The 243,793-nt window shown below is 39.0% G+C and overlaps 6 protein-coding genes across 19 annotated transcripts; 2 read left to right on the top strand and 4 right to left on the bottom strand.

The window, feature by feature from the left end:
- Positions 1-7,746: 7,746 nt before the first annotated feature.
- Positions 7,747-49,331, bottom strand: AOX1 (aldehyde oxidase 1). Its single transcript, XM_085066136.1, has 35 exons — positions 49,082-49,331; positions 48,073-48,130; positions 46,984-47,080; positions 45,169-45,277; positions 44,492-44,618; positions 43,544-43,605; positions 43,191-43,271; positions 42,280-42,360; positions 40,963-41,107; positions 40,701-40,793; positions 38,771-38,922; positions 38,439-38,532; positions 35,771-35,880; positions 34,749-34,933; positions 33,458-33,620; positions 32,183-32,275; positions 30,058-30,227; positions 28,640-28,766; positions 28,222-28,344; positions 26,937-27,033; positions 25,890-26,014; positions 24,297-24,430; positions 22,975-23,062; positions 21,402-21,488; positions 19,572-19,763; positions 19,052-19,279; positions 17,911-18,006; positions 17,083-17,211; positions 16,566-16,640; positions 14,693-14,745; positions 12,965-13,079; positions 12,296-12,361; positions 11,518-11,706; positions 10,921-11,088; positions 7,747-9,802 (listed from the first exon to the last, which is right to left on the bottom strand). Exons 1-35 carry the CDS (start codon positions 49,319-49,321, stop codon positions 9,752-9,754), a joined length of 4,203 nt encoding a protein of 1,400 aa, XP_084922262.1. The 5' UTR covers positions 49,322-49,331; the 3' UTR covers positions 7,747-9,751.
- Positions 49,332-51,990: 2,659 nt separating this feature from the next.
- Positions 51,991-65,251, bottom strand: SGO2 (shugoshin 2). 6 transcript variants are annotated; one of them, XM_085066131.1, is made up of 11 exons: positions 62,431-62,491; positions 62,319-62,393; positions 61,756-61,913; positions 61,033-61,208; positions 60,577-60,654; positions 59,756-59,838; positions 59,151-59,377; positions 56,739-58,694; positions 54,925-55,063; positions 53,180-53,326; positions 51,991-52,741 (listed from the first exon to the last, which is right to left on the bottom strand). In XM_085066131.1, the coding sequence occupies exons 3-10, from the start codon at positions 61,901-61,903 to the stop codon at positions 53,221-53,223; spliced, it is 2,913 nt and encodes a 970-aa protein (XP_084922257.1). In that variant the 5' UTR covers positions 61,904-61,913; positions 62,319-62,393; positions 62,431-62,491; the 3' UTR covers positions 51,991-52,741; positions 53,180-53,220. The 6 variants fall into 6 exon arrangements, with proteins under 6 accessions (XP_084922257.1, XP_084922258.1, XP_084922256.1 ...); XM_085066132.1 differs by having other exon boundaries at positions 53,202-53,326; XM_085066130.1 differs by lacking the exon at positions 51,991-52,741 and having other exon boundaries at positions 52,898-53,326.
- Positions 65,252-66,906: 1,655 nt separating this feature from the next.
- Positions 66,907-77,048, top strand: KCTD18 (potassium channel tetramerization domain containing 18). Its single transcript, XM_085065634.1, is given in 12 exon segments — positions 66,907-67,150; positions 67,387-67,563; positions 68,827-68,925; positions 68,928-69,037; positions 69,954-69,973; positions 69,975-69,992; positions 69,994-70,137; positions 71,166-71,180; positions 71,182-71,255; positions 71,601-71,703; positions 72,424-72,487; positions 72,489-77,048. Coding segments are annotated over 12 exon segments (1,536 nt in total). The 3' UTR covers positions 72,957-77,048.
- Positions 77,049-77,343: 295 nt separating this feature from the next.
- On the bottom strand, positions 77,344-221,164 carry SPATS2L (spermatogenesis associated serine rich 2 like). 7 transcript variants are annotated; one of them, XM_085066119.1, is made up of 14 exons: positions 220,929-221,164; positions 209,823-209,881; positions 137,121-137,193; positions 118,754-118,815; positions 108,363-108,471; positions 104,870-104,919; positions 104,197-104,437; positions 100,296-100,496; positions 99,731-99,866; positions 87,547-87,605; positions 84,049-84,158; positions 83,414-83,516; positions 80,576-80,796; positions 77,344-78,689 (listed from the first exon to the last, which is right to left on the bottom strand). In XM_085066119.1, exons 4-14 carry the CDS (start codon positions 118,790-118,792, stop codon positions 78,294-78,296), a joined length of 1,665 nt encoding a protein of 554 aa, XP_084922245.1. In that variant the 5' UTR covers positions 118,793-118,815; positions 137,121-137,193; positions 209,823-209,881; positions 220,929-221,164; the 3' UTR covers positions 77,344-78,293. The 7 variants fall into 7 exon arrangements, with proteins under 7 accessions (XP_084922245.1, XP_084922248.1, XP_084922246.1 ...); XM_085066122.1 differs by lacking the exons at positions 209,823-209,881; positions 220,929-221,164 and adding exons at positions 128,071-128,212; positions 155,267-155,394; XM_085066120.1 differs by lacking the exon at positions 209,823-209,881.
- Positions 221,165-224,109: 2,945 nt separating this feature from the next.
- On the bottom strand, positions 224,110-230,927 carry MAIP1 (matrix AAA peptidase interacting protein 1). The gene is made up of 5 exons (XM_085066129.1): positions 230,571-230,927; positions 228,955-229,026; positions 227,061-227,187; positions 225,934-226,084; positions 224,110-224,539 (listed from the first exon to the last, which is right to left on the bottom strand). The coding sequence occupies exons 1-5, from the start codon at positions 230,880-230,882 to the stop codon at positions 224,461-224,463; spliced, it is 741 nt and encodes a 246-aa protein (XP_084922255.1). The 5' UTR covers positions 230,883-230,927; the 3' UTR covers positions 224,110-224,460.
- A 42-nt stretch (positions 230,928-230,969) lies between these two features.
- TYW5 (tRNA-yW synthesizing protein 5) lies at positions 230,970-240,771 on the top strand. Of its 3 annotated transcripts, none has more exons than XM_085066126.1 (8): positions 230,971-231,724; positions 232,399-232,553; positions 235,562-235,631; positions 236,424-236,468; positions 236,948-237,085; positions 238,020-238,107; positions 238,572-238,688; positions 240,380-240,771. In XM_085066126.1, the coding sequence occupies exons 1-8, from the start codon at positions 231,638-231,640 to the stop codon at positions 240,634-240,636; spliced, it is 957 nt and encodes a 318-aa protein (XP_084922252.1). In that variant the 5' UTR covers positions 230,971-231,637; the 3' UTR covers positions 240,637-240,771. The 3 variants fall into 3 exon arrangements, with proteins under 3 accessions (XP_084922253.1, XP_084922252.1, XP_084922254.1); XM_085066128.1 differs by lacking the exon at positions 230,971-231,724 and adding an exon at positions 233,103-233,249 and having other exon boundaries at positions 232,453-232,534; XM_085066127.1 differs by lacking the exon at positions 236,424-236,468 and having other exon boundaries at positions 230,970-231,724.
- The last annotated feature ends 3,022 nt before the right edge of the window (positions 240,772-243,793 follow it).

Here is a 243,793-nt window from a genome sequence, read left to right as displayed (position 1 = left end):
CAAACAAAAAAAAAAGGATGAAAATTCATGATGACGTTTGACATTTTTTTAATTGAAGCCTTTTATTGAACAAACTTTTCCCCATGCGAACCACCTCTCCTTTTCATACTGTAGTTTTGTAAATAGATCTTGCAGGCTTGAACAATCACAGACATGCTGCAGTAGGTTATTTCATTTATTTGTAGAGGCCCACTGGGCAGTTTAACAAAATTCTGCTGAGCTCTTGCATTGTTGAAAGCTGTGTCCCTGTTTCAGCTGTGTCAGAACAGCCTGATGTGCACAACACCTTGAGGGCAAGGAGTGCATCTACACCATGACATACCAGGAAATCTATAAAAATATAAAAGATTTCCCACAGTGTCAAATGTTTCAGCAGCTTCATGTTACAGTTAGTAGAGGCCTACGAATGAAAAGTTAGAATGACAAAATACTCATCATAACAGTTCCAGATAAAATCTGAAAAGAAAGCTGACAAGCAGAGTTCTTCTATATTCTACTTTTCTACCCAGAGCTGATGGAGGGAGAAAAATTTCCTCCATTCCCAGTCTACAAGCCTCATTCAGCATCTGATCATTCCACTGCCTGGCAAAAAATATCCCAGACTGACGTGAACACATACTTCTTTATAAGTAACAGGCAGCTAAAGATACTGTGAAGTATGTGAGAAGCAATAAATCTGCAGATATTGCTGTGGTCATCCCCTCACTGACTTCAATCACAACATACTGGTTTGTTGTTGGCTCTTCCTCTACCCGCCCCGTACTTCTCATACCCACTAGAGTAATACCTAAGAGCACAGTAACAAGGACACCTTTCCTCTGCTCCTCTGCCCCTAATCCCCTAATGCCACACGCGGCCACCTCTGGTCACAGTAGTTAGGACCTTATTTTCCAAGTAGTTGCAACTGCAGCTTAGGATTATTCATTGTAAATCGCTATTTAGTTAGTAAGAAGAGGTCAGAAATGAGCTTATTGCTGAAGACTGTGTGACAATTTGGCATTTTTTCTGCAAATATTCAGGCAGCCTAACTTTCTGTGTCTGAAAGGGGCACAAGCACACATTTAAGAGTGGGGGGAAAAGAGTAAGAGGCCCAAAGAAGTAGAAGATGTTCAGCTGGAAGAAGTGGGAGAGGTGATGGAGGGATGCCAGAATATTCTTAGCTACTTCCAAGCAGGAGCAGCCTGCATGTTTCAACACCTACTGGCAATAATGGAAATTTTTGTTATAACTGCTTGGGAACCTGAATGAAACTTCTGAAGCGTCAGGGTCTTATCTTTATAGAATACAGGATGAGAACAGAAGCAATGAACTCCTTGGCATTTACATCTGCATGCTCACAGCCAGCAAGGAACTGACCATTTAAAAGAATCTGTCTTTTGCTATCTGTTAGAGAAAACTGTAATCCTTTATTGAATGTGAAGCAAGAAGGAAAATGGAGAACTATTTGATATAGTTCTTCATCACATATCAAATACTGAGTATTTTATACTTTCTAGAAAATATATGTCTTTAAAATGCTAATAACTGTCAGAAAAATCAGTTATTTAGGTTTAAATACAGCTATTCTATTTCTTCTCAAAAACTCTTCAGATCATTAAATCACATTAAGTTTTAAGTAACTATCAAGCACTGCAGTAAGATGGAAAATCAGCCCCATGCATATTTAGTTCAAAGACTGCAGAAGTTGTTGCCAAGATCTTCCAAATTACTCACCTATTCTATGTTGCAAGGCTGGGACTTGCTTTAGCTTGGTTACTGGGAGTGTTATTTAAACATGATGCACATGTATACACACACACACATATCCACAAAAGTACCAGCAACTTCAAGAGAAATTTCTAGGTGCATGGCCCTAGAGAATAAGCCAAAGTTTTTCTTAAAACGTGACAGGCAAAAGCAATAAAAACAAACTGTGGTGAAATCAGAAGACAGAGCTAACCTGTCTAATAAATGGAGTGACATAACCAGAGCATAGACAGGAGGCCTTCCTACCCGTCAGGCACGCCCACCTCACTTCCATGAGATGGCTAGATGCTCTTTCCTTTTGTCTTGTGAAACAGAAAGTGTTTTCTACTGGCAAATACTTTTTGCAAATTAAAATGACAAGCAAACACCACGATAATGGTCTCCATTCTCCTGAATGTACCATTCTAACTCATCTAGGAGATGCACAGTAGTATTTAATTAAAAAACTGTTACCCATAGACGTATTCTCTGTTGCAGTGTTCTGCCCATCTGCAAAGATATTTGGCATGGGGGTCAAAGCTTACCTTCTGATGCCAAAGGACAGATGTGCCAATTGGGGAGATTGAGTTCCAGTCCTAGGAACTGGAATCCCCTGCTTACAATGTGTCTTCCTAAAGACTTTTAACAAACAATGAAGTTATTTTTAAGCTTCTCCTTCTTACACGTAACAGGGATCTGTACCATAAACCCATTTTATTCCATTAAAAGACCTGTTAGAAATTGCATTTGTTTTGTTCAATCTCAACTGAAGTTCTACCTTTGTATTTTTAATGTGATTTAATCTACTATTCTTTTCAAAAGTCCTTTGTCATTATCATCTCTTTTGATAGAAACCAGGTTTACTTTCTTCCCCCTCAAAGGCACGGCCATTCCCTCAGCTACTTCAGGCTAGGGGGAAAAATCCATGTTGTTCTCTTGCTTGTGGAAAATTACAGTTGTTCTTTGCTGCTCAGCCATTCTCTGTGATGGAAATGACAAAGATTTGGTAAATTTGACTACTGCCAGTATGAACCACCATATTTCTCAGTAGGACACTGTCATTATAGACAGTGAGACATTAATGAGGTTTTTAATCTGAAGTTCCTGTGGTGCTGAACAGCACTGAGCTTGTATCATAATTATATTATTGCTCAGGAAACTGAAATGAGAATGAACTAAATGACTTGGTAAGAGACATACTAAATAAATGGTAGGAGAAGATTAGTATTATGTATTTCTCGTACTCTGATGATTCTGAAAGATCTCCTTTGTATATTATGTAAACAGTAAAGCAATGTTACTGGACTTTGTGGGAAATCAGGATGCCAAAATCTCACTGCATATGTGACAGAATACAAGAAGTGTGTTCTCTTAGGGAGGATCACTACATTCCCATTTGCTGAGTCATGTATCTACCATATTAGACCCAGACCAGTGTCTACAATGTGTAAAATAGTTTTTAAATTTGTCTTTTTAAAGTTATTGTCTCCTTGGGATGGTTGATCAGCATGTACATTTTTGTTTAATCAAATTGTTTTTCTGCCAACTCCTTTCTTACAAGACTATGTATAGCCTTTTTCCCCCCCTGAGAATATAATAATGTATGTTTTCTTCGTATTTGACAAGTGCCATGTGAAATCACAGTTTTAAAATATGCAAAAGCAATCCCTGAGAAATACCTGTTTTTGCACACAATTAAATGAACAGACTAGTGGACAAGCCAGAGAACTGTGGCAACTATGGAGTGGCCTTCTAGGTAAAAGACAGACCTGAAAAACAAAAAAACCCCTGTGTGTCTGTGGAACCAGTCATAATCTTACTGGTATGGACAGCTTGTGTAGGCTGGAGAAGCAGTTCACTCCTCCTGGCAGCTCAATCTCAGTATGTAGAGCAGATGGCAACATCTCCTTTCTGTCTGACCATCTTTATCAGCCAGCAGCAGTTTAGCAAAGATCTTTAATCCAAGTATAAGATTTGTATAACATTAATTTAATATTTGCATTCTTGAAGCATGAGTCTCTCAAAGGCAGGGCAGATTTACTTCCTGCAAAGAAGGAGAAAGGCAGATTTACTTCCCATTTCATGCTTTCATAAAGGAGCTTATGCCTTACTATGAATGTTTTGCACTGAGAGGCAATCATTAAATAAGAAAGTTGCACTGTGACCAATGTTTACAAAGCCAACTGCTTTGCAGCAAATAGCATTCTGTGATATGGTGACAAACCAAAGAACTGTGCCACGCATTTTCAGAACTGAAATGAACTTTTGTGCTTGTGAGGTGGTTGTGTAATAGCAGCAAGAACTGCCCACGAATGTTTGCAAAAGGAATGCAAATAAGACATTTTGCAAGAAGCTGCTGAAACATGAGTGAGGATTAAAAAAACAGTCTGAACGTGGCTGCTTGGATTCTACTCAGTCTGGTCTGGGTAAATCCTGCACTACCATTTTCACAGATCTCTTGCCTCTGCCTGCAGATTATAGGCATTTCCTCCTCCTCCCCCTCCTTTCAAGTTTTCATCTGTCCTGTGAGTTCCCAATAACTACTGCAATAAACCCTCTTCTTTCCTCTTCAACTCCTTTGCCTTTCCTGTGGACCTGTGTGTAAGTCCAGTCTCAGTTTGTAAGTGTCTATGTCCCAGCTGGAAGAAACCATCACTTGAATCCAACAGGGACAGAAAAGATGGAGAAGTTCATTGGGGATCTTTCAAAGAAAATACTATATTCCACAAAAAAAGCCAACTGGTCCAAAATGAAATGGTCCTGATATGGGAAAAGTTCTTCTGCAGAGGCAAATTATTTCTTTTTTGAAAATATGAGCTATTTTAATAATGACAATATGTAAATCATCCACATTGAAATGTCTCATTATGTGGGACTACAACTAGTATCTTCTATTTATCTGAGGACAGATCTTTCAGTTTCACAAAAACATCAGATTTTCAACATCTGTAGGAACTCAGCCATGCTTGAAATAACAAATGTCAGTAAGGCCTGCCATCAGTTCAGGAGGAAATACAAACTCCTGTGTTGGATCCATGGGTAGGAATGATTCTGGATTGCAAAGACCTGAAAGATCTGCAAAGGAGCTGGGGTGGTGGGGGAAGAATGCACATATTCAGATTAAGCTGCGAGTCTTTGTCAACAGATAAGACTCTTTCCTAGGGTGACAAGGAGTTTTTACACTTTATAGATTGAGTTGCACTCAAAAATTCAAGATGTCCAAATTGATTTTTAATCTTTTGTTCTATCTATTCACACACTACTCAAAAGATGGGAGACTATCATACTAATTACTCTTAAACCTTTGTTTGAAATACATCAAGTCTTAAGAAAGATCTTCCAGTATTTCCTGAAACTGGTCATGGCAAATGTGTTGCAGCCACATTGGGTGCAATGTTGACTGTGGGAAAATGCAGTGCTGGATTGTATAGTTATGTTCTGTTCATAAACTTACCTTTCTGTTCATAAACTTACCTTTCTGTTCATAACTGACCTTTCTGCCCAAAACTACTTACCTTTCTGCCATTCACAAAAAAAGCCTATCTGATTTTTAAGGGCAAGCCATGCTGTTGCATCACAGTCTGCAAAATAAAGCTTTATGCATAAAGAGAAATTAATGAAATTCTGTATGCTCCTAAAGGTCGACTGAGTTTGTTTTGTCCAGCAGAATTTAATTTGATGCTCAGTCTGAAAATAAGCAGGTATGTAGCAACCACTACACAGGTGGGGAGGAGCCAGTGCAATGTCTGCCATTTCTCAGCAATTAATGCATGTTAAGATGCTAATGCACCACCTCCTATTCCCCACCACCAGTCTTTTCTGCTGACTTGAAATAATCTGCAAAGAATTTGAGCTCCTCTAATTCTAACCCTGTAACATAATAGACAACTGTGAGGGGGGGACCTCTTGTTTTGAGCTACAGCTTTCAGGTCTGTTTATCCTGTTTATCTCCAGTAACTAACAAATTTAGAAGACATATATGTGCCTGAAGCTAGAACCAAGGACATCCAACATTACCCTCTTCTCTTGGATGTCAAAAGCAAAGTTGTGGAGCCACTGTTCTCATCTTAGCTTGACCTGAACTATCTATAATGTTTTTTTTCTGCAGAATGACCAAGTTTTAACAAAATCAATATTACTACAATACATAAATTTAAAATTTCCTTCTGGTAATCTCTATGTCATGCCAGTTCTATGTCTTTTCTGCAGTGGGGATCATACTCAAGACATGCTATGTTCTTAAAGAGAGAAATCCCAAATCCTGATTTGGGATTCTAAATTCTCATCCATTTATTTGTATGCATGTCCAGGAAATTAGGTCATTAATCGTTAAATGCCTTACTACAGCTGGCCTTTATTTTTTTTTAAAGGGGAATTATGGATATGTCTTTCAAAAGTCTCCATTGTATGTACCTGTCTTTTGTTTCATTTACCATATTTACATTTTACAGCAAAGCTGTCTGTATTTAACTTAGATTGAATGAAGGCTTGAAGGACAAAGTAGTCAGTCCCTGATCTTCTACCATTCCATGATTTTCTACTACATAAGGCAAGAAGCTGATTCTCAGCAGAGATATGCTGCTGGTTGTGTGGTTTACCCCTAAGGTATGTCTGAGGGCTACCATAAAAAAAGCACCAGTGATGTCAGTCCTGTAGGCAGAAGCCCTAATGCATTGGTCCTGCCAACTGCAGCATCAGTGCAGTATTCCACATGCATTGTAGATACAACAATGCAGGTTCAAATGCCTAAGAACAGAAAGAATCAGACCAAATAATTGATTTTGGCAGCCCAATATCGAATTTACAGACTAACCCTGCAAACCAGAATCTAGTATTTATGTTAGGTGTTTAAACTTTCACTACACAGAATGGGCCTGCTGAGGGTGGATTGCTGTAGAAACATTTCTTCAGCATGAAGAGTTCCGAACCATCTCCAGTTTGGGTGTATCTGCGCAGTTACACTGCACATTAACATGTCAATAGCCATCCAACATGTCAGTGCCTTTGCAGCCCTAACATTTCTTCTTATCTATCTCCCTGTATAGCCTAAGAATATTTCTTTCATGATATTCCATGTAGCCCTATTATCCTCTGTCAGGATGGTTAATTGCTGATATTTCTAGCTTCTATACAGTTTTTTCAAACACTTAAAAGCCAGCAGACAGGTTAATATGCTTCAGACCCAGATAACCCAAACCCCCATATTTGCTACATTTATAGAACTTACTGAGACAACTAGACAAAAGTGCCATTTGTAAAGTGGCAGGGAGGAATCTTTGTTAATAATGATTGAGAAACAGACAAGATTTGCACTGCAGAAAACAAAGTGTGGGTCTAAATGTGGTGAGTCTTTGGAGTATGAACACCTCAGTACTGCAGGTGGGGAGATGTCATTGCTTGCAAGGTTTGGGCAAGATTTTTACAAGATTTGACTTGCCTGGAATGAACTGGCATCCATGCTGATGAATAGGTACATAGGACAACAAGAGACAATACAGCTTCCTTCCCTGTTCAGTAGATCTGTAGGCTCCTTGCTTCAGTATATCCCAGAAATCACACATATTTTTGGGCTGTTCTCGACACGTGGGGTTATGAGTTGTCATTGACAAACCCATATGTAAGGACTTAAAGAGTGCAGTTACCTGTCTCAAAACATTGTCCCCTTAAGGTAATGGAACCTAAGATAAGCACAGTTGGCCCCGCAGGAAGGAGGTAAATCCAGACATAACAGAGGTAAAGGTTTGGTTAACATCCAGACAAAAATTGTCAGTGTGACAAAATATGGGAAAGGAAACAAGTGCTTATACACATGCTATCTCCAGTTATGGGAACGGCATATATGGTCCAAGGATACCCAGGACTTGGACTGCATAGAAGTGGTACTTCCAGAAGAGTGACTCCCAGACTATTGACTTCAGCACAGGGTCTTGTTTGCACCTTAGGTGGGGCAGAGGCATCTCTCATAATCAGGTTGTAACACCAAACAGCGAAACTAAGATGTTTTCAAATCAGAAAAACGAATTGTGGCATCAGCATTCACGTGTAATTTATTGCCCTTCTAACAATATATAAAAGCCAAATTAATACAAAGAAAGTGAAGAAAATTAAGTAAAAACTATAAAGGCTTCAGCTGCCTAAAACACACTTTCAGTACCACTTCCAGTGCTTACAATTACTATTACCTGCCTGGTCTCCAGTTGCTGTATCATATCTTCCAGTCCTGTGCTTTCCTGTCCCATGTCTCTGCTGTCTTATGACATCTAAAATGGTCTAGACACCTATGCTTAAGCAACCTGCATTTCACCTACTCTTAGTGGCTACAGAGAGACAAATTGAAAAAATAGAGATTTCATATCTCAATAGCAATTGCAAAAGCTGTTTAGGCTACTGAGCTGATTTCTGTCACAGATACAGTATCAGCTTGTAAAAGGAAAGGAAGGCAAGAGGAAATTGTGGAACATTGAGAGGCAGTGAAATAATAAGAGCCTGCAGGCTTACGTGTCAAACAAGTTCAAGCCATTTACTTCCAATACAAACGGCAGCCTTCATAGTGCTAGAGCAATGTGACCTATGAGTAACTGGAAGAGCAACCACCATGCTTAGCAAGGAATTACTGATGCAGAGATTCACTGAAACCACACACTGAAAATATGAACTCCCAATTTTTCCATTTCTGTTTTCTTATCAAAGAACCTGATGCAATTTTTCAGGTGCTAATTTATGTAACTTCTGTAGACTCACTAAAAAAGTGAAGTGTTTTCTCTACACTAGGCTGTATCCCAGATCAAAGCCCCAAACCACAGAGATTTGTGTGTTTGTGTGTGTGCACATTCAGAGCTGAAATTTTGTCTTTACACTCGATAAGGAGAAAAGGCTAGAGCTATCAGTGACTTTAACATTGTGGATTCTGATGCTGAAAACTGAATCTTTCATAACTTTAAAGTTATATCTTGGTCTCACCTTAGGTTACAAATACATACATACTTCAAATTTATTAAAACTAGAATTTTTGTTACCATTGAATACAGTGCTGCGTTATATTTTCCTGTTTTCTCCAGCTGCTGCTGCTTGGCTGTGGTCTAATTTCACTGCACACTAGCAGCATCAGATGACTGATCTTTGCAGATCATCTTTCGATCTCATTATATTTTTTCTATCTTCTTTATTTCAGCAGTGGTCAAGAGTGGGAAAATGCTCCTAAACTGTATTGTTATGGCTGAGCACAAGATAAAGCATTGCTTAAGAGTCCTTTCCAGAGACAGGTTCATCCATTCTCCCATTCAAAGCACACTGAACTCCATGTCAGTTTTCCCATTATGTTCAGAGGCTTTTGGCTTGCTCCATGAGATAAAGAAAGTTTCTGGTGAAAATTACAACTCTGTCAACTTTGGGGATAAAATTCTATATATCTAGGTCAGACATGGCAACTTGCCCAGCATAGCAAAAGAGAATCACAACTCTTGTTTCTTGCATGCTTTTAACACAAAATATCTGTGCCAAAATAATCTCAAACAGCTTTACTACAAGTCAGAGCATCACTTCTGATCAAAAAGATTCTGAATCCAATAAGGTTCTGATTCTTTGACAAAGATCTCTGCACTCACACTCCACTGCAAGACTCAAAACTAAATTAGAAAATTAGCTGAAGCCATTACAAAATCATCTATCATATAATGTTGTTTAGTGTAATACATGGCAGTAAGTTATCTACCATACCTTGACACTTCATCCTAACTTTCCTCTCCTGCAGCATTTGAGCTGTGCTGCTCAGCAGATCTTTCTTGTTGAAAATAAATGGTTCAAATGCAGAAGATGTATTTCTAACAATTAAATGCAGTCATTTAAGCAAAATACTGTAATGGGTATACTGGACAGAAAATGAAGATAAGGAAGATGTAAAGTGCATATTTCTGGTAGCTAATTCTATTGATAAAAAGAGAAAATACATTCATCTGTGTGTTGATTAGTGTGTCTTGGGGTAGTAAATCAGTTTTCCATTCCAGTCTTGTGCACTGTGGTTTGTCATTCACACAGACGTGGCCCCAGGAGTGGAGGAAGCAACTTCATTGTTTGCCATCTAAAAGATAAGCAAGAAATTATAAGAGTGATTTTATTTGACTAGCTAACTCCCAAAATAGCCCTTATTAGGTGCCTCCAAGTCACTCAGCAGGGTACACTAGAGGAGACACCTACAGAAGATGGCTGGAAGGAAGGTCAGTGATAACTGGGATTAGGACTAAACAGGGATGGAGAAGCATGGTCCCTGCACTGGTGGATCACCTCCTGCAAGTTCTTGCAATGAGAGCAAGCCCACAAACCAATTGATTCAGGGGCCAATGGTGCCTCACCACCATCACAGAAATACCATGGGAGTAATCTGTGAATGAGAACTCAAGAGTTTCCATACCAGAGCCTCAGAGGTTCAGGGCACAGCATGGATTTATATGCTGGCAAGGACCTTGCCTCACTAAGTAAAAACTAACACAGAAAAAGAATTGTAATAGCAGTGGGAACATGACTACAGTGAACAGCTGCAGAAAACAGAGCATAATAGATCAGCATTATATGAAGTGTACTGCTTTTCTTTTGTTTATTTTTCTTCTGTCTCCTTTATATGAAGTGAACTGCTTTTCTTTTGTTTATTTTTTCTTCTGTCTCCTTTATATGAAGTAAACTGCTTTTCTTTTGTTTATTTTTTCTTCTGTCTCCTTTTTTTAGCTCTGAGTTAATTATTTTCTCCCAAAGAGTACTGGGCATAGCAAGGAGTACAGAATGAAGAGACATTGCCACCATGCAAGTCAGTAGGGCAAAGCACCTGGAAGGAGACTGGAGATGCTTAAAGGCTGATCCATTACATGTTAATAAGATGAACTACTTAATCCTCTGTGGGATTTGACATACAGAAGAAAGAAGGAGGGTTCAAGGAAAGAGAGGGCTGTAAAAATTATGTAAATTTCAAAGAAGAAAAATTATACAAAACCAGGGAAATTCCAATACAATGTTTGAATGGCATTGGTTGAAATACCATGTGTAAATGAGACCTGTTACCAGACATTTCAATTACAAGGAGCTGTATATAAAGCATGACCAGTTGGAGACATCATTAGGCACCCCATCATTCAAGGATGCCAAAATCAGTAAACACTCCTACTCAGCCACAGTCAATCAGACCTTTCCCTCTCTCCCTTCTCTTACCATCTCAGTAAAGGCATCAGCGCAGCTTGCCCGTATTTGCTCAGCAGTCAGAGGGCTGTTCAGTGCAAAGGTCTTGTTCAGTCCTCTTTCATTCCTCACACCAGTTACTGCATCTCTCAAAGCAAAGAACACAGAGCATCCCAAGAAAAATCCTGCCTCACCTATCCCCTGAAAAAGATTAAAAAAAGCGCCAGTCTCTCACATAAATACACACGTACAGTCCTATTTTGTATTGCATAGTACACACAAGTAAGCTGCACACTCTGATTGACATTATGATTTCTCCATCAATTTCTTCTCTAACCTTTCCATTTATCACTTCATTTAGAAGTATGGTTTTAAATTCATCTTGCAGTTTCTGTGTATGGTCTGTTAACAAAACTCTAAAATCGCTACTTGCCAACCATTGAGGTGACACAAAAATATCTGGCTTTATGTCTTTTCTTTTAGCTTCCCTGATGCCATAAATAGAACAATTACTGGACACTTGTTAAATGCTAAAGGAGAGGAACTGAAAGTTTTAATGTGTTTTGTATCAAAGTAATTTCTCTGTTTGGCCTGGGATTTAAGAATTAGGGCCTGTGATGATTTGCTTACCTTGGATGCATAGATGGCATAAGGATTTTGAGAAGATGACAGCAGGGAAACACTAAACTGTTCTGGGATATCACAAACAGCAGGGATCTTATACTGATCTGGACCCTGAGTATAGAGAACTCCTTCTGAAGAATACTTTAACTCCTCCATTGTGTACAGTCCAATCCCTTGAACAAAAGCACCTTCAATCTTTAAATAAGAAAAGAAATAACATTTATGTACTCATGTTTGGTTAACTGAATAAAACTTCATCAAGAACTCATTAGTATCAGTAGCTGTTAGTCTAATATATGTGAGGCCTAATGTGCTTGTTTGCCTAATGCGATTCTTCAACATTTTGGGGCAACTGTAACAGGAAAAGCTTTCATAAAAGCTCTCTCATACCTGAGAAGACAAATACTTGCATGATGAAGTGATGAGGTCTGTGGACCAGCCTGCAATGAACAAAGGTGTTTCCCTGCTATCAAGTGGGGAAGGCAGGTCAAACGACTTGGAGACTGTAGATCACAAACAGGATCTAAGTCCAGTAGATAGAAGGCATACATACATACTGGAAGTACTACAAGTTGACAACATGGGTAAAATTTAAGCTTCTTTGACACCTACAAAGTTCTGACACTAACTCAAATGGAGCAAATCTATAGGCAAAAGACCTTCTGATATAATCTATAATTTATAATCTAGTATGAAATTAATGTTTTCTGAATTAATGAGGTAATCTTCAGATAAGGATAATAGTGTAATAGAAATAAGGTAGCAGAAAGTTCTTGGCACATACCTGTCCTATATCCACAGCTGGATTTATGCTGCATCCAATGTCCATAACAATGTCTGTTCTGAGGTTCTGTTAATAAAATTAAGATTTATATAACCCGGAGAGATGGACTGAAAGCATTTGAAGATAATGAGAGCTGGCATTCAGTGAAATAAGAAATGAGATAGAGTCTCTTCCATGCACATAATTTCAGAATAATTTCCAATATCTCATCACAAGCAAAATGGGCTTGTCTAAACTTTTAACAGAAGTTTAGCCAGAGACAGCCCTGCCAGATTTTTTGCATTGCTCAAGGAAATCCCCACATAAAAGTACAGATAGAGTGCATATGATCATCAGTCTATAGCATTTAGCTGTCCAGATAGTCAAAAGCCTGGAAGCTGAATATTGCTATAAGGTGTTTTCTGGCAAACAGGGACAGAACAAGCAAAGAACATGTTAGATGTCAGCCATAACCCAAAAGGTGAACACATATGACATTGAAAAAGATGTGTCAGAAGCTGGTTAATATTGCACAGCTTTCATTCTGCTCCACCTGCAATTTGTATTTACATTGTTGATACATTTACTATCATGTGAAGACAGGTGACTTATTAATGCAAAACCTGAATGATTGTTGGAGCAAGCCTCATTCACATTATTTCCAAAACTTCTCTAACACTCAGTTATTACCTTGTGGTCTCCTGTTAAACAGTTTATTTCAACCTCTGAACAAGCAGCTCCGAAAAGAAAATATGTGAATGGCTGTCCTTCCCCTTTCTCCCAGTCCATATATTCATTGTAACCTCTGATGGAAGAAACAAAGTCCACAAGAAGAAAACTGATGAGAGGTGGCATTATAACAAAGCAGATGAGCTCATAAAAGTTTAAAACTGCTTGTGAAATCTTAAGTACAAAATCTTAAGTGAAATCTTAAGTAACAGCTCAGAACTTCAAAATTTCATTAAAGCCTACAGAGCACTAGTAGTTTAGGTTTGATGCATCTGGTATTTATATAAAATGTAGCAGACAAGCAAGCTATTTCATTTCAGGAGAGTCTATAACCAGCATAATCCTGGAAATATACTAATAAAAGCACAGTAACCAAATACAGAATAAACATTTAAGATAATGGTTGCTTGGGTAATAGGACATAAAGGAATTCACAAAAAGGGAGGAAAACTTGTCAGGACCTATGAAAGAATAATTTACAGGAGATAAATGAAATAGTCAAAATTACAGAAACAGCCTACAGAATTGAGTGAGACGGTTAAAACACGAATATTGAAATAAAGGTGGAATTACTTAGCAGGGAGTGGGACTAACTGAGGATACCAAAGCAGTCAGGACTAATGGGGTAAATTCAAGGACATGAGAGGACAGTGAAATGTGGTATCTTCCAAACATGAGCTATGTGATTAAGGTGTATTTTCTGACTATGTATGACTGAAATGTCTCTGTGGAGCATATTTAAGACTATAATAAAGCAATTATAGTTTAGAACCATGCACTGAAAAAGGGATACACAAAATCCACATACTCATCTTCTCATAATCCATTTACCTCAGCTGCCTTTGAGATTCTTGGAAGTAGAGAATATGACTGGGTAAGAACTAGATCAATACAGGATCTGAGGCTCAGGGATCTGCAGATGTTTTTGGACACCATTAAATTTCAATAGCAAAGTATGACTGTTGTTCATTACTTTGGTGATATCAACATTCCTAAAGGACTGCACAAGCAGAAGACATACTTGAACAAGCTTAACAGCAGGAAGGGACATTTTATTTGGACGTTTCTTGGTGTTTTAAAAAAGTATGGGTCTGTCAAGTGCCCTTTCAACTTACTCCAGATGCCCCAGAGACCTGAAAAGTTGCTATTGATATGTAAGAACCACCAGCAGAACGACAAAAGAGATAAGGCACAGCAGGCTAAGAGAAAAGCTTTGAATCCCACCCAAGTTATGGCACAGTAATTTTTCATTTCTGGTTCTTTATACACACTGTGAAAGAATTTAAAAAAAAGGACCAAGAGACTGCTCTGAGAGCAGTGGAAACAATGATATTTATAGCTTATAGCAGTACAGCCTCCAGTAAATAAACTATATTCCACTTTGCACATGACTGTTACAGGCAGCAGTCATTTTCTTGATGCTTTCTGGTTTGCTAAATGCCAAATCATGGAGCAAAGATGGCACAAAATATTCTTTTAATACTTTCTAGAAAGCTCACAGAGGGCTAGACATAAATTAACACCTAAACTTTATGCTTCCAACCCTCCATATACTAACTAATTATATTAAATATAGAATGAGGTATTAGAAAGACCTGTTGGACAGGATCTTCTGTTTACAGCATTAGTTATCTTCAGAAATCAGTCCTGGTCTAATTTACGCATTTTTAAGGAACAAAAATATATTACCTAAAATAGCCAGTAGCTGAAAGACTCACACTCTGTTCAAAAGCTTCTTTAATCTGTAAAATATAGCAGTGCTTGCGGTAAACCAAGGAAGGAATCAGGAAGGAACACAACACAGATATATTTACTTTATTTACATATATATACTTACCCACACATATTTATTTAAAACCCAAACTGAAAAACTTGTAAAGAAAGGAAGACAAGCTGAGTTAAGCATGTTTAACTGCACATTGTGCCTAGCAACACAGAACTAAACCCCCCTTGCATGAACAATCTGAACTCCTTTGGCAATACAAGAAGGAATAAACCTGTGAACAGTGGTGTTCTTGCAAAATCATTATTACTGGTAATGCCATAGTCAGAAAGAGCCCTGCTCAATTTTTCTGATCAAGTTCAATAGAAATGGGTCCCTATTTGTCAGCTAAACAGATCTGGTTGATAAGTCACTGATTATATTGGGTCAAATGTTGCATGTACAACATTTTGCTTTTTGATAAACTGCCTTTATCTTAACCCACTCACTCGCTGGGGTTTTTCCATCTTTTTTTCTCCCCCTATCTCAGTGAGAAGAGGAGTGATAGAACAGTTTGTTGGGCACCTGGAGTCCAGCCAAAGTCAAACCACCACACTGACATAAAAGATCTGTGTGACCTATTTGCACAAAAATGACAGTTTTCAAGAGAAATGCTCTTCGTAAAGTTCTGCCAGTCATAAAAGCAACAGTATGAGGTCCCACATCTATTCCCTTTGAGTGATTCTCATGTTAGATTTACTTGGTTTACAAGTCAAGAAGTTTTTGTGGGGTTTTAGTTGGTTTTACTGACTTTGTAAGCTACAAAATTACTTCTCTGCATATATTAGCATTCTTTCTTTGGTCAGCCATTTCTGATAATACTTTTGGTGTGTCTGAATCATCCACATTAATTTTGTACATATTAAAGGAGATTAAGTGTTTTGGATTAGTGTGTTTTTATTATTCCTAAACAGGGCTTGCACAGAGCCAAGGACTTTTCTGTTTTTTTGATTGCCCCACTGGCAGGGAGGCTGGAGGTACATGGGAAGCTGGGAGGAGACACAGCTGGGACAACTGACCCAAACTGACCAAATGGATATTCCATACCATATGACATCATGCTCAGTATATAAAGGGGGGGAAGAGGGTGGAAGTGCTGGTGTTTGTCTTCCCAAGTAACTATTATGTGTGATGGCGTCCTGCTCTGCTGAAGATGGCTGAACACCTGCCTGCCCATGGAAGTAGTGAAGGAATTCCTTGCTTTGCATTGGTTGTGTGTACGGCTTTTGCTTTACCCATTAAACTGTCTTTAATTCAATTCACAAGTTTTCTAGGTTTCATTCTTCTGACTCTCTCCCTGATTCTGCTGGTGGGGGAATGAATGAGCAGTTGCGTGGTGCAGGGTGGCTGGTTGAGGTTACACTACAACATATTGTAACCCTTTAGACATAGGCTGTGGATCAAATCTGAGACTAAGCAGACCTAGCTGCACCCAGACTCCTCTGAAAAGTTTAGAAAGCCAGGAGATATCACTGATGGTCATGACTGAACAGGAGGGACAATGACCTGATTTTACTATAATCCATTGTAACAGATGATAGATTTGTTACTTGGATATTGCACTGGCAATATTTAAATACTGTACTAGCAATAAATCTAATTGTTATCTTCCACATAATCATTTGTGCCTGGCCAAGAACCTTCTCTTGACTACTCTGCACTCCATCTTTTTGTGAAATAACCTGTTTCTACAGTTTTTAACTTTAGGATTATTAGGCTGAGCAGATTTATAGGCTACAGTACATATATCACAGTTTCTGCCAGCACTGAAACATATTCAGTAGGATTCACATGTTTTACCCAATCGTTCCAGCTCCCTGTTGGGTTCTTCTTGATGATGGGTTGCAGGCGTTTCAGAAGGGTTTGGCAAGCATCCTGGTGAGAAGTCAGGAGAATATACCACAAAATTAACACAGATACATTTGGTACTATTCAAGTTATGCTCTAGTTACTACTTAATTAGTATATGCTTTACTGTCATCTTAGTTTGAAAAAGTATTGCAGGAAGTGTCATATTAACCACACAGACATAAAACTTTTAAATGGTTAAGTTACAAGGGCTGGAATCTGTTTGAATCAGTAGATTTCAAACATGAACATGGGACTCGTTAGCTTGTTAGATGAAACAAAGATTTTGCCAAGTAGAAGCCTTTCTGGGAAAGATCATATTCTGAAGACTCATAAGCACCATTACTGAGAAACTGTCAAATCATGTGTCTTCTTGGCCATCTCCAGCAAACTCAACTAGTGCCTAAAGTTTAGCAAGCATACACCTCAAGCGATAGGGTGTTTTTTTCTACCAAATACTACTCTTTACCTTCACAGCCATGCCATTGACATCTGTCCCTGCAGATCCTACTGAGGCACATGCATTGGGAACAGTTGTTGTGCTCGTTTCACAGAAGTGGATACATGACATGGGGATATTCAATTCCCGACTAGCAACCTGTATCAGGAAGAACAGATTTGTTTAGATTTGTTTTAGAAACAATCTAAACTTTCCATCAATTCCCCAATATTTGCTAGAAGTCAGTAATACCAGAAAAAAGTTTTAGCAAGTTCTCTTCCGACCTTCAGCTAAAATAATTCTGCCCAATTTGTTAGTACTAAGAAACAGAAAAGGACAGTGTTCTAGCTGTACTCAAACTCTAGATTGAGACTCTGAAGGCCAACACTCATTCCTGATTTCCCTGCTTATACCCTGTAAGACTTACAGCAAATTATGCAAGCCCAGGTCCCAAACTTTTGCTGACTTGATAAATATCTTTACTGATCTGTCTCAGAATTATCCATTAACCAAATATGATCACAATGTTATCATCATGACTGTATACCAACCTGAATCCTGTCTGCCTTTTTCACTAGGGGTTTTATGGGATCAACCCCCAGAAATCTTATTTCTAATAAGCCTCTTCACATGCTATGGGAAGAGCAAAAAACAGTCTGGTTTTTTCCTTCCTTCTGCCTCTGTGACTCTTAATGAAGGTACCTTAGCTTTCTAACTCTATCAATGCAAAGAAGTAGGAGCTATGCTGATAAAGAAACTGTCCTACCAGTACACTAACTAACCAAAAGGAAAACTTTAACATTATTTATCTGCATGACAGATAAAGCACCAGTAATATTTATTTAGATAATTTGTTACCTGGATCATTTTTGTATGAATACCCTGCCCCATTTCAATTCCACCATGTGTCAGAAGCACAGATCCATCAGTATAAATATGAACCAGTGCAGCAGCCTAAAAGAGAAAAACAAAATCAAGATCAGACTAGAGAGATCTAGTGTGAGAAAGGGAAATGTGTTGTATGTGGTGATGAATTGAATAAAAAATTGAATTAAAAAAAGACAGACAAACTGTTTAAGTGGATTTCAGTTTATCTGTTTAATCCTTTTGAACAGAAGGCAAAATTTGAAATGCTACTTGATCCTCTTCCTCTATAACAAACTTCAAAAGAAGAAGATACAAATCCTTGATGGTTTGCTTTTTCTCTTACCAGATCCTGAAACAAACCTACACCTGACAACAGTCTCTCGGTGGCTCCAAAAGAAGCTGGTGGACACCCCTCACTAGTGGCTGTGGGTGCAATTTGCCGCAAGTTCCTTTTTCCCTCTCATTGGCATGTGAGAGCCCTGGAGGTTTTTCAGTTGCATAGGTTGAATCTCTGAACAAGATTTTCTTCCTGGACTCAGCTAAGAGTAACATTGTAGACTGCAAAGACTCTGTGACTTTAATGTTGAACAGAGACAGCCAGTTTAATATGACATAAGTCAGTCAATTAATTAATTTTCAATTGATAGAATGGTGTCTGTTTCAGAAGCATTGATCACCTACATTAAAAAAAATACACTACTGTCCTTTTTTCCTTCCTTAAACTTAGCATTTGATGGCATCAAAGAGTAAAGTCTTAAAGAGCAGCATCCCACAGTGTCCCCATGGGCAGAAAGAGGAGGCTCAGAACTATTTCTAGAGCAGACAAGTTATTCAATGAATATTTTGCTATCAAAAAGGTTTTGTAAATGTGTTCAACTCACTGCATCACAATAGATAGGGCTAGCCTTTAAGGAGGCAGGGTCCAAGCTGCCTGGGTCCTGAAAACCAAACAATTTTGATCTCAGCTTGAAGAGAGCTACAAGCTAGTACAGCCTCTTCAGGGAACAACCATTAGGAGGATGATCGTTTTCCAGGAGTTGAAAGATAGCATATTTGTTTTGAATCCTAAGGTCAAGTGACTGTAACCTTCTGTGGATAAAGGCTTAGCTCACTTATTCTTAATGAAACTCACCTGAGAAAGGTAAGGTGTGCCTAGTCCAAATGGAAACTTCATTGGTACAATGGCAATCCCTCTTTTCTTCCAGTAATTTTGTTTGTTAAATTCATTAATAGCTGTTCTCCTACTGCAGTATGCAGATTTCTCCATACATTCGTTCCAACACCGTATTAAATTCTGTGGATCAAGTTTTTGTTTGAAGTGTGTCTGCTCATCCTTCTTATACATATTTATTTCCCTAATCTGAAAAAATGAAATTACAGCTGTCATACAATCCTGTTAAAGGCAAACTGACCATCTGAGCGGACTAACAGACAACCAGAAGATCACTGTATGTTTTTTTAACAATTACCAGTTTATAAGACCATGTTATTCATTCAACAACCAGATATTGATTTTAAAAAATACGAATTTTAGCACAAATTATGTTTGACTTAGAAAAGACTTCTTCAAACAACTGAACTAATCTAAAGATTTTTAACTTTCCAATTCCACAGACTTCATTTCAGGAGAGAAAATGCCTTCATTCAATCACCTTTTCTGGTGATAAACCAGTTTTTTCTGCAATGTCTGTTATCCAAGTTTCTGTCACCAGTCCTGACTGAGGAAAGCCAAAGCCTCGGAATGCTGTGTTTGATGGCAAGTTTGTTTTGCAGACATAAGCCCAGCATCTCAAGTTGGGAATCTTGTATGCATTGTCCATTTTTAATAAGGATACTTCTGCTACCTAAAGTAGGGAAAAAACAGATCTAGTTTAATGTCAGAACAGTGCTTCTTTCAAACTTATATTTAAATCTTCCTCATCTCTTATATAAAAGACCTTAACTTAAGAATATTAGCTTTAAAATTTGGTTTCTGGCAATCACTGGTAGTAAGAGTACTCATGCACACTTGCAGACTTTATTAATACATTTCTCATGTAATACATTAATTTTCAGATTTTTTTTTATACAGAACACAGCTGATGTGACTTGTACTTGGATGTTATCAGTAGTTAAGGATGTAACAGATATGTCATTTTATGACTGATTTTGCTCCTATTTCAATATCAAAGGCCACACAATCTGCCACAAATAGGCAGATTGGATTTAAAGCTAAGAGTAGCTATGAAAGGAACTGATGAAAGCATTCTGAATTATCACATCCTGTGGAAATCCACACTTAAGATTTAGTTCCATCAGAAAGTGAATGTACTGCAGTCTACAGTGTCTTCTGGTCCTCAAATTTTTGTTTTAGAGGTTTTACATGACAAACACAAAATGACATGAAAAGGAAAATCCTACATGAGAGCCCTCAAATTAGGCTCTAGGAGTCAGTATCAAAATAAAAAAATAATTTAAAAATGTTTTGATGCCTAATGAAGAGGTCACTGGCTCTCTTCAATGTTAAATAGATTTATCAGAATAACAAATTTAAGCCTTTATTCCTCCTGTTCCCACTGAGATTGAAACTTTAAAACATTTTTGCATAGAAATAAGTGAAGATAATTTCAGTATAGTGACTGTACATATGAATAATGTCATATAACTTTTTTAGGCTGTTATGTGTTATTCCAGCTGCAGCTGGGCTGGGTGGAAGGGTTACTTGGTTATTCCCACTAGGTCCACCAGCTTCACTGTATCATTGTAGAACTTCATCTTAAGACAGTCCTGACATGATCTGAGTTAATGTACATGCTTCTAATAATGGAATTTCTTCTAACCTAGGCTATTTTTCAGAGCCAGGTTAGGCAGCAATACCACAGGCAGTTACACTGACAGATTTCAGGATGCAGAAAATACTCATTGGTGGGGCAATAACAAGCAGATGGGGGTAGTACATCAAACATTTCAGTTACAGCTAGAATAGCCTGTACAAACACAAATACCTAGTGATGATATTAAAGCAAGAAACATTTTATACTGTTAGATCTGTAAGTGAGGAACTGAGGTATACAGCACAATACACGATGACCCAATACAGAATTGTATAGGGATAGCAACAGGATAACTATCAATATGAATTTTCTGAAGGCTAAGAAAGGACTTCCCATCCCTGAAGACATAAAGCTTTAGGCAGGGACAAATTCAGGTACTATGTATTTTAAAAGGAATACATTGTTAGTTGAGATGTTCATTACAGAAAAATAAGCCTGAGAAAACATTCATGAAGTGAATGTGTAGGACAATATAAAAAAGTAGCATCATGCTTCTCTAAACTGAATAAGGAAAGGTTAACCTACCTGGTGTGGATTCTTTCAACAACCACAAACCTTACATCAGAAGTCTATATGGTTAATAATACATGGGCAAGGGAATTTGGCCTTCGTAATTTTCCAGCTAATGATTCCTCCATGTTGTAAGATTTGTCAGTATAAAATCCTTACCAGGACAGATTCATCAGGGGTACATCCTCCATTAATATAATATTTGGCATCCACAGCTGTGATCCTACCATCATTCATGAAGCCAACCTAGAAGGATCAACATTACGTTATTTAGAATTTGGCATTCATTTGTTTCTTAAGTGCTTGTATATTTTGAAAATGAACATAACCCACACATTTAGGGTCATACTGCACTAATAATTTCTGGGCAGCATTCACTGAAACTACAGAAGTACAAGAAAGAAAGGATGTTTCTAAGATACGGGCTTTCCCGCCTGGCATCTGTGATCTGTATAGGTATATGATAAGCTACATCAGCCCATTGGGAAAGGAAGAAGCAGGGGAGCCCAGTGGCTTCCTCTATATTGCCTGAGATAGCTGACAAGTGTGTCACCTAGTAATGCTCACTGTAGATAAAATCAATTCCCACTTTAATGGTAAGAATAGTGTCTGGCAGATGGAGTATGACATTTGTGTTTATTAATGAAGAAATGTTACCTTTATCTCACATCCCCCTTTTCACCTGTTGCCACTAACAGTTCCTGAATTCTCAACATGAGCTACAGCTCATTTTCAACTTTAGGGAAGCATCTTATAAAACCTCTCTACCAATGTAGCATGTCATGCAACTTGCTTAGCATTAGCAGCTAAATTTGCTGCAGCCTTAGGCTGCAAGCTGTGAGCTTTCACCGAGGTATGTTGAACTGTTACCTAGTCAAGTGAAAGAAGGCCTCAGAACCAGCTCAAGATGAAAGATAAGGAAGTACAATCTCTAGCAGAGGCTGCACACTTAGATACAAGAAAAGAAATGGCCCAGACACACAAAATGAAAGAAGCCCATGAAGAATGTGAAGACTTAATATTGCTATTGGTCTAAACTGTCATGTGAGGGATGGCAAACTTAGATTGTAAGGGTGTAATTGCCCAGGAATCCCATTTTTCAGGGTTCCTCTTTGAAGGCTTCCAACTTGAGCTGTAGTGCTATTAACAAAAGGTACTTTTAAAGAGAAATCTTTCAGCTTACTTATGCAGCAGAAACTTGGATTTAAACCCCATTATGGTGGCTGGCATGCCTAATTGACATGACAAGTACAGAAGGAAAAGAAGGCAGAAATTATCCTAATGAAAGTTATGACTGATGACAGTGCATGGGCAGAGAAGAGATTAATTTCCTCCATAGGGTGAGTTTTCTGCATGACACTGTTTCTGTGAAAATTAGCTGCTTCTTGGTGTGAATCTAACCATATGGAGAGTTTAAAATAAAGTGCTGCAGAAGAAGTCTGATATAGGTTAGCTTCCTGTTTCCAGAAAGAAAGACAGAAAGAGCTCTAAAAGGAAAAGGACATGAAGGAACTAGAAAAAAGATAAAACAAAACCCTGAAGAGACAGAGGTAGAAGCAGACAAAGGGGCTGTACAGTGACTTTATCTCTTGGTTACCTGGCTTGTAGTTTTGTTTTAAAATTGAATCAGTTATACTAATTTTCATTAATAGAACACATTAACCAGTAACACTGAACTACTTATTCACAGAATATAGGTGGGTATTTTTTCCTGAATTCTTGCAGCACTCACTTTGTATTTAGCAAGAAAAGGATGTCTGCCACCAGTGATTACCATATCATCCCCTCGACTCAGAATAAGACGGACTGGTCTGCTGGTTCTATATCCAAAAAAGCAAAGTCAAATTGTAATTAAAACAAAGGACATTATTAATAAGATGGCTATGGCTACTCATCATGTATCCAGATACAGCCATGCACATAAACATGCATTTAGATTAAACTTAACTTTAATAAACTGGAATATATGCTTAAAGCTATGTCCAGAGTTCATATTTTTCACATTTTCAATCATGTCTGAATTTTCATTTCATTTCTTGAAAGCTAACAAGATAACTCGGTGTAAACTGCTCCTGAAGAAACTGTTTCAGTGCTAAGTGTTAGTCACCTCTTAGCTATTCATAATCATACTGGAAATAGAGAGTCTTGGAATAAAGCCAAAACATGAATAACAATAAAAATATGAAAATTAGTCTAGAAATACATATACTATTTAAAATAATTGCTTTAGAAAAAAATGAACATAAGGTGTAAAATGAGGTTCTAAAAACAGATAGTTTAAACCCTAAAAGAAATATTATTTTTAGCATGACCTGTTAATAATGAACACAGATAATTTGGCCAAAAATAATCAAGAACCATTTTTATAACAATGACAGTAGAAGCAACATAAACATATTGAGCTAACCCCTCAGATGACAAGATCATTTTGGCTGACAGGATGTAGCCTGATGTGAATCCTCCAGCAACTCAGTTATGCTTATAAAGGAGTTTAGTAAGCCCTGACATCTAATTGCCAATATTGTCCGGCCAAATTTGGAAGATGGAGGATGGAGCTTTATGTGTTCAACATTCTTAGACTAATTAAAGCAGTACTAGAAAAAGTATAATAACTCATAAGTTTAGGCTAATTTTGACTGAGAGATGTTGAAGACTGAGCTAGAACTACTTGTTCTTAAAAGCAGTTCCACGCATGAACTCCTCCTTCTGCATCATGCTGTGAGAGTGAAGTTCACATCTGGATGGTAAATGTCAAGTTTGAATGTATGTACAAAGTCTCAGTAATTAGGGACTTGCCCTTATGAGCATTTTTAGCTTATACTAACACCAGCTTCTTGGAGCCCATTAATTTAGTTGAGGCTAGAGCTGCTTAACATAAGTAGTCCAACAAAACAAAACAAAGAAATGCACTGAACACTCCTAGAAAATGTGAAGTCATGATTACATGACTTTTTGACTAGCAGCTTTGGGAGAGGAGAAAGCATTTTAGCCAAAACAGAAAACTTGTTTGCCTCATTTTCTTTTCACATCCCAACACACACTTACTGCACTTACTTGTTTGCTGCCACTGCAGCAACTGATGCCAGCAAGCCAGTTTTCAGGATTTTCCCACCAAAAGCTCCACCAACTCGTTTAACATGGCACATGATCCTGTTGGCTGGAACACCTAAACTCGCAGCTACTATCTCCTGTAAAACAAGTTTTAATATTTTATGCCAACTCAAACTAAGCCTAAAAGTAAGTTTCTGAAATAGAAATCTTTTCTAGAAAAGGGTTCCATAGATGTTTCTATTCTTCTATCAGATGAATATAATTTTTCCTTTACCCTAGGTTAAAAAGCAAAGAAAGAGTAACAACAAACTTTCAGCAGTGCTCACACTTAAAATATTTACTATGGAGACTGTGAAAGGGTCACTGGCCGATGTGAAGAGTAATATCCTTGGATTACTTTACCTAAACAGTAAGAAGCTTACCTAAGTAAAGTATAATAAAAATGGATTAGTATACAGTTTTTATTATTTTTGTTACTAAAATAATCAATTTTATTTTTATTTAAAATAAAAATATTTGGTTATTTTCATAGCCTAAGGTCTTGCTACTGTCAGGAATGCTTTTGCTTCAAATAATTTCCTGAAATACAAAGTTCTTTATACTATTTGGCTATTGGCATTATAATTAGAATAATGTAAATTATAAAAGGAGCTGAACTGGGGCTTTGAACACAAGATACCAGTGTTGAGTGTGCAGTACCATCAGTTTCATGCACTATGGCTATTGCTATGTAGGCCATAGGCTATGGCAGCTTTGCTTGGTCATTTACCATCATGACAATGATCAGAGGGCTAGAACACCTCTACTATGAAGAAAGAGTGAGAGACTTGGAGCTGTTCAGCCACGAGAAGACAGCTCCAGAGAGACTTTACTGTGGCCTTTCAAAATATAAAGGGGGTTTACAAGAAACAGAGCAAGACCTTTTAGCAAAGCTTGTATTGACAGGACAAGGGGCCATGGTTTTAAACTTACAAAGAGCATGTTTAGATTGGACATGAGAAAGAATTTTTTTACAAGGGTGGTGAGGCACTGGAGCAGGTCGCCCAGGGAAGTTGTGGACACCCCATCACTAGGAGCATTCAAGGGCACATTGGACAGGACTTTGAGAAATTTGATCCAGGGAAAGATAACCCTGTCCATGGCAGGGGTTTTGAATTAAATAATCGTTAAAGGTTCCTTAAAACCCAAACCAATCTATGATTATGATTATGAGACTGTTGCATGGAGTAGCACTCTCATGTACAGCTGTTAGACTTGATCAGCCTCCGTGGGTTCTGACTCTGCAGGGAACTGATTGCTTCTCATTCCAATGGAAAGCTAACTGAGATGGAGGAGTCTCAGTACTCTACAGGGAGCTTTTCCTACCTACAATAGTGGGGTATGAAGTACTTTGTTCAAAAGAAGAGACTTTAGCCTGACAGTGTAGTGCTCAGTGTTTATCAGAATACACCAGTACTAAAAAGCAGCTGTTACTGGACAATCCAGATGGGCAATTTCATGTTTCTATGGCTTCTGTTCATACAGATTTGTAAACCAAACTTTAAAAGCTCAGTTGTCACAAGTCCAAACACTTTCTCTGAGCATGCTCTGCATTACCTGAATAATTGCTGGATGCTGTGTTGACACATACATATCCATTTCTTTATCCTCTCCTTTTGGGACAGCAAGTATACTCTGAGTTTCCATGTAAAAATGTTTCTGTCCCCCAATGCAAATCTCCCCTGATCCAATGAGAAAAACACAATTGTTACTGAGGGAAAAGGACAGAAGAAATGAACCAGAGAAGAATTAACAGCGCATCATTATTTAAATATGGCAATAACTGTCAAATCCTCTGATACTTGTATGAAAGAGCAATATCTAAAATTAAATACACAAATTAAAATCCTTGTAAGATTAAATTGGTCTTGTTCCAGTAGCATCATCAGAACTGGATTAGGAGTAGAACACTATTGCCCACAAGTGGTGACAACAATAAATAAAGCATAGATAAATTAAACAAAGCATGTATATTCTGGACCAGGTCAAGAAGAGGGCCACCAAGATTATCAGAGGGTGAACCACAGGGTGTATAAGAAGAAGTTGAGAGAAGGAGATTTATTCATCCATAAGAAGAAAAGGTTTAAGAAGAGATCTCATTGCAGTCTACAGGTACCTAATGGAAGGCTATAAACAAGAGCAAGCCAGACTGTTCTCAGAGATGCACAATGGAAAGATAAGAGACAATGAACACAAGAAATTCCAGCTAGGTATAAGAAAAAAAATCAAAACAAGCATGAAAGCAGTGAAACACTGGAACAGATGTCTATAGATGTAGCATAATCTCCATATTTGTAGATATTAAAAATATGACGGGACATGGCCCTTAATACCCTGCTCTAACCAGACCTGCTTTAAGCAGAAGGTTGGATTAGAAGACCCCCTTCCAACCTAATTATTCTGTAACTTTTTTCAAGAAAAGATCATGCAAGAAAGCTTTAATGTAGTAGTAGAACCACAATACACTAGGTTCCAAATGCCCAAGGGTTTTCTCAGGCCTAATAACTATATTGGAAAAAGGTAGAACTGGGACTTGAAGAGCAGACAGCCAAACCCAAATACTGACAACCAAAAATTTCTAATCAAATGTATTCCGCAATTTACCTTCAATTATATTATCAACAGTTTCAAATGCTTCATCAACATTTCCTTGTTCTAATTTTCTTTTTGGCTCAAAGAACGAGTTGTGCTTTATAGCTTCCTGCAACAGAAAAAAAGAGAAATAGGGGGTTTTAAGTATCTTTAAGATTCACAGTTTGTTGCAGCATTTTAGTCTCAGGACTGACACCATTGTCTTCAGAGGTTGGAACCACCAACTACCAAAGTCAATGAACTGTATTTCATCACTTTATTGTCATTGTTGAGTTTGTTTATCAATTCCAGCAATTCTTTCCTGATGCACCTTGTGTAACTGATGATAGCAGTTCTGAAGGAAATACATTCAGTTTATTCAACCTGCTCTTCCCTGTCATATATCCAGGAAGGGACTAAGACACCACAGAATAAGAATGCAACCACGTTATCCAAAGAGCAATGCTATTTAAGAGGGGAAGAAATCACAAGGACTAAGTAAAGGTGGAAGCCATTTATAAAGTAGCATTTCCTTTATTTCTAAGAAGATTTCATTGGAGATTCAATTCTAATGAAATGTTAACGAAATTTGCCAGTCTTTAAGAAGAGACTTCTATTTTTCTATCAGAAAGACTGTTCCATTAGACCACACACACATTATTAAAACAAGCTGTAAAGTGATTACTAAAACTAATGCTAGTTCTCTGCAAGTGTGTCCTTTGTTCCTTACTTCTACTCTCTTTAACCCAGGGTAAATCCATACTCCCTGTGACTCCCACATTGCATTTCTAAAATGCTGTACATCCCTAATGCCTTTCCTTTATATTCCCCCAACAATTCCTGTGTTTCCAGCCTAGCTCGCAAGCTAGACAACAGATAAAAATGCTAGAGATAATCAGGAGGTGGCTGTTAGCCACTAAACACATGCTGACTGACCAGCTGGTAGCTACCAAAAACTTAGAAATCAGCATGCTCATTGCCTTTTCCTCACTGGGAATATTAAAAGAGTTTTTTTTTTTGTTTTGTTTGTTTGTTTTGGGGTTTTTTTTTACATTCTACTGTTTATTATTGTGAAACTTGTGAAACCTTCCTACTTTTGAAACTGTTGCCTGTCTATCAAAAGTGGTCAAAATTAGACAAAAGGTTAAAAATTTATTTATAGGGAAATACTCAGACTGGTTAATTGGATATTCATATTCACCTTGTTGCCTTAAAAATTGTATTTAACAAGTAACTGAAGAGTGTGAACCGCTGCTTCTATTAACTTAATAGGTAAAACAAAAAAAAAAAAAAAAAAGGCAGAAGAAATTATTTGTACCTCAATTGTTAAAATTACTGGTTCCAGCATTTCATACTCAATCTTCACTTTTGCAGCTGCTTGTTTGGCATGAACATCTGAATCTGCGACCACAGCACAGACAATCTGACCCACACAAATCACCTGTAAAACACACGTCACATAATAGAACAGTGAATTCAAACAATTCCTAAATGTGCTGCTTATATTCTTCTTTCATGTAACCATTATTCATGTTTTCTTTCTAGAAGCTTTCTTTGACTTAGGACTTCTGTATTTGTACATCATCCATGAAGCTAATAAATCATAAAAATATCAGTGTAATTAGAGAATCAAGGAAAATACAGTATTTAGAAATGGAGAGCGGGAGGTTAAAAGGCTGGAGAAAAAAAACCAGTTAAAATTAAGAAAATCAGTTTCAAAAAGATTGTAGTTATACCTTGTTTCTGGCAAATATAATCTCCGGATCATGAGAAAAGTAAAACTCATTTGCAGCTGGCACATCATGAGCTGTTATGACATCAAACACACCTGCTCCTTTTAGAGCCTCTGATGCATCTATAGATCTGATTGGGATATGGGAAGAGAGAAGTGTAATTCAATAATGTTACAAATTGTTCACAGAGGAAGGGAACACAATACAGAGGAATATTTCTTGTACTACCAAGATCTGCTCAGAGGGTCACACACATCTTTTCTTTTTTTCTCTGGCACGCAGAGAAGTGCAGGTAAAAGAAAATTTAAGATTCTACTAACCTGCCTCATTTCTAGGAAATACCTTAGATGCAACAGGGAAATCATTGGTCCATTAGACTGCCTGAACTGCATTGGTTTAATAAAAATAACTGCACAACTATGATGCTACAACTGCAACTTTCTAAGACCTCACATCCTACACATATATTGAAAGATACAAATACGCATCTTCAGATGGAGGATTCATGTAGAGAGTTATAAAAGATATGACAAGACCAGTATAAATAGAAAATGAATGGGAATGTCTAGGTGTAGGAGGATCAGAAAGAACAGCAGAAGGTCTATATGTAATGATAGCACCTAGTTTAGCAGGTCATCAGATCCCAGGACATGTACAGGCATCTTCTTTGGACACCCAGATCAGAAGACAAAGGAGATTGAATAGATCCTACTGACTCACAGAGATGTGGGTGATGCCAGGTCTGTGGGGGGACCAAAAACAGGGCTTCCAAACCCAGCATACTAGCACTGACCTAAGAACAAGCCAGGAAATATGACAAGGACTCTGTAGCTAGAAGCCCCAGTCCTGTCTGTCATGACAACTAAACCTGAGCAGATCACTTGAATATGTCTTGGCGCCTGAATGCTGAACAAACTGCTAGAATAGGTGTATCTTGGCAGCATAAATACATACGTGAAAACAGTTTTCTTACAAAATAACATCCTCTTCTCCACCTTCCTCTCCTGTAAGTTCCGTAAGAGCTTTCCCACCTTGTTGCTACAATGTTGCAACACTATTTCCTACATTTTGAACAATTCTCTTCTTTCATTGTACAGTTGAGGTTTCGAAGCAGTGTTGGTAAAACTGAATTTCGATGTTGGCTTGCACTGCACAGCTGAGCAATTTTTGGAGGTAGCTAGGCTAGCTCTGGGCTGGCTTATGGATCCAAACCAGTTCACCCTTACAAGTACAGTAAAATGGGGTGAGACACTTAAATCCAAACAAACCCTTCTATTAGTGCAACAATACTGCTTCCAGCATGTATATGCCTGCAGGTATCAGGCATGCTGTTCTGTACATGTGTAACTCATTAGTCTCTCCACAAATCTCAGACAGCAATTCATGGTAACACCTCCTTCAGGTACACTTTGAACACTTACATGATCTTAGCATGAGCTCTGGAACTAGTGACAGCAGCCAGGAAAAGCTCCCCATCCACAGAAGGAAGGTCATCAATGTAGACTGCTTCACCAGTGGTGTGCTTTATCCCAGACTGGTGCATAATGGGCCGTCCAATAGGGTCCTGGGGAGACTGACTCGGCTCTATGTCCTGTACAGTCAAAAACACACACCCACCACCCCCAAACAGTGAAAAAAAGAACTGTCCTGTTATTCTTACAGTAATCAGAAAATCAGATGAACAAACAACTGCTCATACTATCATCTTTTGGTTCAACATTGAAAGAGATGTGGCTGCAGGATGTGACTGCTGCTCCTGGGGATTTCTTTCTCCTCTCCTCTTAAGGACCCTTCCGAGAGCCCTGCACCAGTTTGTTTACTTGGATTTTTTTCCTTAATTATTTCCACCAAAGTGACAAACTCAGCACTTTTTCAGAAGGACAGTTTCCTCCCTTTCTGAGTGGTGTCATGGACCTTTGATAATTTTCTGAATTATTCTCAGAAGATTCTGCTCTTAATATTATCAGTGTCTGGTATTGTATTGTGAGCTATTTGCAATGATTTCTGGGATTTGTCTTCCTCACAGAAAGATTGCAACTGATCAATGTAAATCAGTGAGAAAATATTGCTTAAATATTTTCTTCCCAATTATTTCCTTGTACCTTGTGTATGAATTTAGTGTCTTATTAATCTTACTTTACTAAGGTTTTTGTTTTTTTTTTTTTTAATTCAGTGCTGCCAGTTAAATCTGCCACAAAACTAATCGTTGCCGACTGCCAGAACACTTCTCCAATTTTTGGGTCAATATTCATGCTAACTTTTTCCTTTTCTACATTTAGAGTTAGTTAATTGCTTACAACTTAAAATATTTTTACTTCTAAAGCTTCCAGCACACAAGTGTTCTGGCTACACTTTTCTACCTCCTGCACTTTCTGGCACACTGTCTGCTGTTGGCACAAAGTTCCTGCTGTTGCCTAAAGTTCCTCAAATGGATGTCTCAGCCAAACCACTTCAACTTTTCCACCACAGAATGACAAGGTAATTAGATTTCAGGATATGCATTCTTTTTTTCCTCCTAATTTTAAAAGCTTAATAATGTCCAAATGAAGGAGTGCAGACAAAAAATTGTTACAAAATCTAGATAGAAATTTAAAGTGGAAAAACTCAGATTTTCTGGGTTTCTAAATTTCTATTGCTCAGTGCTAATTGATCTGAGTAACAAATTGTTTCAATTTCTGTCGTCTAGTTACTTTCCTACAGATGGGGAATAAATTGGGGGAAAGTCACAAAGAAATAGTTGCCTTGATCCTGCCCCTCTTATTGCCTGCAGTCTTTTTATAGATATATATTTAATAATAATAATAACAACTCTGAAACTGAAGTTAACAACTTTAACAAATTTAAAGTATTTATAGCTAAAGTGTTACTCTAGGGAATATCCAAAAGTTAAAAGAAAAAATATTTACATATATTTCATTTGAATTTTCCTTTAGGTTTTCAAAACCTGGATATTTTGACTTGTGTATCGAGGGTGCCAAAATATCAAAAATCCTTGTGGGTGTTTCCACTATGAACTCATATGAGAGAGCTCAGAAAATACGAAATGTGTTCTTTGCTGCTCTCTACTGTTGAGTTAGGACAACACGCTCGTGTTAATTTGAGCAGACAACCATCACACTCAGTCTTGATTCCAAAATCTACAGTAAGACCTAATAGCACTCTGAGATCTTGAGACAACAATACTATACCTATACTATAGTATATATATACTATACCTGGGGTTTTCAATCTTTTTGGTTTTCTTCTAATTTTTTTCTAATTGGGTTGCACACTGCAATATACCGATTTTAAGCAGTCTGACAATAAAGCTTGCTTAGCATATTTATCTTTAAAGACCTGTCTATAAGAAGTGAGTATGCCAGGAATCTATTTTTACAAACAAGGATTCTCTAACTGAGATACAGTTAAAATCAACCCCTAAAAGCCTCTTGCTTCCAGTGCTTTGGAAAATCTGTACCTGAGCTTCACACCAAGGGTTATGCTTGAACCATGACTTTTTACCAAGTCTAATAAAGCACAAAACAATGTCAGAATGAAATCACTTGCCTGGTATATTTGGATACTCTGGGGCATTTTGGTTTTGAAATCTTGTAGGACACTCTGATATTCCATAGGTATGCCAGGATAGTGGCAAGGATCCTGAAAAGGAAGTGAATTACTACTAAAACACACATTTTGAACATTCCAATTAAAAAAGCCAACAACCAAAATCAAACACAAAGTCTTTATACAGAGAATTCTTTCCAGGTCCAAACTAGAAAGGCTCTAAAATAACAATTTGAAAACAATGTAGAGTTTTTAGATTTCACTGAATAATATTTAAAAATATATTAGATTCAACAAACACTTTTTAAAGTAAGCAACATAAAATAGGGATAGACAGCAGAACTTTGTTTCAAGGTCTTATCAAAACTGGCACAAAAGCAGTCCTGGTAATAATCAATTACCTGGTAATGGCAATTTAGAGGAAAGAGCTCAAGGTAAATTACATCTAGAATGTCTTGGGAAGTGAAATTTTAGTGTCCTCGTCTCCCAGTCAACAACTCATACAAGAAGGAGGGTTGTTTTAACATCTACAGTTGTTTTCCAAAGTCTTTATTTCTATTTAATCTGTTTCTGTTTTGAACTATAGACCGATAGAGTAAGATCTCATGTATACTTTCTTTGGGCCTGGGAGCTTGATACTGATATATTTTTATATTAATATTGCTGAAATGTCTCTTAAAACCTAATGTCCAAGGTAAAGATGTTGGAGCACCTTAAAGTTAAATGGGCATCTCTCCATCAATCTGCTTGGGAGTTAAACATTTAGGTTACTGTATAGATCTGAATGCCAAAGACAGTGATTTAGCACACTGTACAAACTGCAAGCACTAACAGTTAGAAAGAAAACCCCTTCTCTTTGCTTGCGCAAGAGCAGACATGGGGAATGTTTGGTTTGTTCATCCTGGAGGAGACTCAGGGGAGACCCCACTGAGGTCTTCAACATCCTCACGAGGGAAAGTGGAGGGCCTGGCCTCCTACTCTGCTGACCAGTGATAAGACTCAAGGAAATGGCCTGAAGCCAAGTGGGGAGAGCTTTAGGTTGGATATCTGGAAGAGATTTTTCACCCAGAGAGTGTCTGAGCACAGGAACAGGCTCCCGAGAATAGTGTCACAGCCTCTAGCCTGAGCTCAAAAAGCATTTGGACAATGCTCTCAGGCACACAGTGGGACTCCTGCAGTGTCCTGTGCAGGGCCAGGAGTAGGACTCAATGTTCCTCACAGGTCTGTTCTAAATCAGTATATTCTATGATTTTATGGTTCTGTGAACTAATTTACCATTGTCTTCAATGACTGTGATACTTCCAGGAAAAATCTGTAGAAGAAACTGACCATCAAAGTTTTCTTATAGTCTATATTTTCACCACTGGCTGAGTCTGGAAGGGCAATTTCTTTAAGAACTAGTCTGCATGCTTCATCCAACATTTGCTCATTCCAGTGTCTGTTAGGAAGAATAACAGATACAATCAGACCAGGACTAATAAAAAATAAATACAAATTCCAGTAATACATGTGTACCATGGACCACAGACATAATCCTGCTCACAATGAAGCCAAAATACTGATTCTAATAATGTCTGCAATTTTTAAAATACTGTAGATCAATGTTGCTCACAGAACTGAGCTCCTGTACATAAATGGAATTAAGTGCTATACCAGCATTTTTAAAATAAACAAAAGTAATTAAACAAACCCTATCACAGCTTTAAAGCTGCTTTAGCAGACTTACAGATTCTCACCATATTGCAGATACTATCCTGTATTTGAAGAAAGTAGGTAAATATATAGATGCAAAATGTAGATACTTGCAAGGGATCTAATTAGTTATTACATTTCCTGAAAGGGCTGTCTTCTTCAAGTATCTCAACACTGTTAATTCTCCATAGTTACACAATCCTAGATATCAAAATATTAGTCTGTTAGACTAAATTTAATCATGTAAAGCATCAAAAAATAATGAGCACTTCAACTAATGAAACAGTTACATATTAAATGGCAAAACAGGCCAGTGAGGCATCATTTGGTGTTTTTATGCAACTTGAATTATATGCAATTTTTTTCCTCCAAAACTTGGAAAAGTGCTGCAAACTGGGAGGGAAAATCAGGGACTAATTCCAGAGATTATTGGGACCTTTTAGATGAAGAAATATTGAAAAGGTGAAGACTTGACTTGTGCTTCTAACTTTATTGGACACATCTAAAGTTCTCAGCTTTTATATCTTTTAGACACAAGCTGAAGAACTCAAGAACACTGATATGAGTGCATTATCAGATGTATGACATACAGCGTAATTTGCCAATACTTGGGTTTAAGTGCACAACTGACTGATGTGCACCCACCTATCTCACAGATCATCTCTCTAAGCTCTCTGCTTAATTCACTGCATATGCAAAGTCCAAAATGTAACAATTCTGAAAAGTCATCTTTAAGGCTTGATCATTCACTTGAACATACCAGGCATCGGTCAGGTAAATGAAATCTTTCTGTATTTTTATGTCCCAAGGAACATGAACCCAAGCTTTCAAAGTCCATTTATTCAGAGATACAGACAAGACCGCGAAATTTTACCTTCCAGTAAGTGTCCAACAGGTTTGTTTTGCACAGACTGTTGTCAAGACAGCACCTCCATAGAAAATGCTCAAATCCTTTATAATGTCTGTACCTTCTTCAAAAAGAACTCTCATCCCAGCATTAGTTATTGGAAGAGCGTTTTCCCGTCTTGGTGCTTGTCGAAATGCAGAGACATACTCTCCCTGAGCAATATCAGACAGAAGTGCAGACATATAAGTATCTGAAAGTAGAACTCATTGTTGCACTATGCAAAGCAAGAGAATAAAAAATGAAGAAACTTCCTGAGCATTCAAGACCATGCACTTTCTTCTCTTGACCTTTCAGTAGGTTTACCATCTTTGATTTTCTAGCAACTCATACCCAATCCTCCATCACCTACACAGTTCAGATGACCTAGACTTTTCATGGTAGAAAGCTGGAAGACAGGGATCTTGTGGAGTGCAGTTATAACAAGACCATAAGTTTAGCGACTTCAAAGTATTGCCAAACATCAGTATTCAGATAACATGACCCATAATTCTCTTATCCACTTTTCCCGTATCCACTCTTGCAAACCCAGTATCAGTTGAAGACTATTACTAAGTCCAGCAACATTTATGGAGCCACCACATACACATCCAATCTGATCCCATTTGAACAACAATCTTCAAAAGAAGATAATGCTTTACCTACTTGATGCCAGCCATATCACAGGTGAGCAGCCTGCTTTGGTGAGCACAATGCCAGCTTGTCCAAGACCCCTTTCCACAGGGATCTAGACAATTGCTATTGACCTCATAATTTTAAGGCAAACTTTTGTCTGAATATTATTCTTTATATAGCATTTCCAGCTACCTGCTGAGTTGTGGTTTTTGGCTGAAATTGGGAGATAGTATGGCACTGAAATGAATAAATATAAGGAATTAAGAAAGTGAGCAGTAATAATGCCAGTTTAAACAGAGGGATTATGCCCCCTCCTGCTCTTTATTTCATAATCTTTAACTCTGCATAAAGCAAATCTAAACAAACTAATAACTTACCTTCCTAGAATGGGGAATATGGATAGAGACTAAGATCTCTTCTGGTGTAATAGTATTGTTACCAACTCCATCTGCAAAAATATCACTCACAGGAATCTGTCGCTTTTGTCCTAAAAAAAAAAAAAATCCCAAATCCAGAAAATTCCGTACAATTGCGCAATTAACACATATCAAGTATTTTAATTGTCAAGAAATACCTGCTGCCTTCCTGAGTAAATAACCACTACAGAGCTTACATAAAAAATTATCAGTGATATGTTCTATAAATACAAATGGTTGATCCATCTTCCATAACATCGTAATACCAGATTCCTAAAAAAGTACCCAGAGGTCAGCCCCTATTCGGTAATCCTCCCTTCTGATACTGCTGTGATGACCCCACCCTCACTCCTGTCAATCTATTCCAAATCTCTCCACCTGCTGTCATCACTACCATTCATTCTAAACACAGAAAATGAGGAAGAAAATGGAGTGGCAAAGAACTGCTGCAAAGTAAAAAAATTATTAGGGGATTGGGGTTTTTTGTTGTTTAGGTTTTGGGTTCACTTATTTTTTGTTTGTTTTTCCCTTGAGATTCTGAACATTTCCAGGAGTCCAGAAAGTAATAAATGTTATTGCTTTTTCCTTGCTCTTTTTGATATTTTATTCTAAAAGTGACCATATTTATTCTTCTGTGTTTTATATTTTGAAAATTAAATTTTTCAGAAGGGAAGATGACAAAATTCTGCAAGGAACTGAAATCTCTGAGAGTCCTTTGAACACTTAAAACTTCATTTATGCTATATCAGGTTTGCCAATATCACTACACAGTTAAGCTAGCAGATCTTCCAGAAATGCAATATTTTAAAATATATAATCAATTGTTTTAATTAAACAACCTCCACTGGTTCAAGGGATTTTGTTTGTAGGACTGTAACTGTGCCAGTAACACAACTGTCAAGTGGCATTTTGTTCTGCAAGATCACAGAGGCATGAAAGTTGTACAGATGGAAATCAACGGTGACTCAAGAGTGTGGAACTTGACCATGTGTGTTTGACTGATGAAGTACAAGTGGTTTATTCACTTGTCTTCTGTACTTTTCACATGCTACCTATGGGGTCCAATGCAATTTTAAATAAAGGGAATTAGTAAATAACATGTTTACTAAACACTATTTATCTTGTAGTAGCCCTGACCTATCCCAGACTTTATAACCAGATAATCTTCTGTGCCTCCTGTAAACAGTTCCTCTGTTGAAATATTTTCCTCAGACTCAATGAACATGATACTTCACAACTGGCTGCTTTACCGCATTATTTTTTTCATGTTTCTCATGTTTGATGTTGAGACTATAATCTGTTCATCCCAGAATATCATTTAGCATTGGAATTGCATTCCTTATATATAACTAGTGTGATAACAAAACTTTAGTAAAGGAATTTTATTTTGCTGAAGCATGAATCTGAAAAAGAACACTGCTAAGAATAGCAGCACTGGATTTCTGCCATTGCAACTCCATCCAGAATAACTTGGCTTACATACATAAAGATTATTGTCCAATCCCCACCTGTGAGCCTGCCAGGATCTAGGAAGGTGCATTTTCTCTTACACTGTGATCTAAGATAAATACTACCGACTGATAGTGTTTCTGCAATCTCCTTTTCTTGAGCAATCCACTTTTCCTGTGTTTCACTCACCACCATTTGGTAGAGAACAATGTTAAACACTTGTGAAAATGCCTAAAACCCTCTCCCAGCAGCCAAGTTCTGCCACGTTAACAAAGAGATTCTAACTATCACTCAAATAAATAGGCACATCATTAGAACTGCTGAATAAGAATATGCAAATGTTTGCACTTTAATTTATCAGAACAACAATCTCACATGTATTTTCTCTCTCAATGCCAAACCATGCCGGAAGAAGTCATGGAAATCACACAACGTGATTTCTGTGAAACAGAAAAATGTGAAAGCTTTTGTTTATCTGTTCCAAGAAATCCTGCCTCAGAAACAATCCTTAAAGAACATGCATTTCAGGATATTGAGCGGAGTATTGCATGGTCTTAAACAGCAAGGTGCACTCTGTCTGGATCAAGGGCAAAAAGGATACAAGCCACCTAGAATGGAGAGTTCACAATTCTAAACAACCAGATAGCACACATTCACCAATAATTTCATCAGCCTTCCAAAGGAAGTGCACAAGGAAAGAAGCAGGTAGAGGGGAATATATACACAGTGATGAAAGGAAACTGAAGAAATAGGCATGGGAAAAGAGGCTAGATTTAGGCTCCTCTATCAAAAGTGAGTACTTCTGAGGAATGAGAAGCCAGAGTTCTTGCGGTCAGAGACTGATTTCAAACAAGGGCAAAACATCAATTACATAAAAAAAAAAACCTAACAGGGATGTGAAGAGATGGTACACAGCTATTCAGATTGTGAGGTTTTATGAGTGCTTATAGTAATGTGGTTCCCACAGAAGTACATGCAATCTGGCTGGTCTGAATGCTCACCCTTGCATGAGAATATTTGACATGTTCTTTGCAAATTGCTTGTCTTACAGATGTGATCTTGTGTAAGAGTAGGAAAATGGTTCTTTAATAAACTCTCACTGATTCTTATTTCCTCTTCCCCCACACAATAGGTTCTTGCGCCTCTGGCACTACTACAGAGACAGGGTATCTCCTCCTACCTCTTGAAGCCAGATGGAGCATGCAGTTGCTGGCTGCCAGAACAGGATTCAAGTCTGAGGTTGATTTTCTACATATGATATTTCCACCAAATGACTTGAAAAAAGAAAGAAATTTATGTTACCTTTCTCTATAACCTTCATATTTTTATGTTGTGACAATGACATGCAGACTGTATGTACATTTATACATACTGAAAGATCTAGAAAGAGGTATTGATAGAAAATTCATGGCAAAATCAAAATTAAAAATGCAAGTTTTACATGTGGTCAGGACCAATTTCACATTTGTTACAATTTTTTCAAACTGTAATTGCAAGTAATTCACAACATACAGCAACATTTCTTATCTGTTCTCCGCCTAGAGTTCTTAATTGCTGCAAGACAGCACGGAAAACCCTTGTCTTCTCTTCAGGGAACTCCGTGATTGCATTTGTCAGGATGTCTTTCACTAGAGAGAGGCTGCAGGCAGCTCCCACAGTTAACCCTGTAACCAAAAGATTATGAAAGTGTCATGTATGCATTGCTTTATTGCCTGGGTTTTAAAGTGTGTTCAGACTGTAGAGCTAGTGGACAGCTAGACAGCTAGGCAGAGCCAGTCAACATCTCATGTGGGCTACAGGCAGATAAAAGGAGAGGGGCCTTTGCATATTAAAGGAACTGTGACCTTTCATTTCAGGACACTGAGAGTAAAATCTCTAGAAATGATCAAACTGAGTGAATAGCTCACCTCTTCTACTTAAAGGGAAATCCACTCTCTGCTTCCAGCTGTATATCCCAACTGCTTCCCTTGCACCTTGCTTTGACTGAGTAAATGTTTAAGAGACGTTTCATGCAAGGGTGAGTCAGCTTCAAAATGCTTTGAACAGACTCTTCTTATTTTCAAGCACGATTTTCATCCTAATTTGATCTTGCTTTGCATATGTACATTCTAGTTATTCTTCTAAGGTGTGGGCAGGTAGCATTGGCAACAAAACCCAAACAGTCCTATCAATGAACACAGTATTCTTTTTCCCACTAGAAAGACAACTTATATGCATTCACTTGAGAAGGTTTTTTGTATTATTATAGTTCTAATTTTTAAAAATGTTACACACTTCCTATTAAAAATAATTATTTACATAATATATGAATGTTTTCAATGAATACTGGGATTCAATCAAAAATATAAATAAAAATATATATAAATTTAATGAGCTTTAATCAAGCAAAGCAGTATTAAATTTTACGTATTTAAAAGAAAAATTTAATCAAAACACATTTTGCACGTAAATCTGATTAAAGACAGGAAATGCTATTACTGGCTGGCAAACTAAACTGCATATCTCTTGTTTTAGAACTAGTAAGTCTCACTTTTGCATACTTAGGTTTTACTTACACACTTTAAAAAAGCAGTAAGCATTTTCCCTTCTTCTTTTCAATTCCTAGCTACTTTTCAGCTAAGAACAAACTAGTCTTTGAACAGAACTGGATGACAGATCTGAAATAAAATAGATATCCTAACTGCAATGACAGAACTATCAAACACAGTCTACCACTTGAAAAAAAGTGGCTTCAGACATATAGCAAGTAATTTCATCAGATATGACTTCCCTTAAAACTTTGGCTGTAAACTTGTACAAGGTAATTTATATTCAATCAATTTAGACTATTAAAGTAAGTTGAAACCTATTTCTAGTTGTATTTCTAATCCACTAGAATTTACTTAAAATGCAAAACCTAGTCTAGCTTTAACTAAAAAAATCTCCATGCTTGTTATAAACATGCAAGTTGAGGTACAAAATTTTTAACCTATTATAATTAACGTTTTTATGACTGAGAACTAGATTACTTAAAGCATATTAGCTATGCCAGTTTAATCACAGCCTTTTTTCTAACGTAAACAAGCATGTCACATGTTAACTCTCACTGTGGTGCTGTATGGGTCCTTCTCTGCTACTTAGCAGAGCCTGGTACAGCAATCACGAAGCAAGTACTGTATCACTTAACACCAGAACCAGTACTACCAGAATAATCACCCTGGCACTAAGACCCAAGTTAATATCGCTGGTCAGCTCAGCACTGCACCACAAAGACAAAACCATCCTGCACTGCTATGTTGGCAACAGCCCCCTTGACCTGGGAAAGAACCAAGCATGCTTGGGAATGAGCACTAGCTTAGGAACAGCACTTCACACCTTCAGCACTATGGAATGGTACTATGGAAGTAAACATTCCTTACTGCAAAGAAATCTCCTATTTCTGAACAAAGCAAAGTCTACTGACCATCATCTGTGTATTTCAGCACATTCAGATCTGGGATCCTTGCAGGAGCAATAAGAACTGGATGGAACACACCTCTAAATTTCATCTCAGGTCCTACAAGATAGGAATAAACTTAGACAAAAGGCTTTTCCATAATGGCAACTCCAACATAGTGGAACATAAGCTTAAGGATGAAGATGGAAAAAGAATGATAAATGTAGCCCCACACCTCTCATGCACACTGGAACTATAGCAACAGGAGCCATTCTGATCACATACATACCCACACTGGTGTTCCCAACCACAAGAGGTGCTTTAGGGTGGGCAGCTTTCAGATCCAGTAGTTCATCCAAGCTTACAGGAGAAATCCAGGTCACTCGCTCCCCAGGAAAAACTAGAGTTCTTTTTGATTCATTTTCTGCCATTCTCTGATGGAGAAACATGGCACATTTAAATATTTAGACATACAGTCAAGTGTGAGGTCTAACAGACACTACACTGAAAGTCAGAAATGTTCTTAAACAACAGCAGTTCTACATAATCCTTTAAAATTGGACTAAAATGGGACAGAAATGTTATACTGTCTCTTTGCTCTGTGGTGAAATTCTAGACTGTGTGGGTCAAATGTCTTCAAGTAATTCCAATGAGCTAATAAAAAAGATTGATAATAAAAAGTCCCCAAGCAAAAAATGTAGGAATAGATCCTACAATTGCTAAAACTTTTAGAAAAGTGATAAAAAAATACTTAGGGAGGTGTTCGCCCACTTAGCTTGCTTGGAAGTCACCAATGGCACTGACAGCAACATCCCTTTCTAGATTATGCATGCACTTAAGTGTTTCTGGCTGTTCTAGCACTGTTCACTCGGAAATAGCTTGTGAACTAGTGCTGGTACAAATACACAGTCAAGAATTCCAGTCCTACAGTAACCAATCTTTCTCCAGAAGCAGAGCTACAGAGAATCTGGCTTAGAATCTAGAATCTCTAGATTTAGATCTAGAATCTCTAGAGTCTGGCTTAGAATCTAGAATCTCTAGATTTAGATCTAGAATCTCTAGAGTCTGGCTTAGAATCTAGAATCTCTAGATTGACAATAACATAAAGCAAACAGCTTTCAGTTTTCTAGGGCAAATACTGCTGTCAATAATTAAGGATGCCTAACACTTTCCATTCCAGCTGTTTATATCTTTGGTATACCTTAATCACTGGGGCTAAACACTCCCTGATCCGGGAGACTATCTGAGAAAAGACCAACAAAACTATTGACCCACAAAATTGTTTTGCCAATGTTAAAAAGTGTTTGCCATTCAGTTTGCTGCAAAGTATTTGTATCTTCGGTTGCTGGACTGAAAACACAGTTTAGGTTGCTTCTTTGTCTTCTTACCTAACATCTAACTCTGCAACTTCATTTTCCAAAGATGATTTTTTTTTTTTGGTATGTGAATATTCAATAAGCTTACTGGATAAAAAACCAAAAAGGAGTATAATAATGGTTTGACATTAAAATGTTTTGACATTTCTTCTGATGAATTACTGCTAAGCAGGACTTAAGAATTAATTCTGAAGAGAGCTTAAGAATAGTCTATAAGCAGCAAAAGTTACCATTAGTTCTGGAGGGAATATAAGGTCCTGGGTGGAATCTAAGGGCTGGAATTCATCTGTTGAAAACAGGCTGGTGGAGACCTTAAAAAGAAGACAAGCAAAGACCATGGATTTTCTCTCATAATATATTTCATACAACAACAGAAGCAAAAGCAAAACCAAACCAGGAGAGTCACATTGAAGTCAGTAAAAAATTAGTCATTTCATTATCATTTGGATTTGTTGTTAAATCACCTTGCATCATTTGGAGTTGCTGAGGTGAAAGGAGTGTTCATAACATTTTCTTAAATTTTACTGCTAACACAAATGACAGTGCAGAAGCAAGCAACTGAAGGACTAAGTACAGGTTTCCTGTAGCTCTACTATAACCAAGTAGTTTCGTGCCAACCTAAAGTACTTAAAACCCAAGGAAGTAGATCAAATACTATTGAAAGAAAATTGAGAACAAAGCGAAATATTCGTATGGATAAGAAGTTTCACATAAAATCACAGTCATAGCTCTAAGTTTTAAGAGCTATCAATTCTTCAGACTCAAGTCAGCAGCTTTCCTAAGAGATCAGTACTTGGACTTGCAGCATCACTGATCCATGATTTAAGCAATTTTCACATATGCCCTAAGGTCTTGAACTATATAGTTCTCACTGTATGGGTAGAGCTGAGACTATTTAATATTATGGACCCTGAACAACTGTTCAAGTCTCAGCTGTGGAGATCCAAACTACCTGATACCAACTATCTGATGTATCACTGCTGCCTCATACAAATATACACGTAGAATCTCCCATTTTGCAAAATAGTTCCAAATTTTTTGTGAGGAATAATAAAATATCTTATTGATCAGATAATATACGCAATATTCTTTCTCTAAGTTTTATATTTAAGTAGGGTAGGTAATATACTGACAACTTTACCTTCTCTTCATTGTCAAACAAATCATTCTCCTGGTCCAAGCAACACTTTCCATTTGCTTTCCCTTGACAACAAATGGATTCCTAAAATAGGAATATCCCATTAGTGAAATACTGTCCAGAATGGCCATGAGTTAGAGATGGTAAGAGTGACTCTGTATTTCAATAAAGTTCTAGATCAAGTTTAGTAACACCATGTTTATTTGTGCTAATAAATTCTTGTAATGGGTTAGGCCATTTACTCCAAATGACATCTGTTAACAAAGGGAAGTGATCTCAACGAAAATCTTGATGGCTTGTATATGCATATACACTGATAGGCTCAATCTAGTAATCCTACTGTCACTACCTCTTACCTTACAGAAGGTTTTACAGGCATCTAGGATTGGTCTATATCCAGTACAGCGGCACAAGTTCCCTGAAGAAAGGAAATCAATCAGAAAAAGCTTTGCTCTAAAGCACATGACTTTAGAATGTCATGTCTTTATACAAGCCTTGTGTTTTCGAAGCTCAAGGAGAAGCATTAGCTCCCGGAAAGACAAAAAGGATCAGTGTCACAAGACTTAGGACCCTGCAGCTCCTGACAAAAAATGCTGTTGTTTCAAGGGGAGTATGAAATACTTGAGATCTGCACTAGAGTGAATGCTGGCTACAGCTCAGTGTGCAGGAGAGTAAGAGTTTGTACAATATTCTTCACCCACTTAAAATGATGATCTCTTTCCCCCGACTTTTTTCTAGAGGTGAAGGAAGTTAACATTATGCCTTTAAGTTCACCACATAGCAACAGGAAATGTCTTTGGCTCCACTGTGACTCCAGAGTACAACAGATGACAGAAGGCTATTTTACCTACAATAAATGCTCACACTTTCCCTTACTGAAGATAGTCTGCATCTCTCTGCCTTATCTGTTTTAATCCTACTGCAATGTAAACTTGCTGTCCTGCAAGGCTTATGACATTCTGAACTCCAGATATAAAGGGACCTTGGAGATGCTCAGATGCAGCTGCCTCTCCAACACTACATCATTTTTGCACATCCAATTTAAAGCACTTCAAAAGACACATATTGGGATGTTTCAAACACCTGAAACAATCTACTGATCCGTGTTTAATTTTCCAGGAGAAAAGAATGACAGAGAATACAAGGTCTGCATCCAGTAGCAATTCTGCTGAGAAGCACAATTTGTAAAAGTACATCCATCCATGCATGGATGTGTACTCACACAGACAGACACTCAAATACACAAAGCATCTGAAGAAATGCTTCAGGAACACACCTGCAAACTAAAAAGTGGCAATAATTACCAGCCAGAGCTGCAATCATCTGCTCTGAAGTTGGTTCTGGGTGGTTTCTTAGCAAAGTGTATATGGACATCACCATTCCAGGCGTGCAGAAACCGCATTGGGAGCCATGGCACTTGGCAAGTCTTTCCTGAAATGAAATACCACAAACAGCACTTCTTCCAGCACTCACCTCCATTCTAATGAATGCTCTCTTAGATGGGAAATGCCATACAAAATGTTGCCTTCATAGTAAATCAGGCTTTTAAAGTAAAACACTTTAAGCAATATCAAATGGAAATAATTATTTTGGGTGTGATGTTCAGGCACATCTTACTAAAGAAGCTAATTAAACTTCAGTGGACTTCAGTCTTTTTTGCATTTATACTAAAACATAAGCCAAAGGGACATTGTCCAAGATGTGCCATTAGCCTAAACAGAGCAAAAACTGACCCACTCCAACAATCCTCATATACCAACTACTTGATCAGATTGTCAGTATTAATGTAAGATCCATCATTAGCCGTGTCATTAGCTTTGATCAATCAACTACCAGAACCCAATGTTGTCCTCTATTATCATTTAGCAGGGAAAACAACCATAATATGAAATTCCTGTCCCCTAAAAAGCACTGTCACTAAAGCCAGCCCATACAAAAAAGAAATCAGTAATCCTCTTATTCAGTGATACTCTGCTCTCACCTGCACTGGATGAATCCTGGTTTTTGTACTTCCAACACCTTCCACTGTAGTCACTGCTGCACCGTACAAGGAGCAAATGGGAAGTAAACATGCATTGGCTGAATAGTGTCTTTGGAACATAAAGGAGAATAAAGAACATGAATATTATTTTAATAAACAAGTGTGAATATTATTTTTTAGCCAATCAAGACATAGTTCATACTTTCAAAGCAGCCACTATCAACATTTGGAATGGAGAAGGGATCCCTTACTAGCTATGTCTTTTGTCCCCAGTATAAAAACATATCTATGAGGACAGTTCCATACAATTTACATCTTCCTTAACACTTCAGTCTTTTCTAATTGCCCTCTTGTTTCTCTTGCCCACAAGCAATCTGTCAACTGTATTTTGGAGGAGGAAGATAGGGAAGGGAAAATTGCTGTAGTCATTGGAAGGAAGTAAAGAATTACTGCTGCAAATTTATAATCAAACTTCTGATCCAAAGGAAATTCTGATGTAACATAAATATAATATGAAATAATGAAACACCAAAAATGAAAATTCTTCAAAGCATTTAATAATTTTAATACAATTATTTGTTTTTTTAATATAGTTGAAATGTTTATTTTCAAAAGTCTGACTGCATTAATTTCAGCTCTTTCATTAACTTTAAACATTTTCATTTGTGTTCCATTCCAATGTAATGCAACTGTATTAAAGAACAACTGGAACATTTTTTTCCCCATCTAATAAACACTTCAATGCACAATAACATGTAACCATTTAACAATTTGATTGGAGTTTTCTCAACTTAAAAGCAATTTATTCCAAATTTTAGCTTAATGAAACTTGGGTTCTGAGTTTCAAAATCTTTCTTTTTGTGGGTGGGGTGTAAGGGATGAAGTTCAGTATTAAAGCGCTGGCAAGACTCAAATTTCTCCCTACCCTACCTTCCCACCAGTTATATGATAGTGTGCTGGTTTTGGCTGGCATAGAGTTCATTTTCTTCACAGTGGCCAGTATGAGGCTGTGTTTTGGATTGTGCTGGGAACAGTGCTGATAACACAGGGATATTTAGTTACTGCAGAGCAGGGTTTATACAGAGTCAAGGTCTTTTCTGTCTCTCACCCCACCCCACCAATGAGGAGGCTGAAGGACACAAGAAATAGGGAGGGGACACAGCTGGGACAGCTGAACCAACATGACCAAAGTCATATTCCATGTCATATGGCATCATGTGCAGCATATAGAGATGAGGGAAGAAGGAGGAAGGGGGGGAGGTTTGGATGTTTGTCTTCTCAAGTAACCATTGTAGATGACAGTGTCTTGCTGTCCTGGGGGTGCCTGGATACCTGCCTGACGATGGGAAGTAGTGAGTAAATGACTTACTTTGCTTTGCTTGCAAAAGCAGCTTTTACTTTATCTATTAAACTGCCTTTTTTCAACCCATGAGTTTTCTTTTACCCTTCTGATTCTCTCCCTCATCTCACTGGGGGGAGTGAGTGAGCAGCAACATGGTCCTTAGTTACCAGAGGTGCAGGTAGGAGTCACATTCCAATGGTCATGCCAAAGGGTGTTCAATTAATGCCTCCTAAAACCTCCTTGCAGGGGCTGTCAGTATTTATAAGTAAATTAGGTATTTGAGTATGATACTTGCAAATTTACAATACAACTGAATCAACAGTAATTTTTATAGCATTCTCTGGATTAAAGCAACCCTTCCTCTAGATTATTTTACTTTAACTTCTACAACTGTTCTTAAAGTTTCATATCTGGAAATGGTATCTACAATCATAAAATTCTCTGCGGTTTTCAAAATATTCTGTTGAGGATACCGTATCTTCTTTGAAGCTGGCTCATAAGTTGATATCATCACTGTGCAGGCACCACAGCCACCTCCTCCACAGCCATACTTAGTCCCTGTAAGACGGACTGAAAATGCTGTCATTAGGGAAAATAATTATCTGGATCCATTCTGGTCTTTATTGCGCTCAAAGGCTTGAGACCACCTTTTTTCCCAAACCTCTAAGGAACATAGAATCGGTTCGCTATCATAGCATATGTATGTATATATGTACATATGTACATATGTATAATATATGTATATTCCTTTCTATGTTGGAATAAAATTTTCAGTGAAAGTAAGAGTCAAGCTAAAGAATGACATGACCAAAATCCTCTTCTCAAGAAAACAGATAGCTTGATTCTGACTTATTTTGGAAGATGAGTAAGTTGAGACAGAAAAGGGAAGTGAAAAAAAGCTTTCCAAGTGAAAATAAGAAAGGAAGAAACATGTAATGGGCAAACCAGTTGTGTATCTTAAATTCCAGTGGAACACTAAAACCAATATCCCAGTTTCTCCCAGAAGGCCCTTTTATAGACATGATATTAATCATGCATATCATCTGAAAGATCACCCTTCTGAGAGAAATGCTCATGAATCTGGAACGGTGGCTAATCTGAAGCTGTTAATCAACAAACAGCTAATTTAATGTTCCAAAGCCACAGAAGATGCCTTTCTGCCCCTCAAAATTACATCAGCCTCAGGTTCTCATCACAAGATCTCCCCTTTCCTGGCAGAGAAATGATTACAAAACTGGGAGACTTCTATTCTGTCAAGCCTTATGTACACTGATCACTAGGTTTTTAGACTTCTTTATGAGACTTCTTTAAACAGATACACACATATTCATTGTGCCTGATGGCATAATTTTGTGTCTTTAAGAAACTAGACTAAACATACAGCAGCTCAACTGAATAATATTTGGATTAAGAAAAAGACATCATTTAGTATGGTTGATTTATCTTAAAGGAATGACAACTTTCTAATCTGATAATTAAATCTTGAATTAAAATTCGTGAGAATTTTTCTTGAATAAAGCTTTCACATGAGTGACTTTAGGGAAAAGACAAGAAAAGGATACGCCTCTTTCGAAGATAAGACAACAGCATTTGTTCAGGATCAGCATTTTTCTCTATTATCTACAGTAAGAAAGTAAAAACAAGATTTAAGTAAGAACCCAAGGCTTTTCAAAATTCAAGGCACAGTCTACACTCTCAAAAAGCCAGAAGAGAATCCTTCTCTGTTTCTCTGTCATTGAACTACACTAATTGCCAAACACCACAGGAGAGTTTGGACTCCTTTTGGAAATTCCTTTTCAGAGAGATACATTTCCAAAAAAGAAGTGTTAAGGCAAGTACTAAAAATAACTACTGCTCAGTGAGAAGTTACACTGAGGGACCTGACCTTCGGCCACATTAGAAATAAAAATGCAGCAGAACTTTAGAGACAGCATAAAGTACTAACTAATGATTTGCAGATTTTAGAGTCTCTGTGGTACTCTGACGTAATGGAGTAAACACCGGAGGAACATTGCAAGGCTATTGGCAGCAACAAATTCTTTTCGAGGTTTATTTATATTAACTTTCACTTGCTGTAAAAAACTGGTAAAAGAGAGCAACAGAAATACCTGCATTCTTGATCGAGTACAGTATTTCTTATTCCAACACTTAGAATCAGCTAGTTCGTTACAGTTGCTTTAGATCAACAACCAGCCCTTGCAATAATATTTTTATAGTCAATAGTCCAAATTTGGACACTGCAGTCTTGTTGACTTCCAGTTGTGCCTCTGAAAACATGATACCATCAAAGATGAGAAGCCAGACACATACAAATGAAAAAAGTGGTTTGCTTACCAGCCAAGTTTGTTACCCAGCTGAAAGTGCATTTCACTTTGACACATTTTTTTTCTCCCAAACACAGCAGAGCTAGCCAAAATGGGATGCAACCATGCCTGCTCTTCTGGAGGTTTGTGTGAGGATTCGTTTACACTCGCATGAATGTCTGAGGAAGCCAAATCTGAGGAAGTCAAATCTGTGCCCTTGGGGGCTCCTTCTGGCACAGCAGCCCCTCTCTCTCCGGACTATACTTACCTTCCTCCCATTCACATAGAAAATGAGCTCATCCGCCGCCGCGACCCCTTGCAGAGCCATCGTTCCCAGCCCCGGAACCAGGAGCAGCAGGGGAGCTGGGGCAGCTGCAGGCGCCTCGTTATGCGGGGCGGGGCGGCGGCGCAGCGGGGCGGGCGGGGAGAGCGGGGCCGCTCGGAGGGCTCCCCGCGCCCCGCAGGCACAACCCCACCCAAGGGGTAACGCGGCCGTTGCTCTCAACATCTTGAGCTGACTACAAATGTTTATTTACTGCAGCCTTTGGAGGTGTTACTTAAGTGTTCAAAAGCAAAGTCAAACCTCACAGTTTCTCAAAGGACACGGGTATTTCTGCAGACCAAAATGGCAACATTAACACTGTAAACTGTTGTCAGGTTCTTGTGATAAAATCTCCAAGAGTAATTTTAAATTGTGATAAAGTCCAACAAATTAGTGATCATGAGACCAATGGGATTTTAGGTTGTATTCACAGTCACAAAATAATCAGCAGTAACGTCCAGGTGTGATAACCATTTGTAAGGGCTACTTGTGCAGGCAAGGGTTTATAGAAAGAAATATTTTTCTCTTTCTGTATAAGCTAAATATATGGAATTAATTTCCTACAAAATTTCAAACAAAAATATTTATAGGTGCAAACTATTAAATGTTAAAAAGAAATTAGATTGAGTAAACATGAGAAAGAGCAGCTTTGAAGCTATAAAAAGAAGTTCAAATTACCTTATCCTCAGTAGAATTATCCTAATTCCTGGTGATGGCTACAAATTGATTTCTATGTCAAAATTCATGAGCTGCTTTTACATCTTTTTCCTGGAAAGAGCTTTTAATATATCAAATGACCTGGTAAAACAAGCACATTTAGTGAAGGTTCAAAGACAATGCAAGATTCTTTATGCTGCTTTTATGCGATCATTTTGTGTGACAATTTAAAGAAATGCAACCTAGAAAATAACAGAGTAAATTTTCTCTGTGTTCTATTATTGAACATCAATTTGAGCAACAAGAGTAAGGATGGAGAAAACAAGGAAAGAAGGCCAGTAGCAATAATTTGATTTTAGAGTTATTTAAAAGAACTTCTGTTCATCTTCAGGCCATTTTCTTTATCCTTTTTTACTTTGAAAGATATCTATACAAAAAGGAATGGAATAAATGGAGGCATAAAACCCTAGGCCTTATACTTTTATTGAAAATTACATGCTTGTATTTGGGACACCCTAGCAGTCTAGCTGGTAACACCTGAGGCTGTGTGGAACAGCAGGACCTTCAATGAAAATATAATTAAGACCATCTCCAAAGAGATTATTTATTTTCTGGGAAGATGAAGCATGTGCTTCTGTTTCTATCTTTCAAACCACAGACAGTAGAGAGAAACAACCATTTAAAAAAACATTGTTTTGCTGCTGCAGTGCCAGGACTGGGAACACAAGTTGCAACAGATACTTCTTGAGGGTTTCTAATGACACAGCTGGTGATGTTGATAAATAGTGGAAGCTAGCAAGAACATTTCAATTAAAAAAAAATACAAACTTGGTAATAAAAACCAAGGAAAAATGCATAATAATTTCTATGTGTAATCCTTTTAAAAAATAACATTGAATAAGGATAGAATTTATCTTCCCAACCATTTCTGCACCTCTTCATAATTGGCTTGCTAATATGGTGACATACTCAGCATGTTTTAGAAAGAAAAAAGTCTGTCTGGTGAAACTTCACAGATAATTATAACAGTTCTGTTTTGCAACACAGATCACATTGCATTGGTAAGTTTTTTATTGAAAGAATTTTCATACTGATTGAACACACTATTTGTACTGCAAGGTTCTATATGAAAACACCTTGCTCTACTTACTGCTGCATATTTACAATCTTTACATGATCTCTGGAACTGGTAACCACAGCTAGACAATTCTCTGTTAATGGAATAAAGGTCCCCTTTGTAGACTATCTCACTAGTGATATATTTAACTCCAAATTCATACATGGAGCATCCTACAGGATCTTGAAGAAGCTGTCTCATGGTTATGGACCATAATAAAACAACCACAACAGAAAATAGTTGTGGTATTGCTTAAATATTTGTAAATAATACTTTTATGCCTCTTAGTGTTTATGGTTATAGTTCAAGACTTAAATGTAGAATGGGCACACCTGAAAGTGATATCCAGGAGTGTATTTTGGTATGTATGAGTCACTTTTCTGTCAAAATACTCAGCTGAAATTCTGGCAACTCACGGGAGAAGGATGTAGTTTACTCTAGTTGAACTTCTTAAGATTCCTCTCAGCACATTTTTCCAGCCTGTCCAGCACCTCTGAATGGTGACAGAACCATCCAGTACTTCAACCACTCCTTCCAGTTCTTTATCAACTGCAGATTTGTGTAGGGTGCACTGTCTCACACAGGTTGTTAGTGAATGTGTTAAACACTCCTGGCAGCAGCATGAAACCCTAAGGAGCTCTAATGTTTTGCCTCCAGCTGGACCATTTGGCACTAACCACAACCCTCCAGGTTTTCAACTCACTTCACCGTGCACTTAACAAACCCATACTTCGTCAGTTTGTCTGTGGAATATTATCAGAGATAATGTCAAAAGCCCTACTATAATTGAGACAAACATCTACTGCTCTACCCTCACCCACCAAGCTAGTTGTAGAAGACTATCAGGTTCATAAAGCCCATTTTCCTGTTTGTGAATCAATGCCAGCTACTCCCAACCACCCTCTTGTCTTTAACACGTGTTAAAGTACTATTTTCTCCATCAGCTTCCCAGCTTACAATGGCATCTACAATGAATTACAAAGAGTACATTTTAAGAAGGTTTTAAAGAATGTATTATAATTTGTCAAGAATATATTATACTTAAAGAATATATTTTTAAAGAATATATTATAAATTTAAGAGTATCAGTTACACCTCTTAAAAAGAGACACACTGTATCAGACAAAAGGTCAAGCTAACCAAAGAACTGGTCTCTGTCAACAGTGAATGTCCTTGGAAAAGGTATAAAAATTGGTCAAAGGCACAGTAAGGCTTCTCCAGAATCGTCTTTCAGCCTCCAAAAATTTGCAATTCAGGAATATCCTGTGCCAGAAATGGTGTTTCTGGTAATTCCTCATAGATTTTTCTTCCATTAATGTGTCTGATCAATTTTTAAGCCCATGTAAACTAGCAACGTCTACTGCATATGTGCATGAAGAACCACCATCTATAACCGAAATAAGTTAACTTATTTCTATCTCATTAAAAATGGCTCTCTGTTGCAAAATTAACCTGAACCTTATCCACTGTAATGTGCAGAAGTTGTGTGAGTAGTGAGCTATCACCTGCACCTGGCAGCATCTACAAATCAGATAACACCAGAAAACTGTTGCTAGACAGCACATTATGGAATGTGGAAATGATTCATGAGAATCCAGAGGGGAAGCAGTACAAAAACCTGAAAGCTGAATGGTATGACGTCGTTGTATTACTTGTCACACTAGCACTCTCAACTGGAAACTCAAGGTGTTGCTTTGTCCAGATCCTATTTACTACTGAATTCTTGTTGCAGTGCTCTTTTCTTCCTTGCTGCCTCTGGCACATACTGTGGACACTAGACTTCTCTCCATTATTCCTCAATGAGACTTCCTTATTCAAATCTCAGTATGAATCTGTCAAATCCAAAAGTCAACTATCAAAAAAGAGGGACTATTGCAATAATAGTCCATCTATTGCAATAAATTCATAAAAATTTGAGATGCGTGTGTCTGTTCCAACCAGCACTGAGAAATGGTTCTCCTCAAAATAAATATGAAAAACTCACAGTATAATTCCCAAAGCTGGTTTATTTTTATTTCTCATTAAAACATATGCTTTTCTAACAATCTAAGAAGTGCTGCAAACCATTTGAAACAGTTTATAAATTACTGACCAGAAATACAAAACATGAGTGAGCCTAACCTGTATATGCCTTCCTGAGTAAAGTATTCTGTGCCCCTTTTATGGAGGTTGTTCTCCAGAAAATTTCACTTTGGAAGACCTTTGCTAATCAAAGAACAACAAACACTCTATATTTCTAAACATTCACGTATATACATAAACAATTGTACCCATTTTAGAAGTATTGCTCACAAAAGCAATTTTCTGTTCTTCAATTAAATTTTGATTTGCTTTTAAAAGTTCCTTTATTTTTTACTTTGTAGACTGGGGAGTGCAGAAATTGTGTATCTGTAAATCGATCCCCACGCCTTAATTTGCTGTAAAGAAAAGAAATAAAGACATCATGTATGAATATCATCAAGCACCTATGAAACTACAGTAACGTAATCATAATAACAATTCAAATGGTAAATAGTATTAATGAAAGCTTGATACACTGAAGAAATTAATTTTATGGAAAATAAGTATGTCTGAAAAAGCAAGACAGATACTGCTTTCCAAAATAATGCTAGAATTATTAGGTTTTTTATGTGACCTCTGTCATATTAGTATGCTATATTCCTATGAATAAAACTTATTTTAATCAAACACTTAACAGAACCCAATCAGGACAGTATAATTCTATTTAAAATATAAATAGGAGACAATCATCTAACATCTTGACTGACATCGACATTTTTTTCTGTTATTAGTTACTGTCTCTCAGAAATACAGAACCATATCATTTTAGGGTGAAAGAGTGTCAAGGTGTCAGTATATAATACTACAGCATTTTAGCATATAAATCAATTAGTAAAATAACAGTGTAACTCTAATCCCTTTCCAATTTTTTTACAAGTTATCTGGCCTAAATATTCCTGAATTTCCAGTGGTAAAGTGAAGATGCTTCCTACATTAGTTTTAGCTCCTACTTTTCCTCAGTCTCTTTGCTTCAACTGTGAGCTTACTTACAGAAGTAAAAAATAATTTGAGGTTGTATGAGAACTGTGCTCTAATGTTTTTTCAGTTTGTGCATTTTTCTTCTTCTCCTGCCAGAGTATTGTCAGAAAAGAAAGACTCCTTTTACACCTTTGTCATAAAATAAGTTGCTATAATCCTTTCATTCTCAAAACTATTACAGGGAAGCCTTGATACTGTCTTCACCTCAGGAATACACATCCTACTAACACACACTCAACACAGTGTAACTGTCGCTTAAATTAACATTATACTTAAAAAAAATCCAAACCAAACAAAAAAAACTCAACCAACTTTCTGGCAAAAACTTGCAAAATATTTTCAGAAGTAATGAACCTAAAGGTCCATTTATATTTAGATTTATTCATGTAAGTGCAAATGTATTAATTTTCTTAATGGAAGTTTGGCTTTAAAATCCTCTTTTAAATTTTATTAGTTATTACACAATTTATATCTTGGCTCTTAACAATCTCTAAAATCCTGTGCCACTAAATTTGTTAAGAATACTGTGAGGCAAATTAATTATAAAATAATATATCTAATATAACTAACTATCAAATTAATATATCTTAAATTATTTCTTATATTAGATACATCTAGTTAAAACAAAACTACTGAATTATATAAGTACATAAATTTCCTCTCCATTTGACAAGATTACAAGGACATTATTATGGTGTAATTTACCTTTAAGTATAACATTTATAATTATTCATCTCTAAAAGGGTTTATATCATGATAAACATTAAGATTCACTATTATTCTCTATTAGTACAAACTGGACACTTGGAAATCCTGCCAGACTAACTGGAAAAGCTTTATATCAACACTGAAGTATCTTTGCAAAAGAGGTTTGTTCAGTTCAACTGTTTATTTGGGGGTGTAATGACCAGTCTTTATAGGGGATAGTTATGTATGCAAAATACAAGAACAAAAGCCCTAATTTACATGTACCTACCTGTGTAGATTGGGTTCTTTATAGCAAACAGTGGGTCTGCCTCGTCTCAATGGTGCTGCTGAGTCTTCTACAGTTTGGGGGGATTTAGAAGTGTGAAATAGTACACTAGTATTTGTCAGATCTTGGAAAGCTTTTCTCCCTGTAAATACAGTAGTTTATATGCCTCATTTTAAATATTTTCTGAATCATTAAGTAAACTTCAATAAATAATTACTTTTAATATGTATTTCTTAATTTGGGTACTTTGGTTACTGCTCCTACACTAAAGATACTCAACACAAAATGGGATAGACAACAACTAGATAGATCAAACAACTAGAACAGCTTTCATCTTATATAAATTGGAGCTGTTTGAGGTGTGCCTCAGCTCATGCGACATTTAAGAAAGCCCAGGTGCGTTACAGTTTGCAGCTGACTGCTTAAGACTCCTTACTGCATTTACAAAAGTAACATTGCACACAGCTTATGGCCTTGAACACAGGGGGAGAGCACACATGTGTAATATGAAGAGTCAAGCTGTACAAGAGTTCTTTAGTACTGCATGTTCCAGTTTTATGCCTGCTTTTTGAGCCTACATGTATAAAATGAGCACAGCAATCTTTCAATTCAAGATGTGGATTTGGGTGTAGGATGAAAACTTAACCATTTTTTGAACTATGCTTAAATGGAAGAAGATCAAAGAATTAGCTTTTTTTTTTATTAGCAGTGTTTGATACTGCTGATCACAAGGGCGTACTAATTTACCATTACAGCTACGAAAATTATGGGATCCTTTTTCCACCTTCCAAAGAAGGAACTGAAAATGAGAAGATCCAACTGCAAATTACAAAGACTGATACCTCACACAATGGTCTCATTCTGCTAGTATTCCTCTTCTGTGCTCATGTAAAACAGGAGATTTTTTGGCCATTGTGTACTAGCATTCAAATGAAGCCAAGGTAGTATTAGCTTAATAGTCTGGGATTCAAAATATTAATTTGAACTAAGATAGTGTCTAGGTGTTGGGCTTTTGCAGAGACTACAAAGTAAACAGGAACTTGTTGAGAACAAGTATGTTTACAAAATAGACCCCTAATGGTATGAAACTTCAAAGCCATGTTCTTATATTTAAACTCTTGTATAGATGTGTTAGTTATATATTCCATTAACTCCATTACATTACATTATAATAGTTGCATTTACTGCAGAAGAATCTAAACCTATCTTCTAGACTATGTTAAATTTTGATTACTTTCTTAATGTATCTTACTTCAAAAATGAGATTTTCACATCAAAGTTTGCACATGGGCAGGTTATAGAAAAACCTCCTCAACACACATTTTTTAAGATATCAGAGCTCCTGTTGAATTGCAGTGTTTCTAATGAAACCAAATTGAAATTTTTAAGTACAACCACGTTTTCCATTTATAAAGGGAACAGTGTAGTTCTCTCTTGTTTTCCTTGTATAAAAGCTCAAGCTATTTTATCTTTTGATCCTCAACTTTCTGAATTTTATTACATTCTTCCAAAAGGGAATACATGCTTCAACTAAAATTGCTTCTCAAGGATGTAGACTACTTACATCTGCTCTACTAAGTATCATGTTGAGATATATTGAAAAGCAACAAGGATATTAGTTACCACCATTTAAAAAGATATTCTGACGGATACATGATATACAATATTTTGGTGATTTTCTTTCTTACCTTTTTCCACTCCTGTTTCATCCGCTCTAAACAAGCAATGAGAGGACAGAATTAAGAGAAGACATGTTACCACTATTTCAGGCACTACCTAATTCAAAATGCTATGCTTTTTCTAGTCCATACACTTACCATGGCAAGGTGTCAGAGTATTTTTGTTACTCTGCTTAGAAATATGATCCACATTTTGTTCTGCTTTTTCAGCATCCAGAGCTTCAATATGATCATTTCGCCCATGCATTTCACAGCTTTTCAGTATTGACAAGTTGATGGAAGCACTGCAGTTATGAAGAGCTGGGAGCTCCACACCGGAAAGACCTTCCTGGGGAAAGCTATCTATCTTTAATGGCATATTTTTACGACATTCAACTTGGATCATAGGCTTCAACTTCCTCACAAATGAATTAATTTCATGAGGAACCTCCTGGTCATCCAAAATATTCTGACCCCCCTGATCAATATGCCTGAAATAAGTTTTTTCTTGTCTGGTCTCAGGATTATCAGAACTTAACCTCTGTTTCTGCTTTACTTGCTTATCAGGAGAATTCCTTATGTGGGGGGGTTTAATTGCCACTGCTGAGGAATCTACTTTCTTTAACCTGTTTGCATCATCATCAACTTGTTCTTTAGCTTGTGGTGTATTCAGAGCTACTCCATCCTGAGTAACTAAAGCTACTTGCATTTGCTGAATTTCAGTTACTTTCTTTCCAGCCTCTGCAAGCAATGAATTCTTAATTTCTAATTCTTCATTTTTACAAACTGAGAACTGTGTAAGATTTCCTTTTGGTATTATGTATGCTTTCCGGCTGGCCTTTGCCAATGTACGTTTTAATCTGCCTGGCGAGAAATGGCTGCTCTTTTGGTCTACTTTTTGACTAACTCTATGAGGGCTGTCATGTTCAGTTTCTCTATTTTGTCTGTAACTACTTTTTTTGTTGCTTTTTATCTTTATAGTATTCTTCTGGTCTTGTTTTCTCTTGCTGCTGTCACATTGGTTTATCTCTGTTTCAGATTTTTTTGAAATGTATTCTCCACACTGGCCATTTTCTTCTCTACAGGATTTTGCTGTGCTTGCTTTGGAAGGGTTTTGAAAAGCTTTTCTGTTTGTTGTTGGTCTGTTGTCTTTCTCACTTGTATTCAGAAAGTCGTGTAAAGGCTGTACATCAGAAATACTATCTTGGAAAAGTAAGTTTTCAGCACAATGAACTTCTGGTGGGATCTTGTTAAAAAATGAGCTTGAGTCTCTTTTTTGTATTCTGCTTTCATCTACTCCGAACGTTTCTGAGAAAGTTCCTTTATTTGGCTCTTGTTTTCTTGGACTCATTACGTTAACATGGGATGTCCTACAAGTATCTTTAGCTATACTTCTTTTACTCTGTTTCTCTACAGAATTTCCTGTAGGTAGTTGTTCTGTCTGACTTTGGAATAGCTGAGTTTGTGAATCAGTAGTTTCTGAAGTTTTACTATTGTCAGCTTTAGTGTGCCTTTCTTCTGCATGCAAATTTGAACAGACTTCAGTCTTGCTTTTAATTTTTTCTTTATCCTTCTTAGAATATTTTACTTTCCTGAAATTTGCTAATGTTTTGTCAGAATTTGCATTACAAATTTTATTTTGGTTCAATTTATAATTGCCTTTTGCTGTAACTGTGAGTAATTCACTTGCATCACTGGCAGTCAATTCCATATCAGCATCATAAACAGTTTCTTCAGGCTTCATCTTGTCAGTAAAAAGCAGCTTCTGAAAATCTGCCTTACTTTCATTGCTAAATTTAAGAGGTGAAGGAATAACGCGAGACAAGTAATTTGAACCTTCCTGCAAATTTGTATCATTGGTGTTGCTGCTACTGTTGATACTATGATGCAACAGATCGGATGATCTAGATTTTTTATCAAAACCCTTTATATTAGGTTGAATTTTTGACTTACAGAGTACTGCATTTTTCTTTCTTTCAGTCACATTTTCACAGGATGGCAATGAACTACCATGATATTGTTTTGTAGGCTCCTCAGACTGTTCTAAGGATTGTGTATTTTTTCCATGAGTCAGGAAGGCACTATTGCAACTTAATTCTGCACACCGTTCATTTTCTGAAAAGAGAAAAGTTTCAGCAGTTTGGGGAAAAGAATAATAGAGTGTAATTATTGGCATAAAACTACTGGAGGTTGAACCAGAAGTATGAAAAATTATATACTTTTTTTAAAAAATGGAATACACACATTATGTGGTCGGTTCTTAAACATTTAGTAAATTGGAGCTAATTTCATAATTTACTGAAGTTGGACTTCTGAGATTAGACAAAAAAATCTACTTTTCTGTAACTACTTCAGCTATTACTTTGTTAGCTTTGTAATTTCAATGAACATTATTCTAGAAATGATTGTCAGAACACCTATACTCATGGCTGAGCATTTATTTTTCATTAGTTTATTACAGTTTAGGAATCCTACTACACCTTCTGTATTACACATCAAGTAATGAATTATTTAATACTAATTCTAAGAGAGCTCTGAAAAACAAATCACTTATGCAGAAATACATCATACCTTTGAAAAATTTATTCTTGTCAACCGCTGGTTCTGTTTCAATTAACTTTTGGTTATTTGTATCAGAAGACAAGGGTGATGCAAACTTGACTTCATCTGAACACACTTCCTCTGTCAAATCAGTGGTACACTCATAAGAATTTGGTGTTTCACCCAGAGAAGGGCTACCTTGCTGTTTTGCAGTAGCTCTTGCAATGAAAGGAAGCTTCACTGGCAATTCTACAGATCTGAAAAGAGGAAATTTTACTATGAAGATTTTTATTGCATTTTCTATTATAACATTCAATTGTTTAAAATGTTCTCTTAATAATGTATAATAGCATAAAACAAGAACTCAAGTATGATATCGGGTTCTGTCTTGGGGCAAATGTTTTTTTCATGATAGAGAATCCTGCTTTGGGCTAGTGAGATCACATGAAACAAGGAGCGAGTTATTCAAACACAAGTTATGTCTACCACCCTCTCTTTGTTAGTTATAAACAGGTAATTTCTGAATTAGACAGGAAATTGTTTCTCATTACCTCAAAAATGCCGAGGACAATATACAAAGATTAGCTCTGAGAGAAAGCCACCAACCAACTTCAACATTTAATACAACCACCTACCGAGCTGACTGACGTGCGCCCTTGAACTGGTCACCAGTAGGGCTATTTGGGCCAGCTGACAGAGGAAAGGAATTCTGAAGATCCTTTCAAAAAAAGAACAGTGGGGAAATACAAATAGTTAATATTCTCTTATGTTTTAAATATTGGAAATATCAACAGGGAAAAAAAAACCCCACAAAAACGAATGGGAAAAAAAATACATGCACTCATGGAAGGCACATGATATTCAAACACATGCAATAATTTTGAAGCAAAGTATTTTGTAACAAAGTTCATCAAAATCCATAACTTACTTGCAACCCAAAGGAATGTACAGACTTTCTAAATGTAGCTATAACTAATGCAAACTGCATTATACACAGAAAGCACAAAGCAACACTAAGCAAGCTGGGAACAGACAACACAGTACTTTCCTTTTTTAAAAATTGTATTTTTTCCACAACACAAGGACTAACATGGGCTATGTCTTCTTGTTAAGTTTCCAGATGTAAGATATTTATTGCAGCACTACGCAAGGAAGGCAGGTAGCTGGCTTACCACATATTGAAGTATGAAGCTTTTTTTTTTTTTTAAACCACATTACTTCTTCAGGCTAACTGATATTTAACTTTTAGGTACTCTGGAAACCAGATTAAATTCTTAATTTTCAGTACAGTAAAATTTAATATATTTTACTAGACTGGTTTAATCCCAGGTTTTAAGGAATCGGGGTAAATGTTTTACAACACAAATATTAGTTCAACATTGCACTGAATTTGATGCTTCGAAAATCTTACCCTGGAAAATGAGTTCAAGATGGTCAAGTTCAAAAAGCGTCTTACCTCAGAAGGACTGCTTAGTTCTATTGCAGTTAAGAGGTTTTCATTCAAAAATGCATCTATTCCAATAAGAGTTTTATTCTGCATATAATAGAAAAAATATATTTTAAGTGGCTTCTGACATAAGAGATAAGACATAAAAGGCGAATTTATGCTGCAAATTTTTTTTAGACATAATTGAGCACAAATGGATTTTTAATAACATCGCAATACCTATAAATATAACGGTGAAGCTGAGACTAAAATAGCTACAGATACACACATGATAAACTAAATAGTTCAAGAAAAGAGCTATGAAAGAAAAATCAAATGTAAATACTATGCTGTCAGGTGATATAACTTCATAAATTTGAGACATGTATTTTAAGCCACCACTTCAAGAAGTTATATTAAGTTTAAAAAAATTATAAAAGCTTAGTTTAGCTGGTCTAAGTTTAAATTATATTATTTGCAGCATACCAAACAGTTTAGTTTTTGACGAAGTGAGATATTATGAAGCTGGAGTTTTTCTACTTCCTTCTGAAGAAAAATCTTCTCATTCTTTAGCTTGCGAGAATTTTCCTTCTCAGCACTCAAAGCCAGAGCTAATGCTTTGTTATTTTGTTGTAAAGATACTTTAAACATAGATGAGTTATCTAAAGGAGACAAAATAATATTATTTTCAATAGCTTCAATTCCAGGCCCTCTTTGTGTGAACTATCACTCTATGACAACATTTTTATCTGTAGGTTCTGGTGCCACTAGCAGCAAAGCCTAACACTTTCCAATATAAAACTGTTTATGTGGCTGTCATTCTGATAACTACTCTGTCTGTTTCAAGCTTATTTCATGCATAGATTCTGGATTTTTAAAAATTAAGTTATTTTAAGAAGAAAATATTTTAAAATGGATAGTTTCACAGGCATAAAAATGTTTACAACTTCCCTAAAAATTTATAAATTTTACAAATTAGAACGTTCAAACATTCTGATAATAAATTTGAGTTTTGACAATATTCAACAGCTTTAAATTCAAAATATACCTTCCACCGTCCTAATGAAAACCTACCTACACCCATCTGTTACAGAATGTTTTCAACAGGCAGAATTTTAGCAAATCATGTTAAATACAATTACTATTCCTCTTGAAGCCATACATTCTAAGTGCAGTATATGGCTTCAGTCTTATTTTAACAGGACTTACTTATTAATTTAGTTTTGATTTTAGAAGCTAAAGAAGCATTCCGTCTTGCAGCTTGTAATGCTCCATCCCTCCTCTTCACACGTCCTTTAGCAGCATTCGAGGTGAACATGGTAGATGAAGATTTAGCAGCTGCTCCTTTATCCATCATCAAAATGAACCTGTACGCTGTCAATGGAACGTCCAAATAAATAAATTATCTTTCTCACACATGTTAAAATGGAGTTCATTATTTCTATAAGGATTTCTGTGTCTGAAGTTTAAAAAATTGCTTCAGTCTTTACCTTTGGTCAGTTAATTAAAACGGATTAATGAATTAATCAACACATTGAGACATTAACACAGCGAAGCAAAATACTTAACTAGCAAACCATGAAACCTGAAAGGATCACAGATTTCTTAGCTTGTCTATTCCCTCAAGTTAACTATCCAAATTTGCACGTAAAAGGGAAAAACCCCGAGGTCCTATTACTTCACAATACGACCAGGCCAGTCTGTGCTTTGTCAGGACCGTTTTAAAATCGACACATCTAAATAAACCGCATTATAAACGCTGCAAAGTTAACCAGAGAGAGAGCGCGAGACACCGGCCGGCAAGCAGACGTGCGGGAAGGTGCGGGAAGGTGCGGGAAGGTGCGGGAAGGTGCGGGAAGGTGCGGGAAGGTGCGGGAAGGTGCGGAGTCCCGACCCAGCGCCCTGACGAGGCCACAGCGATGATCCGCTCGCCCTCAGCGCCCTCAGGGCCCTCAGAGCCAACGGCCGCGCGCGCGCCGACGGGCTCGAGGCAGGGGCGCGCGGGGGCGCGCGGGGCCAGCGCCGCGAGCGCGGCGCGGAGGCGGAGCGGAGAGCGCCCCGCGCTGCCCCGAGCGCTTGAAACACGCGGAGGTGTCACTGAAGAGCTGGAACCGTGGATTAGCGATGTAAAATACTCCACTTGGCTGTCAGCTCAAATATCTCCTCTAGGTTTAAAGGAGAAAACCATGTAATTCCTTCTCAGTGGGAAGTTAAATTTCTTTCTGGCTGAGTTTGGGCTGTTGGTAATACGTGGAATAACAAACAATGGACAGGCATCAGGGCAGTTATGAAAACAGTGATAAATTTACAGCCTAGTAGATTATATGCTGCCAGCATACCTACAGACTTGCAAGGGCAGGAAGTCTTTGACAACAGAATGTGAACAAGCCCAGTTGTAATGTGGTTCAGGTAATAGGAGTGTGAATTGCAAGGAAGTACTTCAGTCTAATTAAATGCTTTCCCCCAAAATTTCTTCTAAGTCCAAAAGCCATTTTCTCTTAACACATTCTTTGCATACACTCTCTTTCACTGGCTATGTGTGCCCAGTTCTGCCAGGTGGACTTAACTCCTAAATTTGATACAGGAATTAGTAATTTTAGAGTAAGCAAAATTAATGCTTTATTTGAAGATTTACAGAGATGCAGAAGGTTGAAATAAAAACCAGCATCAGTTTTTGTAAGGCAGTACTTGTCATAAAAACCTCACCTTGCTGTGTGCTAACATTACAATATGCTATGAAGTAAGTCAAAGGAATCACACATGAATTATCAGCAGCATGATGTGAAAATGCATCTTCATGAACTTTACTATTTTCATAATCTGCTCTAAAGAGCATTTGGAGAGTCCCTCTCTTCTACCTTTTTTAGTGAATGATGTATGACAGAGTGTCTCAGTGTGGCCCTGAAGCTGCAAAACCCTATGCTTCTCTGCAAAACCCTTAAAATACTTTGGTGCAGCACACATCATATACCCTTGGTACATTTTCCCTTACAAGCAAACTTGGGACTGTAGCGACCATAAAACTCTGGCCAAATAAAAGAGCAAATAACCTTACGTAACTTCAAAACCAGAAAACCAATCAAATAAAACTTACCTCCTTCTCCTTTTCACAAGACAGGGTTTTCCTCCAGAAATGATGAGTTTTCATTTCCTCCAGTTCCACAAGGTCTCAAGTGTCGAAGATGCAATTACCGATTTGCTTCCATTTAGTGTTTATGTCACTATGGCAGGCAGTAAATTTAAAATAAAATGTGAAGTATTGCATTTCCACCCATGGACATACTTTCCTTTATACTTCATGGAGGAACTCCCACACTGTAACACTTCACATGTTAAAATTTCCAGTTAATTGCCAGCTACTCAAAGTGGGGAAGAACTTAAAGCACTGCCAATTTTTACAGCCTATATATCTTAAATGTGTACTAAGAGCAGAATTATGGGTTTCAGTCACTTAGGATCCGATGGCTGGTCTTTAAACTGAATAGAAATGAAAGGTAGTGAGTGAAAGACACACAGACTGTTGTGAAAGCTCTAATCATGTGGGAGCTGAATTTGTAACTTACTAGATATCTGTATATTCATGTCTGAGAAGAATCTTGATTGAGGAAATAATCCTGTAGGGCCTAATAAAGTGTGAGCTATGACTAAAAGCACTTCTGGTGGGTAGATTATGTAGAATACCTTCTCCCTCTGTGGATTTTCTGATGTCCAACAAGACCCAGGCTCATGCTATAGCTTTTCCTGAAGTTATAGTATGAAGAACCTATCATCCTCCAATGACAGTGTTTCTTGCACAAGCTTAATGAAAAATCTATTTCTTAATGCCTCTTCCTCTCTGTCAAATTTAACTGAAATTAGTAAAGTGAAACCCAAATATAAAGAGGAGGAATGTATAAGCCTGGCTTCCTTGGGAAACTAGTAAAAACCAAAACAAAACCACCCGTGTTCATTTCCCAAAACATGCAGCTCAAAAGGCACTCTGCTTGTGGGGGCTGGTTATGCTGCACACTTCTATGGCAAGTACATGCTGTACTAAGCCTGAACTGTAATGATAATTCACATGGTTAAATGTGAGGTCCACAACCTATTGCACTGTTTGTTTATGTGTGTGTGTGTACATATATTGACTGAAACTGTGTGTATTGTTCTGGTCTCTCAGTGCAGAAATACATGAAGGAACATTGTTCAAACTTTCGAGGCAAAACCAAGCCAGCTTAAAGGTGAAAAGAAGCATGGAAAGCTGCAGCTTCATTAAGTGAACATTTTAGAGGGAGAAAGACTGAAGGTTGCACTTATGCTATATAATTTGAGAGGAAATGGTCACATTTAAATTGCAATTGCTATGTATGAACAATTCCCAGTGAGTAAGGGAGAACATGCATTATATCTTTACTAAAGATACAGTAAACTAGATACCATTATTCCACGAAAATCATCTATTATACTTATTTTCACTTGCTTTATAATAAATCCAACACCCATGAATTATCAGCTTGTATAGTATTCAGTGACATGTAACTTGTGTGCTTATTTAATTCATTAGATATTAAGCATCAGAGACCTGGCTTCTGGGTACACTCTTGGCCAAGAACTATCCAAGATGTAAATCAATAGGAATTGCAGATATTACCGAGTAAATGATTTAAAAATTATATAGGCACATTTCTTGTATGTGCAGTGTACAGTAAAGTAAGTGGATTTTTACTGGACTTCAGGTAGCAATTAAAATACATTATTAACATCTGGGATTTAGTCATCTCACTGTACAGTAAATATGATTTATGATATATAAATATATAATCTGTAACACATCTTATTATATAAATATGATATATAAAATATTATATATTTTATATTACATATATTATATATTCTAAACATACAACCAGCTCATACCTTCCAGAAAGTCGGCAGAAATCCAGAGTTTAGTGCTGTTAAACTTTTGTACATAGCTACTAGTTACTTGGCATTTGTATCCACAAGAATAGTTTCTTATTGCATGTTACAGCAAAAAACCAAACTTTGTAAGAAAATAAGGGAGAATTAAGTGGGAACTACACATAATGTTGTAAACATTTTTTTTAAAATGCAGCTGCATTTTAGAAACATTTTTCACACATGTAAACTTTGCATAACATGACTGAGACAAAAGCATAACAAGAACCGATTTTCTTTACCTTGCTATTGTTTCTGCATGCATTTTGATGGCCACACAAATCTATGCCAGACATAAGGAATTTAAGAGGACACTTTCTGAATGTCTTTTTGAAATGACTGTATGAGGGTGAGGCATCTTACCTGCATTACACAGAATCATCAAGGTTGGAAGAGACCAAGATCATCAACCATCAAACCAGCACCACCCTTTCAGGAGTCAGCTCAAGCTGCTCTCAGATGCTGAGCAGCCCTGCTGAGAACGTCTTGCAGGAGCTGGTGGAGGAGAGCCTGGCCGTGTTCCACCAATGTGTGACTGCACCCCATAAAGCCAAATGTGTCCTGGGCTGCATCCAAAGCACGGTGGTCAGCAGGGAAAGTGAGGGGATTCTGCCCCTCTGCTCTGCTCTGAGATCCGTTCTGGAGCACTGCATTTAGCTCTGGGGATCCCTGCACAGGAAGGACAGGGACCTGGTGGAGTGAGCCCAGAGGAGGCCACCAAGTTGAGGAATGGAGCATCTCTGCTATGAGGGAAGGCTGAGAGAACTGGGATTGCTCAACCTGGAAAAAAGAAGGCTCCAGGGTGACCTAATTGCAGCCTTCCAGTACCTTAAAGAAACTTACAGGAAAGATGGGTAAGAGTATTTACAAGAGCATGTAGTGCCAGAACATGAGGAAATGAGTTCAAATTGAAAGAAAATAGCTTTAGATTAGCTATGAGGGAAAAAAAACCTCTTTACCGTGAGGGTGGTGAGGCACTGGAACAGGTTGCCCAGGGAAGCTGTGAATACCCCATCCGTGTTCCAGGGGTTGGAAGCAGATGATCTTCAAGATCCCCTTCCAATCCAAACCATTCTGTGATTCTGAGTACGAGACTATAGAAACAGCAATTGAATCAAACCCACTCTGAGTAAACCCGTACTTGTATTTAAAAAAACCAAAATCACAACAGTTTGTGCCTTTCAGAGCAACCGACTGCAGGCGGTCAGCCACGCTTCGGAGGGCGCAGGCACCGCAGCCGTGCCTGAGGGAGCCCCGTGCCGGCGAGCAGCGGCAGCCCAGCCCCGGGGGTCCTGCACTCGCTGGTTCGCCATGCCCGCGGCGTGGGGATGCCACGGTCGGGACACACGGGCTGCCCCTCCGCTGTCCCCGCTCGGCCCGGCCCGGCCCGGCCCTCCCCCCGCCATTCCGCGGAGCCCAGGCGCGATGCGCTTACCGCGCTTCAGCCGCAGCAGCGCTCCAAGGGAGGCAGCGAGTGAGAGAGCGGCCCGGGAAGTTAAAGCAGCCCTGATTAAAGATCGGGTTTTAAAGAAGCCATGCTTTCATTGGTACAAAAATAGCTGCATTTTTAGTGCTGTGAACGATACTCAGGATTTCCCAGGATGCCCTTCCAGAGCTCAGGTCACGCATTCTGACCACTTAACTCTGCTTGCCCGTTTGTCTCCAAACAGTAAGCTTTGTGTTTCCTAGCAAAGTAAAATGCCATAGTTTTTCACAGTGAAGGTGCAGAATATTTGGATATTCACACTACTAGGTCTCCAGAACTGTTTTCAAAGCAGTATGGTGTTACAGACATGCAAGAGCTGAGCTATTGCTTGAGTCTTGTACGTGACAGGTTAAGTCTGTAGCTAGCATTAGTTTGACTTCTGTTTCTATCTGCTTTAGGTTCGAATAGCTTGGAATGAAAATCGTCATTGGCAAATGCAGTGGAAGAGGGGAAGGTTGAAGATGTCCAGGATATTCTACAACTGAATGTGGGAGGCTGTTTGTACACAGCCAGGTGTGAGTCTTTGTGCAGCTTTAAGGACACCATGCTGGCTTCCATGTTTAGTGGATACTTTCCTCTAAAAGTGGATGTATCAGGTAAGTATGTTGAAGCTGTAAAGATCATGTTCTGATCAGGGAGCTCTCTGGCAAATACATGCTTTTATATATATTTATGCATTTTATGGTACATCTGTTTTTCCAATCTGCTGAGCATCAGTTGGCTTCTAATTCCAGGATGTAAAACAATTCTGCATACATGACATGACCTTATACATACAGGTAGTTCATCTGAATTCCATGAGTCTACTCATGCTTGCAAACACACACATTTGTACAGTGCTTACCCCTGCACTGTCCCAGTCCAAACTGTGGCTATGGAATGTACTTCTTCAGTAAGAGTACGAAAACCGATACAATCGAACTTGGCAGAGTATTTGGCATTTATCTTGGATCCTGTTTGTGAACCCCTATATTCACCAGAGCCATCTCATTCCCTGTGTTCATTACATAAGGAGATTTGGATATAATCTTCATTTCAGAATACTTCATTACCAAGTAAAAGTAAGTAAAGATTGCATTTTTCACCACCATGGTGTGATATAAAAGTTTGAATAAAACTATTCATGGGTCAAATTTCACACTTGTTTCTGACTCAGAAACCCTGCCAAAGTATGTCCAGTTAAGACACGATGGAGGAAGAATAGTAATTCCTTGTTGCACACATTAGACAGTTTAAAATACCCAAAATGTTTAACATTTTTATGGGCAGGCCTTTGCTACCATCTTTTCCAGTTGTAGTGAGTAACCTGTTGTACAGCCTGTATGGTTTGGTTGGTTTTCTTGAGGTCCTTGAGCCCTTCCAGCAAAGTAGAGAAAAAGAAACAAATACAGTAAAACTTGAGCAATATTCAGGGAAGTTTGACTAGATGTGTACTGGAACTGATGCTCATTTTAACTCTTTTAAATGGTCTAGAAGCAAAATGGAAAAGATACCTTCAATAGTGAGTAAAGATGCACCTGCAGTTAGAATTAGAAATGCGTCTAGAAATTAGATTTTAGCATTTTAAGCAGAGTGCAGCACAACTGAGGTTGTATGTTGCTATGGTCCTATGCAGATTAGCAACTTCTCTGAAATTCCAAAGAAATGTTTACTGCACTAAGAATTTTATCTTCAATTAACATATATTCCAGGGCAACAAAATACAATTTAAAAAGAGTAGAGACAGTATACTTACTCCTCCTAAGCAAAACCAGTACAGAAGTTTTGTACAAGAGGCTCTATTTTGATGATTTGGTAGAATGTGATACATTTGTCTTTACTAGCTGGAAACAGTAATTTAAATAATTTTATGTTTTCAGGAGCATGTCTAATTGATTGAGATGGAAACCTGTTTAAATACCTTTTGGATTATCTTCATGGAGAAGTTCGGGTTCCTGGAGATGAACAAATTCGAATTGCATGCAGGAGGAAGCAGATTATTTTGGAGTCCCTTATCCAGACAGTCTGTCTGATCATTTGGCCAATGAAATGGAGACATATTCTTCAAGGTCCAATATAGAGCTTAAAAAGGCCTTAAAAAGTCCTTGACATTTCTTAACATTTTTGATGCTGAACTCTCTAACCCATCCCTTTCATTTCATTCATTTCAGCACCAAACACTAAAGCTATAGAATGTCCAAGTTAGCACTTCTTAGTGACCACACTAAAACATGAATAAATTCAGAGTTTTAGGTTGAGAAATCCTAGAGTTGGTAATACAGTCAGTAAAAGGACACCAGCTTTTACCATAATTGCAATACAGCAACAGTTTAAATGTGAGTGTTGTACATGCAAGTCTGCTGTAGAACTGGTATAGCAGGAAGGATATTTAGTTTCCTATTTGGCATCAAATTTTACTTGAAATTAGATTTCAGCCCTTCAAGGTGTTTGGGTTGGTTTTTTTTCCCAGTTTTACAAATTCATCCTAAAACTTCTAAGACAGAATGTACTTCGATATTTTTCAGAATGAGAAAGGAGAAAATTAGCATATTATTTAAAATCCTGAGGTTTTAGAGTATTGTAACTTAGAACCCAACTCTTATTAACAGGTAGGAAATTAACACATATTGCCAGGTCTGACTGTGTTATTACTGACAGTCATCTATGTTCTCTTAGCAAGTTATTTTTCCCAGTATTTCACATTCTTCCTCACTAATTTCCTTTTGAAAAGCATAAAACATTTCCAGGCCTTTCAGTTTCTCTGCATATTAAGGAGCTGCCTTGCTCTAATTACTTCTTTTGCCTTTCTGTGAACCTCTTAAGTTTCACAACATTCTCTGGTAACATCAGATAAGAAATAACTGCAGACATTATTCTAGAAAAACTACATCCTTGATTTACCTGAAAGAGCTCATTGGTACAGTTAAGAAAACCTAAATATGAAATTTTGTTCAACTAAAAATACTGCATTCTTATTAATATTCCATATGTTCTATGTTTTTTCCAGGCTTTGTTAGATTTCTGTGATTTACCATTTAGTTTGTACCAGTTTGGGTTCTGCATTATCTCAACACTTCTGGAGCAAGCTGTGAAAGTAAAATTCTTGGGGTGTATGCTACAAGAGCTGATGGGACCAATGCAATTAATAAGGCACTAGGAATGAAGATTCATAGTAAAAGCATGTACAAAAGGTAAGGTGACTGTCAAACTCAAGAACTCAGCACTATAATAAATACATACTCTAATTATTCCTAAATGTTATCATATGTAGCATAATGTAGAATTATTGTACTATAAATCTGTGGACGGAATCTCTCCAGCTCCCAAAACAGCTGGCTAATAGAATGGCCACATTAAACAAATAAATAAGATAAAAACTAAGCATGGAGAGCAAGAATTTGAGAGAGTTCACACAAGGTGGTTAGTATGCAGTTGCTCTAAGTTCTTATTCTGTTTGACTTATTATTTTTTAAATGTCTCAACAATTAAAAATTACTTTATAATATTTACATTAGACAGTGAATAAATTCCCGTGCAGAAGAACCTCCAGAAATATTTGCAAATTTGGTTGTGATTAATGCAGTTCTTTTTTTTGCAGTCTTCTAAGACAACTGAACACTGAGAACCAAAGATGAAAGGAAATTATTTTAATTCTTCAAAGAACTTGTTCTACACTACTAATGTATTTAGTGGCAGTAATTGGAAGTTATTGGTAGACCTGTACTTACAACTGGAAGCAGCTGGTCTTTCTCTTGGTCCCACAGTGCAGTGTCAGAAGTGTACTTCACTGTGCATCTTTTGCTAAGATAAAACTCTTGATACTTCATTGTCTTTATAATTAGGATGAATATCTTCCTAAATATAGGCTGGGAACATTAATATTTATTCCAAGATTATTTGGAAACAATATATCAGGTTCTCCTACTGTGTATTCTAGAAAAATAGGTTTTACATAATTAATTCTGTAATTATTCTTCTATGAACATCTATTCTTTTATGAATATCCATTTTTAGCAACAGGCATTCACAGGAGGATTAGAACCTCTTATTTGAACAAAAACAATCAGAGTAACATATTCCTTTCTGCATTATAAAACATTTACTGCTAAGTCCTTATAATTAGGATTTGGTAAAAAGAATGATATTTTCACCAGTGGTACATTTTTAAGGACTTAGCTAACTAATCACATAACTGTTACCTTTAAAACAATATTTCTAGAGAAGCTGGAAATAACATACATCTGGAGCTATTACTCAGTAGCTGAGCTGAAAAAGATGATGGATGCTTTCGATGCCTGGGAAGGGAGAGGTAATTATCTTTTATTTCAGTATTACTACTTTTTAACATAAAAATGAGAAAAATATTTGCCAATTAAGTATAATAAAAACTCTGCATAAACTTTCATTTGTAACGTAAAATAGTAGTGGCTGTTTGGGGTGAAGAAAAAGTTTTATGGGATTTTCCAGAGAGGGGACACGAGTTGACATGAATGAAGCAGCATGCTGGCTTGTAAGCAATGCTCATGTCAGCAGGTTCAGAGCTGAAATTCTGCGTAATAAAATACAGATATTCATTTATTTAGTCAGGTGTAAACATGCATGATTTTGGCTGTGTTCTCCCAGCTCATCAATACAATGCTGCTTTGAAATGCAGGTGTCAGCTACTGGAGAGTGCCTCAGGAGCTGATTGAATGTTGGACTCTCGAAGAACACCCCCTGAGAGGCAGTTTGCATCATATGCCTCCAGTTTATAAAAGGTATGCTGATTTGCATAGGTGGCTTAAAATTAGGCACAAATACAGTGCAGTCTTTTTTTCCCACCTCTATAATTTCAGGTTCCTTAAATAACTGTGTATGTTGTGCTTTCTGTTTTTTTAATTTACATTTTTACAAAATGTCTTAAGAGAGCTTAATTGCGCAACTGAACTTGTTAGAAACAAATTAGTTTTCTTTAGGCTGCTGAGATTTCTCAGCAGCCTGGCAAGAAGTAACTTCAAAAACTAGAGAGCAGTATTAGTTAAATGGACTGCTAAACTATAAATTTAAGAGAAAAGTTTAAAAGGTTAACTGATTTTCATATATGTGAGATGTCTTTTTTTTAGAAGGAATTTCCAGAACTTCCTCTCTGCAGTTTTACGGTGATACTTTTGATTACACCTCCATTCTCAATGCCTTACCAAAAGCAGCCTTTTCCAGGTGCCACTGTACAGTGACCTGAGCCAGCCTACAGCTACTTTGCTGCTACAGTTTTTATGTGTCATCTTACAGAAGCAGAAGAGATTGATGGTTCTATTCATAGAAAAGCAACCCTGATTGTAATGATGAACTGCTGGGAACCTTAATTTATGCTTGTTACAGTATCATTTAAACCTATTTGTTGATGGCTGTTGCAGATGGTTTGTTTTGTAAATAATGTTATTAAAAAACCAATTTATGTATAGAGTCCATTTTTCAAATTGAAGTTCTTTGTTTTACAGACGATTAATTGACTATACTGAAGAGGAAGGCTGTTTACCAAGTAAAGTGGGTCCCAAGCCAATTAAGATTCTTAGGTCCCTCAACAAGAACCCACATAAAAGTCAAGAATTCAGCTTCATTAAAGGTAGCTGCTTGCGACGCTTCACATTCTGCAGCAATTCTTAAGCGACCCCATAGTGAAAGTTTGATGCTGCACAAAGAAGCTTCTGAAACCACATCCACAACAGGCACATCAGTGCCCAGCAATTCCCAGGCTCCCTGTGGAAGGCAGAGTGCTGGCAATGGGACACTGAGCCAAATGACATTCCAGGTTGCAGGGAGTAAGAAGCCTGTGAACAGCGTAGTGAAGCTCAAAAGAACTCCACTTTTTCTTGTGACACCATCTCAGCCACCTTCTTCTGTATCCAGTAAAACAAATGAACAGGACAGTGCTGCTGTTGAAATTCCTACTACCTCTACAGCAGTAAACAAGAAAGAACCAGCTGTATTAGCAGAAAATATTATGCTTAAGAATGATAAAGTGGATGGATAATGTTTGACTCAATTTGACAGACTGGACAGCTTTGCATCATCTGGTTAAAGATAAGATCATCTCACATGATCCCTTATTCTAAGATTAGGTAGAAAATAGTGATAAAAATAATGAAAAGCACAGAAAGAAATTGTTTTAAGTGAGCACTGAAGTCTGTTTTCTGCTTTATTTCTATGTATTTTTTAGATGCTAGAAAGGAAGTAAGAAAAATGGATTAAAAATCGCTCAAACACAGAGCACGTGCAGTTTAACACTCCAGTAACTCCCATTTGTATTTCTGTTGGGCTGTACCTTAAAGTGAGAACTTCCACAGCATAAAAGAAAATCTTTTCATCGACTTTAACTACAGTTAACATTAACTACAGTGAACCTCAATTTGTGTCTTTAAAGTGAGCGAAAATTAGATAAAAATAAGTAGCTTTCATTAGACACAAATTTGCCACAAGTATGCAACATACTGACTACTGTGGAGATATCAGAAGCTGAATGCACTTACTGGCACTTTTACTGGCACTCAAGGGTAAATCACCATTTTTGTTACTAGCAGCAATGAAAGGGACCACCTTTGCTTGTACACAGTGAGAAAATTCTGAAATACAGGAAGGGAAAAAGCTGTGGGAGTAACACGGCTGTTTTTCCAGAGACACACATGTACAGCAGTACCATGGTATGATCTGCCACAGGGGCAAGGCTAGTGCAGCCTTGGCATTTTTTGTCACACCACTGTGGGGTGGCTTTGCTGAGGCTGCAGGGTCTGAGTTACAGCTGGCTTTCGGTGTCCTTCTGCAGGTCCTTTCAAATCAGGAGGGGACAACCTCAACTTGTGTGCAGCAAAGCACAGAAGTTGAGGTTGGAGTGCCATGGTTTGAAGGAAAAGTCTCCCTCCTTCTGCCGTGCAGGCTGGAGGAGACATTCTTGTACCAGGGCAAATGTTGAGTAATGATAATGAAACAAAGAGCTGCTGTGTGTTCTATCAGCAGAGGAAAGGCAAGTTTGGATCACTGATTTTCAAGAGCCCTTTTAGTTGTTTAAATCAGTGAACAAAACCAGGCTTTGTTTTGTACCCTTGCTTAGAGTTGGTGCTGGGTTTTTTTTTGCTGTTTTTATGACTGCTTTTGCTTCTCCAGCACAGTAAATACAGCTGTCTCCAAACACTGAGAACATTGCCAAAATGCAAGTTCTTAAAATTCCTGAGACTATTAGAATTACAGAAGGGTTCTTTAAATGTTTTATTTGCTAGATCATTTAAAGCCATCAGATTTTCAGGCTTTTCTCCCAACCATAAGGACTTGAAATATAATTTGCACAAGTAAAACACCCCAATTTTTTGTGTACTAGCATATTTTTATGGAGACAGTTTGCCATGAACAGTAGTCACTATGAAGGTGTAGAGTGTAATTTTCTGCTATTGGTCTGTATATGGAAGACCAGCTCACCTTTAGAGTATTTAAAGTAGAGTTTTTTTCTTTAAAAATAAATCTGAAGATCAACAATCCCAAGGCTCTTCCTATCTCAACAAAAAAAGTTTCACTGAACAAAGGACAAAGCAGAAATTATGGACATATACCAACATGATGTAATATACTATTCTTTGAACATGCAATTCATCACTAAGTTTGTGAAATTTTTCATAATAATCTGACTGAAATGCAGTTTTTAATACGTACCTTTTGTGTGAGTTCACTAATAGCAGTAGGGAACAAATAATAAATAAATAGTAATACTTCAGTATTTATTCTACAGCTGAGCATTGTACCATGCACCTTAAAATCTTTTTACTATGCTTTCTAAAGCAGATTTCTTCCAACTTTTGAATTTAGAAAGCTCCTGTAAACACAGAACCATAGAATATCATTTAGGTGAGAAAAGACATACAAGAAAAAGCTTTGAGAATAATCCTGCAGGACTTTTGAGTATTACCTCAGTGTTTACTTAATTACTGTGGGAGCACAGTATTTTTTGAATAACATTTATGTTGTTTGCATTGCAGCAGCATTAATGAGTCTTCTCTTTCTCCAGGACATACTAGCTTGTGGTTAGAAGAACAAAACACACAACCCCCTTGAATTTCAGTAGATGGAATGAGAGAGTGGCTGTGGTAAAGAGGTAAAGAAAGAAGGACTTGATTTTATTTATTTATTTTAAAATGGATCAGATGCAAACATGGCCTTTTAACTTACCTAAGTAGACACTTCCAGCATGTTTTTTATCTCACAGAATCTTGTTCAATTTCTCTTACTGAACAGTGATACTGAACAGTTTTATGACAGATGGTTAGCATTAGCCTTCATGGAAACTGGAACTAGATGCACTGTCAAGTGATGTGACAATGGGTTACTTTGAATCTTTGTAAAATTATAAATCATTACAGCAGAGATCATTCTCAGGAAAGACCATGTTCAGCAAGTTACTTCAATTTCAGAATCATTAGTTTTTCTTTCAAGGTGACATTTTCAAGCACATTAAGCGTTGGGAATTTTTTGTTTTTTCCCCAAATGTGGCTAACTAATGTAAGTTTTCCAAAAAGCTTGACTTGTTTTAAGTTACTTTCTCTTTTTAGTTTTCCAACTGTGTATTTGGATCTTTATTTTGCTAGGTTCTGTCTTTACTCTGAATTCAATCTTACACAAAAGATAAAACAGATTCAACCTTCTTTAAAATACTGCCCTTTAAGGTGTGTTTCCACTTCTGGAAGAGTATAAAGTGCAGTGGGAATTCTACGTTTGTGAGTGACACCAAACAGCTGTATTTGCTTTGCTAATTGAGGGCACTTCTTATAAAAGAGGACTAGCCTGGAAGGGAAGCCTTGCCCTGCCATAAATTCCCTCACTGCCCCTCTACAAGTCCCTTACATCAAAAAGGAGAATTGCATGTAGTTGTCTCTGTAATGAGAAGATAAAGAGTTCTGTTGAAGAAGAGCCCAAGAGCATTTGGCTACTTGTAACTACCATGAACAGTAAAACACCCCTAGAAATTGGCAGATGTAATTCCAAGTATACAGAGACACATGAAATGAAAGATGAAGATACATCATTCTGACACAGTTTCAGAGCACAGCCACATAATATGGTTAAAATATGGATAGCAATAAACTTCCCAGACCAGTACAGACACTAGAGAAAACTTGGTGTGCTAAAACTGCAGCATTCCCGCAACCAGCCCACTGCTCAGCCTAACCAAACCCATGCACAGCTCTTTAACAAAGATGTTTCTGCGTCACAAGAGAAAACAGAAAAGCCATCTCTCACCTGTTAGTCCTGGATCTGTCACATACCAAGCCTCCAGTACATCAAAGCTTGGCTGGTACTGAAGAGCACAAGGTGGTCCTGTTGTGCTGAGTTATGACTTATGTTACACATTTTATTTATTTATCTGTAGAAGGCTGCTTGTGAGAAACTGACTTTTGAAATAAAGTAACTTTCAATAATGCAATAATCAGCCAAGTGTAGAAGCTATAAAGAAGGAATAAATGTCATTAGAGATAAATCAGATTTTCTTTCTTTAGGAAGGATTACAAGAAGAGACATTTCACAACTTACATATGGATAATATAAGAAATTCCTGTGTAATATCTGCATGAAATTTGTGATTACATCTCTTAGAGTGAGGTTACAGTGAAACTGTAAGGCAGCAGATAAATTTTGAAAAGCTGCCTATCTGATAGGTATGCACAACAGAGATTCTGGAATTTCAGTTCCATCTACTCCAAAATGTTCAGCTTAAAAGTGTGATAGGTAATTAACTAGGAAAATAGCAGTGCTTGCTATGCTAAGAAAGCCTGTGTCTACCTACATGCTTATTTTTCTTTCACCACTCCTCCAGATGAAGATATTTGCCTTTTAAAATCAGGTTTTACCAATATTCACACATGGGACACTGTATATCAAGAGAAATAAAAATTAAGGAATGGACCTTGCTCTTGCCTTGAAGATAATCTTTCAAGGGCCCCACAGGAATAGTAATCTAGTCAGTACTAAGGAAGTGTGCAGTCAGCAAACAGGAATTAGGCAGAGGAAATTGGTAAAAAGCAATAGGAAACAATCACCTAGGTGTAAACTTTTAAAGATGCTCAAGTGTCCTCCTGCTTTTACTGACCTTTTACACCTTTCTGATTCTGACACTTAGGCCAATAGGTCACTTGATGCCAGCTCTGGATTCTGACACCTTACTATGACAAACAGTAACTTACTTTAAAATGTGTTCTGGATGGAGGTGGCTCTCATGGCATGGCTGTTTTGTGTGCTCTGGCATTAGAATCAAGCTAGAAGCAAAAGCCTAGTCCAGTCCAAACTCAGCTGAAAGCCTCCCACTGCTCCCAGTTCAACTAAGCAAATACAATTTGAGTAACAGCACAAGGTTAGGCACTGCAAAGCAGCAAACACCAGAGTATTTTAGAAAGAAGATTTTAATTATTTGGAAGAAACAGGTTTTCTGAAATACAGACTCAGAACATAAAGACTAAGTAATTTATTAGTCATAGCTCTTGTTATGGACAGATGGTTCCTACAGCAAAAATATAGAAAAATAATTTGAATTCAAGTCTAGAAGACCTGCAACTTTTCATATGCAAAAAATAAATCCAGCTAGTCATAGAAAAGTGGCTGATAAGGATGGAGAACAGGGCTGTGCATCTGAATAGCCATTACTATATACATTCCAAACTTAAATGAGCATATTTCCTCAGCCTCATAAAAATAGTTTGTCCATGAAAAATACCAATATGTAATACATTTAATACAATTTATACTTGAATTTAAAGATCTGAGATTATGGAATAATAAGCTAAAATCAAATGAACTGCTTTTTCAACTCTTCTTGTATAGGACAATACTCTCTGTGTATACAGTGTGCATGCATGTACGTGTATACACGCACAGAAAAAAAGAGGTGTATAGAGATTTGCTGAAAAATTCTACAAGATTATTTGATTTCACTGCAGACCACAGCATATAGACTTCCTGGGATCCTTCTAATACAGGCTGTTCTATGAAATAATAATGTTGACTGGCATAACCACGTATCTACAACAGGCTTTTGCTATTATGAATTTAAATATCAATTTATCTTTCCAATCTAGGTTTCATTTTTCTAAGAAGTAAATGCTGCTTTGGTAAGATTTCGTACAGTCATGACAAAATAAATGTGAACATATTGGGGAAAGCCTTGAAAGTGTGATTTAATTTTGATAATTAGTAAGTAATAAAGATACCAACAAGTTTTAAGCAGCAAAAGTTTTAAAAGACTATGTTCTGACTTATTTTCTTCACCAACAAGCATTTCAAGCAAGAAACTAAACTGAAGAGATTAAATTTCTCTGCCTGCCATCACTGTGACATTTTAAGCCACCAAAGTCACAGCTGGCACTGAAAGAACAGTGGCATCAGCAGAGACCTCCATCCTTGCAGGACATAAATTGCATTGTGACACCCTGCCAACACTGCCTTGGAAAGGCCTGTGCTCTGCGCTGTCCGGTGTGTGATGCTTCCGTCGGCTCTTCTCTGAATGTGTTGGATTCTCTGTGGTCCTTGCAGTTGTAGATTGCTCTTGATTTTTCACAGCTCCTTTATTTTTAGATCGAAAGCTGTTATGCTGCTGTCTTCTGTGCTCAGACCTGGAACCACTCTTTGTATTTTGATCTGCCTCATTACTGGCGCCTTGTGACTTATGAGATCCATTGAGCCGCATGTTTTGGTGCTGCGAGTTGAATCTTCGTCTCTGGCTAGGAGGCCCATTCTACCCAGAAAGAAATTGGATAACTGTTAGGTTATCTGGATCCTTCCAACAGGCCAGCAAACACAGCAATCAAAACTAACACTGTTACTAGGAGAGGGAAAACACCACAAAGTTTTGATTGTTACCAGAGTCTCTTTATAATAACTAAAACCAGAACTATGAATACCATACTTCATCTGAGTAGCCTGGAGATACAGATGGCAGGTTCACCTCTGATGCCAAATTAACATCTGCCATTATTCAAGAGAATACAGAAAAGGGGATGAAATTCTAGACATCTCAACAGCAGCTGTTGAGGAAGGGGATCTGCAGGTTCTGGTCAACAGAAGTGAAATATGAGTCAGCAGTGCCCTGGCAGCCAGGAAGGCCAGCCCTGTCTTGGGGGACGTCAGGTGCAGCATTGCCAGCCAGGCAAGGAGGGGATTGTCCTGCTCTGCTCTGCAGCAGCTTCACCTCGAGTCCTGGGGGCAGTTTTGAGTGCAATGATATAAGAAAGATACTAAGAGTGTCCAAAGGAGGGCAATGAGGATGGTGCAGGGCCTGGAGAGCTGGGATCACCTGGTCTGTTCAGCCTGGAGGAAACTGAGGTTACACCTCACTGCAGTTACAACTTCCTTGTGAGGGGAAGAGGAAGGGCAGGCACCGATCTCCTCTCCCTGGTGACAGTGACAAGACTGAGTGAATGGCCCAAAGTTGTGTCAGGGGAGGCTTAGGTTGAATATTACAAAAAGGTTCTTCACCCAGAGGGTGGGTGGGCAAAGGAACAGACTGCCCAGGGCAGTGGTCACAGCACCAATGCTGACAGAGCTCAAGAATGCTGGACAATGCTCTCAGGCACATGGTGGGACTCTTGGGGTGTCCTGTGCAGGGCCAGGAGTGGGACTTCGTGCTCTTTGTGTATCCTTTTTGACTCTGGATACTCTCTGATTCTCTCAGCAGTTAAGAAGTACTGAAGAACTTGATACTGACTGATTTTTTTAAAAACCATGACTATTGCTCTCCTAGTAAAGCATTGTGCAGGTACTATAGTATGATTGCAGGAAGAACAGACATTCACATGAAAACGAAGCTCAAGTTAGGAATACTCATTGTGGAAGACATGTCCCTTGTGATACTTTGCTCAGAGGATGCTTTGATCCTTAGTGGGAAGTGGCTGAATTACTTTCCTTCATGCCTGACAGGACAGCTGATTCCATACATGCACTGACATTCTGTAGTGCTCTTACGTTTCCCTTCAGGCATCTACTTGAGCCTAAAATCCCTACTGGGACAAAATTCAGACCAACTTCAGTGGCAGCTTTACCTAAGAACAATAGTTTAGGGACTTTCTAAGGCGCTATTATAACAAAATGTAATTCATACATGTATCATATATATAATGCTACTAACATAGTACAATACTATAACCTGAAATATACTATATATATATATGATATATATATAGATAGATATAGATATATTAAATTTTATATATATATATAATTCTGAAACAATATGCTTTCAAACCTGGCAGGATTCTACTTTCAAAGTGTATCTAATAATTGCGCTTCAACAGCACATCAACTCAGCATTTGTCAAGGACTGAATGTTTCTCCACCATAGCAGTTAGCTGTAATATAGGGTTTTTCTTTTTCACTGTTACTGCCACTAGTCACTTCTGAACAGACAGCTGTCTTTACTCATATGGTATTTCTGGTATTTTTGCTTTGTATGTTCACACTGACTTGAAAATGAAGCTGGAAAAGATGTTTATTTATCTTCAAAAATTACTAATTAAATATAGACCGCAAACCAGTATTCAATTTTGTATTAAGTTTCAATGCTACATATTTTTCTGAAAATTTTGAAGTAATTTAGTTTAGTTCACGGCTGATTGACATTCTCACCTGCTTATTTGTTGGGACTCCTTGAGAAGAAGGTTCTGTAGGACTGGAAGAAAGATGACTTTGTGCTTTACTGCTGGCTGTTTTATTATCAGAGCTCTTGACATTACTGGAGGACTTTCGGGTGTGCGTGTTTTGCTTGCCAGTTGTTGCATGTGAGGTCATTGAAGAGAGCACTAAACTACAAGGTGGTCTTGAGGAATAGTTGTTCTTTGGGTGAGAAACTATAAAAAAAGGATTATGTGTTATCAGTTAAATGATCAACATCTAAACATAAGGCTGTATTCTTACCCTGCTTACAGTTAATTTTGGAAGCATTGTTCCAGTCTCACTTTAAATAGTGAAGTAAGCTAACTTAAGCTAACTATGGAAGTAACTTGGAGTCAGGCCAAAGTGTTTTACACCTGTAAATCTACCTCACTGTGAAGCACTTCCAGAGATAAAAGAGCCAATGTGGTGGCACTGCAGTAGAACTAGAAGGAGCCTGGCAGAAGGCCAGGCTTTTGTCATCCAAGAGAACTTTACTTATTCCTCTCTAAAGGAGATGGGTAAAATAGGTTCTTCTGTATCATGGATATCTATAAACACTGGAACTGAATGCAGTGCATTAATCTACTTAATGCAGACCACAGCAGTCTGTACCATCAGGAAGCACTACTGCCCATCTCAGTATATTCCTTCTCTCTACTTCTCAGTATTTTGAGATCACCTAATTTATTAAGCACTGTCATGTCTGGATATGAAATGCACCAAAAAATCCTTGATTCCTCTCTGCATTTCTTCAAGATGCTTCCGCAAAATGGCCCCCAAGCAGTCTTAAAGAGGATTCTGAGGCTAATGAAGTTCTTGATCTTAATTTGCTGTCCTGGTTTTTCTGTTTCCTACTGGTACAGATGAAAAATTTGAGGCTCACTCCAGAGAGACACCTGTTGTTTTTATCTAAGAGGTACTTCTATTTTTTCACTTCTAGTACAGAGAAAGAAAATGAGAAATAATTTTAGTAAGTATGCATCATTTGTTCGGTTTTCTGAGGATCTTATTCACTTATGCCAGCATCAGCTACTTCTCCCACTAGGTGTCGTCTTCAGAAAAACAATGCAATGATCCACACAATGAACTGAATTTTCTCTCTTGAGTTCAGTGAGACCAACTATCCCTGAATTGTATTAATTCTCTCTTGTCTAAAACAGACTGCTGCACATGGATGCCCATAGAGAAACTCAAATGCTTGTAAAAAAAAAGTATTTTTAGCAAAAAAAGATGTACAAGGAAAGGATACAATCCTCCACTGGGCATTCTATGTCAATCCAATTATTTTTGTTTCTTCCTGTCCTTTGAGTATATACTGTCGACACTCTCCTCATGCTAGAACATTCCTTTCTTTGAACAAGGTCTGTGGCTTTGGTTATTGCCTTTGTTAAAGACCTTAACAGCTATTCTTATAAGCCTCATACATTCTCTGTTTGAGGGGTATTTGCAGCTCCTAGCAGGGTGTGGGTCTCACTGAAAGATGATGCTAAGAAGAAACATCTTTTGCACTCTTGTCAAAGACATCCATCATCATCAGTTGCTCATCTAAGGTCACTAAGGGCAGGTACAAGCCAAGTTCTTCAGACAGTCAGTGCACTATCAGTCATTTCTAGGATGACACTGCTCCCCTGCTAATAGCTGCTCTTTTGACTTCATTGACCTGATTTGAACAGGCCTGCATCAAACTACGCTTATGTAATGCTTTACTGAAATGAGGTATAAATAATTAACTTGCTGAATTAACTGCAGCTGGAAGTTATTTAGGAAAGTAGTTCAATGAGTTTAAAAAAACAGTCTATGGTTGTACCAAGAGCGACTGTGGTATTATTAATCAAGATAATCTTTATGGAATTTTCAATCTTTTATGCTTCAGGGTATTAGATAGGGTCTATGAGGTGACTGTAAACAATTACTTGAATTACTGGGAAGTTTACGTCTTCCTCTGAAATGTCCTGGGTTGGTTTCACTGAGAGACAGGATATGGGGTTAGATGGATCTTCAAAGTGTTCTGCAAAAGCAATTCTTACGGTCTAATGAGTTAAACTGGTTATGCCCCCAAGCAGCCAGTTCTTTAGCTGTGCAGTCAGAAGCTTGTATTGGCAGACTGAGTGGTATTTTCTCCATTTTCTATTTTTAGGAACTACTCGAAAACATTTTCTTTCCACTATGTGCATACACTAGTTCAGTTTTTTTTAATCAGTTTTCTCCTGAATGGAATACCATTGGACAGAGTAATATACTGGGCAAAGCCTTATATAATTTACTTTTTTTAAGGGAAAAATAGCATGACAAAGATGAGAAATAGGCTCTTATTTTGCAACCGGGACATGATACTTGAAGAAAAAATGTGAACCTGAATTTCCAAGCAGAAGGGCAGATGATTTGGAAACAGGAGCCTAGACAAAGAGAGGCGGAGGGGAGACCTTATTGCTCTCTACAGGTACCTAAAAGGAACTTGGAGGAAGGTGGGATCAGTCCCTTCTCCCAGGTTACAAGGAACTGGATGAGAGGAAATAGTCTCTAGTTGCATCAAGGGAAGTTTAGACTGCATATTAGGAAAAAAATTGCTATGGAAAGGGTTGTCAAGGATTGGAACAGGCTGCCCAGGGAAGTGTTCAAAAAATGTGGATATGGCACCTGAGAGCATGGTTTAATGGTGAACATGGTGGTTGACAGTTGGACTCAGTGATCTTAGAAGTCTTTTCCAACCTTAATGACTTTATGATTTGGGACTCCATATGGTTCCTGAGAAATCCAGTGAATACTGTTAAAAAGCTGGGAAACTCAGTGAGAAGAATCATCAACACTTACTTTCTCCACAGAGCTGAATCTGGGTCTTCAACTGCTCTGTATCACAGGAAAATCGGGCAGATCTGCCCAGCTCTTCATCATATTTCCGTTCACTCACAAAGTGCTGCAAAAATAGACATGTTAACAGTGATTTACATTCTGAGCAAAAGACTGTATGGATGGTGAAAGAACCAGTCAATACTTAAGTTCATTTTAAAGCTCAACAAATTCTTGACCCTGCCCTGTACACAAGATTTCTGTGCAGAACCAAGTATTTTCCCATCCTTACTAAATTACATGTCTCAGCCCAGTGATGGGTGGATCCCTCCCACACTTGGGAAGTGGGTAATTTCATTGGAGAATATGTATTTGATCACTGAACCTGAAACTATCAGGTTTGCTTGCTGAGTCTAAGTGATACACAAACAGCCAAACTCCCCATTGCTACACTTAGGAGGGGATAGCTTACACTTCTCTGATAGCAACTGTACACTGCTCAGAGGTGGTACAATGCTTTAAGAAGCTACCCTTTCCCTATGGAAAGCTAGTTACCCCTTGGCCCATCGCTGGAGTGAACAGCCTGGGCATATTAATGTGACAACTCTTCCTTGGCATTTCTGCAAATGGCTAAAATACCCAAGAAGTGAATGCCTGACCTTAATTTCAGCCCTGAGTTCAGACAGTTGTGCTTCGGCCATCTGACTGGCTAGGTCTGCCAGTCTCTTCAGCTCCTCAGCTTTCTTCTGCCGAGCAGTCAGGATTTCCACTGCCAAATACCAATAGTCAGTCATTAATGCTAGGAAGGTAAACTGCTCTGTAATTTATTAGTCTTTGGGCATTAACATGGTACATCACATGTGAGATAAACACATGGAACCTTCCCTTAACTGGACTTCCAATATCCTCCTTGCACAGATTAAGTCAATCAGCATATTTCACTGAACTGCCTGATTTTGAAAAAGATCTGAAAATAGGATAGCTGTCAGAAAATCAAAGTTAAACCAGACCTTCAGTATTCAGACAAACAGGGGCAAAGACATGTTGTTTAAAGTTTTCCAGTGCTTTATGCAGAATCACAAATACAGGGAGCCTTCCACTGAGACATGGAAAGAAGAATTACATTGAATCATCAGCCTGTTTCTGAAGACAGGCTGTATTTGATTTACGTAGGGGAATTTAATTTCCTCTGAAAAAAATCTGTTCATATACAGTTTACATTAAAATCACTGGCACTGCAATTTTGCTTTCACATACAGAATATACATTTGCCATTTCAACAGCACAGCACCATTGAAGGCCAACAGTCTTCATGGAAAAATACAAAATATTCACTACTGCTTGTCTTGTATATTCTATGTAAGGAAGGGGTGAGTAGTTATACTCTTATAGGGAAAGATCAATCATAAATCATGAAGCAATGATATACTTACAAGATAATATGACATTACAATTTTGGTGGAAAACAAAATATTTGCAAACTATTACCTGCATGGTGACTCAGTGTAAAAGCAACAACTGATTAACTGGCTGATGGGATCACTACTTATAGCAGAGAGGAAACAACATCTAAATGTAACAATCACAGTCTTTTGAACTTACACATACAGTAGGGGGAGCAGTACTTGATGTAAACTATCCTAAGACCACAGACTCCATTACAGCTGTGGAGATTTTGGCTTCTTTGCCTTCTTTTTGCCACGAATTTCCACAGCACACTTGACAAGTCATGTAACCAGCCTACACTTTTTAATGCTGTTTTTAAAAGTGAGAATTAATGATATTTTACAGACAGTTTGTTGCTCAATCTATTATCATTTAGTTAATCAGGTAACACCTTCTTTTAAAAGTATCATAGAATCATAAGTAGTTTGGGCTGATAAGGACCTTTAAAGGTATCTAGTCCAATCCCCCTGCAATGAGCAGGGACATCTTCAATAGATACAGGTTGCTCAGAGCCTGACCTTGAATGCATCCAGGGATAAGGCATCTCCTCTCCTCTGGAAAACCTGTTCCAATGTTTCACTGAGTACAACATGGTCCAGCAGGCACAGGGAGACACAGCTGCACCTGTACAGCTGTGTGGGAGCAAACAACCTGTGCAACTGTGGAGGATTGTGTGTCACACAGAGCAGGGAAGGCAGAGGGTGGCTTCAGTTACTTTAGTCCTGCTGGTAAATCTGTCTGCATTATTACTTATGCTAAGAACAGGTGTGTATCTATCTCTCCAGCTCATCTTTTAATTTCACTTTTTGTAGAATACAGTCTACAAGAGTATGAAAATTTTATCAGATTAAATGAACAGTTCACCAGCTGCTTACCTTGTCCAATAGTTCTGCTTTACTGCTTATTCTAGGTAATGCTAATATTGTTTCTCCCCTAGATCAACATCCTGTTTGCTGAAGTGACTGTGCAGACCATATGATCTCATCTCATACTGGCATTTATTTCCACGAGATACCAGCCAAATATCCATTTAAAAAAAGCCCTGAAATTATCATATTTGGAATTTTTCCTGGTGTTACAATAGGCTGTAAAACAGTCCTCGAGTGCAGCAAAGAGATATGAAAATAAATAATATTGTAAATCCTGGTTAGCATGCTACAGTCCTATAATAACTTTCTGCCTAGGTTTCTGAAGGCACTTTAAAGCCTACAACAGCCTTGAGAGACAGCAGAAACCACACTGTTGGAGACAGGTACTGGGGCCATCCACTGTCATGCATGGAGCTAGCAGGAAAAAAGGGAAACAGAACATGCCATGTGCAAATGCAGCACTCTGCATGCTGGTAGGTAGGATTTAGGTTTACTTTCTGCAAAAGTTCTTGTAACTGGCCAAGATTAATGAATGAGCCCTATAACACCATCAGCCCTGGACAGTGGATTTCCGAAATGTTGTTTTGTTTATGCAGCTAGGACTTAAACCTGTGTCTGCTAATAGGAATTCTACCACTGATTTTCCAGGGAACGAGTGCATGCACCATAGCTGATTATGGCTACCTGGTATCTGCAGGTAACCAAAAAGCTGCTGATACATATCCATCCTCAACTCCTTCCCAGAATAACACAGAGCTTCAAATCTACATCTGTTTCATGTTATTCCCAGAAAATTAGCAAATAAAATTCAAAACACAAGCTAATGCAAATCTTTGGTGTCATAACTCATACCTTCTAGTTTCCACACATATACAACTGCAAGGTACTTAGGCAACAACACAGAATTTAGAATACTTTCTTAAACAAAAGTTTTATTAGTATACTTTTGTAAACTAAGTGAGTTCTAAATGCAAATGAAGCATTCAAGAATGTTACATATATTTGTGACCTTAAATTCACAAATCAATAAAAGGATTGTATGCATTCATTGCAATGACATTGTTCTCTGCCAGGAGAAGTATCATTCTAACAATTCTTTGGTTACTCTTCAATTTCTTGCTTAGCATTCTCTATTGAAACACTTCTCCCTGTATTTACTGGGGGAAAATACAAATACTGTATCTTGGATGGAGTATAAGACAGATATTGTGGTATCCTAATACATGGCTCATCTTGCTTTCCGCCTGCCATTCCCCAAATCAGAATATATATACACGAAAATGCAAAAGCCAGGAACAACATGAAAGCCTGGAATCAGATCTACTCCCAGAGATTATTAAGAAAACAGAATGCAGTAAACATATGTTTTTTGGTTTTTTTGAAATTGTTCTAATTCATAAGTTTGATCACTATCCCTTAAAGCTATACAAGGCAATACAATGACCTACTCCACTACACCCTAATTCCAGTATTCTAACTTATGTAGGTAATATAAGCAACAAAACAGTGATTGATCAATGGAAACAAAGTAATTGAATAACCATAGAAATGAGAAAAAAAAAGAGCGGCCAAAATCTCTGATAGGTAAGCAGAAGGAATAAATAATTTAAATTAACTCCGTATCACCTTTTGGTTTACCTTAATTTCATAATATTGAAATTTTGATACGCAATCCTCATAGAAACTACCCTGGAACATCAAAGCCTTATCTGACTGTATACATATAGAGTGAAAGATGATGGAATGCTGCTAATCAAATTTATGGATTGTGTAATTTTCTGCCAAACAAAACAACTGTTTCCACAGTATTCCAAAATTTCCCTGTGTATTTTTTTTACTTACTGGCTTCTTCTTTAACTTTATCAATTTCTGCCATTAATGACACTTCTTTGTCTACGATGCTAAAAAAGGAAAAAAAGAAAAAAATCATAATTTAATTCATGCTAGAACTCCATCAAAATCAAAAGCTGTAACTACACACAGACTTCAGACATTTATTATGGGCAGTTTTGAAATGAATAAGACTTAAAAAATTGAAGCTGAAGAAACACCTAGGCAAGCCAGCTACAAAAAATTAGTGATAATGAGTATGTGCTGCTTTACACAAACATCTCACTGGCCTTCCCAAGTATCTGTACAGATGTGGAAGTCAGTCTGATTCAGCACAGCAATCCTCAAATGACTAAACCGTTTATTTCCTCATTAAGCCTGATATACTAATGCTGCTATCCAGATTAATACAGCTTAGGTCTCAGCACAAAACTAAGAATGAAACAAAATTAAAGATGTGTGGAATGAGCTCCTTATCTTCCATAGAGATAGTTTTGCAAAATATGTCAGGGTAAACAAGAAAATGATTTGTGATGTAAATAAGCATTAAAGTATCTCCATAACAGAAGTCAGCTTCCTTGCCCCCTGTTCCCTGCAGGACTGGGAATGAGTTGTTCCACTTTCACCTGGCCTTCCTAAAGGAATCAAGTGCCTCTCCGTTCACAAATGTCTGGTGTGCAATCCCTGACAGTGCTTATAAGCTGTCAAAGTGCAAATGATCAGGTGGGTCTACTGAACGCAGAGAGGACATGTGGTAAACTGGTCACGTCATTAATGCAGTGACATTGTCCAGTGGAGTAGCACCTCTGCAGAATGCTCTACAGGGGACAGTGCTCAGGTGTGACATTCCATTTTCCCCTCACTAGATTATTCTTAAAGTTAAGTTCACATTTAATATACACCACCAATATTAATGTTTATGTTTGCATAAGTGAGTAAATTCAAGCAGCTGGCGGGAAAATTGCAAAAAGTAGGTCAGACACCAGGAGTACATCTAGGCACACACACAAGGCAAGAGTGAAGCTCTCAACCCTTTTAGTAAAATCAATCTTAAACATTAGCTTTTGTACCCAGTGAAGACACTGAGTTACATGTGAACAGGCTTCTACTGAAGGAAGACATTATAAAAAACCTAAACCCAAAACATTTGCCTAGAACATCCTTAGCAAGAAAGGGAAGATCCTTCACAGTTCAGTGTAAACAGAGACAGAAGACTTAAGGAGAGATGTACTGACAGGTCCTTAACTAAAACAGGGAAAGACTGGTGAGCAGGCAGTGTGGGGAACACATGGCAAACACACAGCTGACAACCAAACGTTTACCAGCTAGAACATGTTCAAGTGCCTTTCATCCTTCCTTGAAATCTTCCAACCAACCTCATACAGGAGGTTTGCAACAGAAGCTCTGCAATCTTCTGCCCTTGGTTTTTCCCAGTCTACCATGCTCCCTGTAGAGCAGACCCTTACACTGCCTCCTAGTATACAGCAAGAGGGACAGAACCAGGTTGGCTGATGGCAAAGGTTGCAGCAAGACAACACAACTGCAGTGTAACACATTTTTTTGTTTCATGCATAGAAACAAGACTAAAAACATTGTTTTGGCCTGCCAGATCAATTTAATGTGACCTACACACCAGAGGAAATAAAACAGCAGGGGTTTTTTACGGTAGAGCAAATCAGTTAAGAGGCAGGCTCTGACAATGGAAGGACACGCTTGTTCCAGTTGGCACTCAATATTCTCCAGGCATAAGCATTAAGCTTGAACTCCAAATAAGCAGGTAGTTCCAGCTTGCTAATTTAAATAGTTATAGCTTCTCAGTATTAATCTATTTTCAATTAGCTTTTTTAACTACATGATTTAATAAACTTCCTTGACTTTCACAATAGGTGGCTGAAATGAGTCTTGTAAGTTCTTACCTATGAGAATATAATAATCTTTAGTGTTTTCTCTTAAATTAAAAAACCTGCAGATTTTTGCTTTTTCTGTCTCTCTTATCAAAGTGCCTCCCTAGTGCACTACACAAGTTATACAAAAATAAACTTTTGCCTGGAAAACATATTCAAGCAACAAGGTCACAACAGCAGAGCTCATCAGAAGTGTGTTTTAGTGCAGTTCATTCCAGGACCAGCCTCTCTGCAGTCTAAAACAATAGATCCTTACTAAACTGGTTGACCCCTAATTTTTTATTTTGATGCCAAATAAAACCACTTTTAATACCAGAATGAAAACAAGGCCATAGCAGTTCTATATTTATCATATTTTATAGTCAAATCTTATCTGTTACTAGACAGTTTTCCACTAATGTTTCATTTTGGTCTTTGACGAACATTTCAGGAAAGTGTTTGGATGTTGTAGGGGTAGAGGACAGGACTGATGAATTTGATGGAGAAGAACTGCCTGAATACTTCCCTGCTAGCTACGAGAACACACCGGAAAAATGAAAGGATAGTACAAGATAAAAATTGTTTGGTGCCTTTGTCCGTGCAAAGACTAGTTAGTTTCTTTGACAGACAGACCTTCACAAGGTTTCCCTTCCCTGAAGGCAATGCAGCTGTACTAATTTATATCAACAGAGAACATGCACTCTCTCTCTTGGCTAAAGGAAAGGAACATACTAATTTTCCTCTGTAAGCATACAACCACACGTCTCAGCTTGGAAACAATAAACTGCCTATATGTCACATATGGGAAAAGTTCATGTTTCTTCAGAAATGTCTTAGGCCAATCAGCACCAGCAAATGCAAAACTGAGCAACACTTCCTCCAAGAACTTGTCAAAGTTATAAACAAATGAAAACAACAGACAGAAAACTGGAAAGAAAAACCTGGCCAGGGGAAAAAAAAAAAAAAGACAAAAGACCAAGAGAAATCTAAATGCTAATATATAGAAGGACAAAGGACAAGAACAGTGTGGAAAAACCAGTGGATCAGATCTTGTCCCTTATTCTTGCTAGGATCCCACCGTTTCCACACAAAGGTTTGACAGTCATTTAAACTGAACAGCTCCTCAGCTTAAGAGTTTAACAATTTTTAATGTATTTTCTGGAAAAATGCCCTACTCAGCCTCAATCTGGTGATCATGATCAGACCCCAGCAAAAGCGTTGTTGAGAACTGCTCAAAGCTCAGCGCAGCAATAGCGCCTGGGAAAGCATTTTCTTTTCATGCTTCTTAGTGTCCATTTGACACTAAAATGTTGTATCAAGCTGGTACACTCCAGTGCACAGCCTGCAGCCATTGGTGTGCTGTGGAGAACTGGATACCGAGTGCTACAGGAACTTTCTGCACACTCAGGTATGACCAGATTTGAGCTCTAGCAGAGCAAGGAACAGAATGCATGCCAGATCTAAAGACACCCAAGGGAAAACATTCTGCTAATTCCTTCCTCTCTAGTTATATTGTTTCTCTTGGGTTTCCTATACATGTTTGGAACCAGGCTTAAAATCATGAACATGCTACTTTAGCTGATGTTCTGGAGAGTTCATAATCTTGTCAATTTTTTCTGATTACTCTGAGCACTAAAAATCTGAAAGGCGTTGCTGAAGGCATGTCTTCTCCTTACCTTGAATATTAGTATCAACACTTGACTATATTCCTACATACCATCTGAGACTCTTGTGACAAACACATAACTCAGAACCATTTCTTTCTTTGAATGTACCTGAATCCATGCCCTAATCATCAGTTCATAGATTCCCCTGCTATAGTAGACCAAACATTGGGAACTCAATTCTCCACTGACCAGACTCAAGACAGATCTGAATCAAGTGAGTCTTATCTCCATGACTGATGACATACAAAAAACCAGAATAACATTATTATCTCTTTCTTTTCTGTCTCCCTTCACCACACCTATCTCCTGAAAGGACTGATTCTTCCTTTTCTTACTCCTCACTTTTTCAGGATCAGGACCGGGGTACCAAACTTGAGCTATCAGCACCGCACCACTGTTCACCACAGGTGACAATCTGCAGACTGCAGCACAGGATTTAGCACTGTTTGAGCTTAATATCCAGATGAAATTTAGAAGTGGGGCTCAGGAAGGAGACAATTTTGTTGAAGGGACATGGCAAAGTAGTGGCTTAACACAGACGGCATGCAAATGAGACGCAGCCAATGCTCATGCTGTAGAGATATGAGATGCAGCAGGAGAGAGAGCAGCTCTCTAGGAATCATTTTGCTGAAGTGATTCTAAAGGCAAAAACATAAGTGTCCTATTCCTGGTCAAATGAACAGTACTCATGCCTTGTTCTTGGCCTGACACAGGCTGGCAGAATTCACACTAATGTACAATGGCAAAAGAGCTGCAAATGCCAAACTACAATGAGCTGCTGGCAGAGCAATGATGGGGGAAAATTATGCTGACAGCTGCCTCATTTCACAGTTTCATACTCAGAACAAATTCTGAATTTGTACTGACATTAGTAGAAACAAATTAATCTTCCTCTAGTTTACTGCATGAAATCTAGTATTTGCACAGTGAAAAAGAAAAGATATTTCTAGTCAGCTGCAATACCTCAAAATCCCACTAAAATGATTAAAGTTATTAGTGCCTCTTGAGAAAAGCTGCTTCAGATTGCCAGGCTGGCTGATTTATAGCTTTACTGATGAGAATCACAAGGAATCCAGATGACCAGAATCTTCTCTTTTCTTCTGCCTCTTCTAGGCATTATGACAAACCTATTGAGCCTGAAGAGATGGGGAAATAAAAAGACCAAGCTGACATGGAGGCAAACATGCTGACACAGCTCACAAAGGTAAGCCCCAGCTGCATGGCAAAGAGGTTACTGTTAAGTGTGATGTGAATGTGTCCTTTCATAACCCTGTTAAACCCCTCAAAATGCCAATTTTCTCCTTGGGCCATTTAATAAGCTTTACTCTCCCCTGAACCAGCTTTGTGCACAGTTTGAAAATGACTGTTTTTCTGGAGACTGAGGAAGACAGTGTCAGCTGTGGCATCCTGAATAGCTGCAGAAGGGCTCTTCATCTGGAAGGGGGAAAGAGCTATTTTTTCATGGGCATCCTCTGGGGGCTGGTTCAGCAGGAGAGCTGCTGAACACTGAGGTACAACTGGAGCCCTTTTTTCATAAGGGAGGGAGTTAGAGCAGCGGGACACTGTTGGAGTCTGACATAAACAGTAGGAGTAGGCATCAACAGAAATACAACATACTCCAGTGATGTTTCTCTGTCAACACTTTGAAACAGACCCCAGTAGCTCCCAAAAGTTGTCCTGACTGACGAACTGCTGACAAGCTCAAGCACGTTTGAGGGCTGTTAGTACTGTTACTGCCTCTGCTGTATTTGAGCTGAGGTTACATGCAAATTTCATGAGATGGTCCTGATTAGCTCCGAAATGGTCTTTAAGTATTGCTTTTTTTCTTGCACGTATTTCCCTTCTAGCATGAACATATTTGACCCACAGGGAGTGCAAAAAGAAACTGATAAGAACCTCTAATCCAACTGTGTATTCCACAAAAGAATCCTGCACCTCAATCCAAAACCCAGAACTGTCCCTGTCAAACTTGTGGCCCCAGGAGCTAGAATGATGTGATGAAAATGTAAATATAAAGCCCAACCACCATTATTAGGTGATTACAAGCATTACAGGATTACTGACTAGCCATGCTATTTTGTAATTGGAGAAATGATACTTCAAGTTTTCTTCATATTAATAGGAAATATATGTTGTAGGAAATATCTTGTAGGAAAAGCTGTTACATTACATATTTTGCAATGTTTCAGTAGATGATAGTCTTCCAGTATTAGCTCATATTATTTAAATGTTCATGATGCTTGAAGGTTATTTGATCACCATATCAGCATATGCACAATATTTACACAGCAAACCAGATTACATGACTTTTCATTCTGATCACTAGTACAGTCTGACAATTAAAAGATAAAAAAAGACAGGATAAATCAATTTCACTGAAATCCTTCCCTCTGCAGAGTACAATCCTGAACTGAAGATGCCCAAAGGCTTTTAGTTATTCAAGTTTTTTTTTTGTGTAATTTTTTATCTACATTCACTAACACTGTTCTCTTTAGCAGCCAGCTAGCACAGTGTGATCTGGTAAAAACACCATAATTAAAGGTCTATTTGCATTTTTCTTTTAAGATCTCTTTACAAACAATTAGAAATTTACTGCCTCGTCAGAAAAACACATTTAAACTAAAAACTGACATAGAAAATCTTTTCCTGAAAGAAAATTTCTAAATTTTAGCTATTTAGAAATGAAGGCATCACCTCACAATTTGGCAGGTTTAACAATGGTGAGCATGAGTTGCACCATGGCTTGTTAACATTTTTACACTAACTTGTAAAGTATTTCTTTCCTATTTCAATGTCAGTTCTGATTTGACTAGGGAGGTATCTGAATACTTTACTGGTTTATATATTTTAGCCTAAACACACTTCAGCAAGAAGATGGCTGTTGAGCTCCTGCTACAGAAAAGAGACAACTTTCCCAAAAGTACATTGGAAAGTGGCCTCAAAGAAAGGAGAAGAGTCTGGCTTTTTGGTGTAACGTCAGATGAAATTTTTCACGATAATGATTCCCCCTTTTTGTGTTTAGTAAGCTAGATTTCTCATTAGTCTGACAACAGTGAGATCAGAAAGGAGATACTCACTTTTCATCCACAATGATATGCACAAAAGCAACAGTCTACCTGCATGGCCTCAAAACCTGTGTGCTCTGTGTTTACTGAGGATGACAGACACACCTATGAATGACCAGGAGGGAAGAGGGGAGACACAAGGCCATAACATATGGACAGCATCTAAAAAACAATGCAATCCACTGTCAAATCTCACCTCTTCAATCTATCTACACAAACCTGTTTAAAAAATATTGGCATGAAGCAACTAATTGTAAAAGACAAAGGGGTCAGAAGGGGGACTTATGCATCTCACTGAAAGCTAACTCCCCCCGGTTTCATGAATTCTGCCTGTTCTCTCCACTAAAGCACAGCAAGGGTGATCCCAGACTGCTGGAGGTCGTGAGAGGAGTGCCAGCATAAGCCCCTCTCCCAGCGCTGCAGCTCTCCAGGCAAGTACCCAGCCTGAGGCAGAGCTGTTGAATCCAGTTCTCTCAGACCCCCTGGCAGCAGGGGCAGGGCCCAGGGGCCTTGGTCAAAGCACTGCTCTTGGAAAATGCCTGAAAACCCAGCGGGGCTAAGGAAACCTGAATGCAAGAAGACTGTTTTTATCTTTTCTCTGCTGACAAGGTTAAGGACTGGATTGTGTGACTGATGGGCAAACAAACATCACAACAAACTGAGGAGGATTTGAAAACCTGTACTTTGGAGGTATAAGGATGACCAAAGGTCAGCTTTCAGACAGACAGAAACCTCGTAAGACCTGCCTGGAAATGGAGAGAAAAATAGCCCAAGAACTCTGCTCAGTGTAAAGCAATACTAGTCCTGGCCTTTCCAACTACCTGCCCATCTCTAAACTGCCATATCACAAACAGGCAGCTCACATCTGGTGCCACTGATTCTGGGCTACGGGAGACAGAAAACCATCTTCTTTACAGTTTGCCAAGTAGGGGTCCCAGAAAGGGGCCACTGTGTTCTCACTGTTCTGCAACTGTGAGCACTGGCAGCACTGCTCACCACCCCATACTGAGTCAGTACAGACACAACTATGTAAGTAGAGACAATTACGTTATTTTAGATTACTTCTTCCCCCATTCAACCACTCCTCTGCTTTAACTTAAAAAACAATATAAAAAGTGCTTAATTTCCTCCAAACATACAGCACATGCTTTCAAATTGTTACCCTGAATCTATTTTAATATATATTTAAATTGTCACTATTGCCAAACTCCATCTTCCCTGCATTATGTCAGAATCAATTTTTTATGTAGCCTAGGGTAAAGCTTTCAACTGCTTTTTCTTCACCCCAAAAATTCAGTTGCATTGATTTTCATGCTCTTTACAAAGCATTGGACATACCAATTGTGTTAGAAAAGAGTAGACAGGCTTGTATTTATGTGGTTAAGGTCTGCATGCAGTGTAATTAAACCTGGTTCTTACTATTTTCTACAGACTATTTGTGGCTGGAAGCAGACCATATGGGCAAGTAGCAGATGTTTCCTTTTAGTTTTCCATATTGACTGTATGAATGCCCAATATGTGAAAATTATTTTCTGGCAAGAGTGTTATGGGAACTGTGGCTCCTTTTGTGCTCTACACATTTCACTCAGACTTCCTGGGGCTCTCCTTTTATCCCCCGGATAGTTAATTCAGTCTCTTGGTGGAAAAGTGAGAACACAGTTAATGCATGTAGGTTTTACGCTGGCAACAAATGTCTCAAGTGCGCTCTGGTGAGAGGAGAGTTCACTTAGCTTTTCTGACCTTCCCCTGCAACTTAAGAACTATTTGGTAGTCTTCTTTTCTGTGCTCTACACTACTGTGAAGACATGGCTATGCTCTGATGTATTTTATATCCAAATAGTAAGGGTAGCACGTTATGTTCTCACTCACACAAAGGTATGCCTGAAAACCATACACCAAATCTGAATGCAATGAGGACAAATACTAGATCAAGGAGTACTATCAGGAAGATAGTGCTCTGAACTTTCAGGCACATGTGAGCCTGAGAAACACTGCTTTTCAGCTTTCTCTGCCTAGTGCTCTCATAACCTTGGGAAAGCAGTGTCATAGAAAGCCAGGCAAAACAGGGGCAACCAGAGTGCTGGATCAGAGCAGGAGCACAACCCATATGAGACTGCAAAAGATTTCCTGTGGGGCAAAGTGCCTTACCTGGTCCAGCCCATGGCTTGTAAAATGCTCTAGTGTCTTCTGGCATGAAAAGAACTGAATAAATGCAAGCTGTTATCACTTATTCTGAGCACACAGAGAATTAATCCAGTTAGCAGAAACTTGAGTGAGGCTCTTTAAGAAAGAGAAGTGAGCCCAACACAATGTTTTTAAAGAAACATCTTTCTGGTGCCATTATCTGCCCCATTTTACTAAAAAGTCAAAAGTGAAGTAAGGATTGCATTTTTCCTCCAAGCTATTACAGGGGTTCACAGCACACCTGTTCCCTAGCACTGCTTTTTAGATTGTGGGAGGGTATGCAATGTTTTGCCAGATAGGTGACTTTTTAAATAGCAGCATAGTACCGACTGAACATGTTCTTTCCTTCATACTGAACATACTTTCCTTCACTGGTTAGGTTAAGCTATGAAATACTGAGCCAGAGAGAAACATGGATTTTCACTGGCAGCTATCACTCAAGAGTTTCTGCTGCTAAAAGCAAAAGTTCTTGTGAATCTCTCTGCTGAAGCTTTCAGGACATCTTAGGCCACATGTGCTACTCATTTAACTCCATAATAATGGTTTCATTTACTATCTGGAGGTAGGAGGAATATACATGATATTATATGCACATTTGTCATTCTTTCTGTGATTGGTAAAATCATGAAAAGATTTTAAAAACCAAAACAGATTATCAGAAAGTCAAAAATATTACTGACTCTTGTAATGCGGTTTTGATTCTGACCTTGATAGTAAATGCAAAAAAGGACACAAAAGTGGTCTTTTATCCTATTACCAAAGGAAGAAAAATAAACCCCAAAGAGACAACAAATTAGTATGTGTTCCAGCATTCAGCTCCAATGCAAGATAAAAGCTTCTGACTTCATTTAGCTTCACTAAAACCCCTTAGGTGGTGACAGCTGTGTGTAACAGGAAGTGGTTACAGCATTGAGCCCATTCCAGTATTCCTGGCAGTTCTGAACACAGACAGCACTTGCTGTCCATCTCAACCAGCAGCAACTGGGAGAAGAACGTGCAAAAAGCTTTGCAATCACTATCACAATGGAGACCTGACATCACGCCCTTGCTTTGGTCACTCCATAGGATTCTGGGAGCAACAGTTTAACTGAATTCCTAATTTTTCCTTGATAGACAAGTTGACTGTGTCACAGTGAAACTTCCATGCCCAAGGAGGGTGATAAATATGTTCACTTAATACCTTATTCTCCTGCTAGCACTAGTGATGTTTTGTTCAATTCTGGAGCAAGGAAATTTGTGTGTAAGTAACTCACACTGAACTGTGCAGCTCAGGAATATGATCTGATCCCTGTATGAGGTCTGCAGCTGTATGTATCACTGCTTCGGGTGATTTCTACACAAATCCAGTAAATCTATAGCAGTTGTCACGGAGTTTTTGGAAACAAGGCATTAAAACAGCTGTGCCCATCTTTCTCAAACTTTAGGCCACAAGATCATATGAAATATTACAAAATTCTCTTTAATTTTAGCAAAGAAGGTGTTAAGTCACGCAGTTTACTGTTTAAACAAAAAATCCCCTTCATTCATTTGAAGAAAAACCTAAATGTTAGACTTATGAGCTGCCAAAAGCTACATAGCCAGCACTGATATTTCCATAAACATCTCCTGACATTGTAGTGTCCTCGTTGCAACGTTATGCTGAGGCACAAATATTCAGACCACAGATCTGTTACATTCTAGAGCTTCCAGCAGACTCCACTTCAGTAATTTAGGCACTGAAGCTGGTAGGAGGCAAAATGAAATGAAGCCTATTGAAAAGTTTTCCAGGCTATTTTAATCATTTTAAGTACTTGCATTTACAGACTATTGGTATTTTAGTATTAGGCAATACATTTTACTGTTTCTCAAGCTAAAATATGAATACATGGAAAATGAAGAATTTCAGTTCTGAACTTACTACCTCCCTGCACTTTTAGATCATGACAGAATTCTAAATCTGTTCCATGACCAGAGTGACAATTACTTAAAGACTGAATTGCCTGTGACTGCCTACAGCCAAGATGAAACATGTGATGTAATGTATTTTTAACACTGCTATCAAAAATAAAGTCAGTGTGAACTACACAGCAAATGAAATCCAACTACAGTTTTCTCAGAGAAAAGGTCCCCTCTGAGAACTACCAAAAAAAGATGCACAGAGTTGATGAACTTTGCTCAATTTTTCTATCCCAACAATCTTATTACTACGTTTAAGTTCACAAGCAAAAATCATTTTAATGGCTCCAGAACAATACTGACAACATTATGCAGTTTAGTACAACTGGCAATCACAGCTCATATTTGCTGGAGTACAGAGACAGAAACATAGCTCTTCCTGCTGTACAGTAAAGTATGCTGGGGGCTCAGTGAAACAATCTTCCCCAAAATCAGCTCAGTAGCACTTGGATTGTCTACACATACAGAAGTGGAGCCCCAGTGGTCCTAAAGTTACTTTAGATGCATCTTTGAAGACAATGAATACACTACTGAAGTCCAAAGTTAACGAACTTCTGCCAATACTACAGCTCTTTTATAAGATACGCTCATAAAAATAATGACAAGTACTGTGGAGGAATTAAAGGGGAAAGTTTTGTCACTCTTCTGTGATTTGTAACCCAGTGTTGTACATTTTAACACAATTTCTTCTATTGACTTCAACACTGTCTAATGCATAGGTTTTACATGACATCTATGCTTAGCCAAGCCTGTGTGAAACTGTAAGCAGAAAATGCATTATTACAAGAATATACCAAACATGCAACTTGCTACTACAGCAATTACTTCTGCTATAACTTTTCAAAGGGCATAGGTATATATGCTGAAGATCAGGAGTAATCAAAATTATAATGGAAAAAATAGATTAAAGACATAAAAGAATGAGGAAAGAGAATGAACTGGAGATGTGAATTGGAAATTAAATGATGGATGGGAAACTGAGAAGAAAGTAGGAAGGAAAGTTAAGAGAACAATGGTAGGGTAAGAAGCAACGATGATGGGACATGAAGAGAGAGTAAAGAACTGTCTGCCAAAGAAGATAAGATCAAAGATGCAGTATAGAAAGAAGAGATTTAAAGAAAGTAGAAGAGGAAAATCACAGACAGGATATTTAGAACAGCTTTCATTTGCTCATATATGCTGCCACGGAATCTGATACAAAAGAATTAGGTCAAGATGGATCATTTAGGAGTAAAAAACCTGAGGTTTTTTCAAAGAACTTTGTGTATGTATACAATATACACATATATTACTTCCTGGTTGATGAGAAGTGTCATTACTTAATGGCACTATGGGGGTTTTTTTATGAAACCAAATGCTGCCAACAAAGAGGGTGTAAGTGACCCCTCCCCACTAATGGCCATGGCTTAATTAGTCCCTTTTCTAGGTGAGGCTGATGGATCTCTGAAGCTGATTTACCTACCAGCTGTGTAATTCAGCAAAAGCAGCTTTGATCTTCTTCACTGAATTATCCACTTCCTCTTTGATCATCACACGATATCTGGTTAGAGAAACAGTGCAACGCTGCAAATCTTTTACTGATTTTTCAATGTTTGGCCCTAAAATAGAAAACAAAAGTTGCACAAAAGTCAGAAAGCTGGTTTTAATTTTTCTGAATGAGGGACCAGGGATAGTTCAATATGTTATTTGCCCGGATTAGAATGAAGTGGTTATTCTACTGTGGTTATTCCCATAAATCCAATTTTTCCATAGTCCCTCTCTAGTGGTCTTCAGTTTCTGAACATGATTGCTCAAATTCATCCACCAAATCAAATAAATATTAGAAAGGCATTATTAATTCAAATTATTTACTTTAAATTTCACTTAATATAATGTTAAATAGACCATAAATTGTTTTACTCATTTTATTAAAATTCTACTCTTACTTTCCAACACATCTCTTTTTCATTTATGTGAATTCAGATTTTTTCCTAGAGGCCTCAGCTATCTCATAACCTCAGAACACAGCAACCAGAGATCCAATTTACCTCTTTTTTTGACTGAATCATCTGCCTTTGTTTCAAGCTGGGGTGATGCATTGGGTGATTTAACTGAGGAAGATTTTGACTTTGGCTTGCCTAGGTTACACTGGAGTTGAACTGATGACTGAAGGGGCTCATGCTGTTCTACTCCATTTACAGTCTTTGGGTTTAATTCCACAGATACTCTCTGGCGTTCTTGTTCTCTGTCTGCAAGAAAGCATTAAGGAAGAAAAAAAGGGAGTTAAAAGATTAAGAAAGGTATGAAGCCTTACTGCTAAATCAGAATGACTTTATGCCTATGCCTACACTCATGGTGTATAGGGTGTTCTCACTGGCACTTTCTACAGAACCTCAGAGAGCTATGACAACAAATGGAATTGTTTTGGTTATTAAACACTAACTGGAACACTTCTATATTTCAACAGTATCTAAAGGAAAAACTCATTAATAAATCAACTCTTTCATGCCAGTATGAAAAATACTTCATAACATAAAAAGCACGCTACCAATTTTAATATTTGCCCACATATTTGAGATCAGAACTAGAGAGGAAGTCTGCTATGGAAAGTATGAGACTTTAATGTTGACACATATATATAGCAAACAAAAAAATGGTCCTAATTTTATCAACGTTTTAAAAGCACTGATTAAACATTCCTACCTGAAACACTTACCTTGCCTGACTATAGATTTCTATCAAAAGCTGCTGCTAAGAGGAACCAAGCAGGAAATGAAACTATGTCAAAGATTAGGCTCCTGGGTTCAACAGCTTCAGAGGGATAAGATAACAATGCCTGAGCCTGTTTGGCTGACACAAGACAACCTGGTTTCCTCTTTCCAAGACTCCAAAGGGATTCAAGATATCAGCATTATACCAGAGGAACAAGCAGCCAAAGAATGACTATGAAAACTGACAGGCAAGGCCAGCTATTACTGCCACTGTGCATTTAAGGAAACAAGCACAGAAAATGATTTGTTGTGTTAACCCATTTTCCTCATCTTTGTACTCACTTTGATGAATGACTGAAGACAATCAAAACAATTAAAAACAGATGGAGAAATTCTGCAGCAGGTCTCTGAAGACTTGCACCAGCTAAGACGCAAGTATAACAAAATCTAGGGACAAAGCCTCTGTCAAATACTTGCAAGAGAAGTCCAAAGTCTGAATAATAGTAGCTGTAAGTAAACTGTTACATGGTTCAATATATGGTGGCTTGGAACTTCAGCACCAGTCTGTCGTGTGACATCTGCAGTATTAACAGTCTAGTATGACCACACCTGCCTCTAATGGCAACAGCCCAGATTAACTAGCTTTGAAATCTGGTGAGCTGCCATCTTCAAAAAGAGTGGTTTACCGTTTTGCAGCAGCTCAATACCTTTCAAATGAAGCAAACTGCTTCTTCGGCTGAAAGAAGAAAAAAGCCATACCTCCCTTGAGATATAAACAGGAAGTTTGAAAGATTCATTAAAAATCTTCCTACATGAAAAATAAGTAGGGAAGAGATCAGGATCTGATTTTACCCAGGTCCCTGCAAAAGCAATAGCATGGTAAGGCAGCACTAAATATTCTTTCAGTGCATTCACACTGCTTCCTTACAAGGCCATGCACAGAAAGGGTAACAACAACTAAAGATGTCTAAGAAAAACAAAGATAATGAAAGAATAATGGCAAGAAATAAGCAGGCCTGAACTGAAGACAATAGTTTCCCCTCCTAATTCTCCATGGAGAAATGCTGCATCCTCCCTTCTTGCTCCTGAAGCCCCTTCCAGGCTGCCAGGATTTTATGGCTCTGAAAGTCCTAACCTCACAGACTGGGAGTTGGTATAGGCAAAGCTTCAACCTCATGTTTCTCATGGGGAGGAAAGTATTAGGGACTTCTCAACAAACACCTATGATCCTTCTAAGCGGTGAGCCCTCTGAAGGAGATGGTGAAATCACTACAGTAACATCCATTTGACAGGGAAGGAACCAAAATAAACAAGCCAGACAAGGACAATACAAAGGAGATTATTACCACACAAGAGAGAGCAATATGGAACAGGTGCACTTTGGACATACTTCAGCATTTCACAGTGCTTTAGAAGAGTCTGTATGACTTGCTCAGAAACCACAAGGGCACAGCTGCTGGTCCTGGAAGGATCCTGATCACTTCAGCACAAATGTAACAATATGAACACAGGTGACTTTTGACCCTAAGAAAGTAATTATTATACTGACTGCAAGGAAAAGAATACGAGTGCCACTGAAAGTGAAGAAGAAATTCTTTCCTTCTCTTTATTAAAAAATTTGCCATGACATTATTTTTCTGTGTAAGGGAAACTTGAATATTAAAGTTGCAGGTTTTTCTTTCTCTCTTTTTCCTTTCTTTTCTGCCTTTTTTTTCTGAAAGCTCTTCCCTGCCTTGTTTTTGAAACAGGGGAGATATGTATAAGCTAAAAAAAATTGTAAAGCTATGGTAATTTCTCACGTGCCACTTGCAAAAGCAAAGAAAAAATTTGAGATACTTTATGCCCTTTATATGTACAACTAAGTCTTAACTGTTTCAAAGAGAAAAAAGCAGGATTCAATCACAATGACCCAGAAAAAGATCACTAACAGCATGGGTACTCTTCTTGTATTTGCTACCCCCTAGAAAACACTCCCCCATGCATACACAATTAAGTCTATGCATCTTCATTTGTGCACATATCATTTCAGAAAATGACACTCTAAGAAGTCTGATTAATACCACAAATGTTTGCTTCTTGCAGAATAAGCGGCAAAAATGCTTTTAGTATTATGAAAATGCAGAATTTTCTGGCTTATGGCATATTTTATCCAAAGTGGGAGTCTAGCAAGGGCAGGGAATGTATCTGGTCCTTTGTGAGGCACCAAATTTTTAGGACAAAATTTCTTGGTAAGTAGTTTGTTTGGCTGCTATCGGTTGCATAGTATTAATTTAATTGACCAGAGTCTGGCACCAACAAAGTAATCTGAAAGCAGTAGGCAATTCGTTTCAGAAAAATTATTACTTTGGCACATTCCTTTAAAATGAAGTTTGAGAGCTGTATTTGCAACCACGGTAAAAGGGATTTCAAAGAAAGTTCTTTTAATGTAGTGTTTAAGACACATGAAGAAAGTACGAACAGCAGCAATAATCCAGGCTCCCATCTCTGTCAGATGTCTGAAACATGAAGAGCTGAAAAAACACTACCAGTACTGACAACAATTAAATATGAGCTTTATGAACTTTTAGGCAAAAGCTTTCATAAAGCTTCTGCCCCAGAGCAGCAAGTTTGCTCACACTGATGTTGCTATAATTGTAACTCTTTATTTACTACAGTGAGGAAGAACTTTCTGTGCTACTGCCCCTCCCAGTTTCAGAAATGATAACCAGACCCTACAAGAAATGTGCATACATACTAAATGGTTATCAGAGTGCCTTTCCAGACCACAAAGGCCCTCCCTTCCCTGCTAGGGAAAGCCAGTGGAAATCTACTGTAACTAGTCTATGGAGGGAAGATGAGAAAAAGAAAAAAATTGACTAGTTTGGACTAAGCAATAAAGAAATCCAGTAATATGCCACAAGCTCATGGTGCTCAGATATCTTTGCCCCACATGAGGGATTTAATCCTTTTGTTAACAATTTGACACTCAAGCCATTTTCTAACGCTGCATTCTTCTGTATTTGTATCTGTAATATTCTCCAGCTGGGCTGTCTCTAGGAAAAGAAAAGACATTTTGCAAGGAAACAAACTGCAAGATGAACAGGGTGCAGATATACATCTACTGGCATAGTTATGTGCATTATTTTTCATGTAAACATCTCTACAACATCTTCATGGCAATAAAAATACCATGATTTTTATGTCAATGAAGGTTTGGCTATTGCCAGTTAGAAAGGTGCTCTCTGTCAGATGAACTGACCTCTGATTTCTGGAGAGTCCAGTGCTGACCCTACAAATCCTGAGCCTTTGTTCTCAAGAGAAGTGGTTTCCAGTTTCTGAGTGGCAGAACCACGGCTGGAGTCGTCTTTAGAACATCCATTCCTATGACAGTCATTTATTCGCTGAGGCTCTTGAGATGCCTTCTCAGGTCCACCATTCTTATTTTTAGGATCTTTACTGCCTTGGTGCTGTTTAGATTTGCTTCTTTTTCTCCTATTGTTCTAAATGAAGAAATATCACAAGAAGAGAGACAGGACTCAATGCAAATAATACAAACTCAAAATGCAGTCAGTAAATTGAGCACTGTAAGTGGCTGTGATAATCCAGGATACAGTTCCTTATTAAAATTGTCTTTGCACATGGGCTGTTTTAGGATTTGTCCTGTGCTTGTCCAGGGTCTTGGCTCCCACACACAGTTACACACATGTGCTGTCCCAGAAATTTGCTCAGAACACTGGGGTTAGTAAGAGAGTGACAGAGGAATAGGATTAAAAATAGTACACACATTTGCTTTCAAGAACTATCTACACATGTGAATGAAGTCACCAATGCTGGAAAAGGCCAAGTACTGACCAAAATAAAAATACTACAGCTCAAGTACAGACAGCTGATAAGTCATTTAAATGCCTTAATTCCCAAGAGCAAGTTCTTACCTTCTTTTTCCCTGTCATATTCCATTCCTTTAGAACCTGAGTTGCGCTGCCTAGAGAAAGAAAAGATAAAACATTTCAACAAAAGTTCAGCTATGAAAAAGAATCAGTGTGTTCATGATCAGCTTCTAGTCTCTTAGCTGAGCAGCATTTTAATTTGTTGTGAATTCTCTTATGTGGGGAGAACAAAACGGACACTGCTGCCTTTTTTCTCAGCTACCTGGTTTGATTCCACTACTTACAGTGGAAGGTCTTTTTGGCACTACAGGCTTTTTATGGGCTTCATCACACGAAGTGATTGTGTGCCTAACTTAAAACACTAGCATAAGACCCAGAAAAATTCACACTCAAATCTCTTGCCTGAAAAGGAAAGTATCTCAGCACTCTAGAGTCAACACTGAGTACACTTGATAGTCCATCCTGACTCTAGAGCATCTGAAATGTTTAAAAATTTTTATAATGTATTTTCTGTGTTACCTGTCATCTTCAGAAGACATAAGGGAATAAAACATAAAGACTTAATTAGCATCCAAAAGATTAATTTTGTGGACTCTTGCATAAAATCTGCATCACACAAACGCAGTAAACTTAGGCCTGGGAGCAAAGAGTGGTAAAAATTTATATTGAAAAGTAATTAAAGTCATACTTGAAATTCTGCCTGTCAGCCATAATGAGTTGCTTAGATAAATTAATGCAGCAAAGCAGGCAGAGCCTTGGTCAGACCAGTGCCTGCTACCATGTTAGAAGAAAACTTCTCCTTCTAGTTAATATCATGATTTTGCTCTTCTGGACCCTAATGCTGAAAATAGATGCTCACAGTAAGCATGCAGTCTGAATTACCGTCCAAACTACTATGGCAGTATCTGCCACAATAATATTTTTAATCACAATCAGGTTAAAGGTCTTCTGCTTGAATTTAATAATCGCTTTACCAGCACTTCACTAATCTGGTAAATGCACATTTATTAAGACTTTCCAAGTGGATTTCATACTTAGCCATTTTTCTCACTCCTTTCAGGGAACTCTTGACATTAATATTAAGAAGAATTGCTGTTTTCAGACCACCATGAATCATCAACTTGTATGCAGCCAAAGGCGTGCAAGGTTTTCAGATGTACCAAAATTATTTTTCTATCACTATAAACCAGATCCAAAATTATCTTGTGAGCCTATCACACACAATAGGAAAGATTATATATCTTGCTAGCTGTGCTAGGCTGAATTTGTTACTCTGTGAAAAAATTGTGCACAGTATCCATCAAAGCCATGTTTTATTTGCTAGACGATGTGACAATGCAGATAGAAGGCAAAGACAACACCTGTTTCGTGTATAACTATGTATATATCTGTATGTATATATCTATATTCAGTTACACACACTTATGTACATGTAAATACAATCCCCTCTCCTAAAGGTACATCATCTTTTGATAGGCACAGCAGTTCTGTATAAAGTAATAAACATTTGCTGCCCATTTTACTCCATGCTGTTGAAAATATGTGATTTCATGTGACAGCTTTGTTAACTGTTTTCACAGTAGCAACCAACACCCTTTTAGGGTTGGCTGGTGGTGTCTTTGCTTTGCTTCCCTCAGCTTCCTTGTGAATACTATGCATGCTGAAAGTTACTTTAGGGATTCATTCAACTAACCTCTCTTTCTTCCTACTGAAAATACACTAACTGTCCAAATCCCAAGGACAAGGGATCACATCGACAAGGCAGCTGAACAGACCTCCGATTATGCTCAATTAGGTCAACACTATATAGCAAATAAAACATTTGAACCCTCTTTCATTTAAATCAAATTTCACATATAGAATAAAATTCATAACAGAGGCATCACCTAAATGCTACTCTGGATATGAAGCAAGATAGGAAACTAAATTTGAACATTTCTTGATTCAGCTAGCAGCACCCCTGAGAGAAGCACTGTGTGGACATGCTCAGCCTTTCCATTCAGCATGGCCACCCCTACGTTTTTCACTGCAGGACTTCTCTGTGAGTATTATTTCGATCTTAGCAATTTTTGTCATTCATGTGAACAAATATTTCAATTATTCATTCTACCCACAGTGGACTTTTTCCAGACAATAAGAAAAACTGGCTGTTTTCAAACACTCCCTCACAAAGACTTCTGAACAGTAATCATGAACTGATGAAGTTCAAATAGATCATCTGAACTTGGGTACATCAGATTTGGTTTTCTTCACGACTTAGTTGCACTTCTTGCAAGGCTTGTGTTTGCCCTATTTCTTCCTAACAGCAGGTGATGACACATGTGTGAAAGCACTTCCCCTTTTGAGGAGCTACTGGAAACAATTCATAAACCACAAGCAAGCAACTGAAACTTAAGACAAAATAAAGTGAAAGTAACTTACTGAACAGTCATGGAACAATCCTCCACTACCTCCCCCATAATATACATCACAGGAAAACAAAATTATTGTTAATTAGATGCATCACACTTCCTTTTTTCTGTGTGTGTGCACACACAAATGTAATTTCCATTCATCCATCAGAATACAACAGTCTGTGCAGCTGCCTGAATCAAAAAGAACCACATAGATCTGATAGAAGAATTTTGATATATTTATAAACAGTCTGGTTTCCTTGTATCTGCTTTTTTCATATGGGTAATTCCTAGTATTTGATGATGCTTTTTGGCTGATATATTTTAGTAAATTAATCCAAACCAAACCCAAAAATATTCTGAAGTAAAATAGCCATGAATTAAACAACTTGCTGAGACAGCAAAAATGAGACATTTTCAAGATACACAGGGCCCTTTGAGTCCACTGAACTTCTAGTATCATTTATGTAACCCAAAAATACAAAGATTTTGAAAAGATTTGCTCATGGTATGCCATTACCTCTGCAAAGGGTTACTCACAGATTTCGGTGAAAGTTCAAAATACTTGACTTTATATATTTATCAGGAAAGTGTTATTTAAATACAAGTGACCTTTCATTAGAGATGGTCTCATGACGCAAAATACAAAGGTGGATCCAGGTTGAAATGGCTCGAACTTTAAATGGAGTCTTGGTTCAGCCATTATAAATGTCAAAGCTATTTGCAAAATTCAGATTGAGGTTTGAATGTCAATGTATGCACCAAATTCAGAGATTTAGGGGCCTGATTATCTGCTTCAGCACTCTACCAAATTGTACTTAGTTACTGTATCTTCAACAGTGAATAATTTCCTGACATATTACTTTAAAAAGCATTAACTTTCATGCAGAGTAAAGAAGGAGGTCTGCAATAAGAACAGCTTCAAAAATGGCAAAGTCAGGTAGAACAGATGAACAGCCATGTCAAACTCCTACTGTGAAGAAGCACAGATGCAGACAGGAGGATCAATTTTTTATAATTAGTAAGTGTCACACATCAGATTTCAGACAAACTACAGAATATATTTTGCGCCACTAGAGACAATGAATACTTTGACACGTGATTGAATCCCTCTTGCATTAGTGAAAAAGGTACACTGTACTCACCATCCATGAAAGCTTGAACAGCCTTGTCTACATTGTTATCAAATTGCTGCAACACCAGAACAATCTCATTATTGCTTTTGTTCGGAACAATTGATCGGATTGCATTGATCTGTAAGTAAAGGAAGACAATGACATGAATTTATCATACTCCTTTAGACTATAAGGTACCTCTGTGCTAAAGCATGTTTATATAAATCCCTGTAACCAAGATGTGCTCATGAGCACACAGCACTGTGTCTGTACAAAGCAATACCCATCCTATCCTTACCCAACCATGCAAATAATGAAGTGATTTCTTCAGGACACCAAATCATAGAACTGGTAGCAAGTAATCCTGGAAACAAATTCTACCCTCAGTCACAGCAGAAGTACTAGCTTAATTCAACTGACAGAATCTGGCCTTATGCTTCTTTCCTAAATGCTCTATTTGCTGCCATGTGTCTCAACATATCACCTACACAAACTTAGTGAGAACACAACTTCTTCAACAAAGCTCTTGCATGGCCTTGCTATATCAAAATTATGATTGGTGGGTTTTTTGGCATCTGAAAAACAGTCATATGCATGAAAACAATCACAGGCTCAAAGAGAACATCACTTTTAAAAGTTCTAGTGACTGCTCAACATAATTTCAGTTTGCTGTTCCATATACAAGTGACCAGGAAGCTTGTGTAACAAAATCCTGAGCAAAGGACATGGGATGGCAAATGCTTCCTTCAGGAAACTGCTGATAGATGAGGTGTTACACCCACTGATGACGCTGGCACGCCATGCTTAAATTTCACAGCATTTGCTATTGCTGTATTGTAAGTATCTACTGATACCAAACGGAATTCAACACATGATGTTTTAACAAAATATTCCTACTAGAATCACATTGATCTTTTATTTTCTCAGCCCTATGTACTACAGCTGAAAGCAAATAGTTACCTGAAACTTTGTTGCTATTTTATTTTAATGCTATAGAAGTTTTACTAGATCAGACCAAAATAAAAGCATTTAAACATAATTAGCAAAACAAAAGCCTATGATAGTACTCTGAAAAAAATGAAAGACTCTGCCAAACCAGTTTAGCTGTTCCAAATTAGCTTTCTGAGCTTCTGTGTCAAGATATGCAGCATGTATTTGTAATCAAAAACTTGTTATTGTTCTGCAAATGTTAATCTGGCACCCTCCTTTGTCATCTTTCTGTGGGAATACATCCTTAATTAAGGTGTAGCTGCATTTACTGCATTCCAATGTCATCATGCTAATTGTGAAGCAGTGTGATCTTTTTATTGTACTGTAAAATATAACTCTGAAAAAGTAATATGTGAAGACAGAGTTGTTTAAGGGAGCTAGAGGCTGGCTCACATGGCAAAAGCATTCACACTGCCTTGTCTTAGCTGTCCAGTTAGATGCTGAAGAATAATCTTTATGGAGTCTCCATCAATGGAGATATGAGAAGGTGACTGAGAACACTTAAGTACTCAGATTTGACCAAAAAAATAATATTTTGCTGTAGTTTGTTCATTCCACTCCTCAAACAGTTTCCTCATCCTGTATACTACCAGGAATCATGCCAGGTTCTCTCAAAGCACAGTGACGAATGGCTCAGATTCCTGATGCCTGCTGAACTCAGCTTCAGAACTGCAAAGGACTGACACTTGGCTTCAGCACACAATGTTAGTACAGCTACTTAGGATGATTTACTCTGCTCCTGCCCATCATCCCATCACACCCCTCTCTGCAGCTTCGCATTTGCCCACAACACCTTTCAGGTAGCAAGTCTAGCCTTGGGCAGCCCAGGCCAAAATTGTAATTTAGAAGTCAGTGGAGTTAAAGTGCTTGTCTGCTTCCCAAGAACCCTTTCTCAAAGGCTCTATCTCATAGTCTGTCTCGTATTGCCACGGTACGACTGAACCAGATGTGCCCACAAGCTCAGTCCCCAGCCAACAGAGGCTGCTTTGGAATATCTACTCAGCATGGGTAACGTTATGTTGAAGTACATACAGACTAGGCTGACAAGTGGACTGCTTGAACCAGAGGCTGTTGTTGCCAGAAACTATCCTGAAAATCCCCTGTCTGCTCAAGTTTCTCTCTTCAGCTGACGTGTATGCATGGGGAAGGAAGTAATGAGTATAGCTCTCTGCTATGTACTGCAGGCAGCCAAGTGAAAACTAACTCAAATCAATAGGATGTGAAGAGAAAGCACTGGAAAAGGAGTTAATTAATCCAGTGATTATGGGCACAGGCATGCTATTTACTGATAAACCTGCAAAAAGTGTGAACTGAGCTGGTTCCATAATAAAAGTTGGCAAAGACACAAAGAGCAGGCCACAAGCTGAAGTCCATTTTATGTTCAATCTGGTAGCTCCCAAACATTTTCACCATGTGGATTACATCTTCATATTCACACAAAAAACTCCCCTCTTCTTTCACAATCATGTGGATCATCTCTCTGCCTACTCAAAATTGCATAATCTCCTTGTGGTAACTGCTTACAGGAAAAGTAGTAAAATAAATATCTGAAGTATTCTAACCAACTTTAAATATAAGCATAGGGATTTCATATGGCTTCTAGGTCCTACTTTGCTATGAAATGTCTGCAAGTCTCAAGAAGCATCTGGAAACAACCTAGTGAGGCTAAGACCTCATTTGGATCAGGCAACTCACCACACAGTGCAGTTTGGAAACTTCTTAAAGACAAGAAGAACATCTGTGGGGTGGAGAACATTGACACAAAACAACTCAACCAAGCAAGATTATGTTTTAGACTACAAAAATCAACGGAAGACTTCCTATTTGCACTGTGTGGTCTTTGTTAAAAATTTTTGATTACAGAAAAACCAGAATTAAAAGCTTCATCTAACAACTATTACAATTAAATACAAAAAAGTTATGGAAACATTTTAATTGTGGAGAAAACCCAAAACAACCAAGATGATGATTAAGAAAAATACTCAACAGTACAGAGAAAAGAAATTAAGCATGACAACACTGTGGACACAGTCCTGGTTTAGCTGGACTACAAAAAAATTTGATTTAGGGAATATATTGTAAAGTTCAACAGTTCTACTGCCAAAACCCAACAATATTTTTTGTTGACTGTTGTACAAAATTACATTTGTTTATCTTTCTATTTGGAAAATATAAAAAAAATGACACATTTAATGAAAGAATTCCTCAGGAAAAGAGTATCAGATTGCAAAGGAAAACATCCAAGACCTAGGAAATCCCAAATCAGAAGTTGCTTAGACTTTTTTAATCTGCTTCTCTTGTGTATGCTGAGATACCCAGGATACCTACAAGTTAGTGTTTCTCCTTTCCATATTTGTGCAGTGATTTATGTGGGTGAGAAGATAAAAACTAAAATTTGCAACCAATAGGATATGACAATATTAATACACACACACACATATATGAAACCATCTCAGTTCAGAAACAACAAAAGCAGATATAACCCCATAATTCCAACAGAGCAGAGACCCCAAAAGGTTTTGTTCTGAAACAAAGTATTTTTTCTTGTAAATTTTTAGGAACAGAATGGAATTTCAAAGACAAAGATCTGCATGCCAGACCATCAGGTCTACATCATATGCATTGTTTGACCAATGTTTTAACCCAGAATACACTGGAACTGTTGTACACAGGCAATGAAAAAGTCAGCAATTTCTGGACAGAAATTACTGACACAAAGACTCAAATTGTGACCTGACAATGTATCTGGGAGGAGGACAAGGTATGTGAAGGGAAGCCACGCTATATGACAGCCTGCACCTAGAAATACAAATTCGAAGGCCCCTGATATTCCACCCCTTAGTCCTTTAACCCTGATTTCAAATATATGTGCAGGTTTCTATGTCTGAAGCTCAGCTCTGTCCCCTCCTGCAAAATGTGTCTCATTTGTTTCTGGAAAGGGACCTAGTAGTACAAAAGAGAAAACCAAAGGGAGGGATAGGAAACTTCCTGACAGCACAAGCCTAATACAAATGCACTTCTCCAGCTGTAGGTCATAAGAGACCTAACACACACTGAGATGAACAGACACATAGCAAAGCTCCAGGAATGCTTGACAAATACATGATGACAAGGTGCACTTACACTGAAGGGCTCAATGTGAGCAGGGTCTAGGCAGTCCAGGTATGTTGGCTCTTCTCTGGTTCACCTGCTAGCTGAGGTGATAAAACAGCCCTTGTGCTAGTACAGCTATACATCTGACCTGCATACAAGCCTCCAGTTGTTAGAGAGAAGTCCACCATTTCCCAATCCAAAAAACTGTATAGAGCTCATTTTTATTACAGGTGTGACAGGATGATTCCAGGGCAGGAGGTAATTCCTACCTTTCTCTCGCTAAACTTATAGTCCTCAAACTCACCAAGAACATCCATCTTCTCAATATGTAAGCAAAAGATTATGCAACTAGAATTACCTGATATTTATGACTTCTCATCAGCAAATTCCTTTAAAAAATACTTAGCATCCTAAAGGATGAAAGAAAGCACCACAGCAAAAGAATCTCTTACCATGCAATGGTACTGCACTAATGCCAGTCTGAAAAAGCTAACTCAACAGTCTACTTTATTAGATTTCCATATATGTGGGAGAAAACTTTTTTCCGTACTAACTGAAACCTGATCACAGGAGAAATCACATTACCAGACAGACTACAAGGAAGTCAATTATTTTAATGATTTCGTTAAACATCCTGTTTTTGTCCAGTGTAGATTCCCAGTGAACTTCTGTCATCATCTGGATGCTAGACAGCATTCCAGGACACCAAGAGAATTCAGTAACATACCTTCAGAACCACAACTAATTAATGCTATTAATATCAGCATGAGTTGAGAATCTGTCACTGACAGTAGTTAAATTCCTGGGCTTTCTTTCCCTCCTGCAGCCTAACAGGCAAGCACATTACTTTGTTTACTACCAAGAAAACTTTCTCAGAATTTCAGCTTACAAAAGCTACTTTAAAGCAATCACAGATCTAAAACATAAAGCTGTGATCTTGAAAACAACTGTGTACACTCAAGAACATGAAAGACAGAACCCAGGTCCAGCTCCATTTAAACCCACAATCCAGAGCTCACGTCCTGCTGCTAATGCTTGCTGCAATTTGAGCCAGACTGTGTCTCATCAAGAGAATTCCACAGTCATGAGGATGTTTTTATCTGTCTCTTACAGAAAATGTTGAAGACTGCCCAGAATTAGTATCAAAAGTGAAAAAGGTTTTAAATCCCCTCAAATAAGCTTCTATCTCACAATAAAATCCATAAACACTATTTTTCTATGATTACTGTTAAACATCTCACTTGGGGCAAATTTTTGACTTGCCTAAAAAAAATTATTTTAATCAGTAACTGGTTACCTCTGAGGAATATAGTACACAGGAAAGGATAGTGAGTTCTACCCTCTCATGGTAGCTTACTCAAAGTCCTCACCAACACCCATCTCACAAGACTTTCCTGGTAAATCAAGCTCAAAAAGAAACAGAGTCTGCCTGGAAGTTGTGACACCAGATTACCTATTCCACATGCAGAACCAAGCTGACAGTGCTGTGTATTCCTCTAAGTCCTTTACGTTCTCTGTCAAGTTTCAAATGGTTCCCAGGCAACTCTAACAACATGGACTCAATCACTGCCTGTTTGCTGCTCTGCTCCATCTGGTCCCCCTTGGCATCATCTCAAAGAGGATGTTTCTGGTGAATAAGTAACATATCCGGGGTTCAGAGAGTTTGTTTATGTATTTCTGACATAGTGACAAATTAAACTTCTTTGCTGAAAGCTCACGGCTGTTCTGAAACCCCTGAACACAGCTGCTCTAATCCCCTTGAAGTAAGTTACTATTATGGTCACTTAGAAATATTCTTATTTATGCTTGGTTAGAAAAACTAAAGGAGATTCACCCTCACTTTGCTCTAAAGGCTAAGATCAACAGGTTTTCTTTTAGCTAGAAACTAAATTAATTTCTAAGTATGGTTATCAATGAACACAGACATTTCCTACTTTGTTTTTACTGCATGTCAGTAGCAAATTTTTATGGACACATACACATCACTCAACTACATTACACCTTCAATTCCTCCCAAATCCTGCAAGTGAAGCAGGGAAGGAGGGCTGCCTGCAGAACACTGCTGGTTTTGATAATTGAAGAATTTAGCATTAGCAGATGTCCTGGCTACATTAAGCAAGAAAATGCATTTTAAAACCACTTCATGGCAGAATTTTTTTAAAGGTTTCAAATTTCTACACAAACGTATTTCACGAATACAATTTGACTTGGTTGCATTAAGAGGCTATTTCTTATACTGGAGACATTTTTCCAGAAGCTAAGTTCATCCTGACAAACTGAACAAGTATTGCTAATACCGCCTTTGAGCAAAGTGACAGTTTTGATCAGGTCTGTGCCTCTCTTTTTGCTAATATGATCTGTGCATCACCCTGATATTTTCCAATCACTTTTTCCTAGTAAGCCCTAAAAAAATTCTACTTGTTGCAGTAAATTTCTTTAGGCATTTGTCTAAAGATTGTAATGGATTTATTATTTCACCCTTATCCATCAGATAGAAAGCCAGACATTCTAGTATGTTTTCAGGATTCCTGAAAAGTTTGGCTTAGTAAGAGCTGTTCTGCTTGAGTGATGACAGCACCATTTACAGACTTGAGTCTGTGATATCCTTAACTCACGTTAAACGGCTCATCAAGTGACAAAAGTGTATTTTGATCAACTTTTCTGGTCCTTGAACAGTCCATCTATTTCAACACATGGTCAAAGAACAGCTGCAGAGGTCAACTTTAAGGAGAATGTAAAATCACAGATTGGAAACTATCTGCTTTTGTAATGTATGATTTTAAATTTACATGCTACTTCCATTCCCTCCACTCTGAATCCTACTCTTTCCTTGCATGCTGACTGTTGCCTATGAAAACCACATTTATGGTGTAATGCAAACAAAACTGTGAAATCTCCAAAATCACATCTGAATAAAATTTCCTTCGTGCAGTGCTGCCCATCTGCTCCTCCAGCTCTGACACTTGAAGAGACAAATGAGAAAGCAAGCCTTTCAGGAGAACTTCAGCAAAACTTCACTCCTAACAGAATCTCAAAAGGAGAATTTTCATCTGAATGAGTTTTTTGCTAATTCCAGCTGACAGCAGATCTCACTTGTTCAAACATGTTCAGACACACAGTAAATTAAAAAAAGAAAAAAGATGGGCCCAAAAGCAAGTCCTGAAGTTTAAACAATTCCTGATATTTCTTTGGATCAAAACCAAAGTCACATGCCAGAGCTGAATGGTTATCCTGGGGAGTGCCTGATATTCACTCTTGTCTTGTTAAACTAAGAGGGCCTAATTGTTGCAGAAGACAATACATCACTTGTATTCCTCACTCCAATTGCTTCTTCTTTGGAAGCCTTGTAATTCAGAATCTCAGCACCTCTTCTGGTGATGTACCAGGTTAATGCTTGAATACCTCCTTTGATTTTATGGATTTTGGATGTCAGCCAATGAGTTTGGCTCATTTTATCCTTTAATCCAGTGAACTTTTGTGCATATGATCTGAACTATGTATAACACTCAGTCTCTGAAAATCCTGACACAAAAAATAAGTCCTTACTTATCCTGTATTTTCAGGACAGAGATGAGTGTTATCAGAGGCAAGAGGGAGAGCTGGCATAGTGAAGGAAGAGTACAGCAAGGGTCAGGGCAGACAGAATTATTCTGAGAGAGATCCTGATGGTAAACTTCTTATACTAGTTATGCAGGCAATTAATGACCTTTGTGTCTGCTGAAATGCAGAACTTAGGTTATTCCAGAAAATCTGTAGGTTATATGCATGAAAATATGGTAATTGAAACAGTCCTGGCTACTCCACAAGAGTATCACAGCTGCAGGAATCTCTGCCAACTATGGAAACTTCCATTAGCCTTCCTAACATCACAGGCCAACATTTATATAAATCTCCTGGGGGAGAAAAAAGAAGATATAAAATAGAATGCTTAACCTATTGACTTTATGAACTATTTCAGCTGCAATGCAAAGAATGAATTATACAAGTATCACTACCAAAGTAGAATTCTCTTATGACTCAAATTCAGGGGTGGGGTTTACAGAGTCTGGGTGTGAGTGTAATGCCCAAAATGTCCACCTTGGCCTCACATCACTTTAAAAACAGTAGCAGAGGTTTTACTTTCTTGAATAACTAGAAGCTGATCATGGAGAGAGGACAGAGAAAGGTCACCACTGAAAAAACCCCAAACAACACCCCCCCCCACCCCATCCTAAAAAAAATCCCAAACCCACAAATCTGCATGGGATCTGCACTACATTTTTGTCACAGTGAAACAACCTTCAATTTAAGGAGAAACTTGTGTGCTACTTTTGCAGAAACTCATACGAGTAAGTATTTGTGTGCAGATGTGCAGCTCCTTTGGCTTCATGCAAGCCCTAGCAGGATCAAAGTTTTAAGTACATTAGGATCTGCAAGCACTAAGACAGAAGAAAGGGAGAGCTGGAAAGGAACTGTATTCTATTCTGTTCTTTTAAGCAAGGCCTGCTTGTATTTACATTGATGGCAACAGATTTGTGGAGCTCAGCAGAAGTATTATATTTATAAACCTTGGTTTTCTTACCCAGAAATACTGCCTTCCAAAAGGTGGATAAAAATAAACATGTTGTGTAGCATGACCATGTAAGCTGTGTAAGCTTTCTAAGTGAGAAAGGGATGTGATTTTGACTCTCTTACCAGCACACTGTAAATATGTCTGCTTTTCAAACATGCAAATTAAATCCTTATGTTTTAGCAGTTTATGTACAAATATAATCAAAGGCAACTCAGCAGGACTTATTTGTTCAACTCCTCATATTTCTAGTGTATCACTCAAAGGATTCTAAAGTGACAATCACTTTATAGTTACTCAGTTTGTTGCTGACCACACTATAAACCAAATACGAGATACCAAATGGAGCCACTGCAATCCTGTTTTAAAACAAGACAGACTTGTCCAGGTGCAACAGCTCACTGACCACAACGCCTTCTCTGCTGATGTAGACTGCATGAGGCTTATGCTGCTTGGTCACTAACACTTTATTTAGTAGGTTATTAACCTCTATTTTCCAGAATAAAATCCAGTGATTTTGCAAAAGAATTTCAATTGCTATTAAACTAAGTTTTCAATTTGGCATAGGGATTTAGTGGCACTAAATACTGATGGAAGGTACATGAATAAAGAGTGGAACAATTTGTAACAGAATGTATTGACCCATGTATGCCTTAAAATGCATACGCTCAAACATTTGATTTTGGACACTCCTAGCAAATATCACACTTGGAATAGCAGATATCTAGTGTGAATAAAAGTCTGTTGCAGTTCTTCATTCTTAAACTCACAAAAGACAAACACGATTTGTAAAATCCTGAACTTGTAAAACTGACTTAAATAAAAAATTTCAAGCTACACAGTGAATATGTAGGACTCCAATTGATTTACTGAGCTGTATTTTGAGAATTACTGTAGTTTACCTTTGAGCACTCTGGCACCAGGGAAAAAGATTTTATGACATTACTTTGTATTGCAAAATCATCATACTACTCAATTTTAAAACCCTGTGCTGTTATTATGGACTAAGGAAGACATTAATCACAAAACCAGAGATTCATATTGACATGCAAATCCTCAAGCACAAAGAGCAATTGAGATGTTAACAACAAATATAAGGTAAAACTACTCAAAAACCAGGCACCTGGGCAGTGCAACAGGTAAGGAACTGTTTCCCATAAGCAGATACAGAGCAAAAGAAGTTCTGTGGTTAGATTGGCTCTTCACAATCTGTCTGCTGGGAGTCACAAAAGATCTCCTGACCTACCTCATATCCTAATTAGCTTTAGGTCCTTTACTGCTCCTCAAAGGGTGATAAGGCTCTAGCTCTAGCCAAGGATATGGAGAAGACTCACTCAAGCAAATGGAATGCAATTAAAAGCAGACATAATTTCATAGGAAGAAGTAATCTGCTCTTTTCAGGTCCTGCACTTTTAGGAATTGCTTTAAGTACTACAGGTGTAAGATTTTCGGGCAGAAAAATTATTTTGTAAAGGGCATGTTTCTTCAGTGGTTGCGCTTTGTACAGCACCAATCATCCTACAGTGTTATTCTCAGCATCAGTGTGCACAGGAATTACAAAGGAATAAGAGAAGACTAGCTGACAAAACAGTCTCTCTGCAAAAAAAACCAAAAATGCTTCTCTTCAAGCAAGATTCAGATTAGTCCTATCACTACCTGTCTGTGTACTTAACTTCATGCACAGAGTCAATACATATTAAAGTTCAGTATGTGAGCATACTGAAAGAGCAGAAAGGAAATATGTATGCAAATATATTTTGGTTTGCATTGCACTGTTACTTGAACCTACCTTTTCCTTGATATTTACAGGAGAATTGACTTCTGCCATCTCTGTTCAGGGGAGAGTAGTGTCTGTGAAATGAAAAAAAAAAAAATCAGAGATTAATTTGGAGGTTTTAGTCCCAACCTGTCAAAACTACACCTGTAATGACTAATTTCATATGCTTACCTATAAGCATTAGAGAAACATGAGAACACAATGTCCTGCACAACAGTGCTCAATCTTGCCAATAGGCAAAGCTAGTCTAGATTTCATACTTTCCCCAGGTTATTTCTGCAAGCACATTTAAAAATGCCTTATAGCTATGACTCTGGATAGAAGGCGTATCACACTTCTCCCAGCCATGTCTTTCAGACCCTGTTCTGAGGCTGTAAAGAGCAGGAATACCTTAGATGAACTCAATGGCTCCTGTTTTCTTATTCACCAGCATCCTCAGCTTTTGCCAAAAGAATTTATCAATCAACACAGTCCTAAAAAGCTAAATGTGCCAGGAGGTTGGGCTGATAAGCACTGCATGGCTGTTTGTTGTTTTGGCTTTTTTTTTAAATTCAAAACTAATTCAAAGGATTTAGTTACACAGCTCCTACTGAAGCTAACAGGGTCTGTAGAGTTAAATCTCTAAGTCTTCTCTGAAAACTTGGGCACATGAATGGAATTTGCATGTGATTAAGAAACCCTGCAATATGCCTTCTATTTCCAGTTATGTGGCTGGGTAAGTGAGAGACACTATCATGTGATGAAGAGTCAACACAGAAAAAGGAGTCCCATCGCCTAATCTTGCCTCCATCAAAACCACCTGTCTTAAACTTCGCAAAGGAACAGACCTGAATCTTCACATTTTAAAATTAAATCCACAAAGAATTACAGCAAAGACTAAGCCAAATAGAATACAAGCTTGGTTTGGTCATTCTTTTTAACTCTATTGTACACTGATAAAAAGGTGTAGGTGTAGATATAGGAGAATGAACCCTTAAGTTCCTTCTAAGTTTTTAAGTTGAAACACCTCCTTTTCCCCATTTGAGCACTTGCTATGTGGACTGATAGTGTTCTGAAGTGTTCCAAGACTGAAGTGTTCCAAAAATTCTTCTAAATCTCTTTTAATGCCCTTAAAAATCCTCCATTAACTCCTTCTTTGAAACACCGAAGTTCAGTAGGGTTCATACTCCAAAAATTAAGCACTTCTCTTACAGTATCTACTGACATTTAAATATTATAATTAAATTCTGTATGCACCCATTTTCTGACTAAAGAGATGAGAGTCAAGGAAGCATATAGGGAAGAGATAATAGGATGAAGAAAAGGAAGTTAATTCGAGTTTTGGTCTGATGAAGAGCCAAAAGAGAAAAGTAACCATTTCCATTGCCAGCTATTAAAAAGACATGCTTGAAATGCGTAAGGTTGCTCGTGATATCTCCATTTTACTGTAACGTGAACAGATGCTCTATTAGAACTCAAATACCTTTTGCCTGTATTAAGTCAGTGGCTCAAATGCTTGGCCAAGACTGGAGTCTCACTATGTTTGATAAGACTTCTTGCCAACCGGGCCACTGTGTCACTCTGAAGGCTTTACTATCTACAGGTATCTCACAGTGGAAGATTCCCCTCCCTGCCCCTCCTTCCACAAGAATGAAAGAGCTCAAATCAGTTTCTTTGTCAAGCCCACCCAAAGGCTAAAAGCAGAATTAAAAACATCTGGATAGAGCAGGCAGGAAGATCACACAGAATATAAGTTCAGGGCAATTTCATTTCCAATATTTAGTGTGTTCCAATAACAAAAGAAAGGTGTTGAGAAATGCTTGTAGTTTGTAGTCCCTAGACAACATTTTTTTAATGTACTTTTTGTCTTTTGCTGTCAGCTATTTCTCAAGCCAAAGGGGTAAAGAACATGAGATACAGAAAATCAAATTTCCCATGCATTCTGGAAAAGTCAACTGAAAACTGTTCCTGAAGAACCAAAAACACAACACAGAAACAAGCTCAATAAGAGTTGGAGCTAACAAACTCTTCTGGCCTTAAAAGATTATTAATCTATAAAAACCAATAAGTAATGGGAAAAGATCTTTGTCACTTTAAATACTTGGGTTTTTTTTCAACATATATGTTACCAATTTTGTACCAATATTGCACATTTTAAAACTGCATCTTGTATGTAGCAAATTAATCCAAATAACACTTTGTGAAAGCCCCATGCCTCTCAACTAATGTTTCTTCAAAGATATTAGCTAATAATTCTTCAAAGTTAAATTAATTTGATGATTAAACCCTACAACGTAACCAATTCTACTCTTTGTAGCAACGCTCTGACTTGGTATAAAACCAGACATAAAAACTTCATTCAACACCTTGCCAGATTTGATTTGCCTCTTTTTTGCTGTACACTGCAGGTGTTACTATGATTATAGCCTTCCACCAATAAATGTGGTGCTGATTCAGCTAGCTTGCAACTGCAAGCTGTTTCAGAAAGACCTGGCATGCCACACAAAACATACCCTCTGCTTCTTTCTTCTTTTCTCTTTTTTCTTTTTCTTTTAAGATAAAGAACTAGGAGGACATCAGCTTTTACAAATGGACCCATTCCTCAACGCTTCACACTCTTCATTAATATGCATATTACAACTGTCAAAATGAAGATGCTAAAACTGAGTTGGAGCTATTTTTCATTCACCTTCTCCAAGGACGGATAATTGAAATAACATGCATAAAACACTTGCTCGTTTATATAACTCAGACCAGCACTGCTTGTTACATAAAATACAGATGATACATTAAAAAGAAAATGTCAATGCTGCACTAATTTTTAAAAGAATCATCCTTTATGGCTATACTTAATAGCTTACAAATTTAATTTTCTCATTGTAGCACCAACTGATTTATTGACTTAACTAGTGTTTTTTCTCGGATGTTATTTTAATTTTAGTATTGAGCAATTACTTAGCTCCTAATCCTGTGGCAAATGACTACAGCACCTCCATAATTTTATGAACCAAATAGTCCCACTGAAGTTCACAAGATGTATCTCCAGGCTTGGATCTAAATTTGCACTGCTCCATTCTCATCCTGAATTCTTCAGAGAAGCTTCTTTCTCTGCAAGTTGTGGAACATTAAAATAGGACCCTCAGCTGAGCCCTAAAGACACCTAAAGCCAGTGGAGAGCAACACTTTACATGTCACCAACAGCATGCACTCAACAGAAGGTTTGGAGAAAGATCTTTGACATAAGATTTTCTGCACTGGCCAAGATTAAGTTAACACAAGTACTAAATTTAAAATGCACAGAACATACTGTATATGAGAGATCCCCAGCTCCAATGTCAGCTTACATGCTTTGTCTTTCTCCACATTTCTTGCTTTTACTTGTGCTCCTGAAATGTCACTGTGTATCACGCCAACAGACTTGCAAGAAAAAGAAATGAAGGAAAAAGCCCCCAACAAACTACAAAATCCCTTATATAAATGGGTCATTAATTTCTGATACAAATTTCCAAATGCGCTACCTGGAGCAGGAGATCATTCTGTTTCTCATTACATCCTGACCTCAAATACTGACAGGGTGTTTTTTTCTAAACCTATTACACACTTCCAAACGAGACATTTCACTTGCCTTGTAAAAAAAAATCATTTCAATAGCATTCAAGGCAATGCTGCAGAGAAGACTGGACTACTTTTGGCAGAGTTTTGCTTCTGCCCCCTACCAAATGAAGCAATTCATATCAGTCTATGCTGGTTTAAACTACCATGAACCTGAACCAGGGCATCCACAGTGCTGGCACATGCTCTGTCCTGCAGACCTTAACTGTAAGCAGCAATGTCCAGCAGGCAGGCAGTTACAGGAACAGCCTTTAACCACTGCAGAAAAATATATCAGAGCTCACCTGTCACAGCCTAAAGTATGTGGCTGCTTGCCCAGCTTTACTGAAGTTTCCTTTCTGTCTCCAAGCAGCTGTGAAATCCCACTGCTTCTGTGTTAGACTTCCAAAGAATTCCCACCACCATCCCACTGGTACCAGCATCAGAGGTGTTTGGCCCACAGACACCTTCCAGCCTGCCAGAGCCTTGGCTAAAGCTGACAAACACTCCATTCTATACAACATTAGGGATGGGTGGGATTGCCTGCATCTCAAGCACCAATGCATCACAACAGTAACAACTCTGTGTCTTGCCACTGCTGCAAAACCTGGCACATGTAAATTTCAGACCTCAAAACTCTGCCAGAAAAAGATGAGACATGCTCCCCATGTCCTAACAAAAACAAAAAAATCTCCTTGCAAATACACAGGGAGGAAAAGCAGTTTATGAAAGTGTAAGGGCTGCCAGAAAGATACAGTTTGTGCAAATACCCTGTCACAGTAAACTGTATCAGAGTGGAGACTGTGTGTGACACCTGCTCCACTAGTTCACACATCTGAAGATGCAACTTTGGCAATGGGATCAGAAAATTCCCCATTAAACAGCATATAATCTGATGTTGGGAGGATCTCCCATCGGTAGGCTTATGGATGAATGTTTTTCTACACCCCAAAAAATGTCATAGTTCTTCATCTGCCCACTGCAACTGTTTCCTTTTATAAGGAAACACCACCCCAGCAAAACAAGAGTCCCAGTCTAACTGACTTGACCCTTGCCAATGCTTCTCAAATCCCAGTCACTGAGTGAGCTTTCTCTATTAATAGAGAAACTAGAGTTTACAATTTTGTCACTCAAATTTGTTCATTAAGTAGAAAAACACTAGAATATGAATTTTAATTATTTTCTATTTTTAATTATGGATCATTTTCTCATTTCCAAATAGTTCAGTCAAGATTCTCCAGCTTCAAAAAGCTAGACAGGTATGGGCAGAAGAAAGAAATCACAATTTTAGAGGAACTTCAAATAACAAGAAAATAAAAAGCTAAGTACCTGTGCCGGTTTTGGCTGGGATTGAGCTAATTTTCCTCACAGTAGCTATAACACAGGCATGTTGTAGTTACTGCCAGCATTACTTACACAGCATCAAGATCTTTTCTGCCTCTCACCCCACCCCACCAGCGAGGAGCACCAGAAATTGGGAGGGGACGCAGCCCAGACAGCTGACCAAAGGGATGTTCCATATCATATGATGTCATGCTCAGCATACAAAGCTCTGCCACTCAAAGCTCACTCCCATGGGGAGCGAGTGAATGAGCAGCTGTGGTGGTGCTTAGTTGCTGGCTGGGATTAAACCATGACAGTATCTAATGAGATTGTAGCAGCCTGCACTATGCTTTCATCTTCTCCATTTCTACTCTCTCTACAGAATTACATCTCATTTTCAAATGGGATTCATATCCATCCATATATATTATATTACACTGCCTTGCCTGCAGACTTCCACATGTCCCAGGTAGAAGCAAAACCAGCAGAATCAGAGACACATGGCCTCCATTTCACATTTGACTTTGATTTTTGTTATAAAGAAATGCTACTAGAGAACTGCAGATGAAGCCTGAGATGAACACACTTTTTCTGATGCAATTTTAAGCTAATACTCTTGCATCAGAAAGACTGAAAAAACTCCAAGAGTGAGATTCCAAAATTCAAGTATTTTAGAAAGGAATTATTTTGGTTTTCACACAGATTTTATTTAAATAGCAGAAAAAAATAATTAGGTCAAAGGTTAAATGAGCAAACATTAGCATGCATATGACTGCTAGTTACAACAATTAGCGCCCTTAGTGGTACACAAAGCCCTGCCACTGATTGTCAAACTGCAAGAAATAGCAAGATTTAGACATTTGTCTTCAGTATCTTGAGATTAGCAATGGCTATGGTTTTCTATTTGCTGTAGTCTAGTGTCTAAAGATAAGCATAACTTAAAAAACAAATGCATAAACATAACCAGAGTCAGGAGCATCTAGGCTGTATTAACAAGTGTCCTCACAGCTGTCCTTTCAGCCTTTTGTGTAATTAGAAATGAACACACCTAATAAAACCAACATGAAATGTTATTAATACAGAACTGGTATTTTCCACTACTGTTTTTGTCTTTCTAAAGACTGCATGCAGAAATTTTCTATCCACCCCATTATTTTGTATTTCCTGGTTTTCTGAAGTTTGATATTAGCCACTTCAAACTAGTTAAGTACCTTGGGTTAAGTTTCATGGCATCTGAGGCCTTTAAAATCCTTTCCTTCAAATGCCTGCATAAATGTATGTATGGGAGTGCACACACATTCCAGACTTTCCCCATTTGTGGAGTCCAGTCCCACTACCATCCCTGGTCACGCTTGTCTCAATCACAGAATGCAGCTGTTGCCTCTGCATTCTCCCTTCTGCTCAGCTATTGCAGCCAGATTCTCTCTCTACTGGTCACCACACTCTGCCTGAAACCTATTGGCTGCAGATCTGGAAACAGGATGCAGGAAATAAAATGTCTCACTGATTCCACATGTAGCTCTGGATTCCTACAAAAAAGAGGCTTATGCTCTCCCATTGTTTATCACCTCCTCCTGAGGATTTCTGAAATGCCTGACTACACAGTCTGAGGAAGAAGCTGATGTCTCACATCTTCAGCCTTGCAGGCTGCTCACTTTGAAATGGGCAGTAAGGGGTAAAGCTTTGGAAAAAGTGCAGTGGTGCATCAGGAACTCAGTTATGCTATTTCAAATTATAAAGTCCGTATCTGAGAGAACCACATATCCACTAAAAAGAAAAAAGGGACAGAGGTGAGAGTGTGATATGTGAGGGAGGACAGGCCTTAGCACCTGGGTCAGTGTCCTGTCTTCTATCCTCCTCAGATTTCTGCCTAGGGCAGGAACAGCTCTAAGCAGGTACCACAGACACACTGTGATGTCCAGTCAGTCTTGCAACAAAATAGTTAGGCACCAGAAAGTCCTGTAGCTCATTCTGATAAAACCCACTGCTCTTTGACCTTGTTATGCTCTGCTCTTCCTAAGCAGAGATGGTACTATTCATGTAACCCAGGGAGAGCCTGTGCTTCTCCTCTCATCAGATGACTTGCTTCCCCCTCCCAGTTCCAGTGTGTGAGAAGCCAGACCACTACATATGTGGGCTCCACAGGCATCTGTGTTTTCACACAGAGAAGTGGTGTGTGAGGGATCCTCAGGTCCTCCCTGCACTTGGTGTTGCAGCTCCACCGTATGAGAATCCTGCCCAGGAATGCTGTAGCCCTTAGATTAAGAGAGGGTCAAAAGAAAGCTACCTTGACTGGCATCTTCCTCAAACCTCATTAATATTTCATCCAAACAGTTTACAAGCATTCAGTAATATAATCATATCTTTTGATACAGACAGCACAAAAGATTCTGGCTGGATTTTCTGTTGCTGGTCCACAGTCAACAACTCACCCTTGGTTACAAGCAAGGCTGCTTGCAAACCCTCGTCCCATACATTCGTTGAATGCTTTGTCTGTGCTATCGAAGCTAAGCTCTTCTTTAACACAAGTTTCAGTGTGGCTGCCCCAGAAGATTGGTGTCACTGTGTGAGCTGGTGTTCACTCATGACAAGTGACTGACACCCTCTAGAAGTGACCACCTCAGAGACCTGAAGGATAACAACTTGTTACCTCTGTAGAATATAGCTCAGGCCGAGAAGGATCCAAAAGAGCAGTTTACATTTAGGTCATTAACACCATCCTGCCCCTGAGCAATGGAGATCAATTTAAAAAGCACATAAAAATGTATAAAGAAAGGCGTGCTCTGCACTGTTTACAGCAACTTAGTGGAATGAAGAATAGAGCCACAGGAGAGGACATATGCAAGTCCTTGTGTAGAGCTATGTATCCATGTTTCAACAGACAGGTACCAGAACAAAGTAAATACTCTGTAACTGCTGACATATATACATATGTGTATGCGTATGTGTAGGCAGGCACATACACACACAAAGATGAATAAAATGCTTTATGAAATAATCACACTTTAAAGCAAAATAAATTTGAAAATAAACTAAGTACCATTATTAAAAAAAAAAACAAAAGAACAACAAAACATTCTAAACATCGAAAAATGTCCCCAAAACACATGTGACAACACATTTCTTAAAAAACCCCTAGGAATTCAGATTCAAAAACTGTCAAATTTCTGGAAGGGAGTCTTGTTGCACAGCAACAGGCTTTTCCATGATAGGGTATTTTACAGGATAGAAGAGCTGTTTCCTAGTGCACATTCAAGAAACTTAGGCACAACCTCTGAATATTCCTCCCACCCTCTTTCCATACTGATTAGTAGCCAAACATTTGTTTTCAAGCCACACAGTTTCTGAAATTGTACAACTTGCCATGTGAAGCAGTGAGTCAGTAATCTGAAGCCAACAGTTTCCCACCTAAATTGTACACATCATGTGTTTGAACTCCCTATCCAGTTGGTTTTGTCACCTGAAAAACTATCAAATATACCACTAAAAGTATATGAGTGCTCAAATGCACATGTAGTTCACAACTGAGGTGACAGCACTTCCTATTGCTCTTCTTTTTGACCCATACAATTTAAACCACCCACTTACTCAAGAAGGGAACACTCAGTAACACCACTGACTGTATTCAACATTAAGAACCTATAGTGAACTACAAAGTACCAAAAAGCTGAAATAGGATTAGGCAGAAAGTCTCCCAACAATTTTTCATTTTAGAGTAGGAAATGATCAATTCATTAAAATCAGAACTTTGGAAAAAATGAGTCCTGTTCTATAAATGTTTATATAAAGAAAATTAAACAGCTCAAATGGAAGACACAGAAAAAAACCAGCAGCCCAGGGACAAGGGACTGTCTCCAGCCTACAGACACTGAAGATCTAGTGCCAGTTCCAAACCTCCCTTCTGCTACACTAGAAGAGTACTTTAACCCCTAGGCCATTCTCAAAAGAAGAGGATTTTCTCTAAAGTTTTATTTCCCTGAAACACATCTATTAGCCTCCTAGAACCAGGTAAGACCCAGCAAAGGCATATCTCCCTACTCCAGAGCTCCAAAGGTAGGAAATCCAGCACCACTATATCAATACCACAACTGCCAGTGGCTGCTCAAGATAAAGTATCCACTTGCTGGCTTCTGATGCTCTCCACTACAGGCACTGCACTCAGGAGCTCTATATCCTCCCCACTCTGCAGAGAAACCTTGCTGGGAGCCTAGAGCCTGTGTTCTGCTGGCTGGCATCCTAGAGGAACATCTGCAGAGCATCACTGTGATTCAGCATAATCTGAATTCCCAGTTTTACTACATGTATCACACTAGTAGAGCTGAGCCCAATTGACAATAGATGTATTCATCTACATGGTCAGTAAAATGGTTGTCTCTGATAGCCAGGAGGGAGAGATGGGGGTTCTGGAAAGAAAAATTCAGACTGAGTAAACTCACTTTCCACAGTAAAACTTGCCAAAATAAACATCAGCCTCTTGCTCTTCCTCAAGCGCCTCAAAAAATCTTGCCAAGCATACTGATAAAGAACAGTGAAACAACAAAACACAATCTACCCCAATTATACGTTTGCATGACTGTCCTGCAAAACAACAACAAAAAAGGTTAACTTTCAGTTTTACAAATGAGCTATTATCTTCCAAGTTGCTCTTGCCAGGGACTTGAGCTATTAAGCCATTTACGCTGGCTCCTGTTTCAGCTCAGAACGGGATGCCAAGAGACAGTGTCGGTTCATTTGCTTCTGCGGCTGCCCAAATGTGGACTGCTACATGAGTATGGCATGGGAATGCTAACAGGGAAGTATGTAAAGTGGGAGCACATAGCTTGCCCCAATCCCAGTGGTTTCTCTAAACAGTAAAAGCAGAAAGACAAAAGTGAATGTCAGGAAGTGCTCAAATTCACACTTGTTTTGGACATCAAGAAATAAATTATCACAAGGAATCAAACTTCTACCAGCAGACTGGCACAGTATAGTAAATTCTCAATCTTGGAATAAACCTCAAATTCAAAGTTGGTCCTGAAGCTACTCTCATTTCAGCCTTCTTTCTACTAAGTATTCAAAGTCCACATCACTTTTCCTTCTTGCTCAGACATCTCTGAAGAACCAGTTTACTGTTGCTAGATGTGCAAGGCTGACTCTCAGCAAATATAATCCTTTCAATTCAAAGAGCTACATGGATTTAAACCAACTGCTTGCTGGTCCCACAGGAGGCCCCCAGCTGCAGAGAGAGAAGGGGAACTCATCAGAGCTGCCCTGACCAAGCACACAATGAAGCACCGCAGTCATGATGAGTTGGCAAATTTACAGTGAGTTTGGGGAAAAGAATCACTTTACCAGAGCTCTGAAGGAGCTCTCTGGATAAAGGGCTTCTGATGAAAACTGATTAAGCCAGGTGCTCAACTGCAGGCAAGACAGACCAGAGGATGCCTTAGTGTGGTGAGACCTCAGGTAACTAACATATATTCAAAGTATAGGAAAGCATACTTTATGAGTCAGAGAGGTTATGTATATGCTTGGAGGTAAATACCTGATTTAAATGTGCCAAAGCAGTCTGAACCTTCCAAAACCAAACACTGAAATTAAATGCAGCCTTTCATTTTCTAAAACCAAGTCACCTCATATAGGTCCTTTGAAGAAGATGCAAATTTTTCCTTAAACAGCATTTTGAATTATTTTTTATTATATACATATGTACACATACAAAAGGTATGTACATAAAAGCTCTAAAAATGTTTACAAGTTTCTATAGTAAAATGACCTGATCTATATCCACAGTGAACAGACACAGGCCCAGCAGTAATCCCATATTAACAGTACCTGTACAGTCAGACACTACACTGGAAGCACCATCACGGACATTTTGTTATTCTAAGATTTACAACAAATGCTAGTTTTTCTCTCCTCCCCCACCTTCCGACTGCTAAGGAAAACATTGATTTTCTGATGTTAACAAAAGGTATTCCTGGAAACAACAACAAAAGCACATAAATAAGTTAACCTATAATTACTTACTGTTCATACAGTCCTTCAACCTAATTGCTATTACATGTGAATAAATGGCTATTAGAGCATTTACTGGACTTTGAACTGCACTTTTTAGAGGAAAAACCCAAAAGAAACTAATTCTTTTTTTCAGCTGAAACCCACACTACACAGCTACATCAAAATTAATTGTAAAAGTACAGTCAATTCATGCAACTGTGTACTGCCAAAAATATGCAAAGACCTTAATGAGTCTCCCATACCCTCCCTAATAGTCAGGAGACAACTGCAAAAAACTTTTCTGCTTCTGAAGCTCACTAGCATATGAACTGTTGCTGACATGCATGAACTGAGGTTCCTCTTTAGCCAGGTATATAAGGAGTTCAGATTTTTTTTTTAGAATTACAGGTTTCTTAACTTGGCAAGGGCAATCCCAAGATAAATCTGTTTGACTAGCTATGACAGTGGACAGCAAATGGAGTAATTTTATCAACAGAATGAAAAGAAGATACTTTGTTGAGGAACATTTTCAAGAAAGTAAAAGTATGTCTTATTTTAAGGTACTTTTCTCAAAGACAGGTAAGCTCAGTTACACTGTATAGAACAGATACATATTGTAGAGCATCTTTCAGCTCATCTGTTTGTGACCATGCACTGGAAATTATTTGTCTTCGGCATGCCAGAATCTATAAAATTATAAAATCTATGGACAAACCTTTGCTTTGCATCTGTCCAGAATTTCTGAAGATAAGTATTTAACACAGCTTTGGAGGATAATGTGACATACTATTTGCTTCACATAATTTAGTGCTCGAAAGCATCAAATTAAGCTCTAACTTGTAGTTACCTAGGTTACTAGTTACCACTGCAGGCCCCACCAGCTGAAACTCTCAGTGTGCTAAAGGATGCCAAACCCAGTCTTCTTGCACAAATATGAATACCAGCACATTTCAGATGCTGTATTGGGTTTGTGTGGCAATGTTTTGATAGTAGAGGGGCTACAGGTGTGGCTTCTGTGAGAAACTGCCGTAAGTTTCCCTCATGTCTGACAGAGTCAAGGCCAGCCAGCTTAAAGATGGACCTGCCACTGGCCAAGGTCGATCCCATCAACAAACACGGCAGTACCTCTGGAATAACAGTTAAGAAGGGGGGGAAGTTCTGCAGCAGCAATTGCAGCTTTTAAGAGAGGACTAAGATCATGTTAGAGAACCAGCTCTGCAGATACCAAGGTCAGTGGAGAAGGAGGGGCAGGAGGTGCTCCAGGCACCAGAGCTGAGATTCCCCTACAGCCCATGGTACAGACCATGGTGAGACATCTGTGCCCCTGCAGCCCATGGAGGTCCACAGGGATCCACCTGCAGCCTGTGGAGGACACTACATTGGAGCAGTTGGATGTCCGAAGGAGGCTGTATCCCTGTGGGAAGCCCACACTGGAACAAGCTCCTGGCAGTGACCTGTGAAACCCATGGAAAGAGGAGACCATGCTAGAGCAAGTTTGCTGGTAGGGCTTGTGATACCATTGGGGACTCACACTGGAGCAGGCTGTGCCTGAAGGACTGCACCCCATGGGAAGGGATCCACGCTGATGCAGTTTGTGAAGAACTGCAGCCCATGGGAAGGACCCATGTTGGAGAACTTCATGGGCCCATGGCAGGGCCCCCACACTGGTGCAGGGGAAGAGTCCTTCCCTAGAGGAGGAAGGATCAGCAGAGGCAACGTGCAATGAACTGACCATGACCCTCATTCCCCATCCTCCAGCACTGCTCTGGAGAGGCATTAAGAAAACTTGGGAGTAAAGTTAAGCCTGAGAAGAAGGGAGTGCTGGGGAGAAGGTGTTTTAAAATTTAGTTTTTACGTCTCATTATCTTACTCTTATTGACAGGTAACTAATTAAACTAGTTTCTCCAAGTCTAGTCTGTTTTGCCTGTGATGGTAATAGTTGAGTGATCTGTCCCAGTCCTTCTCTTGACCCATGAGCCTTTTCTTATGTTTTCTCTCTCCTATCCAGCTGAGGAGAGGAGGGACAGAGCAGCTTTGGTGGGCACCTGGCATCCAGCCAGGGTCAATCCACCATAAGCACACAAAAAAGCACGTTTTGTATATGAACCTCAAAATTGCCTCAACTGCTGTGTCTCTCTTCTCACTGCTGCTAATTAGCAACATTACAACAGCACTGACAAGCTCTTGTATATTGCATGTAGGCACTATAAAAAAACCCAATGCTGGTTAACAGTTACCACATTGAGCAAGTCAAAGTCTCAGCAAGTCAAACTCCCAGTATCTCAACTTGTTCTAACCATCCTGTCAGCAGTAAGAACTGACAGACAAACTGAGCTAGCTAGGAATTTTCCAGTCCAATGGGTTTTGTTGGGGTTGGGTGAAGCTACTTCGGCATAACCAAAACACTTCTCAAACACTGGGTTCCCCAAAAGCTAAGTGAATTCCCTATTAGCCAGTTGTCCTTTCCCAGAAAGCCCAAATCAGAGCAAAACTTGGGATAAGCAAAGTTCAGCATAAAAAAGCAGGAAGTTACTGTGGCTTGTGCAGACACAGAAGAGCTGACCACAGCATTTATTATCAAGTAAAGCCCTGTATCAGTCACGCCTTTCCTTCATTATTCTAGAGCCCTACCAAGTAAAGGCAAAGGTGACTCCTGAACAGCTAGCCTTTTTCAAAGTGTCTGACTGTATTTTCATGAAGCCATGCACAAAGTTATCATCTTAATTCATAACGAGCAGTTCTGGCAATCACTCATGCAGATTTCTTGCTGTAGACAAAAGCACAGTCAGAGCTGCCACAAATTCACATCTCTAATTTAGCCACACACCAAAACAAGCAGGGCTGGCTCTGCAGGCAGCAGATGTGAGCTGTGACTGGATTCTGTGGTTAACAGACCTCTGTCACTGGCATCCACAGAACCAAGGACTTTGGCAGAAGAGAGCTGGCTTTATAGTTGCTCAATATTTGCACTCTCCAACAATGGAGGAAAAAAAAAAAAAAAAGACCCACGTATGAGAAGCAATTTACACAGAATGAGATTCAGCTCCACTGGCTGTCTTCCTTAAACATGCAATTTAGTTCCTAATAATATTGACACAGGTAGAGTTGTTCCAAGACCTGAACTTTATCTATCACTATTTTTCCAGGGGTTCTGCTCATTAATTGAGATCAGACAGTCTAGCCACCTTGCCCACAATCAGAGCACAGCAAATAGGGAATGCTTTAGCTCTTTTTAAACTGCCTGAACTGTGCAGCTGAAGAAAAAATACAAGAACTCTTTCGCCACTTTATCCGCCCATACACCCGGGTTTTTGGACAGGGTACAAATTACTGCCTTGATTCTCCCTTTAGCAGAACATACACTCCATCCTAGTGCTCTTGGAGAAAATGTTTGTTCCTTCACTGCTGAAGACAAAGGTATCCATAATTCTTCCAACCTATTCCAAGTGCCTGCTGCATAGAGGGAACAAAACATGTAAGTTATCACTGGCAAAGAAGAACTATCTGCTTTAATCACAAACCTTTACAGCTGAACCATCTCAGAACATATTGGAGGGGGGCAATTCTGTTCTGCCTTCATTGCGGGCTGCCTTTTTATGAGTATGTTAACTCTTCCCCATCATAAAAGGGAAGTTTCATCCAAGTCAGTGCTTCAGCATTAAAAAGCCATGAGAAATAGCATAAAAGTTTTTATGAAGACACTGAAGTCTCAGTTTCACTGTGCTTACCGCATGACCAACCAAATCCCATTAAGTCATCTCTCTCCTGGAACGATAGCATTGAGTGACAAACCCAGTAAGGGGTTTGAAGGTGGTCACCTTGAACTCTTACATTCACACTGGTCACACTGCTGCACATTCACCAAAGCCTTGGTGATGCTTTTCACTACCAGGAACAAATGCTAATCTCACTTACATATTAACAAGTGGAATAAAGAAGGGCCACCAATAACAGAGCAGACCAAATACCCTAAAAATAAAGCATCAATTCAGGAACTCCAGAGTCTCCTTTAATCTTCATTATTCTCTCTAAAAATTCTGTGAAAGCTCAACTTGCTTTCAGTTTCAGATTTTGATATTGATCAAAGTAATCAGTGAGCTCTAATCTGAATTACCTGAACTCTTTGCATCATATAGCTGCCAGTTATTTTTCACTCACAGCAGCATACGTAATCAAAAATAAGGTGTTACAGGGAAGAACAGGGCTATTCACTGATTTTTTTTTTCAGAAGTGAACTAAGATTTAATTTCTACTTCAAATATTTTATTTTTTAGTTTTTCCATTTCTTAGGATAACTGCATAACTCTAATTCTTAATGTTTCAATTTTGAAAGCATTTTATCAGTTCAGTCTCATGATAAATAAGACTCATAGAAGTTGATTATTTTAAGGCACAAAATTACATACTTATACAGACAGAAACAAGATGCACCTATAGGCAGTTAGTGAATTATCCATTTCTGATATAGGTCTGATGTTCACACTGGGTGAATTTTCTCCAGAATTGTTGGACAGGACAGGACATTGTCTTGCAGGACAGAGTCAGCTTCAATATGCAGCCCCTATTTACTCAAGCACATAAGTGATACTGAATTCCCTGAAACAAATTTTTGGAGACACTTTTCAGAGTACAATGAACTTCAGTATATTCTTAAGAGTCTTTTTGCACTCTTTCAGAAATGTGCCTTATTCTAATGAAAATTTCCCATCTGCACATACAGGAAACTTTTTAATCAAGAACACTCTGTTCTTAAGATCTTACAATAGGATTTTGTTCTTCTGATAATTCTTTTTTCAGTGCTACATTAAAAAGTAAGTAAAAAACAATTGTATGATTTGGGGCTGTGGTGAATCTGACTAGGATTCAGTTATCTTTCTTCCCAGCAGCCCATACAGTGCTATGCTTTGGATCTGTGGCTACAACAGATGTGTGTGCTGAAAACACAGCAGTGTTTTGGCTATTGCTGAGCTGTGCTTGCACAGTGTCAAGGCCACCTCTGTTTCCCACTACACCCCCACAGCCAGGCTGAGGGTGGGCAAGAGGCTGGGATGGGACACAGCTGGGACAGCTGACTCAGAGTGACCAAAGGGATATTTCATGTGATGTGTCCTCAAGTTCAGAAATAAAAACTGGGATAGAGGAAGAAAAAGATTTTTTTGTTTTCAAGTTGGCTGTTGTTTGGAGACTGGCTGGGCATCGGTCTGCCATTACCTGGTGTACCATCTCCCTTACTCTGCTTGGTTTTCACCCCTTGAACCCACCTTTTCTTCTTCACCTATTAAATTGTTTATCTCAAGAGTTGTCTTTTTTTTCTTCCTATTTTCTCCCCCCTCCCACTGTGGAGAGCTGCTGCAGGGAGTGAGTTAGGAGCTGTGGGGGTGCTTGGCTGCTGGCCAGGGTGAACCCACGACAAGTCAAACTTAAAACCCATCCCAGATTGGTGCACTCTCTTCTCAGATTCTGATCCAGAACTTGCCCCAGCATTCAGTGTCTACAAAACTCTCTAGATGCTTGTAGGGCACTTTGCCTCCAAATATCTGAGCTGAGTATAATCCTCAGCCCAACTCTACAGCCTGAGGAAACATTTGTTATTGTCATTCTGCTGAGGGGTAAAGAGGTGGAGAGAGACTACAGGAAAAGATTTTCAGAGCTGATTAAAAATTTTTGCCTCATTTGCAGAAAGAACATTTACACACACACCAGAGCCATCTTTTAGTAGCAACTTCTCAGAGCTGAAAAACAATCCCTTTGCCAAGTCTGAGGACTTTACTCACCTCCCCACTACTGCCCCTCCAAGTACAGGGTTCACAAATATGGACCTTCACTAACAAGCCAGCAAGTTTCCTTATTCTCAGGGCCACAAGGCACAGTTGTGATGTGGAAGACCAAGTGCAGCTGAAAAACCACCATCTTTCACTGAAATCACCACTGCTGAGAAATCCCTGTGCTGTGTAACACTGCTGACTAGGGTGGAGATGTTTCCAAGATATCTCGCTCTCTAGGCAGCCCATCTGTTTCTGATAGCTCAACTTCTGGTCAGCAACTGACCCGATGAGTCACTCTGGTTGCACTATATCGAGCTCAGAGCCAGACAAGCAATATTTCATCATGTACTTGGCCACACTTGTGATCAACGGATATGTAAGAACCCACTTTGGGCACTTATATTTTTCTGCTTTCCTTTGAGGAAGTCACACAGCTCACCACTACCGAGTTCAGCGTGCTGAATTATTAACTACCAGGCAGATTCTAGTCAGCCACTCCCTGTGAGCTTTCCACTACCAAAAGCTTTGAAAGTTTGCCATGTAGCAATTCTCCGTAAAAAGGCTGAAGCAAAAAGGAAATCCTTAAGAAACAGCATAACTGCCCTCCACCAAAGAAACAGTGAGTGAGTGAAACACGAAAGTGAATAACATGGGTAAACTAAATGAGTTCTCCTTCAATCTATTTATTATAATGCCTGAGCATTTCAGAAACTTCAATATATAATTGTATTTTTCATCCTGACACCTATGCTTAAGTGCAGGAGTATTATTGCCTCATTTTACAGATTTAAAATTGAGAAATTAAGTGATTCAGTGAAGATTTCTAAGGAAGCTATTCACAGGGGACACAAACCAGACATCCTAAACTGCAAGGAAACTAGAGAACCTTACAGACATCTGAAAAAAATGGTCATCTCCATTAGAATTATACAGAAGGATGAGGTCATTAGCCCACTTGTTAGACTCAGGCTTGGAACAGACTGAGCATATGTTTTTTAACATGCTGGACACAGAGAAACTGCCTTCTTTGGACAAAACAGCAAGAGGAATTACTTGATATGTTCAAATAAATATTTTCTTCAAAACAAGTGACAGAAACATGGGGTTTAGACCACCTCTAAAATTAGGCAATTGCAGAGACCCCATTTCTCAGTTTTGTAGTCTACATGTGTATCGAATTTTTTTTTTTTAATTACTACAACACTACCCTTTCCCACTACCCTGTGAACATCACTTTGGACTATACTTAGTGTGATATGACTTCAGAATACCAGTTCAGCAGAACTTTCAGTTGCAAACCATGCTACATCTTCACAGTGATTCAAAGAATTACAAAAGAAAAGGTAGGTGGTGGGGACAAGCAGTAGGACCACATAGTTCCAAGCCAGTCAACTTACTGACACAGAGAAAGGAGAGAAGTTTCTCTGGAGTGATGAATGATAGACTCCGAAGACAAAATTGCCCCCTCTCTGGGAGCGTTCAGGGCCAGGCTGGATGGGGCTAGTGGAAGGTGTCCCTGGCCATGGCAGGGGGGCTGGAACTACATGATCTTTAAGGTCCCTTCCAACTCAAAACAATGTGATTTCCACATGATTCAGCTTCCAAGATGTTCAAATAGACTGCACTGCTATGTTAAAAACAGCCCCCAAAGTTGCTGGCTTCTTGTTCCTGCACTGATAGACCTGTAAGTAAAGAACCTTCCTATCTGACTGATCAGCAAAGAGAGATAAAAGGTACCTTACCACTGTGAATGACCCCAGTTTCTGCTCCTATTTTTCTATCTTCTTGAATAGACCGTATCTCCTGCAAAAATAGCTGGAAGTTGAAAAAAAAAAAAAAGGCACTTAGTTAATTTACTCTCAATTTATATTACTGTTTTCTTACAGCAGATTTAAAAAAAAACCCCACCCCTCATTCCTTTACTGCTGTGGTCAACACATGGGGGTGCCCACACCTGTTTTTACAAGGCTTATCTTTTTTAAGGGCCTATCTTCACTGCCATGAAAGCTTAGGCAATCACCTAAGCCTTGCTGTTAGTCCATTCCTGACTACACATAAAATTCTCTCCTAAAACAAGCCCATTTTTAAAGCACATATTTTAAGCTCCAATTAGCCAGTACATGGGACGTGCGGAAAGATAAACTTAAGCAATGAAACCTGTTTTATCACGAATGCAAGAGGGCTGTAGGTGCAAGTTACAGTAACTTAGCAGTTACTAATCAAACCCCTCTAAGCAGCACCAGCGCAGTTTCAGTGCAGTCATTCTCTAGAAACAACATTATCATCTCAAGAATACTAACTCAGATGAAACAAAGGAAAACCCAAAGACTGACACCAGCACTCTGTTCACAATACAAGGCCTTTGCTGATTTGCATATAAATTTCAGCGGAATTGTCCCCAAAGTTAAAGACACACAACCACGTGAAAAACTGAGTGCCTGTTGACATCCATACACAGATGAATGGAAACTGATCTCCCAATTTCATTAGTACAGGGAAGTAGTTAAGTTTTGTATTCTCTTGTTGCAGTTGTGAGGAAAGGCAGTCATGAACTGGTCTATGATTTACCATGCATGCCAGATAGAAATTACTCCTCTTTGGCTGCTATTAAGAAGTTGCACACTGTTTGCTTTGGAATAAGATCTGTTCAGCAGTCCCTCAGCAAACCCTAAAAGCATATTGTAATGTTTCAGAACATCCTGACTGCTGAAATCAGCCTCTACTAACCCACTATGACTGGATTGTCTTTACAGACTAATTTTTCCTTCTGTACTATGAAATACTCACTCTGTAGTCTCTCTAGTCTCACACTAGAAATGTGTGACTGCTGTCCTATTTAATCCTTTTTACCCTTACTGAAACGACATATTTTAGCAAGGTCAAAATGAATTTTAGACTGCAAAAGTCCTGTCAGCATCACAGGTTTTATTCTAAAGCAAGGCAGAAAGCTCTTAATTGCTTCTGCATCCAAAACAGCCAGATGTTCCCTGAAGCACTTCACCTGGCAAAGGCTCCCACAACAAAGACTCTCACAGCTTATGTCCCAAAGTCCATTACAATCTAAACACACATTTCTGCATGGCTTGCTGAGTCACAGTTATGTTCAAAATCAGAGGAATGAATAGAGCAATTTAAAATGTGATGCTTCGATGAAGAAATACAAGTACTCACACATGTCAGTGTTAAAGAGCATTTCTGGGTGTTGGAATCTACACAACAGGCACAGATTCATGAGATGAATAGAGGGGCTGGAAACCTGGAGAGGGAAGCACACCCAATTCCTTGCCTTTGGGCAGAATACCCTAACCAAGCACTGGGGAAGAGGGCTATGCTATGGCCCTACCAGCAGTTCGTTCTTCGGTGCAAGCAAGGGCAAGATTTGGCTATTTCCTTCAGAGGGGCACAGGGAAGGGCTGAGAACTTGTCCCTTTTGTCCAGTGAGCACCTCAATCAAAAGAGAGAAAGACAACAACATTCCTAATAGCTACTGCATTTCTTACGCCAACGTATGGACATTTAACTCCTTCCAGTACTGCCTGTAGTCTGCAGATGGTATTTTTAGGATCTAAACACAGCAAATCAGAACATGTACATTATTGCACTGAGGCACCCCAGTGATTCTGCTTTTTTCCTGCATAGCACACCACTTGCTAAACCCCAGTTTTGATCTTTTTCAACCCAAGTTGCAGAGGAGAATCCTCTCCAACTCCATTGGAAAACTAAAACCTGAAAATGTCCAATGGGAAGAGCTTTGCAACTTAAATTTTTTTCCTCCTGCTCAGAGAGTTATTTTGACAATTTTTGTCCTCTTGAACTTCACAAGATTTGAAGAAGAAAGTGACAGATAATGTCACAATCCCATTTCTTGATGTGGTCAAGAAATATGGTTACTGGTATGAAATTATTCAAGCTAGAATCATAATTACTGCCCCTTGAGAACTATTATTAAAAACTATTTTAAAAGACAAAGGAACACAAGCAAAAAACCAGAAGTCCAAAGTTCTTGTTTTGCATCACCATAAAGAAACAAAGCACGCAGCCACGACAACTGTACACTATACGCAAAATTATAACCCTCCCCCCCATTTTATTGGGTGATATAAAGATTTGCTTTTTCCAAGCAATACCACATCTATCAAATTTGACCAAATGAGATGTAGTACCTTGAAAAAAATTAATTAATTCTATGGGACAATTTTCCACAGTTTGATCCACCTTCCTAAATCACCACTTTGTCTTTATTCAATGGTCCATGACATGTTATCAAGCAGTACACAGGAAAAAATGACTCAAGGGTGGAGAAAGGAAATGGAGAGTAAAGGTACAACAGTTAAAAGGAAACTTATTTCACTTATGTGTTATCACAGAAAATACTGTTGCTTAACGTCTGCAAATCTTTAAGATAATTTCCCATTATAATGAAAGGTCAATTCTTGAAGCAATTTTTATTCTCAAACAACAAAAAGACCCTGAAGTAGGAAGGCATGCTGTCACTCTGCAGGCCATAGAACAGAGCCTGAAAAACAGTGGCCCATATTCCTCTGTGGCAGATCCATGCCTAATGAAGGCTGTGTGCATGGAGATGTCACGATACCCCCTTACAGACACATTGTCCTCTACTGCAGAGTATGAAGAGGGAAAAAGCAGAGCTTCAGATACCACATTACCACACTGCACATCCACCAGAGCTCAGTGACAAACAACTGCACCAAAACCAACATAATCCAAAGCACCTGCCAAGAATCAGTGCTCATCACAGCCTTAAAGCCCTCCAGAACATACAGATAAACCAAGCATTTAAATCCCTCCCCATCTTGAGCTGTGTATTTTTCCACACTCCCCTAATCCTAGTATTAATGTGATACATGACAATACAAGAACTAGAACCATTAAGTTTAAACCTAAATGAGAGGAGCTATTCGTTGTGACATGGTCCCTAATAAACCTAAAGAGCAGAATCAAAGCATAACATCAGCTATATAAGACTTTAGACTGGAGTCGTCCCACAGGAATCCTCTCTACTCTTCAGGAGAGTGTAACAAGCTCTTTGTCCCTTTTTCTTCTGATGCCTAACCCTGACCCCAACCTTAACTTAGCATTTCACAACACACCCATAATGCAGAAGAGCTCAAAAACTAAAACACTGGACTCTGCTAATTCCACTGTAGACCCATAAGCTTTCTACACCCTAACAGTAAACATAACCTCCAATGCCTCCATTCCCAAGCAAATATACTATACAAATAGGATTTGCACACCTGTGCAAAATACAGTGCTAAATATATCCCATTTAGTATAGACTGACTACAGTATCACTGAAATTACCTGGAAGTTGTCGGAGTCTGTTAAGAATAATTTGTTTGGCTTCTGTTTTGGGTTGTTTTTTTTCTTATTAAAAGAAAAACAATTAAAAGCTAAGTTTATAGGTGAAATCAGAGACATGCTGAGCTGGGATGTACGCTGGTAACACAAGGAAACATTGGACCATGGATAGCTAGCTTTCGTTCCAGGATGCTTCACTGGTGAGGCCAATGATGGAACATCTAGGTGAAAAGAAAGTCAGCAGAAGGCATGGAATCTTCTGAATGTTGGTATGAAATACTGCAAAGGATATTTGGAGTCTGCTGGTACATATACAAAGAAGTGAGATTTTGTTGATGATTCTGGCACTTGGGTTTTTTTGACCCCTTTCTATTGATTTTGGCCTAGCAAGTGAGTCACGTTTCCCTAATTGCCAATGCAGCTGTTTAGCACACGGAAAGCAAAGCTCACTTTCTTTGACAGTCAGACCTTAAGACATCTAGTCTCAGCCTTATGCCCAACACAGACTGTAAACTCTGATGCAGTCAAAGTAAATAAGGGTTTCCCCTTGACTGTCACTGCTACACTTCAACACAGTGGTAAGATCCTGTCAGTATTAGTCAATTAGCAACAACAGCTTTCAAAGCTGAACTCTGCCTGCCTTTAACCCATGATGTTCCATTTTGAGCAGTGCAGTTTCTAACTCTGGCCAGGGCATGCACACTCAGCACACTCAGCAGGATCCAGCCTGCAGAGGACAATTCATATTGACATTTACAACGTGCATTTCTTATTGCAACAAAAGATGCATATGATTGTAAAGCAGCATAAGCTTTCTGACTAAAACCATCCTCACCTGGTATTTGCCAGAGATTGTATAGCAACAGAATCTGTTGACTTTAGGATTGGGAAAAAGCCAAATAAAAGCTTCAGGATTGGACTACCTCTCATCCTATGCCAGACTTCTGTTCAGTGACAAAAGTCTGACAACAATACCACAGTAGGGCAAAGGATAGGAATCATGTTGAACTGTCTGTAGGCACCTTTATTCTCCTACCAATGATCTCTCATTGTTTCAGTCTCTTACTCCTCCTAATGTAATGTTAGTCGACAATTTACTCCCAAAGCATCCACAGGCCTAATCCAATTCCTCCTGACAGAACTGGAGCTGGAACAGATCCGTAACATGAGCTGGATGACACTGGACATTCAACATCACACCGATGAACACCTAGTATCTCAACAGAGGAGAAACCTCTCCACTAACAGAAGAACTCGACCCACTAGAAGCCCAAAATGGGTAGAGGACTGAGTTGTGGGCCTCACTAAAGCATGAGTTCTCAGACAATGAACATAGGGCAACACTTAAAAGTTCTATTTCCTACAAGAACTGCTGTCTGCTTCCTATACATACCATACTTCTGATAGATGGGGATAGTTTTTTCCACAGCTGGGAATGTTTTACTTTGATGTGTTTATTCTTCCTCAATCTCTGACTCACAGACATGTCCATTTATTTTAGTTTTCTCCACTCTCAGAAACACTAAGAGGGTTTCTGTAACTAACTATACCCTAACCAGGCACTCTGCCTACGACCCTAGCAGATTTATGGAAAGCTCTCTTCACTAAGAAACTCATCTCCATGTTCCCAAAAAGCCTTATTTTGGGAGTTAACTTCATGAAAAGAGACCTTAAGTCATTTGTTACACAGCAATAGAATGACCCTCGTAAGAGTTGTTACCTGTTTCAGCTGGGAAGTGATAAAACATGGATACCTTTCAGTTCGCAGAACTCTTCAGTGAAGCAGGAATAGCAACAGAATAGCTACTCAGGCATATATGCTATACTCGAGTTCTCAGAGTGTCTGTACACTTTGTCAAGATCAGCTGATTGAAATTAAGATGAGAATTTTCCCTGAAACACATGAGCCCACATGCCAAAACTATTCCCCTTAAGGGCAGGTGAGGACTTCTGAAGCTACATTTGGAAATACTCCAAAAATAACATGACGTTCTTAGCCAAACGGTTATGATAGTTCATTATTATCATTACTAAAGAAAATACTCCCTAACATATTCCAAACCAAGATTTGCACACTCCTCCCTGCCCTAAGGATGCACGTAAAGTCTACCTGAAAAGGTATCCCAGCTTGAACTACTAAGACTGGCTGATGACACAAGCCATATATTTGTCAAGATTCCAGCTTCTGAACTTGATGAGTTTGTGCAGAATCCTAGAAGTAGTCCAATATAATGAAAAAACATATTTAAAACAGAAAGCCTATGGGAGTAGCCAAGTGGAATACTTGAGGAAAAAAATAATCCTGAAAGAAGCTGTAGAGGATTTACAATTCTGTTTTGTTTGGAGCTGCACAGTAGCCTAACCCATAAATAGGAACCAGGTGGATTTTTTTCAACATTTACTTTACTTTCTTTATTGGAGAGTTGTGGGAATTATGGTAACCAAGCAACACCACAAACCTGGAAAGCCCTAGTTAAGACAATTGCTTATACCCTGGTGAGGCAGGGTATGTTCAGTGCCCAGAGGAGCTATGAGATCTCCATTTTTGTACACTCCAGGGGCCACAAGATCCTAAAAAGAATGAGGAAAATATTCTGTACAATCTGTGGACTCTCTATGCCTTGGTGTGAAAACTGCCTCCCTCTGAAATGAATTTTGCTGCCCCTTGGGAATTCACTGTGAGTTTTACTTGCCACTGTTGCAAGGTCAGTCCATCAGGAAAGCTTCCCCTTACTGAGGCTTGGGAACTCAAAAAATACTGGGTCTCAGGCAGCATAACTGTTAAGAAATTACAAATAACATCCATGGATTTATTAGAAAAATCACTGTGGATCCATATAAATTTGAGTATGTTCATTTACACAGAACATAACCTTATAACGAAATGTTGATGATAAAAAGTGTAACTAAATTGAAAAAAATACCCAAAACCCACAATGCTATTTTCTGGTCAAAAAAGCACATCGGAACAATCAAGTGTTTTACAGCTTCTGCAATGAACAACAGCTGAAATAACTCATTTTCCATGCAAGTGCAATCAGCACTATTTTCAAACTGGCACATCCTCCATGTAATCAGTCTTCAGCCTTCCAACAGAAGGAGAGAAGCTCCTGAAGGAAGCAGTACTTCTTACTTTCCACACTTAAGCAAAATCAGTTGTGCCCTCACTCTGTCAAATGGTTTTTATTCAGCATTTTATAGAGCAATTTTTTAACTGCTCCAAAACAAAAGTAGATATTTTCTTAATAGCAAAGTCAATATATATATATATTTATATAAACATTTAAAGACATAATCCTATTCTGAGAGAGAAAAGTATGCAAATGATCCTTTCAAAAAAAGTTTAAATTATTTGCTTATCCAGATAACCAGAGGCAGAGAAAATATGTCAGAGTGTATTGCTTTAAATTGATTGAGGGGTTATTTTAGGAGACAAAGAGTGACTACTGAACACAGCCAATGTGTGGTGGATCCATCAAAGCTGTGGATACGGAGGTTATGCTGCCATTCAGCAGACAGCACCTTAGTCTCACAGGTAAGACATGAGATGAGTATCAAAAGCAAGACAGCCCAGCTACAGCAGATGTGTGCTTAACACACACTGTACACAGGTATTGAGAGTCACGGAGTGCATTAACCTGTGGAACAGGTTTCCAGCTTTTCCTTGTACTGCACACCTACCTGATATTGAATTTTCTTGTGCAGTACCCAATACCAAAACCTACAACGAATAATAATTAAAATCGCCAAAAAGCCCCAAGTAGAGACCACATCTAAATATGTCCCCTAAAAGTTACACTGGGACACAGACATAAGGGGGCTTCAGGGGACTTGGTCTGCTGCCACAATTGCCGTGCTTTTGGAAAAACATCACATTGTGACTGTGAAAAGCAGAACTGTTTGTCAACACATCATGTATTGAGTCTGCCTTTGTAACAGCATAAGTGTATCTGAAGTTCAAAGAATAGAGTACCTCCTGGGAATCTTTACTGGGAAGCAACCCAGCAGAGGTATGTACATTCTGCATCACCCACTGGAGCAGGTACTACTGGACTGCATCCTGCTCAAAAGAAAGCACCATGCCAGGGCACAGCATGGCAGCAGCAAGATCCTCAAGTCCAATTCCACTTCACTCCATCGTAGTTGCCCTGGTATGTGGACAGGAGGAGGACTATGATCTCCCAGAGTGCTATCACCTAAGCAGTTTCAAACTTCTCTCCTTCCTGACTTTCCTACAAGAGCTGAACATAACCATGAAGCTTATTCGTACAGCACAGAGATTAGACATGTTCCTTCTTATATAAAACTCCAATCCTTATTTCTCTCCACCTAGAATAGAGAAATACTCTTTTCTTGTGCATTCAGATTCTAAGAATGAGAACATAATGAACAAAAATGAAGAATGAAATCAATTTACAAGTGTAAATATAACTCTAGACTCTTTTGAAGCTTTAATAGGAAGGAGGAGCAAAATTACCCAGGGGATCTTGGTCAGACTCAGCCATGAGTGTAAATGAGACCTCATTCCCATGTGGTATTTCACATCACAAAGGAAAACAGTGCTCTCACAGCTCTGAGACAGTAGGTTCCACGAAACACCAATTTGTACGTCAAAGCTGTCTTTTCATGGGAATGACATACAAATAACAAAATAACACCCAAAGTTTTTAAGCAAACTTCTCACGCTGGAACTTAGACTGTTTCACTGATGATTTAAATTACTTTGGCCTGGGCTTCAGCTGAAATGCTTATGTCAGTCTTTTAGTTATGAAGGAATCTGGGTAAAATAAAGCAAAAATACAGTGTGGTTTTCTATTCTGCTAGTAAGTTTGGATAAAAGCAAGTAGATGCTGGTGCAAATCTGGAACGCCTTCAGTGAATTTAGATGTACCCTATGCAAAGGCAAATTGGAATTTGCCTCAGTTTATCAGCGTAACATCTTCTACATGGATCACTTACTCTGAATTCATGTCTGCATTTACTTTCCTAGGAACAAACATTCATTTATTGCTGACATTGAGCCTCAGCAACTGATCTATGACTTGGCACCTCTGCTCCAAGTGCTTTTGAGATACTAAGAGTAAAGTTTATTCCAGTAATAACCACTCACCCACAAGACATGGTCTGAATATTTTATGGTATACTAAAAAAAGTAACATCCCATTTAATGACAGAAAGTTGCATGGAAAACATTACATGCACACCACATGGCCAAGCTACCATCTCTAGCCCAACCTCTGCTCTGCAAATTATCAGACTTCTGTTTGTTTTAGCTTTGCAAAGTTATAGTACACTGATGTTATTTATTTCTCCATTTTATTTCCTAAGATACTTGCTGCTTAAGTAGAAGAGGGGAGTGGCACGCACTAACTACAACCTATGTTTTTTGTTTCCAAGGTCTCCTGGTTTTCACAGATGGACCTGCATGGTGTAGACTCTGCTCAACATCACCCAGAACTCAGGTTCTCAGTATGAACAACCAAAGCTTTCCCATGTAAGCAAATACCTCAACATCCATAGCTGCAGATTTCACACAGGCACACTGCCTGACCATGCTATGTTCACTTTGATCACCAATATATTAAATACTAAAATTAACCCAGCCACCTTAGCACATAAGTACATTTCTTCTAGTGAATTACCAAAGTCAAAGAACTTGAGAAGCCAAACAAGCAACTCCTGGTGTGTGTTCAGGAATACAGCACACTTTAAAAGCTGACCATTAAAAGCAGAATTACCAAAGTACAAAGTAAGAGTGAGATGCTAATATCTTTTCACAGAGTCACAGACTGGGTAAGGTTGGATGGGACTGCAGTGGGTCACCTAGACCAACCTCCCTGCTCCGGCAGGGTAATACCAGAGCACATCGCACAATATTGCGTCCAGACAGTTCCTGAATATCTCCAGGTATAGTGAATAGCTCTCTGGGCAACCTGTTACAGTGCACAGCCACTCCCACAGAAAGGAGTTCTTCCTCATATTAAGGTGAAACTTTCTGTGGTTATGTTGCTGGTTGGTTTTTGGAGGTGGGGGTGTTAAACTGTAATCCATGAACAGATACCTTTCTACTTTTGTATTAACACAGATGGTTAATGATTTATGGCCTGTCTCTTAAGGAGTCCATCTGCTGTATTTTCCATTTCAATTAAAAGCAGATCCCTCCCCTTTCCAGTAATCAGTACTGGAAACTGAAAGTGTCCAAAAATGTAGCACGTAAGAGTCCTTGAGGTCCCTCCCAGAAAAAATCGTAAATGAGCAAAAGGCAAAGCCTTTCATGGAGTCTGGTACCAAATTTGTTTAAAGACAAAATCCAACAAAACCAGCACACTCAGCAACAAATCTTGCAAAGCACCCCAGCTGCCAGCTGGCGGCAGCTCCAGAGGTTCCCCATGTCGGCCAGAAGCCTGGAGAAGGAATGCAGCTCTGCAGGAGCCTTGCTCCCATACTCGTGGGGAAGCACCCTCACCACACTCCAACCTTACAGACCGACGTTTTGAAATGCATTGCCCTTGCTCAGGTCTTTTGGCACTGCAGAAAAACAGCTCTTGCTATCACATGTTTGACCATTTCCCTTTATTGAATCACTTCTGCAGAGCTGGGCTCTGACTTCACAGCCAGTTCAGTGAGGATGCAGAGCCTGGTAGGTCGAGTTCAGCCCAGAATAAGCACCATACCATGGTACAAAATGTCTGGGTTTTGTCATCAGTAACAGCAGTCCTGAGGTTTTTCTTTTTTAATTCACAGAAATCTCTAATACCAAGCTAAGCAGCTCTCTAGATGGAAGAAGATATTATTTGCCTCAAATAGCGAACAGTGGTTTAAAAGTGTGCTATTCAGTTTAATTAATGACTGAGTTTACTTTGCTGCATTCTTTTAATAAGAGGCAAAACTGCTAATTACTAACGTTTTTGCAGTTTAATAGACCTTGCAACTACAAGATGATCCCTCTTTCATGTAAAAATCCCTTGTTATATCTTAAGAAATCAATGTTTTGCTGTTTAGCAATTCTCACTAAAATGCCTTGGAAGGCACCATATTTCACTTACAGGCAGATGTTTAGAGAACCTGACTGTACACAATTATAACTTCCTGCACTCAACGTCTCTAGAAATCCAACACTGGGACAGCAATTAAAATTTTCTAACCTTTCCTCATCTGTAGGATGAGTACAGTAACGCACAAAATAATCATGGTTGTATACAGGTTAACTTCTAAGAAGGGAATCAGGTGGTAAAATGCCAATATGTCAACCTCATCCTAGAAGCAAAGAAAATGGAAACTCATCATTCTTTGTCAAGAGATCACAGAATGAGTTGGGCTGGAAGGGACCACAGTGGGTCACCTGCTGCAACCTCCCTGCTCAAGCAGGGCAATCCTAGAGCACACTACACAGGATTAAGTCTGGACAGCTCTGGAGTATCTCCAGCGAAAGAGACTCCACATTCTCTCTGGGCAATCTGCTCCAGTGCTCAGGCACTGCACAGTAAAGAAGCTCTTCCTCATGCTCAGGTGGAACTGCCTGTGCATCAGTTTCTGCCCATTGCCTCCTCTCCTATTACTCAGCACCACCGAGGAGAGCCTGTTGCACCCTCTTGGGGCCTCCCTTCAGATATTTATACACATTGACAAGGTCCCCTTCAGTCATCTTATTGCAATCCTTATTGTACTCATGGCAGTGCAATGGATGCATCTACATACATGACCATCCATTGCCAGATTATGCAACAGCAGAATGATTTTCCAGACTGCCAAATCATGGAATCTCAGAATGGTTTGGGTTGGAAGGGACGTCAAAGATCGCTCAGTTCCAACCTCCAAGCCACGGGTAGGAATATCAATCACTAGATCAGGCTGCCCAGAGCCTCATCCAAACTTGCCTTGAACACCTCCAGGGATGGTATCCCCATCCAAACAGCTTTTCTGGTTCAGAACTTCCTTAGTTTTGTAGGCTTACTCTCTTTATAGTAAAGTACAACACTTAACACTATAGAGTATCCCTCATCCTGAAACACCCTGTGGACTCTGAACCCTCCCACAGAACAGCCAGAAGTTGACTGAGCAGAAGTTGACAGTCAGAAGGACTGAGCACTACCTGGTACAAACGGCAGCACACTGTTCCAGCCTGCTCCACAGCTGTCTCTCATGTCATGTTCTTGGCTAAGGACTTAGAACCAAACTCCTACTCATATCAAAGTGCTGCAAAACTGCCAATACCTGGAGAGGTCTGACAGGACCTTAGCTTGAAATATCTCTTCCCCAGAAACTCAGCTACAGAGGATGTAGACTGCACCTGTTTTAGACATGGGAAGGGCTTATGTCTTTCACAACGGGGAAAATTTGTGAGGCTGCAAGCCATGCTGTGATGCATGCCCAACAGTACACAATTAGAATCATCTTGAATCAAAAAGCTCAACCTTCCTCCCCACCAGAGTTTCTTCCAACCACCACCTTCTGCTGTCTTCACCACTGCAAGCCTACATGCACTGTTCTTACCCAGCAGCTGCTCTAGTTCGTCTATATTTGCCTCACACTTCAGATCTCTTCAGGGCACCTCTTGTCCCACCTGCACCAGAGCTCTGTGCACCTGACAGCACACATCTGATCTTTTGACACCTTTCCCCTTCCTTACATTTCAGACCTGGCTGCCTCTCTGCTGGCCAGAAGAATTATCCAGTCCTTTCTGGCTTCCACTGTGTTTGTAGACAACATAATTTGATTACTGTAGAGGAAGAAACTCTCAAGGATTGTAATGAGAAGTACATTTCTTTCTTTCATCCTAGTAACAAAGTACATGCAGTACATGGGAGACCTCAGTAGCTGTGCAAACAGATTATGAAGCTTCTCTGCACCTTAGAGCTGTGCAGTCTATCTCCACACCATCCCTCACTCCAACATACCCAGCACATGAACCACAAGCTCCAATTCTAACACCAAAGCACAACTTCATGCCAGCACATTAACAAACCAGTCAATTTGAAACAATTTCCAGCCAAAACTAAGTTATTATTGGAAAACAGAAAGCCAGAAAAGACAACATTTCATTCAGACTTTGTCCTAAAGATCACTAAATCAGATTTTATGCAGGCCAGTATCACTGTGTAAGAGTTATTCCCTCAGCAACACAGAAAGGAAAAGTCCCATAGTGATGACATTTTGGGACTTGTAGGTTGCCCGCTGCTAGCATAAACCACAGCTTCTGAATACATTCCAACCGAGAAATACCACCACACCCAAACTGCATGTGCAACCGTTTTATTTCATTTAATTTTACACAGAGAACCATACACAGCACTGTAATTTAGATACTAAAAGCGAATAGCTTAAGTGTAGTGCAGAAGAGGAAGCCACAAACTGGATGTGTGTAGGACAGTACACACTGAGAGCTAGTTTCGTGTATTGCTAAGTAATTTAGTCTGAAAGAATCATTTGAGTATGTGCTTGAGCTTCAAGTCATCCAGAACCCAAATACTCTTCCTTGGCAGTTGCACCTAACCCAATACGAAAGCCTCAAGTCCTGATCTGCCACCATCAAAGTGGCAGCGATGAAAGTCAGGTGCCACAGACAGCATTCAGGCAGACACTCCGGGACTGAATCTTCAGAGCAGGTACTCCACACATTTCCACCAAAATTAGACAGGATCCTGAAGAGCTACCCCCATTTGGAATGTCTCATAGCATCAACAATATCTTTTGGTGGTATCCCAGGAAAGACTTAGTCAAGCACCATAAATTCTTGCATGGAGTTTACACAAGGTTGGGACAACAAACACCAGTCTACCTACCCCAAATGTGAGGTGTTTATTTTGAAATGCTGCCTGGCAGGTTAGATTTACCAGCAGAGAAAGATAACTCCGTGAGACTGAGCTGTCAACACAACAGTGGCGGCAGCTTCCTGAATGCCAACTCAAAACACACCCACAACCTTTAAGGATAGTCACCTTCCAAGAAATCATACTCACAGTTCACTTGGCTATGCACAGCACAAACAGATAACACTGCTCAACGCCACCCAGGACACAAAACAGCATCAACCCTCTTAAGAAACACAGTTCATGGAAACGCCGCATTTAAGTAACCACTTAAAAAAAACCAGAAATAGAACAGACCTTCAGCCAAAGAAAATTAGATAAAATTGTATACCAGCTCACACAGGCCAAAATCTATCCCCAGTTCTGAGTAGCAGCATGCTAGTATTCACAAACAGGTGAGGCTTCTTTGGCATTTGAACTCTTACCTTTCTGACAGTTGGGAGATTAGATTTGTCAGTAATTTAAACACTGGACACAGTACACTGCCATAGGCATTTTTTTCAGCCAGCAAACCACTCGAGAGAGTACTGAAAGGCCTATTATGAAGGCCAATCACTACCCTTTTCTTGAATGACCACATGAAAATCAGTGACTGTTCCACAATGGTTTGAAAGGGTCTTTTGTCTGAAGAAAAGGACAAGGAGTCACAAAGTATTGCAGATTCATTTGTAACTCATGGCTTTTGAAGAAACTGCATAGCTGCAGTTAAAAGCAAACCAAGAAAAGAACAAGCTTTGAAAATGTTATGCCACAATTCTTTCCTACTATGTACATGCAGAGCATATTTTTAGTCTCTTTTATATTATGAAGAGATGGGCTGGCATTCTATATTATTGTTGTTTTACAAGAGAAGCTTAAAACACATGCAGAGTTTTGACTTCATTCCCAAACCCTAATTAGGGTCTGCAGCACTATTTGCCTTGTATAAACAGAAAATCATCAAGAGCTTTTTCTGGTACAACATCTAGTAAAAGTGTAATTGTATTGAGATAATAAGTGAAACCGTTGTCACTGTTGCTTAATAATCACTTTAGTAATTGAGCAAATTTGGCATTGCCCATAAAGTATAAGATGGCCAATTCAAGAAAAAGACTTCTTTTACACTGAGAAATCAGCATTAGACTCTAATTTTGAAGTCTGTTTCTGAAGCCCCTTCCAACAAAAAAAGTTAATTACATCTATCAACAAGTTCCCAGACGAAAAAAAGTTTTACTTCTCCACCTACCCCAATGACACTTCAGTTCTCAGATTTCACATGCAAAGATGCACACTCAGTCAAAATAGGACTTGCACACATGATTTCATTACAGACTTTCTAAACAAGCTTCACATGGACAAACTTTCAGCAGGAATGACACTGGACGCTAATAACCTAAAGCAGATTTCTCCTAACCCATACTCAGAACTAGAGAACTACTGCACTTCCATTCAGAAACAAGAGTTACAGCTGACATCATCAGCTGCCCTCATCACCCATATGTTCCACCCACATACCATGAAACTAAACAGTCAAAAAGTGTCAGTTTTCACTCCCTAGCTCCTTGCCACATCCCAAAATTTATATTCCTTGTGCTCCCACAATGGCACTGAAACCAAACAATGTATTTTACACACACCATCGGTCAAGGTGCCAGTTAGATTTAGTTCTTCTGACTACCTCATCAAATTACATCAGGCAAGGAGCTGGTCTTTGGCACGTTACAAGACTGCACAAGGGCCAAAATTTTTGCTGTACAAAGCAGCCACGATGCCACTGCCATATATACATTGGAAGTAAAATGTATGGAAGTAAATTTATGGAGGTAAATGCCATGACAAGTACACCTCCAAGGTAACTACACACCCCATCATCTCACGCTCTCCAAAACAAGAGCTTACAGTTCTGAGGACTGTAAACAGATTCTTGCCAATGCAAAGTAGAGACAAAACAATGCTGCACATCTTGAAGCTCAAGGTGCTCAGAAATCCACAGGGCATAGAGGTGTGATGTGCAAAGCCCCCTGCTAATCTCAGTGAAGCTCAGGACCAAATTCTTTGATTTAGTAATGATATGGGGCACTGCTTTCAAACAACTTTTAACAGGAGAAGCTGTCCAGTCTAAAATAAAGGTACTTCACTACCATTTGTTTTTATATTAGAAGACGAAAACTGAGAAAGCTGGTGAAGCATCTGAGGAAGGAAGGGAGGCAGGAGGAACAGAGAAACTGAAGCATTAGAACAGTGCAGAAAAACAAGGAGGAGACAGTAGTGCCAGACAGGAGTCATATTTCTCAAGAGTAATGTGGACAATAAAATCCTTGGTATTAGCTACAAATCAACTACAATTAACAGTTAACTGTTATTTTTCTTCCCCAGATCTTCGTGCAAAGTCTCACTGCCCTTGGGTCTTCTGCTCTCCAAGTCATTACACAGTTTTACTTTTATCCTCCAGTGCACAGTGAAAAGTGGAGTTTGACCTTTCCTTTAGATTTGTAAAGCACCACAGCAGATTGTTTTGAGACTGAGGTGGAGGTTTTTTGTATTCTGCATGACTAACATCACTAACAGTGTCTACAGACCTCTAAGACAGGGCCTCTGAAAACACACCAGGAAACACAGTCCCCTGGAATGACAATAGAGGTCACACGTGTGGGTGAAAATGTATGCAAATGTAACAGTTTGTGGGAATTAATACCAAATATAGGTTGTCTACAACTACTGACAGGCAAAGATTTGATACTTCCATGATTGCTAGAGAAAAACTTGAAGAAAATATAAAACACATGGTAGGCCACTGGAAACTTGGAGATTTCTCTTAAAAACAGGCCTGAACCAATTTCAGTTCCAGACATGCATTTCCTTAAAATTTGGGAAACAGCAGGAAGGTGTCCTGACATAGCCTTGTTTCTGTTTCTTGGAGCAAGAAGGACTAGATAAGAGTAACTGATCCATATTCAGAACTAAACCTCTCTCAACACAGAAAGATGCCTGTGTTCAATTTCTGGGCTCATTACTGTACGTCAGACAAAACAATAATTCTCACGCACATGTTTTATCTCAGGCATCTGCCTGGGCATAAGGACTGTGGAACCAAACCCTTCACTTAAGGATAACCCTGAGGACATTTTGAAGGGTACTTAATTTAATTCATCTTAATCATAACACTTTTTTATGCAGTAAATTTCCCAGAGTAGTGACCTTACCTCCTCACACAGTTATACAGCACCTGACACAGTACAAGCCTTATCTTGATTAGTGTCTCATTACATTTAACAGATCCTGCTGTTCTCAAAGGGCCAAACTCCTTCTACTCCCCTAGCACAATTAGTAGGAGAACACTCACAGCCTAGCAGCAGTGTTCAGCTCCAGCAGCTTGTGATGGCGCCTCACAAAATTCATCAACCTATTCTGACCTGGAAATCATTCTGCATTTGCACGGTTTGACTGCATTCACAGAAACAATTGTGGCAAGGGCATGGTGTCCTGCTCACAGCAGCTTGTAGACTCAAGTTAGTGGCATTCAACAGGTTACCATCCAGGATTTCTTTTGTGGCCCGCGCAAATACATTCCTAGTTAACCTAACATTCTACATGCAGAAGTCTTTTCCACTTTCTGTGTAGAAAGTTTTTAGTTTACCTTCTTGAATCAGCATGTTTTGGAAAATACGTTATAACTACATCAAGAGCTCAAAGAAACAGAAGAAAAATGCCTCTTGCATACACAGGTAATTCAAACTTAAAGGTTCACCAAAAAAAAAAAAATCCCACAAAAGATCATTAGTTGCCTTGAAGCACATTTTCAAGCTGAAATCAACCAAATCAATCTAGTGGAATGTGACCTGGAACGAAACAGATGGATTTTCTGTGTGCCTCTTAGTTCTCCTAAAGAAAACAGATCTGGTAGTACAAGTGATTCACATCCCTGAACGATGAGGCTGAGGGTGGGGAAGAAGCTTACACTATTAATTTACAGCTCAACAAAGGAGGCATTACATTCTGATAGAGAATAAAAGAGCACTGCCAGCTGCCACTGCTTATCAACGAATTCCATACCTACTAGTTTTGTCTTTTCAAATGCATAATAAAAAGATAAAAAATATTTTAAAAACCCAACAAACCCTAAACCAAACGCAGAATCAGTAACAAAAAACCCTTTACCATCTCGGCGGTCTTTTACCTTAGCACAGACAAAAAAGAGCGTCAAACGGGTGGATTTATGCCGAAACAGCAGTGGAGGCACAGCAAGCTGTGTGCCTACCTTGCGGTGTGGCAGCGCTGGCAGCAGCGTTCCCAGCCGTGCCAGAGCCCCGGCAGGGCTCGGGAGCGAACGCTCCGCTGGCTCAGCGCGCCGGGCACGGGCGGCTGCGCTCGGCGACACCCGGCTCCCTGGGCGCGCAGTTAATCATTTATGGCCGAGGCTGTTACCGAATAGCCTTGAACAGCCCAGCCCAGCTCCGCTTCGGCGCCGGCGGAGCGGCGGCCGAGGGCGAGCGGCGGCGAGCGGCTCCCGGGCGCTGGCGGAGCCGGTCCCGGCGCACGCCAGGCGGGGTCCAGGGAACGGGGCCGGCCCGGCTGCGGTCCCCGTGCCGCCAGGAGGGGCCCGCTCGCCCGCCCGCAGCCGGGGCTCGGCGTCGGGACCCGAGGCGACACGGCAGCGGGTGGGGCGCCGCGGCAGCCGCACCCCTCCCTCCGCGGTACCCCTCGCCGTGAAAGTCCCGGCGGGGCCCCCCGCCGCCCCGCGCAGGTGGCGCTGAGGGGAGGCGAGGGCAGCGCCTTACCTGGTGCGGCCGCGGCGGAGGCCGAGGAGGGGCTGGGGCCGGTGGCGGCCGTGGCACCGCCGCCCTCCCGCGGACACGCCTCGCGCCCCGCCCCGCGCAGCAGCACCGCCCCCGTCCCGCCCCGGGCTGGGCTCGGGGCCGGGGGCGCCGCCGGGCGGGAGAGGCCGGACGGGCCGGGGCGAGGCCGCTGAGCGAGCCCCTTCCGCAGCGCTGCGCGGCCCTGCGCTCCGTGCGCGCCGGGCCGGGGGAGCTGTGAGGGGCGGAGAGCGGCCCCCCGGCCCCAGGGCTTGGCTGCAGCCGCGGGAACACGATTTACGTGTACCCCGCTCGCCGCGCACCAATAAACACCCACGAGGCGCAGGGACAGCGCTGGGCCTCATGTAAGGAACTATTCACGAACTTCTCTGCAAGTAAAATGAAACAGGCAACATCACTCACGGCCAGCAGATTAATTTCAGCATCTAGAAGAGATGACCGAGAGGGGACCTCAGTAATGTGTATAATATCTACAGAGGGGTGGATCAGGCTCTTCTCGGTGGCGCTGAGCAATAAATAGGATAAGAGGCACCGAGCAGAAACTGATGCACAGGAATTTCCACTTGAACACGAGAGAGAACTTCTTTACTGTGCACTGACCGCACATGGGAACCAATTGCCCCTAGGTTGTAGAGTTTCCCACTCTGGAGATACTCAAGAACCATCTGGACACCATTCTGTGCCATGTGCTCTGGGACCAGGTGACCCATTGTGATCCCTTCCAACCTTACCCATTCTGTGATGCTGTAATCTCTGTGTATACTCATGGCAAACAATGAGGATATAAAAAATTAGAAGTTTTTCAGTAATCAATGTTTTAAAATACCACCTAAAAGCTCCAAATAAAATACACCGTCAGGATTGTTAACACAAAGCTTACGAAGTAATAAATAACTGTCCACTCAAATTTAAATGCTAGAATGTAGAGGTAAACCACACACTTGGAACAAAAAAAAAGAAAAAGAAGCAGGTTTTCATAAACAAATATAAACTGGATTTACTATCAGTATTGGTGTCCTACACTGTCATAAGCATCTCCCTTAGCCCAAACACATGCCAGTTCTCATTTTCCTCACAAATGTGTGCCACAAGCACTGGAAAATCATAGTGTTCACTCTCAAAATGGTTGCATACCTCTTTTCCAGCTAGCAGAAATGGGACTTTCTTGGTCATAGCACACCTCTACTTGACTCCCTCCCCTCAGCCAGGAATAAAACTTCTTTCATCTTCAAACACAGTTTGGAGGCACTGGGGCCTTACTGTTTTCAACCAAGGATTCCCAAACTACTGCACTGAAAATCATTCAAAGTGGAATTTATAATAACGTATCCCACCCACCCTGCAAACCAGGCAGAGCTGGGAGTGTTTCCTCCTGGCAGGCAACCACCACAGTGGGACAGTGCAAGGTTCACTGTGACAGCAGTGCCTCACTTGGGCCCTTTCTACTCTATTCAGATACAGTACCTCCACTGAGTATCTGTCAAATGGACTTGTCCGCCTGCTGCAGAAAGTTGGGCATGAATTACATATTCAGTGTAACAGTGAGGGCACAGGTTGAGATTTATGTCTACAATTGGAACCATGTCTTCAAAACCATTTAGATCTTCACTAAATTCTGGTTTAATTTAAACAACATAACTTGGAGCATCCAGACTTGTATTTGTGTAGCGAGAATGCTCTTTACAATAATGCTAACATTTGTTTCCATCCTAAGCTGTATGAATTATGCCTGGGAGTTTTGGAAACAATTCTGAAGTTTGAGAGAATGGTAGATTATATTCATAAAACAAGGGTGCCACTGACCTTTCAGCAGAAAAGAATAGATGTGAATCATGGACCTGAGATTCATCTAAAGGAACACAGTGGAAACACATAGAATGAAAGGCTCTAAAGGCTTTACAAATTATTTTTGGATGGGGGAGAGCAGGGAGAAAGAGAATGTGGGAAAAAGAAGAATGAAAAAGGATCCTGCTGTTTAGCTCATGCATAAACTGTATGTGCCTAGCCAAAGGTCACTCCTTTTATTTTCTCATTAATTTCAATGACGGTAAATGGTATATGAAGAACAATCTAAAAATAAGAACAGCCAGAAATAGCTTAGGTTTTTGTGTGACAGCGTGGCAGGAAGAAAAACCTGAACTGAAACTTCATTCCAGATCTTTACTTTTGGCTTTTGAAAAAGTAGTGACTTAAAGTTAATTATTTAAGATGAACTGTAAATCTATTCAGAAAAGTTAAACAAAAATTAAGTGGTCTAATTTTTAATGTATTTTCCAATAAAGTTTTTATACTGTGTGTACACTGAAATTAATTCCTGAGGGGTTTTTTCCATCTACCTCTTGTGAGAAATGGTGTATTTGGACAGTTTTGAGGGGGAGTTGTCTGGATTCTAAAGACAAGTGAAAAAACACTAAGTACTAGGCAGCTGTAAACAAATAGAGGAGGAATAACAGCTTTGGGAAGCCTTCATGTGCATGCAAAAGCTGGCACATGGAAATTGCCATCCACAGCAAATGAAAGCAGAGGCTGAAATGGGAATATAAAAGGGTTTTGCTATGAGGGTCATGAATGGCTGCCTCAAACAAATCTTCAGGCAACAGGAGCCCTTCATACAGAGACTGTTGCAACATCTGCCAACATTTTTTCCTAGGGAATAATGGGCCAATATTTAGAAGCTGATCTCCAGACAAGGTGACACACATTCTACAGCAGCATTGAAGGAATTTTAATATTTCTCCACCAGATTTTTAACTTTTGCAGTAAATGTGCAACTCTGCATTGACTTGCAGTATATTTGACTGTATGCTAAGCTTACATTTTCAAAAAGAGGACACTAGCTGCCCAGAGTTTAGTTCTCATCCTCTGTTTATGCCAAATAGCAGTGTGAACCTTATGATTCACACATGATGCAGTGGCTCACTTTCTGTGTAGAGGTTAGTAGTTGATAAAGGTAAAATGATAAGCAACAACAATTAAGCATCCCAGCTGGAACATTTGGGCTATATTAGAAGTGAGATGGCCTGCTCAAAGCACCAATTTTGAATTTTGCATTATATCCTTAGTTCACTGTAGTTCCTGCACAACCATGGTCATATTTCTGATATGACCCCAGACAACTCATTTGATTTCTCTTGGCCCCAGTTTGCCATCTGCAGAAGAAGAAAGTAATTTCCAGACCTCAGGGTATATGACAAAGATTAAGAGATACTCTGGGTGAAACTGTACAATGTACAGTAACTTTGGCAGGAAAGGTGTCTTAATGATTTCTTGCTCTCTCACAGCCTCCCTGACTCCATCCTAGCACTGTAATCTGTTATTCTATTCAGTTTTTGAAACCTACTCACAGTCCAGACCACTGAAATGACCTGTGTTAAAAATACCACTCCCCCCCGCTTTCTTTTAAGATTTTTTAACTGAGATCTGGTTGATACTGAAGCTCCAGCAGCTGGTGACCTGTCATGAAAAGGACCTTGAAAACCAACATGTCATACTCTAATGTCAGATAATGAGCTGTAGTAATCCAGAGGGACGTCACAGCACAGCCTTTGTAAAGTCATTGTTTTTGAAGGGGAATGACACCCCTCACACATATGTGTGATTAGTCTTAGGGCTAGGGATAGAACAGGAGCCAACTGAAAGCAAAGGTAATAGAACAATTACATAGGGATATATTTTATCTCCTAGCTTCCTCAAACATCTACTGCTTCCACAAGACTGACAGACTTCAGCGCTTCAGCTGTATCAGGAACACTGCATCCTCTTGGACTGCTTCTTGGCAGTCATTTTAAAAGTACTGCCTGAAGCAGGTCACTGCCATTTTTCCTGGCTTACAGATAAGAGACAGTAGCATAGAAAAAAATGGTGCAGAGAACTTCTCTGCTGCAGAAATAACGCACAGGTCCTCTGAGTCCTGTCCAATGCACTGATCACAAAGCCTCATCTCCTGCTATTTGGTGAGGTCTGTTGCCTCCCCAGAGGGACTGTGGGCCACGCACAGCTGCAATAGGAGACCACAGGAGGAGGAGAGGTGTCTGGAAGGGAGCTGAGGTGTGTCTCTCTAAATATGTATTTGTTGGTTTCAAGACCAGAATCAGTGATTAAAAGTTTGTTAATTGGCAACAGATTAAATCAGTTGAAATTCCCCTGGCTCAAAACTGTTTCTGGCTCTCAACTAGGGGAAAATTGATTCAACAGAAAAATTTCGAAATAAACTGGTACAGTCACAGTGGTCTGGCAACAGATCTGAGGGTGAAGATATGGCAACCAGCAAATTACATGTTGTGCAGCAGTTGCTAATCTAGGGCATAAATATAACAAGGGTCTTTTAAGCCAGAAGAAGGACTGATAATAACATTTTATCCTGGCTTTTGTTAACAGCAGTTAAAAACTGGAATGTTAGCGGAAAGCAGTTCAAAGAGAGGCACCAGAAGTGATTAACAGGAATATATCTTCAGGAGATAGATGTTTACATGCTTGGCTTAGGAGAAAGCAGCCAAGCAAAGAAAAGACAGAGAATCCTTTCAAGGGACCTGGGTGGAATCCCAAAGAGCATTATACAGAGTATCAGCATGGAAAGAAGAAAAAGAAAATTCATGATAACTATAAAAAATTCTGACAGTCACAGTGGACCAAAACCCTAGAGAGGTTGGGTTCCTACATCTTATCAGCAGAAAGTTGTATTCAGCATTCAGAAAAAATTAGAAAAGCCTCTCCACTTGCCTGTGTGATCCCAAGCAAAAAAAAAAATGGACAGCATCTTTTTTAGCTCTCAAAGCAGGTCAAATTCAGAAAGAATAATTCACAACCCACACATAAGTCAATGGCCATTATGTTTGCTCAGACAAGACCTGAATTTGATTAAATGGTTATGGCCACACAGACTATATACTATATAGACAAAAATCTGTTTTGCAATGAGATTATTTATATCAGAGATAATTTCAACTGTTTCTCTGAGATCTCACATTTGGTTAAAAATACAAAGTCCTCAAATGACTGTGACAGTCAAAGTGCAATATCCTAATACACTTTTTTTTTTTTTAAAGATTGTCATTCTGGTTAAAACCTTCACTGAAACATGCAGTTGAATAAAAGAACCTGAGCATTTCCTGATTCCAGAAGCAATGCAGCTGTATCTTGTAGTGTCTAATGTTTGAGAGTGAGTGGACTTGAGCAGGGTGGTAAACACTTAAGAATGACTGAAGTTCGGAAACAAACAAAAAGAAGCCTTGAGCTCACTCTTGTAGTAAATGGGAAAAAAGTGAGGGAAAGCTTGGCAAAAATCAGCATAATAGTGGGCTTATTGTTGAATCTGAAAGCTTCATTTTCCAACAGTGTCCCTTTTCTGGCAAGCTGCACAACCACTCTGAAAGCGCTTTCTATAGAGATGATAAATCTGTGGTGGAGATTTATGCACATTCAGATTAAGTCAGGAAATCAGTAATGAAAAGGATAATTAAAGAGAGAGACAAAAACCTAGAAGAAAAATTACCAAAACCCCCCAAAACAAACACAGCCAACAATACACCATGATATATCAGGTCCTGGGATTCTGACTCTGACTTTGGCACCCATTCTTGCTTGAGCAACACACAGGGTGAGCAATCCCATCCTCTTCCTCACTGTGGTTCCCAGGAGTCTAGAGGAGGGCAGTCTGCACACCAGAAGATTCTGTGAGAACAAGATGAGGCTTGATAGCTTTGGTCCTCCCTCTGTTTCTTTTTGCACAAGCTCTTAATGCATCAGCAGGTGGAAAGGCATAGGAAGAAAAAAATATTCTATAGTTATTTATGGAATTGTTTGACATCACAGCACTCCTGGTCCTAAGGGAGCATCCAAAAAGAGTAGAAAGATACAGAGACAGCTCTCAGTGACAGCAGTCAACCTCAAAAAAAACCCCAAAAATCCCTGTGGTTGGTTGGAAGAGATCCTGACAATGTCTTGCAGTCCCAGGATGTTGAAGCTGGGTTAATGCTCATGTTTTTTGAGGATTTCCTTCATGTATTCAGGGTGCTGGTATGTGCTCAGCACTAAAGAGACAGCCAAAGAGGTACCTGTGTTAGCAGCGGTGGTAGACTCCTGCTGTGAGGTTGAACGAAATCCTGGGCTGAAGAGGTTGGTCTCACTGTTTAGCTTCAGGCATCCAACTCGAGTGCCTAAGCCTCAGGGCCTGGGCTGTCAGGGGAGCTAGAGGTGTCCCACTGACCCTGCAGGAGCCTTCAGCCTCATAGTCACTGGACTTAGGTACCTGAAGTTAAACTGTGAAAATCCCCAGGGCAGTGATGACTTTGTCACAGTGTTACTTGCGTTACTTTCCTGCAGCATCTGCCCGTGAAGAAAACTACCCTTAGTAACCCAGAGGCACTGTGCCACTGTCTGATCCAGCAGCTTTATCTTCCAAAAGGGCTTGGGCCACCCCAAAACTTCAGCAACAAAAGAACAGGAAACTTCCATTAGCTGGTAGCACTAGTAGATCACTGTCCTTTGTTGTCACTTGGTACTGTGAGCAGAAAATCAAAGTTCATCAGTTAAATGAGAGTTTTTGAACATTTGAACATTTTGAACACTACAGTCTCCATTTTATAACCAACAGCCCTGTCCTTCTAGGCACAAGTAAGCAAGGTGCTGTGAGAGCTGCTTTTGACACAAGTCACTTCTTCCCTTTTGACTTAAAAAGATGTACAGCCAACACAGTGTTGATGGTAAAGCAAATACAGTGACTGAACAAAATCTAGCAAAAAAGCCCTTCACTTTTGTATGATTGTAACTCTAAAACATGCAAATACAGTACTGTGTCATAGTCCAGTGTGCAAACTTTTCCATTTTTAAAGATACAGTGTGCAAATGCTGCAACTCTGTGAGAATCTTTAATTTGTTCACCATGACTTTTTAATTTATTTATTTACTTTCTAAATGCTGTCCCACTTCCCTAAAGTGGATTCAGTCCTAGTGTCTGATTAATCTCATGTGGGAACTAAAGACAGATGAAAAAGTTCACATCTAAAAGATGTGGATCTGCTTCCAAGTTTTGCAGTGCAACATGATCTATAGTAGAAACTATTTACAATGCTTTCTCTTGCACCACTAGACAAAAAACCCCAGCACCATAGAAAGTGTAGCAATTCCAATTTCTGCTTAAGAGTTCTGTCCTAGGCAGTGTACAGAATGCTACTTCCACTCTTGCCCTACTCTCTTGCTAACAAGAATAATTTACAAGTTTGAACTTTTTTCCACGGGGCTGGGTGAGTTTACAGATGACAATTTACTTTCTACTATTAGTACCTCAGGCTCAATTTGAACAAAAATCTTCAGGTAAAAAACACCACATCATTTACTAATCAGAGAAATCAAGACAATCTCCCCTAAACACCAAATCTGATAACAAAGTATTCCACTGCCATTTGGAGATGTATGGGAGTTTAACTGATGTTGGTGTAAAGAAAAAATGCATGCAACAGGGAGCCATGCAAAGTAGGGACCACACTCAAGGACTGGCTTTGTATATGGACATTACTCTGGTCTCCTTCACATGAAAAAGTCATCTGCATAAGATAATCTTAGCCGGAAGGAAAAAGAGAAGAGCAAAAGTATTAAGTGCTTTGAAGTGTGGTTTCAAGATAAACATGAAACTTATCTGGGAAGTAATATAAATAACAAAAGTGGCACATTTAAATTATGATTTAACTACTAGCTCAGGAGTTCGGCAGTTGAAGTTATGGTTGATAGAGTGACATCAGTGAAAGAAGGGCTGATCAACAGGCAAGAAACGTATAATCAAGTTGGAAAAAATAAGAAATGCAAATACTATAGCTTTAGTGTTGTTACACAGCACACAGGGAATTAAAGGAAACTACTAAAACGTAGTAATTACAGAAGAAACTAAAAGGTATCAAACCCCCAAGGTTGATCAATCAGCAGGTTGCTTTAGAAGTCCAATGGTCGTAGCAGAAAATATGTGAGCAATGTGACTCAGAAATTAGCAAGTTAACTTAAGGTTTAATATGGAATGATGCCAAGCATAGATTTGGTTTGTCTCAGAAGGGACTGAAGTGAAGCTCAACATTGTAGAATCCTAATTCTTCAAAAGCAAAAGGGAAGTGTCCCCAGGGTTCTGCGCTTGGAAAGTAGCACCTTTGTTTAACAAGGAGAGAGTTCCAGCTCAGAAAGTGCCTCACCTATGGCTGCACAGGAAGGCTGAGTGAGGACTGAACACAGCTCTCCACCAGGAACCTACCTTATAGTAGCTGTTGAAAGTTATCCTAAAATTAAAAAAAAAAAAAAAAATCAACTAGAAACAACACTCTGGCTAAAACAAGAACAAAATCCATCTAGGTGAAGTTACTTGACTTAATGCACAAATTAAGGACTGCTCATGGATTAAGAGAAGAGAGCACTAACATTAAAAAAGCCTAGAAGACAAAACTGAAAAAGGGATATATATAGGCAGTATAAAAACCCACCAGCTTTGGGGTCATCCTTTGTACAAGTGCCTGTCAGAGAATTCAGACAATACTTCTGTAGTCATGGTCTCCAAATCTTCTAGAATGTAATGAACATGTACCACTTGCGACCCAATTAATTACACAAGAATATAATTCCTTATTAATTAGAATCCTTAGGATGGCTTCAAATTTTTATGAGAAAGATGGTATTATTCTACGCCAGAGTACTTCTCCCTGAAGAATACATAAGGAGTTAACTCACACATAGATGGATATTGTTACTTATCAGCACTTCACTGCCATTACCATGGCAGCAAGGCAAAGACCATTTTGTTCTGCCCCATTCTTCCCTCAGAACTGACAGTTCACTTCCAAATACAGAATCTTAACAGAAACTAATGTCTGAGGCCAGATTTTGCATTGTGTCCTAAAAGCTCAATCTGATATGAAACTTAATGAAAAGGTGGAACAAAAGGCTGTCGTTTCATAAGGCTAACTGAACATTAAGAGGCTGATTATGCTGTTTGCAGTACAAGGTGCATAAAAAGAATCAAACAAAACTCAGAGCAAGCATTTTCTGGGTAAAATGTGCCCAAAAAGCTATCTGCATCTTCTCTGGCTGCTCACAGACAAGTGCAGGGACCAGGATACCTACAGGACACCTATGACTGCCAAGAAGGAACATGCACAGTGAAATTACACTAGGTTCATCAGGAATGTGTGTAAAGCAGTATGTGGAGTGCACCAAAGACTAGTTGAGAACATGTAACGTACCAGACATCATTACACTTCACATCTGCATATCCAATAGGTTATCAATATTAATAGGAGAACTGGTGCAGGAGGAGGCTGCTGGGGCATCAGAATTGCATTTTCTGATTTACTCTGACGCTTTAGATCTTGTCTGAAGAATAAAAAACAAAGGGAAAGAACGGAACAGACAAATAACCTAAGGAATATGATCCCTTCCTAGCTGGTTCAAGCTCCTTATCTGGCTCCAAACAGGTCAAATAATTAAAGAGTCACTGTGACATTAAAAAATTCCTCCACCAATCCCATTCGCCAAAGCTTCATGGATAAACAACTCAGATGGAGTTCTCCCACCATTCTTAAGTAGAAACAATTGGGAGGAGATAGAGAAGGCAGGAGAGCAAGGCTTAGTGAAACAGAACTCTGACACAGGCTTGAAAACAACTAAGAGAAGGTTGAGAAGATGGAGGAGATGCAGAGGAAGCAGAAGGCAGCAAGTCTTCCTCTTCTGGACAGGAGAATCTGTGTGTGTGTGTGTGTGTGTGTGTGTGTGTGTGTGAACATCATGAAAGATCCAGATGGTCTTCTACACCAACAGGGTAGTTTGCTCATGCAGGTCTTGGGAGACAGTTACTGAACAACCTGTTCCCTCCTGTACAACCTGTCAGGTAACCCAAGTTTATCCTGCTGAGCCGACCACAAAATAACAAAGTACTTAGCTATCCCCCCCCTTATGTCACAAACATTGTATAAGCTGTGTTTTGTCTACAGCAAAGTAAGAGTTAATATCCACACAGGAACACAGGCAGGCAAAAAGAAATCAAGGAGGGGGATAGAGTGAAGCTGCAGGCTGCAACAGTTATGCCATTTGATTCCATGCTTTAAATAAACCCTTTGAAGTAGAACAGGTTTTTTATGTTAAAAAAGCTGCTTTTCAGCATGCATCATTGTTTACGGTTGCAAAAATTACTCCAGTTGAACTCTAAACTGGATATTCAACATTGAAAAAAATAGTGGAAAATTTATGTGCAGAATCCCATCATTCCCATAGTTCCTATGCTGTATCCAACACTTATGAGCTGCAGCAGTATTAAGTCTTACAGTAACAGATGACATTGTTTTGCAGGAACAGTTCAAAAACTTTGCCTTCATCCCTACAAACCATGAGCTGAATGGTAAAGCTCCACAACTGAAAAGTCTGAATTAACTACAGAAATAATTATGTATTATCTCTGTGAACTTCACTTACTGAAAAGATCTTCAAGAGCCACAAAAGAGAATATCCCATGTGAACAAATAAATGCTGAAGCTGCTGGTCTGGATTTCACAGCACTCTCCTTTATCCTACACTTTATTAAACTATAAACACCAAGCAGAAGTGCAAAAAGCTTCCTAAATGGAGACTAAATTTGCACCTACCTGAGGAAGTTTGGCAATTTTTCCAATCAAGTTCACATAATTTATCCTTTTGTTAAAACCAGGAAGTTGAAGGAGAGGAGGCATGTCTAACAGAGCTTTCAAAATGATGGGAAATGTCCACACAGAACAGTGGGAGAATGTCATTGTTATTTTCTACTATATAGATCTTGCTTCCCTATTTAAAGGGTTCACCCTTGCTACCTATGAGATAACCAGGATATTGAAGATTTGATAGCACTTACATTTGTGTCAAAATTCCCACAGCTTTATGTTCTCTGTGAGAACTAATGAAGAGGGCCTCAACAAATACTTGCTGTGCATTTGTATTTCTGTAACAGCTGTAAATTAACAATTGCAAACTTGACTATGTGCAATATCGAACCTTAAGTCCCAGAAGTACTGAGCTGTGATAAAACAGGCTAGGAAGCAGTTGTTAATTTTAACTAAATTATATAGAGGAACAGCTGCATTTCCAAGAACAAAGCCCCAAACAACAAAAAGCAATGAAGAAAAGACAAGCCTATACATATTTCTTCTAAAATGGCTCTCCAAAGGGAGAAAACATCAGATTTACAATAAAATCTAATGTGAGACTTAAAGGTACAGTAAAATGCAGTTCTAATACTTGTTCCAGAGATACCAAAAAATGGTTACAAACCCCTTAGTAAAGTGCTGTGATTAAAGAGACAGAAAGCTACACAGTGGTCAAGTGAGATTAAATGCTGGCAGTTAGCCAAATATGAGTTCAGGATGATATAATTTGTCATGCTCAGCATTGATTGCTATTGCAACGCTGTTCTGGGATCAAAATCCTGATTGTAATCCATCAAACCAATAACTACAGTGAGTCGAATAGCTGAGCAATTGTGATGACACAGCTGGCTGCAGGGATGGTGCTAGAAACTAATAAGTGAAGCTGCTATTAGCATGTAGAAAGCTTTAGAGGAAGGGAAAAGCAGCATGGTAATTGCTAATACCCACAACACAGGAATGATATCAAAAGTTTTCTTAAAAACAAACCAAATCATGTCATGCTGATATTTGAAGGAGAAATACTTATACCTGCTGCTCACATTCTCACAATTTAAACAGAAGTTGTGTCTATACAACTCTTCACCTGGCATAAGCAGAAAAGCTTAGTTCATTTCCTAGTCAGCTACAGTCACAGGCTATATTCGGGGAGCACCAGGAGAAAGAATCAGAATCATGGACAATTCACACAAACTGGAAACAGTTTTCCCGAGCTGGCACTAGAAATACCACTGTCACACAAAACTGATTTTGAATGGGCCACTGTTAGCACTCTGCCTCTGTCTTGCCTTCTAGACAGGGTGTGAGAGACCTACATGGATTGTCCATGCAAAAATCATTTGGGCCCTTCTGCCTGCATGGAAGCAAGATTCAAGGACACTCAGCAATTCTGGCTAAATACTGCTTAGCTTGCTCTGGTACGTCACCTCAGAGATGCCTTCAATGTGACTGAAACCCAGCAACAGTATTCCCCACTTTGGTTTGTGCTTCCTATTGCCTTTGTCACTTTGACCCTTCATCTCCCATCTGTGGGATTCTTGCCTTTAGTGTATTTTTTTCATCTAAATATAGCAGCTCTTCAGTCTTTTCGTCTCTCTGCTACAACCTTGGCTGCCTTTAATGGATCCTGCATGAAATTAGACCTAGTTTGCATTCTAATCGACTTTGGTGACTTATGCTTTTAATTAATCTTCAATATATTCCTCCAGTTTCCATGGATGGCGCATTATAAAAACCCACTTCTATGTGTCATTGTGGTTTCAACTTCAGGGGAAAAAAATCTCACAAATGGTCTATATACAGGAAATATATGCAATTTATCATAAAACATTATGATTTTACTCTCTCCAGCTGGAGTAGCAGGCAAATTAATATGTTTTTCCAATTGAAAAAGTTCCATGTGATTTATTATTCCACAAGGAGCAGGGGTCCAACAAGGCCCCTACTTGGATACAACCTCTATGGGATTCTCAACATATTGTAACTTGCTGGATCTGAGTAACCCCTCTCCAAAACCACAGCAGGCCTCTGATTGCCTTGCACGCAAAGATTTAACAGGTTAATTGACCAAATCATGCTCACTTCAATAGCCCATTTGTGTTCAAAATTTGACCCACAGAAGAGCTCCGAAAGCTTAGAGCACAATGTAAGTGGTAAGTATTACTGGGTCACATTTTGAGGTTCAGAATCAGTTGTTACTTAATGTTTATTCAGCTTCTGTTAAAGTAGAGCACTGAATCAAAAAGCAAGGAAGGACCTCCAGATTTCATCCATTATTAATCATTTGATGTTATCAATTAAATTTAATGTTCCTTGACATCTTTTATTGTTGCTTGAGTATCTCTCTAGACAAAAGATATTCAGCTGTTACTTATAATGTGTGATTTATTGCTAGCCAACCTGCTCATCTGATAGTTGAATGAACTGAGAAGTTTCTGCGAGGTTCTTGAAACAGTCTTTCACTTCAGTTATATTTATTGCCAGTTTCTGACTGTATTTAACAATAATTAGAATAATCACTCCAGAAATGACATCTTAAAAAACACATATCCTAAGACTATTCATAAACCAGCAACTTCTTCTAAGACATCAAGATCTTTTCCCATCATATCAGAGATATGAGACTGGCATTAAGTATAACTTGCAAGTGGTTCAGAGCAGTGGGAGTTTTCTTCATACCCATAAGATTACTTCTCTTAGCATTTCACATCTCCTACTAAGTATGTTTCATTAAAATATTTATTCCCACTTTTTATTTGGAATAGAAGAGTTAAAAGACAAGTAGGGTGATAAAATTCTGAACCAGTCATCTAAAACACTTGTTCCCAGGAAAATAATACAGGAAAAATAAGGGGCCCACTGCCTTTGCTGCCACTAAGATTTCACCTTCTGTTCCCTGGCAGCTCAGCAGTTTGCAACACCAGGACTAAAAACATATTTGTCAGTCTTGTGGTTTTCAGATATTATTTGTTTGGTAAAGTAAAGCAATGCTCATTTCTACATTTTAAAGATTAGGAGACACACCTCCTGTCAGCTGAGGGAGTGACATTTCAGCCAGGACAGAAAACTTGAACTTGTTAACACCAGTGGCACAGGGGCACGTCACAGATCTGACCTCAGTGTCTCATTTCTCAGTCACAGTCAGTCAATGATGTTTAAGAAAGAGTGTGAAAAGAAAGAAAGTGGGCAGGGTGGCTTTTCCACTAAAGTCTCCCAGTTTCCAGGACTGCGCAGCTTGGGCACCTTTCTTCTGATATGGTCGAATTTAACTGGATGAAGATCTTAATCTTTCAGGGTTTGAACAAGGGAATGGCAAACAGCACCTGAGTGTGTCACTTTATATGGGTGGGAACTCCCAAAATCCAAATAGTTGCCTGGATCAAGGCCAGGCCCCTAAACCCCTTGTAGAACTGAAACATTAAAGTCAAAGAGACAATGGGAGAAGGAGGATAATTTCTTAAACCCAGCTGATTTTACTCTGAGGCTGCCAGAGTTTGAAAGAAGGCAAGCCTAAACTGTATTATGATCTCAGTGGTTGTTCAAAGGTATCTTCAGGAGAAACACTGGGCTAGACTGGAGATCTTTTTCATTCCACTTCTGCAAACTTCAAAAGAACTTTAACAAGTTATGCAAGCATTATGCAGCCTAAGGTAAATGAAGCTCATAAGAAAAACTTACTTGCAGTTCAATCCTCAACTCAGGTCCAGGATCTAATCCCTTTAAAGGCAACTGACTTTTGTGAGGGAGAATTTCATCCCAATTCCTGAACACGTTAAATAATTACTGAATAATTATTTCTTGCATTTTTCTTTGCCAAGAGACCAAAAGAAGTCTGGGATTCAGAACCTTTTGCAAACAAGAAGATACATGTTTTCAAAACCATCAGTAAAATAAATCAGAAAAATATTGTCCGGGGTGCAAGATAAATGAAGGTGAGAAACGCTTTTCTATATCAACTTAAAATTTGTACTTACAAAATTGAACAAAAAAAAAAATTATGACTATTACATATAGTCACAGGTAACAGTCAAATATAGAAAGCTTGGGGTTTGCCCATATGCAGGGCAGAGATATTTCATAATAATTTGCAAGACATACAAAAAAATATACAAATTAAAAAGCCAAATTATGTAAATCAAATACAGAGCTACTCTCAGCAAGCTGTTACCCAGTGATTTCAATGGAAGCAACTTATATCAGTATAAAATTCTCTCAGTTTCCAAAATCCTTGTCCTGAAAGTGGTTTTTTTTTGCTTTAACAAAAGCTGGCACTTTTGCCATTTGCACAAAAACATTTCCTGTTTGCTATGTAGGAACTGAAGCAAGAAGTCATGTAAGTGCCAGTCAGCTCTCCTATCTGAAACACTGAGGAAATATATTAAAATAACTTAGCACAGTCTAGACGGGCTCAGCACTGTCTGCCTCAAAAATTGTGGTTCAGGCATATCCAAAAGCATGAGTTTGTTTTCAAACACAAATATCCTTCAGAAATAATTTGTTTACCTTTGATTTTTTTTGAGTGGTTGTTGTTTAGTCAAACACTCCCTTGATGAATAATTGTTTTTCACCAGTTTTTAAAAATCAGAAGCAACATTTTAGCTGATCATAGCTGCCAAGGAGCTGGAACTTTAAGAAAAAGGTAATATAGTGCAAAAATCATAATAAAATTGTGAGAGTGAACACAGCTGAACTGAATGGGGGAAGGTGTGATGTGTCCCTAAGTTAAATATTAAAAAAATAGAAAAAATATTTAAAAAATTAGAAAACCAGAAGGAATATACTGTTGCTAGTACTTGAACATTAATAATATTAAGAATCAGCTTTCTGTGAGAGCAAAAGTAGGAAAAATCAAGTTAGTATATGAAAAGAGATGGGATGCAGAAGAGAATGCCAAAACAGACTCAGCCCATCCTGGCAGGTGTGGGTTCAACATTGTCAAGGAAAGTTCCTCAGCCTCCTTCAATATTCCAGCATTTCAAATCCTGTATAATCAAAAAAAAAAAAAAAATCTTTCCTCTTATCAAACTTCTGTTTTCCTCGCTGTGTATTAAATTAATTTCCCATGCCCAGTGGAAGGACAACTTATCACTGTTCTTCTTAGAACAATTTCTATATTTTCATTTTTATCTCCATTTTGCTTTTCCTTTTTTTAGACTAAGAAGTCCCTTTCCTCACTTTATCTCATTAGCTGTATTTTTATAGCTTTCATACTACCCCATCCTCCCTAGGCTCAGGTTCTTTGTATAGTTCTCACAGAAACTTGTGACCTACTTTGTGTATATAACCAAAAAAGTACATCAATAAACAACAATACAACATTAAATCAATTTTAAAAATTCATTACAGTTTAATATATTTGTATTAACTTGTAAGTCATCAGTGTCAGCACTGCCAAAAAATTTATGACCCCTCCACAATGATCTTTCTCTTGTCCTGCAATACTTTTTTCAACTACATTTGGTGGAAGAACTTTACTGATGTCTATTCTGTAATGCACCTTCCACATTTAAGACAATATACAAAACTCTTGGATAATATCACTAGTAGCTCTGAATTTTAAACATTTTTTAATTACTGGAACTTTTAATTTCTTCTAATGGTGATGAAATTTGGAAAATTTTAAAGGTTTTCTTCTCAGGGAAGTCTTGAGATAAACTCAAAAGTCTGGAGCCACAGATGCCAAGGAAAAGAAAAGAGATCAAAAGACTTCCTTTCCCCTGATCCAACAAGTATTTGTAGTATCTTTCATCTAGTGCAGGTGAAGGGGGCAAATTGTATGACTAATTTCACTCCATGAGAGAACAGAACATAATAAATTCTGGAAAGAAAGGCAGAAAAGCTGTAGGGGGAGATTATAAACTGACCTGAGAAGATGGAATCCACCATGAGGAACGTGTGAAGCTGGTCAAGGAGACTGTGGCAGAGTAAGAGTTATAAGTGGGTCACTGCAAAGCTGGGGTTGTTCCTGTAGGCAAATAAGGGTTACAAAGGCTCCTCAGCACTGTGAATTAGGGAGTGAAATTGGCATCCAGCTGCTCCAAACCAGTAACCTGAAACAATTGTTGTGCAAAGATGAGGATGGATGTGGGATGTCAATTTTAATAAAGACACTGAGAAACTGAAGGAATTAAGTGGGTTCCAGTCATAGGGAAATACGATAGTGAAGGCAAAAGTAAATTGCTCACAACTGCTCCAAGAAAAATACAGAGTATATGCAAAAATGCAGTGACACAAAGTCTGGAGCTTGGCATTATACACAGCAATTTGATTAAAAACTAGACACACCTTGTCTGGTAGTAAACTGTAATGGGGATGCAGCATTGCCCCAGAAGCTCACAATAATGATTTTGACAACTGGAATGAAGTGAGCATGTTCTATGTGCCTGCAAAGGCCATGATCTGCCAACACAGGGGCAGATGTCTGTCATAACAGAGATGACTTGGAAGTGTTGGGAAGAAAAGCAATCATAAAAGCGAGAAATTTGAAAGACATATGTTGACTGAACAAATAGGGCTAGTAACTTTTCCTACTGGCCCTGAATGAATAGTTTTGAAGAACCTGTGAAGACTTACGAGGAGTACCAAGAAGAATGCCAAGCTAAGCAAAACAGATTTTGCTTATAACATAAGCAAATATGAGCCTCAGTGTGCTAGTGAAAAACAGGACAGAGATCATAACATAGCTGAATAGGCCAAGGAGTCTCAGCAGCAATGAAATGTGGCAACCACCTGAGGAAAACTGAATATTTGATTCTCACTGATTCTCTTCAGTGAGAAAACTATTTAAAAGAAAATGGAAAATCTGAATTTTAAATGAGGATATTCAAAGGTAAACTTAAAAAAAAATGGTAGTATGATGTGATGGGTCTGACTAGGATGCAGTTAACTTTCTTCCCAGCAGCCCACATGGTGCTATGCTTTGGATCTGTGGCTACAACAGTGCTGAAAACACAGCAGTGTTTTGGCTATTGCTGAGCTGTGCTTGCACAGTGTCAAGGCCACCTCTGTTTCCCACTACACCCCCACAGCCAGGCTGAGGGTGGGCAAGAGGCTGGGATGGGACACAGCTGGGACAGCTGACTCAGAGTGACCAAAGGAATATTTCATATGATGTGTCCTCAAGTTCAGAAATAAAAACTAGAAGATGAAAAAGGTGGGCCTGTTTTTGGGCTTCCAAATTGGCTGTCTAGAGACTGGCTGGGCACTGCTCTGTGGGAGGTGGTGTGCCATCTCCTTTGCCTCACTTGTTTTCCCCCACTCCATTCTTCACCTATTAAACTGGTTTTTATCTCCACTGTAGAGTTCTCTTGATTTTGTTTTCCCTATTTTTTCCCCACTGTGAGGAGCTGCTGCAGGGAGTGTCAGCAGCTGCTGGCTGGGGTTAGGTGCTGGTTAGAAGAGGCACTTTATTTAGTACAGTGCTTTCACGAAGCCTACCTTGCATTAAAGGGGAAAAAAATAAATCTAACTGCAGTGCTTGCATTTACTGCAACTACCCAGACTCACAACCACTAGTACAGGCAGAACAGCATATGCTTGGAATTTCTTCACCCAGTTCAAGCATCCTTCAATGTCTGATACTACACAGTTTCAGGAGGACTACCATAAGTGCCTATCATAAAACCCTAAGACATCAGTGTAGCCACTGATGTCAATCACTTACATTTGGCACCCAGGACCAGCCTCCAGCTCCTTGCTGAATGCAGCAAGTGGAGGCTGGTGTTCAGCTCTGTGGCACTTAGATTGCCCATTTCACATTCAGGTTGCACCTCACACGCTCCTGGAGAACAAACCAAGCACTCCCATTTCTAGTCTGGTTAACTGAGCAGTTGGTTTCACTGGAGACCTGATAAATGTGGGATTTCTTCTCATATCCTCCAGTTACATGGATCAGGGTTTAAGATTAGGAATATATTACGTAATATTAAAAAGCATACATAACAGTTGATTTTGCCATCTACATTTTAATGACATTTAAGTCCTGTTAATCTCTGGGACTTAAACTGATGGAACCCATTGCCAAAGGCAACTATATATTAAACAAAAATATATTTATGGTAATTACCATTATGGTAACAGGTTTAAAATACCTGTATTTCAGTCTCATCAGATAACTACAGTTCTGTTAGTTTAGAGAATAGGTAAATTCCAAAAATAATAAGATTTAAAAATCCAATATCATGCAGAATTTCTTGGCACATGAAAAAATCCTGAGTATTACACTAAACTCAGTCCAGTGAAATAGAAAAGTTTTTCCATTTACAACCTTGTACTCTCATATGGATCTCAATTTCATTTCCAAGAAAGTGAAACTGCTGAGCTGACAGACTGTGTGTGTCTGGGTCTTATCCTGATTTACCCTTTTTAAGCCATTCATTATTTCTGCAAAATGGCAAAGGCAAATATTCAAGTGAAATCTAATCCATCTATTCCTCAAACACCAGTTCTAATGCAACACAAGTTCTAATTGAATTAGTAACTGCCTCCTAAGCAGCCTGATGGGCCCAAGTTAGAAATAATTCCCACCGGTGCTAAATAAGATGAAGCTCCTGGTTTGGTATTGATTTATTTTCCAGGAAAAGAAGGTATATTTGGTCTCTGATTTCTGACAGAGTAGACACTGTATCATCCATTTTCGATACAATGGCAGAACTCTAACTACTTCAGTTTCCTTTGAAAGGTTCCCCTCTCACCTGGATTGTCTGGTGAGATTATAGAGGTTCTCCCTTTCAGTCATGTTGAAATATCAGCCAAACTACAGAAGCATTTTTCTAAAACAAAGACCTACTAAAAGTAAGCTTTTCTAGGAAAACTGTTTTGTGCTTATACCATCTTTCCTTGCAGATCTCGATATAAATATTAGACTATCATTGTTCATATGTTTACCAGGATTCAAGAACACAATGAAGAATGGGACCTGGGAATTCTCACTCACTGTCAAAATTATGTTTTGTTAGAGAAACAGTTTGTCCTTTCATTTGAATATATAGGTGACATAGAAAACCAGGACATACATATTTAATAGTGAGATTGTCTAAGAGAGAAAATATTTTTTTAAAAATATGTGAAAGCGGTAACAGATTTGATTAAGAGAAGATGCTGGAGATAACAGGTTCTTGGTTGCTGACTGGGTCAACATACCACAGGAGTACATGTGATTATTTTCCACCATGCCCAATGAAAAGGTCACAGGCAAGAGATTTAACCACATCTTCTCCCAGAGACCCTCCACTAATCATGATTATCAATTCATGAGTTCATGGTAAGCCTCTTTTTGTTCAATCTGATTTTTTCTCCTCCTTGTTTAGAAGTTGAATTAAAGCATAATTACTTGCATTATGCCACTTGTGACAGTATGAGCTGATTAGCTTGTAAAGCACTGATTAGTTTGGGGCTACCTTAGGAGAAAGCTTTGAATTATAATGAAATTCAAAGATAAGCTTGGAGAGGTACTTATGATATGAACCAAATTAATTTTATATATAATTCAAAATGGGGGTATTTCATAATTGCAGCCTATTAGAAATGGAAGAAATGACACCATGTGACAGATTATGCTAATCTCATATCCAAACAACCTGCATCATTTCACACCCAGTATATCTTTCTGTTTTCTGGTACAGCAGCTTGGTGTCCCAAAGCGTCCCTCCCTCCTCCCGCATGCTCCAGCTCCCAGTGATGGGCTCACTCCATACCTGGCTGATGGGAGAACACCCACTGGTCCCACCATAACCAGTGGGTTACTTTGTGGCATGTCAACACAGATCAAACTCAAACTAGAAAATTTTGCATTTCATAGCCGACTGCTCTGCTCACTGAACCACTGGTGCTCTCAGGCCAGGGCACGATGGGTGGGCTCGCTGTAGCTCAGTGGGATATCTTCTGCATGTCCTACTGAGTAATGAGATTTTGGAACAGAAAACAGAGTCATAGCATTTAGTGCCTTTTCAGCACATATGAGTAGGAGAATTCAATTCTGAGCACTTTTCAGAGCTGCCCAAATATGAATACCATAATCTATTGCTAAGTATCCATTTTGGAAAACAGTAATCTATTTTTTCCAGTTAAGCTGAAATTGATTTTACAGGGTGTGATCCAACAGGATTTTCATGAGTCTACTCCCCTTAATAAATTTGATAAATTTATTTACATGCTTTTGCTGTTAGCATCAGGATAAGATAATGCAGCATCTTCTGAGAGGGAGTATCAGCTTGTGCAAAAGAATGCAGATGCACTGATGTTTTTGGAATGTGGTAGATTTACAGCAGCTGCATAACTGACTGTCCTCCAGCAAAACTGTTGCAAAGGTCACAGATACACACATCCAGAACAGCATCAAACAGTGCTCACACTTCTGTTTCAAGCTGTATTCCTCAGAGTTGCTAAACTCAGGGTAATCCACATCGTAATCCAGCACAGACCACTGAGAATCTAGTGACTGCACAAACACATGGTGTAACCTGGGTTACATTACTACTAAATCAGTCTTTTAACTGGGCCTACGATTTGATTGCAAACTGCAGTTGAAAAATGTGTCATGAGGTGGTTGCTTTACATTTACCAGTGAACCAGATTTGAAATCCAATTTGTTTTAACAGCCTTTTCCAACTATAGCTTACAATGTGAAATAAGAATGTTATACTTCTAAAGTATTCTTCGTCCATTATTTATTATTTTTTCACAAGAAGCATTTCTGGAAATTTCTTTAAGTTTGACAGCAGATCAATTATCTTTAAAACTGCTTTACTTTCTAAGCATGTGAATGGTGTCCAGTAATTTCAAATGTTTATGTAGCATTGTATATTCAGAAATCAATGTGTAATCTGCAGTTCTTACTTCCCCCTTCTAAAATGATGAAGTCAGTTTTCAGTTTTGTTGGAAAAATCTACTACTCCATTAGAAAGTCAGTAAGAAAATGAACATGTTGATAATCAGAAAATGAGCACGTTGATAATCTGTAAATTTAATTTAGTTATTTTGGGCCTGATATAAATCATGCAATTGAATTTGGTGGATTTTGGCTGACACCATAAGCCTTGTTTGGTCTTCTACTTTAAGTTATTCTCCATTTCACACAGAATCTTTTGCATTTTTTAATGTCATTAAGCACATAACATAGAGGAACTAAAGGATTAATTTTTCAGTACGATGTTGCATACAGTTGTGAAGGAGATTTTATAGAATAATAAAATCACATGAAAACTAGTTGGGTATAATAAGTCGGTCTCCCTCTGTCAGCACAATTAGTCCTGTTTCAAATCAGAAATTCTTTCTATGTTCTTGTAAGCTCAAATGGATTCCTGCTAAATGCCTGCCTTTTTTATTTCCCTAAATGGACATATATTTTTCTTGTTACTCTCGCTGTCATAATACTCACAGCAGAGTAAGGAAAGTGTTTTGCTTGTGTGGTTTTTTTTTTACTAAGTGTTTTGTCCTCTTTGAAATCCCTTAAAAAACAGCAAAAGAGCACATCTACCAAGAACTGCAACCAGAGGAGAAAAGTCTTGGGCTCTGAGAAAGAATGGTTCAGGTTCAATAGGCCTAATTTTTCAGTGAATTTTCGTATGGCCAGAGAGATAGACAACAGCTCTGAAGGAGCCTCAACCTGTATTATTTAGTCACAAGGGATTCTGCGTGGTGGACAAATTAAAGTAAACACACCAGAGGAAAGCACAGTACATAAATCAGAAGAAGGACAAAATGATCAAGAATCTTACAGAGTCCAACAGCACAGATCATCAGCAGCAGCTACAGTAATTCAGTATTTTGGGCCTTGGTATCTAGAAAAGCTCTTTGTCCTTGAGCAAGTTTTGAGGGTTATCTGAAGGACACATCCTTGTCTGCTATTTTTAAGAATCCTATGCTAGTTACACATCCTGTTCTCAGGTCTTCAGAAGAAGCAAAGATAGTTCAGTAAGTTTACAGCTCCCCTGCAGACAGTGCACGTCACCAAGCAATCTTCTTTGCGTAGTTCCCAGTTCAACAACAGATTCCTCTGTGTTTATCATTAAATTACATTGTCAATCAAAGCAAGAATTCTTAAGCCTTATCAGTTACTCCAATTGGATTTTAACTGATCATCTTCTATCCTTGAGCATCATTTCACTATCAACAGCACAACCCTTTAATCAAGAGGAGTACTACAGGATATCAGTTTGTTAAATTCCCTTCAGCACATTTCATTAATGAGATCGTTTGCTTGTCTACCACATAATCCTTGGTCAGGGAAGCAAATACAAATGCAGCCCCATAGCTTCAAAGCACACATTAAGCCATCTAAGTAAACACAGATACAATAAGATAAATATTTAGCAGGAAATGTACATTATTGCCAGGGTACATGGTCCTAGTGAAGACAATTTTTTGCATATTTCTATGGTAATTGATATGCTGCATATACACTTGCAACAACATCCATGTACTTAGCATATCTCAGCACACATATACAAGTCTTGAGAAAACAGAAATAGAAAATTAATTGCTGACCTGTACTACATCTCCTATTTGCTCTTGTAACCTTCTTTCCTTATTCTTTAACATGAAATAATGTACTTTTACTAACCAACCAAGAAGAGTTCACACAACAATACTATGATGTAAGCAGCAAGGTCTGCATGTGCAGACCATTTGTGAATTACCAGGAGAGCAATCAGACATTTCAGAAGCTTTCACAAGAACCTCATGGATCCTGGGGTTGTAGGGTTTATGTCCCCTGAGCATTACATAATGCATGGAATAAACCACAGTTGGGGTACAGGTCAGGCTCTGATAAATCAGCACCAAATTTTGCTGAATGTGTCCAAATACCACGGTGCTATCTTCCACAATACCTAATACCACAGCTATCTTCCTCCCTGTTACTTGCCACGTTTAGCCCATGTTTCTCCTTTAGACCATTTTGTGGCTTATTCTCCTGCACATCTCTGCTCAGTGTTTTATCCATAACCTGATGTTTTTCTGCACAGTCCCTCTCATGTTCTGTAATTCAAACTAAAAGCTGTAGCAATCACTCTAGCAAATTTTTACAGGAAAAAAAAAAACCAACTTCTGCCAGGTCCCTGGAAGCACACTAGCAAAATTACTTGACAGTCCTGGAGTGAGAGCAGGATAGTTGGAAATGTCATGTGCTCCTCAGCCTTTGGAACAGAAGTGTCATAACTGGGCCTCAGAAATCATTTACCAGTGTGATTCACTCTAATTTGAAAGCCATGCCTCCTTTGGCAGGAAGATGCAAACCCCATTCAGCTCAGTATTGAGGTTATCTTGAGGATCTATAGACTCCTTAGCAAGAAGACCATCAAGCATCTGTGACCTATTTTCTGCAGAAGTCACCAGCCAAGCAGGATTTTACAAAGCCATTCCCTCCCTGTTTGGGAACACTGGTGCAAGATATGCTTCAGTTACACTATACAGAGGATCTCACCTCAGGATTACTGTCTTTCCAAATGTTTACAACAGGGTTTCAGTTTTATCAGTTAGTCATGTCCTGACTGGGCAGAAACTTCAAACAAGTTACCCATTTATTTGCTGTACAGTACTCACAATACTTTGTAAGAAAATTGAAACAAAAATCTCAGCTTTTTTCCCTCCTTTTTCCTCGTACACTCAGTGTGCTTTTATGCATGCTGGTCTGTTTTCAGTTATTTTTAAAAGGGCATTGTACACAGTACAATATCAGACCAGTTATGGTTTATATATGTGAACATATGTGGCTACATTCTTTCTCTTTAAGTAAACAGTGAGCAGCAGAGTAGTCTGTGACCTTTTGGAAAAAAAACGTCACCATTGGAAAAAATTACTTCGTAGATGGCTTCATGCAATTGTGGCTACAATTCATTATGTCAAAGATGGGAAATAAAGAAAAGAGCACAGCAGTCTATCAGACCCTGCTGAGGCAAACACATGAAAATCATTACACATACATATACACTCCTAAAATAACCTCAGAGCCTAGCTTCTGGGTGGGGAGGTGGTAAATTCAAATTAAGGCTGAATCCCTGGACAAAGTCCATCTCTGATGTAACTCACTGGGGGCCCCTGAAACCATCAGAGCCAACTAAGCAGAGCAGTCTGACAGCACAGATGGAAGATGCTGTTCTGCAGGCAGGTGCAGACAGTGCTAAGCAATGTCACCCCTGCCTATGGCTGAAAGGATGCCAGCACTGAAATGAAGACAGGCTTTTGAGTACCTGTACTTTGAGAAATTTTTCACTGTCTTCCATCTCTGCAATGTATTAGAACTCTGAATAAGCAATAGCTGCAGGCAGTAGCCTACAGCCTCAAATCCAAATTTCTTTTTTGCAGAAGGCAAATGCTTTTCTCAGTTAAGTCTTTAACAGACTTTCTGCTTTGAAAGTTACCTCGAGTTACAATTTCACCCATCGAGATGAAAGAAGATCTTAATCAAAGGTTATTTCCACCATTTTTTCTCAATGCCCACAAAAGGAAAGCAGCATTATAATGTGCCTTTTTTTTGTTTTGTTTTTGTTTTGTTATGAAGAGGCTTCAGGAAGATTGCATACTTTCTAACACAAACCTTGTTCTCTGTATACTCCATGGCAGTATCAAACACCTGGTAGCACTTGCAATAGAGAAGTTATCTGGGCGTACATTCAGTAACACCTCTATCTAGGAGATCTTTGGAACACCTAGTATCCCGGAGAGAACAAAGATGTCAAAAAGTGCGTGATGGACACATGAAGCCTGAGGACAGTTTAATGAGTACAAGAAGGCTCAGCTCAGAGTTATCTGAATCCTGGATGCTGGCCAAAGTATTCGCTATTGTAGAACTTTCCAGATCACTGAAATGTACATTTTTGATCAGACAATACCTTTAAGTAAACCAAGCTGCTACTGCCAAATAGGAAAAGGTAAGGACTGGCAGATGTGACGCAGCTGAAACACTGCAGACACTGTCATCATGACAGCCAATAATGGCAGCCTCACACAGACCTCTAGTTTTTATTGTGTCAGGTGCAGCACTTTCAAGGCCAATAGGCAAGCAGAAAAAAGCATGAGAAGAAAATATAAGAGAGACTTGAAGTGATTTGCCTTCAGTTTGGCATCAAGTGATAGATATGGGAATAGGACCTAGGTGTTTGGTCTCTCAGAATTCTGTCCTCTCCAGCCCGCCTTTCTTTTTTCTTGAAGTAGGCCATTGAAATTTTTTCCTCTCTTCCATATATTTCTAAAATGGAATGAAACCAGACAGTCAACAAGTTAAATTCTCAAGATGTCATTCCTGAACTGAAGGACACTAAGTTCTTGCCAGTGGTCTAGCTGCCTACACAAGGAAGCTGGAAATAAATTGAGAATAATTTTCAAATTCCTTTTCAAACTACAAAGAAGTAAACTTATGTCCCACTCCATTCCATCTCCACCCTACTCAACATACAAAATATATGCCCTTCTAGTGAAGAAGCCAACTGAAAAATCCACCTTTCAGCTTGCATTACTCATTTCCCCACACAGAAAAATTAGGAGATTTAAATTAAACTGACAGTAGTAAAAAAGGCTGTTGGAAATTTTACCAGGATGTGTAAGTCAGACAGGTAATGCCACATCCAAAGGTTCTCCTATTTTATGATAAAAGTAACACCCCCAGCCCCACTGTGGAAAATCAGATGGTTGGAGACAGTTTTCAGCCAACTGAAACTCTCATCCAACGAAAATGCTTTGATTGGGAAAACAGCTGCTAACATGGATTTTTGCAGTGTCTGTTGTACCAAGAACCATGTCAGCCAGGAATGAAAGGACTACCTTGGAAGAAAAACTATGTATCTCTTCCTTTTCCCTTCATGCTTTCCTTGCAAATGTGGAGAGTCATAGGAGACATGGACAGCTGTGGCAATTACACTGCAGAGGCCAACTCCCGGGATTGTTCCAGAGCACCGAGCTGCTGCAGCTCAGTGGCATGGTAAGTTGTGGCAAGTCCTCGCTCTTCTCTTCCAGAGAAGAGAAACTGTCTTGCCATTGCCTTGCTAGGGCCCAGACTAATCTAGTAGCTACTTAGTGTTTGGAGGGACGTTAATATTATCAGCGGGCTCTGCAGAGAAGCTAGGTGGGTGATAATGACCAACAAAAGGCCAGTGAGGGTAGGTTGGTTGTTCTGCCTATCTGCTGTGTTGTTTAATAATATTTCACCCTGTAAACAAACAAGATCTACAGCAACAATAAACATACAGAGAAATTTTCTTATTCTATACAATCTCACCCAGATGCCTATATGATGCCATTTTAAAGAGCGGGTACACCTCACATAAGAAAATTTGAAAGAGTAACATACAAAAAAATATTAAAATGAAACTTATAAACATTCCATAAAACAAGTAAATAAATAGAAATTTGACATCTGCTAACTATTGTCGCTCACAGTTGCTAATTTTGAATTTGGCAGAAATTCCATTTCCAGCAGTATTTTTCTGTATTTGAACAGTAACTCAACTCTGAAGCCAAATATTTCATTTCAGTCAGAAATGCTGCACAGTGTGGGGCCTGTTGCCTCTATTTGCAGTGTTTGTACCTTTCTGTTTCCTACTGAAGATTTGCTGCCTCAAAGCAGTTCTGTCTGAGTCTGGAGCTGCAGCAAGTAAACTTTATCCAGAGGGCTGAAACCCATCTGAGCTCTTTCACTGAGCAGCCGGTGTCAGCTGCAGTTGTTCATCCTGGCTTGGCTGCCTATTTTTGCAGAGTATCACTGCAGCAAGACAAACAGTCATGGCTCCTGCTTCTTGCCAGCACTCAAAGAACAAATGACTCTAAAACTTCCATATATTTCTCAAGTCCAACTTATTTTTTGCTGGATGACTTTCATGATCTGTCATTTTCTTCACTACCAACACTTCATACGGTAAAATTCACTCTGCGTTTCTCGTTATTCACTTGGCTGTTATAAATCAGACTCTTCTTGCATGTGCAAGTAGCTGATACTCTTTGTAAAAATCTCTAACCTCCCAGCCTGGGCAGATATCTGATATCCCCATTCACAGAGATTTTCTATGAACAGTGAATAAGGGGCGAGGTGTTGGACTCTGCATCTTTTCCCTTTTGACTGTGATTGGAATTGCTTTTGGCAGAATCCCTTAAGTAATATGAATGTGTCAGACATTAAAAGGTAAAGTAAAAATCAGTGGAGCCTTCAAATAAATTACAAGCACATTAAATACAGTGCTGGCAACTCAAAAGGTCAGACTTTGCTTTTGTGAAAATTTTTCAGTGCAATAGAAGCAGCATATGTAAACACTGTTTCTGTTGAATGCTTTCAACTTCCAGGCACAGAAATCCTTTTTGACCCATGCAGTTCAACACCTTAAAACACGGCAGAAGAAATATCACAAATATAAATTAAATAACAAATAATTTAATTTATATTTGCCAGAAGGTAATCTTCCTGCTGAAGAAAAGTTTTACCCTTTAGACAGGACTATGTTAGCAATCACTAAAATCCCAAGACAGGAATACAAAACAACTCTCCAATTTGCTAGTCATCAGATGATACTTTCAAAACTGTCACCAGTCAGAATTTTAAGTAGATAAAGATTCATATAAGTACTCATGGGATTTTCCAAAAACACAAACAAACTCAATTCCCATGGAAGTTAACTGGCAGTAAGCACTAAATGAGATTTTCTAATGCAATGAGGGATTTATCTGCCATTTCTAAGTGCCTGGATATCTTTCAAACCTAAATGAAGTCCCTTGTGAAACAGTTTTCCAGAAGTGACTCTGGGTTAGCTGCGGACTACAGTTCAGTTACAGTACATTGTGCAAACTGAAGTTAGTCCCCACAGGACAGGAACTGACAAAAACTCTTCACAGTGGAATTTGTACCTGTTGGGTGATGATGCAGCCCCTGGATCAGATCCTGGCTGATGTAAATGAGCACCTGTCAGACCTTTCCAAGCTATGTCTTTATATCGTTAAATCTAAAAGTTTAGAACCCAAAAGACACAAAATTTGGAATTCACATAGTAATAACAATTTTATGTGATGTTAGGCTTGAGGGAATCCATGTTCCTGTTAGTAGCCACTGAAGGAGAAACTTGATACTAATGTTCCTTTCACTGTTCACCTAGCAGCAACTTCTGCTGCAGGTTAATCTTCAGACTTGCGATTACCTAAGCACTTCGTTTTGAATTGATTTGTAAGCTTGTGTGTATTGTCCACACACTAAAAAGCAGCACAAGCTTATATATTCCTGTACATAAAGAACATGTATACATGTTTAAAAAAAAAATTGCAAGGAGAAAATGGCAAGCCTCTATTCTGTGACTGATTTATCAGTTCCTGGTTTATGTGTATTGCTAGGCATTTCTTAGCAGAAAGTGTCTTAGTGTAGGGGGGCATTGCTTATTTATAACCATATATGCAAGTATTCTCTCTACAGGACATGCCAGCCACTGGTCATCTAGACAACATCTTTACAGAAGTGGAGAGGAATTTTTTTCATAGATACATTTCTTCCTCTCCACCCTAAAATGAACTCCCTTCAACCCTCATTTTAGAGCTACTATATGCACCATATATCAAACATTCCAGGTGCCTGAATTAAATATAGAGTTTAAAGCTCATCCTGAAACTTTCTCACATGAAAAAACACTGGGGAGGCATACACAATGCCCAGCCCTGCTTCTTGCTGCAGACACTTAATGTTCCTCTGAGGGACACAAGCACAAGGTCAGTGTACCCTCCAGTTAGCAAGTGAAGCCTTTTCCCTGGTTTTACCAAGGCCCAGTTCCTGCTCACATGAACGGGAATTGCTTTTTAACTATTAATAGAAGTGAGCTCTTTATTACAATAGCACCTCTGAGGACATACTGTACCAGGTGCTACACACATGATGAGTAGGAAGGAGACAGCTCTGCCTGGAAGAATATATGATCCTTACAGAACAACCAAACCAACAAATCCAGGTAAATGACCAGCCTTTTGAACAGATGTACTTGAGACACAAAAGGATCAAGTAAAAGGAGACCAAAATCACATAGGAAGGCTCATCAAGTCCAGAAATGGCTATTCCTTGCCAAGAACACTCACATTACCACTGCACAAGCTGAACAATTACTTTTACTGCTTGCCTGTGTTGAAAATGCTCTCATACACTCACCTCAGGTGAAGTCCCAAAAGGTGCTGCACTGTTTGCTCAGACAATTGTCTTTCACTAATTAAAATTAACACGTTAGTGCCAGTCTAGAAATTAATCACAGAAATAAGTAAATAAATTAGGTCACAACCATGTTGTCATTTTCAAAAAGTATCTTTAAAAAATAATGAATTACCAAACACAATAGTTGAAAAGAAAAATCCTCTCTCCAGTGCAAATATACACCGATTGCTCCAAATTCTCTTCAGTTATATGCAACAGGAGCCTCCTCCTTCAATCACAGACATCCCAGCTCCCAGTCTTTAATTGAGCCACAGGGAAGTTGGATATCCTGGACAAGCTGAAATGACCACATTAGTCTGAATCTGGGACATTTTCAGCCAACATTTGATTCTTAAGATCACAAAATAACTAAAACTTTCTTTTTTCCCAAGCATGCTGCTGTTACAAGGTTTTGAGTCAGCAGGAACACATGCATATTTTTCAGAGAGTAATTTTTCCAGTGACTTAATGTCTGAATGAATTTATCATGAGACATGGAAGTGTCATTAACATTCGCCCCAAGCAAAAGAGTAGCTTTGAGTATGTCCACACACATTTGCGTCATTCCAGCCACGGTTCACTACCTTGAATACTCATTCCACCAGACTGTTTGGTCCTGGTAAACACAGGACAAGTTTTCCTGGCTCCTGTACTTATTAAACCAAAAGAACATTTTGCTAACAAGTCTGTAGCTGGTGAATTTCAGAACCTCAGAAAGCATTCACATGCTATCTCTGAAGAAGTCTCTCACACAAGATCACAAACCTGGTTGGCACAGTTGAAGGAAAACAACTTCAGACTCTCTAGAGCCTTTCAATAAACCAGAAAAATATTTTGAAGATGGAAACTGTGAATCCATAAGAACTTCCCAAGGATGAAAGATGAAAGGAAGATATGCAGAAGGTGATTTGCAATGAAATTCTCCTTCCTGCAAATACCTAACATCAATGCCTTACTTATAAGGCACTGCTGCATCTTTCCAAACAAAAAAATGCACAACTAAGGCATTTTTGTGAAGCCAAGTTTGTCAATTTTTCCCACAGGCCAGGATAATTTTGTTCCCATCCAACTGCAGCCAAAGATCTGTTCTGCATCAAGAGCAGATCCTCTCAGAACCTTCCCAGCGCTTTCCCCCCAAATGTCAATAGCATGCAAATGAATTCCACATGCAAATGAGCAGCTCGGTGAATATGACAAAACTGTCCTGTTATTCCAGTTCTGTGACTCGAGAAAAACAAGGCAGCTACACTACCTATGTGTTACCTTCTATCCAAAACCTCTGTCAAGCACAGAGTAGCCATATTCAGAATAACACACACATCTTCAATTGTGTCCTAGTCCATGAGCTGACTTAGTGGAAAGCTGGGATTTTCTACTCTGTTAGGTGGCAGGTAAAGTGGCAAAATCCAGTTTCTAAAAGCAACAAAATGTTGTTGTAGGGGTAGTAATGATTCAGTTTCTTCACTGTATAAAAGCCTGAATAGGCTTTGTGTGAGTTTCTATCAGGGTATTGGAATACAGAATGCTCCTCTCTCCTACTTGCTAAGCAGTCAGGTATTGATGGTTCCAATAATCTCCACAGCCTTCCCCTAAAGACCCACAGTCATGAGCTGGGAAAGTTCTACCTCATTTGCCCCACACATTTCCATATCAGAGACATGCCCCGTGGAAGCTCTGTAACAATCTATAGACAAAGCAATTCATGACAAAGCTTTAAATACTTTGTGATGTATCACATTATGAACTAATGTTTTATTGTTTAGTTGTACCAAAACTTATGGTACATTAGAAGCAAGAACACTCTCAGATCCCTCTCTTGCTTAACAGTTTTAACTTCCACTGGATATATATGAATAAAGAGGTTGTGGATGCATCAAGAGAGGACAGACCCATAATTCTTTTAGAGAAATCACTGTCAACACCAGTTGACACCACCAAACGATGAAACACCAACAATGTCAACACCAAACGACAAAAATTTCAAAAAACTAAACCACTTTGTGTAAGAGTTTAAAAAACTACTGGTAATTTATAGCTAGATTCTATTCCAGAAACTTTATAACTCCCCCTTTACAATCAGTACATGCTGTGCTTTAACATAGTGAGTTTATAGCTCTTAGTGGTTTAATTACATAGATTCTCAGAACTCATGTCACTAGAGGTTCATTTTACAGAGTTGTACCATAGTACACTGCAAAAATTCAGATACCTTGTGTAAGCTCATGCAACAAAACATTTTTTCCTGTCATCAAGTCCTTGCAGGAAACAACAACTTATTGGGTGACCTATTAAACACATCCTGTATACAATCAGTTCCCTACTGATTTCAGTAGGGTGTCAGATACATCAAACATACTAACAGTTTTCACAGTAAGAACATTAACAGCACTTTAAACTGGATCACTCTGGCCATTATAAAAATCATTCAATGCTAGTGCTACCAGTACCAGAACTTTTTTAAACTAATCTCTTAAGTTCCTGCAATTATCCACTATATAATTAATTTCAAAGAACAACTTTCAAGGGCAGCATTTTGCTTTCCATCTGAATTCACAATAATTATTAGAAATTTAATAAATCTGAGCTATTAATGTCACCTGTTTAAAATAAACATCATCTGCTAGGTAACAGAGACAACAGAGTTAACTGTGTTGCTGCAGAACAGGGGCACAAAGTTAGTATTAAAGAATCTCAAGCAGCTGCAATGATCATAGGGTTCAAAAGCAATTCCTGTACTTTAAGAATGCAAAAGTTGTGCTAAAGTCTCACAGATCGCTGGACTTTTGCCCATTCTTCTCATAAAAATTAGTAAAAATCCCACTCCATATGCCAAAGATATACTAGGAAGTGGGAACACATAGAGAAAAATATTCACACAAAAGCATCAGTCTGATTTAATTTTCACATTAGTAAGAAAGATGTCATGGTCCCAGGATGTATCTATGTAATACTATTCCAGAAAAAGCAAATATTAAGGCTTTATGTGATTCAGTTTGAAGAAATCCCCAGACATCATGCCCAAGGAGTTCCAGGAATATGTAGGTATTGATTTCAGAATAACTCAGTTTACGGATCAAAAAGCTTTTAGTTCCTCCACCCTTTTTTTTTTTTTTTTTTTTTTGGTAAAGGTTAAAGCTTAACTTCTACTCAAGTATAAATCCAATGCAGCCACAGTGTCCAACTAGAGTCCCCTATCAGGGGCTGATTTAATAGGGCCTTATTTAATAGAGCTGATTTCATTGAGAAGGCTGTCCCCTCCCTCTCCACTCCTGTCACAAATTCCTAGGATTTCTGGTAGACATGCTACAGTGACAACACACAGCTCTCCTGTTCCTGCATCCACCAACCAATACTGGAAAAGCCACCTGCTCCACAGGCCCTGTCACAGCTACACAGCTATCCAGTTCCTTTTCTCTGACAGGGTGTTTTCCTGTATACACAATCAACAGAGTCCCTATCTCAAGTTTCATCAGGAGCCAAGGACCATCCTCTTCGAAAGAACAGCTCAGCTGGTATTCAAGGCTGTTTGATCATCAAATTCAAGAGTGAGGCATCAATCCTAATGGGCTCAGAGATAAGTCTGAAGCACTCTGACTGGCAGGCTGTGTTAAAGCATTCAGCTCCATATGGCACAGCACAGGAGCAAAGCCTGTCCCTAGGGAATATTTGGAGCCTGCTGTGGATAGTGCGCTGATGCTGTGCATCAGTGAGGAAAACACACTGCAAAGCAGGGCTGAAAGCACTGTGTGACCTTGGAAGAGCCTCGTGTCACTGGAGAGATGCACAGCAGGAGCACACCTCCCACAGAGACCACAGCAGTATATATTTGGAACTGTAAATACAACCTAATGTGAAGACATTATAATACATCTTTTATTTACAGCTGCTACGAACTTGCTTGTATCTCTGCAATCTCTTGGGTCTGTTCTTCCACCAGCCTTGCAAAGTGGCTAGGAGCACTCTCCTCAGTTATTAGAAAAACAGTAGGAGCAAGCCAGACTAAAAGGGGCTCTTAATATAGACTGCTGGTTAATCATTTGCCCATTAAATTAAACATGTAAACAAAGCTTCATAGAGATGTTTGTTAGGGGGTATTAGCTCTTTAATGTTTCCATTCTTAAAAGTTATTTTATTCTTCAAAATTGTATCTTGATGCTAATTTTATTACATTCAGCTTCAGCAATATAATCTTGTAGTATAAAGCATCACCAGTGGTTATGCAAGAAAAGGAAATTAGGAGTGAGCTCAAAGGCAGATATATGTCTGTTACAAAGTTTGTCAAAAACGTGCATGTCCTGACAGATGCTGTGAGTTGAGCGGTAATTACATATAGAGTTGAAATAATCACTGGGTAAGCCTGTGTAAAGTAATCTGGTAATCCCACCTGCACATGCTCCTATTTGTATTACCACCCTAAGGAGTAGAATTGATGATGGATTTGGCACCCTGTGGTTACTGTACTTTGATGTATCTTTATAAATCCAGTGCCTGGCTTTTAGTGGCAACTTTGCTTTTTCTGTCACTTAATAAGATCCACATTTAGTAACTTTTTAGAAATACTGCAGTTAAGAAGATATAAATGTTTTGACGTAATGGTCATGACTACAGATGATTTTTTTTTTTTTAATTTCAGCAGCTGAACTGCAAATGTGCATGAGTAAGGAAAACATTTAACAGTGGTCTGTCAAGAGGATAGCTTAAAAAAATCCGACCAAATGGCCAGGATTGAGTAAGTAAGTCCTAATTCATCAAAGTTGACAATAAAATAACACATAGTTGTCATTGATGCAGAAAGCTGGAATATGCTCTCTAAAATGTTATATACATTTTAGGTTGAACAATTCTAGGTTCAGTTTTAGGTTGAACAATTACATATAGTTCAATCTAAAATTCTTCAGCCTGACCTAGCAAAGACTGCAAGGTAAGGTCCTTTTCAGTTACAATGCTGACTATGCCAGTAGGACAGATGTTTCCTGTCCTATTGGCTCCATTAGTGCTTCACTCAACTTCTATGTTTCCAACAAATGCTGGCTGACTGATGTGTTTTAATCCTTCTCATTCATGCTATTCCCTCTGTATTGGGCCAGTACAGATGCCTCCAAATTAGCTCAGTGCATTAACATTCCAAATTCTTCATCTTTTGCACAAGACCCATGCATTGTACTTGCTTCTGTGAGTTCTCAGAGATGATTTGAAGATGTTTTTCTGTTTGACATATCATGCTTGTATCAAGATCTCCATACTTTCAGATCTCCAGTAATTGCTTCAATTTTTCCTATTTTCCACTTCCATTTTCCAAATAAGCTCTTGGAATTGCCACCAGGAGGGAGGATCGAGGAAAAAATCCCATAACTAAGTGCTGAGCTCATTTTACCATATGTGAAGTTGCAACTACAAGCCAAGGCATTTTTTTGTATCATCTCATCTATTGCAGAAGATGCCAGAAAATGGAGGAACCAAGGACTTACCAGGTACTGGGCCAATACAAGAGAACTGATGGCCTATCCCAGCTGTCAGCAAAAGCATCGCAGAGACTGGATCTGGGCCTAAGGCTTTTAAATCTGAAGCTGGAAGGGTCTTGCCACAAGAAGAAAAATCTGGTTCATACTACAATATAATCAACTCTTTTTTAACACTAACTGTAACCTTCTTAAATTGCTCCCAGTGTAAACTGCCTCTTGAGACAATAATGTTTGGTGCCCATGGAAAAAAACCTGTGGTAAACGGAGAATATTTAACAGCATGGAATACATAGCTCTGTGTGTGTGTTGATCCATCAGATCACACAACAGACTTAATGATGACCTAGGGCATTTTTGTAGATGACTTGGATGGGTCCTCTAATTCTATTCAGGAAATAGAGCTTGGATACCCCTTACAACACAGATTTTTACAGCTCTTTATTCAGCAATGCTTTCTGTAATTTTATTCTGTTTGGATAAGGGGACAGACAATCACAGAGCAATGGCACCAACCAGCAAGCAAAACTATGTCTGTGTACATGTTCACAGGACCCAGGCCTTGTGATACAGCTAGAAAAATTTATAACAGATTCCCATACAAAGGCTTAGATTCTCACCAAGCAAAAACTGGCGCAGCTCTTTATTAGGAGAGCTCATATGGGTTTTCTTTATGATGTCAACTCTCTCTAGGTAATGTTACAGACCTTTAAGGTGACTTGCAAATACACCAAAAGAGTCAATCAACTCTTATTTTATGTTTTTGGCAATTTAGGGGAATATGACAAAGTTGCAGCCTTCTACAATAAATAATTAAACAGAGTAAAGGGGAGCACTGTTGTTATGAACACATGACCTATTAGAGCTATACCCACCTACTGAAATGAGAGAATGTTTTTGGCGAGTTGAACAGGGCAACAAGGAACAAGGCAACAAGCAGAAAGGCAGATAACAGCCAAAGAAGTAACCATCCAATAAGCAAACAACAGAAGTCAGGCCTGCATGGAACAAACAGTAAGATGCACCCAATGAGGAAACACAGATAACAGTCTACATGACATACAGAATAAACATTCTTCCTCTCATGCTGAGAAAGCCTCATCTGGGATCTCCTGGTTGTTTTGGCCATTTTTAAAAAATCTTTTATGGCTCTACGTTCTACTGCTTTTCTCCATCTACATACCTAACTTCCACATGAGCTAGAATAGGAATTTAGGAAATTCAGTATGGGATTCCAGACACTTCTCACCTGACGATCATTACATGCAAAATAAATTGGTCTTTCACAGCTAAAATCTTGTGATATAGTCCTCACTGAAATTGTCTGGCTTTAGCTTCCAAATATTAGATCCCACACATCATCCTCTACTAAACTAAGGGCTGCTAGAATTGTTTTCCGCAGTTACGTATTTGTTAGTAGAAAACAAATTCTCTTTAAATCAAGACTGAAATAAAGTAGGACTTAAATCCCTCATTCTAAACTTCTTCCCAGTTCTCAAGAAGTTTTTACTTTCTACATCTATTCCAAGTGTCCAACTGACTTTGGAACACATGGCAAGTTACATGTGGAATGATTTTGCTAAAACTGTTTGTAACTTTAATGTCTCTTCTGTACAACCACATCGTGGTCCTTGCTTACATGTACCACAAGCATTCCACCAAGCTGCAGAATTGCACTGGGAATGCACATGCAACTGCTCATTCAGGAGGTCCCACCAGTCCCTGCCAGTGTTACTGTATGCAGTGCTCTGTCTGGTGATTCTGACCAACATACAGACCCTGCATTTCCCTGTATGATCTCCTCCTCCCCAAGGAAACCTTACATGACAGAATAATACCTGTACAAGTACCATCTCAATCCTTGCCAAATGCAAGAAAAATTAAATGAAAAAAAATATTCTACAGAAGTATTTTTCGAAGACGTCCCATTGTCACCTTTGACTACAACACACAAAGAATGACTTCCAAGTCCTTCATTCCAATACTTAGACATGATAACTGAAAAGCTCTAGCCCATTGTTCAGAAAACTACAAACCATAACTCACCCTTTTTTGTCAAGCCTTTGTATAAGGGACATACAGCTGCCTTGTACACAGGAAAACTACAGATCTTGCAGCAAAGGTGAGGCACACCTTTATTTTGACTAGATACAGTTAAATCAATCACAAAATACTGTTGCCAACACAATGGAATGAAGTGCAAGAATAGGATTTTTTACCTCTGTGTTGAGATTATCCAATCCCACCTCCTGTGGCCTCTGTGAAGATACTTGTCAGGGGCTGGTGCTAATCAGCTCCTCATCTGCTCAGCTAGTTGGACAGACTTTCACTTTGGCTTCTACTGTAAATGTAGAGGTTCCAGGCAGCTGCTCCATCATTTCCACCACAGATATCTGCTGTCACCCACAATGCTCCCATCACACCCAGTCTACTCCCACTGGCTACCAAGTTGCTGATGTGAATGTGAGGCATAAAAACCAAAGGTAAATTAGGAGAACTATTTGCAGATATAACATCCCTAGAAACTGCGCAGCCTCTACTGCACCATGTTAGAGATCCTCTCTTCCTCTTTTCCTACTCAACTTTTTCTTCCTATTGAGGTGTCCAAAGAGCCCATCTCCAGGTTCATGCCAGGCACATCCTGCTCTGTGTAGACTGTACCAGCTCTGGGCAGGTTCAGTAAGCTCTGGGCAGATGCTCAGGCAGTGATGATCCTTGTGGGTCTTCAGGTCCCTGCACCGTGATGTCAGAAATCCCTTATAATGAGCCAGACAGTAGAAAAAACATGGGCAACACAGATGTTCCACCTCAGCACTGAAAGAGCACATTTCAGCCCCAGCTGACCACAGAGCATATGAACAGCTTTCATTTCCCATTTTAAACTGCCACAGGTGGTTATTTTCCTCACAAGGTAAAGACAGGGAAGGCTCAAGGCTCTTTGGTACCAGTATAGGTCTTTACCTCAAATTTCACTTGGTCATGCATATGGACAATGTCCAATTGCCTCCTGTCTTTCACAAACAATTCAGCTACTGCATACTGAGTCAGATAACAAGCAGTGTCAGAGACAGTAAGTATTAAGCCTCATGTTTGTACACAGAAGTGTTCTTTGGGGACCTGTTTTGGCTTGTCACAAAAACCAGAAACCTGGCACTTCACCTCCATGTGAACAAGCAGCTTACCAATTCATCATTTTATCCTGCTTCCAGTCTACCCTTGGGGGTTCCTTCTGCATTGCTCCACATGTATGCACTGGGCTGAAGTTGTAAACGTGTCTGTGTCTTTTCCCATCCCTTACCCAAAATTTCAGAAAACCCATTCCCACCTGCCTCACCACATGGCTTCTTTATATGGAAGTTGTGCATCCCAACAGAAGAATTGCAGATCTAAACACAGCTCTTACTTCATTTCAGCATTCAGTCACCTCCACCCCTTTATCTCTTCTTGTGAGCATGGTGAACTCTCAAGGTTTACACATGGAACCAGAAGCAGGCAGGAAAGCAGGACCCTTCACCCCTTTCCAGGGGCTGCAGGGCCTGGACTAGTCCAGAACCAACCACACAATCATATGCTGTTATACAATTTAAAAAGATAGAAGCTCTCCACATGGAAAAACAAGACCTGGGATTCACTTAGCAGAAAGATCTGAATACAAAGCTCTAGCAAAAAACCACCGAGCTGGCTGCTGCTAACACCTGTCAGCACCACTTTGATAACATTTGTTTCACACATGTCCTGTCTTGGCAGGCACCTGATTTACATTTTCACACTTTGTATCAGCTTTCTACACACTTGCTCTCTAACATAGTGCTCATACATCAGACACCAGTGTCGTCTCACTTTTCAGTGCTGTCATAGCTAGATTATTGCAGAGGACAACACTCTTGCTCTGAAGTACATCTGCAGCAAATCACAGTAACCTTGAGGTAACATATAAATTAATGACATGGCAATTTTAGGTTAAAAAGCCATTAACCTGTTAATAACCACGCCTATTTAATTTCCAGACTTCTCCTCACTGCACTCTAATAATGAACTCTGACTGTTTAATTAAAAACAGTAACCATGACTTCACTTGTCTTAACAGAACTGCACTCATTTCTAGCAGTCCTAAATTTGGCTCAGAAGCCACTGAATTGACTAGGCCCATTTTCTCAGGTGCCAAGGTAAGGTAGACCTGTACCAGAATCCTCTCTTTTAATAGCTTATAGTGAGCAGGCCTCCAATTACAACAAGTGACAAAACTGTAAGACATGTTTTTGCCAACCTGAAGGATGCAGTGGTGGTAAGAATGCTTTGTGTCATTTGCAGCTCCATGGGCAAGAACGACAGACTGACGAGCAGGCAAAGATACTTCTGGCAAGTCTCTTAATTGAAGTTAACATTGCTTTTCTGTGACCACTAGAGATTAATCACTAAGAGAATGACTCCAAACACTTATGGACTGTGGCTTATTTTGCAACCATGAAAAGTATCAATTAATTGCATTATGGCAGAGGCATAAGTCAGATAACGTATATAACACAGGATCACATTCCTCAGAAATTAGGATCTAAACTGACACAAGGGCAAAGTGAAACAGAGAACCCATGAAGCAAAATGATCTATCCATGGTAAGTCTGTTGCAATGTTTTTAACAGTACCAAGGTATTTTGCCTTTCAGATCCTGTTCTACTGTTTTTCTCCAGAACTCTTTAAGTTCTACACAATAGACAGGTAGGGATGTTAGGATTTTCCAGAGGCATCTGTCCAGTGTTAACAAGAGAGCATTTCTGCATAATATTTAAGCCAAATGTGAGTAACTTAGTTGTTGCTAGGATTGATAATGCAAGACAGAAAATATTAGCAACTATTTTTTAACAAGTAGCTCTTAGCAAAGGAGGCTCCACATCTGCATATGGGGTGGCCAGCAGAGCAATGCAGAGACACAGCAGATCGCAAGAGCAGCAGCTACATACCTTGAGTGCAAGAACCCTGACTGTCCCCTACATACAGAGATATGGAAGAGATATTGAATAACATCCAGATGCATTTACAGAGAATTACACAGACAACTTGTAAAGATCTCCAATTGCATGAGTTCCTGCAGAACAGAGAGTTACTGGGCAGCAGCAGGCAGCAAAGAACTTCTTGGTCCTAGCCAAGAAGCTAGTAGTAGCCTGACCTGAGCTTTAGAAAAGATTACAAGCTCTGGAAGAGGTTATCACTGACCAATGAAAACAATGTCCCTCCACCAGCAGGATGGACTTTGCTGTCAGGGCTAGTAGGGAAATTTCTCACATGTTTCTGCCCTTGTGAATCAGGTTATTCTTACAAGAAACAGGTCTGGAAATTCAGAGAGCTGCATCCCCATGAACTCTCATGCCTAGGGAACAGCCCAGAAGGCTCAGACTTTTGTGTGGAGTTTGTAATGGATGTTTATAACAGATCTTGTTACTCTTTCAGCTTTCCTGTCTGAGGTCATAGCTGAGGCATTTTTTGTAGAGCAAGCAGAATAACCTTATCTATGAGAGAAAGCAGCAAGATCTTTCTTGTGCCATTTTCATGTGACTGTGCTCATATTAAGGTATGCTTAAAGCAGTGTGCAATTATACTTCAATCATTAGCCTAGCTGTTTTGTTAAAGCAACAGAGCTCTAGCAGTAAAAGTGTTATGGCCAAGAGAAAGAAAAAAATGGATGAGTGGGACAATGAGAGGAAAAAGAATAATCTCCGTCATGGGCAGAAAAGGTTGGGTTCAGAGTCTGCTCCCCTTCAGAGGTGCAGAATCAGGAGTGCAGAACAGAAAATGGATGACACTTGACAGGCGTCACTATAAGGAAGAAATCTCTATTTGCCCTGCTAGAATGGTGTATATCAGCAGATTAAACACAGTTAATAAATTCATACTTTACATCTTCCTCTATGATGCTGGGACCAACAGACTCTCACTTGGATACAACTGATAGTAGAGCCTACAACTTTCAAAAGTCTCTTAATTCTTAGCCCAATCTGGTAGTAACAGAAGAAAGTTCTGAAAATATCTTACCTGGAGAGGTAATGGAGTTACTTGAGAATAAGAAAGGCAAATGACTACAAACCAGGATGTAATCATGTATCAGCCCACCATGAGGTGGGAAGGATGGCCTGTCAGACTCTAAACTTCTTGTTTTTCAGTGTTGTCCACTTGCTGGTCACTGTTTTTTAGCGTTTTTTCTTGTTTTTCACCTGTTTTTCAGTGAGTCTGTGTTATAGGATATGGACCTATTTCTACAACACAGAGGTGTTTTCTGTACCTCACCACACATCTTGCAACCCAGACTTCAGACAAACAAAAAAAGATTGACCTGACTCAGTCGCTGAATAGTAATGAGAGCACCAATTTACCAAGCTGTGTGACAAAGTCTAGCCCTCGGCTACAAAGCACCTCCTGGCAGCTCAAGGAGCTCTGTTTTGGGTTAATCAGCTGGTTCCCAAAGGAAAAGGGACTGTAACAGTCACAATGGAGGAGTAATTTTTTGTGCATGTAGGTTCACATCCTGTGTGACTTGTAAATTTATTAGCAGATTTCAAACGAAGTTGACAGAGGAATGGGCAATTGAGAGTTAAGAGGAAACAGGCAGCTAAATAGAGGACACTATCTTCAGCATCTGGCTGAGGGAACAGCTTTTGACATCAGAGAACATAGTTGAAATGCTACTCTTTCAAATTTTGCAACTATAAAAAAGTTAAAGTTTGCATAAATCATGAAGCAGAAATCTATAGAAACCAGATTTGTTACTTCAGTTGTTCTTTTTGTTCTGAAGGAAAAGTTCGAAGCTTTTCTGGATGGGATACTATTCCCTCATTGATTTGTCAGTTGTACACAAATCCTATTACTGTATCACAGCACATATAAAATGGGGGGCCTAATGCTTCCCCTAAGTGATTGAATGGTAGACAACAAATATAGTATTTTTCTTAAGAAGTTAAGAGGTTACTTTGGTACAAACACTAGAGCAGATAAAGGTTATTAAAGCATTCTTGGCACTAGCATCCTTTCTCCCTTGAATTCTTGTTTTAACTCAGTTTTCACTTTAACCTTGCCCTTCACCTTTATGGAATTTCATTGAATACAGAAGAAAGTGTTTTCTTTGCTGCCTGTGGTAATGAAACCTGTTGGCTTTGCTTGCTCTGAGATGTGGGTATGTCACCAATAGAGGATTTTGCTGCCAGCATAATAGCAGATATCACTCTCAGTACAGCTGGAACTGTGTTCCAAAAGTGTGTGGCCCTGGGGTCACATAAAGGCATCTAATTATAACAGGGGGCTGTGCGCTTTATAGAAATAATAAAGTTCTACAAGCAAGAGGAAAACAGGAGCATTTCACAAAGGGCTGAATAAATGTTACTTTGCTGATTTCTACCTGATATTGTGCATTTCTAGTGCTGAAAGTGCCACATACCCTTCAGACTGGGATGAATGCACCTCAAGCTTGGCTGAAAACATGTCAGAGCACTGATGGCCTTCATCTGACTGAGGTGCTCAGGGTGCTGTGGTGGAACAAGAAATCCATTCCTGGAAGCATAAGGGAGAGATTATCATTCTACAGTCTCAATAATATAACGTTTTGAATTTAATTTCAGGGTTATAAAACAACCTTGGGAAAAGGCTTTCAGGTTTCAAACTAGAGTTTATAGAGCTGGCATGTGCTTTACTGTCATTCTCCTAGTGTCAGGGGTAGACCTTAAATAAGATGCTGGAAAGCAAAAATATTATCCTTTCTCCTGGTACTCACTAGTCTCCATTCTCCTCTAAGTCAGAAGATGCCAGTCACAGCCCCAGGCCTATGAAGTCACTCTGGAGAACTTTACTATGAGGAAAAGTTCTGCCTTGGTGGGTCCTGACAAAGTGCAAAGAGACTGCCTTTGCAGAATCTGTGTTGTATTGGTAATTAGCAAGATGAAACTGGACACAGAGTAAAGCAAGGCATTAAATATGACAAATAGGCTTTTTTCACCCAAGCTCATCCCAGGAGGAGAAACAATATAATCTGTGATGTGTTTTCACTGGATGGATCTGAACTGAACACCTGCTACCTTTCCTTCTCCACACACCTGACGAATCCAACACGGTCACATATGGCACACTCCTTGGCTAATTTAACTCCTCTATGGTTGTTTCATGAATCAGATGCTTTGTTGAAAAGATTGTGCATTGATGCAGATGGAGAGGACTGAGAATGGATACGTAGCTGTTCACACACTGGCTCAGCTGAGAATTAAAAAAAAAAAAAAAAATCCCATAATGATACACAGGCTTTACTTTGCCAACCAGCCCTAGACACATGGGCCTCTTTCTCCAGTTCTCCATTAGAGCCAGGAACAAATGGCAAACAGAATCAATCCAAGAAAAAAAATGCAGTCTTCATTTTGCTTTAACCAGCAACTTCAGGAAATGCTTAATCTTCTTGCAATTTGCACAGAACGGATGTTTATTTAAATAACAGTGGAGCAACAGTATAGAAGTTGACTGAGAAAACAAAGCTAGATATTTTAAAAGATGAAAAAAAAGGACAAATTACAGCAGTTACAGCTCAATGTCCCAACAGCAGCACAATATATAATGCTCCTGTCAAATGATTTCTATCCAGCATGAGTTTTTGAAGTGATATCACTAATCAGATTTTAACCTCAGTGCAAGATAGATTTTGTAGAACTAAGATTATCTTGCTACTAAAGACTTTTTCAAAATAAAAAGATACCTCAACCTAATTATCTTAATGCCATACAAACTCTAGTATCAGTATTGACCTTTTAACTTCCTTTAGAAATCACAATCAACATCCATCCTGCAGATTAATCTCCTAAATTGTTTCCTTGTCAAAGTGTCATGCTTTTTCATTAGTGATTGTAGCTAATTGCAATTCTCCCCAATCTGCTATGCAGCTAATTATCTAAACCAGATTTCACTGGCAGAGTATGCATGTTGTCTCTGTTATGTGGTAAAATGTACCATCATTATTTATATCATCATAGTACTTAGATGTCCTAAATAATGCTCTGGTTTTCATCTGCTAGGTGCTGTACAAACACAGAGTTCTCTCTAGCACTTCAGTATCAATAAAGTCATGTTCACATTGGAGTGCTCTGGTGCTTGGGTCTAAGCACACATGCAGAAAGTATCAGATGAAAATGCTTTTCATCTGATAGTCAGTCCTTACTGTCTGGAGGGCAGGAGGGGCATACAAATGAAATCACTTCGTCCGAGATCATGAAAAAATTCAGGAGCAGAAACTGAACTTGGAGTCTTCCAATCCAGGCTTGCAGCTTCACAAATAGCTCACTTTCAAGCATTTATATTTCATACATGCCACAATCCAGACTTAAGAAAACCTAAAACTGAGTTGCAATAACACAGCTAGCATTTCTTAATTGCACAGTCAAAAATACAATCCTGGTTTCCAGAACGTACTTTGAGTATTTTCTCTCTAAAAGAGGGGGAAAGATGGGGAAGTTAGACAACCTGCTAGCAGCAAAAAAAAGGAACCTGCTGTATTTATACATATCTTTTTCATGAATATGTTTACAACCAAGAGAAAGACAGGGAACTGACAGAATCATCCTCTTCACATCAGTGGTGGGCACAGTGCAGTAAACCAAGATTCTGAAAGGAGCTCCCAAGCAACTTTTTGAAACAGTAATTTTAACATCTTCCTGAAGAAGATGTTAATATTCCAGAAATAATTTTCAGGAATAATATTCCTGAAAAAAATAGCTTGAATTTTAGAGACTTTGAGAAAATTCACACAATCCTTTCAAGGCACAAAGTAATTAAAAAAAAATAAATTGAAAAATTCACTTGAGATAAATATTACTGCCCCTTTCACACAAAGCAGGACAAAAGCAGCAAGAGTTGTAGGATGCTGGTGGGAAGGGAAACTTAAACAAGAAAATATTAATCTGTTCCTCTGGGGGAGTTTAAATCGGTATAAACTGGAGATGGAAAGTGATTGGACTGAAATACGTGCTGATGATTTGTTGAAGGAAAGCAGATTTGATGATATGTGCTAAGCCAGGCCACATCTTTATGAAACAGTCCACATCAACTAGTGTGCAATTCAACATAATTTCTGGCTTCTTCAGTCAGCTTAGGGAACTTTTGTCAACATTTATCTGAATTTCCCACTATTCTCCAATAACTTTACAGCCCCAAGAGATGGCCTAGTAAGGGCCCCAAATGTGCTTGTTCATCACCTCCACCATCACTGCAACTTGCAAACACACCCTTTCATGCTGGAGGGGGCTTTCTTCATTACCAGCTGCTTTCTCTCCATCCTCTTTCCTGGTTTCTGCAGGTCCACCAGTCTGCAACTTCTGTGATACCAGTGCACAGAAAGTTACAGTTTGTGGTGATTCATAGCCAAAGGAAATTCTGAAAAGTATTTGTTGATTGGCACAGCAGGTAAGAACTTCTTGACAAAAATTACTAAAGTAATTAGACTGCTGTAACCAAACCATCTCCTCACTTCCTTGTGCCAGTTTATCTGTCAATAAATGATCAATAATGAAGTTACTCCTCATTTGTCCAGAGCTAAATTTGCCATAGCTATTTGAAATACTTCATGCTCAAATATTGCCATATTATGAAACAGTGCTATAAAATAGACGTTACTGATATATGCTCCTAATTACAGCCAACCTAAAGGCCTTTTTGTGTGGAGATTTATATAATTATTACCAGATTCCTCTTGTATTTTTATTTCAGTAAATCACAGTGCTGTTGCCAATTCATAAAGCAGCTTCAAGATCTGTTTGTGCTGAAAGACATTAAGATATAAGGGCAAGAAAATATTCACTGAAGTATAAGGTCAACGATATGCCATGTGAAATACATAATGAAATGCATTAACTGCAAATATACCACATCAAATATTCCAGGAAGCTTTACTGGTTATGCCTGTTTAACTTTTATAGATATATATCCACATATATATACAAACACACTCATAAACATATATTTCCCAAAAAATAAACTTCAGATCCCTGGCAATATTATCATAAAACCATTCAGATATTGCATGTACCTCATTCTTTGGCCTGATAGCTATCACATGAACTTTGAAAGAAACAGACTCCTGTTTCTAATTAATAAGGACATAAAAGTATTTATGCAGAAGGAGGACCTAGAGAGCTTATTACACTGAGGTCTGTTCAGAGCCAGTGTGGTTTTGTCATGTGTATGTTAAAACTAACACAGCCAAGTTTGGTTACAGCCCAGTAGAGCATCTGCAAGTCATTTACATACTTTCAAATGCTGCACTGATAAACACACACATCTCTGTTACCATCTGATGGTTAGGTCTGAAAGCAGATGAAGAGAAAGCACTCAAAAAAGGAGCAAGAAAAATTGCTTAGACCACATTTAGGGAAGAGTGGGAATGAAGAGAAGATGAAGAAGCCCAAAACATACTTCTAAGGACCTGAGTAGAACTTATTTTGCTCTCCTTATTCTACAGAAAGTTACTCCTGCCACATTTATATTGTGGGGGCATAACCCAGGGAAATATGGCTATTCAGACAGACAGGAAGTGAGTTTCCTTATCACACTGCTGCCTTACTAACATCATCATAACTCCCCAAGGGAAAGCTCATTTCGGGCAGAGGCTGATCCCAGCACGGATCTTGTCCACTCATGACCAAACTTCTGACTCCAGCCTGAGCTAAGGGCTTATTGCCTCTCACACACTGGACATGGCTCCTTCTCAGATGCTGATTTTAATCACAAGAACTAGCCTTACTAGCAATCCCAAATCAAACACTTCAATATAACTATTATTTGGACATACCCAAGGGAGTCCTTTTTGTCTGTTTTGCTTTGAAGTTAAGGATCTCTCACTCTTATTTCAGAACTCTAAGGAATGAGAAAAATATCTGAAGTTGGATCTGCATTCACACTCTTACTACAGCCAACTCCAATGAATAGTTCTGGTGGTAGAATTGTAGTTTAAGATCTTTTTGAAATCGCTTAGGGTGTAGGTGACAGTCTAATCTGCTTTATCCATTCATACAAGGTCTATTAAGGGACTAAAAGGATGTGGTGTAAGTTAGAAGGAATGTGTTTGGACAAGCAGTGTGCATTATGTACTTCTTGGCTATGGCTGTCAGCTTCTTTATAATTTTTTCTTTTTTTTTTTTTAAACAAGCAGAAAAAACACTCTCAATTTTCAGCACATATGAAAACTCAGTAACAGCCTCCTTTGAAACACAGTAATGTGTAAACTTGAAAGAAAAATTTAATTTGGGCAGCTTTACAAGTTTTATTGGTATTTCTGCCATTCACATCAACAGAAACCATTAACTAACTCCTCACTGGTGACACCTCTTGTCAGAAAAGCCAGGTGATCTCTGTACAATTTCTACTTAGTCAAATATTATCAACATATTTTTAGATCTGCATTTACACAGACTGCTCTTTTTAGCTCAAAACATTTCCCATCATATCCAGAAGACAAGTGTTCCAGTCAACCACAGCCAGACAAATGTACCTTCAAACCAGCCTCAAGCCTGCTCTAATTTACAGCAGTTGAAGTAGGCATGAGGAAAAGCTAGTTAAAAAACCTGACAGGCTTGAGGAATACGTGAGCAAAAATAGCTGTGACTTCTTGCCACAAAACCTTCAGCATTTACAGCAGGGAGGCCTGGCTATAAAGTCCCAGGACAATGATGATGGATGGATTTTACCACCTTCATGCTTTTGTCAAGGGACTGAAAAACAGAAGACGTCATTTCTATTTTGTCTGCTCTCTCATATCTCATTAATGGCCACATTTTCCTATAATTTGGCTGCCACAGTGAGTGTGAATGTATGTCTGGTTGTGGGCATTTTCCTCACTCCTTAGAGAAGATCAAAATCTTATGGCTGAAAGAAAAAAAGGCAAAATTGATTGCAATCAAGAAGGTTGAATCTGCACAGATGAGTAAGGATACATAACCTGTGTTAATGTCTTCCTCATTGTTCTGCAAATTAAAAAACTGATCAATAATAAACAGCAAACAGCTACATCTATGTACCTAAAGCCACATCATTTCCATAGTATATATTTTGAAGACTAAAGTATTTCGTTTTCATGGAAACCATGAAAGTATGATTCCATAATGATGGAAGAATGACAGCCCATATATTTGGTATTACTACTGTTTGCTCAAGTGCCTTGATGGTGGATTAACCTAAGGTATTTGACTTTGTGTTGGTGATGGACTAGGGACACAGGTGTATAGTTTACATTTCTGATATGCAGGGCCTTGTACAGCCTAAATTCACATTCCAAGAATCTCACTTGCTACCAGTGCAGCAAAAGCACTTCACAGGATCAGAGTGTAAGGTACAAAGGGAAGACAATGTCCATACAGGTTGCTTTGACAAGAAGATGACACACTGCAGTACAGACCTCACCCCCAATCTTCCTAACATTCTCATATGACATCATTGCTTCCTATGGTGCTACTTGTGATTTCTGCAGGTATAAGCAGGAGTAGAAAAAGGTGCAAATTGTCTGGAAACAGTCTTGAGAGAAGCAGTGGAAAAAAAAAAGGGAAAACATGAATTTTTTTCAAGTACTAGACTAAGCAATTTGTCCTAAAGACAGCAAAAGCCACATCAAACAATTATTCTTCTACTTAAACACCAGCTGAGATCACTGTCTCAGAGATCACTGGGAGGAGCTATGATCCATACAGAGAAACAGGTGGCCCTGAGTGGAAGTTGCATGTCATTGAGACACTGTCCTTAAAACAGGACACATGACACAAAGATGTTTGCAAACAGCTGGCTTTTTATGTACTTGTAGGCATATGTGGGCAGAACAAGCCCACACAATGTTGGAGCAGTACTGTCAAACCACTAATTCTGCAAAACAACAGTTTTGGGCATATGGCCATGTGACTGAATACAGGCATGAGTCAATGCTCAACCTAGAGATGTTCAATAAAGTAAACAATCAAAGGGTCTACATATTAGTGAACACAGACAAACACATTTATAACCATTTTCTCTTTGTAGGACTTAAGATCCAGCACCTCTATGGAAATACTTCTTACTCTGTTCACTCCTGTGTAATTGCAGATTTGATAGGAATCCTGAACATCTTGGTTGAGAAAGGAGAAAAGGTACAGTGATTGAAATGGCAAAAACTGACCACCATTATCAGTTATGCCTGGCATAGAGAGTATTACAGCAAAACACAGGCTTCAGTTGCTCAACAAGAAAATTGCTTCCTGCTTTTAAAAGTGCATTTCTGGGCTCAAAAATACATAGACTAATGATAAACATTCAAAAATCTTAGAAAGATATATAAAAGCTTAAGGAAAAATATATTATCCATAGAAAAATTATCATTTTGTCCAGTATAAAAAACTGTACCCGAAGCAGGGGGGGACATCATCTGTGATGACCATTTGAAAGTCAGGATATTGGCTTTGTCCAAAATGGGCTAGTTAGTATGAATCTATGATTTCCACTACTACGGCTACCCATCTTATCTATTTTTATGTGCTATGCAATCTATCAAGATTCAGCTAAGTACATATTTTTGTCTGGCAATTCCAATGAGGATAGGATTGGAAGACAAAGACAGGAACTTGATTTTTTATTTTAATTACTCTCTGGTGCACATCAAATAAGTGTCCCAATTACACTCAACCTATTCATACCATCTGTGACCCACAAACATCTGTGTTTCCACAAAGGTGCACAAGTATATATCAAGCAAACAGACTCATTCTTGTACTGTGGGGTCAAGGTGCAGTATGCAGTGAAAAAAAGGTGATGTCACTAAAATATCAGCCAAGCAACGTTTATGCTTGAGAGAGGCAACTGCTGAAGACCTGGAACAACATCCTGTGAGAATTATTGAAAAAAACCCCAACCAACCAAAACAAACAAAAACCAAAACAACAACAACAAACAAACCACCAAACGAAACCAACTCCCCCTCTCAACTAGTTTAATCTGAGAGTCTCATAAGGTTACAAGATGTACCCTTAGCCAGTGCCAGAGACTAAATGTGATTATTCAGGTGACAACTTCCAGCTCCAGGTCAATAGTCTAAGCCATCCCCTCAATGGCCTGAGGGAGCCTTTTCTGGGATGAGGAAGATTAATTCTGAGAGCACATCTGGCAACTCACTTAGCACAGGTTGTGCCACAGCTGCTCTCTGCACAGTTTTGTCACTGAAACTGGGATATGCCCACACAGCACTCCCAAGCACGATGAGCCAGCCACGATTCATGCAGCTGCCACAACCACAGCAGTCAGCTGGGCTAACCTGCACCAGAGTTTAGAGCACAGGCACTACAAACAGGATGGCCACAACCATATCCTGACCATCTGTACTTTCCCCTTGCTAGCTTGTCTGCATAATGTTCTCTACCATCAGTCCTGAGCTCCCATTACTAAGCCCTGTTTAATTTAACTGCTTATAACAGAAATCAGAAAGGAAAAACTCCCTGTAGGGAGTATTACTAATTTAGTGAAACCTGCAGGGACTCAAAAAATCTGCACTAAAATGAAGCATGCCCTGGAGTTTTCAAAAGACTAGCAGAGTTTGACAGAAAACAGGTACTCCCAAGCTGTCACTGCTTTTCTTTGCAGAGATCCAGCTCTGTGGAAAAATGCAACATTTTGATTTGTGAATCTGATCCAATTTTTTTAACTGGGCTGCTGTTCAAAGTAATGTATTAAAGAACTTCCTCACCTCAAATTATTTTCCCATTTTAGCTTTCTGGAAGTAGATGTTCCCCACTGACCAGATTTGTTATTTTGGTTATTCACTACTTCCCTAAGTAATGACACATTATTAATTTAAGGGGTTCAGTTCTCGACTCACTATTATGCAGTCATAATTAAATCAGTCAATCATTGATGTGGACCTGAAAACGTCAATTTTATTTTTAAAATGCTGTTCCCAGCTGCAGTGTATGCAGTTTTTAGTGTGTTACAGGACATTGCATTGGAAGTATGGCAGAATTTAGCCAGAAGCTTTTTGGCACAGAGCCCCTCACACCTCTTGCCCTTTTTCTGGATTAGGCATATTTCCTGGATGATCATAAGGCACATATAATTAATATCAGTAACCATCTATCAAGCACTGAAAGAACTGAGCTAGCTGATATGCATATATTACTTCATAAATCAGCCAGTCTCAAAGGCACTACTTGCTGAGCAGTTTTATAAAATACATCCCAAGTAGTTACATGTGGCTTTTGGAAGCTAATGCAGTATTTACAAAACTGAACAAATGAAACGAACAGCTTCACTTTGTGCACCAAAATGCTAAAAGCTGGCACATCATTTCTCAATATAGTGACTTTAAAAAGCAAAAAAAGCCACTTCACAGGAGCTAAACCCTGAAGTCCCAGATGACATCATGACATCACTTGAAGGCCAAGCCCAGGATCACAGAATACAGAAGCACAAGTCCCTTCTGCCCTACACAAAGGGCAGGGGGTGGACATGCAAAGTTGTTCATGTATGATCTGAGACTTCCAGGAACGCCTAGCCCAGTTTTCTACTTAAGTAAAAAAAAAAAAAACCAAAAAAAAAAAAAAAAGGGGGGGGGAATATTAAGATCCTATCCTGTTTGAACACACCTGAAATTTTTGCTAACAAATATCAGCTTCAGTGAGCTGCACTGTGTAAGACCAATTTCTGGTCTCACAGCTAAAAGCTGAACTGAGTATTGATATATGTTTCTGTCCCAAACAGGTGGCAGACAACCACACTATTTTCCAGCATGGTCCAGCCATGCAGAGTCTGAAGGTCTGAGCACCTACTATTTGCTGCACCAAATCAATTATTTTTTATTGATTTTCACTGTATGTAACATGGACAGAGATCATATTGAAGAACAATTGAATGTCAGAAGCATTATACTCAAATCCTAGCATTTACCCTAGAAACCTTGTCCTAGAAACCTCAAAGATGTGGTAAGAACACCCTTTCAGGAAATGGCCTTGTCAGACTACCCCTGGTAGCTTCAGAAGACTTACCTCATGGGAGCTCTGCCCAGTTCTGGGACAGCAGCTCACATAAGAACATGCTTTGTGTTTGTAGCAACACAGCTTTAAAGGACAATAAATTAATGTATTGGAGATTTATGTACCTCCGAAAAAGCCAGGACTGAAAGCAGAAAGAAGAAATAATGGTCCAAAACACTTGTGTGTTTTTGCAAAGTCTGAACCCTGAGGAGGTAATATCATGTTTGCACTGCAAGTTTTGTCAAGAAGAGATAAGTGATGGTTATGCAACACAGTGCGAGAAACTGTTCTATTCTACCTGATGCCTTTAAAATTGCTTCCCCTGGAGCCAATGTCCAAGACAGAAATAAACACTGTTGCCACAACCATGAAAGAAAAAAAAAGGCACTGCAGCAATAGTTCTAGAGGCTTGAAGATCCCTTTAGGCTCCAAAGCTCTGTCCCATGCCCAGAACTGCCCTTCAGGCTCAGCGTGGGGGCCACAGGCTACTGCCCACAGCCCAGTACAGCCCACTTGCTCTGTGCTGCTCACACTACACAGACAAACAGTGCAAGGTCAGAGAGATGGTGCTTCATAAACTCTCTGCTTTCATGCTGAGCAGGCAAAGGAAGAGCTTGCTTTGTGCTTAAAGAAACAAAAAATTTGGTGTTATTAAGTTACTAAGGTTAACTATGCTTTCAATGAGCCACTGTCTAGCTTCTTATAAAAGACAGCAAAAAATACAACCAGAACAAGAGAACCCTCTTCTTCAGAAATGCATGGAGTGAATTTATACTTTTAGATTAAAGAGGCACATTGCTAAAGATGTAAAATACATAAACACAACCATAAAAACTTTTTTGTGCTTGTAACTCTAAGTCTTTCTCTGGGTTTTAATACGGAGGTCTCCTCCTTTGTTTTGAGCACATTTCCTCCGCATTTCATAAGGTGGGGGCTCCCTCTTGCTTGAGAAGGCTCCCTTTATAGAAAGTTAAACAATGAGTTTGGAAAAGTTTTGATTGATAATAGCTTACATATGGTGTTACAGAAAAGGAGTCTATTTTAAGTATCCTTCTTCTCCGAGAAGGGATTCTAAAGAGGCACCATGTGTTCCAAACTTGCTGGCAACACTTGAGCCTGCTTTCAGAGCCTGCCTCTGGAACTGCTCCCTGGCTTGTGATGGAAACCATAATCCTAAGAGTGGTGGAAGTACATTTTATTTCCTATGCTTGTGAGGCTTTGAGAATACAACAGGACTGGTGTGTAACACATGCCATTTTGAAGGGGATTCCTAAGAAACATTCATACACTGGACTCAGGTATATGGATACAGAGGCACAGATACTTTTGTTCCACACACAAAACCCAGGAACTACTTTCCTCCCTAGTTTTTATTTTAAAAAATGTATTTATAACACATTATTACAAAGAAATACATTTTAGCTAAAGAGACATTTTGAAATCTATTTGATCAACTATCAGAGAAATGAAACTGCATGAAACTGATATTAAGATGAGTCTTCAGTTCTTTCTCACTTTTCGTCAAGATCTAATCCTAAAACATAATGTTAAAGTTATCAGACATGGTGGCTTTCAGATAAGAAGCTTGTGTTTCTGGCCATAATCAAGAATTCCAGGAATTCTTCTTTCAGCAAATAATAGGCAGGAAGGACACGGTGACCTTGCAACATTCAACCTGCATCAAAAGTTGTCTGCCAACTTAAATCTTGCCTATGATTTCTATGATTACACAGCATTTCCTTTTCTAAACAGTTGCATTGCTTTATGTAACCATTTAGCATATTATTCACAGAAGGGTGAAATAATCCCTATCAACTTTAGCGATTACAAAACTTGCCAAGAACAAAGTAAGATTATCCTCATCAAATTTTGTAAGAAAAGAAGTACTAGCTCATAGTAATTAAAAAAAACCTTCATAATTTCTACAGCTATGACAAGTCACTTGGAACAAAACTGAAAAACATGCAGAAGGGGGTTTTGCTGATGAATTCTCTGAATTAAATATGCTTTCTACAAATATATTATCAACAATGTTCAGGTACAAAACCATTTGATCGTGGTAACAAGATTCCTAACAATTATCTGCCATCTGTGACATGTCAGCTGATAATGCAGATCGTAGTGTTTCTGTTTTCTGGGTATCTGCAACTTTATATAATGGAAGCAGAGCTATAGGCATACAAAGAGTTAAACTTTAAAATATTATCTGAGTTACACTTTTCCATTTTCAGTATAAGCTGAGAAGTAAGAAAGCACTAAAAAAAAATTGTCTGCTTTACTTACCCCACAAGGCTTTTGGCATAATGATCATCAAATGTTAGAGGTTCATAAGATGACTTTCACTGTGATGGAAAAAGATGATAGTTATCAAAACAGCAAACCATGTTGCCTGGTTTTGGTTAAACTACTTCAGTGCTTGCATACTTCTTCCTTGCATCAGCATGAATTAACTGCCATCTAATTTAATAAATATACAAGGCCAAAGTTATCTCTAAGGTACAACAAAGATTATTTTGGTCTAAATTAAAACCACCTGAATTTTAACGCAAAATAATGAAAGCGTCATGTGCACACCCACTCATCCAGAGTTCAGTATTTTTGAAACTTCAAGTCAAAGACTGTATTGGAGCCTTCTGTCTGACTCAAAGAAATGTTTTACTAAGAATATTAACTTCGCTAATACAAATAAGTAAGTGAACAAAACAACTTGGCATTGGGCAGTTGATAATGTTAGCACCACTGTTCACATCTGTAACTAGAGACATTCATGTTTCTCAGTCTTTTAAGTGATGGGTGACTGTGCAGTCTTCATAGCAATAGCTTGTACTGGGAACATCAAATGCATTAGGCAAAAAGCTTGGCAGAAGGGCAGCCTTAGCTTTACATCATAATCCTGTGCAATTAACCCTGGCACTGTGAAACATTGTGAGATCAATGTCTCACTGCCAGGTCTTGTCATTTAGAGATATTTTACATTGTGGTGTTGTTCTCATCCTCGTGAGGGCTTGTCCTGGTTAAACCATGACAGAGCTCTTCCTTGCCTCTCAGTAAAGCTTCCCCTTTCCCCTTATGGCACAAAGGTATTTTGCAGATTCAGGCAATATCCAAGAGCCCACCCACAACTCCTTTCCCTTGATACTTCCAGATCCAGGAACATTTACTAGAAAGGCAATTCATCTCCCTGGAAGAAAACAAGGAGTGGATAAATGCTACCACCAAGGAGCATTTTACACTCTCCATAAACAGTCAATCTAGCTAGTGCATGCAGACTTGCCAAATGCAAATGCTAAGGAAAAGCATATGCTTTCCATACATAAACAATAAAAACTTTCCAAAACTGTCTTTCAAGATTGTCTTTCTTCTTCAGCCTGAGCCAATACATTCCAATCCCAGGAAGCTGACTGCCTCAAAGTGATGCTGCATTGTTCCTTGCAGCATTCTGATGCAGTTTCCTTTTCTATGAACTATGCTTATCACATCCTGTGCTTCATTATGTTTCCAGGAAAGGTTCCCTAGCACAAGCCAGTTTCTCTGAAGCCCTGTTACTCCATTCCTTTCCTCTGCTGCTTCATCATGTGAAGGAAGTACAATCACCTCAAGGAGGAGATACACTATGGCTGTTCTGCTCCCCTTTATTCCAAGCTAGACAAGCCCAGCTGGTAGAGAGGTCAGAACAGAGTCTGGGTCTTGCACAGCTTGAAACTTCACATCTCAAAACCCAGGACTGCAACTAATAGCTTCAAAGCAACACTTCCACCCACTGTTTCTCTGCAACATCCTTCCCAAAGCACTTTAAATGCATAATGTTCAGGTAATTAATGTACATAGACCCCTGCTGTGGCTGCCCTGCAGAAAATAGGAGGTTTTATTTTTTTAAGGAAATAAAGACAGTAAGGTAGTTTTTGAAGAGAGATACCAAACAGGTTCGCCAACTGGAAGTTCAATTGTAACTGAAAGAGCGGCACGTGGAGCTCCACATAAGGATGTTTACTTACTCAGGCAGCCAGGAGCACAGCTTTATGGTCATCAAGATAAGCCCCTTTCAGATCTGCTAACAGTCATGTGTACCAATAGTAACATTCCTAACAGTTTGATCCCAGTTACCTTCAGCTATTCAAAATAGACAACTTTTCAGTTTGGAGCCTGGTTCTTTCAGCCAAAACTCTAGAAACACTAACAAATTCCAGGTAACAGACTGGCTGAGGGTTAGAAATTTATTCTTAAAACTTCCCTAGATTACTCGTTAATTTCTCCAACCTTCCACAGATGTATACAAGCATATATACACATGTGAGCAGAGGTAAAGCATACAGATTATATTCTAGGGCAGGAACTAAGCTGGTCAAGAGGATTTCCTGTTCACTGAAAAAAAGTGATCCAGTTTCATTGTGTAGCTACTTCTTTGTCTAGTGAGAAGTAGATTCCCTAATTGTCATAAAAAGTATCTGTAATACTCTAGACAGGGGAATACAAACTGGGTTAAGTTAAATACAAAGGCATCCTTTTTTTCATTTGTAACACATCAAACATTCTGAGGAACAGTTTGCCACACAAGACCACCCTTCTACACTCCGTTCTTCCTACCAGAAAAAGTAATGGTTGGGTGTGATCTGATAGTCAAGGGACTAATATGAATTCTGGCCTTGCCTTATGGAAGATACAGTTTGAGTAAATAGTGAGCAGTTCTTTTAATAGTTTATATATATACATATACATATATTTATATATATATATAAAATATACATTGAAGTGAAATACTAAGAGACTGTCAGTGTTCCCAGTGCATTAAAATGCTCCTGAATTGGAAGGATTAGAAATGCTCTCCTTTCCTAAGACTGAAAAATGCACACAGGGTAAACTACTTTCAGTACTGTAAACAGAAAAGGTGGAAAAGTTTAAGCCTCAGGAGACAACAACCTGTAGCATTGCATTTAGATGGTTTTGACTTACAAAGTACAGTTTGGGCATGAATGTCACCTCCTCCTTGAAGCAGTGTATGTGCTAGTTAGGAAAAGAGAATCACAGATGCCAATGCACAGATGAAAAGACCTAAGGATGCTTTTTTAGCTTCCACAGGCAGGGCTGGTCAGCTGGCTCATGATCGTGTATTGTCCCATTCTGCAAACACCAGTAAGCCCTGTTATCAACTCCTGTGATTATCATCATGCCTCACATGGATCCTAAACCCTGTTTTCATACAGGCGTGTGAACTGGGGACACATTCCAGTCTTGGTGGCACTGGAAGACTCCTTGTCTTCAATATCACAGAGAAAAGCCTCAAAAATGTGCCTTTAATGAGCATATAAACTCAGGAAGTCAGAATAAAACAAACCAAAAACAGTCAGATCTCAGAGTTTAGTTAATTTAACAAATAATAAACCACCACTGTAATTTTTGACTGTTTGTATTCAGGAATACTGTAACAGATCAACCACAAAAAACTAAGGGGGAAGAGGCATACGTCATTCCAGGATGCCAGCAGCTATGCAGGTGATTGTCAGATGTAACAAGACTCATTTAGGGACAGGAGGCTGCCCAAGCACTGGTTCAACTGGAGAGACCAGGCTCCACAGGGGAGAACTGCTGCTGAAAGAAGGCAACCCAGTACTGCAGGGCTGGGCACATGCAGAGATGCAATAGAGGTGGCTTCTCATGCTTTCAGAGCACTCACAACTGCTGAGCTGGGGCAATATCTGAGCAAAGAACCCAATAACCCCTAAGCATTTGTACTTCTCTGGAAGCCCAGCTTAGCACAGTATTTTAAAAATTAAAACCAGCAAAAAAGGAACAGGTAGCCAAAGGCGGAGGAAGGAGATGAGTAAACCTTTCTTTGCCCACTGTAAAACTGTTTTCAGCAAGCTGCGCTTGAGAGCACTGTAGTGAGTGCTGCTATGTGAGGATCCTGGGGAGAGGCAGCACACACTGCAGCAGTGCTCCCTATGAGGGTGAGCAGGGGGAGTTTTTATCACTACTGGCTATTTTCTCCTTCCTCTAAGAGGCACAGCTGTTAACCAGATACATGAAGCAGGAAGTACTTCTACTTTCCTTTTCTAGTGCTTTGGGAGCAGTTAATGAGAAGTCTGGGTCAGAGCTTATAAATAATATGAAACTTTGAGTAAGCTAACAAATTCCTGTAGGAGAGAGCTTTCAAGAGAATGAGTGCTGTGTTTCTTCTTTTTTGGCAAATAGTACAGTACACAATTTGATTGCTGAACCAAAATACTCTGTGTGTTGCATGGCAATTCAAGCTCTGCCTCTTTTCATCAACATCCTTCACATGCTTTTCCCTTCCCTTCATTCTGGCTGCTAGGAAGGTCTGACTATGGCCCTCTGCATATCCCAAGGAACTGTTAAGAAAGAGAATGATGTAAAAAAATTAGCCACTGACACTTAAGCCTTACATCAATATTAGAACAGAAAGCTTTAGTTTACTATATAGGTCAGGGCAGTATTTGAAATACAAACAATGGGCAACTCGGTTCATGGAGAGGGCTGGCTCAGAGAGCTCTGCTGCTCTGAGGAAAGATGGATACAGCTGCTCTGTGCTGTATATACAGCTCTGCTCCAGGCTGTTCCCCACAGAACACCAGAGAGACTATTTTACTGCTCCAAGACCATGATAGGGCAGAACAGGCCAGGTTTCATGCAAAGCTGGGGTTTGGACTGCACTCAGCGAAGAGAGGAAAAATCATTGCTCCTGCTCTGAGACACAGCCACATGGACAGTAAGGCTCAAACACATGTTACTAGCAGTACTTAAGAAAATTTATCCAACTGGGAAACTGAGGCTCAGATTTATAAAAGGAATCTAAAACTGGAATTATAAAGTCTGCAATGTGACAGGTGCTGTAGGTATAATTTTGATCCAAAAAACCCAAAGAAAAAAAAGCCGAACCCTAAACAACCGACAAATTCCTAGAAATCCACAGAACTTAAAAAGCAAGCGTGAAACTCGGTAATTCATGGTACTTCTGTGGAATATTTGGTAGGACTGGGGCTAGTACACTCAGCAGCACCTTACCTTGCTGCGTGCCCAGGCTCATCAGTGAATTGCAGTCTATTCTGAAGCACACTGAAATCAAAGAGTCATTTATAAGACTGAACAAGTTTTAAGTCATGTTTTACGTGAGCTGACTTCAGTGAATGGCATTAGGCAGTTGTACTGCTGAAGTCATTGCAGAACTCTAGGTACTGAGGCTTTTGGAAATGAAGCCCTCAGGCCCCAAACATGCAAAATGCATGCTTTAAAAGCACAAATAGCAGGTAGGCTCTGACCCCACAGAAACTGTATTAGCCTGGGACTGGAGAACTGTTTTCTCTCATTGGCTCAGCAAGTGAATCTGGATTTATTCAAATAAATCCACTCCTCCACCCAACCCCATTTCCATCTCTAAATGAACATAATAAAATGCTTTGAAAGCTGCATGCAAAACAGGTTTTTCATTTCTCAGTGGTTTAGAAAGACCAGTTACCTTGGTAGGCTTATAGAGCAGACATACATAAACATTTCTGAATGAACACAACACCTTTTTAGGAGTGATACATATGTTAGGTGTCTGTACCTTATCCTCATTGCAAATACACTAAAGAGTTAGTGCATGATAGGCACTGTTAAACCACTCTCTGTGACCTGATTAAACAGTCATACCCAGGAAACTGTGAAGCTGTGTAGCAAGCAAAAGGGACAATTGTCATTACATCTGAGAACTAAGCATGAGGAACATGAGTAAAATTGAAACAATACTTTAAACACCAGGATTATTGTGCCACCATGTCATATACTTACATGTGCTTTCTGACCCCTCTGAAGTGTTTATGCCTTATGCCACATGGGGACTTACTTTAGTACCTTTTATTTTTAAAAGTGCCTAAGGATGCCCACACACAGTTCTAAAGAGCATGGTTTAAGAACCCTGGCAGACACATCCCAGGATAATATTAACTATGCAGTAGCTTGCACAGTGCCTGAAGAAACTCCATGCAGCACAGTCTGCCCTTTCCCAGGAAGACAAAACAAAACAAATCCCTATCTCTCATCAGTGCTCTCTTCCCAAGGACAGTACTTCTTCATTTCCAAAGTAATTTTTCTTCCACATTTGTTTGGTCTTGCTTTTTTGCATTGGTAGAAATCACCATTAAGAATATTAGGATGGAATATGGCATTGAGAACAGTAGGATGTGAATAATACAAAGCTATTCAAGCAAGTGATAATAACCATGCTACCCTTAAATCCCCTAAGCAAATACAGCGTACTCTTTTTAGGAACTTTGATCTGCATTTAGGGCCAGACATTCAAATATCTGCTGAAAATACAACCTTTCTAGAAAATTTCTAGTGGGAAAAACAAAAACAGAAGAGGAGAAAGTGAAGCATGGAAAACACAGAAGCTAGAACTCAAAACCAGAACTGTTTCCCAAACTAACAAGCAAAAGAAGTTAATCAAAGTTAAGCTGCTACAGCAGACTGTAGGACTAACGTACAAGTGTTTGATGCATACCAGAGAACCTTGAAAGAGAAAAGGCATGTGAATAAAATATGATTCAATAAAATAATTCATGCTGAAATGACAGGATTTTAATGAGGTGCAACTTCAGCCCTGTGAATATGAAACAGGAAGCACCTCAGGCATTTAAGGCTCTGATTACAGAAGTTACAAATTTATTCAGTGATTTACTTTATGAAGCATTAACTTAGGTGCAGCATTTGGAATAAAAAAGAAAAAAATAATCATAACCAGCAAACCCAATCCAAAACATAAAAACCAATATACAAGCAGACCCACAAACACCATATATTTAGATGTGGTCTTCATCAATAATCAAGACTACCAGTTTAAGAACAACTGAAGTGACAGCATAAAGCCACTTTCCTCAGATACCCATATGCTCCAAACAGCTGTGGCACCAGCACAGACACTGCAATAGTACTGTTAAGATTCCACAAAAAATGCAACAGAAAAGCAGGCAAGAAAAAACAAAATACGTGAAAGTGCATATGTGGATTTCAAAACAGTCTTGCTCAGGACTAACCTGGGAACATAAGAGAGCTCCTACACTTGGGAAAGCGATGTATATCTGGATAAAAGCTCCAAAGCAGTTCCCGAATCATTCAGGAAGAAAGCAAGAATGGTAAAACAATTACATATGGGGATGTTCGCAAAGAAAACAGGAAATATAGTCCACTGGGGAGAAATATAGCAGACTACTAAAACAGGCAGCCTGTTGTGAATGCAAACAAGAAATTAAAAGAAGAGAAAGCAATTCAAAACTCCCCTACAACAGCTCTTACAAACCACAAAGCACAGCAAAGCAGCTAAGGAGCAAGCAGGCAACACTATGTATCTAAATGAATCCCTTTAAAAATCCTCTTTGCTTTGTAGCTCATTCAACACCCAAATGCTACAGGGAGAGTTCTTTAAGTAAATGTCTAGTGAAAGTTCAAGAAAAATTTAAGCAGAAAGGAAAGATCATGTAAATGTAAGTTAAAGGCTCACTGTTTTAATAAAGCAGCAGGGAAGCAAAAGCAAACAATTAGGTCTTTTGTGCTCAAACAATTGGCTGGATTAGTGCTTGAACGGACACAGAAATTTTATGTATCAAATAAACTGTACTGAGAGTTGGGGTATCAATTTACATATGAAGAATATGGCTAAAGATCAGTGCAGGAGGGGGTACACAACTGTGACATGGTACACTGGCCAATTTTCAGAATCACAGGCATCTAGACAGGCCTTGACTTCAAGTGACACAGCTCTGCCTGTCCCAGCAGAGACGTGCAGACAGGCAGCAAGATAAGAGCTCATGAAAATCTGAGTACAGGAAACTAAAGCTGGCCTCTCTCTGGCATTTTTTGAATGTCTGAATCAGCAAATCTTTTTTTAAGTAGCTTTGGGCATAATCTTTGAAACACAGATTTTATCTTTTTTCTGGGCACAGGATGAAAGAAATAATCACTTAATGCACCATAGAGAAAGCAAAAGGAACAAGAAAGAAGGGAAGAGCTTACTGAATATAGTAGAACGAGTAGGAATGCACAAGGTTAAAAACAAGGGGGAAAAAAACCTGTAGTGGTAATGTGTGATTGGACAAAAGAACTCCAGTTAAACAAGGAAAGAAACCCTTACTGGCCACACAAAGGGTCAGAAATAACGCTAGGGAGACATCTCAAGGACTCTTTGCTACTATGCTTAACAGAAGAAAGGCGATCCTGCAAAGTAAGCCTGAGAATTCTTAAATATTAAATTAGAGGAAATTATTCCAACACACTGGATAAATACAGCCTGTTCATCTGAGGCAGCATGCTCAGCTCTGGTTAGGCTGCTAGAGACAGTTTTTTGAGAAGAGACAATCAAATGATTCTGAAACTGGAATGGCATTAATGCATCTGTGAATGAGTATCACCAGCTACTCTTCTCAAACACCCACTTCTAGACCTGCAAGGTTAAGAAGGAGGGATGTGTGACAGTAAATAAGTCACAAAGGCCATCTGACTGCAGACTGAATGTGTCAGTCTCATGAGAAGGCACTGACTACTGCCGGAGAGAAGTAATCTCTGGTTTTTGCAAGTGAATGTTTCAGCACAGGTGTCTTCACTTTATAAAGCGTTCTGAAGACCTTCCTCACAACTGAAGCAAGTCACTATAAATCCTCCAGAATTTGCTTCTTCCTGATACCCAGGACACCACCTCAGAATCCTACAAGAAATTCTCCTTGCCTCAGCTGCAAGGGAGGTTCTCCAGGCTTTTATCTAAGAGAACTACATCCAGTAGAACACCAAACTTCTCACAATTTATTCTCTCAGCTTTTCTAAACTTATTTTTATTTCAGGGCTGCTTCAGCTTCTTTTCTAGAGACAGAATACACAAAGCTTCCCCTTTATATGAATCCTGGATTACCACTCACCTTTGATCCCCTTCCTTTCTCTACTTCTGCTATTATAATTTCACAGATTTTGCCAAGAGGAACCATTAGATCACTTAAGCAGATCTCCAGTATAATGCAAGCACTAACTTTCATCCAGCTACCCCTGCTGAAACCCATATACTTCAGTGAAATGAAAGCAAGAGATTAAATTGTACACTGCAGGAGACCCTGCAGCATGAGCTGCACTGGCAGAAAACTGGGCAAAAACACATGCAAATGATTCCATCACGCAGCAACAGCCTCCACTGCAGAGAAAGTCAATGAATGTTACCAATTTGGCATTAAAAACCCACTTCCTTCCAACACAGAATCTGAGAGTGGAACATAAAATATGTAAAAATCACTGATAAAGAATCCACTGATCCCTTAGATGTCTATGCTATGTCTTAGGCAATGGAACACTTTCTCTAGCCTTGAATATCTGCTGGTGTTTAGGAGAGAATAAAAAGCAAAATACAAACAATGTAAACAAAGGAAAAAGTCCTCCCTTACTCACAGCAGAAATTATGCTAAGATTTTATTATAATTACTGTCCTTAATGCAGCTGATATGAATTCAGACTTAACCTATGATCTGTAGATTTGCTTCTGAAACTTTTAATTAGATACACAGTAAGTTTATAATTCAAGCCACAATTCTACCATCTTTACAAGCACTTGTACAAATGCTTTACTATGTTCTTAGATGGAGGGCTGGAACCTTATGGCAAGATGGAAATCACACAGTTTAATTCTCACACCACTGGGTTTCCACCATGCTTCCATAGGCAGAGACTGCATTACAACAGCAGGAACGATGCCTTCCAAGAGCACATCTCAGCAGAAGCCCAGACAGAATTCCTATACCACCAAGCAAGGCACACTGTACCCAGAGGATCAGCTATCTCTGTATTGCTCTACTTTAAAAAAATATCTCAGAAAAAAAAAAAGCGGCTTAATGACACTAAGGACAAAAATTGAGGAAACAGGCTAACAGCTCAGAAGGTTCTGCTATAGGGAGCAAAGCCTGAGGTAGAGTGATCTCACTGATAATTGAAAGGGATGGTGACCACACTGATTATTAAAAAGGACAAAGTACTTGACTAAATTCATTACAGATTTTAATAATATGTGTACTTTGAATACACAGAACAAGAGATTTCAGGCAGCTTCCAGTGACCTCTTCATTACTTAATTTCCATCCCAATGATGTTCACCTAGTTAATGGTCAATGCCTTGCATAACATGAGTTCTGGATTACACAAATTCATTTTCACTAGCTTGTTTGTCTCTTTATATTGCAGTCCCTCAATCCTGTTCCCTTTCAAAGCATTTAAAAAAGATTCCCCAAAGCAGTATTTATATTCGTCCATTCTCAGTCTATGACATGAAACACACATTACAAAAACATAACAAGTAATGACCTTGTTTGGCTGCAGTGCAGATGAGCAATGTGAAGGTCCTCAAACAGCATTAACACCACGAGTGAGCACAGAGCTCAACACCAGGACAGCCCCACAGGCTGGAACAAGGTACCCACTTAATCCAATTACACCACTGAAACTTCCACTTCCAGACTTGGCAGATGGCACTGACATTATAGCTGCTGCACCTGCCAACTGGCTCCAGAAAGTTCAGAAGAGAGAAATTACTGTGGCATTTTTCCTGCCCCTCTCCTTTTTCATTCCAGTTCCGAGGAATGTGCCAGCTGCTAATTAGTGTAAGGCAGAAGCAGCCTTTAGTTGCTCTGATTTACCCCACCTTTACCTGGGTAGCCTCTCCCATACCTCCCCAGTCAGACTAGGACATCTCTGGAAACTTAAGGTGGGACCTCAGTTCTAATCTTGAAAACTCAGACTTTTTCCCCATACACAAGCAGAGCTTTTTATCCAAAAGGTTACTGCCAACTACAAAATATAATTTAGAGGAACATTCAAGCCACCACTTGTTTCCAAATACCCCATGTCCTTAAGGCAAAGGACTGCATCCTTGGTGAAATGTCACCTCCCCTGCACTTCGCCTTGCTGTCCTGCTCCTTTCTCTCAAAGTGCCTCTGTTGGCACTACAGTACCAAACTCACTATGGAAAGCCTTGTTCTGTGACAGCAGAGGAGGGATGAAATGGCACACAAGAAAATACACCATGTCTAATTTTAGATTTCCTCTGTTTCTGATGGAATAATTTCAAAGGCAGCAAAGAAGTTGCAGTCTGCTCCCATTAAAATGCATAACAGTTTCCCCTCAACAACTTCAATGGGAGAACCTTATATTGGGAAAAGCACACACCACTGAAATCAGACAAAAGACATGAAAGAGACAGCATTGTGACTAAAGGAGTGTTTTCAACAGCACTGCACAAGTTCCCATTGACTTACTCAACCTCTATCCTATGGCAATACTGTAAAAACCCAGAAGGCTGGCACACCAGCAATAGAAAATGAAGGCAAAAGACAAGGGGAATTCCTACAACTTAGGGTGGTCAGTACTCACCGTGCAACTGCATTTGCCCCAACTGCTTTTCCCCGAGAAGAACAAAAGCACAGCTGTGTAGGCAATGCTTGCTTTTTTAACAGCTAAATACCTCTTCCTGTGTCTACATGTGGTCCAGTGCCCAGAGACCAACTATCACACACACACGAGAGAGAAATGAAACTAAAAGCACTATTCACTCTTGTATCCCATCTCTTAAAAGCTGTGCGCATCATGTGACTACAACCTGTAAGGAATCTCAAAGCCCCCACCTGCAGCCAATAAAGCACAGAGGACAGAATTCAAGTTTAACCACCTGACAAACAAAAAGAAGCACGAGAACTGTGAAGTCTTGAAGGAGCATGATCACAACTGTGATGATTAATATGACTTTTACTACTAAACAGATTTCCAGCCATAAGACCTCGAAATAGTTTACTAAATATAACCTGAAGTGATGATAAGGTCAAGTTTGAGCATGCCTTAAAAACTGGAGAAAGTTGAATGTATCCCTTGAAGTAATCAGACAATGCTGGGACAGGACGGAAAGGAACCACAATCAACATGACAAACGTATTTTAAAATGTGAATATAAAAATTAACTTTGCTACTGTCAGACACAGAGGTGCCTGTGTGAATTCACATGTAAAGCTCATCTTTCCCACATAAAGAATGCAGATAAATTGCCACTTTAAAATGGGCAGGCACTGCAGAGAGAACACAGACACTATTGTGGACTTGGGATGAAAGCCAGTAAAAATATCAAGACTTTTTGATAGGACAGATCTAAATTATTTCAATAGCACTTAGTGCTTCTACCATTTTATCCTCTACCCTGCTTACACTCATTAATACCAGTCACTTCTCAGCCACAATAGCTTTGTGACCAAGGCCATCTACTGGTGACTGTGGTGTGTGAATTAATAGGAGGTTTGTTGGCCAGATTTAATTAGTGCTTGTCAAGATTTAGGTGCACGTATTGAAATTGCGCCAGGCACCTGTCAGGAATTATTAAACATGATCACAGTATTGGATGAACAAATAAAAAATTAAGGCTTCCCAAACTCCACATGAACCTAAAGAACCATGATGTTGTCCAGGGGAGAAGAGTCTGCATCCTTTTGTAGTCCAGACACCATGCCACCTCACTGCTCTGTGTAAAATGAATCAGACGAGTCAGTGTTGCTAACAGAGATATGAATTTTAGCCACAAAATCACTACCAAATCTGGTAACATTGTTTTCAAGAATCAATAGGGTCTGAATGAAGGCATTAGTAGGTTAAAACTGCAAATATTTTAACTGGGGATTTAGTGGCTGCAAGCCATAGTTACAATTGTACTTGTCCCCAGACACTTAGCAAAAGAAATGGACACCAGGCAAGGAAATGGAAGGGAAATTAAGCACACCCACATCTTTACACACTGTCATTGCCAAAGTGATGTCTGAGATTAATCAGCAAGGGAAACAGGGAGCAACAGTATGCTATGACACAGCTATCTCCTCACTGCTCTACTGTTACCTACTGAGCATCATTACTCCCAAATCATGAAGATGTTTCTATTAAAACACTTCCTTTAGCTCTTTTTTCAAATTCTGTAACACTTAAGTTAGCATTATGATTTTTAGAGTATGGTATTTGAATGGCAGCCCCAGAAATCCCCAAATTACAAGACAATATTCTCTCCATCTTTGAGATGAAGTAAACTTAACACTTCATTAATCCTTTTTGCTGTAAGAATTTGTGGCAACCCTGATAGCATAGAGAAATATATTCACTAGGAACCAGCTTGAAGAAACGAAATACATTTTTGCAACTTTTGGACAGCAATGTAGAAACCAGAAGTTCTTGTTCTGCTTGAACAAATGACACAGAAGAAAAGTATTTCCATGAGAGAAAATGTGGATGCCATGAAATGACAAATACTCTTCAATAACCTTCACTTCAGTCTGATTAATTGCTATGATGATCAGATGTATGACAGAGAATTTATGGATTGCAGGTAAAAAGGAGTCAAACCTTCCACATTTGTCTGTAACTTACAGAAGCTGCACTTGCGATCAGTTTGCGAGGGTTTTTCTGGGGTGGTGTGGTGGTGTTTTTTCTTCTGAAGCCAGTATTAGACTATAAATCCAGTTGAATTACACTAGCTTTATTCAGTGTGGGAGAATGCCATTTTCCAATACAGTAAGCTTAGTAGTTTATATGCCTTTCTGATTTATGTTGCAGTAAGTCCATGGGTAGTTGTGTGTCTGTTGGAGATTTGCAGTCTCCAGGATAATTTTTTAATTGAAGATTAGAGGCAGGGAAAAAAACCCCAAACATCGAACTGCTGCGCCCTTTGGCTCCAACCCACAGGACATAAACAACTTCAAAAGAATAAATCAGTGCATGTAACTTTCCAGTCACATCTTTTGCAGCAAAAGGGTGTTATCAACTAGCTGATAAACTTTAGATGTTTCTCTCATTAAGTCATTGGATCAAAAGAGCTGAACTATGGAAATTTTAATTTATACCTTCAATTAAAACTACTGTGAATCACAGTAATTACACTTTCAAAACACTGCACTAATGTCTACAACATGCCTTGGTAGAAAGCTAGCTTTATAGTTGAAGTTGATATATGGGATGAAGAAACTTGTTATGGTCTCCTGTTGACTTGTATACAAAAGCCTCAAGTTACTTAGACCAGGATTCTCATGTTCCAGAAACCACAGTTAAAGTGAGAACTAGGAAATTGCTCTGTTGCAACATCCAATTTTAAGGATTTGGTAATTTCTTTAACATACATTTCATGCAGAGGAGTTTATTTAACTTCACTGCCAGGTCCTCTTTTAAATTCACATTTTCAACTGACTTTTCTTCCATAATTCTCTAAACTTTTAATTGCCCATACATTATTGAAATAAAAGGAACGTTTTTTTTAATTTTTCGAACCATATGTATCTCTTTGATCCATTTTCCCAGCGCAATGCTAAAAGCTTTTTCTTACTCCAATCCTGTAGCAAATACTAATAGCAGCTCTAACTTTCTTAATCTCAAATATATTCAAAAGCAAGATTACCTCAAAAATGAACTGCTGAGGCTAGACAAGCTAAGAAGTCCATCTACCTCTATTTCATCTTGCATATTATTCAGTTATATATTGTACAGTCCCTAGGGAAAAAAAGAAACATAGGAAAGTAACTCAGAAGGACCATCAGTCATTTAAGTGTTGTTTATTTTCAAACAGTACCATTTCTTCTCAGAATGTAAGAAATTGATATATCTGTAACACCTGCCTGAATGAAACTGTGCTGCCTAAATGCCTTGGATGAGCACTGGAACAAATTAAATTCCTACCAGCCTGTTCCAGGGAAAAGGCTTTGTTGTAATGCTGCAGCACAGCATTCAAGCTTCAGAAACAATTTTTTTTTTTTTTTTTGAAATCACACATAGAAAATTCATCCCTCTTTTGGAGGAAGGGCCAGGAAGGAAAAAAAGACCCCAAAAAGCCTGATATTTGTTACATCAGAGCAATTACAATGGTAAATAAAAAGGCTGTAGAAGGCATTTATTCTAATAGCCTTGGATGTTCAATCCGTGTAATAGTCCAGTCTGGTTTTGCTCCCTCTGTAAACTCCCTCTGGAACCTGAAAAAGGAAAGACAGTAAGTGAAGAGTTGTTAAAATTTACTTCATCTTAAGGAGTTACTAACATGACAAGGAATCATGAAGAAATATTTTACTTCAAACTTACTCCTGTAAAAGCTACTTAAACTTCAATGCTTATTCCCTATAGATAAAAGTTATTTCTATAGTAGAAAGAAAATGCACTGACTTCAGCGTGTTTTGGTTCAGATCCCACAGACAGAATCAAGCAGCAACAGTAAAGACCCTGATATCAAGAAAGCACTGAGTTTTCACAGCAGGAACATGAATAAAGCTTTATGAGAGGTCTTGATCTGTAAATAAAGGGCTTCATTTAATGGGGTGGTAAGTAAAGGGAAATCATGTGCTCCATATTTTATTTGAAGATTTTCATTTTTACTGAGCTACAGTTTAAAAGGTAATATATTTTCAGAACTACATCAAATATCAAGTTAACAGCAGTACTGAGTCTCCCTTTTCTAAAGGTAAGTCTGAGCTTCAAGCTGAATACTCATGCTGTCAAATAACCTGTATGTCCTGGAAAAGGGCAAGAGAACATCACTGCTTTGCAATCATATGCAAATCCACTCCTGTAAAGTATCTTCTTCAGACACCCAAATACTTAACACTGGCCCTTCAAGGCCTGTAGCACCTTTGTCAACTTGTGTTTAGGTTAAGGAATGCATATTTGCAAAGATCTCTCTGCTGGGGATTGGGAAGATATTTAGGCTTTAAGGAAGGCTCTCAAGGTTAATGCAACCTCAGAAGCCTCCAACTCAAAGGAAGATGCTGAATTCAGCTAAGGGACGGATTCACAAAAATCCATCCAGGCAAAACGTGTGGGTGTCCTCATGAGTGTTACCTTTGCTTCAGAGCTTCTCATCACCTAGACCCCATATTTACAATTTCAAATGTGGATGGAAAAATCCTTGATCATACTGTATTTATCACACAAAAAGCCTCACTTCTATCACCTTCTGAGAATCTTATTTTCAGTATATTTTGCCAACTGTGCAGATATTTTCTGGACTGCTCTGACACCAGTACACCAACAGAAACACTATTTACAAGCATTCCTATGAAAATATATCTTCCTAGTATGTGCTTTGAGGATCAGAAACCTCATTCAGCACTCCAAATACTGCTCTTCCTGATAAAGAAAGAGTTCCCATTACTGTCAACTCATATGCAAGGAAATAACATAATGACATAAGGATATTTAAAAAGTTTGGCCCTAAAATCAAAACTGGAAAGTTGGACAAAAATTAACTTAGATTAGAATCAAGATAAATTAAAACCTGCTGGGTTCTGCAATTGCACAGAGGGAGTGCTTGCAGAACTGCTTACCACACAGGTATCCCACGGACACGGGAAAAGAAAGGGACAAGTAAACTTACTCATAGTTAGCTGTTAAAAGATGTTTTTTTTCTTTTGTGTTTTCATCTCCAAATACAATCTGGAAGACTTTGGCTTCACCTGGTACGTCATCAGGTAGATTAGCACCATTGAGATACCAGAAGCACATCAGGATGCTAACAAACTTTCTTCCTGTTGGAAATAAATCAAAGCATACGTTAGATTTCATGTCTCGCGTTGGTCAAATACTCCTACTTGCTACCTAGCAGATATTCTACTGAGATCCTGGAAGGACAGCTGACTTCAGCCATAAAGAATACAGGATAGAATAATGAGTGATAAAGCTATTTAAAGCCGTACTCGTGCTGTTTAGCAATGATAAAATACACTCTGTAAAAACATATGTATTTTATCCTGAGTGTGGTGTAACATTGTGCATAATGCAACTGTATGAAAAGAAGTTGGTACCCATAAAGTCTCGAAAGCTAACTACAGATATGAAAAAAGTATGCAGAGCACTTCAAACATGGAAGCAATCTAAGAGAGAAAGAAAAAAATTCCTATTTCCCAAACTAGGAAAAAAGCTCACTGGGTTTGACAACTTGAAATGCTCAGCTGAAGACCCAGGGTTAGACTACATATCATCCTCCACCATGTCTGATAGTGAACAGAGCACACAATGCTGGTGTCCAACTGAAAGAAAAACTTGCTTGAGCTCATTACTAGCTTAAAAAAACCCCAAGCAATCAAGAAGACCTAGAACAAGGTATATTTCATGACAGAAAGACTAAACCAGCAAAATTTATTTCATTATCCAACCTTCACTATTCTTCTTGCAGCAGGTATTTTCATTGTTGAAGCAAACAGCTTTCAGCATGTATTAGAATAGTTGTTTTTTAGTAGTTTCAGATTGCTGAGGACTAATAATATAAAATTCTGTACAAAAAAAGAGGAATAAGCAAAACCCAAACAGAAATCAAAACAGTACTGTGATGTATTAACAATAATCTGTCTCTGGTTTACAAGAAAATCTAAAAATTTTATATAGATGAATTACAAACAGAGAAAATGGAATGAGAAACAGTGCACAAAACCACATCTGTAAGGAAAATGCCTGCTTAGAAATAAGACTGCTCATTGCTGAAATGTTTCAGGATTCTAAACATACCATCATCATCATAGTAAATGCGAACATCTCCTTCTGTTGTGTACATGATTGCATCAATGTCAGCTGCTAAAGCATCCCTGTGGCTGTCAGGGAGCAAAGAAATCTTTTCCTTCAGCACCTGAAGTACCTAAATTCAGAAAAACTGTCACTTAGTTTTTCAATAGGAAATTTAAGTAACAATCTATTTCTACTGCAGTTAATACAATGAGCTGTATTGCTAAAACACTTGTCTAACATATGTAACAGCTAAAGTGGGAAAGCACTGGAAAGTTTGGGCATTCCCAAACCCTCATTCAGCAGGACTGAAGAAGGTCCATTTACTGCTCAGAACAAATGAAAACCAAGTATCTTAGAAAATGTTGAGATAAGGTACTGTGAAAGCAGCAGCTGCAACACAAGCCATGTCAGCCCAGAACACCCCAGTGAAGCTTGCTCCCACAATCACACACTCTGCCTTCTCACCACTGATTTCTTGCTATGTGCAGGTCCCTGAGCTTTTGGTTCAATTATTCCTTAGTTATCTTTCATACATTTCTTTGAAAATCAGTTTCATTACCAATAAGCTTGTCTTTGCCATTTTGTGATCCACACTTAATTTAGAAAAAAATTAAACACTTGCAAATCAGAACAGACTGAAAAATCATTCCCCTGGTATTTAATTTCTGTATGACATTCACATCCATATTATCTAAGTGTCCTATGATCTACACAACTGTGTTAAGTAGAAAATGGTGGGGTGCACAAACTGCACAGAGGTAGCACCTCAAACACCCACATGAGAAAGCCAAGGAAGGATGAAACTGCAGAACTTACTTTTAACTAATACTCTTTTTTTTAATCCTGACTTGATTTACCATTTTTGAATAACAAACAACTTCAGAGGTTACATGGAAGCAAGAGGCAATCTTCACAAGGAGATACATTTTGCAGGTACAAAATCGACTGGCCAAAAGAACAAAGTAGTGTGGGATCACAGCCTCATCTAATACATCCCTGGCTTACATGAAGTCTCTGCAGCAATGTAAACCTGAAAAATTTACAATGGCCAGAAGAAGCTCTTTCAAGAGGAAGCAGAGGAGATGCCCTTTCAAAACAACTGCAAGAAACAAACTCACGTTTTATTGCTATCTCTGTTCAGAGAGAGGAGGCAAGATTGTTCAGAGGGGATGCACTAGAACAGCACCAGTTTTTGCTGCAAAGGCATGGTGGCAATAGGACAGGCCACGCTGACATCCTGTAACAAGGCAGACATAGACCTGAGTGTCTCCTCCACTTGACTCTGAAGCATCTGCTACCTCCATGCCCTGGGAAGGCCAAGACAACTTCAGCAATTAAAAATTCATAAAAACACAGAAAACAAAGCACTGATGTTTAACCAGTCACTCATATCCCTGAGACCATGACACAAGACTGAGGCCTTCCAGCCAAAACCAGTAATCAGCTGTATGATCTGACAGGGGTGGGATCAGTGATCAGTGCTGCAGGGATGAGCACAAAACAGTCTTTTTTTCTTCACCTGAATTCTGGTGCACAGACTGAGTCAGCTTCAGCCACCTGCCTACACCTAGAGACACACAATTCCACCTGCCATCCAGAGCCTGCTGCCTTTCCATCCTTCTTGGTACACCAGCAATCCTTCTGGCATTTGGTCCTTATGCTTAACAGCTAAAATATATTTTATTTTGTTTTAAATACAGTAACTTTGAATTAAGTTTCATGCCTTGAAATTAAACATAACAAAAGCTGCAAGATGAAAAATTGCCCTGTTTCACATTACACTGTTTTTCCCAAATGAAACCAAACTGACAACTTGTGAATAATGACAGGCTGAATGCATCCATGTTCCTTTATAACAGACGATCAATTGCTAGAACAGCAGATGGAAAGCATTTACCTCTGCTGATACAAGTTCTTCCAACAGGTCAAGTTTACGCTGAGACAGCAGCTTTGAAACAACAGAAAAGGCCTACCAGAAAAATAAAAAAAAGAAATACATGAACAAGTAACTCTAAGCAGGCTGATTTTTAAGACAAATCCATCAGTATGTAACAAGCTAGCCAAATATTTCATGGTTTAAGATTTCAATAATTGCAGAGGATATCACCACTGATATGTAAGCTGTACAGCATTAAAAATGATTTCATGAACTGATAAAAAGATATTTCTTTTCAACCTCTCATTTGAAACATCAAAGCTTTCAACAGGTAAGTGAATTCATAGTTTATTAAAAAAAAAAAAAAAAAGCTTGGCAGTACTTCGTATGTTGTTCTTACTCTTTTGATAATTCAAACAGTCTATGTTTCCCTGTTTCCTATGTTTCTACTTTGTTTCCCTGCCCTCTTTCCAGACTCATCTTTTGGTTTCAGTCAAAACTGATGCTGAAAATATATACAGCAGCTCTATGCCTCTTTAAGCTTTATCATTTCAGGAAAGCCTGCTGAGAGGACATACACTTCTCCCTAAAGTCTCTATAACATTTGGAAGCACCTTCCTTCACACTACTTTGGGGGATGGCTTAACCAGCTCATTTTAATTGTGGAATCTGGGAAAATAAAACAAGAAATTCCTGAAGAAAAGCACACCTCTGCTTATAGCACTCCCCCAAAGTGTGGTGCTTGGAGCCAGCAGTGGGGAGATCCATGTATTTTACACACAGGAGCACATTAGTGCTGCAACATCCACACACAGTAACATCAGGCTGGACATCAGGAGGAATTTCTTCATGGAGAGGGCTGTTAAACATTGGAATGAGCTGCCCAAGGAAGTGGTGGAGTCATCATCCCTAGAGGTGTTACAGGAAAAACTGGACATGGTATTGATGCCAGAAACTGGTTGACAAAGTGGTGTTTGGTCATAGGTGGGATTCAACATACAACACAAGCATGGAGCTCCTGGTCTAGCAGCAAGGACTGGGGACTGGAGCATCTCTTTTAGAGAAAAATTTTATGGACTGGACTTGTTCAGCCTTGAGAAGAGATGACTGAGAGAGACCTCATCAAAGTGTATAAATACATGTATTTTTAAATTTAAATAATTAATTTAAATTTTTAATTTAAATATTATTTAAATATAGTGGGGGAGTCTCAAGAGGACGGACCAGGTTCTGCTCGGTGGTGCCAAGCAATAGGACAGGAGGCAACGGGCAAGAACTGATGCCCAGGAAGTTCCACCTGAACACAAGGAAGAACTTCATTACTGTAAGCGTGACCAAGCACTGGAACAGACTGCCCAGAACCTCCCTCACTGTAGATATTCCAGATCCGTCCGGACACAATCCGCTGCAATGTGCTTTAGGATAGCCTCGCTTGACGGAGCAGATGACCCACTGTGGTCCCTTCCAACCTCACCTATTCTGTGAATCTGTGACTATATCCGAGCTCTTTTCCAGCGTAACTAAATCTATAGTTCCATTAAAAAAGCCGCGGGCATCGGCAGTCCCTGAGGAGGCTCAGCAGGGCTGTTCCCCTCAGGCCGGCCGCTCTCCCCGCCCCGAGGCCCAGACCCTCTCACCTGCTTGGCCCCCCGCGTGAACTCCTCGATGCTGAATTCCTGGTCGAAGTAGAGGCGGATAAGTAAGTAGTAGAAGCGGGTGCGGAGCCAGGCGAAGGGGCTGGTGATCCTCACTACCACTACGCGTCGCTGAGGGCCCTCAGTTCCAGGCCCGGTGGTGCTAGCGAACCGAGCGCTGGGCTGGGGCGGACGGACCCGGGCGGGGCCCAGCGGGCCCGGCGCGGCTGCGGCCGGCGGCAGGAGGCGGACAGGGCCCGCCAGCGCCCGCGCCAGCCAGCGGACACGGCCCGGAGCCGCGCAGCGCAGCGCCATGATGGGCCCTGCCCCGCCCCGTCCGCCCCGACTCCCGCCCCGCGGAAACACGGCTGCGGCCCCCCTGGTTCCGGTGCGGGCGACCGGCGGCTCCGAGCGCGCCGCTTCAGGGAATCGAGCCCCGGCCAGCTCCGGAGAGCGGAGGCGTCCCTCTGCTGGGCCCTGGCCTCTGGAGTCGGGTGTCCCGTTCTGGGCTCCTCAGTGCAAGAGAGACAAGGAGCTACTGGAGAGGGTGCAGCGGATGCCGCAAAGATGAAGGGACTGGAGCATCTCGCTCCTGAGGAGAGACCGCGGGAGCTGGGCCTGTTCAGTCTGGAGAAGATTGAGAGGGGCTCTCATGAATGCATATAAATACCTCACAGGCTGTTGCCTAGAGGATGGTGCCACACACTTCTCAGTGGTGCTCGGTGGCTGGGCGAGGAGCAATGGCCATAAACTAAAACACAATTCCCCCTCAGCATGAGAGAAAACTGCTTTACAGTGAGGGTGGCAGAGCACTGGAACAGGGGTCAGGGAGACTCTCTCTCTGGAGACATTTAAACCGCACCTGGACGCACTCCCGTGTCACCTGCTCCAGGTGACCTTGCCCTGGCAGGGAGGTTGGACTCGATGGTCTCCAGAGATCCCTTCCAATCTTTACAACTCCGTGCTCTGCGGGCTCCCGGCCCTTGCCCTGAGGGAGCGGCGGGAACGCTTCTGCGCGGGCTGTGCTTTCCGGGGGAAGCTCTCGGCGGGCCGGCGCGGTGCGGGCGGCCATGGCGCGGCGGGAGCAGGCGGCGGTGGCTGTGGAGCGGCTGGCCGCGGTGACGCGGGAGCGCTTCCTGCGCGACATCTACCCGCGGGTACGGCGCGCTGCCACCGGGACCGAGCGGCTGGCAGGCCGCGGGGACACAGGGCAAAGCAGGAGGTGTCCGGGAACCCCGCCCTCGGCGGGCACAGCTGGTGCAGGCAACGCACGGGGTTTGGGTTTTTGTGTTCCCGGAGAGGTGCCGTGATCCATTGAGGGGATGGGAGTTTGGGAGCAAGGAGCTTCCACGGGCAGATCCTGTCTGAGCTGCTGGCAAGCTCCGACGTCAGCAGCAAGGAACCTTGAGATAGGTGGAAAGAGCTTCTCTCATGAGAACAACAGCATCACCTCGGCCCACAGTCTGTACCTTACCCGTGTGATCTTGTGCATATTTTCTGCTAAGTTCTGGCTAGAAAGATTAAACCTATTCTTTAGTCTAGCTGGATTCCTCAATGGCCCCAGCACAAAGTACAGGCTATAATTGTCTTTGCCTCTCCATATCCTTCCTTACCCAACTAGGGCAGAAGCCATAATTTACTGCCTCTTGTTTCAACATTCAGCATTTGATTCACATTGCTTGTGAACAGATTAGTCGTGACCTTGTGTAGTGGGTCCTGGCATTCAACTGACTTGTGCACATGGATGTAATTTGAAAAATTCGTTCTGTTTTTTTCCACTGGATACTATGGTCATTTCACAAATGAATTTTTTTTTGTTGTTGTTCCTTAGAGAGAGCCAGTAGTGCTGACAGGACTGGAACTGGGCACTTGCACCACCAAATGGACAGTAGATTACTTGAGCCAAGCTGAAGGATCTAAAGAAGTAAAGATTCATGTTTCTGCAGTGCCACAGATGGATTTCCTCAGTAAGAACTTTGTATATAGGTACTTCACTCCAAGGCCTCTTGTATTTTAAAGGCATGTGCTTGTAACTTGCAGACATACAGTGCATCTCTTTGAAGCTGAGGGTGGGAATAAGAAGGTAGTTTGTGAAAACATTTAACTTTGTATCAAAGTGTTGTCCTAGATTTCTCCCTATTCTATTAATTCTACACCCTGAATAAATACAATGAGGGTGAAATGAGGGGCCAAACAGCACCTTAAAAATGGTGCCATAAAGAAGTGTTATAAAGTGCCATGAAGAAGTGTTATAAAGGTATTTTGTGGACCACTCCTGTAGGGAATTTGAGCCTGGCAGTTGCAGCTGTTAATTAAAAAAAAACAAACCAAAACAACCTTGCTAGTAGATGACATGGTTTTTTGTTCATATTGTATGGTGCATTCTCAATGTTACTGAACAGTGATAGTTTCTGACTCACCATGCATCTGATCCCTTTTGAATGCTGGTGCGTGGCAGGCATGATATTCCTCTTTAGAAAGGGTGTAACTAATTAAAACCAAGCTCTTTTCAAAGTTAGCATGGGCAGCTTTCAGAATGTTCAGACCACTGGATACCACACATTTCACCAGCTCTTTCATCTTGATGTGGGCCACACAAAAAACTTTGATCTCCTCTTATGTAACTGCCAGAACATTTCTTCAGAGTTCATCTAATCTCAGTCATTGTGTTGTTCTTCAAAGGTAAATGCCTTTATTTTAACAGTCCTTTGTTTTCCCCAGGATGTGTTCAGTCTGTTAAACTTCTAAGCAGGTGGGAGTGTACACTGTAGGTGTAAGCAAGCTGCAGGTCTGAGTCGAGCCTGTTGTTCAGGGGGTGAAAACAAGCTACAGTCATGATGCATTCTGCTCACTGTATAATGAATTTATAATGAACTTTTGAATATTTGAAATTAGGTTGTACTTGAATAACTTTGCCTTATTGCCATACTTTATTTTCCCTGCTCTATTTTGTTTTGGCTTTTTTTTATAGTATCTCCTGCTCTGAGTTCACATACAGTTGTTCTGGGGTCCTAGTTTTAGCGGGTTTGTAGGCAGTCATATGGACTCTTTGATGCTCTGATGGTGTTTCATTACAGCAGGTGTCAGGACTTTAACATAACTTCACTTGAAATTCAGGAAGTTTTGACCTTTTTGACAGCAAGCCACTCATTCCAACCTGAAGTGAGAATAAGGAGAAACAAAAGAATAGAAAACTCTGAGGACTTAACATGCAGTTCCATTAATTTAAACTGATGAACATTAGTAGTTTTGCAGTTCTGTTGTAAGTTGCATGCTCCTACCCCTGGTTTTGTGCTGGTTCTGGAATTCATTCAGCCAGGTTGTGACGTGCTACAGAAATCTGAATGTTTTTCTGCTGATTTAGCTTTGCAAGCAGGTTCACTGAGAGGTCGGATGAGTGCCAGTGCTACTGTAAGGGGGGAGATGGGGTGATTAGGGCAGACAGCAAGGGCAGAGCTGTGGTAGCACCAGAATGCATCAGTTTAAGTGGTAGTTGAGCTGTGCTCTCTCTTTCTTCAGCAGCAAATGTAAGTGGACATGATAGAACAGTTTGGCTGAAGTCAGAGCATGGAGTTTTGTTTGGTTTTCTATTGGCTTCAGTGGGGTTTGTATTTGCCTATTGCAAACAAGCCTAAAATGTTTAGAGAATTCGTTAAGTACTGTCAGACGCAGGTTCTGGTAGAAGAGATAACAGGATCATGAAAAATTTTGCTTGAGAATGGTTTCTTCTTAATCCTGGGTACTTGGTGGTTGCTCTGAAATGTGATGTTTACATACAATAATTCATTATCCAGTAACACTCAGTGTGAAATGGTGAGCTGAGGGAACGTAATAGTGAATTTGTAATAATGGATACATGTCCTACTGCTGCTTGTGCTCAGTTTGCCACTCAGCTATCAACTGACTTCAAAATCTATAATCTGTATGAAAAGCTGCCATTTTTTTAAAATAAATATGTAACATTTTTATTGGCTTCAGAGGGATCAGCTCTAATGCCCAGTGACTCTTCTTGAACCTTCTGAAGTTGTGTTAAGTAAATTAAAGGAAAATTGTAAAGAAACGTATGAAAATACCAAGATTCCTGTGTTTTGCTCAACTGAGGAAGCATATATTTTAAAAAAAATTCACATAACTGAAATAAATTTTATAGATCTACAAATGAAGGTAGTTATCTGTGTTCCTGCACAGATTCAGAACAGAAAATGCATAGGTATAAACATGTGTATCTTCCCCATAGTATTCTTGATGCTAAGCTTTTCTGCAAATTCATAAAAATGTACAGTAAACAAGACTAAAAATGAAAGAAACAGTGCAAGCAAGTATTGCCACAGTTTGAGTCTTAATTTCACTGGGAAAAATTTTTTGTTCTGTGACTCAGAGCGTTCAGAACTCCTGAGCTCAAAAGGGGATCTTACCAAAAGGTATAAACAGTTGATGGAGCCGGATTCTCAGTGGTTCATGGTGACAGGACAAGAGGCAATGGGCACACGTTGGAATACAGGAAATTCTGGTAATCTGTTTAACACATACAGACACACACTCCTTTACAGTGAGGATGGTCAAATAATGGAACAAATGGAACAGGTTGCCTAGAAAGTTTATGGGATCTCCATCCTTGGAGATATATGAAACTGAACTGGATGCTGTCCTGTGCAAGCTGCTGTAAAGGCCCCCGCTCTTGGCAAGGGGGCTGGACTGGAGAATATCCAGAGGTGCCTTCCAGCCTCAGCACTTGCAGGATTCTGTTTGGATATATATTGTAATAATTTACTAAAGCAGAGATGTTTCTAAGTGTAGGATTTCTGTCTCGGTAGAACTCTTCAAACATCTGCTGCAAACACTAATTAGTCACCATGTTAAGTTAAAAACAAGAGAACAGCCTATTGCATCTTCCATTATACTTGATCTGGTAAGGGAGCTTATTATAAATCTAGTCTTTAGACCATGTGTTGTTACATTGATTCATGGTATAAATTCAAATATTGATATTTCAGAACTCTGCCTTTTGATGTATTTGTACGAAGAGCAGCTGAAGTCAAGCACAAGGAGTACTTTCTTACTGAGGTAATTTTGTTAGTGTCACGGTTTCTTCTGTTGGTTATTTTGGTGGTATATGTAGAAGAAAGTGATGAATTGTAATTTAAAGTCTTACTTCAGTAAGACTTGGTCTTTAACTTTCTTGTGGCTTGGTGCCAAAGGAAAAAATATGAGGAGAATTAATTTTTCTCAGAAGTTGTTTTATATGTGTGCAGTGTGGTTAACTGTACAGTCATCCTCTTTCTGTTAACAAAAACTGCTTGCATGAGTAAAAATTCCAGTACAAAATTTAGACGTCAAACCTTGCTTTAGAATAACAACCATATCATTTGTGTGTTTTGCAAGAAAATGTCATGAAGATATTTTAGGATTTGATGACTATCAAAAAACAAATCCAGATATATTGTAACATAATTTGTGAGTAGCAAATGTGTGGTTATCTTTACATATCAGTGTCCAGGCTAGGGATTTTTCAGATAACAGTGACTAGGAAGCAAATAGTTTTGAATGTAGATATGCCTTTTACCTATTATGCTACATAGAATGCTATAAATTTTGAAGCCAATTAAAACAATTTTCTGCATCAGCATACTGAAGAATTCAAATTATAATCTGCATTTGTTTTGAGTCTGATCATTAACAGCAATGCTGAAGCAGTTGACCAGTCTCCCCACATGAATTCATAAATGCCATTTATTTGTACCATATTTTAATGAAACTCTGCATTAGATTAACGAGAAAATGCAGGCTCTTTGTTTAAGTGGTTTGGTAATTCTTATTAAAAACCCCCAAGCAATTCTCTTTTTGTGGTCTCTTCAGGATGAAAAGTACTATTTGCGATCAGTGGGAGAAGATGCTAGGAAGGTGAGTTACTGGAGATTACAGTTCTAATATTGTAAAGTTGCAGTTTAGAAATATTTTTAAAGCCTGTTGGCATACATCTTATTTAGGGTCACTTGATTTGTGAATCTGACTGGATTTAGGTCAGAGTACTTAAATGTGTCTAAAATAATTGCTGTAGCATGAGAGCTTAGCTGATCGCTATAGAGTACATTGCTAAACTCCCTTTCCTTAGCCTTTGTTGTAAACTAATATGAAAGGATTTCTGCTTATCTCTTGCTTCTTCAGTGTGATTCCTAGCAGCCATGGTTAAGAGCAGCTCTCTGGCTATTCTTACTACTGGCACTGAGCAAGTCAATGCCGAAAAGCATTGCTGATTTCAGGTGTTTGCTAATGCTGAAGTTCTAACCCCATGTTTCACGTGATGAGAAATCATTGTGATATGCTCCCCCATTTAAATGTGCATAGATGGTGCTCTAAGAGTTATGTCCTTTCTGTTTCAGGATGTTGCAGATATCAGGAAGCAGTTTCCTATTTTAGCAGAAGATGTTCATATTCCAGAGTATTTTGAGAAGGAGCAGTTTTTCTCTAGTGTCTTCCGCATCAGCTCAGCTGGACTACAATTATGGACACATTATGATGTAGGTAATACACGGGTTTAGCATAAAATGTTGCAGAAGGCACTACAGAGTTGAGATAATAAGGTGCAAATCTCTGTCAAAGATCAGAGAATAATAACAAACTTCACGTATTTTGAAACAGTGAAATGAATCACTTTCAGTGGTATGGTGAATTTTAAATGATGCATTGTGTGGGCATGATATCTTAACTGGGTTTATGTCTGATTCCACATTTGTAAGATTAAAGGATGTTTTATTTTGTTTCTCTTTTTTTAACTGAGTTTAAGTTGAAAATCTGAAACACAGTAACTTTCAACATTTTTGTCCTCAACATTACTTTCCTTTTTTTCTTTTTTGTACTCTAATGGCCAGATGAGTACAAATTCCAGTTGTACAATATATTGCCAATTATGCAATAATTGTAGTGGTTTCCGGCTGCAGTGCAATAGATTCAAAATAGGACTGTTTTCTAACATTGTGCAGGGAATTCTGAATAAATTTATTTACAAGGATTGTAAGGATTGCATTTTTGCGTAGTTAGGAAAACATCCATTATTGATAGAAGGTCAGCAAAATGAGGTAAGAGTAACACTGAAAGAGAAAGGAATCCCAAATATATTTTGTATTATATTTTGCTGTTTTATATGTCTGAAGTATGGTATGTCTTTGTGTTTTAAGATAAAAGAACTTGATTCCTATTTAAAGAAAACACAAAGTAGTTGGAAAGGAATACTGTGTTTCCAGACTATTTGTCAAGAATGTGCAGATAATGGGATAAAGTTACTCACAATCTTAAAAATTTTTAAATTAACTGTATGTGGAAAATCTTTTAGCTAATTCTTAACATGTGAAGGTTTTAATAATTCCCTCTTTAAAGCTAATAATTAGATTAGTTGAAGCCTATATATTCACTCTTAACTTTTGGCTGACTTCTCTGTTATTGTGCTTATCCCAGGTAATGGACAACTTCTTAATCCAAGTCACAGGGAAAAAACGAGTTGTTTTGTACAGTCCTCGAGATGCACCGTATTTATATTTATCAGGTATGCATGTCATGGGTACCTAGTTCAGAGTTTGCTGGTCTTAGCTTTTCAGATCACAAGTGTTGCACTGAAGGAAATACTCACTGACAGATGACTTGGTATAAAAGAAGTAATTTGTTACTTTAACTCTGATCCTGTTTTCTTTAGTCAAAGCTAAAGAGAACAGCAACTTTGCCTGATTGTTTTCTGAAGGAGTAAACTGAAGGAGTAAAATGTTCTGTATGGGTTCAAAATGGTGTTTTGAATGTCAGGAAAAGTGGTTTTTAGCATTAATAAGGTTGCAATTACAGAAAAAATACAACAGGAGAACATCTCTCCAGTAAACAAGGGGTGCCATCAGGTTTCCCTGGTTTTGAGAAATAAGCCAGTACTAAATTTGATTCAAGAGCTGCCATTTCCAGCAATGTGGTAATACTTTGTAACTATTGGAAGAGTAGGAATATTAATCACTGAAATTTTCCTAGGTACTAAATCAGAGGTGCTGGATGTGGATAACCCAGACCTGGAGAAATATCCCCTTTTTGTGAAAGCCAAGCGCTATCAATGTTTTTTGGAAGCAGGAGATGTGTTATTCATTCCAGGTAAGTAATAAATAGTTCTGACCATGGCATGGTATTAAACAGTCTTGTTTCTAATTTATGATTTCTGGAGATGGTAAGAGGTTACTAATGCATTTCTGTGCTATAAGTAAGAGCATTGAGAGATGTTGGCAAAAATAATTTACTTTTTCCAGCTGTACACTTAACCTGAAAAAAGGCATTATTATATCTACCTACAAGTCTTACTTTCTCTCAGGTTTACACTGTATGCTCCTGGATTTCTGTCTTAATAGATTAATAGCACAAACTTACCTTGTCAAATCTGAAATTACTTCAGTGACCTGAGTTTTTTAATGACAGAATTTGAGTGAAGTGCCATTTCTGTTCTTCTGTAGCTCTGGCACTTAAGCACTGTGAGGCACATGGTCTGATGAGAATAATGGATGGTAGAGTTACTGGACCTTCTACAGATTTATAATCATCTTTGGGGAATGGAAAGACAAGTCTTAATCATTTTTTTGCACAAGCAGAGAGCTGCTTCCTGGGCTGAGATGACATATTCTGGTAGTCAGGGAACGCTATTTGAATTACTCCTATTGAACTACTCCTACTTGTTATGTTACTGGTTTTATGTTAACTCCTAATGAGCTTGCAGTAGATATGACTTATTCTATCACTCACATTATCTGGGCAATGTAAACAGGTCAGTAAACAAGAAGGTAATAGGTTTTTAGGAAGTTAACTTTAAAATAGTTTCTTAGCCTTGGACTTGTTACTTAATTTTGAACTTACTATCTGTGTCTCTTCCTGAATAAACTTTTGGTTACAGGTAGATAGTGGTGTGACGTCAGCATCCCTATTTTCTGTTTATGAAGTCCGGATAGTTGTTTGTCTTTGCTAGTGGGTGAGCAGAGTCAAACTTGAGACACACTCAGCTCTCTTAAGACTGACTGTGGAGTATAGGGATTTTTGAGTCAAGAGTGTTGCTAGCTTTGTCAGCATCCTGCAGTGCATATCACTGAAAAAAAAGATGTTTTTTGAGGAATGTGTGTGGTTATTATGAAGAATGTAGAAGCAGCTCCCCTTCCTAACCTGAAAGAAATTTCATGTTAATTTCTCAGGATAAACTTTTCTATGTCATCAGCACCTACAGGCAAATAAAATGCAATAAACACAGCATTCAGTCTTTTAGCTTAAAATTCAAATAGCCTGAATATACTATATTGTACTTATTCTTTAAATGTACTCAATGAGGTAAAGATGTCTTGGCTTCCTTATCACAGTCATGGTGATTCAACTGAAAAGCCTCATGCCTTCATTACGAGAAGATGACCAACTTGAGTGTGTGGCCTGGCTGATGCTGGTGGTTTACATTAATGCCTGCACAATATGTGCAAGGTTAGGGGCTAAGTGAAAATAGGTATCTGCATTTAGAATGGAGGTGAGCAACGGAAGGTCTTGCTTTCATTTTACACCTGCTTATCCTTTGCTTACATGTGAATACCTCTACACCTCAGCAGTTGTTACTTTCATAGATCAGTATAAACATCTTGAAAAACTTCTTAAATTTGGTACAACACAATATATTTGCATGAATATTTATAAATAAACAAAAATACAGTAGTTGAAGCTTTTCCTCACCTTGATTTAGTTTGGGCGATTCTGACATTTGTTTTTAGTCACGTGGAAGTTCTGGATAGTAATTTTTATTTTAGACACTGTTCTTTCTACAGCTTTGTGGTTCCATAATGTAATTTCTGAGGAATTTGGTGTGGCACTCAATGTCTTTTGGAAGCACCTTTCTGCTGAGTCCTATGATAAGACTGACACTTACGGAAATAAAGATCCCATGGCAGCCTCTAGAGCTATACAGATCTTGGACAGGGCCTTGAAAACACTTGAAGAACTACCTGAGGAATATAGGGATTTTTATGCCCGGAGAATGGTGTTACGCATCCAAGAAAAAGCCTATAGGAATGATTATGGATAAAATAACACATTGTAATTCAGCAAGCTCTCTTGAAAGTAGAAGATAGTTTGTTAGTATGGAAACTGTCCATATGTACTTACATACACTTTCTGTGAGACCAATAAAAACTGTCAATAAACATTCATCTATAACAAAGCTGATCTTGTAGATTTTCTTTCTAGTTTTTCGTGTGCAGCAAGGACAGTCTGCCTGATCTGGAGATAATCTCTTTTCTACAATGAGACATACATTTGCAGTGCCTCCACTTATAACTGTACTTTTTTTGAATGTTCTGCTTAAATTTTTCTGAACAAAAGTTTTGATATGTGTGCTGAGAGCATGTATGCTTAGAAGTAACTGCATGTCTTCATGAATGCGACTTCATTTAAGTTTAGGAAAGTGGTTTCTGAGGAGGTCCAAGAAAGCCATTGGTGGTAGCTGTAATGGTCATTACTTTTAAGTAATAACCTGGCAATAAGTGTAGGGAGTTTCTTCTCCCCCTTGCAGTGAGACAGAGTGGGTATGGGAACAGACGCAAAAACTAATAATGCCAGGTTAAGCTTTGAATTGTTCAGCAGCTTGGCTGCAATATAAATTATTTACCCTTTTCCTAGGTGAATAATGTATTACTGGGGGGAAATCTTTTTTGTTGCTGCCCCAGCACAGTCAGCCAGCATTGCTGTTTCTGCAACTGTGAAACACTTGTACCTAATATACCCACAAATCCATTCAGATAGTCCTAGAATCTGCAATGGAGTTCATAGTTCTGGAGTAGACATAGAATCTATTGGGAGGTCTATTTGGTGTGCTCTGTGTTACCATGTGAAAGGGGGTTTGCATAGCACCTTTTGGGATGGAGGCTGTTGTTTAGGCATTGTAGAAGGTTACTTTTTCAGCAGATTGTGGTGCTTACAAAAGCCCTGTGAAGTAAAGGTGGGGATCGCACAAAAAGGATAGGCTTGTCATTGTTTCTTTGAAATCCCTCTGATGTTATTACTTGTGCTGTTTGGGGAATGCAGCATTTATCTGACTTAGGTCAGTCTGTTACTTCCAGCAATGTTTTTTGGGGATTGTAACTTGTCAAAAGCTCTTAGACTAAATAAATGTGTAGAGTGTTAAAAAAGTGCTGGGAAAAAAACTTTCTCCAGAAGAGCAGGAGCTTGAACACTGTGCAGATTATTCTTCTAAACCTGTTCTTCTTGGCAGTTCAACACAGTGAAAATAGTCTGGTACCATGTGAATGGGCACCCAGCCACCTCAATGAATAAGCATGAATGGAACCAGCCAAGCGATTCTGACGGGCATCATTGTACGTTCTGAGAGTAGAATTTAAATTTGGGATCACAAATAGGTCTCCCAAAATTTTTGTTCAAAAAGGAACAAGGATTGCTTGTGCATACTGCTGAGACAGAATCTCTCTGCCTGTTAGGCTAGGGGAACCTCTTGGCTTTGTTGGACTGGTAATGTCAAGGGCCCTGATTGAATTGCAGAGGTGAACGGAGCATATTCTTTGTGTGTTAGGACTAAATGGAGAGGTTCAGAGAGCCTGCAGGGCTCAACAAAGCTGTGTTCCAACACTGTGCCTGCACAGCCATCACTTTAACTGCCAGCAGCTTCTCAATATACTGGTAGAAAGAAGTACTGTGCTGATGCCTCCTTCTGCCATTCCTTGTGTTTCCATGCACAAAAGGGAGGTGTTAGCTTGGTATTCTCAGGCCCCTTCAACACTCAAGTGTAAATTTTATCTTCATGTTGCCAACTTTAAAATGAAGCCTTTATTTCACTTTGAAAGAGTTCCTTCAATTTGTTATTAAGTGATTTCTCTAAAACAGTTGTTCTGAAATGCTATAAAAGAAGATAAGTATTTTAAAAATGTATTTTCTTAATTTAAGCATAATCTGACTAGTGATAAAAATCTGGAAGTTACTGCGTTAAAAAAAATTAAATTACTTGGTGCTTTGTAGCCACTGTGCTACATGCTGTAAAACAGGCAATAGTGATGAATGAATGGTGAAAGCTTTAAAGGAATAACTTTCAGATAACATAGTGAGAGATTACAAGTAGGCACATGTAGAAATCCTTTACTGAAATAACACAAAGAATTAGAGCCACTGACATTTTGTGGATGTTTGTCTTTTAGAGACCTAAACCAAAATGGGATCCTGCCACAATAAAACAGATGAAGTTATGTTAACAGGTATTAGAAAAATGAACACAGACCATCTTAGGCATTCAAAGCAGCCACTTCAAAGAGTGTATTCATAGGAGCTGGGTGATGCAGATTACCCAGGACTGAAAGATGAGCTGACAGTTAAAAACAGTGTCTGAAATCAGAAGTTTAAACTTGGCCTAGCCCAAACCTTGAATGACTCTAAAAATTTGGTGATGGAGTCATTTGAAATGGAAGTTCATTGCAAGTCAACACCTGGAAAGAATTATTTATTCTTGGCCATATGAAATACAAAGGATGACAAATTATTTCAGATTTCATTTTTTTCTTAATGTGCTTGCTGTGGAAAGAACTAAGTGAAAAAATTGATGTAAAAATATTTTTCTTGTCAAACAATTAAACTTATAATTAAAAATCTGCCTGTTGTGTAAGTGCTGACATTTTGATGTACTTAAGAACATGTTTCCCTCCAGTAGCTACACAGGGCCTAAGTTCTTAATGTAAAGTGTCAAGTTAAATGCCTAATGTGAAAGGGTTTGACTTGATCACAAAGGATCAGAAATATATTTGTATTTTTTTAAATATGCAAGATGAAACTCTTTGTCTCATTCACATTATTGCTCTCACAAGAAGACTGATTTGACTAAGAAGAGGATGATTTTACCATAGTAGACGTGATACTACATATTATGTGATCCTAATGCATTACTTCACAATGTCAGAGAAATTCTTTTTCCTCTGACCAAAATGTATCTTCCCAAACCTGGTATCTTCATGCAAATTATACAGGTGTTGAAGATACACATTCTGAGACAGTAACTTTTACAAAGGATTCTCTAAGTTGGTATCACTCAATAACCAAAGATTCTGGTGTTATTTGAAGGACAGATGAAATTTTACATTTTCTTAGACAGTTACACAAGTTTGCAGTAAAGTTACACATTAAGATTTCCTGTTTTACTTTGGGTCAGACTCCACATTGGGGAGAGGTTCTGAGCTCTGTATGTG

The sequence above is a fragment of the Lichenostomus cassidix genome, chromosome 7 (genome assembly GCF_008360975.1).
Source record: "Lichenostomus cassidix isolate B80296 chromosome 7, HeHo_3.0, whole genome shotgun sequence".
Classification (NCBI taxonomy): Eukaryota; Metazoa; Chordata; class Aves; order Passeriformes; family Meliphagidae; genus Lichenostomus; species Lichenostomus cassidix.
Note: the sequence above shows the minus strand (reverse complement) of the source record. Positions and strands in the feature narration are given on the sequence as shown.

Coding starts and splice junctions, on each gene's coding strand:
- TYW5 (XM_085066126.1), top strand. CDS start 231,638: ATGGCGCGGCGGGAGCAGGCGGCGGTGGCTGTGGAGCGGCTGGCCGCG. Junction 235,632..236,423: donor AGGAGTACTTTCTTACTGAG/GTAATTTTGTTA, acceptor TGGTCTCTTCAG/GATGAAAAGTACTATTTGCG. Junction 237,086..238,019: donor AATTATGGACACATTATGAT/GTAGGTAATACA, acceptor TGCTTATCCCAG/GTAATGGACAACTTCTTAAT.
- SPATS2L (XM_085066119.1), bottom strand. CDS start 118,792: ATGGCAGAAGTCAATTCTCCTGTAAATATCAAGGAAAAG. Junction 100,497..104,196: donor GGACTCTCCAGAAATCAGAG/GTCAGTTCATCT, acceptor GCTTTCTTGCAG/ACAGAGAACAAGAACGCCAG. Junction 80,797..83,413: donor GATTCAGCTCTGTGGAGAAA/GTAAGTGTTGAT, acceptor CTTTTTTTATAG/TTTCTCACCCAAAGAACAAC.
- SGO2 (XM_085066133.1), bottom strand. CDS start 61,903: ATGATGGATAAAGGAGCAGCTGCTAAATCTTCATCTACCATGTTCACC. Junction 58,695..59,150: donor CAAGAATAAATTTTTCAAAG/GTATGATGTATT, acceptor TTCTCTTTTCAG/AAAATGAACGGTGTGCAGAA. Junction 53,327..54,924: donor AAAGAACCCAATCTACACAG/GTAGGTACATGT, acceptor TTTTCTTTACAG/CAAATTAAGGCGTGGGGATC.
- MAIP1 (XM_085066129.1), bottom strand. CDS start 230,882: ATGGCGCTGCGCTGCGCGGCTCCGGGCCGTGTCCGCTGGCTGGCGCGG. Junction 227,188..228,954: donor AAGAACTTGTATCAGCAGAG/GTAAATGCTTTC, acceptor TTCTGAATTTAG/GTACTTCAGGTGCTGAAGGA. Junction 224,540..225,933: donor CTTTTAACAGCTAACTATGA/GTAAGTTTACTT, acceptor TTCCTTTTTCAG/GTTCCAGAGGGAGTTTACAG.
- AOX1 (XM_085066136.1), bottom strand. CDS start 49,321: ATGTTGAGAGCAACGGCCGCGTTACCCCTTGGGTGGGGTTGTGCCTGC. Junction 19,280..19,571: donor CTGGTTTATCACCAGAAAAG/GTGATTGAATGA, acceptor TCATTTTTTCAG/ATTAGGGAAATAAATATGTA. Junction 14,746..16,565: donor CAGGGAGCTGGAACGATTGG/GTAAAACATGTG, acceptor TATATTTTACAG/ATTAAAGAAGCTTTTGAACA.